The following is a 288,358-nucleotide window of genomic DNA, read 5'->3' on the forward strand; positions in this document are numbered from 1 at the left end:
TGAAGAAATGGCTTGTTATGGTTTAAATTAAGCATATGCTTTTTTTTTTTTCTTGTCTGGTTTCTACTGGCAGCTGCGAATCCCACATGTGCTGAAAGACAAAATCTTGTTTGTGAAACATTTCATCATTATTCCTCCAAAAAGAATGTCATACACTTGTTAGATGAGTTACTAGACTATTAAGTAAACCACAGATTGTCAGCTGAATAACATTAATAGTTATTGCCTTGCTAAATTGTTAAATAGGAACCATTATATGCAGCATCAGAAGCATAATGTTTCATACACCAGTCACCTCCACCCTTTATGGACCAAGGGCTTGTCCACACACTGTCATACTTTGTATTGGGGTCAAAACTGACCAGTATACTGTAGCACTCATGGAAAAAAATATGCAAACATAAAAGTATTTTTTATTCAGAAAAATTCCATGTAAAATGATACAGGTATTTCCTTGTTAAAAGTGAATGATTTGGTGCTGAGTTTGTTTTATAAGCTGCGAACTTTAAGTAAATATTAACAATCCCAAATAATAACCTGTGCTGCCCTGTACATACTGTAGCCGGCAGTTTTCCTTTTGCCTTCTATATGTTATTGAAAGCTCAGTGTAGATTAAAAAAAAAAAAAAAACACCACAGAAGGATGAAATATAGTTCATTTTCCTTCAATTCACTTCAATCCACCAATAAAGAAGGGGAATATCCATCTGCAGTATAATAAACTGTACTGTTTCTGCTTATTAGTCATATGAGATTCCCAAGCAGCACAATCTAGGGACCAACTCAACACAACAAAGCAAAGCCAACAGTGAGAAGTTCAGTGAATAGATTCTTCATTGCTACAACAATGATACTCATTTAGAAAGCAACACAGAGTTTACTAGAATAAAATGATGAAGTTACTGTACAACAAAGCAAATGAGTAACTGAAGAAGTGAATTAATTTAGTGACTGATATCTTTGAATGTGGTTCAGTAGAGCTTAGTAGAGTTATCGGTGCTACTAAGAAGTTCTGCTAAGCAAAGTAGCTCATACACCAAACAGCCCTTAGTAAATGGCTTAACGTTTAGTAGTAGTAAATGTTTAAACTTCCACCCCTAATGGCCTTTTTGGAGTCCTCAGTTTGTGATAACTCTAATACCATAACCCTGCTATCTTATTGGTGCATCTGGATAATGCACTCTCTCTCTCTTTTATCTTTTCCAGATGGCCCATATTTGGCTGAGTTTCTGCTGGAAAAGAACTACGAGGTGAGCGAGTGCAGACTGATGGTACCATCGGACCAGGGTTGTCCTGGCTTCCCCCATGGCTGTCCCTCGTGCTTTTCTCTGTTTTTTCAGGGAAACCCAGATACATAGTCTTGTCTCTAGAGAAAAATACGCAGCAGAGGTCGTAGTCAAGCAAGCTGATTGTCTTGGTTATCTCTTTTCTGTTGAATTCTCTCCACTTGCGGCTGTTTTCTGTACAGGGTGGAGGGGGTAGTTGGCTTACACTCACACATTTCCCAAAGTGGCGAGATAAGCACCAGCCTTTGCAAAATGAATGTTCCAGGGAATAAAGAGGATAATTTATGATGCAATACACCACATTAACCACAAATGAAGTCATTTCAGATTTGGAAATTGCAGTGAGCAATAAAGTTACAATAACAGTGGGGATTTTTCACAGAAGGTCATATCTGTCACTCTACAAAAACTGAAGACTAATCAAAGGGATGGAGGTAAAAAGAAATGTGGCAACTCATTTTGTAAAATGAAATAATACACAATCCCTTTCTAACAAGGATGGTTTAATTAGAATAATGGGGGTTTCTGATGTGTCTGTATGTGTGGAACAGTTATATTTATATTGGACGATGGCACAAGTGGAAAATCTGGGACTTGCTGACCATTCTTAAAGACCAGAATACCTGAAAAGTTCATTTTAGCCCATATTAATCGCATTAAAAGGAAGCATAACTTCAAATTCAATGACAGGGGCAACAGAAATGGAAGGCACCTGCTGAGATGTTTGAGGACATAAAGTTAGTAATGAATAACATATAAAGAAAGACTCCGTCCTTCAAAGGCCTTACGCATATAAGAAGGGATCATTCCTCATTGAGGAAACCCGAAAAACAAGATGGGGTCACCGTCTCTGAGATGACCCGACAAACGAAGAGGAGTCACCATTTCTGAGATGACCCGACAATCTCAGATCCCAGACAATTTCTGTGAACCAAAAAGAAAAACGTTACGTTATTACCAAAGCCCTGGTTCCCTGAAAGAGAATGACAACAATTACCGAATGGGAAGAGCCCTCTCTGACTGCCAATCACTGAGCATATATAAAAACGTTGCCCTATCAGGGCTCTGCTATGAGGGGAAAGTCTCTCCCACCTCCTGCTGAAGAGGGACATCCTCACAGTAGCACACTGCCATTTTCTTTCGAAAACGGAGGTCAGCTGGGGACACGACCTTGAAGGGTAATGGTAGTCATTCTCTTTCAGGGAACCAGGGTAATGGTAATAACGTTCCCTTGCAATTGAATGACAACCATTATGGAATGAGAAGCTGTACCAAAGTTGTCGTGGCTCCAGATTACCGACAGTACAACCCCACGGTGATAGCCTCAGAGCCCACATGATGCTTAAGGGCATGCCGCCTGCAACACCCTAGAGCCAAGAGAGGGTCTTGATCGGTTTGCAACATCAAGGCGGTAAAATCGTGCAAATGTCTGACTATCTGTCCATGTAGCTGCATTGCATAACTCATCTAAGGAGAAGCCATGAAGGAAAGACTACGAAGTTGCCTGGCCCCTGGTAGAATGGGCCGTAATGTCCCCCGGTAAGGGGGAAGTCCGTCTGTTCATACCCCAATTGTATCGCATCTGCCACCAGGTGCGCTAGACATTGCTTCGATAGGGCCTGACCTCTAGAGCGGGACCCATAGCAGACAAAGAGCTGGTTGGACTGTCTCCAGGACGCCGTCCTATCTAGATAACAGTGCAGAGCCTGAACTGGGCATAGCGTATGCTGTCTATGGTCCTCTAGGGGAGGTCTGAAAGTTTTCAAAACCACTGGTTGGTTAATATGGAATGAGGACACCACCTTTGGCAAAAAAAATCCAATTCAAGCCCACTAAATCAAGGAGCATCTATATAATTAAAGGTAAAGTAGTAGTTAAAAGGTTCTACATTAACGGGGATGCAATACAAACAGTGTCTGAGAAGCCAGTGAAAAGTCTATGGAGATGGTATGACAGGGATCTAAAGGACACAGTTCGTATGCGAGAATTCACGCAACAAATGCATAAGGGAGGCAGAACCTGTGTTGATAATGGGAAGAAGATGGACGGCAAAGAAAGCTGTAGAAAATGCTAAGGCTGCCCTTTGAATCGGAGATAATATGGGGCAAGTTCAGCGTGGAAAAGAAGGTTTTGGTCTCAGTTCAGCTCCTCCTACATGGACAAGGCAACCTCAGCTCAACAGAGGTATTCAATGAGGTGCAAAAGCAGGAGGAAAGGATCAGGTGTGTAAAGGTCATTTCCCAGGCCAAGCAGGGAGAATGGATGAGATGGGAGAGTGTGGAACAACGCAAGATCGGCTGGCAAGACCTGTGGACAGTGGAACAGAGCAGGATCAGTTTCCTCATCAGATCAACATATGATGTTGTCCCATCACCACAGAACCTAAACCTCTGGGTGGGTGAGGATCCCTTATGTCCTTTGTGTTCATCACCTGCAACACTATGGCACATTTTGAAAGGATGTAAGGTGGGTCTTAGGCAAAGGGTTTACTTGGTGCCATGACCAGGTGCTGCGATGTTTTGCTATGGCATTGGAAGACAAACGTAACCTGACCAATAAGTTGCCACCAGTTCCGTCAAAGCATTGCACACAAAATACAATATTCCTCTGTCCAGGAGAGCAACCACCAAGAAAAGGTGTTAAAAGCAGTCCTCGCCCAGGACAACTGGAAGCTGCTACAGACTGGAAGATGCTGGCAGATGTTGGCCAACAGCCTACTTTTCCACCCGAGATTGCCACTACTAACCTTTGACCAGACATTGTCTTGTGGTCTGGATCAGCACGCGTTGTTCATCTGGTAGAGTTAAGTGTCATGGGAAGATGCTGCTGATGAGACGTATGAGAGGAAGAAACTTTGGTATGCTCAACTAGCTGCTGAAGCGGAACAGCGAGGATGGAGAGCCCATTTACCTAGTGGAGGTGGGTTGTTGAGGATTTGTGGCACACTACAACCCGGTTTCTCAAACGTTGGGTTCAGTGGCCAAGAGTTGCGTCGCACAATGAAGAATTTATCTGAAGCAGCAGAAAGGAGCAGCAACTGGCTGTGGTTGAGACGGAAAGATTCTGGATGGGCATCTTGAGCACAATAGAAAGAAAGCAATGCTGATGTACAGGTAAGTAAGCTGGGCTGAGCTGAGTGGGGGATGGAGGGGGGTGATGGTGGGACCCCAGAATCACTGTTGAGCCCTCTTGAGGTGGTGTGGGTTAGTCAACGAAACACCGAGGATGGAAGGTGCCCACTTGAAGACCCTAGAGATGTACCCTACTTAGCTCAAACCAGATGGTTGTCATGCTGATACGCTGGGGAGATCGCACTGGGTTGATACAGTATATATATATATATATACAGTATAATCGTAAATCTCGAAAAACTACTCACTTCTAAATCTTTTGTAGTCATTTTTGTATTACTTTAGTATAAATACATGTTAATTTGGATTCATATGTTGTTTTTTTCTGACTTTATGTGAATGAAAAGACACACATTTGCCCGTTTTCCCATTGGAAATAGTGATATTTTGAAATATCTCTGTCCTGGTCACAAAAGCAAAGTTTGTGGGGAATAATAGTCATTTTCTATACTGTTGAGGCATAAGCAATTAGGAAATAACACTTACTACCCAGGAACAAAAAAAAAAAAAAAATGTTGTTACACGGTGTTATCTCAACAAGCTTTTAATTTATTTTACTCTAACTACTCTTTGCTTTGATTTCAGTCAGTAAGATGGTGAGAGTATAATGGTAGCAACAGAATAATCCTGTGAAATTTCCTGGCAGTCAGTTCAGAAATTAAAGTATGTATTTATTTAGGGGAATTATGGTGTACAAGTATTTCACATTAATACAGGGCTTGCAGGACGTGCTCCCCAACACCAGGATTCTGCTTTGCTACAGGTATTGGTATTGCTGTTAGACTAAGGCCTAGACAAAATAAAAAATGTAACCAACCAGCAAAAAGAAAATTACAAACATCTACCCAATCACTTATTTATTTATTTATTTATTTATTTAGTTTTTGTCAGAGGCTACTTTATTACTTATAAATACATTTTTTTTTTTTTTTTTGCGTTTAGCAGGTAGGTCAAAGTTTTGTTTTGGTCTAGGCAACTGCAACTGTTTTTTTTTTCCCCTAACTTGTATGACTGTAACAATATAGGTTATACATTAATGGCCTGGTTTTTAAAACTTGGTAAATGACATACTAATGAGTAAGACTAACAGTTTTGATTAAATGTATCCAATTTTATCCTTTGAGTAATTATAGCTACCAGTGAATTTACAGACATTTGTGTAACTTTATTGAACATATGTAATGTCCTTGCTCATTAGTAAATCCTTTACCAACTTTGGAAAATTGAAATTGAAATTCCCTAAAACTGAAAGTGGGATGTCCTTAAAAAGCCATGAACTAAATTTCATGTGACGTTTAAAAGTATTTTTCATCCTGCGGTTTCTTCATCTCAAGGTAGCGGTTATAAAACCATTGATTAAAACATAATTTGGATCCAACAAACCTACATAATAATAGGTCTATTTTAAACCTTCCTTTTATTGCCAAGATTTAAGAATGAGTGGTTGCAGACCAACAAACTAACATTGAAAATGTTATACTGAATTGACCTTTCAATTGAATCCAGATAAAACTGAAGTTATGCATAGTAAGTTGGTTCTCTAAATCATCTAAATAGCTATGCATTGTTGGATCTGGATTTAGGAACCCATCCTTTTGAACCTGTATTAGAAATTAATTGTTATTGAATACTTACATATTATACTTCTATATGTATTTTTAAAAATTAATAAAAAATTATGCAAATTTGCAAAGCGCTTTGAGATACATTTGGTATGAACTATATAGACACTTTGATTTGATTACTGTATGCGTTTGCAGGCTATTCAAAGGTGGCTTAAGAAGCTGCAGTCTAGTTACCTTACTGTAAGTGTGGCAGCATACCAGATTGTAGGTACTGTAATTGCAATCTGTGTTCTTTTTTTAATTAACAACAAAAGAAAGTGAACTGTAAAACAAGGATTGGCACAGGTTCGAATCATCAACTAAGGAGGACAGCAACTAGCCAACATCCCACAGCAAGGAACACAGGCGATAAGTAATATGCAATTCTTTATTAAAAACAGGTTATATTCAAAATCTGGCATTAGTATAGCACACCTCGTCACTAACAAGAAAAGTCAAAGTAGCACAGTAAAATAATGTGCATAACCAGTCCTTATTCAGTATTGCACTTGCCCTGGCTGGATTGTCGGTAGGGGACATGGTTCCAATCTCCTGCCACCCCAAATTTCAAAACTGCTCAATTATCCATTTCCCCAACAGGGGGCGCCACTCCACCACTGAGTCTAAGCCAACAGACTAATAACAATGAGCCTTCCCCAGAGTCAATTGAGTGGAGAAAGAAACATTTCAATCTGCAACAGAGCAGGGCCTCCACTCTCAATCTAAAATAGGATATTGCACACGACACATGTTTCCTGATAAAAATAAAGCAAAGGATCAGTGCATTTCAATACATTTCAATTCATCTGCTAAATGTTTACAACAAATTAAAATAGTATAGTCAAACCAGAGAGATCACTATTAATAGAATTGCTAATTAAAATTAATCATAAACACATATCTAACCATATATCAATTCACATATATAACTAGATCTATATATAAATACTGAGCATAATCTAGTAGCAGATATAGCCTAGCAGCATTATGTAGTTTAGCAACAGATACAGTCTATCAGCATTATATAATTTTAGCAGCAGATAAAATTTCGCCGCATTGTCTAGTGTAGCAACCAAGTATAATCTAACAGCATTTGTAGCAGTAAAATACAGCCCGGCATCAATTTAATTCTGGCTGTAATGTAAGACAGGAAACAGGGAAAAGACTTCGCTGATAAGTTATAATAAAAAGTAACAATAGCTCAGTGAGAAGGTGTGTGACTCTACTGCAGTTTAAGCATAATGCACCACAACAAAACACTTAGCTGGTGGATAACGACCCACAACTCCCAGTCCAGCATCTTGGGCAGCTCTCCTTCTCAAAGTGCTCGTACTTTTTACTTCTCTCCAGTCAAAGCCACTCAGCTAGTCGTCTTCAGCTCCTCACGTCCCAATTTCTCTTTAGTCTCGTTCCCAGTACACCAAGTGTCCCGTACTGCTGCCAACAGCACCCCAAATTCCTCACATCCTGGTCCCGTACTGCTACCAGCAAAACAAATCAATACATCAATAACATGGTTAAATTAAATAAATCATTCCAACAACACATTGTGAGAAAAAAATAAAAAATAAATCAAACATTCTAAAAAATCACAACAATATAATTCAATAAATCACATACACCTTTGTCACCCGTGACACTATGCTATATCTTATCTTAAAATAATATGACCTCACCAGCAAACTGTCATTAGATGTTTCAATGTATGCCTTTAAATCTGATGAATTAACCAGTAGCTTTATAAACTTTCCATTTGGGGACAGAATTGCTTTCTACACCTTGCAAAACATGAAAAACATGAAAAATTATTTCTTCAAAATCCTGGTGGCAGCATTATTTACTATTTAAAATAGTAAGTTGTTTACATTTGAATTTGTAGTATGATGTTAAACATGTTTTAAAATAGTTTAATTGGGCTGAATGTTATGGTTATGTTTTCCAGGAAGAATTTGCAAAGGAATGGGCATTACTGCAGTCTAAAAGGGTTCCAGATGCAGTGGCCCATTATCTGGAACAAAACTGCCATTTTATATCATGTTCTATTTCAGCCAACACTTTCAGGTGACAACTCAGAAGTTAATTTGCATTAGGTAAATGTGTATTGTTTGTATTTTCTTTTCCAGATTCTTATTAACTGTGAAGTGTCAACAGGCGACTCGATGACCTTTTGCATCTGCTTTGTGACAGCATTTTGAGTTACTTTGGAAATCTCGACAGGCTCCAACAATCAGGTTGAGCGCACAATGAAAGAGGCAAAAAAGTAAATCCTTCTGAAAGCAAAATAAATGCTTCCTAATAATTGGCAGGAAAAGATTACCCGGGTTACAGAAATTCACAGCCAAACTAACCTTGATGTGAAATATACTGCAATTCTTCATTAACAGATCTGTAACTGTCCAGTAGCAGCCCTTGGAAAGCAATGTAAATATCTACAATTACATACAATGATTGGTAAAAAAGAGGATTCTGAAGCAGTTGATAAGTTATGTCAACAGGCAGCAACATTTTAAAATGTGAAAGTTTTGTTTAACATGAAGCCCACCTGACAGTGAGTAGTCCTTTTAGTGGATTACAAAGTGCTGTTAATGCATGTTCTGGACAGTGCAGTTGCCCTGCAAATAGTTTTAGTTGCACATGTGCTTGTCAGTATTTGTGCAAGCTTCTAAAACCACATGTAGGTCTGCCTCAAACGCTTTGCATTACAACCAGTAGTGATCCAGCTGTCACTTCAGCTGACAAACATTCTGTAGAATGTAGCTACATCACAGGCAAATGTTCCAGAATTATTGAAGAGCTTTACCACTATAGTAAATCGAATCAATTTCATGCAGATAATGCATTATATGCTAGCCTAAAGCAAGCACACATCTCCTCCTGGGCTCATATATCCCTAAAGGGCGAAAACAGAAATTTATGCCGTTACATTACAGGAAATCTGTCAAAAGAGCACATGCAACATCAATTAGAGCTTTTGAACACAATTACACTCTAACACCAAATAATTATGGACCTTTGCATAACTCAAAAAATAAAGACCAAGACTACATTACTAATGCTAGGAAGCGACAGGTGAGAAGAAGAGTTTCAAGGGTAAAACTGTATTAGGGTTTAGATGCTGGGAGCAGCTAAAGACTTTATAAATAATGGACTAAACAGAAAATGAAATGTAAAAAAAAGGTATATATTTGTGTGCATACATAATTGTTGTAAAGTTTGTGTGCTGAGTTCCCTAACCTCTGTACTTACCTTTGTGTGTCCACCCTCACTGGGACAGCTTGTCCACCTTGTGACTCCTCTCCCTTAGATCTGTTTGGTTAAATCCTTATAAGGACTATTGTAATTGCATTAATCTATAATAATGTTCCCTTTGACTTAATAATTTGCTTCAGTGGTGTCTTTGCTAGAGCTCACGTTGCAGTTTAAGACTAAAATGGCTAGAGTATGTTCAACCTTTTAACACAGACATCCTAAACTCTTATTGTCTATGAACTGAATTGCTTTAAATTGGTCTTTTCATTATATTTGCATTATTATCGTTATGTCTTGAAATTGGTTGTACCTGTCTAAAGAGATGTTAGAAGAAAAACAAAAAATCTGTGCATTCTTCTTCTTCTTCTTCTTCTTCTTCTTCTTCTTCTTCTTCTTCTTCTTCTTCTTCTTCTTCTTCTCTTAGCACACGCCCTTACCCAGGGCAACTGACAGTTGCATACAAAAAATACATATCAAGAATAACAGTACTTAAGTTAAAAGACACTAAAGGTTAACAGCCTCTTTCTGATGATGTACCACAATTATAACAAATTATGCAATCTTCCAACTTATTTTTGTTATAAAATTGATATATACCTTTATGACATAACTAAATACTGAATACCTCAATAGTTTATTATTGTACTTTCTAATATTTTGCATATAAACATTCACACCAATTAAACCAAGATCAACGTACACTTCTCAATGCAATATACAAATATCTATAAGTTTACTTTACATTTTTCAATGTTGAATATTTTTTTTTATTTTTAAGTGCACAATTTTTAATTTTTTTTTTTTTAAATTACGTATCTGGAATGTTTAACTAATAAATTGTTTATGCATTTGTATTTGGCAAATTGCATGTTTTCCAAGATGTGAAAAAAATACAAAGATGAGTTTTAAATGCATTTATTAGCCAAATGTCAAATTTCAAGAATTCTTGAAAAAAAAAAAAAAAAAAAAAAATTATGCACTGAATTGTGTACTAATCTATTTTAAAAGGTCAGTTGGTTTCAGAGTCTTTAATTAATTTCTCTTCCTCAGACAGAATGGCAAGGAGAAGTTTAGTGTTGTGCATAGAGTTTAGGGCTATATTGTATTGCTCAAATCTGGATAGAGTTGTGGTTGAGATGGTGGATGTGAGGTCTTCAGTGACTCTCCTGGAAAGAAAACAAAAATAAAACATTAGAAAATTTAAAGTATGTTTTGTCATTTTTTTTTTTTTTATCCATCTAAGCAAGCGATGCTGAAACTAAATCAATAGCTAGTGTTTAAATGAAATGCATTGTTAGTTTGTGTGTTCTGCATTTCAACCATTTCAATGTGCCGAAGTAAAAAAGACAAATATTTTACTAGATATATATATATATATATATATTCTGCTGTTTTGCCTTTATTGCTTACTAGTTCATATCACTGTGATTTATTGCAAAACACTCTTTTGAACTTATCTGTAAACTATTATGTTAACCATTATCCTTCAAATATTAATGTTTTACAGTATAACCAGTTTAAACACTGTTAGTTTGTGTAGAACAACTTATTTTGTATGTTGTAATTTAAATATAAAGTTCCAGGAGGATGTGTACCAAGATGTGTTCACAAAACTTCCAACAAAGTTTTTTCAATAAAATTGTATTTTTATATAGCACCCTTCACACCTAGGCACCCCAGAGCGCTGCACAAAGTTAAAAAAAAAAGAAAAAAAAGGTTGTAGTTGTTCTCCCATTTATTATATTTTGATCACTGTAAGTTTCAGACCTACCTGCAAACCTACACTTAGTGTACATGATCAGACATTTCTGTGGAAACATTAGAAATGTGCTGACCTGCAATCTCTGAGGCAGAAAAATATCTGGAATTATTGTCACAGTATGATTTACAGTCCTTTGACTCACCTGTAAAATATGGCATTATTTAGATAGTTCTTCTACTTCTGTAAGATGTTTAAGGGAGAGGGGAAGGAAAACATGTATCACATTGTTATTATATCTAGAAAATTAAATAATACACAATGCTACCTCCTCAGGAGACTGAATAATGCATTTCACAAACAATGAAACTACTAAAGTGTCTCCTAAGTTTTACCTTGGATTATACAGTGAAAGGGTTATTTACAATAATGTCATTCTACAGGTCACAACGCTGTACTGAAGTGGAATTTAAAAAAAAAAATAGTTTTATACAGTATGGAAAGGACTATAATGACTTCAACCCATGCCTGTTACCTTCTCTTTTACAACTAATATGATATACCTTCACACGATTTAGTGAGCCTGCTCTTTCTGGCAACTCCTTCTGGAAGTTAAATTCCATTTGCATTCAGTCTCTGTCTGAAACTTTCTGATTTGTTTTTATCCTCCCTGGCATAGGACATTAGTAGTGACAGTCGTAATGTTTCTCGACTGCTGGTTCTCCTTCTAATGTCCTTCATCAACTTTGAAAACTGTTTGAGCTTTTTGGATAATCACAACAAACTGCAACCCTGACAGAACTCTGAAATTAACAAAATGCAGGTATTGTCAACCATGTGTGACTTAAATTGCCTTGCTAAAATGTTATGAAAACAAACAAACAAACAAAACAAAACAAAAACAACATTTTAAGTACCAATAGTTGTAAGTTAATATATTAGCACCCCCCTTTTGTAATGGAATTACTAAATGTATTTACATTATTGAATCCTTTATAAACAATTGTGAAATACAAGCATTGTTTTGCTTATTTGTAATACTAAAATAATAATACAAAATAAATCACACACACATACATGTATGTCTATAAGCGCATAACAAAATAAATGTTTTTTTTTTGTACAAAATTCATTGGACAAGTATATTGTACCTCTGACACTGGCTGACAATTCAAAGTCTCACTGGTCTATAAGGAGGCAAAATATGACAGTTTAAAGCAATAGTGTGACCATTCAAATTTCCAGTAACTTTTCTCACTTCTAACATTTCACTTACATTTTATGAACACATTAAATATGGTGCCGTTCCTTTTTTAATAATCAAATTGCTAGCTGTTAAACAGTGACCCTAAAATAAATAAATAAATAAATCTACCTGTACTTTCAGAATCTTTAGTCCTCACTTTCTTATATCTCTTACTTCCATCTATCTTCTTTTGCTTCATGTTTAAAATGTAATTTAAAAACAACCCCAAAAAATACTCAAACAGTACTTTATATTTGTTTTTTTATATATAGGCATATTGTCAGGCTTTTCATGGAATATCTAAAACCTTGTCATTTAGCAAAATGCTTAAAACTTTAAAGAATTTCATGAAATTCATGAAAATAGACATTATGTGAAATGCCTAATACCTGGTTGTTTACTTTATGTTTGAAATTTCTGCAAAAATAAGCTGTGTGCTACTCCTATCAGGACAAACTTTCCTGAGAGGACAAACAGAGTGCTTCTCCTGTCAGGACAAGCTTCACTGAGGACAGTGTACTGTTCCTGTCAAGACAAGTTTTCCTGAGGAGGACAAACAAAATGCTACTCCTGTCAGGACAAGTTCCTAAGAGGACAAAGTGTGCTACTCCTGTCAGGACTAGCTTTCCTGAGAGGACAAACAGAGTGCTATTCAAGGGCGTAACTAGGAATGGAAATTCGGGTGGGCCCCAACTTCGGGTGGACGGGCAAGTGCCAAAGGTCTAACGTCACAGGAAATAGTTTACATTACAAACAGGATTTAAATCAATTAAAACTCTGAATACATCAAATATCTCCCTGGGGTTTTAGCAGTGCAAAGTAGCCAAGACTGAGAATATATGGTGCCAAGTGAAGCAAGGCAAACATTTTTTGCAGTTTATAACAGTAGTTGCACATATATTCTACAAATACAAAGCACATATGCATACATACAGCCTACATTAACAAACACTGTGCACAATAACTGCAAAAATCATTTCATTTGACAAAAAAATGCAAATAGAAACAAAATAAAATCCCCAATCAAAAAAGCTGTATTTTTTTTCTTAGCTGTATTGTAATCTCTTAGCTATATTGTAATAACTTGTTACCTCTGGAACTCGCCCTGCATCAGGGCGTCTATCAAGCAAACATTAAAAATCAGGCTAAGCTCCTGCTGCCTTCAAATCAAAAGTATAATCTTAGCTGTGCAGAGAATACCTCGTTCCCAGCTAAATATGCCTGATTTTGTTTTCACTGCATTTTCTCAGGCACAGAGATATTGCGTTGGCTGCAAGAAAAAAAAAAAAAGTCCTGAACCTGAACATTTTGGAATGCTTTTGGATGGTTATTATAAGTGTAACCATTCAAAGTTGCTCTTTAGGAAATATATGGGGTTTTACCATTTTGATAAAGGACTCTTCAGGGACAGTTCCAAGCACTATTATTTATTAATTATTTTTGTTGCTGTCAAGATGCAGTTTTAAAATAAATAACAATTTTCAACACCAGAAAGTTTTAGAACTTTTTTTTTTTGTGGGGAGGTAGGGGGAGTAATTCTATAGCAAGCAAAAGTCTTTGAATATTCAAACAATCTTTATTAAATGTCTAATATTAGTATAGTCTTCAGTATACACTGATGTACTAGACTGATGTGTGGCACTGTATAGTTCTCTATCAGTTCTCCTTCAGCAAAACAAGTTTCTGGAAGAGGTCACCCAACAGCCAATTTCTTTGGGGGCTAAAAACCAAGCCAGGATGAGAAGAGATGCTCAACAGGAGCAGAGGAAGGAAGAATGGTATTAAAGCATATAAACAGCTTCTTTATGAAAGGGTATTGCTCGAAAGATGCCACATCCTTCCTTGAGTCTTCAAGAAAATGAAGGATCTCCAACTCAGCTTTCTTGCTTGTTGTTGAGGGAGTACTTATCTTCAAGGGTCTCCCACTAGAAGATTCTGATACAAGACCCAGCTCTTCAGCAGCCTGAAGCTTTAATTGATGGAATCTTCTGGTGTCTCCAGAAAGTGTGGTAGCCAGCGCATCATGTGTGTGCATTTTTTTTTCGAATCAAATACGCCATCACTATAATTTAATTTTATACAGTTGCAGTTTAATATTTAAACTATTACTGACAATGTGTTTTGGAGTATTTTGAAATTACAAAATATTCAGGAAATGGATTTTCGATACAAAAAACTAAATACTTTTAAATTTGCATTACAAATTACAAAATACAAATGTAATGAAAATACGTATTTTAATTACATGTATTTTCGATACTGCCCAACTATGACAATGCCTAATGCCCTAACAAAATACTAGAGAAAATATTCTCTAATATGTTGTTGGCACACTGTATATAGCTATATTCTATGTATTCAGATCAAACATGGATAATACTGATTTATTCAAAAAATAGGTTCTAATTTTCAAATACTCCATATGAAAATTTTTGTAAATGTTCCTTTTAGGCCATATGCTTGTAAACTGCACTAAGATATAAGGCAAACCAGCTATGCAGCAAAAATGAATCTAATGTATTTCTTAATCGCATTTAACCAACATCCAGATAAAAAAAAATTGAATGTGAAATAATAAAAAACTAAAAGAAAACAACAACTGGTACTTACCGTTCACAGATCTGTAACCAATATAAAAATATAAAAAAATAGAGAGCAAACAGCAAAAGCTTATATGACAAGAGCAACAAATGTCTCTTTTACTTTAGCTTTATAGCCCTTTTCTGTTGTATAGTTCTGTTTCATTGTCCATATATAGTCAGTATGTGAACTTTCACTCTTTATTACGAATCATGCAAGTCTATTTTCTTAAGAATTTCTTAAGTTCCGTTGAACTTGGGCCCCTTTGGTGAAAAGAAAAAGTTCACACGTCTAGTTTTGCGGTTATCACCTTTATTCTAGGCGTCTACATATGTCTAGGGTGAGATATGTGTTTTCCCACTGTAGGTGTTATTGGCTATTTTGTCTAGTTCTTGTTTTAAGTTCATTGAACGGTTATTAATGTCTTTATTTGAAACCATTCTTTTAATTAACCCTTTATAGGGTATTGGTCCAACACATGTGCAATATCGAAGTTGAAGTGGTGGACATCATTAGTGTTTTCTTTCCAACAAAGCCAGTGATTGTTGTTGGTCTATATCATATTATATGCCACAGTATTATTGGTTATTGCACTGATTATTAGCCTTGTCTTCTGTGCATTTAAATTAGAAAAATAATAAAACTGCAGAAGAAATGTAAACACAGAAAGATTTATGAATCCTGTTTCAAGTGTTTTTTTTTTTGTTTTTTTTTTTACTAGATCAGGTGCATTTTTATAACTATTCGTGGAAAATGGATACTAGTGATTCATACTAACACTGCAGTTTTGTTGGTGCAGTGGGTTAATGCACTATTCGCCTCCTGGATGCCTAGGTTTAAATTCAGCCTTGGTTTCAAGTGAGTGAGTGGAAACCTCACCTTCACCAATAAACAGAGTCAGCGATTTACTGAGATTTGTAGATTAGAGACAGTTTTAGCATGGTTGATTGTGATTCACACCTATTATTTAAGATCAGCTTTTTAATTAGATACCACTCATGCATAAACAAGTGTCATGTGACTGCTGTTTGAGCCATAAAAAAAAAAGTTTCTTATCATGACTCTGAGACATGGAGGCACATTGAGCTGTATACAGCTACAGAGCTACAAGGACAGGACAACGCTAAGCAGTATATTTAAAAAGCCTTGAAAGTCATACGATGTTCAGAGACAGAGTTTCAATGATTTCTCACTTCTTTACCATTTAATGGGGCACATAAAATTATTAAAGCAATCGCGCCCGTCGATGATAACTCTACCTTGTGATAGTTGACCGCTAACTAAAGTCAAGGTCAACTATCACATCGCAGAGCCATTATTGAGAGGGCACTATCGCTATTAGAACATTTTTTTTACCATTGCTTTCTTAAAAAAAAAAAAAAAAATCGATTTACGTTGCACTGATTTGTCGGGTATCTTTCTGCTGACTAAAAATGTTCTAAGAAAATAGTCCCACACATTTTTAAAATAAAAAACAAGGATGACTGTGATAGAAATACAATGAATCATTGTCGTAAATCTCCCTCCTGACCTGTGAGGGCGCTAAGCGGAAAAAGTAGAGTCGTTTGGACGGGGTGGCCTGACATTTCTTTCCCAGGGTCGGGAAGTCGGTCAGTCTGGAAGAAGGCAAGACTCCGTTGCAATAAAGTATTGACCCAGAAGGGAAACGACGTAGCAGCCGCAGATTGGAGAGGCAGCTGCACTCGTTTACCAAGGGGTCATGCGTGACAGCATAAAAGGGGACGGAGAATCGCAATCTACTCCGTCGCTTGGTTTTTGTGTAAATAACTAGAAGGACTGTGAGAGACTCAGTGAAAACTGCTAAAACTCGCCCTGGGCTAGCACAAAGTCGGAACAGCACTACACCACAGTCACAAAATAACCTGTTATCACCCACCATGAGCACTACTGCACGCACCCAGGACTGGTGACCATGTTTAGTATTATTGTTGGGTAGATAAAGTGTTTATTGTTTGGGCTGCAACCCATTTCTATCATTAGCTCCATGCATTACACATTGGTGTGTATTGCCAGGGCTTATTCTTTTGGTCACCAGACCCGGAATAAAAAGATAAATAAAGCCCTTTTCCAAACTGGATTACAGGTGCAGCCATTTCCAAAAATAATAATACAATTATAATAATAATAATAATAATAATAATAATAATAATAATAATAATAATAATAAATAATAATAATAATAATAAAATAACAAATTAAAGAAGTTTGTTTTATTCCTGCACACAAATCTACATAGTTAAATGCCACGGGTCACAGAGACCTGAAACATCTTATTTGTATACATGGCATGTCAAAAAAAAAAAAAAAAAAAAAAAAAAAACATCTCAAAGTTTCTGTTTTCTGTGCATAAGTTCATGACCCCAGCTTACGAAAATATTATACAGAAAAATGAAAAGAAAAATAGCATTTAAGCTAATTGGAAACTAGAGTCGGGTGAAATAGACCCGAAACCTAATAGGAGGGTTAAAACATTTTGTGTGACCTGAGACAGGGAAGCATTAATTACTTTCACAAACGTATTTGTTTTGTAAATGCATTTTCAAATGAATGTTATATAATGATATAATTGCTTTTGTTCATATTACATCTTCTGGGTTTTACAGTGTATAGAAGACATACATAATTACAAGAAAGCATGACAGAGACAAATAGAAAATTCATAAGTTATGGGCTCTCTTTTAAGAGACCATCTGTGTTAAGAGGCCACTATTAGACTGTCTTGAGTGGCCTCTTAATGCAGGTTTGACTATTTCACAAAATAGGTACACTGTTTTTGCTTTCCCAAGTTCACCGTGTCTCCAGAGGTGTGTGCTGGAATGCCACACAATCCCTGCCTTCTTAACTAAGAAGTGAGCGCACACCTCAGTGGGCAAATATTAACTTTTCTAATGTATAAGCTTACAGCTAAAGCTCCGTAGAGTACAATCTGTCAGCAGAGCTTAAATTGGTTGTCTTTGACCATCGCTCTGCGGTTTTGCACATGCCTGAACTAGACAAATAAAAGATGAAATTGAGATCTGACAGCCTCCGTCAACTGGCTTCTGTGGGCAGATAGGCCGTTTAGCTGGCTTGCTATGATGATCAGTTGTTACACTTGTAATAATTGTTCTCTCTAATTTTATTTTAATCTGCTGTATGAAATTAAGGATGTGTGATTGTAGACTTTCCTGTTGGTATGCTAATTCTTTTTTTTTTCTTCTTTTCTGGATTCTTTTTTTTTTTTCTTTCAGGAAACTTGACAGGAAGGCAGTATTCCACTGGTGAAACATTAACAATCATTAAAATCCAATCAAGGGGCAGGATGCTGCAGTGAATAGAGGAAAGAAGGGCAGGGTGCAGTGCCCTGTTATACACTACTACAGACTCCTGCAATTATCTTCTTTCTGCAGGGTTTCCTATGGGAGAGTCTGCAGCATGTGTCTCTGAAACTCTGCTGAGGTGATTTGCCAACAGTTTGCTCCTTTGCTCCACAGTATACAGTAGGGAGAGTTGTGGGGGCATTTCTGAGTGTGTGTGTGTGTGTGTGTGTGTGTGTGTGTGTGTGTGTGTGTGTGTGTGTGTGTGTGTTTATTTTTGATAGCCTGTAAAGCTTGTGGTAAATCATCTGTTTTAACTGATTATTTTACAGGGTTAATGGTCTTACTGTCTTATTTTTTTTAGCACATTCCATAGTTTTAATAGGTTGCCTAATCATATTTAGATGACTTGACTAATACCCTGTTTACAATTGAATCAGAACAATACTGGTAAAACTTGTTTCGGTTTAGAATATACTGGTATGATACCATGTTCTGTCTTGACTCGCTTTTCAACACCAGTACTAGACCGGTACTGCTGCGGTGTACCTGTCCATGTTTAAGATGTTTTTTATTGATACACTTACATCAAACATATTCTGTATAAACCACTGATACTTCACTCCACTGATTCTCTAAGGGGACCCCCATCACGCTGCATGCAAAGGCTTGTGGGATATTTAGAAAGCTTGGGAGAACATTTTCTATTGAGTCAATGGAGCTGAGTGGGAGCTGCTTTGAGCTTATTTTATCGATGTTTAAAAATGTAAACTTGTGAAGTCTATATTACTCTTGCCAGGGTGTCTTGACGAAAAACGTGACCTGTGGTAACAATGACAAACCGTAATCTATATGAAAAATGTACTTTTCTCAGAGATCAGCATTTCACACAGTACAGACAGGTGCAATTATAAGACTTGGACTTAGTGATATCAGCCGTCAGTTTTTATACGTTTTTAGTTTTTAACCATTTATTCAAATTTCACTTTGATCATTTACTATTGTAACTTATCTGTAACTGTAGCAAAAACACAGATCTAAACGCATGCTTGAATGATTGTATATGTAACAGTAGTATAGTGGTTTCACTAGATTTTCATTAGGCTGTTGCTGTCACTTTAAAAGTTTTTTTCCTCGCAAGGCTTCAGAGTAATGGACAGTACCATTATACAAGTAATGCGAATTGTATAATATACAGTGTAGTAATTTTCTAAGGAAATAAACATTTTCTAACTTGAATTTCTAATTATTATAGAGCTGTATGAACAGTCTGGTTGGAAAATAAATAAATAAATAAACAAACAGCGGAACAATGACATTGCGTTATTTTGGTATAGTCCAAATGTAGGGAACGGTATTGAAGCATGATCGTCTTTCCTTTCCTGTCTTTGAAGTCTCAGAGGAAGGTGGATGCAGATGCAGTAACCAGACTGAAATGCAATTTTCTTTTCTTTTCATTTTCATTGCAGAATAAAAACAAAGGCGATACTGAAAATGAGTACAATAGTCAACATGGTGAACAAAGTAGGCCTGTTACATATACATCCCTTTCAAGTATGAAATGTAACCATTACCAAATGGGTATTTACCTCCTAAAGACACAAATCTTGAAAATTGTATATGAAAGCTGCTCTTTCAGCATGTGACGCAGTCGTGGCCCGCCCCCGAGGACACAAAATGACTGCACTCACAGATCTCTCTGCCATTTTATAATTGATGCTTTATTCTATATATATTTCACATTTTATTTTTTTATACACATTTTGTATGTGATAATTAAACAAATTGCTGTAATAGTGTTTCTATATATGCATATTTGTGTGACTACAGCCTCTTGCTAGTTAAGTTCCATTGCGGCCTTGTGCCCTGTGTGAAACCAGTGGCTTGAGTCGCTCTTTCCCAGGGATCCAGCAACATAAGTCGGCTGACTTTGTGCTCTTCCCCAGGCTGCATAGCTCCAGCTGGAGCTTATTTTATTTCTCATTTTTGTTTTTTCGCACTATACGAGGCGTTTTATATTATTATGTAATTGTTTAGAAACAATTGTTTTGTGTAATTGTTTTTTGTTGAGAAAGTCTCTTCTGTTTTTACAGATACTACGCACAGGCCTGTCTGCAACGTGGTGCTCATCACATGTACAGTACTGGTACCGAACCGGGACCAAGGTTGCCGTGCTGGTACCTCTACCGACCCGGTTCTAAAAACACCAAACCGGTACCGAACCACCCCAGTTCCGAACTAGTACTGACCCGGTGCTGAAGCCACTGAACCAGTACCGAACTTCCCCGGTTGGTGTCGACCAGGTTCAAAATCGTTTCTGAACAAGTCCTGAACAGCGTTCCCTCTAAGCTTTTCAGATACTGAGAAACTTCTCGTTTTGACTGAGAAAGGGTCAATTATCAATGAGAAACCTTTGGCCAAGCATTAACCCTTTTTTATTTTTGTTGCATTATACAATTTTTAAACAAAATTCCAACACAAGTATCTCAACAATTTTACAATTTAATTTAAATTAAAATAAGACATTTATTAGGCTCTGCCTCTGATTCTGATTATATAAATATAGAATTTTTATGATGCGTATATTTACCTTTATGAAGCCTGTCTGAGATCTTATGATAAATGCAGCCCTGTCAGTAGACTGCATGCTTAACTGGTGGCCTGCATGTAATTGGTTTATATTATTGTATAAAACACTGGCGTCTGCACTGCCTTCAATTGTAACCATCTTTAGGCCTACTGGTTTTTCCATTTTGGGAATAGCAAATTCTGTTTTTCAAAAATTCCACTTTTTCTCTCCACTTTTTATCAACATATTAAGAATTAAACATGGCATTTGAACATAAATATAATGTTGATAGTTAAAATAAGTACATTCATAAATATTACCACAATAATTTATTTTTTATTTGTATTAAAGCCAAGAGTTTTGTTTAATAAGACTCTTGTTGCTGTAATATTAAGTAAAGCACCTGAAGACACCTCAGACCTTTCATAATGTTTATAGACATCATATGGCTCATTGCTGGCATTAAAAAAAAAAAAAAAACAGGAAAAATAAGAATTATATTACAACAGTTCAGAAAACAAATGTCCAGCAGTGCTGTGAGAACGTTAGCTTATCTGCCATAAACCTGGTTCCCTGAAAGAGAAAATGGCCACCAAACATCGTTTATGGGATATATGCCTGCCTATTGGTAGATGTCACTGAGCTCTACCAAAGCTGCTGATAGGCCCCCCTTCCCTCGATGGCCTCCTCGGTCCTTCTCTTTCAGGGAACCAGGTTTATGGTAGGTAAACTAATTACTTTCAATTAGAATATGGCCACCAAATATCGTTTATGGGAAAACCATACCTGAGCCATCGCGAGGGAGTGAAGAACGGCAGCACATGAGGGACGCCAAAGGTCAGCGTTGCGAGGACCCTTGTGCCCATTGAAGGCAATGAAGGATCTATCACGTTAAGGTGATAGAACCTGGAAAAAGTATACGGCATAGCCCAGCTAACCACATCACAAATCTCAACCACGGAGGCACCTCTAAAGAGGGCCCATGACGTAGCCAGCACCATCATACGCAGTCGTGTCCGCAATCCAATGCAACAGTCGCTGTTTCGAAATGAGCTGTCCAAGGGTCAGAGTCCCGTGGCAGACAAGGAGCTGGTCAGAATGATGCAGCGCTCTTGTCCTATCCACGTAGCATCTCAATGCCCGAACCGGGCAGAGGAGATTCTACTTCTATCCTCCTCTGAAGTAAACAGTGGTGGATGAAAGGACTCCAGTTCCACAGACTGATTAATGTGGAAGGCTGTAACCACCTTGGGGAGGAAAGCAGGGTTTGAAAGCAGTGACACTCTGCTGGCATCATCCCAAATACGCATGCAGGAGCTCATTTTGCAGAGGTGATAACCAAGAGGAAGGCTGTCTTCATAGACAGATACTTCAACTCAATGGAGTATATAGCTCAAACGGGGCTCCATTCGGGGAGAGTAGCCCTCCTAGGAGGGTGCAACTGTCGAGCGCCTCGGAGAAACCGGGTAGCCAAAAAATGCGCATTCAGGGACACTGAGTCCACAGGGGCATGGCAAGCAGAAATCTCCGCTAGGCATACCTTCAGTGTGGAAGGTGATCTACCAGCCTCAAGCAGATCTTGCAGAAACTGCAAGATGACAGGCATTGGACAAGAGATTGGGTCATGACCGTTAGTATGGCACCAATCCTGGAAATATTTCCACTTATAGGCATACAGCGACCTAGTGGAATGCGCCCTAGCATTCTGCAGAGTACCTACAACTGCATCCTCCTTGTCAGGGGCCAGACCCATAGCTGGAGCCTGCTCGGCTCCGGGTGCCAAAGCATGCCTCTCGCCTGACTGAGGAGATCCAGGCGAAGCAGGATCTAACAGAGTGGGCCTTTCAATAGCTGGCACAGGGTCGAGAACCAGATTCTCCTGGGCCACCTGGAAGCCACTAGGAGAACTGACGCCTTCTCTTACTGGATCTTTTCGAGAGTCCTGAGTTGGAGGTGTCCGTCGACACTACCTGGAGGTTGGAAACTACTCCCATTCAGACCCCTTGGCACAGGTGAGAGGTCGTCCTCCACCAGCACAAGGCCACCGAGCACGCAAGACAAACTGTCAGCCAGCGGTGTCTGTCGCTCTTGGGATGCAGATGAAACTCATTGAGCCATATTGCTCAACCCTCGATCCATATCGAAACAGGGAGAGGTGGTGCTGGAGAGCTGCTACTTTGTCGTCCGACAGGTATGCACGCATCATTGTGGAGTCCAGCCAGAGCCCCACATATGTTGTACATTGCACCCTCATTAACCGACTCTTTGCATTGTTGATGGTGAGGCCCAGCTTCACCAGATGCTCCATCACAAGTGCCGTGTGGACCACTGCTCCCTCCCGCGACTGGGAACAGATCAATCAGTCGTTGAGGCAGTTCATCACTCTGACCCCTTGTAGCTGTAAGGAGGCGAGGATAGTGTCTACGCACTTTGGCCTCTCTCCGGCTCCCCATACGTTTTCAAACAGCAGCACAGAAAAAATGCTGCCTTGATAGGCGAAGCTTAGCTATTTTCTGTGCTCTGGACGAATGGGGACGTGAAAATACACATCCTGCAAGTCAACCATGGTAAACCAGTCGCCTGTCCGGACAGACTGGTGTATGTGACGGTGGGTGGGGTCTACGAGACGAAAGGGCACTTGCCCAGCAAGGCTGCCACCAAGGCTTGAAGCGGATCCGTCACTAGCATAGTCATGACGCCACATAAAAGAAGGGGGTCCCAAGCGAAACTGAAGCGTGTGGTTGTATGGTTGCGAGCACTCAAGCATCTGTGGTGCAAGCGCACCAGTAGTGCAGCTATTGTGCCTTAAACTGGGTCTGAGGCCAAAAGCCTTCATGGGCCTTGCTGGGGCTGCTGAGGCGGGGCTGACTGAGGCAGCTGCCTAGGGTAATTGCCCTGGAACTGCCTTCTAGGGTGTTGGTATGTGGGCTGCCACAGCCTGCGCACCCTCCACGTTGCAGGAGAACCCTGTCTCTTACCTGTGGTGATGCCTGTAGGCTACTCCTAAGGTCACCCAGCGAGACTGTGGGGACTGGCACCATCCTGGTGACTGTCTGTGTTGGTGGTGTGTGCCAGCGGCTTGACCTACCCCGTGCCGGAGCAGGGGGAGGGAGCAATGTGGCCACCTGCTTAGACACCTCACGTTCTTGGAGAGACCGCTGCAGGATCTCCTCCACTGCTGGACCAAAGATATGGCCTGGCGATATAGGCGCCTACAAAAGTGCAGTCTTATCCGAATCAGGCAACCATGCCTGCGACAGCCACAGCTGTCTGCGTGCGACCACTAGGCCAGCCAGGCTCCAGCCCAGTGTGGAGTGGAGGGGGTAAAGTGCCTGAGCGGAGTGTGAGCACGAAAAGCCTCTGGCACCGCTCCCGCTCCAACGCCCGCTCCAAAAGATGTTTTGCAAAGGAAAAATATTTGACACTGTACATATATAAGATGTAAAATATGATCCATAAACGATGCAGTTTTTGCGATGTCCGACAATATTGTGCAATCTATGAAATCGCACTGTTTAATTAAAGCCCCTCCCTGAATTGTCACTGTCAATGTCTGGTACAGAAGGGTCATCATTTCAGCAAACTGTGTCGCATCCATTGTGTTTTTTTCATTTTGTTTGTTTTTTAGTTTTGCTTTGTTTTTTACCCCTTTGCAGTCCTATGTCGGACCAGGTCCGACATTACAATTTCCCCTTTCCAGTCCAATGTCGGACCCTGTCCGACATCATCAAAAAGAAGCAAAGCACAGATCTCTAGTCATTTTTTCTCCAGAAAAAGCTGAGAAAACCTTTCAATGGCCGAGTGAGACCAATAGAAGCTGAATGAAACTGAAAAAAAGGGCGTATCTTCCATCCACTACAGAGATAACACAGACATAATAAAGAAGCTACCTCCTGCATCCACAGACATTTGCAGAGCTTTTTGGAGATGTTATAATAATTAAATAATGACTTGGATCACATTATTGAGGAGTTTGGTGATAAATTGAATGATCAGGAGAGGATTTATCAGTATGCACGTCTATAAAGAGGTATGTGAAAAATACAGCGAACAAGGGGTGGGGCTTGGCTGTAGATAAAGTACTGAGTGTCCTTTTGCAATTCATTGCAAAAAAATATATTTTAAATAGCGCGTGTGAAAATAAATTGGACCTGATGCACCTGACAAGTGCTGAAAAATGGACTGCAAAGGTTTAAATGGGCACTGCTTTGTCTTGGTAATTTCAGTAATCCCACTCCTTACACCACATGTGGAAGGGTGTGTGAATACACGAGGCAGATACAAAGCTCCGCCAGCACAGACGCCCAGATTTATTATTTCATGCTCAGTTGGCAGGTGCTTCCATGACAGTTTGGTGGCACTCTACCAGAAATGGTATTGTGCCCCATCTTCATAAATCACACACACACAGGTGTGTAAACAAAAAAAAAATAAGTAAAACGCGAAAAGAAAAAAGAAAACAAAATACTTAAAACATTTCTGCAAAATAATGTGTGCTGGTTTTTAACCACGGCTCATTGCTCCCTCTAGCAGTGGAAGCCCAGGGAAACATGCACTGCTCAATATCCTCTCTTTATACACTGTGGGACGCCTCAGTTCCGCTAAGCTAACTGACAAGTAAGTAACCGGTGCGTGGCTTGCTTGCACCACTCTGTCTAGATTCGATCACATGGCTCATGAGAACCTCCTATCACTTTGGGCAGCTCATCTACCAGGGTGATGAAATGAAACCTCAAGGTGGTGAGCTTCATCTGTGAGAGCAGAGATAAAACTCTTTGTCTCCCAGGAATCAACCTACTGTCACCCCTGATTCTACATAATAGGAGGTGGGGAAACCGTTGGTTATAGATGCCTTGGCACACCAGTGGCCGACGCATCCGTCATATGCCTTCCCACTGCTCGCATTGCTCCTGCTGTGTCTGAGGGGAATGAGGCAGGACCAGGCCAAGGTGTCTTAGTAGCCCCATACTGGCTCAGGAGAGTCTGTGTTTCAGCCCTATTGCAGCTCCTGAGCTGTCAGTCATGTAGCTTGCCAATGCACCGCAACCTGCTCAGCCAGGCGTGAGAGACTTATGGCAGCCCGACCACTCGGGCCTGCAACTCTATGTCTGGTCCCTGAATGGCTGCATTTGAGCCATCTGCGACACCCTACAAAATGGCAGGGCAGCGTCCATGCGTTCCCAGTATGAGTGTCTGCCTAATGGATTTGACCCCACAACTTGACCTCCTCTCTGGAGGCTAAACGTGGTGGTTAATGCACTCATGAAGCCTCCATTTGAACCCCTGCATTCAGCTGATCTGAAATTATTGTCTTTTAAAGAAGCTTCTTGCTGGGTATCACCTTAGTGTGATGCAGGCATTCTCTGTTGTGAAAGCCTGCTTATTTTATACAAAGGCAGGATAAAGGCAGGATAACTTTCCATGTTAACTAGTGGAAATGGAAGCTACCATCCACATCCTTTCCAGTCTGACAGCAAGCGACAGCTCCATATGCTCTGCCTAGTTCGGGCCCTGGCGTATTATGTTGACAGGACAAAAAAGTTGGAGGCATTCTGAACTGTTTTTATCTGCTATGCAACACAGTCCCATGGTCAAGCCTTGTCTAAGCAGTGGCTATCCAAGTGGATAGCAGACATGGTCAAGACTGCCTATGAGCTGGCCAACTTGCTCCCTCTGGAAAAGCTTGCGGCCCATTCAAACAGAGGCTCTGCAACTTCGTACGATTTATTCCAGGGTGTTTTACTAGGTTCTACAGGTTAAATGTCGTAGATCCTCAAAACCCTGGTTTTATTAGAGTGTTATGGGTGTTTTCCCAGTCGACCCTTACAACACAGGCATAGAGGTGAAACTCTCCCTCAATATTTGAACCCTAGCTACTTCTTAGTGGAATTCCGATCTTCCCCTTGCGATAGCTTTGGTACATTCACCCATTCGGTAATGGTTACATTTTGTATTTGAACTGGAACGTTAGGTTATTATCATAACCCTGGTTCCCTGAAATAGAAGTGTAACCACTAACCTTCAAGGTTGCTGCATCCATGATTGCAACAGGCTTGAAGGAAAAATGACGCTGAGATCTGTGAGTGCAGTCCTTTTGTACTCTCGGGGGCTGGGCCATGACTGTGTCACAGGGCCAAAGAGCAGCTTTGGTAAACAATTTTCAGTATTCAGGTCTTTAGGAGGTAAATACCTTTTCAGTAATGGTTTTCTATTATAGGGAACGTTCTACTGTATGGAGTCTAGTTTGTATAAAATTTAATTAGACTGGTCAAGGATAACATGTAAACGTTTTGTATGGACCTGTATTCTCTCTGGCAGTCTTGGATAAGAAAAAGAAAACTATTTTTTACTAATTTAGAGCCCATGGGATCACTTATTATTATATATGTATTGAAGTATTACCAGGTCTGTTTTATTGCATCTCCCCTGGGCTATAGGGGAGAGCAGGGGTAGGGGTGGTGATTTCCTATCAATTATGAGCAGTTTGAGATCCTGAAATTACTTAACTCTGAAAGAAAGACATATTCCTTACATTCCTGATTCATGGGCTTGTATTTTTGTTTTTACACAGGTGCACGGTATTGTACATAGATCCAGCTCTTTCAACACAGGCAGGATTTAACATCTCTGCAAAAATCCTCAGACACATACGGAAGGAAGTAAGTCATTGTTTAATTCTTAGCTCACCTCCCACAAAGAGGTGGGATCTTTCAGTTCTGAGGGTATATGTTTATTACTGATGCCAAAGCTAGTAACAAAAACAAACCTTTGTTCTCTTCCACATTGGAATGAGCATTTTATATAATGATTTCCACATATATAATGTATATGTTATGATACAAGTTTGAATATTGGCAAATCTTAACACTTATTGTTAAATGTTGACATTATTGTAAATGTTGCCTTATGACCGAATGTCTTTACAAAATAAACACAATGTTTTACTTCGGATATTTACCAGTAAATTTCAAGAATAACCAAGTGCCTTTGGCTAATGACTGACTATCTCGCTTTCGCTCAAGGTAAGGCTTCAGGAGTCCTGTGAACCTCCATGTGCCTCAAGAGTCTATCATGCAGCCTAAGTAAGTAAATCTATCTATTCAGTGCCTGTCTTTGTGCTGTTTTGTGTCATAACCAAAGTGTGATTTTCTGTTGAAAAAGCAAAGGTCCTAAATTATTTAATTTATGTTTAACATAACTACTAGGTATATGGAATACCATATCCTTCAACACCATTGTGATTTGTTTTATACACTAATTTCGCAGAATGTTGGTTGTTCTAGATAAGTGGATCACAATAGTGTTTGGTACCATGTTGAATTGCTCAATTGTGCATTACTGTAAGCACATTCTTAATTATTTTGTTAATGGAAAATATGTTTGCCGAAATAAATATATTCAACTGTAGAAGGGTGGTGGGTAATTCACTGACACAGAAGACAGACAGGTGTACTTGGAAAATCCACACAGGTGCCCAGTTTTATTCACAGGGTATTTTTACTTTTTAGCCTGCAGAGGGAGCTGTTGACCGTGGTCTGCCTACCAACGATGATAAAAACAGAACCAGGGAAATACCACAGACGGTACAGGTCAAGTGCAGACGCACTTACAGGTGCTCAAAACAACAATCCAAAAACCAAAGGCGAAAGAAAAGAGAAAAAGAAACACAGTAATCAAAACTACAAACAAAAGGTACTGCACTCGGCAATGTTGCCCCAGCCGTCACTACCCGTACGGCCTGGGTCTCCATCCTACTCTGACTGTTCCTCAGTCTTTTATAAAAATACACAGGGGTCTGCCCACAGTGTCCGCGCTATCACTAATTTTCTTTCTTTGTTTTGTTTCTCTTCAATTTCATTCCCGGTTTGTCTCTGTCCCGGCCATTCTTGGTTCCTCACCCGAGCTTCCGTACACCTGGTACGTCTTAGAGGGGCAGACCTGAGGAAACAGTAGAGTGTTATTTTATAGGGCTAACAATCCCCCCAAGACCCGCCTCTCTGCCACTCAGCGAGAGGGAAAGCCCACACACCCCCTTTCCCACCTCCCCGTGTCACTGCCATGACCCACAGGCGGGTATTGGAATGTCTGCTGCCCTCTTCCTGCAGCAGATGATACTTGTGTAGTCGTCTCACACATCAGCAGAGTTAGTACAGGATCATACCCTAATCATGTGGGGGGGGGTATTACATAATGTAGTTAATAATATATATAATATTATATATCATTATTATATATCAATATTATTTTGTTAATTGGCAATTTATATGCAGGAATACATAGGTTCTTCGATGATATATACCTTATTCCTTTGAATTTTAAGATGTCCTTGAATTTAAGATGCAGCCCAAATTTCCCACCCTTAACTTGAGGGGAAAAAAATAAAATAAAGATGCATTTATAAAGATGCATTTACTCGTATAAGAAAAATACATATGGAGACAATTTGCAGCTGTCTGGTGTCATACAGAGCATTACAGTTTTGCGCTGCTTCTCATTTCCAGCCTAAGCCTGTTTAAGAACTCAGCAGCGCCAGTTTGAGGCTACTGTACCGCAGCATTTATTTATCAAAAACAAGAAAATGTAAATAAGTAAACATCTGAACAGACATTGGTTTACAACATACGGTACATTTATAAAACTGAAACAATAGCAATAATTTTTTTCACTTTTCAACAGCAATCGATTTATTATCAGATGAGCAAAAGCAACTGAACAATGTAGATAAAAACACATTTTACAAAAGTGCACAGCAAAATAAGTTATAAAAAAAAAAGTCTAATTTTTCTTTATTTTTTTCAACAAAAGTGTATTCCTTTACCTGAGTCTAAGGCTTTTCACAATCAGCGCAGGTAATGTGCTTCTCCACGCCACCTTTCTGCACAGATCACAGCTGTTCGAAGTTTTATTTTTATTGCACTTGCCAACCTGGCATTGGCGTCTCTTGCGGCTCTCAATGGGGCTGCCAGCTTCAGCTGTGGGTACACGGTTGGCAGTCTCCAAATGCTTCTTGCAAAGTTCCTTTTCTAACTGTAAAATATAGTTTCTCCATGGTACATTATTCTCTGTGCATTCTTTGTAAAGTACCGAGGAGTTGATAGCTGCTAGGTTCAATATATTGTAAAACATCTGACCAGAGCACCATCGGGAGCCAGCTTTCATGGAATACTTTCGTGCCATCTGATCCAAAACATCAACTCCATATTTTGTTGCACAGTAGTAGTAAAACAGTCAGTTGCTTTCAATCAGCCTTTTGAAGGCGGGCGTCTGCTTGCCAGCTGTGCTGCTTTGGTCAGTCGATTAGCATCGGGACTAGTGAAAATAAAGACCAGAGACCGTGGAGTTTTACTTTGCAAAAAAATATGGAGTTGATGTTTTGGATCAGATGGCACAGAAGTATTCCATGAAAGCTGGCTCCCGACTGTGGTCTGTTCAGGTGGTTTACAGTGTATTGGACCTAGCAGCCATCAACTCCTGGGTACTTTTCAAAGACTGCATGGAGAACAATTTACCAAGGAGATAATAAATTATACAGTTAGCACAGGAATTTTGCTAGAAGCATTTGAAACAGAGGCAGACTGCCAAGTGTGCCCACAGCTGAAGCTGGCAACCCTGTTGAGAGCCACAAGAGACGCCAATGCCAGCTTGGCAAGTGCAGTAAGAATAAAGCTTCGAACAGCTGTGTCCTGTTCGAAAGGCGGCGCGGAAAAGCACATTATCTGTGTTGATTGTGAACAGCGTTAGAATCAAAATAAAGGAATACCCTTTTGTCAAAAAAAAGATAAATAAATTTGACTTTTTTTATAACTTCTTGTACTGTGCACTTTTTTCTAAGTTTATTTATCTATGTTGTTCAGTTGCTTTTGCGCTAAACCTATTGCTGTTGAAAAGTAAAAAATGTATTGCTATTGTTTCAGTTTTATAAATATGTACAGTATGTTTTAAACCGATGTTTGTTTATTTACATTTTATTCTTTTGATTTGTAAAATAAATGTTTGTGTATATATATATATATATATATATATATATATATATATATATATATATATATATATATATATATATATATAGTAATACGGCAGGGAGGGGGGTTAACAGCTTCCCTGCCTAAAAACTTTAGTGATATTGTGTTAATTGTTTGATTAGTTATCCCCTGCACCTGGTGTTCATTTTAAATTAGAACCAGGTGCAGGGTATTTAAAGGAAGCAGCCAGTGTGCTCAGGGCTGTTGTGTGGAAGGCTCGGTTGATGGGGCTTTCAGCTGTAAGGGGGGGGAGGGGAGGTACTGTGTAAAAGCCTTTTTGTGTGTTGTGTATTTTTGTGTTACAGGTAAACAGCTTAGCGGTCCTGTTTTAGTTAGGTTCTTGTGGGTGTTAGTTAGTGCTCTAGTAAGAGCTAGGTGTTTCTTTTTGTTTGTTTATTTTGTGTTTGTTTGTTTGTTTGTTTGTTTTGTGTGGATTATTTAAATAGCGCATCAGCGCTGAAAAAAACTTCCATCTGTGTGTCTGGGTCTACGTTGGAAAGTTTAGAGGATTTACATATGCTGGCAGCGAGTGTGGGCACCCCCACGACCCAGAAAATGGAAGACATTAAAGAATTGATCGCTAAGATCAGCCTGAACACTGCTGCTCAAAAAGAACAGAATAAGAAGTGGAGGCAGGAACATGGACTGTCAGAGCCGGAGTCGACAGAGCTGGAGCTGCTGCTCCAGAAATGGGAGCAGGCAAGAGAAGCCTCGCTGTCTCCAACGCCTGTGGGAGAAGCCCCGCAGTCTCCAGCGCAAGAGGGAGAAGCCCCGCTGTCTCCAGAGTGAGAGGGGGAAGCAACAAACAAGGGGGAGGAGGTAACGAGCCCCCCTCCACGCAGCCCCGACCACCACCCCTGCGATATAGTCCGACGCTACTGCGGGTGGTACCTTGCCCTGTGCTCCTGGACACCCTGCCGGTCTGCCTAGACCTCCCTGCGCTAGCCCTGGAGCCCAGGAGTCTGCACCATCAGCCACATCTCTGCCCCTGGTTCCCTACTCTGCTCTCCCCGAGCACCCAGACGTCGCTAGGCTGCTGTTAGATATCACTTGGGCTCCCCCTGTTAGCTGCTTTGCTTCCCCTGGGTTAGCGGACATCGCTACTGGTGAAGACCTCTGTCCGCTGCTGCAGCTGCCTGTTCCCTGGTTGTCGCTGCAATAGCCCCAATCATCCCAGTGGGGTCCCGTGTCGCCGGTTCGCAGTCCCTCCGTGGAAGCACTGGAGGGACCAGCCACCCTCAAGCCTGCCCGTGGAAGAGGGTGAAAATTGACATTTGTGGACTTGAGGGTGGGTGGTCTTTTAAGGGTAGAGGGAGGTGGCCGATAAGTGACCAGTGTCTTGTAAAGACATGGGGGAAGATGTGTAATATGGCAAGGAGGGGGTTAATAGCTTCCCTGCCTAAAAACATGTGAGAATACACATTTGCTTGTTAAATTAGTGATATTTGTGTTAATTGTTTGATTTATTAGTTATCCCCTGCACCTGATGTTCATTGTATACTAGAGCCAGGTGCAGGGTATTTAAAGGAAGCAGCCAGTGTGCTCAGGGATGCTGTGTGGAGGGCCTGGTTGGTGCTTTCAGTCGTAAGGCTGGGGGGAGGGGGTACTGTGTAAAAGCCTTTTTGTGTGTTATGTATTTTTGTGTTACAGGTAAACCGCTTAGCTGTCCTGTTTTAGTTAGGTTCCTGTGGGTGTTAGTTAGTGCTCTGGTAAAAGCTAGGTGTTTGTTTCTGTTTGTTTATTTTGTGTTTTGTTTTGTGTGGATTATTAAAATAGCGCTTTAGCGCTAAAAAACTTCCATCTTTGTCTGGGTCTACGTTGGAAGGGGCAAATGAACGAAAGCAAGTGTCGGCCGATATATATATATATATATATATATATATATATATATATATATATATATATATATATATATATATATTAGTGCCTATAGAAAGTCTATACCCCCTTTCAAAATTTTCGCCTTATAGCCTGTGTAACAGGGAGAGATCTGTGCTGACTCTGCTGGCGTGTTCACGGGCTGCAGGAAGAGGGCGGCAGTCATCCAACAACCGCCTGTGAGTCATGGCAGTGACACGGGGAGGTGGGAAAGTGGATGTGTGGACTTTCCCCCTCTCTGAGTGGCTGAGAGGCGCGTCTTGGGAGATTGTTAGCCCTATAAATTAACGCTCTGTTGTTTCCTTAGCTCTGCCCTGTTAAACGCGCTGAGAGTGCAGAAGTGCTGGTCAACGACCGAGAACCAGTGGGAGAGAAAGAAACGGAGGTTCAGAGCGAGATATTGAGGGCGGGAAACCCTTGGGCAGACCCCTGATGAGTATATCAGAGCAGGCTAGTGAGCGGGCAGTGTAGGACGGTGATCCGGGTCGCACGGGCAGCGGCGACCGGGATATCGCTGTAAAGTGCAGCACCTTTTCTTTGTAGTTTTTGTTACTGTTTTATTTTCCCTGTTTCTTTGTGCCTTCTGTTTTGAATTATTGTTTCGAAGCACCTGTAAGGGCGCCGGTATTGTGTACCATTGCTTGGTATGCCCGTGGTTCTGTTTACCATCGTTGGTAAATCAGACCACGGACCCACAGCGCCATCTGTGGGACTAAAGAAAAACCAGCACCCTGAAATAAAACTGGGCACCTGTGCAGTGTTGCCAAATTCACCTGTCTGTCTCCTGTGTCAGTGAATTACCCACCACCCTTCCACAGCCTGGAATTAAAATGCTTTTTTTTTTTTTTCATTTATCTACTCATTCTACCTCACAACTTCCAAGTGAAAAAAATATTCCAGAAATTTGTAGAAAATGAATTAAAAATAAAAACTGAAATAACTTGGTTGGATAGGTGTCCACCCCCCTTGTAATAGCAATCCTAAATAAGCTCAGGTGTAACCAATCACTTTCAAAATCACACACCAAGTTAAGTGGTCTGCCCCTGTGTTAAACCGTAGTGATTCACATGATTTCAGGATAAATTCAGCAGTTCCTGCTGGGTAGTGCATTTAAATGCAAAGACTCAACCATGAGTACCAAGGTGCTTTCAAAAGAACTCCAGGACAAAATTGTTGAAAGGCACAGATCAGGGGATGGGTATAAAAAAATATCAAAGGCCTTGAATACCCTTTGGAGCACCGTCAACACAATTATTAAGAAGTGGAAGGTGTATGGCACCACCAAGACCCTGCCTAGATCAGGCCCTCCCTCCAAACTGGATGGCCGAGCAAGAAGGAGACTGATCAGAGAGGCTACCAAGAGGCCAATGACAACTTTGCTAGAGGTACAGGCTTTAATGGCCAAGACTGGTCAAAGTGTGCATGTGACAACAATATCCCAAGCACTCCACAAATCTGTCCTCTATGGTAGGGTGGCAAGAAGGAAGCCATTACTCAAGAAACCCACCTTGAATCTTGTTTGAAGTATGCAAAATAAACCACTCAGGAGATTCTGTAGCCATGTGGCAAAAAGTTTTGTGGTCTGACAAAACTAAAATGGAACTTTATGGCCTAAATGCAAAGCGTTATGTTTGGTGCAAACCCAACACAGCGTATCACTCAAAGAACACCACCCCTACTGTGAAGCATGGTAGTGGCAGCATCATGTTATGGGGATGTTTCTCATCCTCAGGGATTGAGGCACTTGTCAGGATAGAAGGGAAAATGAATGAAGCAAGTACAGAGAAGTCCTTGAGGAAAACCTGCTGGCCTCTGCAAGAAAGCTGAAACTGGGACTGAAGGTCACCTTTCAGCATAACAACGACCCAAAGCACACAGCCAAAGCTACACTGGAGTGGCTAAGGAACACAAAAGTAAATGTCTTTGAGTGGTCCAGTCAGAGCCCTGACCTAAATCCAATCGAGAATTTGTGGCATGACTTGAAAATTGCTCAACGCACCCCAAGGAAATTGACAGCTTGAACAGTTTTGTAAAGAAGAATAGTCAAATATTGCCAAATCTAGGAGTGCAAAGTTGTTAGAGACCTATCCCAACAGAGTCATAGCTGTAATTGCTGCCAAAGGTGCTTCCACAAAGTATTAACTCAGGGGAGTGGAGACTTATCCAATTATGATCTTTCAATTTTGTATTATTAATATATAATTTTTTTCTCAATAAAACCTTTTTCCCCTTAACAGTGTGGAGTATGGTGTGTAGATAAGTGGAAAAAAGTCTCATTTAAATGCATGAAACTCTGAAGCACTGACACAACAAAATGTGAAAAAAGTTCAAGGGGGTATAGACTTTCTATAGGCACTGTGTGTGTGTGTGTGTGTGTATATATATATATATATATATATATATATATATATATATATATATATATATATATATACACGCTTTGGATGTTTAGATGTTTGTGGCATACTCAATAAAAAAACAAACAAAAAAAAAATTACATCCGACTGTTTCTCCTTTCATTTACTATTTACAGTGTTTTGAATACAGCCATCAGAAAGACTGCTGCGGGGCTTCTAGGTATGAATATATCTCCGGTCCTTCTAGTGTTAAAGTTATCTTTTTTTATGTTCAAGTTACATTTAATGTAGTTAAAGTAGATATGCAATGGGTGTTACTTTGATGACAAATCTTCCATTTGTTGTGCTATCGAGGAGGAGGTTAAACCAAAGACGTGACATCATGAAAGCTACACAGAGGAGGCAGTGTGTTCCAGTGGTTAAAGCCCAGGGCTTGTAAGCAGAAGGTTGCCAGTTCAAATCCCACCTCTGCCAGTGACTCACTGCGTGACCCTGAGTGAGCCACTTAATTTCCTTCTGCTCCATCCTGTGGATGAGATGTTAAATCAATGTCTTATCATAAGTGACTCTGCATATAATTCATAGTTCACAGACTACCTCTGTAAAGCACTTTATGATGGTGGTCCACTATGAAAGGTGCTCTATAACAACAATATTATTATTATTACTCATCCTCATCCAGAGGAACTATGTAGGTGAGTCTATTCATATCCAATTGTGGTGTGAATGTTCACACTTGTTCTTTATTAATTCAAACAATCTCACCTGTCCTGTAGCTCTCTTTAAGAGCCAGCCTTACACTTATTGGTTGTTGAGTACATTTTTGGAAGGACAAGGAGAATGACCAGGAGTGTTGGGATTTGAAGAATAGTTTGGTGTGTTGGAGAGTTTTGAATGATTACTTGGAATTGGATTTGGACCTGCACTGGAACGGAGAACCCTGATTGATTGATTGACCCTGGACTGGAAGAGGAACTGAGAAACAGAATACACCCTATTTTGCTTGCTTTTTGACCATGAACTTTGTCTGACAAGTTAGACATTGCTGTCGATCTCAAGTGCCATTATGCCAAATATCCTTGAACATTTTTAGGAGCCAAGTGAATGTAACACAAATGGGAACTATCGTGCTATATGCACATACTGTGGAACCTCTGTCTCTGACTCAAAAAAAGCTACATCTAACTTCATAAGTCACCTCAAAGAAAGTATCCTTAAAATTTTAAATCTTTGTCTTGCATGTCTACATGGATAGATAATTTTATCAATCAATTAAGTGAATATGTTGTTTAATTGGAGAATCCTCTAATGATAGTAGAATATATTGTGTGCAAAGGTTGTCTGTGTGGTTATAACATTAATACAGTAATGTAACTTGTATGTTAATATTTTAGATAAAACACCCTCAAGTTTTTGGACAGTCATCTCATCAATCTGGCCAGACCTCAGACCCAAGGAAGTGGGAAGCCACAGACCCTCGCAAGAAGAAGCTTACCAGCAAAATCACTAGCTTCATTGCTGAAGACCTCATGCCCCTGTCTGTGGTAGACAACCCAAAATTTCACACCATCCTCAGCACAGCCGAACCACGATTCACCATGCCCAGCAAGAAATATGTCAGCCAGAAGCTACTTCTCAACAAGCTTCCAGTGTCCAAGATGTACTGATGAATCAAATGCAGCAAGCACAAAACATTTACCTCACCATAGATTTGTGGTGTAGCAGATATATGAGGTTATTTATTGGATTCATGAGCCACTTCACTGTGGACCACTCACTAAAACCACCATGCTGGCTTGTCACTGATTTAGGGGTGCACATCTGCAGAGAACATTTACAGACAGTATGAGGAAACTATGACATCTTATAACATTGCAGCTAAAGTGTCAGGCATAGTGACTGACAATGCTGCCAACATGGTGAAGGCATTCACTATATTCCCACCATTAGATGTCCAAGACAGTAATGAAGACCAGGATGAGGATGTTGACATTGAAGTGGTGAATGTGAGCGACAAGCTGGATTATTTGCCACTTGTGCATAACCCTTGTTTTGCTCACACTCTTTTGCTGGTTGTTCGTGATGCCCTTGAACAGGCTGGTCCTTTAAAACCAGTGATGGCAAAAGTGTCAAGAATAGTTGCTTGCTGTCATAAATCCAACAAGACCACAGAGATACTAGCGGGGTACTGTAAACTACAGATGTCAAATATCACAAGGTGGAATAGCCATCTTAAAATGCTGAGGTCCATTCTGAGTTTAATAACCCATGCAAGCTGACACCATATGAACTGAAAATCATCTGTGAAATTTTGGTGCCCTTGGAGGAGGTCACTGAGAAGATTCAGGGGGACCTGATAATCACTGCTAGCTATGTAGTAGCATTTGTCAGAGGTTTATGTCCTGCAATGGCACATACTGTTGAGAAGTACAGTAACAAGATAGTATCAACCATGCAGTCATCTTTGGAGATATGACTTGCAAAGTTCGAGGATGGAGAATTTCAAGATGTCTGCAAGCTGGACTGGTGCAAGGCATGGAGGAGCTGCTGATTGAAGAGGTGACCTCCCTGCTGCCAAGAGCTGCTGACATGGCCAAACTCTTCTCATACATGACCTCCTGTTCTGCTGAAATGGGCAGCAGTAACACCAACACATTTGCACGTGTTGAAATCTCGAACTACCTGGGGCAAACCTGTTTGCCAGAAGACTCTGATCCTCTGGCATACTGGAAAAAAAACCAACAGATTTGCTCTATTTATCCCAGCTAGCCTGCAAGCATCTTGCCATACCCACCTCATCTGCACTTGTAGAAAGACTTTTTAGTGTTGCTGGCAACATTTTCAGGGCTGAAGATGCAACTTAAGTGACGCAAAATTTGAAGAGCTAATGATGATCAGATGCAATAGATTTGATAATTGATGACTATCCTCATCCTTCCTTCCTAATGTAATAAGTTACAATGTATAAGACAAAATACGTAACTTATGTGTGATGTTGTTAAATAAAATTAGGAAATGTCATGGATTGTGAGAAAGTGGGCCGTATTCACCAAGCGATTTGGTGACTGGTTAAGAACAGTTTTATTTATACTACTAACAAAATTCACTGAAGCTTTAAAATTCAAAAATGCATCTTCCATTTGCTTTAGTTTCTCAAAATCTCACCACTTGACTTTGTATTTTGTCATTTTAAAGCTTCTTTGAGTTTTGTGAGTAGTTTAAAAAACTGTCCTTAACACTAGAACTGCCGGATTATTGAACTACAGCCTTTGTTATGAAAATGATAGACATGCTATTGGGCACAAGTTAAAAGTTGTATTCATGAACATCACATATCACATTTGCATTATAGAAACACTGTATTAAATGCTTTATTTTTATAATGAGTGCATATACAGCACGACAACAAACAGTGAAAAAATATAATAAAAGCAGTTCCATTGAACACTATGGTGTAAACACATGTGAACTGGTACATACTAACCTGCAAAACCAAAATGTTTTTTTTCTAAAAGTTATATTAAAAAAAGAATATATAACATACGTTTCATATTAGGCACATAAGTTGTTATCCTACCTGTCATTTCAGTTTGCTATATGCATCTGAGTGCAGCTTGCCATATTCCAATCAAAATGACTACTTTCAAGATTAAATATTTCCTTCTGATATATTCCCAGTTGCATTTGTGGAACAAAATGAAGGATTGTTGTCTCCCAGGTACATTGAAAAATAAGCAACTAGGCTTTCACTGAGTTGCATCATAGCAATCTTTGTCTCATAGTCAGTCTACAAACAAAGGCTTGAAAAAAAAAACACATGTGGTAGGAGGAGGGGGCATGTCTTGTTTGTTGCATTTACAAAAATAGAATATCTTATATTATATTTTTTTTAAAAAGACATGTATTGTAATGCATGGGTCACATTGACCCGTGTGGCGGTTCTAGTTAGAACTGTTTATAACTTTAGCATTTTTGCGATTCTGGCTATCAAACGCCATCAGGATATTTAATTCATATATTTAGGAAAAGTCAAAAATGGGCATACACATACGACTTACAACTGAAGAATAACTAACATTTTTAATGCAAAATGGGTCACAATAACCCTCATGGAGTTTCTAGTGTTAACCAGTCCTGTTCTAAAATTACTCGGTGAATACTGCCCACTATTTAGAATTGACCACATTGATTTAATATAATTGGAATTGGAATTTGAGATAAAAATTTTTTAATTTAATTTGAATTGGGAAAACAAAATTAAATTTGAATTGGAATTGCTGGATTTGAAAAGGTAAGTGAATTGAATTGAATTAGTGGAATTGACCCCAACTCTGTTCATGATTGGTGATATCGGTAAGAAATGCCACCTGCAGCATTAACGCTTCATCATTCAGGGATGACAGTAGATCAAACCAGCTCTAAAAAAACAAAAAATCTCTGATAGCAGGAAGCAGATCCATGAATCTAGCCCACATCTGAATGCGACTTAGCCATCTTACTTCTGCATGCAGCACCAAATCGCTGTCATGAGTGTATGTGCAATGATGAAGTTCACTATTTTAACCAGAAACTCCAATGTGGCTTTCAGAGATCCTTTCCTTCATTTGCAGCACAGGTTTCCCTGGTGTGTTATGCAGTGATATGAAGAAAAATGGAATCTCGCCGTTGGCTTTAAGCAGGGCAATCAATCCTTTAAATTTTCCAACCATTGATGGCACGCCATTAGTAGTTACAAATCTTCTTCAAGTCAATATTTTTACCTTTTATTTCAAAATTTTCTGTCAGTTGCTCCTAATATCCTCTCCCCGCATTTGGAGAGTAAGGGGCAATAAAGTAAGCATTTCCTCCACAAATTTTTCACCACTGAAAAAACGCACCAAGCAATTAACTAAACGATCTGTGGGCACGTCCAATGCCAGGCTGAAATATTCAACATTTTCAAGACCATTGCACAGCTGACTAAACAAGCATTCAGATATAGTTTCCACACGTCTTGCAACTGCTGAGTCTGACACTTGTAATTTGGAGATTTGTTTAATAATGTCCTTATTTTTTAGACTGATGTTAAGGGTTAAGTAACCTGGGTGTAAAGCTTATTGGAACCATCTCCTAATGGTCAAACATATTTTCAGAAAAAAATATTTTTTATGTCAGACATCATCATAGAACCAGAACCATTAATAAACCATTAGTGATATATTTTAACTGTTGAACTTTGTATGGATGAGAAATATGTCATGAAGAATCTGTGGAGAGGGGTTAGTGCAGGAATATGTAGACTGTCAGAAGTTAGATGATATACAGTGCCTATAGAAAGTCTACACCCCCTTGAACTGTTTTCACATTTTGTTGTGCCAGTGCCTCAGAATTTCATGCATTCAAATGAGGATTTATTTTCCACTTATCTACACATCATACTCCACACTGTTAAGGGGAAAAACGTTTTTATTGAGAAAAAATTATATATTAAAAATATAAAAGTGAAAGATCATAATTGGATAAGTCTCCACCTCCTGAGTTAATACTTGGTGGAAGCACCTTTAGCAGCAATTACAGCTGTGAGACTATTGGGATGGGTCTCTACCAACTTTGCACACCTAGATTTGAATATTTGACCATTCTTCTTTACAAAACTGTACAAGCTCTGTCAAGTTCCTTGGGGAGCATTGAAGGACAGCAATCTTCATCATTGATGGACAAAAATGTCCGATTGGATTTAGGGGCTCTGACTGGGCCACTCAAGGACATTTACGTTTTTGTTCCTTAGTCACTCCAGTGTAGCGTTGGCCTTGCGCTTTGAGTCATTGTCATGCTTCCATCCCAGTTTCAGCTTTCTTGCAGAGGTCAACAGGTTTTCCTAAAGGACTTTTCTGTTCTTTGCTCCATTCATTTTCCCTTCTGTCCTGACTAGTGTCCCAGTCCCTACCGATCAGAAACATCCCCATAACATAATGCTTCCATGTGGCGGAGTGTCCCGCCCCTTTGTTTATTATTGTTTTGTAGTATGGTTTGTGTTAATGCGACAGCGAAAGCCGTCCGATATTATTATTATTATTATTATTATTATTATTATTATTATTATTCTTACTATTTTTTTTTTGTTGTAGTATTTTTTGTTGTAGTATTGTTTGGCTGGACAAGTGAGTTGCCGTCTGCCAGTTTATTGGTTTTATTTTTAAATACCTTGTGAGGATGCATGACTGATCAGCTACTGATTATTTAACTAGCTGACAGTCACGCATCCTTATTTAACCTCATGCAGACTGTGGCTGAGGGGTAATGAGGTAATTAATTAATAGCTAGATAACCCCTCGGCCAGAATATAAAAGCCTGCAGCTCTCTTCACTCAGGGTTGTGTGTGTCAGAGGAGAGATGTAAGTCCGTGGAGTAAAGGAAACAATTGCTATACGTGCTGGCTAAAGACCAGCATGATACTTGTTTTGGTGTTGTTTATTTTTTTGGCCAACATGCCTTTATGTTTGTGGTGTTTTCGTTTACATCTTTTATTTTCTGTTTATCATTTAATAAATATACTGAGCGCCACAGCTCAGTTTTCATCCACCATTACTTGTTTTGGTTTCAGTGTTCTTCCGGGTCTGACGTCACCATTACAGTCATCCTGGTCACATACCACCACCATACTTCACAGTAGGGAAGGGGTTCTTTGAGTGATGCGCTGTGTTGGTCTTGCACCAAACATAACGCTTTGCATTTAGGCCAAAAAATTCAATTTTAGGTTAGTCAGCCCACAAAACTTTTTGCCACATGACTGCAGAATCTCCTGAGTATTTTTTTGCATACTTCAAATGGGATTCAAGGTGGGCTTTCTTGAGCAATGGCTTCCTTCTTACCACCCTACCATACAGGCCAGATTTGTGGAGGTCTTGGGATTTTGTTGTCACATGCACACTTTGACCAGTCTTGGTCATAAAAGCCTGTAGCTCTTACAAAGTTGCCATTGGTCTCTTGGTAGCATCTCTGCTCAGTATCCTTCTTACTCGGTCATCCAGTTTGGAGGGACGGCCTGATCTAGGCAGGGTCTTGGTGGTGCTATACACCTTCCACTTCTTCATAATCATCTTGACCGTGCTCCAAGTGATATTCAAGGCTTTGATATTTTTTTATACCCATCCTCTGATCTGTGCCTTTCAACAACTTTGTCCTGGAGTTCTTTTGAAAGCGCCTTGGCTCTCATTGTGTGTGATATATATATATATATATATATATATATATATATATATATATATATATATATATATATATATATATATATATATATATATATATATATATATTATATATATATTATTTTTTATTTTTTTTTTTTTTTTTTATTTAGTAGTCACCAATTGTTTTTGTGATTTTCTCCCATATTTGGAATCTCCAATTATTTTTAGGCTCAGCTCACCGCTACCACCCCTGTGCTGACTCAGGAGCGATGAAGACGAACACACACTGTCCTCTGAAGAGTGTGCCGTCAGCCAACCATTTCTTTTTCACACTGCATGCCCACCATGCAGCCACCTCAAACTTGCAGCTTACAGGCAAGCCCGCAGGCACCCGGCCAGACTACAGGGGTCGCTGGTGCGCGGTGAGCCGAGGACACCCTGGTCGACCTAAGCCCTCCTAACTCTTTATTAATTGTCCCCAAGATCTGCCACTGTTTATTTAATACCCACATTATAGTAAAAAAAGGCTGAGAATTGTAAGAAAAATAATCTGATTTTTTTTTAGTAGTAGGCTAATTGTTATAAATGTTTGAAATTATTTTTGTTCCACATGTCTTGGCAAATTGTGACTATAAATTGCAAAAAAAAGCAGTGTTCATATTCTAGTAACATTTCTTTCGAATATAATGTAGTTTATGCTTTCATTATCCATTATGTTGAAGATTGTTCATAGACTTGATGTTTCACTTTTCTTAAACTGTATTCGTAGTGTAAAAGGTTTGGGGTAGACTGGCCTCTTTAAACCACCAAGGACAGAGACAGGAAACCCAGCATAACATCAATAAATCCTTTATTCTGCCCACAGTATATGATCTGCTGTAACTACCCACTGGACTGTCCATAAAAAACTCAAGATAAGAGCAGTACAGTTTACAGAAATGGAAAATCCCCTAGTAGCTTGCCAGGTAGTGATGCTGTGTCTACCTTATGGAAGATGATTGTTTCTGTTAAATCGCACATCCTCTGTGGTCCCTGTGTGTGACTCCATTTCTTCTTTGGGATGATTTCAACACCTCCACTTTCCGATTAATTTCTTTAAAAAAAAAAAAAAAAAAATGCCACACACAGTGTGGGCTTCTTTCCCAGGATTATGTGGAAAGCTGTCATGTCACAATAGTATACAGTTTGTTACTTCAAAATAATTGTTTAGTTAGTGGCATGATAAGTTGTCATTAACCGCTGACCAGTATTGAAGTTATTCTTCAAGTACATTTTTGGCTGTTCATCAGTGTGGGATTGACTTTGTGGTGAACTTTAGAAATGTGAAGGGTACCAAAGTTAATATCGGATTGTATCAGTAAGAATTGTATCATTCTAGAAGTTGGCATTGGTACACCATATTTTTTATACACTTCCTTTTGTTGGGACATTGAAATGGTCGACGGCTTAAGTCAGAGGTTCCAGCTTTCTCTGAAATGCGGAGTGGGTGTTCATGTTTATTGCAAGCGTCATCTAATATTGTCTGTAATGACTAAGAAAATATGAAACTGTGGATGCCCAGAGAAAATCTGTTTTATCATCAAAGTAATTTAATAAAAGTGAAATACTGATATCACTAAATTCTTTGTTAATGATAAATTAGTGACACATACTGATATGATACTGTTATTTCTATAAACAAATCTTGACTGAAATGTTATTTTAAGAATATTCAGAACGTTATCAGTTATATGCATCATGTAGATGCCATGCGGTGCAATAAATAGACATGTTCTCTTTTTCTCTATTTTAGCAGTACATAGCAATACAATATATTCTCAGTGTGGGAGTTGTTTTCACCATGTTTTCCACAAAATAAATCCCTTCTATACAAATACACGTGGGCTATGCTGAAAGTAAGATAACAACATTATAGGAAGCTGGTTTATTTTCTTGCAGGAAACCAATGAAGATAGAATTTTTTTTTTTTTTTTACATTCTCTGGCCTAGTTCAGTACACAGTAAAAGTAATTTAATTCCTGCAATACACTGTTTCACAGGGTTACAGGATACATACGGGATACATTTTCTTCACTTGTGAAACATTCTCAAGTGTTTAATTAACTTAGAAGGACTTTGACAAATCTTGAACAATACAACTAAATAATATACAGTATCTTAAACATGAGCTGAAACTGAAACATCACCACTGTGAATCAAATTTAAAATCAATTCACACAAGTACCAGCTTTTTCATTTTGACTTTCTGTATTGAAAGCTTAGTTTACATCTAATACTAAACAAAAACAAAATTTTTTTGGACAGCAAATACTAAACAAAAACACAATTGGTCCTAATTTATATTATTATTCACCAAAACCAGTCAATCAATACTTTGCAACTACAAAGGCAAGCAGACCTGTACCTGCCATTGCCGCATCAGCCAACCCACAGCCTGTCAGCCCTATTGGAGATAGGCATCTTTCAACAACAAACAACACACACAGTTCAGTAATATTGCTCCATTCAGATATCTGGCACTGTCTAGATAAACTAAAAGCAAAGCATGTCTCAGTGGAAGGGTACCTGATAAATTATTACAAGTTAAAGTAAATCTAGGTTATAATGTATTGTTTTAAAGAAAAGATGTCGTCTAATAGCGATATGCCCACTTGATGAAGGCTCTACTGTGTGGTAGTTGACCTTCGCTTTCATTCCGCTCAGGACGCATAACTCCAGATGTACAGTTATACAGTGTACACTACTGCTTGACATTTTTAATACATACTTTCTCCCCTGCATTCTTCACAAGAGAAAATGGCTGAACACCGATTCTATGGAATACAGAAAACAAATTACAAAACATATTACAAAAGAAAGATGATTCAAACATTAAATTTGTGATTAAAACATCACTGTTTTCTGAATTTCCAAAATTCAAACACATTCATCTCAATGAAAACAAATATGACAGACGAGATATAAACTGGATTATGCAGCAGTCAGCAAACCAGACAGAGACAGAGAAAAACTTTGCTAAATACTGTATATGGTATGAACATTTTCTGTTATTTATTTCTGTTATTTATTGGTTTACTTATGCTGTATCAGCTATATTTAAACAAAACATACAAGCCAATATTTATTTATGTATGCTGCATCAGCTATATTTAAACAAAATATATAAAGTTGTATTTACTATCCAATCTTGCCTGACTTATTTTCTTTACTAAGTTATCTATTAAGTATGTACTGCAGATTCAGCCATCGTGGAAAATGAAATGCTCCCCTGGGAAGACTATTGTTACCTCCAGGGTGCAATGCTCTCAGCCTGCGGCTTTGGGCATTATAGCCCCCTGTCAGTAACAATAGTCTTCCCTCAGGTCAATAATTTTCTACTATAGCCCTCCTCTCCAGCACATATTCAATAATATTATATATATATATATATATATATATATATATATATATATATATATATATATATATATATAATATATATATATATATATATATATATATAACAGGCTTGGAAAAATTACAACCTCTGATTAGTTAAACAGCATCACATGACTGTGCGTATATACTGCGTATCCCATGAATTGCATACTAATGAGCCGCTTCACTGTGCACCACTGCATTCTAAATTCCATGACAAACTGCCATTTTATTTGTTATTAGTTACAAAACCTCTGCCAGAAATGAGTGACATGCCACCTATTTCCTTTAATATATTTGGGCATAAAACTCTAACTTTCTGAGAGCAGACAGCAGTTCCCCTTGAAAATAAAATACAAACAAAATAAGTGCACCAGCAGCTGTCAAGACTAGACACATAACAGTAGATGAGGAACAGATAAATGAAATAGAAGAAAACAAAGATTGAAAAAACACACAAAAAAAAAAAAAAAACAAACAAACAAAAAATTACAGGGCTGTTTATGTACTTAAAGTAAAGACAAAAAAAAACTCAACCAAAGAAGGGAATTTTATGCCAGTGCAAGAAGTTCAGCTGGGGACCAGAAGTCAGTCTCCAGTTGCTGCTTACAGTGAATTTAAAACCCACAAGAACGTATTCCTGTCAGTGATGAAAACTTTTAGAAAAGCAGGTGCAGACAAGACCAGACTGCCCCCCTGAATTACTGACCTGAATTTGAAGCGTCTGCGAGAAACTGAGGCACTGATGTTCCCGTTTTAGTGCTGGCCCTTGGCGACAGCTCCGATAACGTGTTAGCTGTCTAGTGTATAAACAAGACGATTAATACACAGACAAATAAACAGTCAACACTCACAATATTTGTTATTTTGGTTTTTGCTTTCTTTTTCACTGGTTTGCTCTCGGTCCTTCTTGGTTCTCCATGTAAACCAATGTGAAGGAAGAGATTACAATTCTCCATCCCCTTTTATGCTGTCATGCATGACCCCTTGGTAAACGAGTGCAACCGCCTCTCCAATCTGTGACTGCCAAGTCGTTTCCCTTCGAGGGTCAATACGTTCTTGCAATAGAGTCTTCTTCCTGACTGGCCGAGTTCCTGACTGGCCGACTTCCTGACCCTGGGAAAGAACTGTCAGACCAGCCATTGCATTTCTGTCACATATCCCACCGCTCAGAGTGAAGCCGAAGGATCACGCGGCTGAATCTATCTTCTATATTTCCCATTTAATGGCCAAACACTCCTTTTTGACTACGGAGTAGATGCTATCCAGAGGTAGCATCTTTTTACTGAGATACATAATCGGGTGTTCTACTCCGTCTACCAGGTTATGGATGATTGCCTTTGATGTCAGGCTGAAAACAAGCAGGAAGATTGTGTTGTTGTTTGGGAAGAATGCAACCAATAATTTCACAACTGCTGCATGTCGCTGTGGGTGAAGCAGAACAACCGTTGCCCTCTCTGCCAGCAGGACTAGGTGGTGCAAAGAATAGGAAAATGAAAGCGTGCTGTGTCCCAGAAAATTATTTAGATATGGGTTTGGGTGCTCCGTACAGTCTAAAAACCATCAAGACCATTGCCCTTGAAGAGTGTTGTTTATAAAGACTGTAACTTTGATTTTAGAAGTCAGCAGGACTGTCTGGAAGAACATCACAAGAATTGATATGCATCAGAAGCAGTAAAAATGTGTTGGAGTTGTTGGAGTTATTCAACTTTGAGTACTGTGTCTCAACATGTTGTGTTTCATGTAAAATAAAACAATACAATAAGAAAAAAAAAAAATCTACTCCGTCTACCTTTTGGGAAAAGATAGCACCCAGACCCACGTCCGACGGTGGAGCTGTAAATTACCACATTATTAATATGCTTTGCTCCATATTCATGATGTGGGCGTAAAACCTGGTCCATCAATTAATGCAGAATTCTCTCTAGAGATGTGGGTTAAGGCGATCTGCCAGTATCCCTTTGTCAGGTCCAGTTGAGATAAACTTTGCCTTTCCCAGTCTATCTAAAAGTCTGTCGACCCAAGACATAGGGTATGCATCGAACTTGCCAATAGAGTTTACCTTCCAGAAGGCCACACAGAAGCGATTGGTGCTGTCTTTCTAGGCCACTATGACAATTGGACTGTACGAGTCTCTGGACAGCCTTTACATTGCCTGGGGCTATAAATAAGACATCCCTTGCCTGCCAGGACTTTAATAAATATACATGGTAAATTTTACGTTCATTACGCCGATTGGGCTGTCTAATTTCATAATTCACCTTCCCTATAGCCCGAATCACTTCATATGGCCCCTGCCATTTAGCACACAATTTCGATTCTGATGAGGGAAGTAGCAGCATTACCTTGTCTCCTGGTTGAAAGGTTCAAGTTAATGCATTTTTGTTGTAATGCTGCTGTTGTTGTAATGCTGCATTTTTGTTGTAATGCTGCTGTCGAACTTTGCGGCACCTCTCTCACTGCGAAAAGGAGGTAGGGAAGAAATGATGCCCAATGTTTTTGCTCTTATGTTACAAACCTTATCAACATCGACGTTCCACCAAAAAATCTGTCTGTGGATGGTTACTAGATGTCCTGATTAAATGTATTTTTAATATTTTATATACCTGCTGTAACATGTTAGACAGAAAGTTAGTTCCATGATCAGTCAAAATCTCCTTGGAGATCCCTACTCTCACCATAATCTGTACTAACTCTGTGGCTGTTTCAGCAGCACTAGTGGACCTCAATGGACCTGCCTCCGGGTATCACGTTGCATAATCTACCACTACTAGTATATGCGTATACCTGGAGTCAGAAGGTAGCAGAGCCCACTATGTCCACTGTAATGCATTCCAAATGAGTGGAAATAACCGTCAGGTGAAAAAAAGGGGTGGGGTGCACTTGACCCGGCGCTACTCACTGGCAGTCTGAGCATGTGGCTACATATTTCAACACATCAGTATGAAGATGCCCTGCAAAAGGAATATCATATGCCAGCCTCATGTCCTCAGTTTGACAAGGGAAACAATAATTGTGTTACAGGCTTTCCCGTTCCCACAGCTAGATTTACCCTATACAGTAAGTGCCCCTTGATACTGAAGTGTGGATACACTAGCACCCCAGCGCCATCAACATCCTTACACGTTGGCATCGACCTCTCCACTAATTGACTCGGCAATGAACATCCCGGCGCCGACCGCGCTCTTTTCGATGCCGATCCCGGTACCGATTGATTCGGCACTGGGGAGTAGCTTTGAGGCCGTCTACAGCCCGGCACCGACTGCACTACACATCGGCATCGACCTCAGCGCCGATCGACTCGGCACCGACTGTGTGCATCTCTACGCCGACAGAGCTCACCTCGACGCAGATCCAGGCACCAACTGATTCGGCACTAGTCGATTCAGCATGTCGGTGCAGTCCACTGGGTCAGCTGGCTTCCACCAGTGTGACCGGTGCTCAGCTAAGCTGCCCATAGAGGACGAACATAGATCCTGCGCCTGGTGCCTCGGGCCAGAACATGCGACTAAGGCACTGGCAGGTGAGCTTGTCGGAAGTTCTCTAGGAAAACAAAGCGACGGAGAGCAGCCCTATCCCCAGCAGAGTTTCTCTCCTCGAGCCATGGGGAAGGAGCTCGGTGGTCCAAGATTCTCTGCAGAGCTCGTATGGTTCTCCATGGAGAGAGACGGGGCCCCCTGGGAGTAGACTTGCTAGCTTACCCTTGACACTAGACAGGATCAGGGTGGAGAGAGCACGGGTTCTGCTGGTTGCACCCAGATGACCGAGATGCCCCTGGTTTGCTTGCCTCTCCGACATGTCGGATCAGCTGTGGCAGCTCCCGTTGCGCAAGGACCTCCTGAGCCAAGAGGAGGGGCTATAATGGCACCTGAACCCAGCCCAGCTCCAACTCTGGGTCTGGCCCTTGAACGGAGCCGTCTATTTAGACGAGGTTTGCCAGATGCAGTAGTAGAAACACTACAGTCTGCTAGGGCGCCGAGCACTAGAGCCCAGTACTCATATAAATGGAAAGTTTTCCAAGACTGGTGCCTTGCCGAAGGTCACGATCCGGTGACTTGCCCGATTGAGACAATATTAACCTTCTTACAATACCTGTTTGACACAGGAAAATCAGCGTCCACTTTGAAGGTATACCTGGCAGCAATATCAGCGTGCCATGACAAAATTGACTAGGTGTCCCCCGGGGCTTATTTCCTGGCAGTGCAATTTCTTAAAGGGGCTCGAAGGCTTTGTCCTCCCATGAAAATTATGGTCCCCAAGTGGGAACTGGTACTGCAGGCCTTTATGGGTCACCCTTTTCAGTCCATGGCGTCAGCAGAACTGTGCCCTGCTTCATTAAAAGTGGCATTTTTAATAGCCATTATGTCTGCCAGATGAGTAAGTGAACTTCATGCACTGTCCATCGATGACACATGTATGGATTTCACTGGAAGTGACTTGCAGGTAACATTAAGAACAAATCCATCATTTTTACCAAAGGTGGTGTCCTCATTCTGTATTAACCAATCAGTGGTTTTGGAAACTTTCAGACCTCCCCCACACGAGTCAGAGGAGGACCGTAAACAACATACGCTATGCCCAGTTCGGGTTCTGTGCTGTTATTTGGATAGGACGGCATCCTGGAGACAGTCCAACCAGCTGTGTCTGCTATGGGTCCTGCTCTAGAGGTCAGGCCCTATAGAAGCACCATCCCCTAATGTCTTACAGGGGGACATTACAGCCCATTCTACCAGGGGCCAGGCAACTTCGTGGGCTTAACTTCATGGCACCTCCTTAGATGAGTTATGTAATGCTGCTATATGGACAGGTAGTCAGACATTTCTGCATTTTTATCGCGTGATAAAAAATGGTGTGACAAACTGAACAAGACCCTCTCTGGGCTCTAGAGTTTTGCAGGCGGCATGCCCGTAGGCGTCATGTGGGCTCTGTTGCTATCGCTGTGGGGTTGTACTTTCGGTAATCTGGAGCCATGACAGCTTTGGTACAGCTTTCCCATTCGATTATTGTTGTCATTCGTATTGAAAGGGATCATTAGGTTATTACCATAACCCTGGTTCCCTGAAAGAGAATGACAACCATTACCCTTTGATGTCGTGTCCCCAGCTGACCTCTGTTTTCGAAAGAAAATGGTGATGTGCTACTGTGAAGACGTCCCTCTTCAACAGGAGGTGGGCTGGTCTTCCCCCTCACAGCAGGGCCCTGATAGGGTAGCTTTTGTATATTTGCTCAGAGATTGACGGTCAGAGAGGCTCTTCCCATTCGGTAATGGTTGTCATTCTCTTTTCAGGGAAACAGGGTTATGGTAATAACCTAATGTTATGTTGGCCCCAAACTATGTCCACGTTTGAGTAGCACATGACTACATATTGAGAGGGGCTGGAGTAGCATCTTGAAAGAAGTTTCAGACAAGTCCATCCAAAGAACTCTGTTCTTACTGCTTAGTGCCCTCACAGATCGGGAGGGAGATTTACAACCAATAACACCGTGCAACAATCTTTTTTTTTTTTTTGTTCCTGGGTAGTGTTATTTCCTAATTGCTTATACCTCAAAAGTATAGAAAATGGCTATTATTATTATTATTTCAAAATATCACTATTTCCAATGGAAAAACGGCCAAATGTGTGTCTTTTCATTCACAGAAAGTCAGAAAAAAACAACATATGAATCCAAATTAACATGTATACTAAAGTAATACAAAAATGACTACAAAAGATTTAGAAGTGAGTAGTTTTTCGAGATTTATGATTATACTGTATTTACACACATTTGCCCGTTTTCCCATTGGAAATAGTGATATTTTGAAATATCACTGTCCTGGTCACAAAAGCAAAGTTTGTGGGGAATAATAGCCATTTTCTATACTTTTGAGGCATAAGCAATTAGGAAATAACACTTACTACCCAGAAACAAAAATTGTGTTATATAGTGTAATCATTGTATTTCTGTCACACACAAGTTTTGATGTTGTTTGATTTTTAATTTAATAATTACTGTTTACTGGTTATTATTGTTATTAGCAGCATTTATGTTTTCATTATTAAAAATAAAATAAAAAAATTGTTTTTATCGCTCTATTGAACATAAGAACATAAGAACATAAAAAAGTTTACAAACGAGAGGAAGCCATTTGGCCCATCTTGCTCGTTTGGCTGTTAGTAGCTTATTGATCCCAGAATCTCATCAAGCAGCTTCTTGAAGGATCCCAGGGTGTCAGCTTCAACAACATTACTGGGGAGTTGATTCCAGACCCTCACAATTCCCTGTGTAAAAAAGTGCCTCCTATTTTCTGTTCTGAATGCTCCTTTGTCTAATCTCCATTTGTGACCCCTGGTCCTTGTTTCTTTTTTCAGGTAAAAAAAAAGTCCCTTGGGTCGACATGGTCAATACCTTTTAGAATTTTGAATACTTGAATTAGGTCGCCACGTAGTCTTCTTTGTTTAAGACTGAACAGATTCAATTCTTTTAGCCTGTCTGCATATGACATGCCTTTTAAGCCAGGAATAATTCTGGTCGCTCTTCTTTGCACTCTTTCTAGAGCAGCAATATCTTTTTTTATAGTGAGGTGACCAGAACAGAACACAATGTTCAAGATGAGGTCTTACTAGTGCATTGTACAGTTTTAACATTACTTCCCTTGATTTAAATTCAACACTTTTCACAATGTATCCGAGCATCTTGTTAGCCTTTTTTATAGCTTCCCCACATTGTCTAGATGAAGACATTTCTGAGTCAACAAAAACTCCTAGGTCTTTTTCATAGATTCCTTCTCCAATTTCAGTATCTCCCATATGATATTTATAATGTACATTTTTATTTCCTGCATGCAGTACCTTACACTTTTCTCTATTAAATGTCATTTGCCATGTGTCTGCCCAGTTTTGAATCTTGTCTAGATCATTATGAATGACCTTTGCTGCTGCAACAGTGTTTGCCACTCCTTCTATTTTTGTGTTGTCTGCAAATTTAACAAGTTTGCTTACTATACCAGAATCTAAATCATTAATGTAGATTAGGAATAGCAGAGGACCTAATACTGATCCCTGTGGTACACCACTGGTTACCACACTCCATTCTGAGGTTTTTCCTCTAATCAGTACTTTCTGTTTTCTACATGTTAACCACTCCCTAATCCATGTACATGTGTTTCCTTGAATCCCAACTGCATTCAGTTTGAGAATTAATCTTTTGTGCGGGACTTTGTCAAAAGCTTTCTGGAAATCTAAATAAACCATGTCATATGCTTTGCAATTATCCATTATCGATGTTGCATCCTCAAAAAAATCAAGCAAGTTAGTTAGACATGATCTCCCTTTCCTAAAACCATGTTTACTGTCTCCCAGGACCCTGTTACCATATAGGTAATTTTCCATTTTGGATCTTATTATAGTTTCCATAAGTTTGCATATAATAGAAGTCAGGCTTACTGGTCTGTAGTTACCTGGTTCAGTTTTGTTTCCCTTTTTGTGGATCGGTATTATGTTTGCAATTTTCCAGTCTGTCGGTACCACCCCTGTGTCAAGAGACTGCTGCATGATCTTGGTTAGCGGTTTGTAAATTACTTCTTTCATTTCTTTGAGTACTACTGGGAGGATCTCATCCGGCCCAGGGGATTTGTTTATTTTAAGCGCTCCTAGTCCCTTTAACATTTCTGCCTCGGTTATGCTAAAGTTATTTAAAACTGGATAGGAACTGGATGACATGTGGGGCATGTTGTCCATATCTTCCTTTGTAATCATTTAATATATTTGCTATTTTTTTCTTCATCTACGATTTTGCCATTTGTATCTCTAAAACATTTAACCTCCTCTTTGAATGTTCTCTTGCTGTTGTAATATTGGAAAAACATTTTGGAATTGGTTTTAGCTCCCTTAGCAATGTTCATTTCTATTTCTCTCTTGGCCTTTCTAACTTCCTTTTTGACTTGCGTTTGCAGTTCCGTGTACTCTTTCTGTGTACTTTGTTTTTGGTCCTTTTTTAATGCTCTGTAAAGTGTCTTTTTTCGCTGAATATTTTTTTTTTAATTGATCTATTAAACCATTTTGGCCATTTAGTTTTACATTTAGATTTGTCTACTTTAGGGATGTAATTGTTTTGCGCCTCCAGTACTACATTTTTGAAGAACAACCATCCTTTCTCTGTGGGTGTTTTCTCTATTTCACTCCAATCTACTTCTATTAGTCTCTGTTTCATACCTTCATAGTTTGCTATCCTCGAGGATCTTTTCTCCAAGTAGACTGGTTCCCTTGTTATTTAAGTGCAGCCCTTCCCGTCTATACAGATAGTCCTCGTTGTAGAATGTGGTCCAATGATCAAGATACGTGAAGCCTTCCCGTGTGCACCACGTCTTCAGCCATGCATTTTGATTAATTATTTCCAGCTGTCCATATGGTCCTTTGCAAAGTGCCAGTAGTATACCAGAAAATACCACAGTTTTGGTTTTCTCTTTTAATTTCCTTCCTAGCTCTCTGAATGTGTTTCCCCAATGTCCTGTGTTTTCTGATTAACGCAATTAAAGATGCAATTTTTCCTTACTGCTTCTAAACTGCTCTGCACTTTTCCACGCCTGTACTTCTCTCACTCACTGTCGCTGGGAAGACTGGGTATGTAGTACACAGGACCACAAAGGGTTAATGAAAAACACAGTATAGGTCATTTATTTGTGTTTTGTTCATCATATGTTAACATTTTATAGCAATTACAGGTTTGAAACATAATGTTATCACCATTAATAATAATATTATTATTATTATTATTATTATTATTATTATTATTATTATTATTATTATTATTATTATTATAAATCTGGCACCTGGGAAGGGGTTTAATTTTTACATCTGGAGTTGAAGTGGCTAAAAGACCATACACCCTCAAGTCCCATCTCTTTGATTTTTGCCCTCTTCCATAGGCAGGCTTGAAGGTTAGTCAGTCCTTCCGGTGCTTCCAGGAAGGGACTTCGATCTGACGAGGAGGGACCCAGGCGGCTTGTCCAGGGTGATGCAATGCAGGCTGGTGACTGGGAGCAAGCAGTAGCAGGCAGAGATACAAGGCTGTGGACCGGCACAACAACGTCTGGGAGACAAGGGGGAACGGAGCAGTGGGTAGGGGAAATGCAGCAACCAGCTGGTGGAACGCCAGTGATGCCTGCCTCTTGCGCAGTGATGTCTTCCTCCTTCATAGACATCGGGGTTTCCAGGGGGAGTGGAGAAGACAAGGAGCTGTGCCTGGCAGTGCTGCGACCTGGGAGCTAGGTCCAGTGGAGGGAGGTCTGGGCAATCCGGTCAGGTGTCCACGATGTTGGTACGGGGGATCGGACTGACATGCAGGGTTGGTGGTTGAGGCACTTCCTTGCTCTTGACTGCAGACGGTGGCTCCGGAGACGACAACGGCTCCTCCTCTTCCTGCTCCTAAAATAGTGGGGCTTCTCGATCTGGTAGCACCCTCTTCTGTCTCCACCTCCTGTTCTGCTCCTTCTGAGCAGTGGTGTTCCTATTGATCTGCTCGATCAATGCTTTTAAATCTGTGTCTATTTTGTTTTCTTCTGGGTCTATAGGGGCGCCTACACACGCTGCAACCATATGTAAACATCATCCCAGAACAGACTGGCTGCACGCTTTTGAAACCCTGCACCTGGCACTAATTTATAATAATTACCAGGTGCAGGTGATAATTAACAAAACACCTTATAATAAATGTGCATTCACAGATGTTTTTCTTCAGCAGGGAGGAATTTAACCCTCTCCCTGCTCACAGTATATAAGGGGGGCGTAAATTTGTCGTTAAGGCAAAAGTATGTGGCAAAAGTATGTGTGTGTGTGGGAGTAGGGGGTCTTGACAAGCAGGGATGAATTTACAGACATTATTAGCATTACGTAGATATATTACGTTTACAATTAGGCACGCTTAAAATTCAAAGGTAGAGCACAGCACACAGTCTTGCTAAAGAATTAAAAAGTGCAGTTAACGTATTTATTGACTGGTGAAATACAATTCAAAGTTGCTGCACTATGCCCACTGTTTTGCCATTTCAATTATTTTCACAAAACAAACATTAAACTTTAAAGCTACAGTGTGCAGTGCAAAAGCACCTCATGAAAAACCACATTTGTAGGTGAAAAATGCTAGAAAAAATCTCAAGGAAATTCATGGTTAAATTAATTTTAATATAAGCATTGCCGAGATATTTAATTATGTTGTCTGTATTGACATGCTGTGTGGATTGGGTTGTTAACAACGATTCTAGAACATTCTTAACCAGATCTACTTCAAAGCTGATTAGATAAGGCACAGAACACAAACTGTGCTAACTCTTTGAAGCTCGCCTTCCAAAATGCTATCCGATTGTCTGGCCTCCTAAGGTGTCATAAAACTTACCAAGCAAGCTATAGTGACGATGCAGTTGTACCATTATTGTGTTAAAAGTTAGTTAAAATGCTTCAAGAATCATTTTTAATTACATAACTTGTGGACAGAAGTTTAATAGTTATTTTAAGCAAGTTTCCCTATAAATCTGACGGGTGTATTGTGTTTTCATAGCAACATGTTCGAGGACATGAAGTCCCTCATTCACCCCATCATTGTCTCAATTGCCTCAATTAATACATGGCTCAATGACATGGACAAACGGGTTGCTCCTCCATTACTTCAAGCCAGTATTCACCACTCCAATCATGTCTGCCATCCCTTCGGGTTCAGCACTTCTGGTCCCTACAGTTTCCACCTACAACTGGGCATCAGCTGCCCTCAATGGTCCACAGCAAGCGCCTGTGGTCAAAAATCAAATCCAGCCACCACATATGGTTTCTACTTTTGATATTTGGGCACATTGAGGGGTAGATTCTCAAAGCTATTTTCCAATTTCATTTTATTTTTGGAAAGGGAACATTTTCAAGTACAGTTCTAATTTAGACTGCTTGCAAATATTAATAAATGGATGAGTTGTTGTTTGTGTCAAGTTACATTTTTGGAAACAGGCTTCACAGACAGGCAGACTTGTCAGCAATAACACAGGATAGGCGCAGCCTCATCAGCAGCAAAGCCAGTGTTGGTCATCACCTTATAAAAACTATGGGTTGCTGGTCACCAACAGCAGTCCACTCCTACATTCGTCCTGCAGATATCTCAGCAGCTCACCAATCAATTGCTAGTATGCCCGGAGTGGGGACACCCTTCCCGCTAGGACCACCAGAAGTTTCCTCCTAACAGAGGGGGTTATTCCTCACTACAGAGTGGAGGGTTGCACATCGCCCATTTTACTAACCATCTCTCTCTTTGTTCTTATTTGTCCCTCTTCCCTGTTTTTTTCTTGAGCATTGGCATGCTGTCTTTATTTGTCTTCACAGGTGCGGTTCTTGTGGGGAGCCGGTGGTCCATCCTTTTGGGGGGTTAGATTCTCACCTTCCCAGCTTCGAGTCAGCTGCAGCTACTAATGCCTTTGTTCAAAGAGGGGTCCTCGCTGCCGAGTCAGAGGGGACCACCAGCCACACTGTTCTTTCGTAGCTCATGCGCTATTTCTTGTCTCACCCGGAGACTATTGTTTTTTCTCGCACTGTACCAGAAACAACTGTAGTAATCTACAATACTTAAATACTAAAGTCCAAATACTAACAAACTCTATCTTTTAGATACCCCTGCGGGCACACTCCAGTGCTTGGCCTTACAGAACTTACCTCACCTCTTTGAGGGCAGCTCCTTGAGACAGGGATTCTTTTATCTTCCAGGTTATGAACCTTTCCATCCTCTGGGGGCATGGCCCGGTCGATGAGGCAGCACCTCCAGGATTCTCCACAGAGTCAGAGGATTTCTATGTTTTTCAGGGGGTCCTAGAGGCCCATGGAGCTGACCTCCGCACTACAAGGTTCTGGCAATATAGTCTCATCCTTTTCCCTGGCTTACAGGCCATTAACAGCTCAAACCTTCCCTGGCTAACAGGCTACTAAAAGTTCAAAACAAGCTCTCCTGGCCCACATGCCATCATCATTTCCTCGCGGCTAAGCCTCTAAATACTAACCCATATTCTTCACGAAGAACCTATCTCCTGCCCATGAAATATTAACAATTGCTTTAAATGTTTGGTCTGTACTGAACATGCTCTGTGTTTCTTTGTGTTTCCGCAACACAGCAAGTGCAGTGCATTTGCTTTGTGTAACAAACATCAGCTATAAAATGTATTACATTTGCTTACTTTCCCTACTGGTGCCATGGGTTAAATATAAAGAACCATATAGAACCATATAGAAGTGCTGACGAGCTAAGAACTAGCTCTATTTCACACATAGCAACCAAATGAAACAGCAGATTTTAACAGAAAACCGGATGTCATTTTCAGTGCTGTAACAGGCATGTGGCTGGTAATGTCAGGAAGATGGAGTCTCTACAGATAATTACATTTTTGATCAGACAAACCCACTTTCTGGTACAGTTGCTATTAATATACAGCATAAACATCTGATTAATTTTAGCCTTTGGGATCTTGCAGTTTACTTTTAGGAATAAACCATTTTTGAAGACATTTCTGCAGATAAAACACAAAAAAGGAAACTGCTGTGGTTAGGGAATTATTACTGCTTTAAGTAAAACATACAGTAATAGCATGGTAATCGGATAGGGAGATTTCCAGTCCGCCAGTCTCCTGGATTGTTTTTATCTTGCCGTAAATGTACCGTATTAAACAGTTCACTGAACCACAAGTTGGTGTTTTGTGTCAAATTAATTAAAAGTCAACGAGGTGTAAAATAAAATATATCCATTTTACAAGAACAAAAGGCTAATTAAGCAATAGAACCCAAATAAGAGGGCTTTATCGTCGGGTAAGGCCCGCCTTGTTCGTTAAATGTCTGAGCTGAATGCGAGGGTAATTAACATTGCAAGAAAGGCCTTACCAGACGATATAGCCCTCTTATGAGTGTTCTATTGCTATTAGAAAATGGATAGGTTAAAAAAAAAAAGCTTTTACAGTTTTTGTTCACGACTTTATACAGCACTAGTTTTTGTTTCTAATGAATGCAAATGTCTTCTTCATTATTCTGTGAAAAAAACTGCTCAGAATTCCATATGAGGTCTGGAAGCCTCCATTCAGTCTTCATCCCAGCGGTGGACGCTTTGTGGCAGGTATTTAAAAATTGCCAAATCATTTTTAAAAAACTACTAATATTGAGCTGTTCTTCAGTTCAGGTACCTTATACAGAAATGCACATATGGTTTGTGAATTGTAAAAAATGTAAAGAATAAAATTACAGCTAACTTGAATTGTTTTTTTTATTTGGATTTGAGTGCATGTTCGAGTATTTGTGTACATTTCAGTATTTAAGTTAGCGTTAGGGCCTAACATTTATTAATTAAATAAATAAAATAAAGTTTTAGTAATTAAAAATATCTAGTTATTTGCAGTATGTGTTAATCGTGATTGTGCTGTTTGTTCTGTAACTTGTTCACAGTGTGTGTTCATAAAGTCAAAGCCTCCTTCTCATGCTTAAATAAAGTTGCTGAAAGTAATCAGACTGCATCCAATTGATTGATTTCAACTCATCATTCAAACTGGAGAGTAGTTGCTATTGTTGTTACTGTATTGCCACTGACATCAAACACTATTCTCTGTTTATTTATTTTACTTTATTTGCGATATTACGTTTAAATAGATAGATAGGACAGTGAGGAAGCAGAATAGTTTACATTGACAGACAACATTCAAAGGGCATGTACAAAAACTGAGACTTTTAGCAAGCAGAAAAAAGGTAAAATACACAAATACTGTATTAATGTAATTTCGGGTGGATTGATTTGGAGACTTGATTAAACATAGTTTGAAAGATAACATTCAAGGCCCTTTATCGGAGTTTTAAGCCTTCATATGGACCAATCAGGTTAAAAAGTAAATCTCCAATCCAATTTCGAATTACTTGTAAATGGCTGGAAAACGTTCACTCTGAAAGGTACACAAATTTAAGTATTTGGTCAAAAATGAGGAGCCCTACCAGGCAACCAACCAAATGTTTGCCAATTGCCAATGCAGCAGCGTTCTGCAAAATGCACTGTGTTCATGTCTGAATAGTTTTAACCAAATTGTACTTAATTTTGCCTTCATAAAGTAAACCATTCTTACTGAATAAAAGTGCTGATAGATTTGAACAATTCTCTTTGCACATTAAGTCAGTATTAATAATAAAATAATAATAATAATAATAATAAATAATAATAATAATAATAATAATAATAATAATAATCTAATTGTACATAATTAAAAAAGGAAAATAAAGAAATACAATATGATTAACTGCCATACTGAATATATTTATCAAGTGTTTATTTTTGTGAAGCAGGCCCATATTGGCTGTTTAAAAAAAAAAGTGGGTTACAAGTCTAAGTAGCCTACCATACTATTCTAGTTCAAAGCTGAAAGATTTCTGAAGTATTTGCTGAAATAGTTAGTCTCATGACTTAAAAATAACAGAACCGGACATTTATTTTCACAGAACTGCCAGTCCAATTCAAACTCATTTAATTTGTTTTGAGGTTCAGTTTCTCAGTCAAAAATATTACAAGTTAGTGGATGCTATCCCAGTATTCTCCTTCTGGAAACTTCACTTGCTTTCAGTTAAAAGCTTGATGTGAGTAGGCAAGCTCTGGCTTGTAGTCTTAATTGGTAGAAGAGAATAATAAGACATCCTTGTGCAGAGATTTGGTATGAATGTTCAAATATGCCGTCTCCACAGCAGCTTCTACATTTTCAGTATTATGGAAATTCCTTGGGAAAAATATAATGGTATCATTTACTTTAACCTGTGACCTAAGAAGGCTGCTATATTAGGGTCAAGTGACATTTTGATAAAGATAAAGACCTAACACTTTTGAGATATTTGCTTTATACTTGGTGCACATACTGTACATATTATGTGAGCCTTATATTTTGAAAAGCTTTTGATTGATTCACGGTCCCATGGTTTTTGTTTTATTTTTTATTTTTTATTTGGTAAACAAACGAGTTAACCCCAATGCACATTTATATACATTTTAAAACTGTAATTTCAAAAAAGATGCAGAAGGATTGGTTTGATTTTTTATTTGGACCTTATTGCAGAGATTCTCCTAGTCTGTCTGCTGTCAGTTATAGTAAATACTGAAGTAGGATTTTTATTACTGAATAATAAATCATAATTCAAAAAAAATTAAGGCTATCACAAGACCGTCTGTTTTACATATTATAGGTCCAATAAAAGTTCATTTTAAAATTTATGTAAATTTATTACATTTAAAATTAAATAAATATATTTTATAATTTAAATATATTAATATATATATATATATAATATGATATAGCATATATATAGAGGATATATATAGTATATATATATATATATATAATTTAAGAGACTCAAAGAATTTCTTAAACTGCTTTTCAACTCTTTAGAGACATATATATATATATATATATATATATATATATATATTATATATATATATATATATATATATATATATATAATCTTTATAATTCTAGTTGAGGCGGTCATAGGAAATACTGTAGGACAGTTGAATTTTGCACAGTCAAATCATTAATTTTTATGCCTTGTATGTTATTTGTAAAAAAAAAAGAATTCTGAAGCAATTAAGTGTCATTTGCCTTTCATCTTCTAAACAGATAACACAACAATTACAATTGCTATGTCTCATGCTAACATTCAGTGTAAATATTCTGGTTGTGTACACTGCTGAACATTGAATGTAAGCTCATTTATTTTCTAAAAAGCGTAATCGCTTGCAGGACATGTTATTTCAACTGTTAGTAAAAAGTTTTTCATATGTGCATTTCTTTTACTTAGTAATGAACATACCTAGGATTTTATGCAAAACTTGTTATTTTTTGTTCCTGATTAATCTTTTTTTCAATAGTTGAGGGTACTTTTGAAACAAGTTGTACTACCTTATTTTTATTTTCAAATAAAACAACATATAAATAACATGAAATTCCTCTCACTTTATTTATTGCAAATGTGTTGACAAAAATAATGCTGGTGCCTCTCTCATGGTCACTGATGTCTGGTATGAAAACAAACACGTGCAAGTCAGAAAGGCAAGTGCCTGAGCCAATGAGAAAGCTCTATTATGTTGTGTAGCCAATCAGTGATATGCAGAGTAAGGATTTCTGCCAGAGGATGTATGCAGGGCTCGAAATTAACGCCGACCATGCAGTAATTGCCATGGATGCCCTTCTTAATTGCTGCAATGCTCCAAAAAATCTATGTCTAATCACAGCCATTATGGCCGCAGTGCCTCTTTCAGGAACCAAACATTAACATAACACTGTGTAACACAATTTTTGTTCCTGGGTAGTAAGTGTTATTTCCTAATTGCTTATGCCTCAAAAGTATAGAAAATGGCTATTATTTCCCACAAACTTTGCTTTTGTGACCAGGACAAAGTAAATTTCAAAATATCACTATTTCCAATGAGAAAACGAGCACATTTGTGTCTTTTCGTTCACATAAAGTCAGAAAAAAACAACATATGAATCCAAATTAACATGTATTTATACTAAAGTAATTTACAGTATAATCGTAAATTTCGAAAAACTACTCACTTCTAAATCTTTTGTAGTCATTTTTGTATTACTTTAGTATAAATATATGTTAATTTGGATTCATATGTTGTTTTTTTCTGACTTTATGTGAACGAAAAGACACAAAAGCGCTCGTTTTCTCATTGGAAATAGTGATATTTTGAAATGTACCTGTCATGGTCACAAAAGCAAAGTTTGTGGGGAACAATAGCCATTTCCTATCCTTTTGAGGCATAAGCAATTAAGAAATAACACTTACTACCCAGGAACAAAAAAAAAAAAAAAATTGTTACACGGTGTAATTTTGTGGTTAAATCACATCAGCAGGAAAAGAACCTACAGCAAAAACAAAAGGCAATCACTACCCTTTCAAGCACATGGATTTCTATCGTGCGTAATAATTCCATCTCAGAAGAGTCCAGAAAAAAGCCTTGCTAATCTGTAAAATAAATGAGCAAAACTGTCTGTCTGTCTTTATATATGTACATAGATTACACTTCCATTGTTACATATCTATATCATCTAGATTTTGTATATTTTAATATTTCTTGAAAATAGTAAACTAGTTCATCCTTTTTTAATCAAAGTAGATTTTTTAAACAAATGGCTATTTTTTTTTTTCATTTACAAAGCTGTAAATGTTAGGAATTGGGATGTGCTCGAATTGTAGAATAAAACAAATTATATAAACTAAAACTATGTTAGTGACCAACACTTTACCAAGAATGGGCTATAACTGACAAAGGAAAATGCAGTATGAAAATCAACCCCTGAAACCTTGTACACCAAATCCAGTAAAGGTTTCCCGTGACTGTGGTAAGTTTTAGTTAGTATGCACTGTGTGACTTTTTACCTCAATCAGTTTTGTGGTCTTGGCACAGTCCCCTGTGAGGCGTTTCCCACAATAGAAACCAACCACAAAATATGCCATGATTGTCAGCCTTTAAATGGCTGTTATTGCTATGAAATCCAGATTGTACTCTGCCTTTTGAAACAGGTTTTGAGGATGTGCAGTGCTTTCTGTAAAATATATATTTTTAAAAATCACAATTTTTAATTTGTGGGCATGCATATAAAACAGTTTCATAATAAACTGTTAATATAATTCATTTGTTCAAATGCATACCTTGGGGACTTTCCAACTTGAAATAAAAACTCAACTCCTGTACATTACATTAATAGAAAGTTTCCTATCCATAGCCTCTATTTAGCTGGGAATGTGTTTAAGTATTTAGTATTTGGTCTGTACATTGTTGTGGAATGGAGGTAGACTGTGTCCATTACAGCAGGTTGATATTGTTCCAAAGTTTCTATTCAAATCTTACTTTGTAATAATAATTATTTAAGTAATTCTGTACAACACCAGATAATGATAGCACAAAGTTATATTCCTTGCCGATGTATCAGCTTGTGCTCTCTTTTAACCATTAAAGCCAAAATATACTCTTCAAAAAATGTACCTCGGTCATACATTTTGGACTGTTATAAAGTTAACAATAGCAACTGTTTTGTGTGTTGTGTGTAAGCAAGTGTGTTGTTTTTTGTTTGTTTTTTTTTCCAGCAGGCTACCCTGAGCTGGATTTCTAAAAGGCTGCTCAAGAAAAGCAAAATTAGTGTCTAATGCAAGTATTTTTTTTTAACTAAAGCCCTTCCAACAGTTTAAATTACAGTGGGGGGGGGGGGGGGGGGGGGGGGGAGGGGGGGGGGGGGGGGGGGGGGGGGGGGGGGGGGGGGGGGGGGGGGGGGGGGGGGGGGGGGGGGGGGGGGGGGGGGGGGGGGGGGGGGGGGGGGGGGGGGGGGGAGGGGGGGGGGGGGGGGGGGGGGGGGGGGGGGGGGGGGGGGGGGGCGGGGGGGGGGGGGGGGGGGGGGGGGGGGGGGGGGAATGTCTTGTTTGTAAGATTCACAGATAGATGGCAGCAAAGTGTCACATAATCTGGAAAAGTCTGCTCCTCTGATGGCAATGAAAGGCGAGTGACATTTCAATCTTACTGCTTTCATCTGCACTCATCTTCTACTTTTTAAAACATAAGAAAGAAAACTGATGAGAATGCCATAGGCCTGGATAACAGGAGTGGGACTTGGAGGGCACGGAAAGGTGAAAGACGTTCCAGGTGAGGCGTCTTTTGTGGTCTCTCAGGTATGTCAGTCACCCTATATTAATCATAAGGCGAGGAGAGGTGGGTGGTCATTGCATGTTTTTCAGGTTTAGTTGGGGCGAGACTAAACTGCTTAACAGGATGTCGTTTGTTACTGAAAATAGTGCAGAAGCGGTGCCTCAGCCCAGCTGAGGACTTGGCCTGCATGTCTGCTTTTCAGTCAAGCAAGTTTCAGGGAGGAAATGTCAGTTCATGAATCAGATGAGCATGTCCTGGGAATGTTTGCTGGGCTTTGCTCTAATGTCAGCATTTTCTGAAGAGGGGCTGCAGTGCACCCCACATAGTGTTGTGGCACTGCCGAGTGATTTAAGGTGGCATGGTGTGTTATTAGTGGAAGAGTTTTGTCTCCAAAGTCTTAATGCATAAACAAATACAGCACCATCATTTTTAATGGCGATTGACAGGATAGGTTGAAGAGACAGCACAGTAACTAAGTATTATACTAAATATTTGGGTAGTGTTGCATAATTGAGGCTGTAACTATGGATTCCCAGGGGGCATTTAGCTTGAAATGTTTAAAGCAACTAGATATTAAGGATCTGATTTAATTATTTACTGTCTCCTATTGATCATTAATAGTAGTTATATTAAAAAAAAAAAAAAAAAAAAAAAAAAAAAAGATGTGGCATTTTTATAGGCGTTGCTCAGCTCCTACATGCAAAGACTATGCTTTGATAGAGGGAGGTTACTGCTTATAATATAGTCATATTTAATTATTTATTGCAAAGGCTGGTGTCAGGTACAGGCCATTAACCCGTTGAACAGAAGGCAAGGCAAATTGATTTAAAGGCCTTTTGTTAGTACCATCTCTTAAACTGATTGTATTGTAATTATTAAAACATTATTTTAATTACCGGTTTCTTACTCTTTTTTGTTTGTAGTACTGTACTGAGAAGTTTTTAAAATGTATCTTTCTGTTTCCTCTCACAAACTGTTTTGTTAGAAGTGTCTTACTGTTACATACCAGAATAGAGCCATCTTAGTGAGTTCCATAATTGAGTGATGATTCTATGCTGTCAAAAGTCAGCATAAAGGAATTTGTAATTTTGTGAAACCAAATAACTTTTATTCCAGGCATCCTGAATGGACCTCCTGAGATATGGTAAGGGAGGTGTTTTTTAAAATTTTTATTATTCCACTTTATTGAGTACATTTTTAATTCAGCTCAGGGAAGCCTCATATGTCATGATGAGTAGTACAACAGAATTTGCAATACTGTTTCCAACTGTAATGAGGTCATGTTTGCAGTGCAGGATGTGGAGATGAAAGGTGGGTTAGCATTCTCATGTGAAACTCACCTATACACAGCATAATAAATCACACTATTTACAGAATAAAGAAACACTCATGTTAAGGTTGCAAGACTGTTGAGTGTGGGGGTCACATGGTGTTCCTCATAATAAGTGTGCACAAGAGAAGGTTGTCATCAAATTGATTTTTCCTGTTATAACAGTTGGAAGAATGGCTTGTATTTATGCATGTTGTACGGATAGTATCTGGTTACTACTTTTGGTCATGTAGTTAGTGCATCGATGCACTGACTCTGTGGAAGTGTTCATACTGGTGGCAGGCTCAGCAACACAAGGACTGACTGAGCAACAAAGACACTTATTTTTGAGTTACAGTTCAGGATGTGGGGCATTTCAAAAAGGCACTTTCAGCCTTTTAGTTTAGTTAACTCTGAATAACTAGTTTCATTCTTATTTTGTCAGTAACTAAACTGACCTTTGGTCATGTACTGTATGCTGTACACATAGTTAGAAAAGGTTACTTTTAATATTAATTAGCTAATTCTACTAAATACTTTTTGGTATACTTGCCTATTATCACATGTTTTTTTTTGGTTGTTTTTTTTTTTACATCTAAGCCACTTTTCTGTTTATTCCAAATGCGTTAAAATGCAGTTAAAAAATAAAGTACTCAAATTACTGTGACACAGTAGACAGAATCTGATTTATGGAGGCGATGCTACATGTTATAGATTTAATTATTCTTGCATTGATTTTTCTAAGCCAATTTTTTTTTTTTGGAAAGTGTTCCACAAAGAACTCGGTCATGGTGTGGCAGCCAGACTGGCACCAGCACACAGAGTATTGAGATAAGACATTAATTATATCAGGTAACTAAACAAAATAAATAAATTAAAAAACAAAAATACTAAAAAATTATACAGTTTAACAGCAATAAAACATCTGTATAAATACACTCAGGTAAGTTGTAGTTCTGGGGATTTAAACACTTCATAAATAAGACTTGTAGAGCAATCCTTCTGATATTTTAATTTAGGGTTTCTTTTAAAAGAATATAATGAACCACTTTTGTAACTAATATAGTGAGTCTTCTCATACTAGAGATACTGTTTGTTTAGGTACAAGATGATATTTTACTATGATCATAACCCATCGACAATGAAAACTAATGTGCATTGGGTACGTTTAAAAAAATATTCAGCTGTATTAGACTTTATTCTGTAGACTTTCTTCTGTAATTCAGTTTGGATTGTTGCAGAATAAAGTAATACAGCTGAGCATTTTTAAAATAATAAATATGGTCTTGTAAATCAACATTTAAAAATCACTTCTCTTACCGAAACCTACAGTTTCCTTGTCCTTGAAGCACTATAAACCTTCTCTTTTTAATGTGTTATTGAAGTTAAGGTTTTTGGTTTCCAGTTTTAAAACAATCAGTATTGGCAGTGACTAATTATAATAAATACCAACATGATTTGTTCACCTCCTATAAAGCAGAACAGTTTAAGGATCATTTATTATTTACTTGTTGTTAACATACAACAATAATTTACATCAGAATGTGTCTTCAAGGAAACCACCCCCAAAAAAGAAAAATAAATCTACCTTAAGAAAAAAACTGTGCATTATATGATTAGAGCTGCTCAATGCTACTGTTAGCTATTGTTTTTGTCACTATTAATACAATTAATACTGCATTGTTCTTTTAGAACGAAGGTTCTTCATTTCAGTGCTGAACCAGTTATTGGTGTACCTTGAGTGTTGATATCAAAGTTTACTAAATGTATAATTTTGGACATGTGCTTCCGATCAATGAATAAAAAAAAAAAGTTAAAAGATAAATTATTTAAATTGTATAATCTTTGGCTAACTTAAAACTTTTAGATTTACCTTGTATGATCTCTAAAAGTCTAAAGGTAGATTAATACATTGATTATTTCTGTTCTAGTGCAATTTGTAAATTAGCTTCTTAAAAATATCACATCTTAACGGCAGTGTCTGGTTCAAGTTTCTTACATTTCTTTTTCTAAAACAGGCTGGAACCTGTCAAGCCCTGGGCTAATCTTATTAATCTCTTCATGAAAAGGAATCAGCAGAGTAGGACGCAAGGTTTTTGTAACAGCCATTAAAGCAGTGTGTAGAATGATCTAGACCTTTACAGTCGTTGTGTGGTGATGTCATGTGGGCCAGGTTGGAACAATGCTCATTATGTTCAATTTGTTTTGTGCAGAAGTATTAACCACATTGTGTCAAATGTATAAGTGAGTGTCATTTGGTTAATAATAATAATAATAATAATAATAATAATAATAATAATAATAATAATAATAATAATAATAATAATAATAAAGTTATGGAAAAGTGCATTCATGTATTTATTAAAACACACAGATGGATATGTTATCTGTTACCACGTTATCTGAAAAAAACAACAAACATGCATTTAATGTTCTATAAATAGAAACAACAACAAAAATAACTTATTTCATACCCATATCAAGACAGACTACAGAGTTATAGAAAACAGTGCACTGTTTCAGAGATACCCATTCCAGATAAATATTTAAACATACCCATTCCAGATACAGTAATATAATATAAACCACCAATAAATCAATTGTTTATATGGCAGAGTACACCAATAATTGCTCATTTGATGCAGGGCACTTAAACAGAAATATGACTGAAAACACTACTTTGACACTCAAGCAGTTAACAAGGTTAATAAAACAGGCTGGCAGTGAACTTGCCCTGACAATGTTGCTTACATCCCGTCTTGAGCATGAAGTGATACCCTGTTTACTTGGACCCTGTCAATCTCAGGTGGAATGGGGATATACAAGTGTGTCCAGAAGCTGAATTAAGGCTGTCACAGATCAGCAACCACTTACTATGTGTTTATTTGATTAATTTACATTTTCTTACAACATATCTATTTGTTTCTGCTGGCCCCTCTGGGATTGCCATAGCCTGTTCAAAAGGGATTTGGAGAGAGCGAGCTGCTGGGAGATTATGTGTTGGAACAGATGGTTTGAGTCAGGTAATTTCAATCAGTTGTAAAGTGAAAAACATTCATGTGATCCCCTTGCCTTCTGCCCAGTGAAGCTATGGAGTAACTCAATCAAAAAGGTGGCATAAATAAGATACAGCAGAGGCTAATTGCTTTTGTCTGTCTGTCTTTTTCATTCCTGAATGTTTCTGCCTGTGAGCTACAGTCTTTCATTCCTAGAAAAGCAGAAGTTTTTCTTCTTAACCAGGCAGCTTTGTTTTTTTTATTTGAACCAGTTGTCAGACTTTACTAACAAATGTCAACTCTTTTTAACACTCATGCTACACTCACCCATCACAAACATCTTCAATACGGAACAAAAAGATTTTTCCTACGTTAAGTCTGACAGCTTTTGCAGCACACATTTACTGACGTAGTTCATTGGAAAGTGAGTTTTTAGAATTGTTAATGATTATGGGCTTGTCTGTTTTATTTTTCTGCTACTGTAGAGAATAAAATATGTTTTAATGCATTACAGATGCTTGATCTGTACTGACCTAACAGTAAAATGTATTGTAATTGATTAGACCTTGAAAAAAAAAAAATAAACCAACTAAGCTGTGCGAAAAAAATAAATAAATGAATTGCCTGGAAATTATTAGAAAATAATGTAAGAAGGAAAGTTTCTAGACTAGGACACATTTCGAAATGACCTTGATTTAAGCTTTGCAGCAGTAGAATGTAGACCTTCTCCTCATCAGATATCGAAGCTCAAACAAATTATTGTAAAACCTGCAGCTCAACAAGTTAATATAAATGTGTAATTTGTAATATGTTTCGGGGCTGCAGTAGTGTCTGTTGTACTACTGGATTTTCTCAGTTTGGCTTTAATGATTGGAAATATGTTTTTATTTATGGTGTACAAGGTGCAAAAGTCAGGAGCAATATAATGTTTCTCCCAGGAGCTATCCTATAGTCGTATTTAAAACCTGTGCATTTTAAAAGTACTAGTGACTTTTGGTCCAGCTTTTATTTTAAGGGGCACTTTCTTACTGTTCATCTTACCAACGAATGATAGAATGGTTTGTACATTGTATAAATATAATATATTATATATATATATATATATATATAATATATATATATATATATATATATATATATATATATATGGTTAACAAAGGATGTTTAACATTGTCCCAAAATGTATGTGTGTGTATATATATATATATATATATATATATATATATATACACACACACACACACACACACACACACACACACACACACAAAATTACATAATAGTTTGATATTTAACAATGTCATGCATCAACATATAATGCATAAGTGAGAAAAAAAAATCATAAATCAGAAAAAAATGCTAAATGGGTAACCTTTTTTTCTATATTTTTTATAACCAATTTCTGCCTAATTAATTCACTCTTTTTCAAAAACTAAATACAAATATATACATATATTTTTATATGCAGCTTAAGTTTGAGCTTCAAAATCATAATATAGTCTTATCTGGAACACTCTTGCTTTCATACTCCCGAGCTCATAAACCAAGATAATTTGGAGTTTTCCCTTCAGCAGTCACATTTGTTTAGTCTGTCGTCTGGACGGAAATGCTTGTACAATTGCACTCTTTCCCCTTTTTTTAGAAAAAGAAGGAGAAAGCTGCTGGGTAGCACAGCAAAATGCATAGCACAGTCAGTCAACTGATGACTATCTACTGTTTTATTATTATTATTATTTAATAAAAACCACTAAAGCCAGAAGTAGATTGACAGCACTTTACCCAGCACTGATGAAAAATGCTTGACAGTAACACATTTTTAAAACAATACAACTGGGAATTGTTCATGTATATACTGTATATTATAAAAATAAAATGTATTAAAAGATTGAAGCAGACAGTTTGCCTGGCTTCAAACTGGTGCTCAGTACACAGTTTACAGTTAGTAGACTGCTATGTTTTTGTTTTAAGATATAGAAACTTAGTAAACTTCTTGACAAATGTTTAAATGAAAAAGCATTTGGTTTATGTGATATGAAGGTATTGAAATATTGACTCCTTTGTCAAAATGTTTCTTTTAGCACTTTGTCATAAGCAGATCAGATAATAAATATTTAGAAAAGCTTGCATGTCAAGGAATATATGTTTCACATTTATTCAGTCAAGCAGCTCTCCTATCTTCCTTTCCTTGACTTTATTCAACAGTAAAAATAAAAAGAAGAAAGGACCGGTATTAAGCAAAAGTTAAGATGTGGTTTCTGACAAAAAAAAGTCTTCCCCTTTATAGCAGTCTTATGGCAAAATATTGAAAATTGTTTTTTTAAAAAGCTGTTGCATATTTTTTTGTATACTGCTGCAACAAAGCTGCATTCAACGCCTATCTAGGAACGTGGCCTTAGACCTATATATATATATATATATACAGTCGCACTTTTATCTATGTATGTCCAAATTAAGTACCTGTTAGTCAACTTTTAGCACATACCCTTGTCACTGTAATTTGGCAGAGGACAGGAAATTGCTAGAATTTCCCTGTCAGATATTGGAAAGTTATACAGTGGGCATAAAGTCATAATTGGTCATTTTGGCTCGAATAAACCCTGAATACAGTGCTCTGTTTTATTAAACTTTAATTTAGCTGGATACTGAAAAGCTACATTTAAACTCAACCCCATTACAAGCATTTGTTAGAAATGTTTTTTTTTTTTTTAATGGTGTATAAAACAGTTGAACATACATGTATTTTGCTTAACAATAACGTTAACATAACATAATCTTGTTCTAAGAAGCCTAAAGAAAACCTTTACAAAAATATGACTTTAGCAAAAACACATCTATAAAATATGTACAGAAATAAAAACAAATATTGGGTTCATTTCAGAATTTCTAGCCGCCATATCAGATATTACATGACAGATAATTGTCTTTAGCCAATAAAAAACATATTTAGCATTCATAAAAGCTCTAACAACAAATAGAATATCCATTAATATTACCTAGATATGAAAAGGGCTTTAGATTTTCGGTTGGGGGGAAGTAAGGTACTACTGAAAAACAGCAAAAAAAAAGAAAAACTACCGAAATGACAGCATGTAAAAAGTTAAACAGAATTTACAAACACAGGGTTTTTATGAGCAACTGAATCAAAATTGTACTATTTTAAATGTGTTTATTTATGTGTTTATTTATTAGTCCTTAAGTATTGCTGCGCGGGTAAACTTATGATCATTTAACGGCAGCAACAACTGTAATGTTTGTATTTTTGCAAGGTTTGATCAAACAAAATTCAAATTTATTATATTCATACTATACTGTAGCCCAGGAGTTTTCAACTGGGGGTACACGTATCCCTGGGGTTACTTCTAAGGGTCATAGGGGTACGCAGGATGACTCAGAAATGCACAAATACAAATTAAATTAAATTAAATAATAATCTTGAATTGATTTTTTGAATGGTATTATATATTATCTCAGAACCACTGTGCATAAATATTTTGTTTAGCAGCTCAAAGTGAATCGCAGATGAAAAAAAACAAAAACAGAATCTGTCATGTCAGCACTTTCCACCTATACGCATGCTTAATTTCAATTGGTGGATTTGTTTGTGTTTGGAATGGATATATTTCTTACTTGCAAAAGAAAAATCGAAGGAACGTGCAGTGACAGAAAGTTATACAGTGTCTCTTTGGGTAATTTTTAATTTAAAAAAAAGTTTAGCATTGTTAGTAATTATAGATTTATCTTGAGGTTAATGTTTTTGATATTGTAAACATTTTAATGGTACAAGTCGAGTCACTGGGGGTAAGACTCGAGTCGAGTCACTGGGGGTAAGGTTCGAGTCGAGTCACTGGGGGGTAAGGCTCGAGTCGAGTCACTGGAGGGTAAAAGAAGCCCTGTACAGTATTGTTTGTTTATTTTTAGAACGGGGTCTCCCCCTCCGCCCCTGTTATTTTGTATTATCTATTATGATTTATTTATTGTATCTGACGGCGTGTTATTGTTTTTTGGGGATTTATTGTATTTATTAATGCCGGTGAAAGCCGTGTGCATTTATATATGATGGTGAAGTGCTGCGTTGTTTTGTTATCATTTTTGTTTGCTTGTGTTCTGGCAGAGGCAAGGGAGCAGCTTGTCCTCTGCCAGGAATAATAAGAAAAACCTTGTGCAGAAGGTGGCCATCTCCCAAGTTAATGAAGTGATTAATTTGTTGCTAAATCAGGAGATGGTTACCTGCATTTAAACCTGCAGCTCTCTGCACTCCGGGTGGGTGTACAGAGTAGGGTATGAGAGCGTGAGGAGAGAACGAGAGCAAGCTAAAATAACAGATTCTAGGAACAGTGACAGCAACTGCCCAGGCTGACCTAGGATCTTATTATTATTTTGTGTTCGTGATTTGTTTTGGTTCAAACCTTTTCTTCTGTGCTCTGTGAGCAATGTGTATTGTTTTTGTTCAAATATTTTATTTATTTTTGGTTGTGTATAAATGGCGCACCACGCGTCTTTTGGACTGTAGTACTTGCCTGTGTGTTTTCAGTTCGTGCATCTGGCCTGACGTCACCACTCATCATCCTGTCACACCCCTGTACTTATTATTATAAACCTTAACACTGGCATGCATTACTGTACATGTATTGGTAAAATAACATAATTGCAAATAAAGTAAATGAAAAGACAGAGTGGTCCGAGTGGTCCGGAACACTGTGACTGAGTGGTCCGAGTGGTCCGGAGCACTGTGACTGAGTGGTCCGAGTGGTCCGGAGCACTGTGACTGAGTGGTCCGAGTGGTCCGGAGCACTGTGACTGAGTGGTCCGAGTGGTCCGGAGCACTGTGACGTCACAGTCCGGACCACGGGCCATATGCTACAACCACTTCTCCGGGATGCCTCAATTTATCTTTTCTCAACCAGTAGGTCGAAGACTGCTTCTAAGTAGGTTGCAAAGCCCACTTTCCCAAAAATAATGACTATAATTGTTCAAGCATTTGTCCCTGTCTCAACAGCATCTTTACAAGCTCCGTTTTTTGTGATGGATAAAAAGTCTGATTTAGCAGATTATTTTATTGACACAGTGGCTTGCAAAACTTGATTGCCTGGCGGATCTCTTCAGTCACCTCAGTCAACTAAATGTATCACTATGAGTCCATGGAGGTAACATTTTTGAGCACAACAACAAAATAACAGCTTAAGAAAAAAAAAGCTGAAACCATGGGTGAAGCAGGGTACTGATGGACGTACTGATATTGTTCCCCTCATAACTAAAAAGTTTGATGGTCATGAAGCCCAAGATTTCAAATAGGTAAGAACAGAGGTTGTAAACCAACTTCAGCTCTTGCAGTTCCATTTGACGATCCTCTCCATCCTACATCAAACATTGAGTGTATTCAACACCCTTTTACTACGGAGATCGAGAGTCTTCCCTGCATAGTGACTGTGAAAACGAGCTCTTTCTTGCATAGAACTTTCTTGTTATGGATCTTTGAAAAGGAAATTTGTGGAGCTTTCTCTGTCACAATTTTACTATTACTAGCTTAATAGATTGAATATATTTCAACCTCTGTGATTTCAAATAATTTGTTCAAATCTGTTTTACTCCAGTGATCAGTTGAGGCTAAGTTAAATATTTGGATATACAAAACGTTGCTTTTCTTGTTCGTCTTCATACAATCTAGATGGTACCATCCATTAATAATAATAATAATAATAATAATAATAATAATAATAATAATAATAATAATAATAATAATAATACAAACTTATAAAATGTTTTTAAAAATGAACAATAAAAGTAATAAGTATCATTATCATAAATAATGTATTGTTTAATCTCAAACTAGTACATTGTTAATACAACATAATGTTTTTATTATTATGATTGACTAATCCTGAGAGTCACTTTCATCACTGTCACTTATTAGCAGTTCATTACGGTCACACTGCTCCTCGTCTTCAATTGCAATGTCAGAGACCCAACGTTAATTTCCAATATGTGGCAGCAGACGCGACACTTATTGGAGACAGGCGATTGTTTGAAGTTTTACAGTATTTTAACGGAAGCTTAAAAACTTTGCGCATTTGATATTCACAAGCTTTAGCATGTGACATCCTCTGATGAAACACTGTGTTTCAGTAGTAATCTGCAACAAACCAGTTTCTATTCAGATAACGCCCTGTAGCGGTTAACAAACGGGCATATCTCGTTGACTTCAGTTTTTCCGCGGAGAGTAAACGCCAGGTTACACATAAGTAGCATTATGTCGTCAGCTATCAGGAGGCATTTCACCGCCAATATCGTTGGCAATGTTACTGAATCACAGTGTTGCTGAGTGGTGCCACTCTAAATCAAATCCAGAGCGATTTTTTTTTTTTGTCTGCCACGCGCTGTCGTCAGTGAATTAACCAATCACAGCCAAGTGGTGACAACACATGCTTGACAGAAAAAATCATGAATGACAAACTGACGTCTATGGAGGTGTCCAAGCACCCTAAAGTGTTTGATCCCTCCCATGTTTCCTACAAGGATGCTGAGATAAAGGCAACAATATGGGAAACCACAGGAGCAACAATTGGACAGGCAGGTTACTATTTTATACATAGCTCCTGAGAAGCATCCTTCCTGTAGCCTATTTAGTAAATGGTAAACATAAATCGTTATTCCCTCACAGTATCAAATTATAGTGTTATCACTTTTTGTTATTTTTATGTTTTCTGTAGTTCACTACTACTTTTTTACTTAATAGCTGACTGAGACATCAAAAAGATACACTTTTTATCACTTCTAACATTCTAGCCGGTGATGCACAATTTTTGGCCATAGCTGTACATTATATTCAAGTACATAACCCACTGTGTGGTACTAACAACTACTATTCCATTTTTCTACAGTATTGTAGCAGGCAGTCAGTCGCACAGTGCATACCGCGCATATGTGCCTGGTTGGGGACTAGCGGTATCAAACCGCAAAAATGCCCAGCGTTGCCCCACCTCTCAGTCAATTGGGCATATTAACAATAATATGTAGTGCTGTACTTTTTTATGTGCTTCCTAATTACTATAAATGCATTTCTATTGTATATATATATATATATATATATATATATATATATATATATATATATATATATATATATATATATAGGGTGTTATTTTTGTGTCATGGCAGACCCACATCACTTCAAAAGGAGTCCCATCTAGAAAATGATTGAGAGCCATTGTAGAACATTCGATAGAAAAAATGGCTGTAAGAAGAGGTACACATATTGATATGTAGAGCAACATCATGAAATCTAACTTGAACCACACATTAAAGTAACAAGGGTTGGTTCTTTGAGCTCTATATAAATCAGAAATATAAAGCAGTTATAAATATGTCAGACAGCTTTTACCAGAAAAAAATAATAGTATCTAATAACTCTGACCAGGAAATAATTTTGACTTGGCCATACAACACAGGGACAAATTATAATTACAGTGGGTGGGATATTAATAAACTCTCTATGGAGCAGCAAGTCACAGCATTTAAAACCCAAAACAGACCAATGCATAAAGTCAACAACACACTGACAGTGAAAACGTGGAAACATTACCAGTATTGCAAATTTGAATTGTATGAGAAAGGTGATGTTTTTCAGGTCGCCTTTTGTTGACTGCTGTGGCACTCCCTCTGCAGTATGCTCCTGGAACACTGTATTATTTACCAGCCAAGTCTATTTTGGCATTAATATTAAATACATGAGACGTGTATGAGGAGGAAAGTGGAGTGCCAAATGAAAACAGAAATTCCTACTTGACAGCTGTGAACTACAGATGAGATGCCTAAATCAGCGTAACAACCTGAGGGAAAAACAAATAGGTGCCTGTATTTTTTTTTTCTTTTTTTCATTTTATTTAGTAGTCGCCAGCTTTAAATATCCAATTGCATTGTAGGCTGAGCTCACCGCTGCCACCCCGGCGTTGCAAAGACGAACACACGTTGTCCTCTGAAATGTGTGCCATCAGCTGACCGCTTCTTTTCACTCTGCAGGCCCGTCATGCAGCCAACCCAAAGCTACAGTGTAGAACGCAGCTCTGGACAGCTTATAGGCAAGCCCGCAAGCGCCAGGCCGGTCTACAGAGGTCGCTGGTTCGAGGTGAGCCGAGGACATCCTGGCCGACCTAAGCCCCCGGGCGGCGCTTGGCCAACTGTGCGCTGCTCCCTGGGAACTCCCGTCCACAGTCGGTTTTGTTTATGACAAGATTTGTGTAAAAGGTTTTAAAGTTTAAAACACTAAGCTTAACATTTGTGTAAATGACTACATTGCTTCAGGAAATTGCCAAAGAAAGTTTATTACATGAACGAAATCAGAAACAGCCTAAATGACTGTATGTATTAGGGTATTTCTTAATCATAGTCTTTTCCCACCTGACGGGTTTCAGGAACTGCCCTTGTGCTTTACTATCAAAACGTGTTAAAAAAAAAAAAAAAAAAAAAAAAAAAAAAAACAGTACTTAAAACTTCCCTAAATGTTTTGTAAATAGGGCCCCTTGTATCCAACACACTGTTACAGTGTGCTTTGGGTACATTAAGTCATTCTTACTGGGGGTTCTTGCTGCTTGCCTAGAGGATCTACCTAATTTTGTTTCTGTCATTGAATATGCTGGATAACTGTTAAATATTGCTGTGTTAATGTAGGCTTATTACATGTAAGTCGTGTACGCTATTGTATGCACAAAACTGGAACTTATGAAAAATGTTTAAAGAAGAGGTAGAGTGATCTAATAATATACCTCATCTTGACCATGAAGGTTTGCACTTGTAAAGGAATAATTTTTTTTTTTAATGTGTATTATGTGTTCTTAATCACCATTTATTACTGTGTGTCATGTTTATTAAAGTCACCAGCATATTTTACATGTGGGGCAGTGCCATAGCATGCCTGAGCAAGGTGGAATTTCTGTAAGGTAGAGGTGTGTACCAGTTATTTTCTTGCACCTTGAAACAATAAGTTTATTATACATTCCACTGCAAACTCCCTGTAACAAACCCAGTCAGGAGGGAAGAAATTACCTCTGCACACCACCTGTGGTCATTTTTTGTCTGGCCTCATAAGAGAAATTCCATATCGCTCAGCTTTGCCCAGAGATAGTCCCAAAGGGACACTGCTGGTGATGCGTGTTTCTTAATCATTAAAATGCATAAATATGTTTTTTTTTCCCCATTGTTTTCTTAAAATTTAGATACTTCTCACATTGAACAAAGTTCTGTGTAATATTAACAGTTAAAAAGGTAATTGTGCTACTAAATTCTGCTACTATCAGTGTTTAGTTTGTTCTTCATGGTTGGTGGTTTGTCATCCTTGCCAACAGGAGTATAGCAGAGTTAGTTCACAGTAAGTCAAAACAGCCATGCTGGGCAGGTCTCAGGGGTCCATTTGCATGGTAAGAGCCTTCAAGATAACATGTTTAACACGAATGCTTAAAATGAGTATTTTTTAAATAAAAAAACAGTGGTGTGTTTTTTTTTTTTTTTTCTCAATTTGATCATCTTCTTTATTCTAGAGAAATGATGTGTTTTCTGCATCTGTGGTGTATTTATGATGCCCAAATCACCAAGGTTGTTGTTTTTATGAGCTTTATCAAGAGATGTTTAGTTGTTAGAACTCTTTAATTTAACTGTTAAATTGAAGTTGTTTTATAGATGCAGCTGGTATACTGGTCTGTAGTAAAGAAGCATTATGGATAATAAAACGGCAGCATTGAAAACTCGGATTTGCTTGTTGATCTCCAAGGCTTGCAACATTGTCTTTGTTGTTGGCAGTTTTCCCACTGGGAATAGTTCCGTTGATCAGATATAACTCAATTCAGCTAATGCGTTGCAATTAGAAAGTTATATAGTTGTAAGTGTTCTTGTGGCGATTCTCTTGGAATCTTCCAAAAATATAACTGATGGCTTCGCTTCAGTTCGTTTCATGCAGATACGTGGAAACAAAAATCCGCTTTCCTTTTAATGCAGTCTCTCGTAGGACAGGGCTCTTCCGCAGAAGATGATTCTAGCCATTATTCAGAACATTGTTTCTTCCTTGCCTTCTGTGAATTCTAGCATGTATGCTCCCATGACTCGGCAACTTTGTTCAGAGCAGTGTAGCATACATTTTGTCCCTCCGAACTTCAAGACAACTCTAGCTGGAAGGCACTACTTGTGCATACTTCCTTTGTGGTCAGCATGCATGTCTGGGCAGCAGCTTGCCTGGAAGACAGCAGCACACAGCAGAAGCTCGCTCACACTGCAGAAGCTCGCTCCACTTCGAAAGTCAGCAGGTTTTGTGATTCTCTTCAACCCTGTGATTGGCTAGTCGGTTTATTTTGGGCAGTGCCTGAGTCCAATGAAGTGTCTTTTATTGGTTGTTCTCGTACCGATGTGGCCCCTTGTTGGCTGGATTTACGACAAGAACTGGTTCCCCTCTAGCGTGAAGACACGTAGAATTGTTTGGCTAGTGGCGCCAAATGGATCATTCAGCAATCGTGAAGATAAGCCATGTGTCCAGTATTTAGTTTACGACTGTTTTTAAAAGCATTCTTTGTCAGTAGGGGAGTTGGAGACCAGAAACCAAGAAGACACAAAGAATGGTTTAAGACTCCTCCCTGTATATTCCAATTCTGTTACTTTCATGCACAGAATGATACGATGACCCCCCTTCTGACTCTGTAGTAGCAAGGTGGAAACCTCTGTTCACTAAGAAGAACATGAATGCTTGTTTGTCAGAAGCACCTGGATGATCCTCAAGAGTTCTGGAACAATGTTCTATGGAAAGATGAGTCAAAAGTAGAACTTTTAGGCCAACATGGGCCCTGTTATTTCTGGTGAAAACCAAACACTGCATTCCACAGTAAGAACCTCATACCAACGGTCAAGCATGGTGGTGGTACTGTCATGATTTGGGGATGCTTTGCTGCATCAGGACCTGGATGAATTGCCATCATTGAAGGAACTATCAATTCTGCTCTGTATCAGATAATTCTACAGGAAAATGTCAGGCCATCCGTCTGTGAGCTTAAGCTGAAGCGAAGCTGGGTCATGCAGCAAGACAATGATCTGAAACACGCAAGCAAGTCTACATCAGAATGGTTGAAGAACAAGAAATTTTAAGTTTTGGAATGGTCTAGTCAAAGTCCAGACCTAATCCCCATTGAGATGTATGGCAGGACCTAAAATGAGCAGTTTATGGTCGAATACCCGCTGTTGAAGTAATTCTGAATGAAGGACTGGGCCAAAATTCTTCCACGGCACTGTGAGAGACTGATCAATAACTACAGCAAGCGTTTAGGTTGCAGTTATTGCTGCTAAAGGTGGTGGAACGAGTTATTGAGTCTAAGGGGGCGATACTTTTTCACACAGGGGCATTGGGTGTTGCATAACTTTCTTTAAAAAATAAATGAAATAAGTATCAAAATATTATGTTATTTGTTCAATCAGAGTCCCTTTTATTTAATATTAGATTTTGGTTGAAGATCTGATAACATTTAGTGTCAAAAATAAGCAAAAATGCAGAAAATCAGACAGTGGGCACTTTTTCACCGTAATATGTGTGTGTGTGTATATATATATATATATATATATATATATATATATATATATATATATATATATATATATATATATATATATCCAGTACTGTATCTTAAGTTCTTAGAATGGAAAACCTTTTTTCTGCTGTACGACATGAGTACTCATGTTTACAAAGAATTATATGACAATATCTTTTTTTTTTTTTTTTATCATATGATAAACCCAATTTTGAAAACAGATCCTCTTTTTTAATTGTTTTTCTTCTTCATGAGATTATAAAAGGATATGTATTAGAGGTGCACCAATAGAGATTTACTTATAGCATTTACTTCAGAAAATTAATACAAAGAATAACGTAGTATTATATTGTGTGCTTGACAGCAATTTATACATTTGTTTTTCAACAGTCACACAAAAATAACATTTTGCATTTGTACTAGTAAAAACACTTCTTTAGAAAAAATATATATAATGTGACATTAACATTTATAGCTACTTCCTGTCAAAAATTGTGTATTATAACTTAAACCTATACTGTACAGTAGAAAAAAAAAAAGTAGCCCACTCAATGTCAACTACAACTTTTGTTAAATTTGTATTTTAAGCATACACTGCTTAAAAATTCATCACAACTTACATTTGTTCACATAATCAAAAAAAAAAAAAAAAAAAAAAGTCATAACAATAAAGTTATAAACGTAACAATAGCCAATGTCCGGTTACAAAATTGAGTTTGAACTTAACACTGATTTGTTTTCTGCCAGTGTCATTAGTTAAGGACGAAGTTTACCAAATACACCTGCACGTTTGACTTGCAGTCTAAGCAAGATAACGAAAAATTACAAAAGTTTTCTGGAGTACTTCATGTAATAACAATATAACAAATTATTGTTTATATTGACGTTCGAGCAATAACCAAGCGCCAGAGCATGACTGTATTTCACACGTGGCCTAGTAGCCCATTGGCCTCTATTAATCTTTGTAGTATATTGTTCAATAGGAGCATATATGGGTTGCTAGATGTGTTTCACAGTAACAATTAGCCTATCTGCACTCTGTAAGGTGTTATAAGCAAGTTTTGCATTTGAACTTTATATATATATATATATATATATATATATATATATATATATATATATAGAGAGAGAGAGAGAGAGAGAGAGAGAGAGGAGAGAGAGAGAGAGAGAGAGAGAGAGAGAGAGAAACGGCAATATATGCAAATTAACCATATCTGAAATTTTATTGGCTTATGGCAGCCATGTCTTTTTATGTAGCGACTTGCTTTTGACAACCTTGCCAAGGCTAAGTTTCGCTTCAATTGGCGTAACTGTTTCAGAGAAGAATATGTTGGAATATTTTTGACAAATTCAATATGACCGCAAAACTACACTTACAGATTTCCTTCTCCCAAACAAATCTGAATGTAAACCATGAGGGGATTATGTGCACCAAGTTTCAGAACTCGGCTGATTGCTGTTTTGGAGAAGATTTTTGAAAATGTTCTAATTTTTGCGAAAAATTCAATATGGCTGCCAAGCAATGTGGCACAACTTCCTATAGGCCTCTACCACCCTACCAAGTTTCGTGACTTTCACAAAAGTGTTGATTTTACAGATCAGATTTTACTGCTTCCAGCACCAGTAACAGTACCAGTACCAAACACTTTAGCAAATAGTGAAGAATGCAATTTTTACATAGTAACCATGACCCTATGTGTACTCTCTCAGGAGTTATAAGCCAGTTTTACATTTGACCTTTAGGAGAGGTCAGAAGCGATGGGCAATGATAATTTTTTTTTATAGAGCATACATGGGTTACTAGATGTGCTATATAATAGCCGTGACCCTATCAGCACTCTATAAGGAGTTATTAGCCAGTTTTACATTTGACCTTTAGGAGAGGTCAAAGGTCACAGACAATTGACATTTTTTTTTATAGCGCATAGATGGGTTACTATATGTGTTCCATAATAACCACGACCCTATCTGCACTCTAAAAGGAGTTATAAGCCAGTTTTGTAAGTTGATGATATAATACAATGTGGCCGCCATGTTTTCTTTTATTGTAGCAACTTCCCTTTAACACCCTTTAAAAGCAACCACACTATGACCATGTGTGCCATTGGGTTTGTTTAAATCACACTAGTGGTTCGAGAAAAGATCTTTGTAGTTTGTTATGCTTATTTGTAATTTGTATGTGCATGTTTGTGTATTTCTTTTTGTGGGTGGGTGTACTTTTTATCTGTATATACATGTTATGTGTAAATAGTCAATAATATTACTAGACCACAGTTTTACAGCAACTGATTATGCAGCAAAAGATCTGACCAATATATCTTGTAGCTCACATAGTGATAGTTTTCATTTAATAAAGACTGAATCAGAAAAATGGAGGGAGTGTTGAGCAGCACGGGAGAGGCAAACACTCTAGAGTCTTAAATATTCAAAGAAATATTTAAATATTTAAAAAAAAAAACATCAGATTAATATTCTACTCGCAGTTCATCGTTGGATTTAATGTAGCACCAACTCGGCTATACTGTTGTTGTCTTCAGATATTTAAAAAAATCCCAAACGCCGCTCTTTTTAGACATACTTACTGCAGGTTGATCGCACTTTTTTTTCTTATATCGGTGCCATGCCGATAGGCTGGTGATTATCGGTGCACCCGTAGTGTGTATATATAAAAGAAACTTGCCTTACTAGGTCACCCAAAGCAGATTTACAATTGGGTGAGCCTAAGCTCACGGTTAAAACAAATTACATTTTCCTGAGTCTTCTCATTAAGAAAAACTGTACATGCACAAAATAATTGAAATGTATTATGCTTAGTACATTTTACATTATTATAGTCTACTATGTTTGTGTGCAAAAGTTGATAAGATACATGCTTAATCAGTTACAAAGAAACACTGCATTTTTATGTCAGTGTCTTTCTTACTAGTGAGTCAAATTCATTGGCAACACTTTGCTGATCACATTTTTAGTATAAGTTGTACAGTATATTTTCTTTATTAAACAGTGTCTACGATTGAGGAAAAGGTTACACCATAATAATTTGCAGTTTGACAGAGCTGCAGCTGTTAAACTTTAACCTGTATGTGCAAGAAAAAAAGAAAGTAGCCTTGTTTTCTCGTTTAAGAATATCTGCTCTCTTGCTACAGAAAGCACCTCTTTACTTGATTTAAGTGTGTGCACCACACAAAGGTGACTTTTGTCTTGTTATGGAGACGTGCCAAGCTGTTTGACATGATGACAGGTGGGATATTATTTAGAGTTGCTGAAAGTTTGGGCTCTATGGGTGCTTTGTTTAATTTTAGATTGTGTTTCGACTTGCATATTTCTGACTGTCATTGTAGTATTAATGTTCTGTATTAAACTCAGAACAAGCTTAGCACTACACCTTAAAATAAAGCTTTTGTATTATATTAGATGCAACAAAGCCATGGCAGATATAATACCAGAGAGATTTTCACGAAAAATGACACATACAGTATATAAAATGATTAATATTACGATTGTTTTTGTATCCAAAGATCAATATCGCTTCAGCAAATAAATTAGCACTCACTTTTCTATTGATCGAGACAGTAGCACATCTATATACTGTTAATAAGATAATATTTATTAATTTCTGGAACATGATTATGAAAATCAAACAATAAGTGTGCATGTGCATGTCTTGTGCATTTCTGGTTGCAAAAATATTTTAAACAGCAGAGGATCTTTTCTAGTGATTTTAAAAGATGGTGGTATTTGGATCCACCACCATTTAGACCAGTTTAGCTCTCTCTTATAGTATATTAAAACACAAATAAGGAAATATGCAAAAAATAAAGAATAAAATGCATTGAAAAGTGGCATTCAAAGCCAATATTGAATACAGTTTTGCAGCCTAAAACGATGAGATCAAATGCTTATTTTTTCAATGTGCACATTTAAACTTCCTTATTGTACAACTTTGACAATCACATTTACTGTAGGGTTCTCCAGCAGGAAAACATCTCCCCTGCTAGACCTTAAAGAAAAACAGTTATATTTCAGATAGATGCTGACATTCTGTAGAGTAGGGGTACTTAATTATTTTAGTGATGGTCCAAAATTCTTGGTTACAGCAAGGCCAAGGTCCGGAGCACATTTTCACTTCTCCCCATAGAGACAAACAAACACAGAGCTATACAAATATAGTTGCTAAATATGTTGTTGGTTTGAAAGTTCTTCACTAGGTTTAAATGAGTTTTTGGAGGAATCATTTTTACTAGTCTGCCTTCTTTACTGACTTGGTACTACATGAGTTATTTCTCTGCCATAACCACATCATTGTATAACTACTGTATTCTTATGTGTCTGTGTTAGCAGAGCCAAACATTGTGTTTCACCATTGCAAAATAAAGCATATTGCAGCAAATAAAAAGCACAAAAAAAAAAAAAAAAACTGAACTGAACTGAAAAATCACTGTGCTTTCTCTTTTAAGTGAATTAAAATTAAAAACACCTTACAAATAATAATAAAAAAATGCAGTAATTGTACATACGGTACATTTATAATTGATTAATACTGGCAGGAAGTGGGAGAAGAGGCGGGTCCTCAAGGGTTCTGGTTACAGATGAGCTCAGCAAAAGCAATACAGAGACGCAAAGATTTGCATCAGTCAGAACAAAACGCTGATATTAATATTAATAATGTTTGTCTTAGAGTACAAATATCCGCACACATCATGTGATCTACAGATACTTAAGACAGGAAACATTTTAATTACATGTGTTTTAAGCCTGACTTGGATCGCTAATACAATTAGCAAATTCATTGTTGAGTTTTGCACACATAACACATTTTGGTGCATGGTGGAATGATGTGATATCTGTTATTGGCCAGGGTCCTGTTTGTTTGCACTACTATTGCTTGCAAAGTGGAGTTTTGTACACATGAGTAGTACAGTACGGTACCATATTGTGTGCTTTCCCTGAGTCAGGAGTACAACCAGTAACCCAAATACGCGTTGAATCATATGTGTTTTTAAAAATAGCATTATATTGTGTTTTACCAGTAGTATTTTGTAATCGGCTTGGAAAAGCTACTTAACAAGAATGATACGCGGTAAAAAGTGGTACACAGCGCACAGGTTTGCTCGCGCATACCTAAACCAAGCCAAAACAACTTCTGCTAAGAAAGCAGGGAAGTGCCCATTCAAATCTGGTACGTTATGCTTTTCCCTATCAAGTATGAAATGTAACCATAACCGAATGGGTATTTACCTGTAAAGAGCCTAAAACCTGAATAGAATACCAAAGCTGCGAGCAAGCACCTGTGACACAGCCATGCTTGCCCCTGAGGGCATAAGAGGACTGCAGACACAGGCACTAATAACATTTTCCTTTCAGATCCTGATGGGAGAGCATGCAGATAAGTACTGGTTACTTCTATCTGCATATATTTAGCTACTAACATGATAATAATTATTTTTTAAAAGTTGTATTTTTAGTTTACTAATTACACATAATTTTTTGCACACAGCCTGTTGCTTGTTACTTCTCGCAGTGGCCTTGTGCTCCGCATGGAGCCGACGGCTTCTGCCGTCCCTTCCAGGGTTGAAGCAGCTTAAATCTGCTGACTTGTGCTCTTGTACAGGCTGCTATTAACTCTGGCTGGAGTTAAAATAAAAAGAAATTTGTTTTTGGAATGATATTATTATTTTCTGAACTGTAATTGTTTATTACTGTTTTTTGTGAGAAAATTTTCTATTGTGTGTTTTTCTGTCTTGCACAGAAAAATGAGTACAGCTACTAGGCTCAGCAGCTCTGCGCTAATGAGTACGGGTTTATTATTATTTGAATTATAATATTGAGATTACTGTTTTACTGTGGGGGTTTTCTCTTGTGTGTGAATTTTTTCTTTTTTTTTTCTTTTGTTGATACGCGCTTAGGTTAGATTGCTTGCAGTCTTCCACAGTATATCACTGCCGTCAGTGCAGCACCATTACAAAGGCTGTTTAGGTTCTAACTGCACGATCCTTCAGTTTGTATGTGTTCCAACTGTGGGTTTGCCAGAAGCTATACATGTGGGCATCCCTGGATTCTACTGCTTGCGGTAACACGGACCGAGTAGACCCGCTCCATTCTGGACCCGGTACCCGCCAAACAGGGAACGAGGTCACCGCGTATATACCGTACTGAGGGCAGTGTTCCAAGGGTACCATGCCAACCCAGTGCAAGTCACCGCACGTGTACCTTACCCAGGGTACCGTACCACCAAGGCTGTTCAGTTTTTTTACTGGTTCAGTTTACTGTACATTTTTACAGTACTGTAGACTGCATCCGACCTGTTAAATTCTGTATAGTGGTGTTGCTTCTGAACAGCCTGAGACAGTACTGTACCAGTATATGACTGTGCAGCTGTGCTTGGGTAGACTGAGGCAACAGGTTTTCACTGCATTGCTGTGGCATCATGCCAGGTTCCTGTGACATATGCAAGGCCAGTCTCCCAGTGGAGGATAAGCACGGCAGGTTCTCTTCCTGCCTGGGGCCAGAGCATGCAAGACAGACACTCGCTGACCGCAGCTTCTGCAAGTTTTGTGCGACTTTTTCGAAGCGCTCACTAGAAAAGCATGTGTCTGTCTGCTCTGAAGAAATGTCCATTCCTCTTGGGCAGGGCTCTCCCCCATCATCTGCTAAAGATGTGACTGTGTCCTTTCCAGATGGCTCTGTGCCAAGGATCGCTTAGTGTGTGGTTTAAGAAAAGAAAGAATTCAACGCAGATTGTTAGCTGAGCAAGACCTGACGTTGAAAAAAAGTATTTGATATTGCTCAAGGAACTGAGACAGCAGAGAAACAAGCAGGGGATATGAAAGTGCATTCTAGTAATGTAGAAGTCAATAGTGTGAAGTCAGTGAATACACATTCTCAGACTGCCTGTTACTGTTGCAATGGAAAAGGGCATCATTTAGAAAACTGTAAATGGAAAACAGCTGATTGTCGCAACTGTGGAAAAAGGGGAAATATACAGTGAGCATGCAGATCAAAGACTGATCAAAGTAAAACTGCACTGCCATCGAAGGCTTGTTCTGAGGCATATACAGATAGGCCACGTACCAAAGCTTACCACCAATAGCAGAAAAGATGCACTACTTAGAAACTAGATGTCAGTTCAGATGAAACCAAAAGTGAAGCTAACAGTGACGATGCCGAAGAGCGATTGTACTGCATTAAGTCTGATCTGAATTCAAATGAAGGAATTCAAGTTGACATTTCTTTAAATGGTAATGTGATTGAAATGAATGTTGATACTGGGGCATCTGTCTCCATTGTCTCAGTGAATACATGGGAAAGAATTTTCAAGAAAATCCCACTAGAGAAAACCTTCCTTCAGCTGAGCACCTATCCCGGTGAGTCTGTAAAAAATACTGGGGGAAATGTCAGTTGAAGTTCAGTATGGAGATCAGACAGCACAGCTACCTCTGATCATTGTTAAAGGGAATCACCTGTCTCTATGTGGTAGAAACTGGCTGAAAGTTATTAGGCTGGACTGGAACAAAATAAACAATGGGCAGCTCCCATTGTCACTGTAGTTAAAGAAGACGGGCCCATCAGAATATGTGGTGACCACAAAATTACCATTAATCCCTTCTTGGAAGTGCATCAGTATCCGTTACCAAGGATTGAAGATCTGTTTGCAGCTCTGAATGGAGGCGATTTGTTCACAAACCTGAACCTCTCCCAGACATTTTTGCAAATGCAGCGTAGTGCAGATTCTAGAACACCACCATTAGCACACATCGTGGGTTGTACCAATACAAAAGACTGCCTTTTGGAATTGCATTATCACAGCTTTATTTCAGCAGACCATGGACAAAATCTTGCAGGGCATTCCAGGTTTAATCTGTTTCCAAGTTGACATGCTCATCACTGGCTCATCACAAGCCATCTAGAGAACCTGAGCAGAGTGGTGGTGTGACTAAAACAGTATGACATTCGCTTCAAGAAATCAAAATGCTCATTCTTGAATCCCTCAGAGTAATATCTAGGACATGTGACTGACAAAACTGGCCTCTCAACATCATCCAGTAAGCTGGAAACAGTAGTCAAAAGCACCACAGCCTAGAAATGTAAAAGAGCTTTGTCATTTTTGGGACTTGTGAATTACTACGGCAAGTTTATTTAAAGATTGTCCACCCTGGCAGGTTCACTGAACAGTCTTCTGAGGAAAATAGCAAAATGGAACTGGTCTCCAGCCTGTCAGGAAAGTTTCAAGAAACTCCAGCAATAGCTCACTTCTTCTAAAGTCTTGGCACATTTTAATGAGAAACTGCCTGTTAGCCTGGCATGTGATGCATCCGGATATGGTATTGGAGCCATCATCTCACGCACATTTCCTGATGGCAGTGAAACGCCCATCGCCTATGCATTACAAACATTGTCCAAAGCAGAGCAGAATTATGCTCAAATAGAAAAGGAAGCTCTGGGATTTATATCTGGAGTTAAAAAGTTTCCCCAGTAACTGTACGGGCGACAATTTACACTGATAACAGATCACAAGCCGCTGACCTGGCTGCTGAGCAATGGTGGCTCGTCACTATAGGCAGGTTATTTTTTTTTTCCTAAACAAATACAATAAAACTTCTGTGAGTTAATATCATCTTTCAAAACGCCTGACCTCCGCAGCTCCTCTAGCGCTATTCGTTGCCCTGGACTGGGAGCTGTCAGTGGCTACGCTGAGAGCGTTGCAATTCCCTTGAGATTTCACGCAAGAACAGTGTATCTAGTAAGGCAACGGGAGGGGTCGGCCTTACCCACGCAAGCAACTATAATGGGCTCCAAAGGGACGGTTCCATAACAACTCTTGGCTTGGTAACGCACTGACGGAGAGGTGCCTTACTAGGAAGCTGGCTAGCTTGAGAACGAGCAGAGCAGAGGTCTTAAGGCAGTGTTCTGTTTTGTGTATGTGTTTTGTTGTTTGTATTTTGTTGATTGAGTAGCTAATAAATTTTAACTAATTCACTATTATGTGTGCAGTCTTCAGTTCATTTTGTTAGGTGACTGGCTGGCTTAGCTAGTTAAACAGAGTTAATCAGGGCTGCTGACAGCTAACTAGTAGCTAGATAGCTACATAATCGCAAATCGTGATACTGTCACATTTCTCAAGTTTGTACTGTAGTCTACTATGTGAGAGTTGTGTCCAGGATGAATGTAGTCCAGGATGAATGTAGTGGTGACGTCAGACCCAGAAAAACACAGAAACCAAAACATGTAATGGTGGATGAAAACTGAGCTGTGGCACTCAGTATATTTATTTAACAAAAACAAGACAGAAAGAAAAAGGTGTATTGGCCAAACAAATAAACAAACAAATAATAAATAAGTATCGTGCTGGTTTTCAGCCAGCCCATCTAACAATTGTCTACTTTCTTCTATAGACTTATGTCTCTCCTCTAACACACACAACCCTGAGTGAGTAAAAACATGCTGCTTTTATGCAGCTGTACCAAGACTAGATTGCTAATCAATCATTCAATTGGAGTCTCGGTACAAGTGCAAGTAAATTAATGACGTGCAATCCCCCGTGCTCACATATTATTACATTTTACCTGCACGTGAAGTGCTGTGCAATCCTCATGCCTAAATACAAATACAGCTCCACTCTCTCACAAAGTCCTATGCCCAGTACTTCGACTTGCATTGCCTACGGAATGAGCTGAATGTCATGTTCCACGATACCCAGTTCCAGGACTGCTCAGTCGGAGACGTCCTGCACCTTATGAATAAGGCTGGGGTGCGTGAAGTTTTAAGAGAGGCATACCGCTTATTCAGCTTGGTGGCCACCATCCCCGAAACCACAGCTAGTGTGGAGAACAGCTTCTCCTATCTAAAGCGCATCAAAACATACCTGAAGAGTGCTATAGGGCCTACCTGTTTCTGAGCCCTCTCCCTTATCTCTATTGAGCGAGAGCTCCTCGTTAAACTCGAGCGAAGTCCACAATCGTATCAGACCATTATTCAGAGATTTGATGCTAAAAAACAAAGAAGGATTGAGCTGCAATTTAAGTAAGCCGTACCTGATGAGGACTGGAAGCGAGCAGCAGAGGAGTTACAGTGCTAACGATCACCCGTGGACTGTTAGGCAGAGCCCGCCAAATAAACAAAACCTGTCAAGAAATATCGTTGTGCGCTGTCATTTGTAAGGATAACTGTTGATACAGATGTGCTTCATATTCTCATATTTTGAATGAAATATGAGTGTGAATTTTGAATGAAAAAAGCTCTTTCCATCTAAACATATTTGTCCTGTGCTTAAGAACATAAGAACATAAGAAAGTTTACAAACGAGAGGAGGCCATTCGGCCCATCTTGCTCGTTTGGTTGTTAGTAGCTTATTGATCCCAAAATCTCATCAAGCAGCTTCTTGAAGGATCCCAGGGTGTCAGCTTCAACAACATTACTGGGAAGTTGATTCCAGACCCTCACAATTCTCTGTGTAAAAAAGTGCTTCCTATTTTCTGTTCTGAATGCCCCTTTGTCTAAACTCCATTTGTGACCCCTGGTCCTTGTTTCTTTTTTCAGGTAAAAAAAGTCCCTTGGGTCGACACTGTCAATACCTTTTAGAATTTTGAATGCTTGAATTAGGTCGCCACGTAGTCTTCTTTGTTCAAGACTGAACAGATTCAATTCTTTTAGCCTGTCTGCATATGACATGCCTTTTAAGCCCGGAATAATTCTGGTCGCTCTTCTTTGCACTCTTTCTAGAGCAGCAATATCTTTTTTATAGCGAGGTGACCAGAACTGCACACAATATTCAAGATGAGGTCTTACTAGTGCATTGTACAGTTTTAACATTACTTCCCTTGATTTAAATTCAACACTTTTCACAATGTATCCGAGCATCTTGTTAGCCTTTTTTATAGCTTCCCCACATTGTCTAGATGAAGGCATTTCTGAGTCAACAAAAACTCCTAGGTCTTTTTCATAGATTCCTTCTCCAATTTCAATATCTCCCATGTGACATTTATAATGTACATTTTTATTTCCTGCGTGCAGTACCTTACACTTTTCTCTATTAAATGTCATTTGCCATGTGTCTGCCCAGTTCTGAATCTTGTCTATATCATTTTGAATGACCTTTGCTGCTGAAACAGTGTTTGCCACTCCTCCTACTTTTGTGTCGTCTGCAAATTTAACAAGTTTTCTTACTATACCAGAATCTAAATCATTAATGTAGATTAGGAATAGCAGAGGACCTAATACTGATCCCTGTGGTACACCACTGGTTACCACACTCCATTCTGAGGTTTTTCCTCTAATCAGTACTTTCTGTTTTCTACATGTTAACCACTCCCTAATCCATGTACATGTGTTTCCTTGAATCCCAACTGCGTTCAGTTTGAGAATTAATCTTTTGTGTGGAACTTTGTCAAAAGCTTTCTGGAAATCTAAATAAACCATGCCATATGCTTTGCAATTATCCATTATAGATGTTGCATCCTCAAAAAAATCAAGCAAGTTAGTTAGACACGATCTCCCTTTCCTAAAACCATGTTGACTGTCTCCCAGGACCCTGTTACCATATAGATAATTTTCCATTTTGGATCTTATTATAGTTTCCATAAGTTTGCATATAATAGAAGTCAGGCTTACTGGTCTGTAGTTACCTGGTTCAGTTTTGTTTCCCTTTTTGTGGATCGGTATTACGTTTGCAATTTTCCAGTCTGTCGGTACCACCCCTGTGTCAAGAGACTGCTGCATGATCTTGGTTAGCGGTTTGTAAATTACTTCTTTCATTTCTTTGAGTACTACTGGGAGGATCTCATCCGGCCCAGGGGATTTGTTTATTTTAAGAGCTCCTAGTCCCTTTAACACTTCTGCCTCGGTTATGCTAAAGTTATTTAAAACTGGATAGGAACTGGATGACATGTGGGGCATGTTGTCAGTATCTTCCTTTGTAAAAACTTGTGAAAAGTAATCATTTAATATATTTGCTATTTTTTTTTTCTTCATCTACGATTTTGCCATTTGTATCTCTTAAACATTTAATCTCCTCTTTGAATGTTCTCTTGCTGTTGTAATATTGGAAAAACATTTTGGAATTGGTTTTAGCTCCCTTAGCAATGTTCATTTCTATTTCTCTCTTGGCCTTTCTAACTTCCTTTTTGACTTGCGTTTGCAGTTCTGTGTACTCTTTCTGTGTACTCTTTCTGTGTACTTTCTTTTTGGTCCTTTTTTAATGCTCTGTAAAGTGTCTTTTTTCGCTGAATATTTTTTTTAATTGATCTATTAAACCATTTTGGCAATTTAGTTTTACATTTAGATTTGTCTACTTTAGGGATATAATTGTTTTGCGCCTCTAGTACTACATTTTTGAAGAACAACCATTCTTCTTCTGTGGGTGTTTTCTCTATTTTACTCCAATCTACTTCTGTTAGTCTCTGTTTCATACCTTCATAGTTTGCTTTTCTAAAATTGTAAACCTTAGCTTTAGTCATTACTTTTGGGGATTTAAAAAACACTTCAAATGAGACCATGTTGTTGTCTGAGTTTGCCAGTGGTTCTCTGACCTCTGTTTTAGTTATTCTGTCTTCGTTATTTGAAAAGACTAAATCAAGGCATGCCTCCCCTCTAGTCGGTGCCTTGACAAATTGTGTTAGGAAGCAGTCATTTGTCATTTCCACCATTTCTATTTCATCCTTCGCGCTACCCACCAGGTTTTCCCATTTTATTTGGGGGAAGTTGAAATCCCCCATTAGTATGGCTTCTCCTTTGCTACACGCATTTCTAATGTCATTGTATAACAGATTATTGTGCTCACTGTCTGAATCTGGCGGTCTATAGCATGCTCCTATTATTATGCCTTTTGAATTTTTGTCCGTTATTCTGACCCATATTGATTCGGTTTTATTTTCTTTGTCCAGGTTTAACACCTGGGCTTCAAGACTGTTTCTTATGTATAGCGCTACCCCTCCTCCTCTTCTGTCCTGCCTGTCTTTCCTATACAGTGTATACCCACAAATATTATATTCGTCCCCATCACTCTCAGACAACCACGTTTCTGTAACACCTATCACATCATAGTTACCTGTTAGTGCAGTAGCTTCAAGTTCTAGAATTTTGTTTCTGATACTTCTAGCATTTAGATAAATACATTTAATGGTTGTCTTACCTGAGTTGTTGTTCTTGTTTTGATGCGGTCTCCCTTCTGTTTTTTTGTTGATTTCTCCCCCCTTCCTTTCTAGTTTAAATGCTTCTGAACCTGCTCGAGGATCTTTTCTCCAAGTAGACTGGTTCCCTTGTTATTTAAATGCAGTCCATCCCGTCTATACAGATAGTCCTCGTTGTAGAATGTGGTCCAATGATCAAGATAGGTGAAGCCTTCCCGTGTGCACCACGTCTTCAGCCATGCGTTTTGATTAATTATTTCCAGCTGTCCATATGGTCCTTTGCAAGGTGCCGGTAGTATACCAGAAAATACCACAGTTTTGGTTTTCTCTTTTAATTTCCTTCCTAGCTCTCTGAATTTGTTTTGCAGGGATTTTGATCTGTCTCTTCCAATGTTGTTTGTACAGACGTGGACGACTACTACCGGGTCGTCTCCTGTTCGTTCTAGGAGCCTGTCCACGTTCTCAGTGATGTGCTTGACCGAGGCTCCCGGAAGGCAGCACACTGTTGTAGTAAGGGGGTCCAAACTGCGAATTGAACTTGCTGTGTTTCTCAATATGGAGTCCCCAACAATCATGACCTCCCTTCTTTTTGCTGTCTGATCACCACTGTCAATGGGATCCTGGATGTTGTTCCTTTCATTCTCTTGTTGTTAGTTCTGCTCATCAAAATTCTGAAGTGACTCAAATTTGTTGGTTGTTTTGATTTCTGGTGGTTGTGTTTGACGAAGTTTCTTTTTTTCCCTGCTTCTGCCTACCTGAACTCAGCTGTTCTGACCTTCTATCTCCCTGGTGGCTTTCAGTCTGTTAGGGGTGATGCAGACTTCCATGAATTGTGGGTGTGCCAGTTCCTCAAGATCCTGTTGTTGTCTCACTTCTTCCAGCTCTATTTCTAGCATACTTACTAGTTTATGCAAATCCTGGATCCCGCGGCACTTTATGCACACTTGGTTTAGCTCCACTGGGTTTTCTCGGATTTCCCACATCAAACAGGTGTCACAGATTACTGGCTTGAAGACCATGTTGAGGGTTTTTTTTTAAGTTTAGTTTCTTCTGCAGCCGTCAACCTGCTTTTAAACTGCTTCTAAACTGCTCTGTACTTTTCCATGCCTGTACTTCTCCCACTCGCTGTCGCTTCCACTCGCTGTCGCTGGGAAGACTGCCTCGTTTAACTGCGTTGTTCTGCTGTGCTGTTGGCTCCTCCCCTCGCCCGTGTCTCAGAATGGTGGTGCCCATTGAAAAATCAGTTCTGTCAATTTGTATGGTATTTAAAGAAATTAACCATTATTAGTTTGACAGATTTTAAACTCAAATGTATTTGGTAAAGATACATACTGTAGAATATTGTATATTTAAATCCTGTTATGTTTCGTGGATTATACTGTACTTCAAAGGTGTTGCATAATGTTTATTTATTTTTTTTTAACCTGTTTGTATGAAGCTACTTAAGAATGTATATTTGTTAGTCTGTGCAATTTAATTATCCCTGGGTGTGACAAACTTAGTCTAAAATTAAATTTGAATCCATTCTCTGTCTTCAGCATATCCACTTTCCTAGTACTGAGAGACATTTCTAATTCATTACATGTTTACACAACATTTATGTCACAGTGAACAAGATTGGATTAGTGTCTCCGTTACTCTTGAATAATGTCATTCGTCATAAACAATGATGTATAGACTATGAAAATGATCTCTCTCCTTTAGGCTATTCTGTAGTCGCTTAAATGTAATCTGTGTTGCTACATTAATAGCTGTAAATGTTTTTTTTTTCTTCTTTTTCCAATACCATATATAGTACTGTACATTTCATTCCAAAAATGTGGACCCTTATACATTGATTGTGTCCGTCCATGTGTCTGTCATTCTGACTGTTACACTATACCGGGTGAAAACAAGGAAAAAAAAAAGTCTTGTTAAAAATTGCTAAAACACTATGTTTTCATTAATATTTCTAATAGTTAATGAACTGCATCCACATGAGCAAATAATTTAGAAGTCACTGCAGTCAAATGGGAGTATCCACACCAGCAACGAGCAACGCGATGTTGCTTTGAGAAAATTTCTCATCGTGAAAATAGAACCTGTTTCTATTTATTTTTTCTGTTGCATAACTGGAATGAAACTGACCAATAAGAAGTAAGGTTAACACCCTTGACACACGTCAAACACACACCTCAAAACATGTCATGCCTCCAAACAAGTCACACCTCAAAACAGAAAAGTTAATTTGTGAGGTGCAGCAGTAACCATTATTATATTATTGCAAATTGAACGACTACAAAGACATCCAGAAGAAAGACAATGCCTGGGAGGCTTGCAGCTGGTGCTTTTAGCAGCATCGATATATTTTATTTCCGATTATGCAAGTTGTATAAAAAAAGGTTTATTAATAACCAAAAATAAACCAGAGCATACAAGCAGTGCACAGGTCCAACATTCACACAACTTTAACATGTGATCCAATTTTAAGCTATGCCTTTTTTTAGGGGTTTGTTTGTTTTTATGATAAATAACATTTTGTTCACTAAATTGTTCTCAAGCACAAATCCTTAACAATAAGATTGTCTTTACATATGCAGCATAAAGTGAAGTTTTGTGGAGATTCACCAAACAAACAAACATATTATCGAGGTCTACTATTCTATACATTGTAAAACAAAGCCAGCAACATGTTTGTATTCTATGTGACACATCCCAACATTACCAAGCTCATACATAGTTTTGAAGATTATGAGCCATATTTATAAAGCATTTTCTGTCAAGTTCACCAGACTGTTTTAAAAAGCAAAACTAAATAAAAGTAAATAATAATACAAGGTAAGTGACCCGCACAAAATAACATGAATAATAATAATAATAATAATAATAATAATAATAATAATAATAATAATAATAATAATAATAAAGTTGCACTTTAACATACTTAAAGTTAATAAACAAAAAGGATAGAGAAAGAATTTGCAAAGAAAGACAATCAATATTGCAGTACGTAGTATATATGAATGTATAACAATAAAATAATTTTGTTGAAAATATCAGTTCAGCTATACAACTATAGAACTATTGTTCTTTATAATAATGATAAAAAAAGAACACTGTTGGATATATAGGGATGTTCAATAACTCTGATCTATAGATTTTACAAGTCCAACCTTACTTTACAATAGAGTTGCCAGAGGTCAGGGTGATAACCAAACTTCGCTCAAGTTGCTCGTTTCCAGGTAAATCAAGCCTTCCTCACTGGTGTATTTCCACTTACAATGTCAATTCAGAAGAACGGTTTGAGAGAGAATTGTGAGCAGTGGATATTTCACTGATGGAAAAGGGAAACATTGGGCATGTACATTTTAAGATAGTCCAAAGGCAAGAGAGTGTGATGTAAATAATTAATGATCTCAATACTGCCTTCATAAACCTGATATATCTTCTTTCACCTTGGCAACAATACCCTTCAATTTGAGCTATGACCAAATATGGCTGCCTGTGATGGGAAACTGCCCCATCTATATGAATGTGTTTGGAACTGGCAGGGAGGGGGTTAAATTCCTCCTTGCCAGGAAAACATGTGAGAATGTGGCTGGAGCTCTAATTGAATGATTAGTAATTATTGATTTTAATTGGGCTCCAGCCACAGGGAATAAAAGCCAGGGGAGAGGCCCTGGCTGGGAGGTGTTTTTTCTGTTTGGGAGTTTGTTTTGTGTTGAAGAGTTTTTGTGTTTGGAAGAAAGGAGTGTCTTGTTTAAAGACTTGGAACCTGACTGTTTATTTTGTGAGTTCACTTTGATTATTTGTGTTTGAACCTCTTTCTGTTGGCACTTGTGCCTGTTTATTTGATCATTTTGTTTAATAAAGAATTTTATTTTTGCCTTTACATTGTCTCTGAGCCTCAGCCCTCTGTCATCCTGCCACACTTAGTGTCAGAGTGGGATAGCGCCACCTAGAGGCTCAGAGCAGTATTTTTTTTGGGGGGGGGATTTTTGGGGGAATTTTGGAGTTGTTGAGCGGAGAGCAGAATGGGCGGAGGCAGCAGTAGCAGCAGCAGCCGCCACCACTAACCCAAGCCCTGTGGGAGGACCCAGCAAGCTTGTTCCCGTGGTGCACCTGGTGCGGGAAGGAAGACCACCGGTGGAGGTCCTGTCCGGATGGGCAACTAGCTGACTGGTGTGGGCGCTGTGAGCTGGATGGCCACAGTTGAGCAGAATGCTCCTACAACCTGGACCAGGAGAAGCTACCAACCCCATCCTTGGCAGCCACCCCACCAATACCGCCTTCACCACCATCACTGGAGATCTGGGAGTGGTTGGTGCACCCCAGAGTGGACCTATTCCACGACCTTCCCGTCTCCATCAACACGCTGTGGCATCGAGATAGGGAGAGGTGGGAGGAGTGGGAGACAGAGCATCACCCGGGGTCTCTCCAGGAAATATTCATCATGGTCCTGGCATATAGACATGGAGGAGATCCCCCCACCTTAAAGAAATGGGGGTGGACCAGCTGCCGCCGCCGCTCCCAGAGCCCAGAGAGGGGGAGCCGCCGCTCCCAGAGCCAGAGCTGTCTCTCCCTCCACCGCCAGCAGAGGGGGAACAGCCGGAGCGATCTCTCCCTCCACCGCCAGCAGAGGGGGAACAGCGGGCACAGCACCGCCCAAGGATGCTCCGACCACTTCACTCAGGGATGCTGCTCCGCCATCGCCTGGGATGGCCAACTGCTCTGCCATCGCCTAGGGTTGCCTGCCTGCCCGCATCGCCTAGAGAAATTCTCAGTGTGCTTTCTCCTAGGGATTTAGGGCCTGGGGTCGCTGTTGGCCCACCGTCGCCCAGGGGGAAGGTGCTGCTGTCCCCCCTTCCACGAGCCACAGGGTCTCGGTCACCCCAGGCCGTAGTGGTAGCGGCGGCCCCCCCAAGTCGTGGCGGTCTCACCAGTTAGGGTTGGCACCAGAGGGTTCAGTGTCGCCAGAGGGACCAGGGGGTCCCGCGTCGCCAGGGGGTCCAGAGGGAGCCGGGCCGCTGTTCCCGCCTCAGTCAACAGAGTTCCCGGTCACAAGGGTTCAGTCCCGCTGGGAGGACGCCAGATGGGGAACAAGATATTCCACCCATGGACAATAGACGTCTCCCCTTTTTACTTGGTCAAGTTTCTTGGGTAAAGAGAACACTTGAATTTTTGTGTTAATAATTGTTGCACAGCTGTATTCTTTGATTCTTTCAGTCAGGTTTCATTACTAGTGAAGTACGGTAAAATTAACAGTACCTTTGGCCATATCACTAAAATAGATTTTTTTTTTCACATATATTGTTAAACTGTATGTGAACAAAATCAGCCATTCAATAAATAACAGCATTACATTTAGCTTTATGGAAAATCTTGATCTCTAGCAAAAGTTATAAAGAAATGTGGTATTGTATAAAACCTATGCATCAGTTCAGTTTGCTTTATTTGATTTCTGTAATTCATGATGACAGAAAATGAAAAAGAAAATCTGTATAAATCCATTCAGACATATTCAAACTTACACTGTGACCCTGAACATCTCGACGAGGTGCTGAAAACTACTCATAACAATGCCCTCAAACAAAACAAAACTCCCATGTGTGAGTTGCCTCACAAATATACTCAGTCGATTTAAGTAACAATTATCATTAATATTGAGCTTGAGTTGATAGCTTGGTGTGTGTGGAGAGAGAGAGAGATATCTTTAAAACATATGAAATTATGACTGCCTAGCTAACAATCTGTCTGGTTTTCTAAACAAAAATCTAGGTTATTTATTATTGTTTATGGGTTATTGATGACTGAAGGCAGTCTTTAAGTGCTGTTTTAAAGGCTTGTGTTATTCAGTAGATGATGTTTTTCTGCAAGGAGACACCTGTAGAGGCTGTTTCCACGTGAATCCCTTTCAGCACCTTCCAGCTGACCCCCCAGTGAAGCCATGAAGTCATTACACTGTTCTGAAATTGTAGGGATTCAAAAGAAGAGAGAGTAAAATAAAATCTGTCATCCCTGAGTTTTGGATTTTAAACAGTGCAAAATACCACAGCCATTATGCCCAGACATGACAGCATGCAGCAGGATTGTTTAAAGAAATCAGTCATACAATAGCGTGATTGTTACAAACTGAAACCGAAGGGGAAGCAGTAGGGTCTCTTTAGCCTAATACTTCTAAAACTTCCTTTACAGAAGGCCCTCAGAATACCCTGATTATGTTTCAGTTTATATGTTATTACACTATTAGTGCTGTTCAAACCTTTGTTTGCTAACATGACAAAATACAGTTTAATTGTAACTTCATCTCGGATAAGGAAGAAAATCCTTCCTCTGAAGCACTTGAGGACAAGCAGAGTGAATGCTGTATTGCTACCAGTTTGGCTTCTGTTCTGAAGACTAATTATATACTGTACTTAATTCACTAACTACCAAGCACAGGTTTGAACAGCAGTAATGGTATAATAAGCTATTATCTGAAACATAATCAGGTCCTTCCTAGGGCCTTGTGAAACAGGGGGTTTTCAGAGATATTGGGCTAAGGAGTTCTCACTCCAAAACAGACTAGTTGCATTTGTCTCCCCATCGCTGGCCAATGGAAAAACACTATGTAGAAAGATTTAAGACAGGGTTTTTACTGTGGCTTCTGGCTTACTATACTGCATATACAGTCTATGACTGGAAGGCTGCAATGACCAATTTTGGAATTCATGTTATGTGGAGTAACTCAGATGTTAGCAGCCAAGTGCTTCTGGCCTGGGTTTTTAGAGCTGGTATCGGGTATGCATTGATTAAATTGCATTTAGGCTGCTCTTGGGGATACAGAGTCAAACATAGTCATTGTTGTGTGTTGCTACTGTGTCAATGAGGGGAGACGTGTGCATGTAAAAATGATGGCTTCAAATGCCATTGTAATGTTTTAATTAATTAATTAATTAATCTATTTATAAATTGTTCTGAGTGGTTCAATTATTCTGTTACCCAATGTTGAGATTTAACAATTTTTACTCAAACTACAATAACTTTTCTCTAACTTAACAACTAGCTGTCAAATATATATATATATATATATATATATATATATATATATATATATATATATATATATATATATATATATATATATATATATATATATATATATATATATATATATGTTTTTGACCTTTAAACTGTGTTGGCTTCATCTGTTTATACCATGGAGCAAACGTACAGTAATGAACATATTTTGGAGTTGAAAAGTCACAGTATCATTTCATTAGCCACAGAAGCCCACTGCAATTTTTATTCTCAGGCTCTACTCTATAGGGGAAAATAATTGATTAGAGCTTGATATAAAAAAAAAAAAAAAAACATTAAAAGTCTCAATGTGTTTCTCATATGTCTTTCAAATAGCAAATTCCTTCAATCACACATCCATGTATTATATAAAATTGCTTTTAATTAGAAAATTCTCTGTACATGTATTTTACGCATTGTACAAAAATGTCCATTAAAACGCTATTTTATTCATCAGTTACAGTTACAAGCCTCATTATGTGATAAACAAAAACATGATGAAAGGTAATTAGAAATTGTTTTTAGATGCCTCCTGTGGCAGACAACAACATAATACATCAATCAAGAGAACACTTTTGACCTGTTCTCACTGTTTGTCTTCACTGCATGGAACTCTCCCACGTTATTTAGTTTCAGTGTCTCACAGTTACTCAAAAGGCTGGGAAACAGAAAGGGAATGCATTGGGAATGATTGTGGGTGAATGTTCATGGAGGAAATGCTCGTATACCACAGCTCAATATTTTTTTAATTTCTGCTAGTGTTTCAATCAGGTACTGTTCTTTTATACAAACAGTAAAGCTTCTATATGTTACATTTCCCCCGCAGGTCAAAAATAATATTTTCATAACACGAAGGGCCATATTTCTGAACATTTGCAAACTCCTAGGCAATCGCAAAACACTACAGACAGTTAATGCACCAGAATCGGGTGCACATTTGGGCAAACAGATTTTGCCCACATATGTAATTTAGCAACCGTATTTTAGTGCCCACTCGACAAGTTAGCGTTAGTGTCGCCTTGGCTGAATTTTAGGGGAATGTCCTCATTTACATACAAATGTAGTGATTTAGCAAACCATCAACAGTGTTAGCATTTGTGTTTCAGTTGACATGTGAAAAACAGGTCTAAACTGTGCGCAGTAATGGCCCTAACCCAGGGAGCCATTACTAACACTGAAACTACCATTGAAACAGGCAAACAAAAGAGATAGAAAAAAGAGAAAAAAAGAAATATAGATTGCGCACTGGAAATTAATGTGATAATGTGATACTTTGTACTGTCATTTTGTTACAAAAATAAATAAATAATTTCTACATGGCCAGACAAAGAGAGGAGGAGGAGGAGACGTCCCCAAATATTTAGAAGTTAACTGTCTTTTCTGAGCCTGTCTGACAAACAATGAGTGCTGCAATTTCACTTCAGACAAACAATCACTAACATCTGCCAACTGCTTCAAGCTGACCTGGAAGGAGACATGCGGAGAACACACTGTTTGCCTGTAGCACTAAGATAGATGCACCAACACAGAATAGGCACCTCTGCATAAATCATAAGGGGACCTTTTCTGTCAATGTGCAAGTAATGTTTGGTCTGTGATGTTTGAGGGAAGCAGATGCTGAACTTAAAGCCCCAGTGGTGGAAGTTGCAAGTGCTGAAAGTGGTCAGACAAAGCCTTAAAGCCTTAAACACAGGAGTTAACGTATCTGGTAGGATGTTATGCATGCGGCACAATAAAAAACAGTGCAGACTTAGTTATTGTTGTTTAAGATGCAAATGTGTACCGTCATATTATAATAAAGGCAGAGACGGTGCTCACTGTTTGAAGGTGAGCTATACATGCCTAACTTAAGGAAAACTCCTGATTTTTAATTTTGTACTCACTCTCCCCCCTCCAGGCTAGTAAAAAATTGTAGCCTTGCTTGAGGGGCTTGGTCGTCCTCTTCACTTGAGCTGCTGGACATTTAAAATTGCGCTTTTATTTTCCTTCTCTTTTTCGGTAAAGGGAATGTTGAATCTTTATTGGTTGTAACCTTACTCCCCTCACTGTGCTTTGATTGGCTGGGAGCATGACTCGCTATTTGATGTGCGTTAGCCCACCCACGAGACCTGACTTCTAAATGACGTTTTCGGCTGTGCACATATTTGCTAAATAGGACCTGAACAGTGTTAAAAGTGCATTCTTGTAGAGCAATAGTACTCAGCTGAGCTCTCCATTACTTATCTAAACCCTTAATTGAACTAATAATTAGCTTAATTAGGCCTTTTTCATTGTTTGCTGCTCTTAAACAGATTTCAGCTTAACTATAAAATGTTATGTTATGCTAACTTTTTATGAGCTAAGGACAATTAAAAAGGCCTAATTAAGCTACTTGTCAGTTCAATTAAGGTTTTAGTAAAGTAATTGAGAGCTCAGTTGGAATGAAAACCAGCAGACACAAGGGTCCCCGAGGACCAGGGTCGAGAACCACTGTTGCAGAGCGTAGTTGATAATCAAAACAGCAGTGTGTTTGTGAGCTGAACTTTTATTTATAATATTCTGTGATAGATTTTGATTATGAATAGCCATTGATAATATATTAATTTTTGGCCAAATGCATTTTAGCTGAGGAAAAACACTTTAGTAAAACAGAAATACAAGCAGTAAGCAGCTCATATTTTATTTTGTTTTATTTTATTTTGATGAGATTCACACACCATTGATGATGAACTAAGCATTCATCCACATCTTTTAATTTGTATGCATGAATTTACAGGTTCATGAAATGCTTTTCTCTCCAAACTAAAAGCCAGTTGAATTGGGCCCTAAGACATTTTTGCAGCGGTGCATTGAAATACTGAGGATGGTTTCCACCATTGCTTACTTTTAATCTATTGTCAACCTGAAAAAAAAAAAAAAAACTATTGAAAGACTATTTCTGAAAAATACTGTTTTAGGAATTTGACTGGGCCACACTAGAAGGGACATTAAAATGATGCCACAACAGCAGCTCCTATGGGTTTGCCATATATTTTACAAAATTAAGAAGATATTTGAATACAGCTCCTAACAAAGCTATATTTTGTTAACTTAATGTTACTTGTCCCTGTAAAAAAAAAAAAAATGTAGAGGAGAAACTGTCTCATTTAGTTATTTATTTTACACCAATATTTTATTTGGTCTTTACTTCTGGAGTGCAGTATTATGTCTTATAGCTTCCTAATGGTATCAAGGGATGGCTAGGAAAACAGTTACGAAAACCACGAGTCACAGTGAATGACCAGTGCTAATCTCTACTGCTCTCTGCTGAAAGGTCATCTTGTTTCACATTTTCCAGAAATAAGTAGTGTAATAGCAACAAAGACATGTTAATAATATCTCCCTGGTCTTGAAGACACTTAGGGTTTTAATTCTCTGTAATATTTTCTGGGAAAAAAACCAAACAATCATCATAGATTAACAACGACATTGTAATATGTCTTATTATATTTGCAATTATTGAGTGGCAAAAAACAACATATCTGTTATTGGGTGAAGCACTTAATCAGTGGATTTCTGGTGTAATGTCTCTAATTTAATGATACAAACACAGCGCAGCCTCTTATTACACAGCTGACTTTCCTTTGCACCCCTTTCCAAAAGGCATTGACGAACGCGTGCTGACCGGCAGAGCTAACTAAATGAATACCTGCGAGTTACTGTGTCGCAGAAGAGTGCATGTTGATTGAAATGTGTCCAGTGACAGTTGGAGTTAACTGTCTTAAATTACAGAGTCCGGTGATAGTTGTATATAATTTACAGTGTTTTTGTCTGTTCACAGTTTATAGTCTGGCTCAGGAATGTTCAGTGCCGTCAGACTATTACATCACTGAGGCAGTTTCAAATTTGAGAGGACCACCTAAGGTGGCTGGAATTTGAGCACTGATTGATTTTAACTGCATCGGAGGAGTTCAGTGGGAGATGGACTTGGATTGTTTTTTTCTTTGCTGTGTAGTTTCTGAAAAGAGCAGCAGTGCACTTGGCCCACACTGGCTGGAGTATGACCTGAACAGATTAACTAGGGGCTTCAGATATAGAGCTATGTCAGTTTAAAGTTTTAATTCTAAGATTGTTGTTCTTTTTGTGCAATCCAGTGTCTTTTCTTCACCCTTAAATCTCATAATGGAGATTAATTAAAATAATTTAACTGTCATTAGGAAAGTTATTTAAAATGCTGCTTAATTATAAAAGCACTTTTATTTAAACTGAATAAGCAAAATATTACCCGGCATACCCAAAGATTAACAGTCATATTATTTTAAGTTAATGGAGAGATCAGAAAGAAATGCCACTTTTAATATTTGTTTAAGGAAAATATTTCCCCTGCTTTTAATAGCTTATTTAAGTGAGTAATATAGCTCAAAGTCCTGGTAAACTTACGAGGGACATGCATCTTTATAAAAAAAGAAGACTGCCCAGATAAGAAGCTACTGTTTCCATTCAAATAGTAGCATACAGTACACGAGAATGTGTGTGTGTGTGTGTGTGTGTGTTTTTTTTTATTTTTAAATGTGTTTAATAGGTGTTGACTTTCTGCAGTGGTCTCATGTGTCTGTCATGTTACTAGAGTTTGAAATGCTTCCTGGAGCCATGCTAACAAAGAAGTGATAACTAAAACAAAGCAAAACAAAACATGTATGTTCCCTTTACAAAATGTAACCGTTTGGGTATTAACCTCTTAAAGACACAAAACCTGAACAAGATATAACAAAGCTGCTCGCAGAGCCAGTGACGCAGTCATTTTCTGCCCCCTAGGACATAAATGAACGGCACACACAGATATCATCATCATTTTTACTTTCAAGAATGACCTGACAGGAGGAGCCTATCAGATAAGCACTTGTTGCTTATGACTGTATAATATTCATTAATTATTGTGTTTTACATAATTTATGCAATAATTTAAATATGCTGTAATTTTTTTTTTTTTTTTTAATTAATTACATGTATATTATGCTCTACAGCCTGTTTGTTACTTCCCACAGTGGCCTTTTGTCTTGCATGAAGCCATCGGCTTAAATCGCTCCTTCCCAGGGATCAAGCAACGTAAGGGCTGACTTTGTATTCTTCACCCAGGCTGCAATAGCTCCGGCTTTGGACAATATTATGAAACAATTTGTTTAATTTAAGTAAATATTTTACTGTATGTGAGAAATATTTTCTTTTCTCATTATATTTTTCTGTTTTCACAGAGACTATGTACAGGTTTGTCTGCATTGCATGCCACGGCTCATGTGTAGTGAGAGCAGCTGCTGGGCTCAGTGGCACGTCACAGGACCAAGAGGCTGATTCTGGAATCCCTCACACAGCATCATTTTGGTGACAGCTTCCCATTACCATTATGAAGGCTATGAGAAAGCAGGCTTCCCTCAGTCTCAGTGGTTTTGCCAGTAGTTTACAAAGATGGGCATCCCTGTACATTGTTACCCGTGGTAACTGCAAACCGAGTAGACCATTACCAAAATACCAAAGTCACCGACCCGCTCTGTTCCCAGCCCGGTACCATACCGTACCTAACCAGGGCCGAAGTTATTACCCTGTGGCGGAGTGTCCCGCCCCTATAGAAATGTAACCATTAACCTTAAAGATCGCTGTGCCCATGATTACAACAGGCTTGAAGGAAAAATGACGCTGAGATCTGTGAGCGCAGTTCATTTATGTCCTTGGGGACGGGACATTCCTGCGTCACAGGCTCTGCGAGCAGCTTTGTTATATCTTATTCAGGTTTCGGGTCTTAGAGGTTAATACCCATATGGTAGTGGTTACATTTCTATTTCAGGGAACCAGGCTTATGATAATAATCTAACATTTCAAAGCTGCCAATAAATAGCTAAATAAGTTATTGTAAGAGCTCCTACTTAAGAGTTTATTGCTGCAGTTGTTGTGTAGCATATTCATTTTTCTGCAAACATAACATTTGCTAATAGTTGGAGTAGTACTTACTAGTAGTATCTTTTTTTTTTTTTTGTAACCACTCAAGTGTGAACAGCATTCTGACTGATGTATGCGCAGATAATGTTCTGTATAAAGTCCCTCTTTTATAATAAAATATCATAAACCGTAACAGAGAATCTTACAAAAGCATGCTAAAGTATATGTTACAATGAGAAATTACAGGTACAGTATAGAAAATTTCCATTGTGGAAAATAACATATTATGCAATGTTGCCTTTTCTTTTAAAATGTTGATATGAGCCATTCAGGTCCCTTACTGGTTGGTTATGGTCAGACTGATTACTTCAGAATCTAGCCAATATCTATTGCTACACCTGAAAATCAATCACACTTAGTTTTTATTAGTTTTTAACCATACAAGGATTCCTCTATTACAGAGCTTTTACTGGTAAAACATTGTAAAAATTCTGAAGGATTCTTTCCGAGTCACTTTGTTGGGAGTGGATTCATATCTCTGCTGTGTACAGCCATAAAGTAACTCAGATCTGCTCTGATAAGCTGGTCTTTCCAGGCTGGTACTGGGCCTGAACCGATAGACAAAAAAAGTCATCAAGTAAGAGCATGTTAGACACAACAAATTACATTTTTATGATCGCTAGCTACCCCAGACCTCCGATTTACATCATATATGGGCACCATAAATTTGATTTAGGGTGTTATTTGGGTAGGTCATTGTAACAGGGAGAGATCTGTGCTAACTCTGCTGGCGTGTTCACGGCTGCAGGAAGAGGGCGGCAGTTGTCCAACAACCGCCTGTGAGTCATGGCTGTGACACGGGGAGGTGGGAAAGTGGGTGTTTGGACTTTCCCCCTCGCTGAATGGCTGAGAGGCGTGTCTTGGGAGATTGTTAGCCCTATAAATTAATGCTCTGTTGTTTCCTCAGATCTGCCCTTTTAAACGCGTAGAGTTCGCGGAAACGCTGGTCTACGACCGAACTGAACGGAACGGAACGGAGGTTCAGAGCAAGACAGTGAGGGAGGGGAACCCTTGGGCAGATCCCTGAATAAGGATAGCTGAGCAGGCTAGATAGCTGGCAGTGTAGGACGGTGATCCGGGTCGCATGGGCAGCAGCGACCGGGATATTGCTGCAGAGTGCAGCACCTTTTCTTTGTAGTTTTGTTACTGTTTTATTTTTCCTGTTTCTTTGTGCCTTCGATTTTTGTAGTATTGTTTTGAAGCACCTATGAGTCTGCCTGAACTGTTTACCCTTGCTTGGTATTCCCGTGGTTCTGTTTACCATAGTTGGTAAGCAGACCACGGACCAACAGCGCCCTCTGCAGGCTAAAGAAACCCAACGCGCCCCTGAAATAAAACTGGGCACCTGTGTGGCGTTTTCAATTACATCTGTCTGTCTCCTGGTCAGTGAATTACCCACACCCCTTCCACAGTCATATTTTACCAAGCAGTCACATATTGTAATCAAGTGTACTGAATGTGGTACCTGTATCTGGTACTTGTCACAGCCACCATGACTGACTAATTGCTTCAGAGAAAATGAAAAAAAAACACACAGGTTAAGATGCTCTGGCTTGTTCCAACCCTGGGATGTAACCGTCTCTCTTTCAAATGGGGTTATCTTCGGTCAGATGGATTATGGGGTTAGCATAACACTTTATTCGGGGGTAAACGGATCCCACAAAGGAGCTGTAAAACAATTCAAGTCTTGGTCACACATAACCCAATATTAGTTTCAGCTGCTATGCATTGTGTCGGGATGGTAAGAGAATACATGTTCATCTCACATTTCTCTATTTTATCGGTTACTGGCATTGAGAAGGAGATCAAAATGCACAATCCTGATGTTATCACTAGCACGAGTCCCACTAGAGCGGAGAGTTCTGTAGGCTATAGTTAAAAAAAAAAGATGAAAGAAAAAAAGGCTTCTGGGATCTAATCCATGGTGTGGGAATGGCTCTGCTGTTTTCTTGCCTATCTATCAGGAAATGGTTCTTAATCTACAACACTTCACAGTACCAGCATTCCTTCAAAATTACACAATTGCAGAAGACTAATCATGGGTAATTATCTCATTAGTTAAAGCAAACACATGGCACCCTGCTTTGACTGATGGCGTAAGTGTTTCAAATATTCATTTCTTGGACCTTCTTATATTTAAATTTTTTTTTCCCCAGAAGTTTCATTTTCTTCCCTCTTCATATGCTTTTGACAAACGCTGGATTAATTGTTTTGTTAAATGCACCCTTAGGTAAAATGAAAATGTCTGTCACTGTTAAGTTCTTGAACAGGTTGTCTGGAGTAGAAGGAATACAGCTGAAGATTGGTTAGCCAGACAACATAAAACTGACTCACATAGTGTATGACCCACGGTCTAGACAAGCTTTACTTAATTCTGGAAAGTCTTAGAATACCTTGATCTAAGAATCCATTGGGTTAATATATATATAATATAATATATATATAGGATATATATATATCCAATGGATTCTTAGTGTATATATATATATATATATATATATATAAACAGCCCCTTTCAAAATGTTCACCTTTTGTTGCCTCATAGCCTGGAATTAAAATGCATTAAAATAGTTTTTTTTTTCATTTATCTACATATTCTACCCCACAGCTTCCAAGTGAAAAACATATTATACAAATTTGTAGAAAATTAATAAAAAATAAAAACTGAAATTGCTTGGTTGGATAAGTTTCAGGCCAATGTCAGGCCGTCCCTCCAAACTGGATGACCGAGCAAGAAGCAGACTGATCAGAGAGGTTACCAAGAGGCCAGTGGCAACTTTCAAGAGCTACAGGCTTTTATGGTCAAGAAAGCCCACCTTGAATCCTATCTGAAATATGCAAAAAAAAAAAAAAAAACAGGAGATTCTGTAGCCATGTGGCAAAAAGTTTTGTGGTCTGATTTAACTAAAATGTAACTTTTTGGCCTAAATGAAAAGTGTTATATTTGGCGCAAACCCAACACAGTGCATCACCTAAAGAACACCATCCCTACTGTGAAGCATGGTGGTGGCAACATCATGTTATGAGGATGTTTCTCGTCGGCAGGGACTAGGGCACTTATCAGTTGAGAAGTGAAACTGAATGGAGCAAAGTACAGAGAAGTAAGTCCTTGAGGAAAACCTGCTGCCCTCTGCAAGAAAGCTGAAACTGGGACGGAATTTCACCTTTCAGCATGCCAACGACCCAAAGCACACAACCAAAGCTACACTGGAGTGGCTAAGGAACCAAAAATTATCTGTCCTTGAGTGGCCTAGTCAGAGCCCTGACCTAAATCCAATCGAAAATTGTGGCATGACTTGAAGATTGCTGTCCATCACCACTCCCCAAGAAACTTGACAGAGCTTGAATAGTTTTGTAAAGAAAAATGGTCAAATATTGCCAAATCTGGGTGTGTAAAGTTGGTAGAGACCTATCCGAACAGACTCACAGCTGTAATTGCTGCCAAAGGTGCTTCCACCAAGTATTAACTCAGGGGGGTGGAGACTTATCCAATTATGATCTTTCAGTTTTGTATTTTTAATATATAATTTTTTCTCAATCAAACCTTTTTTCCCCCTAACAGTGTGGAGTATGGTGTGTAGATAAGTACAAAAAATATAGATAGATAGATAGATAGATAGATAGATAGATAGATAGATAGATAGATAGATAGATAGATAGATACACACACAGTATGTTTGTGTTAAATTGTTGTTGCTGTTGCTGATATATGTAGAATGTATTTTTTTATTGCCTCTTGGAATCAATATGGAGTATATAATAATACAATAAACAAATAAAGTATATATTTTGATACTCCTATCCACACACACAGCCCCCTTTTTTGAGTTTTTATGATATGGCAGTTTGATAGAAAAATTAAAAAATCAACAAAAACAAAAAATAAAAGCCATTTTTAAAATGAATATAGTTTATTATTTGTGTGTTTATTTTTGATTTAAGGGTTTCTTTCACTTGACTAGATAGTTTAGATTTAATAAAAAAAAAATGCATTAAATTATCCATAACTGAAATAAGGGGGATTTCACTGATTTTGACAATTTTCCCTTGTTGTGCATCTCAGCTTTACGGCATTTCTAAAAGTAAACTCAGTTTTGCCTTTAGACAAACAGTTTGATGGACGTTTTTGTCTCTGTAGATGGAGAAGCTAGGTAAGATGGAGAAGCCTCTGTCTGGTGGATTTTTGTGGCTATGCTTTTATTTATTTATTTTTATTAAGTATTTTAGATCATATAAACAGCTGCATATTTCAATATCGTCACCCTCCAACTCATAAACTAGTAAGAAAAGTGGACTTTTTTTCATTGTATTTGTCTTGTATTTAGTTATGTAATAAAGGAATTGATTAATTGCTCCTTGGTGGGAAATTCTAGTTAAAGACAGCAATATGTAGATGTTTAGATCATTAAAACAGACCATGCTATCTTTTTTATACAACTTGTCTGATTAATTAATAAATAAACATGTCAGTATATCTGTAGATTTCATAGTTGAGAACAACATTTCTGAAAGTGTTCTTAAGACGAGGTTAAACTACCATAAAAACAATTCAATATGTCGATTTTCTAGGCTTTTTTGCGGGGCCCTTAAAAGGTGGCAGCAACTAATACACCATTGCGACATATGGGCCGGTGTGTCTAATATTAAACTACTGTACCAGCGCCATTGACATTGTTGAATTTACCAAAATACATGGTAATTGCAATGCTGAAAAAAACAATACGTGACTGGAGACGAAACAAAGACAAACTTAAAATGGTGACAGAAAAACAAGCTGATAGAGGAGGAACATGTTTATGGGCCGATGTAGAAAACATTTTGTTTTAATGAGTACTTTGAATGACTTTAATGCATACAGTAACTTGTTCCACATGTCAGTGCAATGCAGTGCTACACTTGTAAAGTATGTGTATGGTTATGGTTCTGATTAACAAAACAATATTAATGTATTTGTACAGCTGGAAATTTAATGCAATTGTACTGCACTGTATACAACACTAAAATGTGTTTGTGGCAGGCTGGCGAGTGGATAGAGGCCCAGAGACAGACTGCAGTTCAAAAAAATAACTATTTTATTATAAATAAACAAAAATAAAGTGCACAAGGGCAAAATAACAGATACTCAAACACAAATAAAGCAAAAACAAAACTCACAAAAATAAAGTTTCCAGGCTGGGCAATGCCTTCACTGGATTTAGAAAATTCAAAAACCACAAAACAAACACCAACCTGCTTCCTCAGCTCCCTCCTCCCAAATGAGAAGCTGAGGCCTCCTTTTATATCAGGTGGCTGGGCGCTGATTGATCGTTAATCAACCTAATCAACTAATCAACCCCAGCCACCTGAACATAATAAACCCAGGCAGGCAGGGGAAGTTAACCCCATCCCTGCCAATTTAAAAGGGCAGAGCTTTGCTCTGCCACACACCTCCCCCCATGTACAACGTACACCGGCCGCAATCGGCCAACTCCCCCCTCCCCCCCCCCCCCCCCCCCCCCCCTCCCTCCCCCAAGAGTCCAATTATGTCCCTTGGGTGGGCTGTTATGGTGGGTGGTGGTGGGCGGGGTTGATGTCGGAGCCCCCAAGCCTTCTTTGGTTGAGGGGGCCCCGAATGTCCAAGGTAGCATGGCGACGGCGGCCCGGCTCCCTCTGGTGGCGGAGGCGGCGACGGCGGCCCGGCTCCCTCTGGTGGCGGAGGCGGCGGCGGCGGCGGCGGCCCGGCTCCCTCTGGTGGCGGAGGCGGCGGCGGCGGCCCGGCTCCCTCTGGTGGCGGAGGCGGCGGCGGCGGCCCGGCTCCCTCTGGTGGCGGAGGCGGCGGCGGCGGCTCGGCTCCCTCTGGTGGCGGAGGCGGCGGCGGCGGCCCGGCTCCCTCTGGTGGCGGAGGCGGCGGCGGCGGCCCGGCTCCCTCTGGTGGCGGAGGCGGCGACGGCGGCTCCTGGCTCCCTCTCGGGCTCTGGGGACGACGGCAGATCCTCCTCCCTCTCTGGCTCTGGGAGCGACGGAGGCTCCTCCTCCCTCTCTGGCTCTGGGAGCGACAGCAGATCCTCCTCCCCTCTCTGGCTCTGGGAGCGACAGCAGATCCTCCTCCCTCTCTCTCTCTGGGAGCGACAGCAGATCCTCCTCCCTCTCTGGCTCTGGGAGCGACAGCAGATCCTCCTCCCTCTCTGGCTCTGGGAGCGACAGCAGATCCTCCTCCCTCTCTGGCTCTGGGAGCGACAGCAGATCCTCCTCCCTCTCTGGCTCTGGGAGCGACAGCAGATCCTCCTCCCTCTCTGGCTCTGGGAGTGACGGAGGCTCCTCCTCCCTCTCTGGCTCTGGGAGCGACAGCAGATCCTCCTCCCTCTCTGGCTCTGGGAGCGACGGCTGCTCCTCACCCCTCTCTGGCTCTGGGAGCGACGGCAGCTCCTCACCCCTCTCTGGCTCTGGGGACGACGGCAGCTCCTCACCCCTCTCTGGCTCTGGGAGCGACGGCAGCTCCTCACCCCTCTCTGGCTCTGGGGACGACGGCAGCTCCTCACCCCTCTCTGGCTCTGGGAGCGACGGCAGCTCCTCACCCCTCTCTGGCTCTGGGAGCGACGGCAGCTCCTCGCCCCTCTCTGGCTCTGGGAGCGACGGCAGCTCCTCGCCCCTCTCTGGCTCTGGGAGCGACGGCAGCTCCTCGCCCCTCTCTGGCTCTCGGGAAGGCGGCTCACCTCTCTTTATTGGAGTGACCGGTTGATCTCCCATGTCTACCGCCAGGTAATTAACCACCATGAGGGCAACCTCTGGGAAGGAGGCCGGGTGGTGCTGTTCCTCCCACTGTTCCCACCTCTCCCCATCTCGACGCCACAGCGTGTTGATAACTATGGGGAGATCGTGGACGAGGTCTGCCTCAGGGTGCATCAACCAGTCCCAGATCTCCTGGGACGGTGGTGAAGGTGGTGGTGCTGGAGGTAGTGGGGTGGCCCCTGATGCCCGGGGTGAACACGGCACCTCTTCCTGGGCCTGGTTGTAGGGGCATCCTGCCCAGTTGTGGCCGTCCTCCTCACACCGGCCACACCAGTTTGCCGGTGGCACGTCTGGGCAGGACCGCCAACGATGGTCCTCCTTCCCACACCAAGAACACCAGGGGAAGAGGCTGGCCGGGTCCTCCAGCGGTGGCTGCAGCAGCTTACATTTCTTCAGCTGCTGCTTGTCCTGCCTTTTCCACTGTCTGCTCTTCTTTCCCATTTTTTTTTTTCTCAAAAAAAAAATAAATACTGCTCTGAGCCTCTAGGTGGCGCTATCCCACTTCTGACACCAAATGTGGCAGGCTGGCGAGTGGATAGAGGCCCAGAGACAGACTGCAGTTCAAAAAAATAACTATTTTATTATAAATAAACAAAAATAAAGTGCACAAGGGCAAAATAACAGATACTCAAACACAAATAAAGCAAAAACAAAACTCACAAAAATAAAGTTTCCAGGCTGGGCAATGCCTTCACTGGATTTAGAAAATTCAAAAAACCACAAAACAAACACCAACCTGCTTCCTCAGCTCCCTCCTCCCAAATGAGAAGCTGAGGCCTCCTTTTATATCAGGTGGCTGGGCGCTGATTGATCGTTAATCAACCTAATCAACTAATCAACCCCAGCCACCTGAACATAATAAACCCAGGCAGGCAGGGGAAGTTAACCCCATCCCTGCCAATTTAAAAGGGCAGAGCTTTGCTCTGCCACAGTGTTGTTTACTGGTTATTAGATGGCGCACTGTTAATTATTTTTTTGCTTTTTTTAATAGATGCACGCAACACTGTTTAATACTTTTCTTTAACGTTTAAATTAATGCAACTATTTCATGAAGCCAATACAGCTGGAACGATTGTCTAAATATGGTTTTGGAAAGAAAAGTTCAGTAAAGTAAAACAATATAGGTTTTTGAACTTGTTTGGGTATTTTGATAAGTTAAAATAAAATAGATTAATACAGATGTGATGGGGGATGTATAATTTGATTTTACGCTCTGTTAATTATTACATTTTAAATTTTATAATTTTTGAAAAACGAATAGTTTCTAGCAGTTTAACTAAAAACAAAAAAATACTGTGAAATTATTAATGGAATAAAATGTTGTTTAAAAAAGTATTTTAAACACAAAAAAATGTGTTTTCCTAAAACTGAAGTCGCAAAAAGGGGGGGAGCAACTTCCACACCAGTGCGACTATAAAACGATAATGTGTGTCCTTTTTAGTGATCTAATAGCAGCAGTATTTATATGTGCTACTGTTTACTCAAATGCCATTGTTCCCTCAGGGTTGATGAACTTTACTAGAGCCCCTTTCACACTGCCATGCCCTACCCGGGTCAGGACCTGTTGTCATGCAGGTCAGGTAAATGATTTCGCCCTGCTTTTAATAAAGCAGGGTTGACCTGGGTGACAGATGCAAGTGCCCAATGTATGTATCGATGCCCCGGAAGCATCTTGCTACTGACACTTCCATCCAAGCGTCTCTGGATTAAACCGTCAGCTCAAATGTTAGTTTGGCCTGAGATGGGTCACTGGGATCCGGGTCAGCCTGGGTATGATCCAAGTCGCACTACGCAGGATTGTGATTCAGGTCCAGACCCAGATAGGAGTGCCAGTGTGAAAGGGGCTTAGTTAATGTATTGGTCATTAGGTTTATAAACTGTAGGAGGTATTCAAATCTGTGACTGTTTAGACCAGTGGTGTGAAAAGTGTGGGGCGTGACTATGACTAAAGGGGCAGTTCTGTAAAAATATATATATTTTTTTTTAAAGGATAGAAAAATTAATAAATACATAAATGACAGCTAATTAGTTCAAGTTCTTACATTTCAAATGAGTTGTTGACGATCACTGTAGGTCTCATAGAACCGGAGAAATTATGTTTTGAAGTGGGGAGTATTTTCCTAGATTTATCTAAATACATAAATGTTAACAAACACATTCTTAAAAGTTTTTTAAATTTATAAAACAAAAACAAACAAACAAAATACTGGCATTGGATGCAGAGGAGGCAGGGAAGCAGAGAGATTGGCTCTCGGAGTGTCAGGGTAGCTCTGCAGCATACGATGCCAAATCAGTTGTGTCAATGGTGAGAGCTCATTTGCATACTGGCTTCAAATTTAGTTAGCAAATCTTTTTTTTTTTTTTTTTTTTTTTTTTTTTTTTTTGCGAAAACCCAGATTTATTTTTTCAGATTTAATTGTTGAACGATGATGTTTTTCAGATTTATCTGTTAGGTAAACGTTGAATCGCCAAGTGTAAAAAAAAAAAAAAAAAAAGATTTAAGTTTCAGGTATTTTTTCACTGATTTATTTGTTAGAAATCCAGTTTTAATGTGTTTGTAGAATCGTACAGCTAAGCTAATTTCATTACTGATTTCAGAACTATTTTACGACCACCAAACCATGTTTTTGTATATATTCTTAAAATTAAATAACAAATGTACTATATTATTTAGAGATGCCTTCAGTAAATAATACAGACGTCAAATCTTAACTGCTAGTCGACATTTGTTTTTTTTGCAGGAAGACACTGATATCATTACAAGAGTTAAGATGCTCAAGTTAAGTTGATCAAAATCACTTGTATTCAGTATGTACACCAGAAGTATAGAAATATTTTAAAACCAATGATAATAACATACATTAGTAAAATAATATTTGTTGTGCAGATTATTATGAACACAAAAAAGCTTGAATGTCTTTTGTAAAACTATCAAAGAAAAGCACAATGTATTAACTTTGGAATGAAATAGACTCTCTTCACAATACATCTATGAAAGGCTTTTTTTTTTTTTTTTTTTTTTTTTTTTAAGCCATATTCAGTTAATCTAAACAGTGGGGGATCCATTAAGTCATTTACATAAAAAGTATAATTTTTACTGAAATAAATTATAACTGAAATTAATATTCCTGTTTATGGAATGCAGAACAGCTTAGTATTTGTATATGTTTTATTATTCTGAACCATTATATATACATTGTATGATACAGATCCGATAACAGGGAAATTATCAGAACATTGTTGGTTGCCTCTGTTCTATAACAACCAAATGGGTGTATATAAAAGCATAGGCTATGTAAACTTTCATTGATAAGTGGGGGACAATATAAAAATAAGAAAGTGGAAAAGAATACACAATAAAATAGCTAGGACTGTACACAAGGTGGCATTTTAGGAATATGGGTTGGAACTAGGCTTCTTTATTGTGAATATGATTATTACTTTATTGAAAATAATTGATAAATAATGAAACGCTACTGTGGAATTACATTTGAATTCCTACCACATTTACACATTGTATAAAGAAAAAAAAAAGATAATAATATCTGGCGAAAAGCTGGTTTGGTTTCTGTATGTCCCACATTCAGAGGACCTCACTTTCTTTGAAGGATCAAAGCATCCCATCCCGCAAGCTATCCGAATGAACAGAAATGTAGGGAATCCTGCGCAGGAGCCGAGGGCCGCCACCTCCAGACAAGCCACACATTCATTGCTAAGAGCCTTCGCCCTGGCCATCCTGCCAACTTTCACCAGTATAGCCTGCTTATCAAAGCACTTTATCAGTGGGGAAGGGATGTGGGTTAACGACTTCACTCAGCTTTTACTTCCCAGCAGTCTGTTAGCAAACAGCTGTTTTTCAATGTGTACACTATGTGCTGCAGAAGCAACAGCGGCAGGGGATCTTGCAGCCAGCGCTGACAAAACTGGCTTTGTGCGCAGGTAAACAGGGGAGCAAAGGCACAGCCTTAACACTAGGCTGCTTGTTGTTCACTGGCCATACCCCCCCCCCCCGTTAGAGAACACTGAATGAATGATTTATTCTTGGATAAAAAATTATAATGAAAAGAAAAGAAATGGCTGCATTGAATCCTGAGGTTAAAATGACAGTGTTCCCATGTTCACGTTAAACATATTTTTAACTGAACGAATGGATAAGATCACAATGTGAAATTAAAATAAATAAATCATAACTGCCTACTGAATCCTCCCGGACAGTCAGACCTCTCATGTTTTTATGTTTTGGGTTTATGTCTACTCCAAAGGTCATTGGCAAGTAAGCATAGTGGGTAATACTTTCACTTTTGGGAGTCTGTGTTTGAAGTAAATTCAATCCTCTGTGACAAAAGCCTCACATCACAAAACCTATGCCATAAATCAGCACATTTTCCACTAGCTGCTTGGGAGTGGTCAAGGTCGCTATAGCAAGAGTGGTCCTTAAAGTCAGGAATAAAGTGCTTTTTAGCAGAACTTGGCTCACACATTACTAATTAAACTTCCAGCTTTATTACACTTTATTTAGTATTTCATTTAATAACAAATTAAAAGAATCCCCAAGTTTCACAGCCTAGTTGTGACTGCTACTGGCTGGCATGTCTACTGCTTTGTATTACACTGTCACTTGATACAGGAGTTAATTTAGGAGTTAATTATGCATTCATTGCATCTTTTAATAGGGGTGTGCTGGGTATCGGTTACAATAGAGCTGGAAGTGTATTAAGTATCTTTTAAAATTGACAGTTTTTTTCAGTGCAAATAATTTAATGAGTAAAAGGCATATTTTTTGTGTTACTTGTAGCACATTACAAATAAAAATAATCTCCCTGTTACAGATAACCAGTGATGCATCTCAAAAAAGACTCAATCCATGCAAGAAAAAAGAAAAAATAGTACTTCACAGCTGGGTTGTACAATAAAGAGATAATAAGAAAAACACCTTGCATCTTCAACATTTAAATCCATGCTAAGCAAACATTAAAGCACGGTTTAGTCATTTTCTGAATGAGAATGCATTGTTACAAATATAAATGCTTATAAATGAACATATAAGCAACACATTTTTAAATCTGATGTATGGAACAATTATCTTTGCAGTGTTGGAAGATACATTTAATTGTGTTACAGAAAATTTGCCCAACTGCAGTTACATTTGTATCAAACCAAAAATGACCTTGGTGTGTCTTGAAAATATAAACTAGATAAGATACAAATGGAGTAATCTGTGTTGTCACCTACAGATCCAAATGCTTTTTTTGGTGAGTCATCTGGGACTGAGACCACTTTTAATGGCATCTTGTAATTGAATATGTATACTATTCAAATTAAACCTTTTTATCAAAAACTGGATTTGTCAAAGAAACCACAGTAATAGTAACCTGTTAATGAACCAGTAAGAACCATTAAATGATAAACAAGCTTTTGTCCAAAGGGTGTCCAAATTAAAAGCATGTAATCAACTCAAAGTGGCATAAAGTGTTGAATCTGTATTGAAATAATTTTTGAAACTGTGGATTAACATTCAAACCCTTTTGCTGTTTCTACCCTTGTCACAAGCACTGAAATGAACTGGAACTAAGGCCCACTGCAATTGTCTGCCCTGTTGAAATATGTCCTCTCGTGCCCTTGGTCTCATGCAGGTGTTGGGTTGTTTCTGAAGTGAGGAACTCAGCCACCTATGGACCACTACAGTTTGATAATCAATTACACTGATAAACAGCCCATTAATCAACACACCTTGCTACATACTAGTCACCTTTCACCGGATAAATGTGCACTGTATACCCTTCACTTCCAGTTTCTTCCATTAAATAAAGCCCACCCTCTCTCTCAACTTGCCTTTAAAATTACACAGCATCCAAAAAATGCAACCCGCAGAAACAGAAATGCTTGGCAGAATCCACACTGTTGTAATGCTTCTAGAGACCGTTGCGCTGATACTTAAAACTCTTAACATAAAAAAAAAATCTTAAAAAAAAAAACCCTTAATGATGTGCTTGACTTAGTGGCACACCTTCTATTCATTGCGGCCTTATTTATCTAGCTATTAATTATATTAACACCTTGTTATCTTAATGGTTTTTTTTCTATTTTTATTTTTTTTTAACAACATAAATCCATCACTGGTTTAAGTGTCTTCCACTGTTCAATTAGTAATCCTTGTTTTCTTTGATTAGGATTTAGGTGGGAGGTATGAGGAGGAGAGGGGGTACTTGCTCTTCATTGAGCACGATGCCACATTGTAGAAAAAACAAGAGCCATAATTAAAGTAGATATAAAGCCAGCTTTCTTATTTTCACCCACACGTCACATTGTGAAGCCACTTTTAATGTTCTAACCACTTTTCACAGACTCTTTGTGAACTCTGTGGAGTCAGCTGCAGAGCAGTGCATCATATTTCTCATTATCTCAGTGAGCAAGGTTACAGGTCAGTGTTTGGTGGTAACTTGAACATATCAAATACTTTACTACAGTAACTCCCACCACTCAAATACTGACTCTCCCTATGATAACTATGGCACAGTAGGCCCTTGTAAATAACTGCTCAACTGTATTTGTATCTGTATCAAACCAACATCTGCCTTTAGTGTGTCTAAAAAATATATATTTCAAAAAGACAAGAACAGCTAGTGTTATAGCCTATATTTCAAAATTAAGTGCACAAAATGTGGTTTATTTTACAGAGAAGCTGTTACACTTTAATTGAATTGGGTTCCATGGTAATCTGTATATATATATTTTTAATAGTTAAACATTTTCAGTCTGCAGTCAGTTTAATAAGGATAGCCACCCAGCCTCAACAAAACAAATAAACTCTGTATTCACAAGCCTTGCAAATGCACATATGAAATTGTACAATTATGTGGCCTTGTCTGTGTAACCTAAAAATAGGGATTGAGCTATACACTACTCTATAGGTAATACTCCTTCTCCCTACAAGAAATATTTCCTGACACTGGCTCACAGATTTCATATCATGTGAATTGTATTTTTATGTTTTACGCACTCCTGTTATGTATCACCTGACCATGTTACTGTTTTTGTCAAGTGCTTCTGTGACTGAAAATGTAGAATAGGGTAGAACATTGTTTCATTCCTTATTATTTCCAGGCCTTGTGTTTTCTTTGCTTAGTAAGGAATGTGTCCATGGTACAGTCTTACTATCAACAGTTTGATTATTGATAAATGTTCCAGGTTATTTTATGAACTGACTGATTTCCATAATCAAACATGTTACCAGTAGAACACAGTAAAATAATCTGTCAGACTTTTTTTCTCCACCTGCATTTTACCCGTATATTTCCAGTACATATCACAATCCCTCTCATAGATTGAATCCTGTTGCAGGCTCTTGTGAAACCACCATCTAGTGGAATGCTGTTGTACATTATTTTGTCTTTAATAAGTGGCATTTTCTAACTGCCTTTTGATCTCCACAGAATGCTGAAAAGTAAAATTTTCACTTTACCCCTGAAGGAAATGCCAAGCTCAGTCAGTAGGTTGGTAAATACAAGGCCTGCTAGCATTCTGAACTCTCAAGTGAACCTTAATACATTTTTAGAGTCCCTGCACTGGTTGCCTGTCAGGTTTCGTGTTGATTGAAAAATGTTACTTCTTACTTCTAGGGCTTTACATGGTTTGGCTCCACAGAATTTATCTGCTCTCTTATCAGTCTACACCTCTTCATGCAACCTTCGCTCAACTGATCTTGGATTGTTCTGTGTTCCCCTCTGTTCACCTACCTTCTATGGGCGACAGGACTTTTTGTTGTTATGCCCCAAAACTTTGGAATGCCATTCCTAAAGAGATCAGGGATTCTGCCACTCTTAATGCTTTTAAATCTAGCATAAGACCTACTTTTATAGAAATGCATTTTTATGACTGTTTTTATTTTCTGTTTTGTTTGTAAAGTGCTTTGAGATGTTGCTTTTAAGGATGATATATAAAATAAAGTTGTTAATTATTATTATTATTATTATTATTATTATTATTATTATTATTATTATTATTATTATTATGGACAAATTATGTTTGCAGTGCACAAGAGAACGATTAATCTTGATTTTAAATATGACTAAGTGTGCTACAGGATGGTTGGCAAGTGTGCATCTCTGCCTGACAGTGTACTTGAACCCATCAACAATCTGTAGTGTTATACTGTAGCAGTGATGTGTAAGCTAGTATATTAGAGGATAGGCATCTACTTTATGCAAACTTTAGGAATTGGTGTGTGGCATGGGTCACGTTACCCTTGCAGACACTAAACAGATACCTTTAAATGGGTTTTATATATATTTTTTTTATTTATAGCATGCTGAATTGTTAAAAAGCATGTAACTTAAAATGCCATTTAATATTTTATTATATTTTTTAATTTATTTTTTGATTACCAGTAAGCATATTACCATATAATCTTGTTGTTTTGTGAAATGCAATTAACTGTTGGGTTTCATATGTTAGCCCATGCGCCCTTATGGTTACAAATTTGTACAACTGAAAGACATGGGGGCTATTGTAAAATAGCTCAGCAACTCATGGAAAAATCACAGCCAGTACAGAAGCACAGGTGCCTGTTATTTTACACTGGGAGGGGTGCAAACAAGCAAAGATAGACAGAAAGAAAAAAAACAAACTGATGCTGGTACCACATCACTTTGTCTGTAATGTTTTTTTGCTTGGCACCAAATCTTAAAGTAAACCTGTAATTCCAGTGTTTAACTAGAGCAGAACACCCAGTAAGCATTTAGTAACAATCATCATGATGACATTATTCCACGGAGATGGAATAAAACTGTTAAGCAGTGTACAATATTTGTGGTTTGTTTATTTTTGTACAGGCTGTACAGGTAATGTGCAAGAAGTTTACTAAACAAAATTATGAGCGATGCCTGTAATAGTGCTCTGTGGGACAGTCTTATCATTAATAGAAAGCAGCATTTGGACATCCTGCAAACTCATTTCCTTATTTAAAGTGGGTATCCTTCCTTTACTGAGCAACATTTCCTTTTTAATAAAGGGGTGAAGACCCTGTCTTTGTAAATTCTTAAAGGCACAGCCCTCCTGCCAAATGCTACTCCATCGTACTGCTGTGGTGGGCTGCAAGGTTTTCATGTGGTTTTTCATTAGATGGCTTGTTAGATTGCCACCATTTATATTACTATACTACAAACTTATTAAACCAAATCAAACAATCAGTAATAACCTCAGAGGAAAATTCCATAAAGTTTTTTAAAAAATGCACCTGTGCAACCGATCTTTTACTGGTAGCTTTCTGTAAATGTGCCGCATTAAAATATGCCATAACCCTGGAGAAGGCTTTAGCCTAAACATTTACTACTTGGTTAATAGCTGATTTGATCAACCTATACCCTTCCGGTATAAGCTACAGCTGGATTTTTGGAGAGGATATCACACCACTGGGGAATCCCCTTTGATTACTTTTGGTGCCTGATGCAATCCAGGTGTAATCCCTTTAAATATAAAAATCCAGCTGTGGCTCGACGGGGTATATATTGATCAAATCAAACCCTTAGTGTATACACTCTACTGTAGTTTTATCCCCAGTATTAATTACTGGTTTATTTTGTCTGTAGCCAATTAAAAACGTTAGTGTCACCTGTAAAACTTCAGGCTGGTATGTATTTAATTGTGTCATGGTATTTCATCTGGGCTGCCTTTTGAGCAAACACATTTAGTTTTTTGTTTTTCAAAAAAAAAAAGTTGACTATTTAAGATCTGTGAAATATATAGGAACTTAAGCCAGAAAGGATTGCTAACCAAGGTTTTAAAATCTACTTTCTAACCTCTTATTACCACCAGCAATATTATCACTGATCCAACTTTTTTTTTTTTTGGCTGTATTGTATACTTTGATTTTGTGTAGATGAAAGGTTGCTACTGCTGCTTCCTAGTGCCTAACCTCTTCATGTGCTGTAATTCAAACTGCAATCTGTGGTCTCAAAGCAATCAGACCACGTACAGTGGAGGCACCAGGAAGATACAGTTTATGAATAGCATTGTATTTCAGATATTTTCATGTACTGTTAATTAAGGGTGGGGGACCTTCACAATGGAGTATTATTAAAACGAGGAGAAGTTGACTTAGGTTTAACATTGTTAGTTATTGTAGTTTTTTTCTCAAAGTTAATATTTTGATGTAAACATTAGAAATTATGCTGAGATGGGAAGTAAATAGTAACATGATAAACATTTTACAATGCAGACTATTTTGGATTTTTTATAACGTTGCTGAATAGAAAGTGAAAATGGGTTTCCAAAGAGATTCCCAAATACTGTCTTTTGATTCTGTGCATCCAAAGACTTGTAATTGGAAGCTTTAGGAATTACTATTTGGTATTCTGTCCTAAACCAACAGTTTGTCAGTCCTAAACTGTTGACATAAAATATATATATTAAATAAATGTCCTTCGTATGAGATGTAAAATCAAGGTCCTATTGAAAGTGACTCTGGAGCAGCCGTCGTTGATGCATAGTTAACCCTCTAGTCTCTGAAAGTCACTTTGGATAAAAGCGTAAATGACAAAAAAAAAAAAAAAAAAAGAATCTGTTAATCACTGTTTATTTTACCTTTTATTGCAATTGTGGTACCATTCAGTAGAGCAAAAATTGTAAAGGGGTACTTGAGCTGAAACCTCCACACCGAAGGGGTACAGTTGTAAAAAAGGTTGAAAACCCCAGACATAGCCTATTTAAACACATCTGGAGATACAGTCATGCCATTAGTGAGGATCTTGTGTGTATCTCTTCCTCTAATTCCTTTCACACCTTTGGTTCATAGTTGATTGGACTTTTACTTCCCTAGGTGTTAAATAAGAATCCATGAACCGGTTCACCACCCAAGCAGATTTTTTTGCCAATGATATTTTTTTTGTTTATATTTTCACTGTCCATATATATATAGGATCTATATATATATATATATATATATATATATATATATATATATATATATATATAGAACACACACACACACACACATATAAATATTAGTTTGCTTGCAGTTCTGTTTGTTTTCTTCAGTATTTATTTTCTTCAATATTGATTTCCAAATAATGTCTGTCCTTGCTTGCCCATGTTTTGTTCCTTAACTTCCAAATATCATTTTTCTCACACAAAAGTGACTCAAAATTTGAAGATTAGTTTGCCATGAAAAGAACCTCGTCAGTTTGCACTTTCCACTTCATTAAGCCCATAATGCAGCATAGTATAAGTTTATTAGTATAAATTAAATTGGTCACATTTACACTGCAAAATATATTTAGAGCTGTGAAAGTGTCTCCCAGAGGGTCCCCTGAAAGAACAAACTGCAGCCTGGTGCACCCCCAATGAAAACAAAACAAGAAAACAGAGTTGATAAGACCTTTCAGACCAATCATGCCTTCACCTAGTGAGTGAAATAGAAGCAGGGAGATGTGTGTGTGCGTGCGTGCGTGCGTGCGTGCATGTGAGTAAGTGTGGGGGTGCCCAGCTGGAGGCTTGTCCCTAATACAGACCAGGTGGCAGCCCTCTGGGCCCTCTGCTGGTAGTCACTTCAAGTTAGCCATAGCTGTGGAATGTGCTGTCACCAAGGTGTGAATTGATTGCAGGGGTGGTTTAAGGAATTTGGTGACGAATGTATTTGTTGCATCCTGTGGAATACCCCAGGTAGTAGTTTGAAGTGCCTGTTATCAGTTTATTCCAAGAGTAGTCGGGATGCTTGGAGTGGGGACCTATGACTTTATAATGCATAGGAATATACTGTGTATGCTCGACATAGCGCCCAGTCTAGACTGTTTTACTGGCAAATGGTTAATAAGTCCCTGCACTCTTCAGCTGGGTAGTTTTATCTGCAATTTGTGTTAAGAGTTACTAAAATATTCTTAATCCAGTAACAATTGTTAGGTTATAATGCAATAAATATCCATTTTAAAGGGACATGTTTATGTTATACAACATAAATACAAGACATACAGTGCTTTTAATAACAAAACAACAAGATTAGCTGGAATCCAACAATGGATCTACGTAAAATGTAACTACACTGCTCTTTTGCACAAGCTATTGGGAGAATTTTTTTTTTTAAAGCTGATCCTTAATTTTTACTTCACTCTTGCAGGTGTGTATGACAGAAATATCAATAACAATTTGTTAATACAACAACACTACTGTCAGGGAATTACTCACTTTTAATGATGCAGTAGCCTTTAAAAAGGCTGATGGGTTTTAAGCATTTTAACTCCAATGCTTCTTTACACCACAGTGCTCTATCTTCACTTCAATAAACAGTAAACTACTGTCATCAACCATGTACGACAGTGGAGTTTCCTAATTAAAACATAAAGAAACATGTTAATTGTGACATTTGTTTAAGCGTTTTTGCTAGATTAAAATGATGATTCATGTTCACTATTTCATTATTTCCACCTTTAGATAAGTGAATGCTCATTTACATTCACCTACGTGAAGTGCATCCTTCCTTGAGGGCTTCAACTACCCAGTAACCCTGTTCCTTCCATGACAGGACTGGTGAAATCAAAACATTAATCACAATAATAAGTATGCACAGTATAGGAGGATTTGAGTTAAGTGCATAGCAAATCTGATGTTGATTTTAGAACCATTTAGCTTTACAGACTATGAAAAATGCTCTGGTGTGTACCAACAAATCAGCTGAAAGAACTGTAAACAAAATACAGTAAATGCTGTCAAATACAGGTTGAAAACACCCCTAGTTTTGATTCATGTAAATAATTGATTCATGTAAAATACAGCTGCCCTTTGTCTTACCACCTGCTGTGTAAATAAACTCACAATGACCTTCTTGTGTGGCTTTCTATCTGCCTCTGCTTGCCTACATATTTAAGCCTTACATTTAGTACAACTTTAGAGACAAGGGAGAATTAACAATAGTGGTGCTAAATTTGTACCTTGGTTTTATAATTTCCAAACTTACTACAGATCTTACATTATGGTGACACACAGCTTATTGATGTTTGCCCCAGCCCTCATTCAGCAATATAGTGAGTATTATTTATATGTTGTTGTATTCTAGACAAGAACAATTCCAGGTGAGCTAAAGGATCAGCCACCCTCCCCCTATCCAGTAGGAATTCCCTGCATGCTCAGCCAGGTTGTTCTTGTTCTTCTTGAGCGGGAGTGAGTGGGGTGGCAGTAGAGGCAGGTCACTCTGACTGTTTGTATGTGCACTCTGCATTCCAAACAGTGTGGCCCAGCCTTTCATTTGTGTCTATTTTAGTAAAAATAGGAGTCACAATGCTATTATATTGTTTTTCTGTGCTCCATTAAATCTGCTTTCTATTATGGTATATGTAAATACATCGATATGACTGTCACAAAGATGGCTGTAGTGGGTGATGTCAGACCAGAAACCAGGAATTAAACAACAGAGATGGAGTTTGGTGAAGCTGAGCGAATGGTCTCCCTCAGCATTTAATAGTGCACAGACAGACAGAAAATAAAAGGTTGCAAGACAAACAAGACATAGGACACAAAACACGGTGACCTTCTATTTTAACTATTATTATTATTATTATTACAATTACCTTCGTCTCCAATCCCGTTCTGCACTCACTGAACACACAACCCCGAGTGAGTGAAAACATGTTGCTTTTATGCAGCTGTACTGAGACTCGATTGCTAATCAATCATTCAATTGGAGTCTCAGTACAACTGCAAGTGAATTAATAAAGTGCAATTCCCTGTGCTCACATATTATTACTTTTTACTTGCCCATGAAGTGCTGTGCAATCCTCGTGCCTAAATACAAATATACATTTTAAACACTTGTGTTACACAGACCCGTTTATATCCTGTGTACCAATGACTATACACCAACATTGGGGGGGGGGCTAATGAAGACTGAATGAAGCTGAAATGTTCAAAAGACAAAGAATAGTCAAATGTTGTTACAACACTATTATCTGTACTATTTATTACATTATCTACTTAGGTAAACCTATTAAAGGTTTTAGCTTGTGTATAATTTGTAACAAGGAACATAGTTGCAAATATCTTATGAAATGAGTGCCCCAAGTTTCTACATTAACAGAAATAAATGGGCACAAGCAGCACTCCAGATAAACTGCTGGGTGTTTACGAATTGAGCTGGAGTTTGCGTGTTACGTTAGCCACCTTCTTGTACTTTGTTGGTTCCCGGTGTCTCAATGCTCAGTTGTGATATATTGCATGTGGTAGCTAGGGAATGGATCATAGAAATATCAGGACAGCTAATTGCAGACTGCCTGGGAATTACGATAAACATGAGACCAATATGTTTGGGTTTTCAATTAGTCAAGTGAGTGGTTGAATCCACTCACTTTCAATGCGTGTTTGTGAGTGAATATGTGGAATAAGCGATTTCTCTGTGTTGTCTTAGTTCCCCCTCAACCTAAGCTACCAATTTACCTATATGTCGACCACATTTTTGGGAGGTAAATCTATATAACAAATACAATATTCTGTGTTTGGCGAGAGTTGGCATGTATTATATTGCAAGGAGATCAAAAAGGAATACAATATTATTGTTTATTTATTTGCATTAGTGTAGTATCAGTACAGTTTAAAAAAAAAAAAAAAAATGTTTTAGGGAGCGTGTCTGTCGGCTTGGAAAGGGACAGCACAAGAGACTGAGAAAGGAGAAGTGAGAAAGGAGAAGCCCAGTGTCTACATGTGGAACAATTGTAAATGTAAGTTGTTGTTCAAAGCAACATTACAGTTAAAATATAAGGTTGTAGTTAAATGAATACCCCATATGTTAACATTAAAGTATGTACAGTATTTATTAAAAGTACTCAGACTTCAAGGTAATGTTGCGTTTTACTCACATAGTATCTAAATTGGAGCGTAAATTACTCAATGACCCAAAACCTTTTCTGGAGACCTGGGAATGAGTATATCGCAACCAAGCCACCAACCAAACAAAAACATGTTACTGTATTTTGCTACTGGGAATTCAAAAGCTGTTGAGAAGCTCATGGGAACAGCAAAGCTCAGGTAGAGAACAGGAAGCTGGGTTCACATTCTTGCCTATTTCCTGTTTTTTCTTCCTGGGCTGCTGTTGGTCTGTGCAGTGGAAATACTGCAGCAAGGGAAACTGTATCTTGGTTTTCTTCAGCAAGAACATGTAAATGCTATACATAAAAACAGAAATGTGTGGTTTTTTATTTTGCTTGAAACAACCCTAAGAACAGTTTGGTTAAAATTGGAGATGGCAGGGTTTTAAATCCAACTTGTTTTATTTGATTTGTCACAGAATGAGCCTATCAAAGGATTGCCTTGATCCTGTATGTTTAAATTAAAAAGAATAAAATAGACTGTGTTGAATAGCAGTATCCTCTTTGAATAGATTTATCTTCTGCATTTACAACCCTAATGTTACTGCAATGTAAGTGTTGCCCAGCACTGCCGTGGAAAGCTTAGTGTAAACAAGCTTAATATAACTGGCAGTTAAGTTGTCACACCAGTCACCCAATCTGTAAGTTTTGAACAAACTTGTAATAAAGATTCAACTGAGGAAGCAGCAATAACTAAACAATGTTCCTACCCAGCTGTACAGTTTGCAAATATATCTGGTTTCTACTTCATGCCTGTGTATGTTTTAATTGGATGATATTTATTATTTCACATTTAAGTTTTTCTGTTTATCGTTTCACTTGAAAACAATGTGAATGTACAGTAGAGGCAACTGTCATTAATTGAAATACTATACCATGCTTGCATCAAAGTGTGTATCACATGTTGATGTAAGAACAGTAATTAAGTGTATTTTTTGGCTTGCAAATGCAGATAAATAAAAGGTCTGGTAACAAAGACAGGTTTGAGAATGGTCTAGCGTTTGTGAAATGGGAACATTCTGAGCTGCAGGTCTTGTTCCCCTGTTACTCCTTTTTTTAAAATACGTTGAACCAAACAATTCATTAAATGGCGAACACTGGGAGAAGAAATCAGCCAATTTGTTGAATTGGACTCCTCCTAATCAGAGCAAAGCAACAGGATGCTGAGTTCCTGCCCTGCACCTGATTAAAGCCAAATGTAGCAGGAACAGCTGGGAGCTGGGAGGAAGCGCTGCGCTGGGCTCAGCTGGGGGTTTCAGAGGTGATGGGAAGAGAGGCCAGGGCAGTGCTGGGCTCTGCTGTTATCCAGATCTGCAGTTGATAAGGGCTTAGAGTTTCAGCTTTGAACACTGAATCCTTGTGCTCTGTTCTGAAGGCAGTTGTTCCAGCAGATGGTGTTTTATTTTTTGACTTCATTGTCTGCATATGTACATACCTGGGCCTATCAAAACAAACCAAACAAACAAAAAAAAAACTTGCTTTGTTATGTGTACTGAATATCAAGTTAATCACCAAGTGTATTCAGTGATACATTTTTAAAGGTGTTTAATATATATATATATATATATATATATATATATATACACACACACACCACACACACACACACACACACACACATATATGTATATACATATAGTGATATATTTTTAAAGGTGTTTAAAATATAATAAAAAATATATATATATATATATATATATATATATTATATATATATATATATATATATATATATATATATATATATATATATATCAATATATATATATATTTATATATAATATATATCAATATTATTTAAAGATAAGTTTCCAAAATCTAAAATGTATTTTCACTGGTCTGGCAATCGATTGTTGACAAACGTTAATACAACAAAAATGAAACATTCATAGCTTTATAGAAATAATGTAAGTACTACTGATATTTTAAATTTAGATACCTAGTTGACATTTTGCATTTCCATGTTTTATGCAGGACAGAGATGGTGCCCTTTCAAGTATGAAATGTAACCATTACCTAATGAGTGTTTACCTCCTAAAGACCTGAAACCTGAATATTCAATAGTAAAGCTGCTCAGCCGAGCCTGTGACACAGATATCCCCGCCCCGAGGACATAAAGGACTGCACCCACAGATGCTACAGATGTTCACGTGTTGTGTTTTTACACAAATTATATGTGATATTAAAAATAATCACTGTGTTAGTTTTACTAATTATGCGTATTTGTGCACTGCACCCTGTTGTTTGTTAGGTCTGCCTGTTAAAACGCTTTGTGATGGTGTTCCACTATGAAAGACCCTATATAAAATAAAGATTGATTAATTGTGCCCTGTGTAAAGCCGACGGCTTAAGTTGCTCCTTCCCAGGGATCAAGCAACGCAAGTCTGACTTGATGCCATTTTGGGGACATCTTTTGCATCGCTATTACAAGGGCTGTTAGTTCATTCTAAATAGCAGGCATCTCTCAGTTTCATATGAGTACTGATTAAGTGGTTCCTTGTCTCCTGCAGCTCTACAGAGCGGTCTACATCCTTTGTTCCTGCATAGCGCTCTTCCCCATCACCCTCTGGCAGAGAAGTGGCTGAGTCCTCAACACATGGATCTGTGCCAAGGGCAAGCTGATTATGCACCCAGGAAAGTCCACAGAGCCCTGCTCTCCCTCTTCTTCACCAGCTCTGAGGAGATGGTGAACAGGAGCTGGTGTTCCCATCTGAGGATGTGAAGTCAGACAGCACATCCCGTGCGGTTAAGCTCTCCCTGCCAACAGAGTTTCTACTGCTGGCCAGTGCAGTCCATCTCTGATGACGAGCCTACTACTCTTCCGTGTCCCCCCAGTGCACCCACATTTTATTTTGAGATCCAGTCGTCCTGGGGTCACCCGGCTACAGATACTGCTGTTTCCCGGTCTATGGACACCCTATTTTCCGTAGGTGTAGGCTTCACTTGCCGTGCTGGTACAGCTGCCTAATTTAGTGCTCCTTTCCAAGAACATTATCTGCCCCAACAAACAGTGCCGGATCTCGGAGGTGATCCTCAAGCGTTCCTATTTAGCCAGTGTGCTCTCCGCACAGCTGGGCAACTTTGATAGTATTCTGGTAGCTTAACAGTATTCTGATAGTCCTATTTGCTGAGGTCCCTCGATGACAGACACAGGCCCTCAGCACAACAGCTGGAGGAGCTGCGACTGGTTAATAAGACCCTGCTCCGTCTGTCAAAACTGAATGGGCAGGCTGTAGATAGAAACCTGGCTGCGCTAGTAGCCACATGCAGGCAGCTTTGGCTTTCCCAGGCATGCATGCCTAACGGATAGCGGCCTCAGACTGATCTTTGACCTCAGCCAGGTCAACCTGTATCTGAATCGACGGAGGTTCAAAATGTTGACAATGCAACAGCTCTTGCAGTCAATCAAGCCAGATGACTGGTTCACCACGGTGGAACTCAAAGACCATAAAACCACCTCCCCATAAAACCAGTGCACAGGAAGTCGCTGTGGTTGGCCTTTCAGGGAACAGCATATTCAAGTTTTGGGTGGCGTATATGAACCATCAAGGCAGCCTTAGGTCTCCCAGTCTACATTGCATGGACTGCAAGCTTTTGCTCTGGGCACACGAGAACCTTCTGTCACTGCGGGCAGTACATCTCAAGGGGAGTTCCCAGTGCCTCAGAATGAGACTCATTTGGGAGAGCAGAGATAGATATCTTTGCCTCCTAGGAATCTACCCACTGTCCCCTGTGGTTCTTTGTTAAACAAGGTGGCGACCACTGGTGATAGATGCAGGGACGTCGCTAAGCCTATTTTAGGGGGGCTTTAGCCCCCCCTAAATAAATCAATATATCAATCAATATATTTTCTCTGTGATTTCTTTTTTTTTTTTTTTGTCAACTGTTTAATCGCATATTAAACTTCTTGCTGGCTGGCACTAGGACCTGGGGGAGGCTGCTGCACGCGCTGGTGACTGTTAGGCCTACTTGTAGCTAACATTTTGGTTAACGTTAGCTACTTCTGTGGCTTGAGACTGCTAGTAGTAGACGGTAAACGGACAGGAAAAGGCTCTGACAGGACGGATTCATGCAGATAGGCTGTGATGTGAATTTGTGGTAAGTTAGAACAGAGAGAGAGAGTATTCACTACTATAGACTTTGGTCATAATCAAAGCTTTGTTAACCAATACGTTTTTATGTGAGGCTGCCTGTAAGTTACAGTGTAACAGATGTTGCGAGCTAGCTAACGGTAACATTAATGGTGTCTTTTAAATTCGACATAAGTTATGTGGCGATGATATCTAATTAACATTGTATTTAATGTAGTTTTGCTATCTGTGCCAGGCTATAAATGAGACAGATGACGTAACATCATGCACATATCTTTTCATGCTTTAATTCAGTAGGCCATTGCAAAACAATTATCAGTAGGTCATTTGTAGAAACGGTGCCCAAGCGCCGTGACCTGCGTTGCATTTGAGCCATCTGGGTCTGTTCAATAGGATTATTGACATACTGCAAAATGACAGAGTAGTGTCCACACATTCCCAGTATGGGTACAAGTGGGTAGTCTTTCAGACGCCACAACGTGTCCCATGGCAGTTATACTGCAATGTTTGCAGGACCTATTTGACGAGGGGACATCCCCATCTACATTAAAGGAGCTCTGTGGCTTTGGCCGCCTATGTAGGATGTTGTTCCTCACTGGAGGTTTAAAAGGTGCTTGATGCACTCATGAAGCCTCCATTTGAGCCCTTGCATTCAGCTGAGCTGACATTTTTATCGCTCAAAACGGCAAAGTGGGTGAGTGAGATGCAAGCATTTTCAATCGCAAAAGCCTGCATAATTTTTGCAGAAGCCAAGACAAAGGTTACGCTCCATAACAATCCTACTTTTTTGCCAAAACTATCTCAGCATTTCATTTCAACCAGACTGTGGAATTGAAGGCTTTTCATCCACCTCCTTTACAGTCTGACAGGGAGCGACAGCTCCATATGCTCTGCCCAGTGTGGACCCTGGCGTACTATGTTGACAGAACGAAAAGTTGGAGGCAATCTGAACAATTTTTTGACTGCTATGAGGCGAAGTCCCATGGTCAAAACATGTCTAAACAGAAGCTGTCCAAATGCCTAACAGATACAGTCAGGACTGCCTATGAGTGAGACAATTAGCCCTCTTCAGAGAAGCTCACTACCCATTCCACCACTGGCAACTTAATGTGCTTTATTCCAGGGTGCAAATGTCAAAGACATATGCAATACAGCAGTGTGGTCTACTCCCCATACCTTCACTAGGTTCTACAGACTAAATTTCATTGCTCCTCAGAATCCTGGTCTTCTGAGTCGACCCTTACAACACAGGCACAGAGCTGAGTTTCTGTCTCAATTTTTTACCCTAGCTACTTGTTACTGGGGTTCTGTATGGTAATGCACAAGGCAGCCTCTCTGCAGCCTTGTAGCATTCCAGTCGTTCTGCAATAATGCCCTTGTGACGGCTTGGGTATACTCACCTATTAGGTAATGGTTACATTTAGTACTTGAAAAGGAACTTAAGGTTTATCATAACCCTGGTTCCCTAAAATAGAAATGTAACCATTAACCTTCAAGGTCGCTGCGTCAATTCTGTTACGGTTCTCGGGAAGAGAGCCCATCAACAGAAGATAAAGTGTTTAATCTGTTAAAATAGGAAAAGTAAAGACAGGACTAAATGAATTGTTGCTTGCAGTCTCTCGGTTTTACTACTGAAAGTTTTAAAACATAAAACAATCCATCACTTCATTGAAGAAGTGCAGAGAAGAACAATAATAATCATGACAATAAAATAATAGCAATAGAACATAACCAATAGCAAGCCTTTTGAGATAGTCTTCATATTGGTATTCAACCGCTATCTCAGCTGAAGTATATTAAAATAAAACATGACAATCACAACAAAGAAGCATTCCACAATGGATAGTCTGTGTCATTTCTATAGTTATGCATTCTCCATATACATGTTATATAACTAGCATCACTATTTTAATACGTTCAGACTACTTCCATGGCACTGTTGCACTATTATTAATCATCAGTTCAACTACAAATATCATTCAAGTCTAAGCATCCTGAAAGCAGTGTTAATAATGGTACATACAACTCACAATAAGGTATAAGTTTTAGTAATTCAAAACATGCATTTACATCACAATATACCACGCCTAAATTCTACCTTTTATTAATTAGCAAAACGAAACACAGAATAACAAACATCACAGAAATATCAGTTTACACTGATTATTGGCATCAGGATAGTATGGGCTTAAATTTATTATCAGAACACCTTCAATCGTAATATTTCACAAGCATTTTATATATCTTTTAAACCAGTTTGTTTCACTTTGAAAACATAATCGCCATCTTGGCTTCACTGACTAACACTATCTGTATTATTATCCCCACGTGGTGATCTCCACTATAATGGCCGATTCTAAATGTGCACTTTTATATATTAAAAATACATATTTAAACCACCAAAATAATGCACCAAACCCACAGAATAATAATCTACAGCATTTAACCTTGTGATTTATGGCGTTTTAATGCTATATTGACTCTTACTAACCTGTTAAAATAGGAAAAGTAAAGACAGGACTAAATCAATTGTTGCTTGCAGTCTCTTGGTTTTACTACTGAAAGAAAGCACGATATCATCATTGACGTGTTCCTATTTTAAAGGTACACGTAAGTAAAAAAAAATAGTGTCCATACTTTTTCATGTATGAATTCTCACTTTTCGTGTGCGTCACAATTGCAACAGGCTTGAAGGAAAAACGATGTTGAGTTCAATGTGTGCAATCCTTTATTCCCTTGGGGGCAGAGATGACTGCGTCACAAGCTCGGCTGAGCAGCTTTGGTGTATAATATTCAGGTTTTCGGGTCTTTAGGAGGAAAACGCCCATTAGGTAATGGTTACATTTCTATTTCAGGGAACCAAGGGCCCATTTCACAAAAGCGATTTGCGACAATTCGCAATCGCAAGCATCTCACAAATCAAAAATTGTGTTTAATAAAATTTTTTCTTTTCTCCAGAAACCTGCGACATCCAGACAGCAACCGCAAGTAGCAATTTTCATCATAGATCGTATTGGAACATACAATGGTGCTCATACTACTAGCCAAAACTACTAGAGAAGTCCTCTTGATGCATATACAGATATTAATATCAAAAGTACCGATTGCTAATTTTAAGATGGTCAAACGTATTGTGGATTTAAACATAAAAAAATATAAATGGATTTTTTTTTATTAATCAGTTTTAACCTAACTTAAAGATATTTAAAACAAAAACTTAATAAAAAAAACAAATGTTTTTTAAACCATTAAACCAATCAGCTCACTATTAACCTAGAGGTCTATCTTGGATTTATTATGCACGCTGAACACTGAGTTTCAATTGTTTTAGGATTCTACTGAAACAGCGCTCACGCACACTTTTAATAAACACAAAATGAAATAAACACAAAACAAACACCTAGCTCCTATTTGGAGCACTCACTAAACATAAACAGGAACCTAACTATCACGCAGGACGGCTAAACCGTTTACCTGCCACAAACATTCAAAAACACACCCTCACACAATACCTCAATACGACTGCTCACTCACACAGTCGGGCTCTTCTCTCAGCAGCAGCCTGGAACAGACTGGCTGCCTCTCTTAAATACCCTGCACCTGGCTCTAATTTACAATTACCACCAGGTGCAGGGGATTACTAAACAATAAAACAATTACACAGTTAAACCCCATAACACCCAAATGTGCATTCTCACAAGGTTTTTAGCAGGGAAGGATTTTAACCCCCTCCCTGCTATCTCACAATATATATATATATATATATATATATATATATATATATATATATATATATATATATATATATATATATATATATAATACAGTGACTATAGAAAGTCTACACCCCCTTTCAAAATGTCCCCCTTTTGTTGCCTTATAGCCTGGAATTAAAATGCATTAAAATAGGTTTTTATTTTCACTCATCCACACATCCTACCCCACAACTTCCAAGTGAGAAAAATATTCTAACAATTTGTGGAAATTGAAATAGCTTGGTTGGATAAGTGTCCACCCCCCCCTTGTAATAGTAATCCTAAATTAGTTCAGGTGTAACCAATCACCTTCAAAATCATACACCAAGTTAAGTGGCCTCCACCTGTGTTAAATTGTAGTGATTCACATGACTTCAGGATAAATTCAATAGTTCATGTGGGTTCCCTCTGCTGGGAAGTGCATTTCAAAGCAAAGACTCAACCATGCACACCAAGGCGCTTTCAAAAGAACTCCGGGACAAAGTTGTTGAAAGGCACAGATTAGGGGATGGGTATAAAAAAATACTGAAGGCCTTGAATATCCCTTGGAGCATGGTCAAGACAATTATTCAGAAGTGGAATGTGTATGGCACCTCAAAGACCCTGCCTAGATCCAAACTGGATGACTGAGCAAGAAGGAGACTGATCAGAGAGGCTACCAAGAGGCCAATGGTAACTTTGCTAGAGCTACAGCTTTTATGGCTAAGACTGGTCAAAGTGTGCATGTGACAACAATATACCTTCATGGTAGGATGACAAGAAGAAAGCCATTACTCAAGAAAGCCCACTTGAATCCCATTTGAAGTTTGCAAAAAAAACACTTAGGAGATTCTGTAGCCATGTGGCAAAAATAGTTTTTTTTTTTTTTTTAAATGCAAGCTGTGACGGATATTCAGATAAATTATAACACTAAAGAGATGGGCTTTGTATCAGAAAACTGGTGCCAGAGTCAGAAATCGCATGTTATGTTACATAGTTATAATGGGGATTGATTTTATTTTTAATACAAGGGTGGTAATAAGCGACATGACGCCTATCTGGGTCACGGATAACTGAGTGTTGGCTCTCTCTCTCTCTCTCTCTCTCTCTCTCTCTCTCTCTATTTATCATCTCTTAAACATCACAAGTCAAATATAAAAAATGTGCATGTGCTGCATTTTGTAATCTGTGCGATTCATTAGATCAAGAAATTTGCCATAGATCCAATTTTCAATTTTCATAAATCCAGTTTTCTCCCCAGCTAGGAATGAGCACCTATATATGCAGGAAACATTTTAATTCTGTTAATATTCAACCCATCTCATATAATGCTGTCATTCGATACCCTTGGAGTACAAATGGCAGTTTCATGTGGGCAAATTGTAATATTTGCAGATTACTTAGCCAATAGAGATATTGGGAGACAGTTGGTAAGTTGGTTTTCTGGCATGGCAAATCAGTCTGTCTTTATTGTGCACAGCGCTTCCTCCAAAATCAAAGCGAACGACATAAGGCACGGTAATGTAAACACTTTTAGATACCTTGATGCATTTGTTTTAAATCTGTTTAAAATAGAGTACTGTACTGTACTAGCAACAGTAACTACTGTACATCTAAATGGAATCCTACTTTTTTATTTCAGGGATGTATTTTTGGTCAGTGCATCTTTTTTGTATTCCCTGAAAAAATGGACAAGTGTTTGCCTTTTACTGCTGTGTTATTCCCCCAACTTGTGCGCTAACAAATTTCAATAAAAGAATCAATGAAAGACCCTGTGGCAGAGCAAAGCTCTGCTCTTTAGAAATTGGCAGGGATGGGGTTAACTTCCCCTACCTGCCTGGGTTTATTATGTTCAGGTGGCTGGGGTTGATTAGTTGATTAGGTTGATTAACGATCAATCAACGCCCAGCCACCTGATATAAAAGGAGGCCTCTGCTTCTCATTTGGAGAGAGGGAGCTGAGGAAGCAGGTTGGTGTTTGTTTTGTGGTTTTTGAATTTTCTAAATCCAGTGAAGGCATTGCCCAGCCTGGAAACTTTATTTTTGTGAGTTTTGTTTTTGCTTTATTTGTGTTTGAGTATCTGTTATTTTGCCCTTGTGCACTTTATTTTTGTTTATTTATAATAAAATAGTTATTTTTTTGAACTGCAGTCTGTCTCTGGGCCTCTATCCACTCGCCAGCCTGCCACAGACCCCTCTAGATGAAAAATGAAACTAACAGGAGGACTATCTTTAAATAGTTAAACAGTGACAAAGAAAATAAAAATATGCACTACAATATACGTCTCCATGTGCAGTTCCTCAAAACCCAAGTCATATTTTTTCTTTCAGTATGAAATATGTGTTTGTTTGTGTATGTGTGTGTGCGTGCACACGCGGGGCAAGGGGTTGTTTGGGTGATAGGGGGCAGGTTACAATGTGCTAACCTACATATGTTTCAAATCAGATGAAATAATCAGAAATGCGTCACACTCGTTTAAGCATCACTGAAGTCGTAATTTTATAGGGTCGGATATGTGAATGCTGACTGTACAGAGTTACTGATTTTTTGGAGCGCAGATCACAAAACAGTGATCGCAAGTGCTACAGACCTGTCAACTCTCCCATATTCACAGGGAGTCTCCCGTATTTTGGAACCTTCTCTCAGACATCTCCCTGTACAGAGTTTCTCCTGTATTCTACTGTTAAACCCGCTTATGTCAGCAAACCTTTAATGTCTAAAAAATTAATGGCTGGTGTTTGGTTACTGCAATCCCTGTCTGTACCTAGCAGGGTTTAGGACCCAGTGGAGTCCTGTGGCAGGGATGCATTCAGTGCCCGGGGCAAGTTCACATGAGCCATGCACCTGGACCTGTGCAACACCCCCCCCCCAACCCACTCTCGATTTTGTATTTTCAAAAATTGACAAGTATGAGATTTCAGTTTACAAAAGCTCCCATATTTTGAAAACTCAATGTTGACAGGTATGGAGTATGAAACACACGCTGCTCTCTGTGTCTTCGTAACCTCATTACAACCACATCACAATGGCAGGAGGGTCATGAAACGGGCTCCAGGGTTAGGATAATAATCTTACGTTATATTTGGTACATGTATAGTAACATGTGCAAACTGCATATCTTAAAACAGCTAGCTGTTTTTCTCAAACACCCTTAGTGACCATTTTTATGCTAGTCTTATTACACAAATTCCACTTTATCCCAGACTGCCAAATGAACAATACCCAGAGTTTAATAATAAAAAGAAATCAGAACCACTGAATTAGTGTCACTTCCCAGTTGAACACTGTTTTAATCTGGATCACACAATGTAATATCTCTACCAAAAGCAGTAAATATGTAAAATATTTTTATACAGCAATATTTATTTATTCATATACCCTGCAGCAAATTTCTAAATGCATTTTTAGATGTGTGAACCAAACTGTAGCAAGGGGAGATCTGTGCTGACTCTGCTGGCTTGTTCACAGTGCTGCAGGAAGAGGGCAGAAGTCATCCAACAACCACCTGTGAGTCATGGCAGTGACACGGGGAGGTGGGAAAGTGGGTGTGTGGACTTTCCCTCTCTCTGAATGGCTGGGAGGCGGGTCCTGGGGAGATTGTTAGCCCTATAAGATACTGGTCTACTGTTTCCTCAGGTCTGCCCTTTTAGACACGCTGTAGGTGCAGAAGCACTTGGTCGAGGACCAAGAACCAACTGTGAGAAAGACAGCAACCAACAAGCCAGAGAGTGACAGCGGGGAGCCCTTGGGCAGACCCCCGAAATATTGTTTAGAGCAGGCAGGGAGCCGCTAGAGTAGGTCGGTGATCTGGGTCGTATGGGTAGTGGCAACCAGGGTAACGCTGCCAAGTGTAGCACCTTTTATTTGTAGTTTTATTACTGTTTTATTTTTTATTTTTCTTTTCACCTTCTGTTTTCTTTATTATTTTGAGCACCTGCGAGTGTGCCCACAGTTAATTTATTTACCAGCTTTGGTATTCCCTTGGTGCTGTCATCATCGTTGATAGACAGCCCACAGACAACAGTACCCTCTGCGGGTAAAAAGTGTATGTGCCGAAAATAAAAATGGGCACTGGTGTGGTGTTTCAAGTACATCTGTTCTGTCTCCCGTGTCAGTGAATTACCCACCACCCTTCCACACAGACATATACATGATTCAGTTGCAGTGTTGACATTCCCCATGAAATATGGGGATTTCGACACAAGTAATTGGAATGCAGATTATGTAGGTGTTTGATTATTACCAAAGCCTGTCAAAAACTGTTTGAAAGTCACTTGCAATGTAGAATGAAATAACAAAAAAATAATAAAAAAAAATAAGTGGAATAAATTTTCCCATGAAATATTAAAGGAGTTTCCAGAATTTCCAGCCTACAAGCCTGGCAATGGATGAGCAGGTCGAATACTATTGAAAGAGACAAATAGGAGCTATTTGTTGTTTTTGTGAATAACAGGTGTTTGTAATAATTTATTGTTACACACAAAATGGGAATATGTGGGCTGAAACATTATGAGCACCGCTTTCCATTAAAGATGTACTCAGGAGAGCAATTACGTATGGGTTTGGGTGTGTGGCAAAGTGATAAGCAGTGTGCAGTTGCAGGTGATCAATAAGACACAATAACGATAACCCAAGTGGTCTGGTGACCAAAAGATAGTAAACAATAATAACCAATGATGCAAAAGCAATACAGCAGCGTGTATTGCTTTTATTTGAAATCCGTGGGTAGAACCCAAAATAATAATAGTCCTATTATATTTTACCTACACATAACACATCCACAAACACAAATTCCAGTCCACAGTGCATGCTCTACTACTCGTGGTGAATACAGTTCTTGTGAAAACAACGTGCAGTGATGTTTGATCCAGGTTTAGTGCTGTCCTTCCTTGACAGCTCCGAATCATGTTAGCTGTCCAAACAATAACAACCAGTATTTTTAGACAAGACAGACAACAAAGCACTCATGATTTATTTTCCCACTTTCTCCTTTTGGTTCTCACTTTAACCATTCACAAAAGAACAGATCCCCTTTTTATACCATCAACCATGACCCCTTGGTCAACAAGCACCTCCACGCCTCCACTCTACGGATGCCACAACGTTTACCATCCGAGTCATTAGTTTCGTGTACTGTAGTTCTGCCTTTTCCCTTCTAGATGGCCAACTTCCGCCTAACCCTGGGAATGAACTGTCATGCCATCCAGTCCTGGATACTCTGTTCCCTTTACACATCGCTCTCGCAGGTCGAGAGGGCGATCTAACACCAAGGATCATTCGATCTCTGTCACAGGGTGTGATACTAAATTGAAACCACAGGGACACTATAAACACTACTCCTTTAAATAACTGATACCCTTGTAAACTGTAGTAAAAACACAGTATACCATAGTAAATCATTGAAAATCACAGTAAGTCAGAGTAAACCATGGTAAATGGCAAGCTGAAATGATAGTATAGCATATTAAAGTGATGTAAAATATGGTAAATCATGGTAAGAGAAATACACACAATTGAAAATGGTTATTTACCATAACCCACAGACTGTGTGAAGTATTATCATATTTCTGTTTTTAAACATTTTACAGTCTCTATTACTATTTTGTTAATGAAAATGTATCTTATTTTTTGGTTTTATAATTTTAGTTTTCGTTAACTGGAAAAACGCAGTCAATCACCTTATTCGTACTGCAATAATTTATTACTTACAAAAAGTGTCTCTCTACAGAATTTTTGAGTATTTCAGCATTAGAAGCCGTTTACCCAAAAATCTCTGGCCAAGTCTTGTGTACATATATACATACAAGTTTTCTTTTTGTGAGGATCTGACTTAAAGAAAGTTTTTGTTTTTCTTTGTGTACAGCAACTCAATTTGAAAAATCTTAATAATCTCGGCAACTTAAAAAGAATTAATTGAAATGCTGAAACTGAAAAAACAGAAATGGTACCATACAATACAGTGTCTAGGGCAAGTACTGGATATACACTGATTATCCTTTAAATGTTTAATATTTAACAAGATTATAACATAAATCATAATATGTTAAAATACACTCAAGTTCAACATTTTGTACTCACCACAAAACAAAACATTTCATTATTCTAGTTCAAATTTTGGCAGTTGCATTACGTTCAGATTCCCATTATGTTCTAACAGAAAGCATTTACTCATAACCATATTGACTCTTATTGCAAACATTTCAGAACATTTAGTAAGCTGTAAAGTAAATGAATGCAAGTTGAATTCAACATACTTATCGTAAAGTTGCATTTTGGATTTGCTTACTTTCAGTTTATGTACTAATAAAAATGACGTGTACATATGCAGTGTGCTTCACAGGTGCAATATGGCTTTAACACAATCAGTTTGTCTATGTGAACAAAAGATCCATCAACCAAAGTGGCACAAGAGTCATTGTGTTTAAATTGTGTACAGTATGAATTTGATGTATATAATGTCCCATTCAGAACATACCTGTTATACTTTTCACAATCCCTTCTCTTTATTTCACTGTTCAGCAAAGTTTCAAGTGCCAGGACTTCACTAACCCTTAAAATGCAAGATGAAGGGCATCCATGTGCAACACAATTTACATTTTTCAGTATTCAATCATTACCACTCAACCAACAGTACAGATCATGTAGTCTTTTGGGGGCATCTGTCAATCTTTGCAAAAACGTTTAGCTTCTTGTATGCAAAGAAATTCTTAAATATCTGAAGTGGTTCACATTGTGTGCCAGGGAACATCTTTAAGAGTTTACCAGTGGCATCCTCAACAATAAATGCAGAATTACACCTCAAAGGACCCCAATGCTTAACCCTTGGAACCAAGTGGGTTAAAGATTGAACACTATCTGTGACATATTCTGGTCCATAAAAATTAGCTACGTCCACAACAAATTTGATGCAAGAAAGTTCAGCTTTGTATATTTCCTCATTTGAAATCTCACAGCCTGAAAGTATATGTACTGCATTAACAAGCAGTAGCCAATTCTTGTAAAAAGGCTTGTTGGTAAAATGTTTCTGAGGACAAAGGGAGATTGAAACAACAGAAAAGTGTTTAAACTCAACTGGTCATGGTAACCTCTTAATCTCACTTTGTGGAGTTATTGATAAAAGCTGCCCATTTATGTTATCAAATTTGTTCCCTATATAAAAATATTTTTCATGATTGCAAGAATCACATTGCATATACACATTGTCTTACTACTTCTAGTAAAATACTGTGCATGTACTCAGGGTTGAATCCTTTAACAACATCAAACAGTGGAAGCAGCATGAAACTATTGAAACCTTTCACACCATAACAGGATGACCTACTGGTACTCTGAAATTAGAGATTACATCAGACAGAAATTTCAGAGTCCATGCAAGCGACAACGAGGAAAGGACAGTGATGCTGCTAGAAGTCTGTGCAGTGAAAAAGTATGTTAAAATGTGGCAAACAAAGAAAAAAAAAGTATTTTTTAAAAAATAACATTAGCTGTGATTTAATGTTTGTGCTGTAATATGAAACTGTATAATTTGTGGTTTAAGGGCAATACAGGATGGCAACAGAACAGCGTACAATATGTTCTGCTATAGGAATGGTATAAATGTGGTATTCATACCATGGTACATAAACACAATAAATGGTGGGATTTATACCATGGTAAATAAACATGGTTAACGGTGGGATTTATACCATGGCACTTATACCATGCTAACTGTGACAATCCTATGGTATATTTACACTTTTTTTTTACCATAGTAAACTTGAATAAGGGAAACCACCCCAAAGTAATCTCAATTGGAACCTACATTGGAAAAAAGCCCAGTCCTAAAATGAAAGCCTAGTGTATTAAAGAAAGTTTATTTATTGATATAGCATCTTTCATACTGTAGTGTCTCAAAGCGTTTTATGAGTCAATAAAAACAAAAGTGAAATGAAACAAAATTAATTTAAACAAAAAACATGAACATGAAAAAGTTATAGTAACATTAATCATAACAACAATAAAGAACATCTACATTAATTAGAGAAATAAAAAGAGAGGAAGAAAGAAAACATTTAAGCAGGCTGATACATACATTTCCAAAAATCCCTCATTTTGCAAACAGGTGGCACTTGGATGAATAGTTAATCCCTAGCTTTTCTTAACGTGGCTCACATTTAGAACTCTATGGTTACAATGCACCTGTAATTTGGAAATCTTTGCCAATTCAATACAGCAATGTAGATACTGCATATCTATTGTATTTAGTTTTGAAACTGTATATCAGGCTTTTGTACATATTGATTGACTGGAATGTGTGTGCTAATCTATAATTAGTATTTATTACAAATAAAAACCACATTAAGAAATAAAAATGTACATACATTTAAATAAATACACAAAATAAATACACACATAATAATACAAAAAAACACATTATTATTATTATTATTATTATTATTATTATTATTATTATTATTATTATTATTAATTTCTAGCAGACGCCCTTATCCAGGACAACTTAAAATTATTACAAAATATCACAGTTCAAAGTATCACATTACAAAATATCACATTGTAAAGTATCACATTACAGAATATCACATTGTAAAGTATCACATTACAGAATATCACATTACAGATAAAAGCAGTCATAAAGTATAATACAATCAGTAGCAAAAGATCAAGTTAAAATAAGAGCAATAAATAGAGATTGCAGTAAATAATTACATATAAGAGCGCGTTCGACTAAGAGCAGTTAACGTATAGTAAAAATATTTGCTTATATGACTAAAGTCCAGTATGAGCACATAGTAAATACAATGAATGGATGAGAATAAGAGCAATTACAGAAAAAGTGAATATGGATACCTATAAGAGTAAAGTCAAATACAAGCTACATTAAGTAGTTATATTTAAGAGCAGTAGCAGAATATGACAAGCTGATGAAAGTGCTAGTACAATTGGATGCCATATAGTCCAGTATAGTTGAGAGTTGAGAGGTTTACACATGCTGTCTGAACAGGTGTCTCTTGAGGAGGTGCCGGAAGGTGGTCAGGGACTGAGCAGTCCTGATGTCCGTTGGTAAGTCATTCCACCACTGGGGAGCAAGGGTGGAGAAAGAGCGGGTACTGGAAGTGAGTAGGGTGAGGGGGGGGGGGGGGGGGGGGGGGGAGCACGCAAATTTGCCTGTGGTGGAGAAGTGGAGGGGACGAGGGGGTGTAGGGAAAAATGATAGTCTGGAGATAGGAGGGTACAGAAAGGTGAAGACAGCGATAGGCAAGTACAAGAGTTTTGAATTGGATGCGAGCAGCAATAGGGAGCCAGTGCAGAGAGCGGAGCAGCGGTGAAGTGTGGGAGGAACCAGGCAGGAAAAAGACAAGGCAAGTAACAGAGTTTTGGATGAACTGGAGAGGATGAATGACAGAGGCAGGGAGGGTGGCCAGTAGAGAGTTTCAGTAGTCAAGGCGGGACAGTACTAGGGCCTGAATTAGAAGCTGTGCCAGAGTAGAGATGTGCTGAGAGTAGGAGAGGGAGTGGTCTAGGGTGACACAGAGGTTCTTGGTAGATGAGGAGGGAGAAAGGGTGGTGGATTCAAGAGTTATATGGATAGAGAGATCAGCGGTGGGGGAGGAAGAGGAGGAAGAAAAAGGAGTCTGATTTGGAGAGGTTGAGTTTGAGATGATGCGGGTGCATCTAGGAGGAGGTGGCAGAGAGGCAGGATAAGATATGAGAGGTAATGTCTGGGTCAGATGGGGAGAAAGGAGAGGAAGATCTGGGCATCATCAGCATAGAGATGATACGAGAAGCCATCGGGAGGATATGAGGGGACCCAGGGAGTGGGTGTAGAGAGATAACAGGAGAGGTCCTCGGACTGAGCCATAGGGGACACCTGGTCAAAAGAGAGCAAGAGGCAGAGGGTGAGCCTGTCAGGACACCTGGTACATGCGATTGGCGAGGTACGAGGAGAACCAGGCAAGAGCAGTGCCGGAGAGTCCCAGGTCAGCGAGGGAGGACAGGAGAATAGAGTGGTCGACTGATTCAAAGGCTGCAGAGAGGTCGAGGAGAAGTAGGACAGAGGAGAGGGAGACTGCACGGGCAGAGAGCAGAGAATTAGTGAGCGAGAGAAGAGCAGTTTCAGTGGAGTGTGCTGGGCGAAAACCAGATTGGAGGGGGTCGAACAGAGAATGTGTTGAAAGGAAAGCAGAGTGCTTGCAGTGTACCACTCTCAAGGGTTTTAGAAAAGAACGTGAAAAGGGAGACAGGATGGTAGTTCTGGAGGTAGGAGGGATCCAGGGAGGGTTCGCTTTTAAGTAGGGAATATTAACCGTTAGAAATGGGTGTTTCCCTTTAAGACACTGTGACAGGTGCGAGTGGTGTGGTGAATAAATTGACAGTCCAAACAGTACTTTCTCCCAAAAATTTGTGTTTATTAAATCTAAACAAAAAGAACCACCCCTCTGCCAGCAATGGTATCTGGACTAACGTGGCTGGTTTGCAGACCAAAACAAAACAATAACACTGCAGAATGATCCCCACTCCAACAGTTCCAATCAGCCGTACTGATTACTCCTGAGAGCAGATAAGTGTATCTTTCTTCTCTAAATAGCTATTATTAGTGCTTTTAACTTGTTTTATTGCTATATATTATTGTTATTATTATTACAGCATTGCTGAAGTATAAAATTATTTCAAGCTATATTCTGTTGTTTTTATTCTGTGCTAAGTTAGTACCAACGCGGCCTTGTGTGCAGTGGGAAGCCTACGGCTCAGTTAGCTGCTCCTTCCAAGGATCATAGTACGTTAGACTAACCCACTCCTTCGGAGTATATAATTATAGTTTTTTTCTTATAATTTATTGTGTATTATATACATTAGATGAATATAACAATATTCTGTGGACCTTGTGGTTTCATTTTCGTTCCACCGGTACATTTTTAATGCTTTTATGTGTTTTTGTTACAGAGAGGTAATTAAAAGAAATTAATAAATAAATATATTTCTGAGTAGGTTGTAGGAGTTTCTGCTAGCAGTTCTAGGCTTTTTCTATTTTCGTGCGTGAATTTAGAATTAGCCAGTGGCTGACTCGCAGGTGGGCATCACATACAGTAACTGCGACACGTCGCCCCTGATCCTTAGGGACTGAGGTTACTGTTTCGGTGCAGGCTGCTGCTGGTTTGGTGTTCGCACTGACTAAGCAGTTTAGCCAGTGGCTGACTTGCATGTGGGCATCCTTGCTAATGTGCCACTTGCAGTAACTGCGATTTATCACCTCCGATCTTGTTTGCGAGTTCGAGGTTACTGTTTTGGTACCGAACGTCGGAACCGATTGCGTCGGTACTGAGTGCTAGTGTCGGCATAGTGAGTCAGTACCAAGCATAAAGTACTGTGTGCAGGTACTACACATAGAGTGCATTGTGTGCCTCAGACCCGAGCATGCGCAGAAGGCTTTGACAGACATCACTTTGTGTGATAACTGTGCAGCATGCAAGAAACGTACTCTTGAGAACCGAGTAGCACGTCACTCTAGGGAACGATCCCTCATGCCTATGCACCGTTCAGTATCAGTGCGCTCCACCTGTGAAGCTGGCCCTCCTTCTCGTGGTCCTGTCCAGAAAGTGGGTTGGAATAGAACTAGAAAAAGCCCAATATCTAGCTCTACCTCTCGTTCCTCACCGTCTTCCTACACTTCCCCCTCACCTTCCCTCCCTCCAGAACGGAGGAGGAAGAAAGCCCACCAATCATGTTCGGCAGGCAGTGAACAGATCAATAAGATCTGGAAAGTGATTTCAAACCAGCAAGCAATCTTTGCAGAGCTTTTGAAAGAGTGCTCAGTTCCACTGTCACTACAAGTAGTGTCACTGATCACTCCGTCTGCACCCTTGCAGGCGGTGACTGATGAGATAGATGACATGCTCTCTATCGCTGCCTCAGAGGAGGTAGATGACCAGCTGGTCCTCCCATCAGATGATGTGATGTCCTACATAAACCACCAGAGTGGTTTGCGGTCACTCGGTCTCCACCCTTTGGCCCACATTCTTCTGCTGTAGGCACAAATGAACCTGCTATCACTCTATACAGTTCACCTGCCAGGAGTGACCAACTGGGCAGTGGACCTCCTCACGAGGGGGCTCCCCAAAGGTGTAGAGTGGAAACTCCATCCCAAGGTAGTCAGCCTCCTGTGAAAGAGATTCGAGAGGGCAGAGGTGGATCTCTTTGCCTTCTGGGAGTCGACACATTGTCCCCTGTGGTTTTCCATACACGGAGGAGGACCTCTGAGGATAGACGCAATGACACAACTATAGCCAGCACATCTTCTGTACGTGTTACTGCCACTTGCACTGCTCCTTCTTTGTTTGGAGAAAATCAGAAAAGACCGGGCCAGGATGCAACTAATATTCCTGTCTGGCCCAGGACAGTCAGATTCTCCTCACGGATGCAGCTCCTGAGTGGCCAGCCGTGGGGACTGCCGATGCGCCACGACCTGCTCAGCCAGATGTGGGGCACTTTGTGGCACCCCAACCCATTGAGCCTGCAGCTCTGGGCTTGGCCCCTGAACGGCTGTATTTGAGCCATCTGGGGTTATCAAACAGGGTGATTGACATCTTATAAAATGCTAGGGGTGTGTTCCAGACGTGGTGTTTGGCTCATGGGTTTGAACCCACGACATGCCCTATGGCAGTTATACTGCAATTTTTACAGGACCTTTTTGATGAAGGGAAATCCCCCTCTGCTCTAAAGGTCTATTTGGCAGCCATTTCGGTGTGCAATGTAAAAATTGATTTGGTATCCCCAGGAGCTCATTTTCTGGTGGGGCAACTTTTAAAAGGCACCTGGTGGCTTAGGCCACTGGTGAAGTATTTATTTCTTGCTGGAGGTTAAATATAGTGCTTAATGCATTGTCAAAACCTCCATTTGCGCCTATGCATTGAGCTGAGCTAAATTTTTGGGACTTTCAAGACAGCTTTCTTGCCTGCGATCACCTCCGCTAAGCGGGTGAGTGAAATGCAAGCATTTTCAATTTTAAAAGCTTGTCTAATTTTTTCAGAGGCCAAAACAAAGTCAGCCATCATACTAACCCAGCTTTCCTGCAGAAGACCATCTCAGCTTTCCACATAAATCAGTCTGTGGAATTGGAGGCTTTCCATCCCCCTCCATTCCAGTCTGACAAAGAATGCCAGCCCCATATGCTTTGCCCAGTGTGGGCGTTATCATATTATGTGGAGAGAACTAAAAGCTGAAGGCAGTCGGAATAGCTATTTGTTTGTTATGGGGCGAAGTCCCAGGGACAGGCTCTGTCTAAACAACGTCTGTCCAAATGGTTAACAGGCACAGTACAGACTGTGTATGAACTAGCCAATCTGCCCCTGCCCGAGAAGCTCACTGGCCATTCCACCAAGGGTCAGTCGACTTCATGGGCATTGTTCCACGGTGCTTCCATCCAGGACATATGCAGTGCAGTAGTGTGGGCTTCCTCCCATATGTTTGCCAGGTTCTATCGGCTGAATGTCGGCTGCCTTGTGCCTTGTGTGTTACCATACAGAACCTTAGTAATAAGTAGCTAGTGCAGAAAAATTGAGATAAAAACTCACTCTAGTTCCAAAGTCAGGGTTTTGAGCAACAATGACATTCAATCTGCAGAGGCTTGGGGAGTAGCCCACACCTCTGCATTGCAAATGTCCTTGATGCACCCTGGAATAAAGCCAGTGAAGTTGCCATACCGCTGGTGGAATGGGCAGTGAGCCTTTCTGGAGGGGCAAGTTGACTACTCATAGGCAGTCCTGACTGTGTCTGCTATCCACTTGGAGAGCAGCTGCTTCCACAGGGCTTGACCATAGGAATTCTCCCCATAACAGACAAAAAGCTGTTTGGACTGCCTCCAACTTTTTGTCCTGTTAACCTAATACGCTAGTGCTCGCACAGCCGAGTGTATGGAGCTGCTACTCTCCATCAGAATGGAAAGGAGGTAGATTGAAAACCTCCAATTCCACAGACTGGTTGACATAGAATGCTGAGATAGTGTTTGTCTTGCCTTCTGAAAAAATTAAGCAGGCTTTCGCAATTGAAAATGCCTGCATCGCACTCATCCACTTTGCGGAGATGATTGCAAGCTAGAGAGCCCCTTTGAGCAATACTAATTTCAGCTCAGCTGAATACATGGGCTCAAATGGAAGCTTCATGCATGCATCAAGCACTATGTTAAACCTCCAGTGGGGAACAATATCCTTCGTAGGTGGATGAAGCCGCCGAGCTCCTTTTAAAAATTGCCCTGCCAGGAAGTGAGCTCCTGGGGAGTTAATCTTGACATGGCAAGTTGAAATAGCTGCCAAGTAGACCTTTAACATTGAGGGGGATTTTCCCTCGTTAAACAGGTATAGCTGCCATGGTACAGGTCGTGGGGTCAAAACCCTGAGGCAGGCACCACAACTGAAATACACCTTACTTGTACCCATACTGGAAATACGTGGAAGCTGCTCTGACATTTTCAAGGGTGTCAATAACCCTATTAAACAGACCTAGACAGCTTAAATGCAGCTGATCAGCGCCAAACCCAGAGTTGTAGGCTCGATGGGTCAGGATGCCATAAGGTCGCCCGTGCCTGACTGAGCAGATCGCGACACTTGGACAGTCTCTTTTGCTGGCCACTCAAGAGCTGTATCAGGATCATAGGCCAATAAGGGGCTACTAATAGCACCCTGGCCAGGTCGTGTCCGATTTTCTCCAGGCACAGAGGGAGCATTGCGAGTGGTGGGAAGGCACATAACAGTTGCCTCAATCCCTGGTGTGTTAAGGCATCTATCGCCAGTGGGTCCCCACCTCCTGTTATGGAGAACCAAAATAGACAGTGGGTTAAATTCTGGGAGCCAAAAAGATCTATCTCTGCTCTCCCGAGTCTCTCCTAGATGAGGCCCATTCTGAGGTGCTGAGAACTCCCCTTGAGAGGAGGTCCGCCGGCCAATTTATCACCCTGGGTAGGTGTATAGCCCAGTAAGAGGAGGTTCTCAAGCGCCCAGATCAAAAGCTTGTGGTCCACGTGATGGATACTGGGAGACCTGAGGCCACTGTGGTTTATAGTGTTGTCCCATGAACATCCTGCAAAAAAATATGCAAGGCCAGATAAACTGCCTGCAGCTCCAAAACATTGGTGTGGTGACCCTGCCAAAGTGGGCTCCACACACCCTGTGCGTGTGTGTGTGTGCAGAGGGGGACGGGGGGAGGGGTGGACGTAGGAAAGATTGTAGGCTCATTGTTGAAGATGGACTGCCTTGGTTCAACTTCTGTAGGCCAGACGGAGGTGATGCAGGCCTGTTTGATGGCAGAAGGGAAACGGCCAGAGAGCAGATAAGTGTTGAGAAGAGAGGAGATTAAAAGGAGTAGATTAGGGGCAGCAGCCTAGAAGAGGTGGGTGTGGAAGGGGTCAGCACACATGTGTTGGGTTTGTGGCTTTTGGAGCAGGGAGCAAAGACCGGAGTCCAAGAGGGACTGGAAGGAGGAGAAGGAGGGTAGAATATTAGGGGTTGCAGAGGGTGATGGGGAGTGAGCTAGCAGAGGACAGTGTGGGTGGGAAAAGAGGCGAGATAGTAAAGAGTTTGTGGATGTCTGTGATTTTGAAAGAGAAGGAGGCAATTCAACAATTGGGAGAAGGAGTCGATGGGGGGAGGTGTGAGAGAGCAACAGAGGAGAAGACAGAGGGGGTGGGAACTGAAGTTTCAACAGAAAGTAACAGAGGGGGTTGGTGGAGCAGGAATGGATGGGAGCGACAGAGTGAAAGAGACAAAGTAGTGATCAGAGATATCGAGAGGAATGACCAAGAGGGCAGGGGGCAAGCAGTCCCTGGTGGAGATGAGGTCCAGTTGACGGCCCACCGTGTGAGTGGGGGAGGGTGGGTGTGGAGAGACAGAAGGCAAAAGAGTGAAGAAGGGGAAGGAATCCAGCAGAATGGTTAGGGTTGGAGAGGTGGATGTTGAAGTCTCGAAATAGCATAGCAGGGGTGGAGGGAGTGGGGAAAGAGGTTAGGAGGAAATTAAGATCATCAAGAAAGTGAGTAAGGTCCAGGAGGGTGGTAGATAAGATGAGATGATTTCAATAGCGTGAAACTCAAAGGTGCTAACAGAGAGGAGGGGGGGGGGGGCAGTAAAGAGCAGGGAGGGAGAGAGCAGAAGTCCTGTTCCCCCACCCCGTCCAGAGGGCAGCTGAAGTAGTTATGTTATCAGTGGAGATCCAGGTTTCAGTGAGAGCTAGGAGTGTGAGTGTGAGTGTGAGTGTGAGTGTGAATGTGAATGTGAGTGTGAGCGTTTGTACTGCTTTGCAATTTGATAGTGAAGGCTACTGCCCAGCCTATGTTTACTCTTTTTTGTTTGAACGTTTTGATTTGGCTCCATGTTTGTTTTAGTTAAATCAACGTGGGCATACACGCTTAAACTGCAGCGTTCTGTGTTAGGTGTTAGGGTCTAGTTCCTGCCAGTAGGCAGACTGAGCCCTAACGCTATCCTGTTACATGAAATTTGTTGCTATGTCTGTAATACAAAACACTGAATCTTAAATTGTATGATACAACAGAAACCTCTTCAGTATTGTGATGAAAGCATTAGCTGAAAGTATGGGAATCCCCCTAAATTATTTGTAATCAAGTGGATGTGGATGAATCAATCCAGGGTGATTGCCTCTGTGCAGAACAATCTGAGATGTATTTGAGATGGGTATATTTTGCCTTTGTATATTTTCGCATCCAGTGTAGTTTAGTAAAACTTTAATCCAGGTACTTATCAGGGGAAATAATTAAATAACCATTGGTGTCAATAATACAATTTTGTCACATGTACAGTCGTAGTGAGTTCACATTTTGCTTTGTGTCTGTAATAAAATTACAGACTGGAGTGTACTGCTTTTCATTCAACCAGTGAACATACAGTATATGATAAAGTTTTACGCAATTGTAATTATAAGAAATTTACTCCATTACAAAAATTTGGTACAGTCATGTTGACATTTTGAGTCCCTTCATTTGCTTGACTTTTTATGGAAATCTGACTTGGTTGTAGGTTAAGTAGGAGTAAGAGACTTCAAAACCAAACAGGATGAATCACAACGTCTGGCTCAAGACTATTAACAACCAGTGGGTTGCTACTGACCTCTTTGAACTTTGTAGTGGTTGTAACGTGAATGTAAAGGAGTGTCTGATAAAATATGATCTGTTTTTACAAAAGTGTCTGGCAATGCAAGGAAATAAATATAATTTTGTCGGGGGTTTCTAAAGCTGTACACAGAACGTGTGTATCTTTATGCAGGTAATCATTCAAAACTATGCTGTTCAATAAAACATTCAGTGGAGACTTAACAATAATGTTTTTAAATAATAAGTGCAGTGTAAGCCATGTATTAATTGTTTCATTGACTTTATTAATGTGTTGTATTTCACCAACAGTAATTAGATTAAGAACACCAATAATAAGTTAATAAAATCTTTGTTACCATATCAATAAAGTGTTTGTTGTACGTAATAGTTAATACTCATGACTAAAATTAGATTGACCAAAAAAAATGACTGATAAACATTACCAGCTTTAAGAGATTATTTTAAAACTATTTAAGGTTTTTCATTGTATTTTATTTCAGATATACTAAAAGAAAGCACAACATCACATTTTGTGTTATTTGTTTAGGAAATTCTCTTAATTTACACAATACCGGCAATGGAATATACTGTAGATTTGGCTAAATGTCTCCTTTAGCCTTTCTCATTGTAATTGTCTTTTCTTGTCTTGCACATAAACAGACAGCTAGCACAGTTCTGGAGCTGTTGCCTAGGGTCAGCACTAAGCTGGAACGACACTTCACCAACAGTCACTAAATAACCTATATCATCCACCACGAGCACTACTGCATGCACCGAGGACTGATGACCTTATATATATTATTGTGGGTCAGATATTGTGCTTATTAATTGGCACCACAATCCTGTTATTATTTACCCTGTGCAGTACACATTGTTGTGTATTGCCGGGGAATTATGGAATAAAAATAAACACAATTTTTCCAAACTGGATTACAAGACACTGTCTGTTTAATTACTGCACTGCATCACTCCTGCACCTGTTCTCACTCAGCCACTTTGTCACATAGCTTTAGCATCCCTATTACGAAGGCTTCCCTCATTCTCGTTTGTGTGGTGACTGACTGAGTGGTTTTGCCAGAGGCTTGTACAGGTGGGCATGACTACTGTACTGTACTGTATTGACCTGGTGTTAAAGTCACCGATCCGGTACCGACCCAGTACCGTACCATACCGACCCCGAGCTAAAGTCCCCGAACCGACCCAGTATTGTTCCAGTATGGTTCCGATACCGTACTGTACCGACCTGGTGCTAAATGAACTGACCCAGTGCAGTCCCGGGTTCGAATGCTGTATTGACCTGATCCTAGTCACCAAACCTGTACCAACCCTATTCTATATGGTGCAGATACCACCGAAACAGTACCACACTGGTCCTGAACCAGTACTGACCAGGTGTTAAATACAGCAAACCAGTACTGAACCAACCTAATATGTTTGAGGTACCGATCCAGTTCCAGTCCGCTACTGATGGTGCTCAAATCACCGGTCCCGCTTGGGTCTTGACCTGCACGATCGATATCTATGTGCTGATTGAGGCAGCAACTGTATGCTGTACACATGCCTGGGTTTTATCTCTGTGACACAGGCAAGGCCAGTCTGCCTTTTGAGGATAAGCATGGCAGATGCTCTTCTTGTCTGGGGCAAGAGGACAGCAAGGAGGCACTAGCTAATCATAGTTTCAGCGAGTTTTGTGCACCTTTCTCGAAGTGCATGCTTGAAAAGTGGCAATCGAGCAGCGTTATGGAGTGCTCTATGTCCCTGTGACAAAGATGGCTGTAGTGGGGATGTCAGACCAGAAGAAGTACAGTACTGCGAGATGAAATGATAAATGGATGCGCTGCTGCGCGGTTTATTATTATAAAATAAAACAGGACAAAAACAGGACACGGCACTGGCAGCCAAAACAAAAAGACAAACATACTGGACTATACAGACAAAACACTGTGAGCTTCTGTTTTTAATGATTACTATTATTATTATTATTTTTACCTCTGTCTCCAATCCCATTCTCCAGTCACCAAATACATAACCCCGAGTGGGTGAAAACATGCTGCATTTATGCAGCTGTATAGAGACCCTATTGCTAACCAATCATTCAATTGGAGTCGCGATACAACTGCATGTGAATTAGTAAAGTGCAAATCCCCGTGCTCTGCGGCCGGGCGGTTACAAGGGCAAGGGCTGCTGAGGACTGCCAGCATCTAGACCTGGTCCTTCTGGTGGAGGGAGAGGCATCTCCTGCTCCTCTCCCCCTGATGGCGATGGAGGCAGAGGCAGCTCCAGCTCCTCTCCTTGTGATGGTGGGGGAAGTGATACCAGCAGGCATTCATCCTCTGCTGGTGGGGGAAGTGATACCAGCAGGCATTCACCCTCTGCCGGTGGGGGAAGTGATACCAGCAGGCATTCACCCTCTGCTGGTGGACAGGGACCCAGCAGGCATTCACCCTCTGCTGGTGGACAGGGACCCAGCAGGCATTCACCCTCTGTTGGTGGACGGACCCAGCAGGCATTTACCCTCTGCTGGTGGAGGAGGCAGAGGTAGCTCCTGCTGCTCTGCTCCTGCCGATGGAGGTGGCGGAGGCGTGTAGTCTCCTGCCAGTGAAGGTGGCGGAAGCAGAGGCAGCTCCTGCTGCTCTGTGCCTGCCGGTGGAGGTGGCGGAGGCAGAGGCAGCTCCTGCTGCTCTGCGCCTGCCGGTGGAGGTGGCAGAGGCGTGTAGTCTCCTGGCGGTGGGAGCGGCGCGTAGTCTCCTGGCAATGGAGGTAAAAGCAGCGGGTAGTCTACCCTTGTTACAGGGGACTGGTGCTGCTCTCCCTCACTTGCAGGGGACTGGTGCAGCTCTGAAGACAGCGGTGGGACCTCTCCCTCTGGCGCAGGAGACGGCAGCAATGGATCCTCTCCCTCTGGCGCTGGAGATGGCTCCTCTCCCTCTGGCACTGGAGGCGACACCAGCAGGCATTCTTCCCTGCCTCCTCCTCACCTTCCTCTCCTGGGCCTCCAGTCACTCTGGCTCTGGCTACTGGCATGGAAACTGCCCCCCTTCTGTATCCAGGAGCCACTCCATGCCTGTATCTCTTGTACAGGAGGCACCATCCCCCCTGGCTCTCCCAAGCCTCCACAAATGCATCCAGGTCCTCGTCCCAAATTTCCCTGGACGCAGTCATCTCACACCAGAGCACCTGCTCTGGCTGCTGGGGAGGTTGCTGCTTCCTCTGGCCACCTTTTCCAATTTTTATTTTTTTTTCACACAAAAAACCTCTCCTGTTCTGATGCTTGAAGGTGCTGTTAAATCCCACGCAGGACACCACGTGTCACAGAGACGGCCGAAGTGGGCAGCGTCAGAACCAGGAAAAGGAATGAAATACACAGACAGGATGGATGAAATTAAATGATGATGGCGCTTGCTTGCGCCGGTTTATTGAAAATAAAAGGGTTTAAACAAACACGAAAAACAAAGGACACGGCACATTAGCCAAAATAAAAAGACAAACAAAAACGGACTAACACTTTACAAATGGTGAGCAGATCGACAAACAAACATGGTGAGTTAAATAAACAAGTATCAATTGAAATTATCATTCTCCTACTCTCTCTCTCGTTCTCCACTCACCGAACACCCAACCGCGAGTATGTGAAAATGTGCATCTATATATACTCTTGTGCTGTGATTCAATTACTAATTAATTATTCACTTGAATCCCAGCACGTGAATTAATTATGTGCAACCTCGTGCTCACATTTTAACTACTTTAAATGTACGTGAAGTGATGTACAATCCCGTACCTAAATACAAATACACATTTTAAACACTCGTGTTACAGACCCGTTTATATTCCATGTACCAATGACTATACACCAACATTTAACAAACCACACGCAACATAACAGATAATATACACAGGGGCGGGAACAATTGTCACATACTCCCCCCCCCCCCCCCCCTCCCCCACCCACCCGTGCAAGCACGTTTCCACAAATGGCCTCAATGGCCACCTCCCTCTTTAAAAGCCCAAAAGTACCACACAAAGTCCTGGGCCAAGAACAGGGACTTTAAAGGGTTGATGGGAGGCAATGTTGCCAGTACCAAGGCTGCTATGTTGCCAGTTCCAAGGCTGCTATGTTGCCAGTACCAAGTTCTTAAATTACTAACTGTGAGAGACATTTAAAAAGGGAGGAGAAGGACATTTATTTTTTAAAGGGAAGTAAACAGACTTAATTGTTTGTACTCTGTAGATGCCACCAGAGAGTGGTTGACATGGGGCAATTTCCATGGAAAAAGAAAAATAAGTCTCACCTTTTTATATTGCTATTTTGGTAGAACTTTCAGGATATGTCTTGGCTACTTCCAGCAGCTCTCAGACAATAAAGGATTGCTTGGTGGCACGGCCTTTACATACAGTATAAAGTTGTGCATGTTTATTTCAAAAACAGGATTTTCAGTTCTGAAGTCTTGAAAGCATGATTATGATGTCAGGACATGTTTCCATTTAAAAAGAAAAGTTATTGGCCAAATGTGCAGCTTTTTAGTGTGAGAAGATATTTACCCACCCCTTAAAGTCATACACTGTTTTAGACGCAGGCTTGCTATGGAGCATGGAATGTGCATGGTATTTGCATGCTACCTCACATAAATGACTGTTGTGTGAGAGTGATGACTTTCTAAGCTGCATGGAAACCCCGGCCCTTGGTGGGAAGGGCAGGGGCAGTGGCTAGAGGCCTGATGTAGGCTCTCTGCAGTGACCTAGATTATTGGGTCTGTGTTAAAAACACAACTGTTCAATTGTCTGCTGGATGCTATTTTTGTAAATAGTTTATTTATTTTGAGGTTTCACTTTAACATTTAATAAAAGTTTTGATTGCAATTACCCTTTTGCTTCCTGATTGCCTCTTGAAAACCTCACCATCACTCAGCACCACCACATGGAGTAAGACTTTTGTTTGTTTGGTTGACTTACTATTTTGGGGGACTCATTCTTTATCTTTAACTGGTGTAGATAATTTGTCATGCTTTGCTCACTAAGTGGATAAATTAAATTACAATTCATATGGTTTCCAAAAGAAAATAAACAAAGATGCCAGTGTCAGAGCATTAATGAATCACTTTCTTTTTTGATGTTTAAAATGACTGTGAAGTGGTTATGCTGCTTCGATATTGCACTTTAATCATTTGTGTCTCTATAAGAATCCACCTGGCATTGTCTGTGCTTGTACAATTCTAGTTGTGACTTCTTTGAAGTAATGTACTTCTTCCTTCCAAAGAATCACATGATGTGGTTATCTTTTAACTCTGCTGGGCTCACTGTCTTCATATTATTATTATCCGGCAAGCAGAATTGAAAGACAAAGGTGAAAAAATAAATACAATTACATTTATAGTTACTTATTCTTTAATTATGATGTGGTTGTATAATTTCCAATTGCACCGTCAAAATCAGTCTGTAAAATCTAATCTTGTTACAAATTTACACCTGCAGCCTACAATTCAGTTTGCTACCTGGTGTTTCACAATGCCCTTATGTTTCACCTTTCATATAATTGGCATTTATTAATTAATTGACATACTTGGAAAAAATCCTGATAGTATAAATTATTTGTGCCTTTATTTTCTGTAATCCTTGTTTTAAAACACACCTCTACTGTCCCATATCATTTTAGGTAGGCTTATTAGATAACTTACTCACAGCTACTGGGCCAGAGCAAATTCTCTCAATTTAAAACTCTTAATTTTCCTATCAGCCAATCAGAGCACTTAGTTTGTCTATTTTCTTTTTATCTAAAGACCTTAGACAGTTCATTTGTGCTAGACGTATGAAATAAAGAAAAACTAAAACAATATTATATAACAGTATTGCCAACAATCCTAAATTTAAACAGTACTGTAGAATAGTATAATATTTTACATTTAGGGTCTCAACCTTTTCAATTTGTTAAACTACACCTGCAATTAAAGATTAAAACTGTGTTCTACTCTGCTTTACAACTTTCTTTTAAGTACAAATAAGCCCCCCCCTTCCACCTTCCACCTTCCACCTTCCACCTTCCACAAAAAAAACAAAAAATGTTTGCTGCAGCTCATGATAGACTTAAATGTCTCCTCTGAGCCCCAAGTCTGGATCACAGAAAACTTTGTAATAAAAATACATGTATACATGTAACTTTATTATTATTATTATTATTATTATTATTATTATTATTATTATTATTATTATTATTATTATTTTTGTGTATTTACTTGGCTGTGGACCCCCAATACTGACAAGACTTGGCAAAGTTCCCAGACAGCCAAGTAAAGAACAATATCTGTCAGAACTTGACCTAAGGGCCCCAGGCTTTGGATCCAGCCTTTTCAAACTTCAGCAGTGCTGGTGAAATAACAATAGTTACATAATTACGAAGAATGCAAGCATTAGAACAATTTGTTTGATTTAACTTGTCAAACCTTTCAGGATCCAGCTACTCTGCTGCTTTTTAATCCCCAATGTGGCTTTTATTCATTCTACCTTCTAAAAAAATCCCAAGCACTTGAACTGATTGCTTTCTAGTTTCACTCTGACTGTACTATATGCTGCTCATATTATGACAGATACTTATTTGTATCTGTTGTCATGCAATTTATGCAGGAACATACAACTTGAATCCCTGTATGCAATCTGTTCTTATGTGAGAATGAAATAAAAGTAATTGACTGTGTTTAACTTTATTCCGGGCCAGGCTTTGGGGTGTCGGGTAGATAAATGGAATCAATTCTATGCCTCTTCAGTTGAAAGTTAAAAGTTTTGCAAGACTGTCAGTATCAAGGGTCATTTAATTTAGTGCTGTTTGCAGTGGTGTGGATGTGCCACAATTTTAGTAGCTTTTTTTTCATAATTCTTGACATTTCTAAGGATTAAGAGTTTCTAGATCAAGCAAAGTACAACGTGCTCATGAAAATGTCAAATAAAAACATGTTACATTTAATAAGGTGTGTTTTGTTTGTGTAGTTTAACCTGAGGTGCATAAAGAAAGCTTGTAAATGTACATTTTGTGTTATGAAATAAGAAGGCTTAATCTATATTTAGGTGAATGACAGGACTATAAAGCTGTAATTGGTATCATCAACTCAAAGTTCAGCAGGTACACCAGAGCGAATCCATTAACGTCTTCCCTGTGACACTATACTAAATTAGGAAAGCGGCTTGTGTCCCTACTGTACACCCATAACTCAACAATACATTTGCTCCAGGTCCTGGAACAAATATGTTTTACCCTTAAATCCGTTAACCAATGATTTGGGTACAGGGTTTGGGCAATGCATTTTAAACTACTGTAACTAGGACAGCAGTACTTTGACAGTGATTCTGTGATGCTCTATGACCATTCCTCAATGATTACTACCACATATAGTACAACTTCAGAGAATGTAAGCGTTTAAATCTGCCAGATTAAGTTCTTTGCCAGATTAACCCACTGTCCTCACTTTTGAGGCTGTTACTCATTCAGCATTGTTAGTTTATACACTCTTGGATACAGTACTGACCTGAAACTGACATTCGTAAAAATATATTCAGATGTATATGATACAATATGTACAGTATATGACAAGGCTGTCATTTACATACCAAATTAATCACATGTGTGAGGGACTGACCTTTTTTTAAATCAACCCTGTTCGGTTCAGACAAGGAAAGCATTTGCAAGGGTGGAGAGGACTGTGGAGGGAAAAGTTAACCCAATATTTCAGGATTTCACTACAGCTGCCGTGTCTAAGCCAGCAGGTGAAGAATGTGAGGCAGCAGTTTGTTAACCTCAGTCGACCTTCCCTGGTAGGAGTTTGTTCTACATCATTAGTCGCTTCTTAGGATTATAAATCAGCTCTTAAATAAAATAAAAAAAACAAACAAAAAAACAATTTTCTGTGAAATTGAACCAGTAATCTTTGTTTGCTGACATATTTTACAGCTGAAAGAGGAGAGGATCATTTTCCAACACTCATGCAACAAAGGCTTTGTCTAATATTGCTTTTCTTCTAGTATGTATCGGTACTAATTTGAGAAAAATGTTTGTGATTTGATGCATCAATTTGCCAATATTTCAAATATACAGTAGATGTCGATTAATCATTATGAATTGCCATGCTTTTCATTTTTATTTTACAAACATGAATTAAATATTACTTGATTGATTAATCCAGTGCTCTATAACCCTTTGGAAACCTATATTAATACATATATATATATATATATATATATATATATATATATATATATATATATATATATATATATAATATATATGTATCTCATAAGTTCAAAAGTATTCAATGTGCAACTACTGTTGTTAAGGTTAATGTCTATTTATTCATAGGAATGTCTACTGTAAAACTGCTACTTAATTGATCAATGGATAAAATTAACTGAGATTTGATATGTTGATTACTGATAATGTATTTTGTTCATTTAATTAGTGTTCTGTTGATAATGCCTGTGTTTCATTTTTACATTGATGGTTGTAAGCTATACATGATTGATTAACTTCTGTTTTGAAGTTTGGGATAATGAACTTGTTGACTTCAAGTCTGTATAATAAAATAATAGTATACTCTTCCTATAAGGGTTATTTAATTATTTATGGAATAACTAAATTAATGAATACACAGTAGATAATTGATTGTCTGCTTAACTGATCGCTGTACTTGTAAAACCTCTTTATATTACTTAAATCATTAAAGACGACTTGTCATTTAATTGTTCTGTGCAATTAACTTGTCAATTTTGAAATTGCTGTTTGATGATGTTTAGATTGTTTCTTATAATTATTAGTCAATGCTTTATTGCCTAAGCAAATGACCTAACTGAGGCACATATGAGATATTTAACTAGTTGTTAAATTGATTGGTTTAAATGTAAAGCCACCCTTTAATTCACAATTAATATGAACCTGATGAAGACACGTTAGTTTGTCAAAATGTTTGTTTTTAAACAAATAAGGAATATATGGATGAATATAAACCAGCAATAGTTGCACATTGAATCCCTTTGAAGAAGAAAATGTTGAAAGTGCGACTATGAATGTCCCTACGGAAACTTTTTTGGTAAGCCACTAAAATTGAATGTTTGGCTCAAAGATTTTTTTGCTACAGATTGCTGTAGAGACTCTACCTTCACTACATACAATTGCCTTATACTGGTCAGCACCTCTTCAATATTAAGCATTGTTGTGCACCAGTGACTCTTTTGTGAAGAAATATATATGATTGCGTTGGACTTCTAGTGTGCTTTCAAATTTTAGTTTTTTTTTTTTTTTTTAATATCTTCATATTATTTTTGGGAAGAAGTTAAAACTGTAAAAGTACTTATTAAAAACTAAAAGCCATATTCTCTCTCCCACATTTTATTCTCAGTCTTCTTTTCCCAGAGCACGTATAAAAGGGAAAAATGAATTGGCTATCTTTTTACATCTCCATACTAATACTCTCTAGTGGCTCCACAACTCGTGTTTTTTGGCATTCTTTTTTTAAAGCTTCTGGCACAGCTGGATCTCTCTGTGTAAGCAAACTTTCAAATTATTATAGTGTCACTAATCATTCAAGTTACAACATTTCAAGCTGAAAGGCCTTTCTGACTCCGCAAAACCATTATGGTGCCATAATGTTTAAGGAAAGAAACCTTTGATCTTCTGGAAGGGGCTTCAGAGACTTCTTTTGACTGCTCTTCTTGCTCCTGCTTTCTCATTTGGCACATAGAAACCAGAGAAACTCTGAGCAGTAGGCTTGAAGATATTTGTTTTTCTTTTTTTTCTGTGAGATAAATGGCTCTCACCACAGAAAATTGACATCTCCCCCTCCCCATCAAATTAATAATAAATGGACAATAAGATAAGAGAAAAAAAAGAATGGGGAGGTAACATTTTTCTGACACAGTTTTATGGCTGTTCTGATTCTCATGAGCAGATTTATCTCTCCCGCTCCTCCTCCTGTTCTTCGCTCTCTTATCGGCTGTATCTGTACATTCCATTAATGAAGTCTTTGGCTGGAAAGAGTAACTTCTCAGAAACCGACCTTTTTCTCATTCTGTGAGTGTGCGGGGGGGGGGGGGGGGGGGGGGGGGGGGGGGGGGTAGTTGGGGTTAACTTCATATACTCACCTCAGATAATACATACAAAGTTTTGAGATGTGTTTTATATTCAGTACTGTAATCTATTATTTTGTAGGATGTAAAATATTGTATATTACAAGAAAAATCTACCCTTTGCTGTCAGTAATTCCATAAACTTGTCTCTGACTTCATCTTTACATGGTGAACTTGACCTGGATGTTGACATGGCTGCCATTTTGAGACCATGTTTTTTTAAAATGTTTTTGTATGAGAGGGAAACGTTGAGATATTGTCTTCATATTTGGTAAACAGGTGTAGTTTATGATTCTCACATTCAACTTTGCCTTTTAACAAGGTACTGTTTCACTTCCATTTTTTTTTTAACTTCTGGCTATTTCATTGCTACAGACACTTAAAATAGTGTATTCTCCTTTGATAATTGGTGTCCAATAAAAATGTACCTTTTTGCAGCCACATGCATTTATATCTCTCTCTAAATTTCAGGTCTGTGCTTCTACATTACAACCACGGCTCATTTATTTCACTTAACCATTTTATTAACTGTATCCATGTTTACTAACCACTCTTTCAGAGAAGCATTCCCCATTAATTATGATTGCTGATATGCTTTGTTTTTATGCAAAAAAAATAGCCTGTTCCAGTTTAACTCATTCAGCACTGCAGACCAGTATTCAGGTCAAGAAAAGTTAACCTTGCTTAAGTGTACTGATTTAGAACTACAAGAAAGATCCCTCCTGTCAAAATAGTAGACCAGTTTTCTAATCTTCTAATATGTTAACATATGGTCTGTAAAATTATTAAGTATATTGTTAGATATTTATTTATGTATTTATTTGTACTTGTTTTTTTAAAAGTTAGTTTTAACCCTTTCCACCCCACATTTATTGCTAGATCTCAGAAAATTAATAAAATAAATATTTTAAATTTGAAAAAAAAAAAAAAAAATGCAACTACATATTTTATATTTAAATTCCAACATGAGTTCATTTGGAATCAGTGGGCCATACTGAAGTAAAAACATGTGTAATTGTTTTTGTAATTTTTTTTTAAAGATTTTGTAAGCAATTTAAAGTACATGTGAAGTATTTGAATAAAAAACATGTTTAACATAACTGTAATTTTAAAAAGCACAAAAATTCAACTAGGATGTTTTCCTCAAAAACGTTATTATCTCTGTTTGCTAAAAAAAAAAAAATTGATGTTAACACAAAGGGAACTAATTAATAATTTAAAAAGCGGTAATATACTTTTCCTGTCAATCAAGACCAAACCTACACTACCGGTCAATAGTTTTAGAACACCTCAATTTTTCCAGTTTTTATTGAAATTTACGTTGTTTAATGTCTCAATGTACTCTAAAATTAAATGATATAACAAATAAACATGTGGACATAAAAAAAAAAAAGAAATCAGGGAATCGTTTTGTTTAACAAAATTTAAACTAAATTTTTGACTCATCAAAGTAGCCACCTTTTGCAGATATAACAGCCGAACACACTCTTTCTATCAAAATAGTTTCTTCCCAATGCTGTTACAGAAGTTCCCACAAATGTGTTGCACTTGTAGGTTGCTTTGCATTCACCCTTCTGTCCAGTTCATCCCAAGCCAGCTCGATGGGGTTTAAGTCTGGAGACTGTGTTGGTCATTCCATGATTTGAAGCCCACCGTCTTGTTCTTTTCTTCTAAGGTAGTTCTGACTTAGCCTGGAGGTATGTTTTGGGTCATTATCTTGCTGTAGGATGAACCCCTGACCAACTAGACATATTCCAGAGGGTATTGTATGGCATTGCAAAATGCTGTGGTAGCCATTTTTGTTCAGGGTGCCACTCACTCTGTGCAAGTTGCTGACTCTGGATCCAGCAAAAGAGCCACAGACCATCACACTTCCTCCTCCATGTTTGACAGTTAGTGTCACACACAGAGGAACCATCCTTCCGCCTACTCAACAGCGTACAAAAACCCTGCGTAATGAACTGAAGATTTCAAATTTTGATTCATCGGTCCATAAGACCTTCTTCCAGTCTTCAATAGTCCACTGGCAGTGCTTCATGGCCCAGGCAACCCTCTTTTTCTTATTTTGCCATCTTAGCAATGGCTTTATTACTGCCACTCGACCTGTCAAACCTGCAGCTCGAAGTCTTCTCTTCACAGTTGAAACTGAGACTTGCTTACTTCGACCAGTGTTAAGCTGTGCTTGAAGCTGTTGTCCTGTGAGCCGCCTATCATGCAAGCTGTTGACTCTCAGAAACTTGTCTTCTTATTCTGTTGTGGCTTTGGGTCTGCCAGACCTCTTCCTGTCAGAGTTTCCTCCAGTTTCCAAGTGCCTTTTGATGGTGTAGGAAACTGTACTCACTGACACCTTGGCTTTCTTTGCAATTTCTCTAAAGGGTTATAATGGTCTGTCTGTCTTCCTTTGTTAATTGCCTTTTTCTCGCCATTATGACAGCAATGTACTACTTCCTGCAGTACAGTACTGTCCAAATAATGCTTAAGAGGTTGTAGTAACACAGTCTGTTCCAACACTGATTTTATACAGACAGAGGGTTTGTAAGTAATCAACAAAAGTTGGGACACATGTAGGAATTGTAAGCACCAACTTTCAAGGCTTAATTTACTTCCATTGCTGCAGAACAGCTGTAAGGTGTTAACCCATTACTTGTTCCCTGAAAAAGGCCTTTTTGTATAACTCTGAAATACATTATTTTTCAGTTTTTGGTAACCTAAACTTTTTTTTTTAACCTCTGGCAGTTTACCACTTACCTTTGTACCATTTCAAGCTATTCACTGGACTTGAACTGCTTAAATATCAATAAAAACTGGAAAAATGGGGGTGTTCTAAAACTTTTGACCAGTAGTATATATGTTAAGTTGACTGTAACATTCATATAGTGTTTTTACTTTGTGTCAAGGTTTTTGAAGCAATTCCTGTCTTTTGTAAGACACAGAGCCAATCAACATTTCCCATTGGATGCGGGAGTAGGACTTTATACAGAGCTTACACCTCTGCTTTTCCTCCACATGCTAAAGCCAATGAGCCATCCCATCAAGTCTCACATCATCCACTGGTCTCTGGGAAACCTTGCATCTAGGTGCCTCTTCTTCCAGGGAATCGAGGGAGGGTCGGCCTCTTTTGCACTTCAGAGACTTGCCACCTTGAAATAATGCATGGGCTACTTGCTTTTACATTTATTTGACTGTGACAAAGTGCCCGCCCCTGTGTATATTATCTGTTATATGTTGCATGTGGTGTGTTAAATGTTGGTGTATAGTCATTGGTACACAGGATATAAACGAGATTGTGTAACACAAGTGTTTAAAATGTATATTTGTATTTAGGCACGAGGATTGCACAGCACTTCACGTGCAAGTAAAAAGTAATAATATGTGAGCACGGGGAATTGCACTTTTATTAATTCACGTGCAGTTGTATTGAGACTCCAACTGAATGATTGATTAACAATTGAGTCTTGGTACAGCTGCATAAAAACAACATGTTTTCACCCAGTCGGGGTTGGGTGTTTGGTGAGTGGAGAATGGGAGAGAGAGGAGAAATTATTTACAACAATTGCTATTGCGTGCTGGTGGGACCAGCATGATACTTGTTTATGTAAACTCACCGTGTTTGTCAGTGTGTCTGTCCGTGCACCGTTTTGTTAAGTATAGTCCGTTTTTGTTTGTCTTTTTATTTTGGCGTAGAGTGTCGTGTCCTGTTTTCTGTTTGTTTAAACCCTTTTATTTTACAATAAACCAGCGCAAGCAAGCGCCATCATCACTTCACATCATCTGTCCTGTCTGTGTGTATTCCTTTTTCTGGTTCTGACGCCGCCCACTTCGGCCATCTTTGTGACATTGACTAATGTTAGAAAAGACGCACTTTGAAGAGTGGGTTATATTGCAGGTGGTGTTTAGGGAGTAGGTTGCTGTTGTCATTGAGATGTATGGAATTTTGAAGCTTATCAGATTGGTTCCAGGGCATTCCATCTGCAATCAGATTGAAACGACTTCATTCCAATACATGCAATAAGAAGGCATTTGTATTATCCCACACAAAATGTGAATTTGTAGGAATTGCTCTATTTCTAGTTGTACTGACAGATGATCCAATCGGTTGCAGAGAATAATGGTTTGTTTGCTAAACTAAGTGATCAAAAATGTTGTCTAAAAACATTTTTTTGAAATATTGGTCAGGTGTATCTTCATTATCTGGTGGTGTTGGCATCCACTTAGTGCTAACAGGCTCTGAGTCAACCATTCTCCATGCTAAAACTTAGATGTTTTTATTTTTTTGTTGGATTTTGTTTTTGGCTTCCTTACCAACTGCAATACTCATGACATAATTCATCAGAACTGGTGTCATTGTGCACTTCTGGCTGTGGAACATAGTCAACATCCTTACTATCACTCCTTTCCCTATCGTCTATTTCTTCCTGAAGGCTAATTCAAATCCACTTTCAGTCCCCCCCCCCCATAATCAGGAGTAAGCTTTGCCCTTTCCTCATCTGTCTCAATGCTCGTATCTGACTGATCTCCTGCAGTTAGGGCTATAAATTTAGTCTCTGCTTTCTTGTAGACCTCACTTGTAGGTATTGCTGGCATCTATAAATAAAGCATTTGAAAGACTGGGGGAATTAAGACATATACATACCTTTTTTACTGGTTCCCCTGTAGAGCGAGGGAGCAGGCAGGTGGGGGGTGGGTAGGTGCGCTTGTTTGAGAAAATTTACTTAAGGTAAATGGATAACAATTGGCTATCTAAATTATTGTGAGTTTTCTCAGCAGGAGACAGGGGATTCACCCTCTATATTGGGTATCTCCCGACAAAATCGAGACTTGGCAGTTATGCATTCCTTATCCTGAGTTTAAACTGCAACAATTTCTTAACTGTCAAATACCCCACTTTTTAGAAATGCTATACTCTACTCAAGATTACGGTAGTTTGTGTGAGCACAGATAAGGTGTCTGGAGCCTAATGATGTTTAATGATGCTGAAATATGTCTCAGTCTGTGGCATACAGTACATCAAAATGTATGTCATATGCAGTTATTATATGGGCTTATATAAATAGGGTCACGTTTTATGACTGACAATGGTTTAATGAGTTATAAGCAAGAGATTCCAGACTCGCTCACTAAACCAAAATTTAAAAAGGAATTTGTTCTAATACCTTAATTGTGCAGGATGTGCATTTTGTAGAAGGATGGTGCGTATTGTTTTTCACATACATAGCAGTTTGTGGGTGTGCATTCTGCCTACAGTTGATCAACTGTCCCCTGCAGGCAATAAAGTTGCCCCCTCAACACTATTCATCTGTGAATGATGTTCTCTTCTGTTGTAAGAATGTATGACTCTATTCCAAATACTTTTAACCCTAACAATGGCTCATACCTTCATTAAGTTGTTGTAGATGTCTTTCTCCTAATAACAGCCAAGTCATTTGTATATTTTTATATTATTGTATATTTCATGATTATATGTTTAAAGTTATAGATGCATGCATGATACATACTTCTAATATGCATTTTCCAGGCCTGAACTCCACTATACTTGATGACTTTTTAACCAAACGGCTCCAAGTATATGCAAATACTGCAGTTCATTAAACACAGAAAATGCATTCGTTTCACTTCCTTTGTTTTGTAAAACTATAAATCCATAAATACACATAGCTTTGAAATTGGGAGCTATAACCAAGTTTTATTTTCTACGTTCATATTGTTTCTTTACATTTAATTCCTGTCTCTAGATTTCCTTTGATTTGGCTTAATACACTGCTGATGTTGACACACTACTCTACATCTCCTGGATGCCATCAAGACCTGCGGACTGACCAACAGCGTGCTTTTTTACCAAGTGTCCACGAGTGAGCTCTTTGGCAAAGTGCAAGAGACCTCCCCCCCCCCAACCCCCCCGAAGGAGACCATGCCCTTCTACCCCTGCTCCCCATATGGTAAGTACCTCCACTCCAGCTTCCTTTTGAGCTGTGTGTGTGCAAAAAGAGCTTATGTATAGTCATATGTATAGATATTGCCTAAGGGACGGGTAATTACCACCTTCACAGTTGAACAGAAAAAATAGAGAAGCATGTCTTTTTCAAACATCAGTATGGAGCTCTTGATATCATACAAGGTTGGTGATTGACGCTTTTGGAGATAGTAAAGAAAGTGATAAGGTTTCATATTCTTTGTTGCCTAAATGAAAAGTCTCCTAAGAGTCGGCGTCTCCCAAAGGCTGGGTATGAAATATGTGACACACTTAGTAATCAAGTTTGAAAGGTAAGCTGGAGTGATAGAGTTTCCTTCAATAAGGGGGCTTACAAGCAAACCTTTGCACTAGTAGTTTTACATGTCACCACATTTGAATTAAAGGTCAGCATATTTTAAGCCCACCCCCCCCACCCTCTTCCCATGAGTGTTAATATATTGACATAGCCACTATATTCAGGCAATTTGTTAGTCATAAGAAAACAAACCCAAGAGGCATTTGTACTTCCAGTAGATGCTGCCCACACAGATAAGACTCCTTTAACCATTTTGGCCGGTGGCCTATTATCTAAGGCCGATCTAAGGTCGATCTAAGGCCTTGCCTGTAAAATATTATCAGCTGACACCATTCAACAGTTCAGAGCTAATTGCATTTCTATTTTGCACACGACTAGCATTGACTCTGCTGTGGTTGTTATTTATAATTTTCTCCTCTCCTCTCAGGTGTAGCCAAGCTTTATGCCTTTGGATCATTGTGAATTTTAGAGAGGCCTAGAACTTTTTTGCCGTCAATGGCATTCTTTTCAACCAGAAGAGCCCAAGACCAGGTAAGTAAACCCTAAACCATGTATTGCTAGAACACATTACACCCTTCAAGAACACTGGAGCCACCATCAACTATCATAATAGAAGACTCAAATGAGCCGGTGTGATGGGTCTGTCCTTGTGGGAATGAAGGGGTGCATATATTATGTGTATATCATCCTAACGACATTTTCTGGAAATCTTGTTGTTCATTACACTTATTATTATATATATATATATATATATATATATATATATATATATTATATATATATATATATATATATATATATATATATAATATATGGCATATTTCTCATGGGTGTACTTTAACTAAGTACCAGTAGATAAGTCTAGCTATGCCTAACATTCCTTAACTTGTTCATTAGCCATTTGTCCTGCTCAGATAAAAGCCTCCAAAATAATACCAAATGCTTTGCATCTCAAACTAATGATTGTCTTGCCTTTACATGTCAGATTTGTTTTACATGCTGAAAATTTCCTGTGCTGTTCTGGACCCTAATCCAAATTTACAAACCTGTCAAAGGTAACAAATGGTGTTTGACACTTTTATAAATATGGCAGCATTGCTTTCCATTGATATAAGCAACAACAAAAAAAATTGTGGTGATGACACCTGGATTGGTTCAACTTTTAAATCTATAACTTGCAAACTACTTCTCGGACTCTGAAAATCTTCATTTCTGAATTATGCCTGTAGCTGCTTAATACCCCAGAAATTACAATATATCCAAACATTACAATGGAAGATGGGACTAAAGTAAATACTGTAAAAATGATCAGATTACAATTCATTTGGAGATTCTTTGATGGTATGCTGACACAGCAAGGAAGTAATCACTAACTTTACTGCTTTTTGGGAATGTAGACAATGTAAATAAAAGAAAACAAACAAACTGTTCTAAGTTTTGGATGTGCCCAAACACTAAAATATGTTCAGATACTATGTAATTATTTGTAATGTAAAATCTCAAAGGATTGTGGGACATCTTTAAGTCATGAAGCAAGCTCTATCATGGCACACTGTGAGAGGCTTTGTTGCTGTATTTGTCATATAATGAAGGCAGCTACCAGAGCATGATTTGTGGTCATATTTTCAACGCGTTTACTCCAGTTGTTAATTAACTCCTAGGTAAAACAACTGTTTATTTTTAAAAACTAAAACCAAACCAAGGTATATATTTAAATAGTTAACGAATAGAGGGCACACTTTGAAAATAAGACCTTTTAGTTTCGTATAGTTTTCACTTAATATCCTGATTGAGCATTTTGAAGTTCTGGATGATTCACAGAAATAATTTCAATATGATTTAGAGTTTTTTATTTAATTTTTTTAATTTTTAATAAGTCACCTTAGAATCTGCCTGTTAGAATTCCTTTGTCGGTGTGGAGATTTTTATTTCTTAAGTAGTTATAACACCACTGTTTTTGGAAGACCTTTGCAGCTCGGAGATGAGCTTTAATGAAGGTCAAACACAGATTTAAACACCATTACAGAAATCGCATACATCAACTCTAGCAAGATTATACAGCATATGCATTCCTTAATCAGCTGCTGCTAATCTTCGACACTGATAGATGGACTGGGAAAAATGTTGTCTGGGTAGCAGGGGACACTGGGAGGTATGAGGGTTGGTTAAGACAAACTGCTCTCTGGTGAATTTGAAGTCTGGAACAAAAAAAGATAGGGATAGTCAACATAATTTAAGCAATTACTTTAATGAGCCAAACCAGAGAATCCAAAACCATCCTCTAACTTTATTTTAATTATTTTAATAAATATTTATTAACCCCCTGTGACAGGGTGCAGCCTGTCTTTGTGTTTAGAGTGGATGTGAGTCTGCTGTATGGATCTGAGTGAATGAGTTTGTGTGAGGAATGCATGAAAGGTGTGCAGCTTATGAGGTGCGAATTGCTCAATTAGCTGCAGCACCTGTATAAAAGGGAGTGGTTGGGAGTGTTAGTTGGTGATGTGTTTGGGAGAGGGAGAGGGAGAGAGGGAGAGGGAGAGAGGAGGAGGGGGAGGGAGAGGGAGAGGGGAGGGGGGGGGGGGGGAGTTTATTAGTTATTGTTTAGACTGTGTTGTGTCTTTTATTTTGCCATCATGCCCTTTTGTTTTGTGTGTTGATTATTATTTAATTAAAAGTATTTTATTAGCTGCACTTTCCGTCTCTGAGTCTCCTCACTTTGGCTACCCGGACACACTTCCTTATTAGCAAAACTATATAGAATAAAACTACAGTGCAATGAGAATGGCATAAGAGTGGGTCTATCAGTTTCAAGGCTAAGCTGTTGAGATCTTCTACTCTTTAAATGAATCAAACAGAACCATTTTGCAGTATAAACATGAAGTTAACAGATGTTCAAAAAATTGATCCATATGGCACATCTTTACCAGAACAAAGAATATGCATAAGTGGCTCTACAAGGAAGTCATTGTAAATCAAATTAATATAGCCATAACTGAATTAATTGAAGCCTTAATTAACTATAAACACAGTGCTAACAGTGTAAAACTATTTTTAATGATTGTTTAGTCAAATTATAGTTTTAATACTATTAATACTCCAGCACTTAAAGCTTTGCTAGTTATTCCAAATATACATTGATGAGATTGATTGATTCAGATTTCTCATGCAACTCTGCCCTGCAGCTTTACCAGACAGTTACCTTGAGATCAAAAAAGTGTTTTGTTTATATCTGTTTCAAAGGAGATATTAAGAGATGTTTTTCACTAGTATTTTAGGTCAAGATGATATTCCTAAATTTAGAAGTTTTTATCTATAGATTCATTCTTTCAGCACTAATGAAAAAAAAAGCAAGATCACTTTAAAAAGGTGCAATAAATGCTAATATATGTGTCTTTGAAACCAGTTGTTATTTCAAAGTAAGGCTACTATTTCTTGGCAGTTTGTGACATAGCTGTTGTAGGTCACCTGCTCTCTGAAAGTTTCATGCATTGTGAAATCTGATTGTTCTGATTCTGAAAGACTAAACATACAGTAGTGCACAAACAGTTGCCTTCACTAGAATTTTGTTAAACAACAGGTTGTGATATTGATTTGGAAAAGGTTTTTGATACATATTGGAAAGCTGTGATGAAAGACTGACTACCCACTGTGTAAGGAGAAGTGAGCAAACTAGATTTAAGTCGTACTATAACCTCAGAAATGCAGACTTCTGTGGCAAATTCAACTGAGTGTTATGATATAGCTTCTGACCAATCCCAGTTCTCTTAAGGTTTGACAAAAAACGTTGAACACAAAAATGAACTGTAACCTGGCCACTCTTCCCCCAGTATACTTCTCTTCAAAAAAAATGCAGTCTTACCATAAAACTCTTTAGCAAATCACTCACTAACACAGGGTCCTTGGTGGAAGGAAATACCCGGTTATTGCTTCACATATACTTTTGGGGAAGGGAGTTATATTACTATGACATCATTGTCTTGACAACAGGGTGGTGCCAGCCTCCAAGCACAACACCCACCTAGACAGAAAACTACATGATGTCATCACCTCCCAAAGGGAGTGATACCAGGGAAACAGTAGATGCCTTATACAGTGACCTTAAACAGGAGGTTCTTTATGACCTAAGCCGGTTTGATCCGATTACAATTAAAATGTATTTGAAAACTAACTTTAGAGTTAGGCGAGGGCGCTATTACAACCAAATGGTCCATATTGTTTGATAAATCCCCATGTGGAGGGTCTTATTGCATCTATACTTCAATGTTACAGAACAATTAATTATCATTTAAATTGATTTTAACTGGGGTTTTTTTTCGTATCCTTTCATATATATAAGCACTCTAAAATGAACGTTCTACAAAATGTAACACTGCATTATAACAACGTTGCCTTGTGCTTCTCTATAAAATAAATTAACAAAACAGCATTTTTAAAACGTATTTTTTGTCGTTATGTTATCGATTTTTATTTATTTTTTCTAATGGCCTGCAAGTACACCTGATATTTTTATCGCTCACATTGGTTGGATCTAGTCCTATTCGTGGATGAAGAGAAAGGACATTTCATTATATATATTTCTTGATGGGGCAGTGTGGATCATAAGGGCACTCATACATTTAATGATCATATCTTGATATGTTGAAAATAAAACATTACCCTTTTAAATGACTCCTACACATTTTATTGCAGTATGGACTGAGGCAGCTGCTTAAGTGATGCTTTCCATTTTTGACAGGCAATTTACAGTGAGAGGTTTTTAGAGGTACAACCAAGTCAGCGATTTGCTATTTTAACAAAACAATGCAGCGCATGCTCACTTTTTTTATTTAAATTGTTAAATTATTGTAATATCATAATTTAAAAAATGTTAACTATTGAAACTCAATTAGTTCACCATTCTGTAAATCCAAGATGGACTTTTGGTTAAATAATGAGCCATTTTTTGTTCAAAAAAAGCTTTTTTTTAATGGCCTAAAAAACTTTTTTAAAGTTTTAGTTTCAGGTATCTTTGTTAGGTTAAAACTGATTAATAAAATCCATTTAGATTTTTTTTTTTTTTTTGTTTAAACCTAAAAATGCATTTGATCACCCTGCTAGGAGTAGTGTGTTTTACTTTTAAGTACGGAATGTAACCATTACCATATGGATGTTTACCTTGTATAGACCCGAAACCTGAATAAGATATATCAAAGCTGTGATGCAGTCATGGCCAGCCCCTGAGGACATAAATGGACTGCGTTCACAGATCTCAGTGCCATTTTTCCTTTCAAGACTGACTTGACCAGAGAGCCTACTTCAGATAAGTACTTGTTGCTTCTATCTGCTAAAAATTTTGCATTTATTGTGTTTTTACACAAATCATATGTTACCGTATTTACTTGAATTTAAGTCAAACTTTTGTGGCCAAAATAAAAGTTCAATTTTGGAGGGAGCGACTTGGATTCAAGGTTTTTAGTTAGGGTACCAATTTACATTTGCGCATGTCAATCATTCTGGTGCGCTTGAACAAGACCAATTGTACACAGTACTGCCCACTACAGATATTACTCTCGGCACAGTACCGGTATATTTAAATGGCTCGACGGCAAACTTCATGAACATTTTTTAAAGCAGCTTTTAAAAGAAAAATAATTTTGTTTACTGAAGAAAAGAGAAACTGCGACATCTATGCGTCAGAAGATGGAGACGCAATCGAAGGCTATGCAATACTATAATATTACCAGTGTAGTACTTGTTGAAATAAACAATGCAGTCCGGCTTCAAAATGAACAATCCTTTATTTATATATCTTTCTTTCTCTATCTGGAGGAGCACAAGAAACAAGAACACTAAGGTATGTATTGCTTAATGGCGGGTTCTCCATCGCTCACTGATTCTCTAACTTACTCACTGTTATTATGGTCTGTGCCTGGTTTAACTACGGGAACCCCACTAATGTAAACTCCAAAGTCTTAACTCAAACCTAAAATGGCTTTTTCAGGTGGGTATCCCTGTACATTGCCACCTGCAGTGACTGCTTACTGATGGACCCGTACCGAACCAGTACTGAGGTCACCGACCCACTCCACTCCTGGCTCAGTACCGCACCGGTACCAGTACCATCCCGATACTGTCACAGTGCTAAAGCCAATGACTCGCCTGGTCGATATCTATAACCAGATTAAGGCAGCATCTATACAACTGTATTTGTACGCTGCATTGCTTGCTACTTGCATCATGCCTGGGTTTTATCCCTGTGAGACATACAAGATCAGCCTGCCTATTGAGGACAAGCATAGCAGGTGCTTTTACTGCCTTGAGCCATGAGGCACTAACTAATCGCAGCTTCTGCAAGTTTTGTGTCCCTTTTTAAAAGCGCATGGTTAAGGAACAGCTAACCCTCAGCTATTGCCTCCTTGGTTCAGGCGTCTGATTTACTGTGCCTTTTTAAGGACGCTTACCTGCCCTAAAAAACAGTGCCGGGTCTCTGAGGTGATCCTCAAGAGAGGTTATTCAGCTAGTGTGTTTGCCGCATGGCTATGCAATTCTGACAGCATCCTGGTAGTCTACTGGAAGCCCTATAATATAGGGTGCATGATGCCAAGAAGCTGGGTCTGGCCCATTTTCCACCGGTTCAGGCTTCTACTGCCGCTTAGGTCCAGGCGCCTGATTTAGTGCACCTGTCTAACAAGCAGTGCTGGGTCTGTGAAGTGATCCTCAAGAGAGCTTATTCAACCACTGCATTCGCCGCATGGCTAGACAATTCTAACTCTGGTAGCATAGCCTACCAGCCGCATTTGCTATCGGTCCCTTTCTGGGAACAACAGGTCCTCACCACAACAGCTGGATGAGCTGCGTCTGGTTAACAAGAACCTGTTCCGTGTGTCCAAGCTCAACGGACAAGCTATAGGTAGAAATCTGTCTATGCTGATAACTGTATGAAGGCAGCACTGTTGGACGGCCTGACTCCAGGGCATAAGTTTGGTCCTGCAGTGGACGAGATACTGCAGCACTCTCACTGCATGTGGGAATCTACTGAGGAGCTGTTTTGTCTTCTTCCCAATTGACCACCTCCAGTCTGTAAACCAGCAACAAACTGACTGGCACGCTAGGCACCCTGCACAGAGACATAAGCCATTCCTTCTCAGGGAGCCATCTGGACTATTGGCGTCAGTGCACCACAGACATCTGGGGTCTTACTATTGTTCAGACCGGCTCTTCACTGTTGGGCCTCCTGCGCATGTCCCTCTGCAGACCTGATTCAACAGCAGGTTATTCACCTATTGACAGTGTTGCGACCTGCTCAGTCAGGCACGGGGGACTTTATGGCATCCTGACCAATCGAGCCTGCAGCTCTGGGTCTGGCCCCTGAATGGCTGCATTTGAGCCATCTGGGACTTTCCAACGGGGTTATTGACACCCTGCAGAATGCCAGAGCACCGTCCATGCTTTCCCAGTACGGGTACAAGTGGGGTGTTTTCCAAAAGTGGTGTCTGTCTCATGGGTTTGACCCCACGACTTGTCCCATGGCAGTAATACTGCAATTTTTGTAGGACCTATTTGACGAGGTGAAATCCACCTCCACATTAAAGGTCTATTTGGCAGCCATTTCTCCCCAGTGGCTCACTTCCTGGCAGGGCGATTTTTGAAAATGGCTCGCTGACTTCGGCCGCCTATGAAGGACATTGTTCCTTGCTGAAGGCTGAATGTGGTGCTTGAAGCCTCCATTTGAGTCCGTACATTCAGCTCAGCTGAAATATGTATCGCTCAAAGCAGCTTTCTTGCTTGCTATCACCTCTACAAAGTGGGTTAGTGAGATGCAGGCATTCTCCATAGTGAGAGCCTGCTTAATTTCTACAGAGGCCAGGACAAAGTTTACGTTCTGTACCAATCCTGCCTTTTTGCTGAAAGATCACAGGATTCCATTTCAACCAGCCTGTGGAATTGAAGGCTTTCCATCCAGTCTGACAAGGAGTGGCAGCACTTTGCCCAGTGTGGGCCCTGGTGTACTTCGATGACAGGACGAAAAGTTGGAGGTAGTCCAAACTATTTTTTGTCTGCTATGGGGAGAAGTCCCATGGTCAAGCCTTGTCTAAGCAGTTGCTGTACAAATGGATAGCAGAGTCAGGACTGCCTATGAGTTGGCCAACTTGCCCCCTCCTGAAAAGCTCACTGCCCATTCCACCAGGGTCATGCGACTGAGAGCAGCTTTGAACGGGTCCACGCTAAAAACTATTGACTAAATAAATCAAAGCGTATTCCATGAGTAAGGGTACTCATAATGGTAAGGTACATTCCCTGTCAGGGAACCACTATGTTGGATAACAACCTAACGTTTTTCAGTTTGTCCTACAGTACTCTTATAAATTTTCTCCAAAGGTTTTTAACCCATTTTTCAATTGGACGATGCTATGTTACAAATGTTTAAATATACTACATAGTCCTAGTATATATATATATATATATATATATATATATATATATATATATATATATATATATATATATATATATATATATATATACACACACACACACACACACACACAAAACTGAAAGATCATAATTGGATAAGTCTCCACCCCCCTGAGTTAATACTTGGTGGAAGCACCTTTGGCAGCAATTACAGCTGTGAGTCTGTTGGGATAGGTCTCTACCAACTTTGCACACCTAGATTTGGCAATATTTCACCATCCTTCTTTACAAAACTGTTCAAGCTCTATCACGTACCTTGGGGAGCACTGATGGACGCAATCTTCAACTAATGCCACAAATTTTTGATTGGATTTAGGTTGGGGCTCTGACTGGGTCACTTAGGGACAGTTACCTTTTTGTTCCTTATCCACTCCAGTGTAGCTTTGGCTGTGTGCTTTGGGTTGTTGTCATGCTGAAAGGTGAACTTCCATCCCAGTTTCAGCTTTCTTGCAGAGGGCAGCAGGTTTTCCTCAAGGACTTCTCTATACTATTCTCCATTCATTTTCCCTTCTATCCTGACAAGTGCCCCAATCCCTGTCAATGACAAACATCCCCATAATATGATGCTGCCACCACCATGCTTCACAGTAGGGATGGTGTTCTTTGGGTGATGCACTATGTTGGGTTTTTGCCAAATATAATGCTTTGCATTTAGGCCAAAAAGTTCCATTTTAGTTTCGTCAGACCATAAAACTTTTTGCCACATGGCTACAGAATCTCCTGAGAGTTTTTTTGCATACTTCAAACAGGATTCAAGGTGGGCTTTTCTGAGTAATGGCTTCCTTCTTGCCACCCTACCATATAGGCCAGATTTGTGGAGTGCTTGGGATATTGTTGTCACATGCATACTTTGACCAGTCTTGGCCATAAAAGCTTGTAGCTCTTGCAAAGTTGACATTGGCCTCTTGGTAGGCTCTCTGATCAGTCTCCTTCTTGCTTGGTCATCCAGTTGGGAGGGATGACCTGATCTAAGCAGGGTCTTGGTGATGCCATACACCTTCCACTTCTTAATAATCATCTCGACCGTGCTCCAAGGGATAGTCAGTGCCATTGATATTTTTTATACCAATCTGTGCTTTTCAACAACTTTGTGCTGGAGTTATTTAGAAAGTGCCTTGGTGCTCATGGTTGAGTCTTTGCTTTGAAATGCTGTACCCAGCAGAGGAAACCTACAGGAACTTCTGAATTTACCCTGAAATCATGTAAATCACTACAATTTAACACAGGTGGAGGCCACTTAACTTGTTGTGTGATTTTGAAGGTGATTGGTTAGACCTGAGTTTATTTAGGATTGCTATTACAAGGGGGTGGATACTTATCCAACCAAGCTATTTCAGTTTTTATTTTTAAGTAATTTTCTACAAATTTCTAGAATATTTTTTTCACTTGGAAGTTGTGGGGTAGGATGTGTAGATAAATGAAAAAACAAAAAAACAAAAACAATTTTAATGCATTTTAATTCCAGGCTATAAGGCAACAAAGGGTGAAAAATTCTCAAATTGTGTGTATAAGTAAGAAGGATAATTCTATTTTTTCTTTCAGCACCAAATCTGAAATTACCCCAAATTTTACCTAGGCTGGCCTAATGATGAACATACCAGTACTACTGCAGCTATTGCTTCCCCACTAAGAACAGTATATGAACAATTACAGGCAATTGCATAGACAGAAGATCAATGTTACAATGAAGGAAAGATGACGTGATGATCTGAAGTTGACCTCATTGTAAAACTAAACCCAAGTATGTATGTGTAATAAGTGTGCATGCAATTACCACCTTAATTAACATTTTGACCTCAATTCTAATTTGTGTAGCACCTTTTGGACAGCTCTGTAGCACACTGTGGGAAGGCACCAGAATTTCCAAGATATTCAATTGTACCTTTTGTCTTGTCTGTTTGTGGAGATGAAATAAAACAGATTATGTGCTAAGCAGTGGAAGAGAATGGTCTCTCTTGCCCACACATTGTTCAACAGGCATGTTGTGACACAGAGCTGCAATTCTCTATGGTGATGTAACAGTGAATCTACAGCTCTAGAACGGGAGACCACCCTACATATGTCTCAACTCTAATTCTTTTTAATTGAGCACTCAGGCAAGGCCCTATTTTCTTAGCACAGATTGACAGTTTTGGTGAATAGAAGTTAATTGAGCTCAGGTAAGTTTAGTCACCTGTCCCAAGGTGTAGGCTGAAATAAAACAAACTCTTTACACCAGGGGGTTTTAGAGAAAAAATGAACAGTGGCTCCATGTTGAAAAGATAGGATGAAAAATTGTTTCTGCATACTATGAGTCTCATCCACTCCCTGGTGATGTCTGTATATGTTGTCTATATTTCTCTGTATTCCTCTGTCTGGCCATGAGTGTCCTGTTTTCTAATCTGGAAGTAAAAAAGTCCAGGTGAATTAGAGATGGTACAGAACCAAACGCACGAACAGCAAAGAGTTCAAAGAATTTTAGCATGTTAGTCAATTTAGAAGTTCCCATACATGTATACTGCATTGTACATAAATGATTGTAGTCATGTTCCAGTCATGTTCGTGCTCTGGAGATCCAAATCCGTGGACAAGACATTCACACAATGCACTGGCAGCTGTGCTTTGTGGGCTTCGGTAGCAGGCCATTATAATTCTTTGGCCAGTTAGTGTGTTACTGCAGTGCAGTGAATTGGAGTGCATGGTCACACAAAACCAACAGCCTTTTTCTACTGGGTTGAACAACGCAAGGGATTTTGTTTAACCGTATTTAAATATAGATCCTTCTCCGCACCTGTATTTGTATTACCTGGTTGTCATAGAGACCAAGAATCTAAATGAATTAAAATACCATTTTAGCAGCAATAATGACATCCGGTGTTTTTTTTGTTCATTTTTCTTGGCTGATAAAAGAGCAGGTAAGTGGGACTCCTGGGGAATGACATGCAGCACTAGGCTCTCTGTGCCGGTATCTGCATACTTGTGGGAAAGAGTTTCAAGTATCAATTGGCAGCTGAAGCAATTATGCCAAGTTTTGTTTTTTTTTCCCTCTCCTTTGTTTACCTAAACACTGGAGTCACTAAGACTGTAAAGACTGCCACTGACCGTTTTATTGGGTTATTTGTGTCTTATAATTTGTAAGAAATATAATGCCTCTCTCAGTTCCCATTCTAGTCACATGTGCAATGGATAGTGTCCCTCATTTACAAGCATTCCAGGGTTTTTCAGAAACCAGAAAAAAAAAGCTGAACCTTGCCACAATTAAAAATCATACACTCTTCAGAACAAGCACTGATGATGCCATTCAGTGTCAGGACAAACTGGTATTATTTTGGTACTGTCCGGCCTACAAATTCGTAATCGTTCCACTGATGATTCCAGCTGTTTCCATGGCGACTCTTAGTACATACGTTCAACAGTGGCCACTTATAACATTTGTAACTTTTCAATATCTGTTAGCTAAATTGATTTTCTGCAAACAACTAGCAGCATCTTTTTAGAACAAAAGTTCACTTTTTAACTGAATTATTTATTATGGTCCTGTTTTCTTTTTCTTTTTTTTAAGAATTAAACTTTTGTTTATTTTACCACAGGAATGCAGAATAACTGATAACCAAGGTTGATAACAAAGGCTTTATAGCAGTAGGACATTTAGTTGCCTTGTATTATAGCTATGTCTTGACACTTTAACTGTCAAGTGGAAGTCCTGATCTGAAACTTTGGCTTCCAGTAACAAGATCACTGTTGCGATTGAACCGGCTTTTTATCCTTCCCCCTTGTAAACATTTTAAAGCAGGCTAAATGCCACAGCCTGCTTTTTTAACACAATACATTTTTAAGGAGCTTTCCATTTGAAGGTTTGAAGGTTAAATGGCTGCAGTTGTTAGTTTAAAACCTCTGAAATACCAGAGATTAAGCCATGGGACTACAGCTATACCCATAAAAGAAACAAATTAGCACCAATTTTTATAACACATGGGCTTTGTAGGAGCTTTAATTAGCCATGTACGGCAGTCCGGATCCCAATTAGACCAGGGGATTCAGGCATGTGCAATGCATTTGATGTTAACGTGCATGTTACCATTTAATTTCTACTTTTTTTTTTTTTAAAACTAAAATGCTAGCACATTGTGCACTACCTTTGCACCATACTTAATCACATACTGAAAAGGCATTTTACCCTATATACTTGTTATTCTTAATCATGAGCATCTAGGCTTTGGAATAATTTGTACTTTGGCAGTTGGAACCTTTTCCCTATACCAGAAGTTTTAAGCAAAAATATTTCTAATGAGCCTCGCCTAAGTTTAAATCACTAAACCCTCATCACTGAGTAGGCATCTATTTACAATGGACAGTGTCAAAGCAGGCTAGGATGAATTTGAAGACCTGTACATTTACAAATGAGTTGGAGTCCCAACTGTACACACTGGTCATTCTTTACAATCTGCTGTTTTAGGTTTGTTATAAGTACGTAACACAAGGGGATAGAGTTATAGCCCCTTTGGTATACACTGTTTAATACAGTGGCTTGCGAAAGTATTGACCCCCCTTGGCATTTTTCCTATTTTGTTGCCTTACAACCTGGAATTAAAATGGATTTTTTGGGGGTTTGTATCATTTGATTTACACAACATGCCTACCACTTTGAAGATGCAAAATATTTTTTATTGTGAAACAAACAAGAAATAAGACAAAAAAACAGAAAACTTGAGCGTGCATAAGTATTCACCCCCCCAAAGTCAATACTTTGTAGAGCCACCTTTTGCAGCAATTACAGCTGTAAGTCTCTTGGGGTATGTATCTATAAGCTTGGCACACCTAGCCACTGGGATTTTTGCCCATTCTTCAGGGCAAAAAAGCTCCAGCTCCTTCAAATTTGATGGGTTCCGCTGGTGTACAGCAGTCTTTAAATCATACCACAGATTCGCAATTGGATTGAGGTCTGGGCTTTGACTAGGCCATTCCAAGACATTTAAATGTTTCCCCTTAAACCACTCGAGTGTTGCTTTAGCAGTATGCTTAGGGTCATTGTCCTGCTGGAAGGTGAACCTCCGTCCCAGTCTCAAATCTCTGGAAGACTGAAACAGATTTCCCTCAAGAATTTCCCTGTATTCAGCGCCATCCATCATTCCTTCAATTCTGACCAGTTTCCCAGTCCCTGCCAATGAAAAACATCCCCACAGCATGATGCTGCCACCACCATGCTTCACTGTGGGGATGGTGTTCTCGGGGTGATGAGAGGTGTTGGGTTTGCGCCAGATATAGCGTTTTCCTTGATGGCCAAAAAGCTCAATTTTAGTCTCATCTGACCAGAGTACCTTCTTCCATATGTTTGGGGAGTCTCCCACATGCCTTTTGGCGAACACCAAATGTGTTTGCTTATTTTTTTCTTTAAGCAATGGCTTTTTTCTGGCCACTCTTCCGTAAAGCCCAGCTCTGTGGAGTGTACGGCTTAAAGTGGTCCTATGGACAGATACTCCAATCTCCGCTGTGGAGCTTTGCAGCTCCTTCAGGGTTATCTTTGGTCTCTTTGTTGCCTCTCTGATTAATGTCCTCCTTGCCTGGTCTGTGAGTTTTGGTGGGCGGCCCTCTCTTGCCAGGTTTGTTGTGGTGCCATAGTCTTTCCATTTTTTAATAATGGCTTTAATGGTGCTCCGTGGGATGTTCAAAGTTTGGATATTTTTTTATAACCCAACCCTGATCTGTACTTCTCCACAACTTTGTCCCTGACCTGTTTGGAGAGCTCCTTGGTCTTCATGATGCCGCTTGCTTGGTGGTGCCCCTTGCTTAGTGGTGTTGCAGACTCTGGGGCCTTTCAGAACAGGTGTATATATACTGAGATCATGTGACAGATCATGTGACACTTAGATTGCACACAGGTGGACTTTATTTAACTAATTATGTGACTTCTGAAGGTAATTGGTTGCACCAGATCTTATTTAGAGGCTTAATAGCAAAGGGGGTGAATACATATGCACGAACCACTTTTCCGTTATTTATTTTTTAGAATTTTTTTAAACAAGTTATTTTTTTCATTTCACTTCACCAATTTGGACTATTTTGTGTATGTCCATTACATGAAATCCAAAGAAAAATCCATTTTAATTCCAGGTTGTAAGGAAACAAAATAGGAAAAATTCCAAGGGGGGGTCAATACTTTCGCAACCCACTGTAGATAATCTATTTTAGGCATTAGTGATATCTCATCTGGAGTAGTATAGATATAAACATGTTTGTGACTGATTCTTTTTTTTTTAGAAATGTAATTCTAAATTGCCATTTCAAGTTATCATTGTAATGTGTATTTTGAGGTGTTTTTTTTAAGTACACAAAAAGGTTTAACTGATTACAGAATGTTTTCCTCCTTCAGTCTTGTAGAAAGAGAAGTAAACACAGTGCAGTAAACATGTTATTTTTCAATCAGTATATGGTCCATATATAATATATATATATATATATATAATATAATAGATATATATATATATATATATTATATATATATATATATTTGTCTACCAGCACGGTGCAGTGGAAGGCTGTTAAGCTCTTTTATACACATGTTGCAGGTGAACACTGGAGCCAGGGAAGGGAGTACAGTGGTTATGAACCACATTAGAGACTTTAAAAATCACTTCCAAAATGATCATTTTAGCTACACTGTCATTAAAAAAACTGGTTTGCACTCATCTGACAGTGATAAGCGTAACAACAGACATGCATTTTTTTTTAAACATGCCCTTAACATAAGCTCCCTGTGTAAAACAACTATAACCCGAGATCAGTAGCCTTTTAACCTTACTTCTGCTGCAGCACACACCAGGGAAACGTTTGTACACCTGGAACCCCGTTTCTCATAATTTCAGTGGAATCTGTCCTTCAGCCCTCTGAGCTGGAGTAAAATAAGAAAAAATGAGCCAAACGGTGCTAGTTCTCCCCATCACATTTACATTATGAATAGCCTTCTTTTAAGACAGATTCCTGAACGAGAAAAAAATAATAATTTGGGGTTTTGAGTACCTGCAGTTAAATGGTGTTGCTTTTGGCAGAGCTTGGTGAGCAAATGAGGCATAATCTCTCTGATCTCTGTAGTCTGGTTTGTCAGCCATGGCATTCATAGTGTCCTTCCTTTCTACACCCTGTCTGTGCGAGAGCCATGGCCCAGGCAACCCTCTGAGGGGGAGTCAAAGATCACCGTGTTTACTGGAACAGCAGATGGTGGTCTGCTGGAGGATTGCACCCGCCATGCTGCGGTTCACATGGGGTTCAGAGTAGGGAGAAGAAACCCCTCAACCGATGACAATGATGGCATGCCTCAATGGATTCTTTGTTGTTGAGTTAGAGTGCGTCTATATAAGAACATAAGAAAGTTTACAAACGAGAGGAGGCCATTCGGCCCATCTTGCTCTTTCGGTTGTTAGTAGCTTATTGATCCCAGAATCTCATCAAGCAACTTCTTGAAGGATCCTAGGGTGTCAGCTTCAACAACATTACTGGGGAGTTGATTCCAGACCCTCACAATTTCTGTGTAATTTCTGTCCTTGTTTCTTTTTTCAGGTCGAAAAAGTTCCTTGGGTCGACATTGTCAATACCTTTTAGAATTTTGAATGCTTGAATTAGGTTGCCGCGTAGTCTTCTTTGTTCAAGACTGAACAGATTCAATTCTTTTAGCCTGTTTAGCCTGCCTGTCCCTTTTAAGCCCGGAATAATTCTGGTCGCTCTTCTTTGCACTCTTTCTAGAGCAGCATTATCTTTTTTATAGCGAGGTGACCAGAACTGAACACAATAGTCAAGATGAGGCTTTACTAGTGCAATGTACAGTTTTAACATTACTTCCCTTGATTTAAATTCAACACTTTTCATAATGTATCCGAGCATCTTGTTAGCCTTTTTTATAGCTTCCCCACATTGTCTAGATGAAGACATTTCTGAGTCAACAAAAACTCCTAGGTCTTTTTCATAGATTCCTTCTCCAATTTCAGTATCTCCCATATGATATCTATAATGTACATTTTTATTTCCTGCGTGCAGTACCTTACACTTTTCTCTATTAAATGTCATTTGCCATGTGTCTGTCCAGTTCTGAATCTTGTCTAGATCATTTTGAATGACCTTTACTGCTGCAACAGTGTTTGCCACTCCTCCTATTTTTGTGTCGTCTGCAAATTTAACAAGTTTGCTTACTATACCAGAATCTAAATCATTAATGTAGATTAGGAATAGCAGAGGACCTAATACTGATCCCTGTGGTACACCACTGGTTACCACACTCCATTCTGAGGTTTTTCCTCCAATCAGTACTTTCTGTTTTCTACATGTTAACCACTCCCTAATCCATGTACACGTGTTTCCTTGAATCCCAACTGCGTTCAGTTTGAGAATTAATCTTTTGTGCGGAACTTTATCAAAAGCTTTCTGGAAATCTAAATAAACCATGCCATATGCTTTGCAATTATCCATTATCGATGTTGCATCCTCAAAAAAATCAAGCAAGTTAGTTAGACACGATCTCCCTTTTCTAAAACCATGTTGACTGTCTCCCAGGACCCTGTTACCATATAGGTAATTTTCCATTTTGGATCTTATTATAGTTTCCATAAGTTTGCATATAATAGAGGTCAGGCTTACTGGTCTGTAGTTACCTGGTTCAGTTTTGTTTCCCTTTTTGTGGATCGGTATTACGTTTGCAATTTTCCAGTCTGTCGGTACCACCCCTGTGTCAAGAGACTGTTGCATGATCTTGGTTAGCGGTTTGTATGTTACTTATTTCATTTCTTTGAGTATTATTGGGAGGATCTCATCCGGCCCAGGGGATTTGTTTATTTTAAGAGCTCCTAGTCCCTTTAACACTTCTGCCTCGGTTATGCTAAAGTTATTTAAAACTGGATAGGAACTGGATGACATGTGGGGCATGTTGTCCGTATCTTCCTTTGTGAAAACTTGTGAAAAGTAATCATTTAATATATTTGCTATTTTTTTTCTTCATCTACGATTTTGCCATTTGTATCTCTTAAACATTTAACCTCAACTTCGAAAGTTCTCTTGCTGTTGTAACATTGGAAAAACAGTGCTAGTGGTTGCTAGTGGTTCTCTGACCTCTGTTTTAGTTATTCTGTCTTCGTTATTTGAAAAGAATAAATCAAGGCATGCCTCCCCTCTAGTCGGTGCCTTGACAAATTGTGTTAGGAAGCAGTCATTTGTCGCTTCCACCATTTCAATTTTATCCTTCATGCTACCTACTGGGTTTTCCCATTTTATATGGGGGAAGTTGAAATCCCCCATTAGTATGGCTTCTCCTTTGCTACACGCATTTCTAATGTCATTGTATAACAGATTATTTTGTTCACCGTCTGAATCTGGCAGTCTATAGCATGCTCCTATTATTATGCCCTTTGAATTTTTGTCTGTTATTCTGACCCATATTGATTCAGCTTTATTTTCTTTGTCCATGTTTAACCCCTGGGCTTCAAGACTGTTTCTTATGTATAGCGCTACCCCTCCTCCTCTTCTGTCCTGCCCATCTTTCCTATACAGTGTATACCCACAAATATTATATTCGTCCCCATCACTCTCAGACAACCAAGTTTCAGTAACACCTATCACATCATAGTTACTTGTTAGTGCAGTGGCTTCAAGTTCTAGAATTTTCTTTCTGATACTTCTAGCATTTAGATAAATACATTAAATGGTTGTCTTACCTGAATTGCTGTCCTTGTTTTGATGCGGTCTCCCTTCTGTTTTTTTGTTGATTTCTCCCCCCTTCCTTTCTAGTTTAAATGCTTCTGAACCTGCTCGAGGATCTTTTCTCCAAGTAGACTGGTTCCCTTGTTATTTAAGTGCAGTCCGTCCCGTCTATACAGATAGTCCTCGTTGTAGAATGTGGTCCAATGATCAAGATAGGTGAAGCCTTCCCGTGTGCATCACGTCTTCAGCCATGCATTTTGATTAATTATTTCCAGCTGTCCATATGGTCCTTTGCAAGGTGCCGGTAGTATACCAGAAAATACCACAGTTTTGGTTTTCTCTTTTAATTTCCTTCCTAGCTCTCTGAATTTGTTTTACAGGGTTTTTGGTCTGTCTCTTCCAATGTTGTTTGTACCAATGTGGACGACTACTACCGGGTTGTGTCCTGTTCATTCTAGGAGCCTGTCCACGTTCTCAGTGATGTGCTTGACCGAGGCTCCCAGAAGGCAGCACACTGTTGTAGTAAGGGGGTCCAAACTGCGAATTGAACTTGCTGTGTTTCTCAATATGGAGTCCCCAACAATCATGACCTCCCTTCTTTTTGCTGTCTGGTCACCACTGTCAATAGGGTCCTGGATGTTGTTCCTTTCATTCTCTTGTTGTTGGTTCTGCTCATCAAAATTCTGAAGTGACTCAAATTTGTTGTTTGTTTTGATTTCTGGTGGTTTTGTTTGACGAAGTTTCTTTTTTTCCCTGCTTCTGCCTACCTGAACCCAGCTGTTCTGACCTTCTATTTCCCTGGTGGCTTTCAGTCTGTTAGGGGTGATGCAGACTTCCATGAATTGCGGGTGTGCTAGTTCCTCAAGATCCTGTTGCTGTTGCACTTCTTCCAGCTTCATTTCTAGCATACTTACTAGTTTATGCAAGTCCTGAATCGCGCGGCACTTTACGCACACTTGGTTTAGCTCCACTGGGTTTTCTCGGATTTCCCACATCAAGCAGGTGTCACAGATTACTGGCTTGAAGACCATGTTGAGGGGTTTTTTTTAAGTTTAGTTTCTTCTGCAGCCGTCAACCTGCTTTCAAACTGCTTCTAAACTGCTCTGCACTTTTCCATGCCTGTACTTCTCCCACTCGCTGTCGCTTCCACTCGCTGTCGCTGGGAAGACTGCCTTGTTTAATTGCGTTGTTCTGCTGTGCTGTTGGCTTCTCCCCTCGCCCGTGTCTCAGTACGGCACTGAATTTGAATCAGCTGCTCCGAGTTTCGGCTTGTTTGTTATCAGAAAAACATACGCGGCTGTTTGACTTTGAGCTGCTGCTGTGTTTCCCCAATGTCCTGTGTTTTCTGATTAAAGCAATTAAAGATGCAATTTCTCCTTACTGCTTCTAAACTGCTCTGCACTTTTCCACTCCTGTACTTCTCCCACGCTGTCACTTCCACTCGCTGTCTCTGGGAAGACTCCCTTGTTTAACAGCAAGCATTGGCTGGGATTGAGTGTGAAATGTACTGCCTATTTTACCCCTAACAGATCCCTTGTATCTTGTTATCACTGAATTGATAAAACCGTTCTTCAGATACAGGCATATTAGTAAGTAATCTGTCCAACAAAAGCAGTGGTAAGCCTGATCCCATTTACAACAATTTGACAGTATGGGACATTTTTCCCACACAAGAAAGACGTTTTTGCAATGGTGACCTCCATGTTTCATTAATCTTCCATTAAATTTATAGAAGACTTGTTGGGATATCAGTTTGTTAGAAAGATGGATGGCTCTGTGGCAGGCTGGCGAGTGGATAGAGGCCCAGAGACAGACTGCAGTTCAAAAAAATAACTATTTTATTATAAATAAACACAAAATGAAAGGGCACAAGGGCCAAAACAAAGCAATTTAAACACAAAAAAGATAAAAAGCAAAACTTACAAAAATAACAGTTTCCAGGCTGGGCAATGCCTTCACTGGATTCAAAATTTCTAAACAACCCAAAAAAAAAACCAACCTGCTTCCTCAGCTCCCTCTCCCCAAATGAGAAGCAGAGGCCTCCTTTTATATCAGGTGGCTGGGCGCTGATTGATCGTTAATCAACCTAATCAACTAATCAACCCCAGCCACCTGAACATAATAAACCCAGGCAGGTAGGGGAAGTTAACCCAATCTCTGCCAATTTAAAGGGCAGAGCTTTGCTCTGCCACAGGCTCATTAAAATATTTTCCCTATGTCTCACCACATTCCTCATACACACTTATTTGTCACCTGAAGCCAGATTTACGCTATATAATATCTGACCAAAAATATTTAAAATGACCACTGTCCCTCAACAGGAACCAACAACTGCATGAATATAAGTTGTCCCATTTTGTAGATGGTGGGTCATGTCACATTTCTCTCTCATTTTATCATTAATAAATGTCCTACAGAGTTCCAATGTCAGAAGTCCCCAAACTTCCTTGACTTAAGGCCCCCCATGACATACTGACAAGGGACCCACCCACCCAATGTAAAATGTTCTTTTCCTTCCAGTCTCCACCTTTTTGTTAGTGGTACAGCAGTACATTAGAAAGTAAGATTATGAATGTATGACAGAGCTCATGTCAAGGTAGTAAGTGTCAGAGATCATATCTTTGTACTGTATATACTCCAGCCCCCTGAAGCCACCTTGTTCCCCCAGCTGCTTCAACAAAGAATACAGGAATAATAGGTTGAGTATTTTTTAACACTTTTGACTGTTTATTTCTCCTAATCCACCAACTGATAGTAGAACTGTCTATTTCTATACAGAACAACATTTCCGGTAGATACTTAATTTATTCTAACTTTGACTCTCAAAACCGCTACTATTACAGTACATTTACCTTCACTGAGGGCGAAAAATATTTTCCTCAGAAATTTTGGAAAGTTGGAGTTTTTTTATTAGATTTTTTTATTTTTATTTTTTTATTATTTAGTCAAATTCCTTGAAGTTGTCTTAATTCAGAGAATGCCAAACGTTGCTGGCGTGGACCTAAGGGTTAATATAAATAATGAACCAGATATGAATTTATAATATAAACTAGTCCAGTTCTAGATTTCCATTTCTGGCAGTATCAATAAAGCGGACAAACACCTGCTTTAATTCCAGTAATGCATGTCAGCTGTGTTCCTGCTGTTATCTTATAAGGTTAAAAAAGGTTCATAATAGGCTCTTTGTCTCTGGCACGGCTTCAGCAACTCATGTCACTAAAAATAAAGATCTTTTTTTTTTCTTCTGTTAGTAAATTAAACATGTATATGTTTTAACAAGCTGGAATTACATGCCAAGAGCCTTGGAAACCGGCTATGCAGAGAAATCCCCACATCTTATTGCCAGTGTTTCTGAAGACAAGAGGGTCTTTGTCACAGCTGAAAGTGTCAAAGGCAGACATATTAAAAAAAGAAGAAGTAAAACAACCCCACTCATTTTATTGGTTGTGTTAAATTTTATTGTATTACACTATAATTTCCTCATTTGACTTCAGAACTGGATGCATGTGCTACAATGTTTTGTATCAATTGTTTACCTTAAAAAAAATGTAATTTACTTTTCAACCTTCTACACCTTTAAAAAAAGAATGCAATGCATTGTTTGTGTGACAGAAATGTGAAAAAAATTAAATTCTAGAACAGTTCTGCAAGTAACATTTTATGTTTAAAGGATTTTTCCATGATGCAAAGTTTTATATGCTTGTTCTTTGTGTAATTGAATACCTGTCACAATCATATGGTGTTTTACTGTGTCTCTAGGTAACTGTAACCATGGTTTCACTTAATGATTAGTGTTTGCAATTAAGTTAGAAGGATAAAATGGTGATAATTTCTGATAAGTTTTAGGAAATTTATAAAAAATAATTCTGGTGAATACAGTGCAGTCATTGAAAATAATGACATTTTGGCTGATCATTTGGTATATAATTTTAGTTCGCTGCGGAAGTTCTTTGTGCTTTTTACATTCAAACAATAGTACTGATATAAATAATACAGGAGAAAACATGTAACTGCTGTAGAATGTATTCAGTGTAAACATTGCTGTCAAATGCTGTTCAAATACAATTAAGTATATAGCAAATGATATTACAAGAAAGAGGATTTCTGAAAGTTGTACTTAAAGTCCATATTTATTTATAGGTGTGGAAGTTTAACAAAATAAGAGCTTATGTTTGCTTTGTTTAACATTACAATTACAAATTACTAGCGTTATACCCCCGACCAATAGGTAGAAGTTGAACTTATATGACATCATAAAGAAGATAAATTTTTGCTTTATGACTGTACCTGCATAGTCCTACAAATTAGTGAAGAAAATTGATGGCAGCTCGTATCACAAGGACACGTTATTTCTTCTATTAAAAGACTCCCAGCAAGATTTAGATTTTAACTTTACGTAATGTTCCTTTACATAATTGTAATATTCTGTTCATTTGTCGTCTAGCTGTGGTCATTGTGGAATTAAGGTGGAGTTATCCAAAGACAAATAATTTGATATAGTGCCTATATTTTTGTATTTGTAAATTAATTTATTTTCTATACACTAAACAAAAAAAAAAATACTCAATTTGTTGCATGTGAGGTAGGCTATAGTGTAAGTACCGATACAGTACACAGTTACATCATCTTACAATTACTGCACAGGCAAGTTGTTTAACATTAACATGTATTCAAGCAGCTCTGGTAGGCCTCACCATCAAATTAATTATTTGCACATTCCAAACAGTTAAAACTTAAAATACATTAATATAATACACTGATTTAGTATTTAAATAGTGGCTGTTTTAGACATGGGCACTGCAGAAGGCCTTTACATGACTGAAGGGACGTTTAGCCTATCTGTCTGTCAATAATCTCTGTGGTACCTTAGTGCAACTGTTCTCTAAGGGGTAAAATTTCACGAGCCTAAAGAAATTATTCAAAGTACATGGAAAATTCCACACCTATTTACTTCATTGTCATCAATATTTTGTTAACCACACTTCTGAATAAAGCACTCTTACTTGGCATTGTATTGTATTGCTTTACACATGCATATGTTAAACCCTCCTCTGTGTAGCTTTCTGCAGCAGCTCATGAGATTACAATTTCCAAACAAAATAAAAATAGAAGCTCGTCTGACCAGAAAGAGGCACCAACTTTTTTTTCTTTAGACTACCTTTATTGTAGGTTGCACACAACCCTTTTTATTGCAATATGTTTGTGGAGACCTGCCATCAATGGCACGTTATAAAGGTCAGTACATTGATGAGGCCTACCGTATCTTTAAAGGAACTACAAAAGTCAAAGTAAATCAGACAGATTGTAATTAGTTAATCCGTCAATAAATCAATGTATTTTGATATCTCAAATATGCAGTTATAGCAAACATGTATTTTCAAATGAAAACATATCTGGTACCAGATTTAAGAAAGGTTTTGATTTACATGTTACTGACAGACTGTTACTGTTTAGTTCCTAGGTTATTTCATCTGAGCAATGTCTTTGGGTATAATCATGTTACTGGTTGATTAATGACAGGAGGGCAGTGAAGGGGTAAGGAATGACCAATGTAGTGCAGAACTACCAGAAAACAAGGTATGCAAACAGATGTATTTACCCTCATGCGGTACCAGATACCTTGTTTTTTCAACACTGCACATTTATAGAGAATGGATTTGCATGACCGGTAACAATAATGAAAATATTTGTTAGCTACAACTACTTTAACTACTGACTTGATAGTAACGTGTTTTTGCTCGAAATTCACACCCGTCATTCTCCTGAAAGTGACAAGTGTGGTGGCTGGTTTTCTTCATGGTGACCTAGTCGAAACTATTTTACATTGTTGCAATGTTATAGTGGAATTTAGTGATATGCACCTGTTCTACTGTACTTTGCTACACTTTAAAGCCAGGCTGTGTTGTCACAATATACAGTACAGTGAAAAAATATTTTCCCCCCCTGTCTGATTTTCTGCATTTTTGTAAATTTTCCACATTGAATTTGGTCAGATCTTTTTGTGGGTTGTAGGAGTATATAGAGGGAGTCTGAGAGAAAAAAATGACACCAAAGTTTGGTGCTTCTTTCATTTGTTTGGTGTGCAAGGTAATCAAACATGCAATCTTCAGGTGTGAAAAAGTTACTGCCCATCTAGTTAATTCAACCCAAATAAAGGGATAACTAACAAAGGGATTTGCGGGTCTCTCTCGCCTCAGCTAATGTCAGTATTCATGATTCCACCATCAGAAAGACACTGGGCAAAAATGGGATTCATGGCAGCGTAGCAAGGCAGAAACCAGTGCTCACTAAGAAGAAAATGAATGCTCGTCTCAAGTTTGCCAAAAAGCACCTGGATGATCCTCAAGGGTTCTGGAACAATGTTCTATGGACAGATGAGTGAAAAGTGGAATTTTTTGACCAACATGGGCCCTCTGGTGAAAACCAAAGGCTGCATTCCACAGTAAGAACCTCATACAAACGGTCAAGCGTGGTGATGGTAGTGTCATGATTTGGGGATGTTTTGCTGCACCAGGACCTGGACGACTTGCCATCATTGAAGGAACCATGAATTCTGCTCTGTATCAGAGAATTCTACAGGAGAATGTCAGGCCATCCGTCCGCGAGCTGAAGCTGAAGCGCAGCTGGGTCATGCAGCAAGACAATGATCTGAAACACACAAGGAAGTCTACATCAGAATGGTTGAAGAACAAGAAATTTAAAGTTTTGGAATGGCCTAGTCAAAGTCCAGACCTAAACTCCATTGAGATGTTGTAGCAGGACCTGAAACGAGCAGTTTATGCTCGAAAACCCACAAATGTCACTGAGTTGAAGCGGTTCCGCATGAAGGAGTGGGCCAAAACTGTGAGAGACTGATCAATAACTACAGGAAGCGTTTGTTTGCAGTTATTGCTGCTAAAGGTGGCGTAACCAGTTATTGAGTCTAAGGGGGCGATTACTTTTTCACATGGGGGCATTGGGTGTTGCATAACTTTCTTTAATAAATAAATGAAATAAGTATCAACATTTTGTGTTATTTGTTCACTCAGGGTCCCTTTTATCTAATATTAGATTTTGGTTGAAGATCTGATAACATTCAGTGTAAAAAATAAGCAAAAATGCAGAAAATCAGATGGGGCAAATACTTTTTCACGGTACTATATATATAAGGGCTGTCACACGATTCAAAACTTTGAACGGTTGATTTATGGGCATTAGATGATTAATCGGCAGATTAATCCGTGCACATTTTTATAAAGGTAATGATCTTATAGCGGCTGTCCTGCATAATAATACTAAAAAAACAATGGAATCTAAAACAAAACAAAAAAAAAAGCCCAATGGGTATTTGGTCTTTTTAAAATTATTATTATTATTATTATTATTATTATTATTATTATTATTATTATTATTATTATTATTATATATTATTATTTTAGTAAATGTAACACATTTTCACAGAACAACTGTTCTTTCTGGACACTGTCAGTCACATACCTGAAAACACAAGACAGCTGAGCTGCGTTTCCATTGTTTGTTATGAGAAAGTAATTCCACATAATTACCTCTATTTGAGGAATTGGTGCCTTCATAGTGCCCTCTGAATGCCAGTTCTTGCTTGCCAAGGTAAACAACAGAATCAATCAAGCACAGAAGCTCATGATTTCTTTTTACTTGCTCATTGCTTAATTGCTGTATTGTATCCCTACACTTCTGCTCATCTAGTTGAACATCAATCTGAGTTTGTCCAAAACCTTTGAGCATTACAGTGACTCGCAGGTTACTTTTTGGGAATGCTCATGTTTTTATGCTGACTTTGATAGACATCCTAGATTTGCTGTAGCCAGTGCTGTTTCATATCACCTTTTCTGTACTGAACAGATTGACAGCTACCGGTAAGCCACGGATACCTTTCATAATTTTAATTTTGAAAGAGGCTAGTATATCCCTTCACTTCCCTTCCAGTGTCAGTTTAGGTATTTGTGGTTATACCTTTTTTTCTGAGAAAGTTTTATTTGAAAATTGATGTCTCCATTGTCTGACATTTTTTTGTATTTAATTTTTTTTTTTATAAAAAGTCCCACCTCTGCACACTCATGATTGGACACCTGCATAACAAAGGGCAGATCTTTGACTCTCCCACTGGTTAAACCTACTAAAGACCTTCAATTGTTTATGTCCCGGCTCTGCTCACTTATGATGGACTGCCACAGAGAAATTGCAGATCTTCTATTGGTTGATTTTATTATATATATATCTGCAGGATTTAAACTGTAATATATATATATATGCTATCAACTCTTTAGTTGTATATCTGTATACTGTAAAGTGCATTGCTTGCTGCTTGTATTATGCCTGGGTTTTATCCCTGCGCCACACGCAAAACCAGTCTGCCTGAGGACAAACACGGCAGGTGTTCTTCCCGCCTGGGGCCAGAGTGCGCCAAGAAGACACTGGTGAACCAGTTTATGCAAGTTTTTTGCACATTTCTCTAAGTGCGTGCTGTAGAAACATCTCTCTTACAGCTCTACAGAGTGCTGTGTGTCTCTTACTCCTGCACAGCTCTTCCCCATCACCCTCTGTTAGAGAGCTGGCTACGCCCTCACCCCATGGCTTTGTGCATTGGGAGACTGGACAACGCACGTAGGAAATAGCCCATGTAGGAAACCGTCTTCACGGTCTTCCTTATCTTCATCTGCTTCTCCTTCTCCTTCTCTTCCCCCAAAGAAGAAGAAGAGTCACCATTCCAGTCGATTGGCAGACTCAGAGCTGATAGAAAATCTACGGGCAGCTGTTTCCCACCAAGCAACAGTGGTCACAGAATTACTGAGTGAACGTTTGGTGCCATCTGCTTCGCCTGCCCCTTGGGGCCCCAGAGGCCTATGAGCACAGATTGGCAACAGGAGGACATGTTGTCCATTGCAACCTCTGAGGAGAGGGGCAAACAGGAGCTGGCATTCGTATCTGAGGATGTGGAGTCAGACAGCTGCGGTTAAGCTCTCCCTATCGGCAGAGCTTATACCACTGATCAAGAGGACCACTGCAGTCTTGCAAGTGCCCTGGCCTACACAAGGTAAGGAAAGGCTCCTACTGTTTCCCGGTCAATGTACACCCTATATAGGGTGCAAGATGCGGAGAAACTGGGCCTAGTCCAATTAATGCCAGTGGAGGCGTCAATTGCTGCTTTGGTACAGGTGCCTAATTTAGCACCCCTGTCAAAGGATGTTGATATTGCTATTACAGTACCATAATGCATTTTATAGCTACTGTGCACAGAGTAACAATCAATTTGAAAACTAAAGCAATTTTTTTTATTACTTTTAATTCGTTATTACCGAATTTGTATTTCAGGGGAAAAATTGGTAAGTATGTCATTTCATTTGATGTCCCAGAATTGAGAACTGGGAGCAATGGTTTTATAATCTGTTTTGACAATGGCTTTTATTGCTTTCTAGTTTTTCCCTTTGCATGGGATATTGTATTTTCTGTTGATAAACTAAAATTCCAAAAGAGTTTCCTTGGCTTAATGCCTTGATTGAATATTGAAATGGAAAAAAAAATTAAATAATAGAAAGCTGCTTAAATTGTGAAAGAGGAGAGATCTGCACTTGAAATCCATTTTTTTGACTGTTCAGAGTCCTAGCTTCTCGGCTGACAACTGGCAGATGATCGCACAGCACAGCCATGGAGGGAAGGTAACAGATTAGTTTAGGAGAGGTGTTGTCTGGTGTATGTGGTGGCATGGTGTCATTTATTTTTATTGTTGTTACAGGGGCTAATTTTGAACTTGGAAAATTTGTCGATCGGTGGCTAAGATTCATCTCGGACAGCTGGAATGCTTCAGCCTGGGCAATCTCGATGCCAAGAGATACTGGGGTCATGCCAAGGACTACGTTGAGGTAAGTTATGGGTGGGCTGATGAAAACAGTCCCCCCCCCCCCCCCCCCACACACACATCTCTTTTTGTCTTGTGGGCTATGTTTTCCTAGATCAACAGCAATATTTGATCTGCATGTAATCTCTTGTGAACTGGTGCCAGGAAGGAGTGGGCCACTGCTGGGACACTGTAGACTGTATTAGAGTTCCCAGAATTTAGTAGCACAGCAGGCTGCTTACGGTTTGAGGTTAAAAAAAAAGAAAAGAAAAGAAAGACATGACTGATCTTATGTCTCATGATAGCAAAATAGCTGTCTGATTAATGTATACTTGGCAGTGGTCACCAAGACACACAGGGGTAGGGAAACCCTACGAATTGCAATCAGGAATGAAGCCAGTAGTTCTGACCCCATGGAATATGCATTGTTGTCAGAATTTTTATTTTATTTTTCTAGCACCAAAAAACATAATCGACATAGCTATTCATTTATAATTCGATCAATTTCAGTATTTTCAATTAATTAAAACATGAGTGCTGATATGATCGCCACATGTTATAATTAGTTCCCTCTAAAACCAGATAAGAAAACATACCTAGACGAATCAGCCAGAATTGTCTGAAATGAGGTATCATAAGAAATGTGGTACAGCCTGCAGAAATACCGGCAAATGAGAACCACAAGATAGCAGAATAATCTTCAGTTAAACAAACACGGTGCCTCACTACTAAGCTATTTGTTATTCTGCAGTGCCTTTTTTTTGCCTCTTGCTTCTGTCTCAATAGGAATATTGTATTATAATTACGTTATACCACATTTAAACGTTTCTTGTAGAGTTTTACTGCACTAGACAGCAGCAAAGTGCAGGAAAAAAAAAGTGTTTGGACCTGGCGAGTCAGTTTCTCTCGGTTAGATCCGAGGTCTCCTTTGCTTACAATACTATTTCTCTCCACTTGAATCATACATCCCTGGGACTCAGATTGGCTTCCACTGCCACTTATGTAATTTAAACAGAAATTAAAAAAATCATAAAACATGAAAAAGTAAACCCACTGACATGATTCTGCAGATGTACGTGATTACTTGAACGGTGTATGTGGCTTTTACATCATGCTTGTGGGAGAAAATTAATCCAGATGTCTGCTACTAATAAAAAGGATGTGCTTGGAAAAAACCCCCCACCAAAAAACACCCTGTAAATGAAAAACAGTACTTACTGTATTTTGTTGCATTACTAGTGTTAAAAAAGAATGACCTCTGTTGTACCTACCACATTGGAATATCTTTAACCCCAGTTTAACAGGTATTGTCATTTGGCAGTTAATGGCTGTGACTATTTGTGTGACTACAGCAACTGTATAAGAATTTTTCAAGTTAATTTACAGTGGAGCCACATAGATTTTATTTTTGCTTTGCATTTTACCACACAATCTGTCATAAACCTGTCTGATTAAGCAGGGTAATGCTTGATTAATGTTAGGGTTAATTATCGGTTTGCAGAAAGAGAGGCTTGCCTAATTGTTCCTAAAAGTAGAGCTGTTGTGCAGAATTTAAGCACACCCAGCTTGAACAAAGTCTTGTTTTTTGGGGGTCTGAAAAAACAACTGATGCTTGGGTTGATGTTTAAATTATTAACAATTAAAAAGTCAGAATTGTAATCCCAAAATGTTAAACAGGTTCACCAAGTGGTTAAGCCAAGTGGTTCGTCATCAGTCCCATACATAACACATTTGTAACAGGTTGTTGTTGATAAAGTATGACATCATATTGTTTTATTGATTGATGCATTTTGATCACTTTGAAATAATTTTCTACATCTGTGTTTAAAAAGCTGACCTAGATATACTGGCAGTCAAAATTATGATATTGTCAGATTTGAAACTGGCAGTGGCACATTTATTTGAGCTTTTATCCTACTCAGACCCCTTACTTACTAAATATCTTGGTGTCTGTGACTAGCTAATTGTCTCCTCTTTAAAAATGTGTTTTCAAAATGTTGCTTTGAATTAGACCACAGAATTTATGACTGACTTGAAGACATTGTGACTGACTAACCTGACCAGCTGAAAAAATATGATTTCAACTTAGCTGAAGATTTTCAACAGACTTTTTAAGATGTGACAATGCAACAAAAATAAATGGCGAAACACATACTAATGTAATATTTAGGGATGCACCGATAAAGATTTTCTTGGCCAATACCAATAGCCGATGGTTACACTATGTAACACAATTTTTGTTCCTGGGTAGTAAGTGTTATTTCCTAATTGCTTATGCCTCAAAAGTATAGAAAATGGCTGTTATTCCCCATAAACTTTGCTTTTGTGACCAGGACAGTGATATTTTGAAATTTACCTATTTTCAATGAGAAAATGGGCGAATTTGTGTCTTTTCGTTCACATAAAGTCAGAAAAAAACAACATATGAATCCAAATTAACATGTATTTATACTAAAGTAATACAAAAAAGACTACAAAAGATTTAGAAGTGAGTAGTTTTTCGAGATTTACGATTATACTGTAAATCACTTTCACGAATCAGCCCCCAAATGTAGTCTCCCATCATGTTCTCGTTATACTGTCCTTGGTAGTGGTGTTCAAAGTCCAGTATATCCTGGTGGAAGCGCTCGCCTTGCTCCTCCGAGTATGCTCCCATGTTCTCCTTGAATTTATCAAGATGAGCATCAAGGATATGGACTTTGAGGGACATCCTACAGCCCATTGTGCCGTAGTTCTTCACCAGAGTCTCAACCAGCTCCACATAGTTTTCGGCCTTGTGATCGCCCAGAAAGCCTTGAACCACTGCGACAAAGCTGTTCCAAGCCGCTTTCTCCTTACTAGTGAGCTTCTTGGCGAATTCATTGCAGTCCAGGATCTTCTTTATCTGTGGTCCGACGAAGACACCAGCTTTGACCTTTGCCTCAGACAGCTTAGAGAAGAAGTCTTGAAGGTACTTGAAGGCTGCCGACTCCTTATCTAGAGCTCTGACAAATTGTTTCATAAGGCCCAATTTGATGTGCAGTGGTGGCACCAGCACCTTCCAGGGGTCCACCGATGGCTCCCACTTGACATTGTTCCTCCCCACAGAGAACTCGGTCCGCTGTGGCCAGTCCTGCCTGTGGTAGTGCGCCTTGGTGTCCCTGCTGTCCCAAAGGCAAAGATAGCTGGGAAACTTGGTAAAACCACCTTGGAGACCCATCAGGAATGCCACCATTGCAGCCTCTTGATTCCATCTCAGAAAAATGCAGATATGTATCCATTTAGGCAGCTGGAACTAAACTGAACTGGTGGGCTTAAGGCCCCTGTATTTATACTACTATTTATATTACTGGAAAGTTCTAGAAAGTTCTAGAAGTTACTTCAAATTTACTCAGCACTGAATCTATCTGGAATGTTCTAGAAAATAGGTAAATTTCAAAATATCACTGTCCTGGTCACAAAAGCAAAGTTTGTGGGGAATAATAGCCATTTTCTATACTTTTGAGGCATAAGCAATTAGGAAATAACATTTACTACCCAGGAACCAGAAAAAAAAAAATTGTTACACTGTGTTGTTTTATATCTTAGCCAAGCCCTGGGGTATGGGTACAAATCTCAAGGTGCTTGGGTCCATTTCCCTTGTATAGCCCCATACATTACTTTAGAATATAAATTTTAAAGTGGTTTGCAATATGTGGCACAGTGCCTTTCTAGAATAGTTTTCTAGTTAGCAATACACTTTAAAGACTTTCAACGTAAATTTAAAGTTGACAGACTCTCAACTATTTTGAGGTGAAACTAAAGGCCCACACACATGCATATACCATTGCTTCTGGTTTTTAATGAAACAACCCTTAGATCAAGAGACTGCAGATTAGCACCCTTTTTTTGTTTTGCTTTCCAGTACTACATAATCTCAAATGTCACCGTACAAAGCGTTGGAAGCAGCTGTTTTAACGGTGTGACAGCAATGCTTTGCAAAACTTTATGTTTTGTCTTGTATTTCATTTTTGTGATCTATCTTTCTTTGCCGCATTGGCATTCTACACAGCTGTAAAATAGAACAAAACACAATTCTAATCATTACCAACTCATCTCCTAAGGTATAAAGTAATTTGTCTAAAGTCGGATATCTCATTGTTTTACACAAAAAGAAAACATAATAGTTCTGTCAAAACCTAGACTATCCCTTAATTTAAAAAAAAAAAAAAAAGAAAAAATATATAATACAATCTAAGCCAAGATCCTTATTCTTTATATGGGCATATGTTTGGTTGTGGTTAAACATGTTGTTTAGAAATGCTGAACATTTTGCCCTGTTAAACTGTTGGCCCCAGTTCTCTCTGGTTCTGCTTCATTGCTTTCTCAGAATGTTTTAATGTCTTTTGCTGTCTTTTAGGCCACAGTGGTCCATGTCTTGGTATGTTTCCTTACAACATCCTTTTATGGATGCCTCCCATTCCTACTGCATTTTTAGAATTCTTTTCAGCTCATTTTGTTGTTGGCTGCAAAATACAGTACAATAAAACACACTGCCACACTGTTTTCTGCAAATTAGTTTTTTACATAAGGCATAATTAATTGAAAAGTGTGAACTCAAGCTGTTATTTTCTGTTCTAGTGACTTTTTCAATATTTATATATTTTGCTATATTAATAGCCATAGTAGTTGGCAGTTTATACAATAGTTTTAAAATCCCTTGCTAATATAAGATTAATTTGACTATTTTTCATGTGTTCTACCAAAATGACAAATGACAGTAACACACAGATAATAGTTCTATAGCAGCATTTTATAGTGAAGTGATAAGAGACATATATTTCATGTAATATGTGTAGAGTGAGATTTAGCAGCGTCTCACACAAATGCTAACATTTTAAAGCATGTAAATACTACATGGTTGGTCGAAGCACTGTTAATTTTAGCATAGCACTGTAGGTAAATTTAGTATAATATTTGGTATAAGTGTATGCACTTACCTACTGTATAGTATCACTTGTGACACCAGCAGTTTAACATAGTACCCTCTCTTAAATCAGTAGTAGTATCTGAGAATCACAAAAGGAGGACAAAACATGTTTAATGCGTGGGCGGGGGGCGGGGGGGGGGGGGGGGGGGGGGGGGGGGGGGGGGGGGGGGGGGGGGGGGGGGGTCATCTCAGTTCTTGTTAATGATGAACAAAGTGTGTTACCTTTAATTCAGTAATAATTTGTAAAGGCAAATGTCCTTTTTTTATGCATTCTGAATTGACATTGGCAGTCTCACGGTTTTTGTCAGCGATCTTAGCACTAAACGTTATACAGGGATTAGGCATTTTGTTTCAATTTGTTTGAGTAGTGGCTCAATGTCTACATGCTTAATGTTAGTAAAAAGAAACATGTGTATAAAACTAGACACTTTGAACATATTTTGTTTTGTCCATTTGACAGTTATTCTAGAAAAGTATGAATAACAGGGGAATTGGGAAATAACTAGGTAGAAAAATATATTACTATATTTGGCCACAAGATGGCTAAATAATAAAATAAAAATAAAATAGTGCACACATGCAGAGGGTCCATGTAATTGCATAGTAATTACACAGCACCTTGAAGGCTAAAAATATGTGTGTAAAATCAATATGTGTGTAAGAGTTTTTGGATTATAGCCAAATGTAATCCAAAACACTCAGTATAGGAGGCTAAGAATGTAGGATAAACTTCCTTTAAAAGTTGGTGTAAAATCAAGGCAGTTGTTGTGTTTAGCATGTAGAGGGTAACAGACAGACATCATCAGGGTCCCAATTGTTTTAAATAATAATAATACAGTAAGTGGTCTCAGTCACACTATTCATGTGCTTGTGCTCAAGTAAAGAAAGTTAAACTACAGTATCCACCATCATTTTTAGTTTTCTTTGGTATCTGTTTAATATATTTGTCCTTCGTTCTGTGCACTTCAGTATAAGTGAAACACAGACATTGCTTATTTTTTAATATAATACAGCATGTCATTTCGCAGCATTCCCATTTCAATGTTTTTATATAACAGAAAGTTATACCGTTACAATAGTGATACACTACACACCTTTCTGTGACCGTTGCATAAATCATAGATCATCTGGATTTGATCATCCCCAGACCGTCATGGTAACTTCATGGCAAATAAAAAATAAAACTATACCTTTGGAAGATAATTCTGGATTTCTGTAAAGGATGCGTCAGGGGTCTTCTGAGGTTATAAGCATCATTAGATTTAATTTCCCCGTTGTTTCCCACAGTATGTTATGAATGATCTTCATAAAGGTAGAGAGTGCATCTTGCTTTATGCAGTAAGATATTGCTCCAAAGCAGTGGTTCCCAACCTTATCCAATGTAGGGACCATTTGCCATGCATTTTTTTCACATCAACATTTTTAAACTAATTTGTATGTGTTTATATATAAGCGAATGTAGAAAATAAAGTATTTATATAATGTACCTAACTTAATGAGATTTCTGGGCTTGAATCTTCGCTACCAGGTCAGCAAGGAATGTTGTCATTTTGCGCATTGAAAGTTGCTGATGGCAAAATCTTTACTGCTTTTCAGGTTTAGGACTTTTGTTTGACAAAACCTCCTGACAAATAATGCACTGGAGCTTGGGTCGTCATCAGATCCAGTAAATGTAAATGCCAATGTTGGTCCCTGTAACATATCTTATAATTAGATATCACGTAGTTAAAGTTGTTTGTTGTGTTGCTTAGTAGTAGCTCAGAATTTTGGGAGTTGTTTGCGGATCAGCTAAAGTTTACGCATGGACCACAGGTTGGGAACCACTGCTCTAGAGGCCTGGATTTAAATCGGACTTCAGTGAAATTGAATTACTTTTGCCCCTCATGCTTAATGATCGTTAATCAAATAAAATAAAAATAACATGGTACATGCTTATATTTTAAAAAAGAAAGCTTTTCTTAGACACTTAGTTCTTAATCTTCATCTGATTTGACAGAAGTAATCAGGAATTACAACTGAATTGAGACTTCCAATGTCTTTAACCAATATTCCAGTTCTTGGAAACATACTGTAGGGCACTCTTTTGAGAATGTCAGGTGTGGTAATGGGTGGGCTTGAGAAGATTCTCCCCTGGGAAGCTTTGCAGATGGGTTGAGTTTAGTAACATCTTTCATTTCTCCACGTCAATATTTTCCTGGCATCTTCAAGAAATATAAATAAACAGCAGGCAGCTGTGCGGCTAGAGCCCGTTTCACCTCCGAGTCACAGGGGGCCACTGCAATTCATTTCAAGTGAAACCTTAGACATACTTAAGCTGCGGTGCAATAAACCTAGCTGTAAATAGAGCCCCCCAAGCCGTAGCCTAATAAAATAACACGAAGTCTGAAATCCCAAGTCAGTTGGGTATCAGTCCCGACAGAAGTAAGGTTACAATGGGCTGGGATATTAAGGTGTTAATCAGATTAATTGAACGCTACATTTAACATCATAGCAATAAAAAATGGGAAATGACTAGGCTTTGCAACCATTTTAAATTCTCCTTTCAGGATTGTTAGAAATTGAATTTGCCCCATGTTAAAAAATGTACAAAAAAATCATCAAAAAAGAAAAAAAAACAATAGATTTACAAACCTGTTGCATTACCACTGTACCAAGGTTGCACTCTCTTTTTCTGTTTATTTTTTAATGCACAGAATGCTTCCTCTTATAAAACACCCAGGAGTGGGAGATCAGCCTCCATGAAGATGGACCCTCTGAGATTGAATTACAGTCTCTCTGCGCTTTTATCAAATCTGATTTTATTAAGGTATTTACACCAAAATCCTGTTTGCTCCAAAACTGTTAATCTTACTAAACAAATAAGTCCCCATAAGCTTGATTTATTGACTCAATATCTCCCTAGAGTTTCACCTGTTATGTAGTATTAACCTTTTCATTTTCCTTCTACAACATTGCAGAAAAAAAAAACCTGATAATTCTTGATGAATCTAAGCCTATGTGCCTTTATTTCTATCAAAATAGTTAAATCATTTAGAATGCTTATAAAAACACCAGAGCAGACACCACCTTGTTGTGAACATGCTGTTAAAAGAAAAATGTTAAACTGTCAAAAATATTACTAAAGAAAGGTTGAGTCAATCAGCGAGTCATCTATGTGTCGGGTAGTCAACGCATTAGGTCATACTATATTATTTTCCTGATAAACGAGACTGGTCAGCTTTATTCATGTATATAGATTTATTATATATATTATATATTATATATCTAATATATATATATATCTATATATATAGGTCAGTCTCCACGCCAATCCCCAACCCCCGGTGAAATTTATGATGAAGCAGACTTGGCGGCTCGAATGAACTGAAGAAAGAATAACAAACAAAAGAAGAGAGAAACACTAAGAGTAAACCCAAGTTTTATTATTTTTGTTCTCTGTAACCATTCATGTTTATTATTTGTTCTTCTCTCCCCTTCTCTCTCTTCAGTTTCACTGATCCTGCATGTTCACTGCAAGGACATTTCATCACTTGATGACCTTCGACACCGCGCACTGGCACATGAATATTTAAATCTTGAGAGAAGCCAGATGGGCAGTAGAAAGTGCATTTCATAATTTTGAATTAAGTACTTGTTTTTTAAGAGACAATGGCATTGAGCAAACCCTCCACGAGTAGGCAACGAAAAATATGAGGCGTTAAGCCAGAATGGGAGGAAGTTTGCTTTCACTGAAAACAGTGGTAACCCTCTGTGTCTCACCTGCAGCAAATCACTTTTATCTGAATATCCTCCTGGATAAGACTTGAGGAGAAAGAAGCTGGCCTCTTTAAAAGCATGTCTCAGCTGTCAGCAGATGCTCCTTTCAGTGTTCAGTAAAGGAGCTGACGACTCAAACGAGTTTTGTATAGCACGGAATATTGCTCTTGCCAAACGTCCTTATTCAGACTAATAAATCTTTTTTATAAAATTGGAGTGTTGGCTCCAGACTAGAGAATGAATGTTTAAATGTTATATTGCTGTCTGAAATTTATATTATATTTACATATCTTACGTCTCGTCATGAGCAGGTACTCTAATCCCTTTCAAAATAAATATAGTGCAATTGTTATCCACAAAGCTCAAAGTATTTAATACATGCAGCAGTCATACAAAAAAAAAAAAAAAAAAACACATTTAAAAAAAAAAAAACTGAGCATTCAGATCTTAGAGGGAAGAACTTGTCAAAGATTTCACCAAAAAGCTTGTCTTTTTATGTTCTTTTTGGTGAAATCGGCAGTTATCATATTTTCCTACATAATAACTGAATATATTTTAATTTAAATTGCATAATGCAAACAGTATAAACAGAATAATGCAAATAGTATTGCATTTAAAGTTTAATACTGTACTGAACAGAGTAAATGCAAGATTCTGTTTTCCTGTTGTAGCGAATTAAAAAAAAATGTTTAAGACACTGCTGAAAACATCAGTCTGTGTGATCAATCAGTGCTATGGAACAAGTGTTGCTTATGCAAGCAAGATATTTCAGTTTTTTATTTATTTTTTTAATATTTCCCAACATAAAAACCAATGTTACCTTACAATAATTGATTCTGAGTTACAGTGTTTAAAAATAAAATATCAAACAGAACGAAATTTCAATGTACCAATTATAATTCGGTTATATGAGAAAATTGGTCGGTGGTCTGATTACTTTTGCAAGGTACTGTGTGTGTGTATGTATGTATGTATGTATGTATATATATATATATATATATATATATATATATATATATATATATATATACACACACACACACACACACACACACACACACACACACACACACACACACACACACCAATTGGCACCAATTACATCTGTAAGTCTTTTGGGGTAAGTCTCTACCAGGTTTGCACATCTGGATCGTGCAATATTCACCCATTCTTCTAGGCAAAATTGTTCAACCTCTGTCAAGTTGGATGGGGATCATTGGTGGACAGCAATCTTCAAGTCTTGTCACAGATTCTCAATCGGATTCAAGTCTGGACTTTGACTCGACCACTCTAGGACATTCACTTTCTTGTTTTTCAACCACTCCAGTGTCACTTTGGCTGTGTGCTTAGGGTCATTGTCCTGCTGAAAGGTGAATCTACGTCCCAGTCTTAGGTCTTTTGCAGACTGAAGCAGGTTTTCCTCAAGGATTTGCCTGTATTTAGCTCCATCCATTTTGCCTTATATCCTGACAAGCTTCCCAGTCCCTGCTGATGAAAAGCATCCCCATAGCATGATGCTGCCACCACCATACTTCACAGTAGGGATGGTGTTACCTGGGTGATGTGCTGTGTTGGGTTTGCGCCAGACATAGCGCTTTGCATTTAGGCCAAATAGTTTAATTTTTGTTTCATCGGACCACAAATCTTTTCACATCTTTTCAGAGTCTCCCACATGCCTTTTTGCAAATTCCAAGTGGGATTTTACATGGCCTTTTTTTCAGAAATTGCTTCCTTCTTGCTACTGTTCCATACAGGCCAGATTTGTGGAGTACCTGAGCTATTGTTGATGCATGGACAGTTTCTCCCATCTCAGCCATGGAACTCCGTAGGTCTTTTAGAGTTGTCATTGGCCTCTTGTTGGCTTCACTGACCAATGCCTTTCTTACCCGGTTGCTCAGTTTGGAAGGACAGGACAGCAGATTCTGGGTGGTGCCGTGTACCTTCCACTTCTCATTGATCGACTTGACTGTGTGCTAAGGGATATTCAATGCCTTTGAAATCTTTTTCTACCTCTCCCCTGATCTGTGCCTTTCCACAACTTTATCCCGGAGTTGTTTTGAAAGTTCCTTGGTCTTCAGGGTAGTATCTTTGCTTTGAATGCATTACCCAACTATGGGACCTTATAGAGACAGGTAGATTTAATCTGAAATAATGTGAACCACTTTTACTGCGCACAAATGGACTCCATTTAACTTATCCCCCCCCCTCATTTTTTCACACATTGAAAGTGTTGAGTAGGCTGTGTAAATCAAAGAAAAAAGAGAAACTCCCATTTAAATGCATCATGATTTTAGGTTGTAACACAACAAACTGTGTAAATGTCAAAGGGGCGTGAATACTTCATATAGGCACTGTACAGTGCCGTGAAAAAGTATTTGCTCCCTGTCTGATTTTCTGCATTTTTGCACATTTTTCACACTGAATCTGGTCAGATCTTTTTGTGGTTTGTAGTAGTATATAGAAGGAGCCTGAGAGAAAAAAATGACACCAAAGTTTGATGCTTCTTTCATTTATTTGGTGTGCAAGGTAATCAAACATGCAATCTTCAGGTGTAAAAAAAGTTATTACCCCCCCAATTAAAGAGAAAATTATGGTCAGCTGTTTCAATACTTTGGTTAACAATCAGGCCTGATTTGGGCCAGCCCTGCCCAATATAAATCTGACTAACTTTGGCTATACCATCAGAGTGAAGTTGTCAGTACACAGGTTCTAGAGGCACATAATGACACAATCAAAAGAAATTCCTATGCCTATCAGTCTGGAAAGGGTTACAAAGCCATTCCTAAGGCTCTGGGGAATCACCAAACCATAGTCAGACCACAGTCTAAATGGAGAAAGTTTGGGAAAGTAATGAATCTTCCCAGGAGTGGACGTCCTTTCAAAATATCTCCAAGTGCAAGGTGTAAAATCATCCAGGAAGTCACTAAGAACCCTAGAACAACATTAGGGATCTGCAGGCCTCGCTCGCCTTTGTTAAGGTCAGTGTTCATGACTCCACCATCAGAAAGACACTGGGCAAAAATGGATTTCATGGCAGAGTAGCAAGGCAGAAACTACTGCTCACTAAGAAGAACATGAATGCTTGTCTCAAGTTTTCAAAAAGCACCTGGATGGATGGATGATCCTCAAGAGTTCTGGAACAATGTTCTATGGACAGGTGAGTCAAAAGTGAAAATTTTTGGCCAACATGGGCCTTGTTATGTCTGGCAAGAACCAAACGTTGAGTTCCACAGTAAGAACCTCATACCAACTGTCAAGCATGGTGGTGGTAGTGTCATGATTTGGGGATGCTTTGCTGCATCAGGACCTGGACGACTTGCCATCATTGAAGGAACCATGAATTCTGCTCTGTAACAGAGAATTCTACAGGAGAATGTCAGGCCATCCATCTGTGAGCTGAAGCTGAAGAGCAGCTGGGTCATGCAGCCAGACAATGATCCAAAACACACAAGCGAGTCTACACCAGAATGGTTGAAGAACAAGAAATTTAAAGTTTTGGAATGGCCTAGTCAAAGTCCAGACCTAAACCTCATTGAGATGTTGTGGCAGGACCTGAAACGAGCAGTTTATGCTAAAAAACCCACAAATGTCACTGAGTTGAAGCAGTTCTGCATGAAGAAGTGGGCCAAAATGGCACTGTAAGAGACTGATCAATAACTACAGGAAGCGTTTGGTTGCAGTTATTGCTGCTAAAGGTGGAGTAACCAGTTATTGAGTCTAAGGAGGTGATTACTTTTGCACACAGGGGCATTAGGTGTTGCATAACTTTCTTTAATAAATAAATGAAATAAGTATCAAAATGTTGTGTTATTTGTTCACTCATATTAGATTTTGGTTGAAGATCTGATAACATTCGGTGTCAAAAATATTGAAAAATGCATAAAATTAGACAGGGGGAAAATACTTTTTCATGTCACTGTGTATATGCATGAACCACTGATTGTAAATCCTGGCCTGTGATTGGTTAAAACCTCATCAGAGGAGGAAAAATAGATTGAACTATTGCCCTCATATCCTTATACCACTGGTCCATAGTCTCCGTCTGACATGTGATTGATTCACATCATAGTCCCACCCACTTGTTCTCCATAACACGAGAGGGAACCGCTGGCGATAGATGCCTTGACACACCAGTGGCTGAGGCAGCTGATGTATGCCTTCCCACCATTAGCCATGCTCCCGCTGTGTCTGGAGAAAAACAGATGGGACTGGGCCAGGGTGCTATTAGTAGCTCCTTACAGGCCTAGGAGATTGGTTTCTAGTTCTGATGCAGATCTTGAGCGGCCAACCGTGGAGCCTGCCCAAACGTCACAATCTGCTCATTCCTGCGGCTCTGGGTCTGGCTATTGACCGGCAACGTTTGAGCCATCTTGGGCTTTCCGACAGGGTTATTGATAACCTGCAGAATGCCAGAGCAGCATCCACACGTTCCCTATATGGGTAGAAGTGGGGTGTTTTCAGTGGTGCTTGTCTAAGGGCAGTTACATTAAAAATTAAAGCTACACTATAGGTCTATTTGGCAGCTATTTCAGCTTACCATATCAACATTGATTCAGTCTCCCCAGGAGCTCAGCTTTCTGATAGGGTAATTTTTTAAAGGAGCTCAGCAGCTTCGGCCACATATGGACATTGTCCCTCATTGGAGGCTTAGTGTGGTGCTTGAAACATTTATGAAGCCTCCTTTTTGAGCCCTTGCATTCAGCTCAACTGAAATATTTATCAAGGCTTTCTTGCTTGCAATCACATCCGCTAATATGGACAGAACACAGAAATGAAGACATTCTGAAGAATTTGTTGTCTGTTATGGGGCTAAGTCTCATGGTAAAGCCTCGTTTAAGCAGAAGCTATCCAAATGGATCACAGACACAGTCAAGACTGCATATGAGCGAGCAAACTTGGGCAGGCAACTTTGTGGGTTTTATTCCAGGGTGTATCTGTCAAAGACATTTAAAGGGCAGCAGTGTGGGTCACTCCCATACCTACGCAATTCCACAAAATCCTGTTTTGGTACAAGAGTTTTGAGGGCAGCTTCTGGACTGACCCTTCAAACAAAAACATAGAGGTGAATTTTCCCTCAGTTTGAAGCCCTAGCTATTAGTACTAGGTTTCCTCATGGTAACGCGCAAGGTAGCCTTGGCCGAGCTTGTGGTATTCCAGTTGTCTGAAATAATTGCCTTCTGACAGCTTTGGCATTTCTACTCATGAGGTAATTATTACATTTCGTTCTTGATAGGGAATGTTAGGTTATTATCAAAACCCTGGTTCCTTGAAATAGAAATGTAACCATTAACCTTCAAGGAGGTTGCGTCTATGATTGCAACAGTCTTGAAGTTAAATTGATATTGAGATCTGTGTATGCAGTCTATTTATGCCCTCAGGGGCTGGCATGACTGTGTCACAGGTTCTGACAAGTAGTCTTTGTGATATCTATTAAAGTTACAGCCTCTTTAAGGGTAAATAGCCATGGAGTAATGGTTACATTTCTATTTCAGGGAACCAGGGTTATGATAATAACCTAACATTTTCACCCATTTTCACCGATCACCCTTGTTAAGGTAGTGTTCAATTGTTTGCTTGTGAATTTCTTGACCATCTTCTCTCAATTCTTGTGTCAAATCTTTTGCAGTAATCGAGAATTTTGCTGGGCTGCTCGAACAATTCTTCCTCCAGATTTTGCAGAAATCTTTCGATCTTCCACACCTGGAGCTAGATGCAGTAGTTCCTGTTCTCTCATGTTTGTCAATAATAGCCCACTGTCACAAAGATGGCTGTAGTGGGTGACATCAGACCAGAAACAGGGACCAACACAGAACGGACAGAGACGTGGAGTTTGATGAAGCTCAGTGCTTGGTTGCACTCAGCATTTACTAATTAAACAGAACAGAAAATAAAAAGTTTGAAAGACAAACAAAACACAGGGCACGGTACTGGTATACAAAATAAATAGACAAACAAAACATACTAACAGACAACACAAGTAGATTAACTCAACCAAGTACTGTGTGAGCCCTCTTGCATGAGTAGCATTTGTTTTTAAATCTCTCCTCTCCACACCCGTTCTCCACTTACGAACACACAACCCTGAGTGAGTGAAAACATGCTGCTTTTATGCAGCTGTACTGAGACTTGATTGCTAATTTGAGACAAGGAGTCTCGGTACAACTGCACGTGAATTAAGTGCAATTTCTCATGCTCACATATTATTACATTTTACCTGCATGTGAGGTGCTGTGAAATCCTTGTGCCTAACAAATATACAATTTAAATCACTCGTGTTACACAGACCCATTTATATCCCATACACCAATGACTATACACCAATATTAACACACCGCACTCAACATATAACAAACAAATACACACAAGGGCGGGGCACATTGCCATACCCATCCAATGATTTTTCTGGTAATTTCTCCTTTTTTGTTTAGTTGTATCACTGCCATTTTGAGATCATTGATATAAACGCTTTAGCTAACTGTTTTTTTGTTGCTTATTTAATCACAAATGTCCAATTTATTTTTTGGCATTTGATGATTATGTATTTATTTATTCTATAATTATCATCACATGTTGGTTTTCAATCATGATAATTGTCAATAATTAACAATGAATGGGTTTCATATGAAACATGTTGATTGCCCAAATACTTTTGTCAAAGTGTGAAATTAGTTTTTGCATGTTTTGTCATAATTTGTTGTTTTATTATAAAGCTGTGTCTCTAGTGATTATAGAAATCACGTTCTTTGTGGTTGTTCTCTTTTTTTTTTTTACCTGGCCAAATACTTTTGTCTGAGACTGTATATATGGTATATGTATTCCCAACCCTGAAAATAAGTGTGTTGTGTATTGGATTGAAATTAAGTTTTGTTTTGATCCATGTCTTCACTTAGAAGTTAACCATAGCCACATTTCTATGTTCAAATGGACTGTCATTGTTTTTTTGGCTATATACATTGAAAAGTGCTTTACTCAGCAAAGACTGTCTGGTTTAACTTCCTGTGCTCCAGCACTTTCATTTACATTGTTATTATGCCCACCCTTGTTTTAGCTGTAAATGGTGCTTTTACACTGGTGGTCTTGGTAATAAAGAGAAATGATGGACGTTTCCCAGTAAAATATAGGTTTTTCCAGACAAACTAAATATATGATGGTAGCTTTAACAAAATGCTTATTTAACAAGTATAAATTAGGTAGACGGAAGTTTAAATTATACTGCACTTACAAAGCATATGGCTAGTTATTAACGCTTGTGTACCCCAAAGGTATTCTGCAATGTTGCCGTCATAAATGGCTGGTCCAGAAAATCTGGATTTAAATAATCTGTGAAAGGAATTGTTGCAATATTTTCACTGGTTCAAAAACAAAATAACGAGAGAGTATTTGTGTTTTCTCTTTGAACAATATTAAGTAATATGTCATTGCTCAGATACAGGATTATCCATATATGTTATTTTGAGTTTTGTTTATATATTTAAAAAAAAAAAAAGAAATCTGGTATTAGTTTTTTTTAATTATTATTACACTCTTTACACAAGTAAAGCATTGATTTAGATTTTTTTCTTTTTTTAATGTTAAAGTGGCCACCATCTGTCAGAGACCCCCCCCCCCCCCCCAAAAAAAAAAAGTTTCAGGTATAGTTGTTTTTAGCAAAATTGATGCAGTGACAAGTTTTATTTTGGCTAAGTTCTATATAGAAATACATGACTACTTAATAATGCAATGTTGTGGGAATTGTATATTTTACTGTATATTGTGAATATTTAGTAAAAGACAGGCTTTTAATAGTGAACTGGCTTTCTAGTTTTGAATCTGTTTACCTACCACATGTTTAGAAAGAAAAATATAGTAAATTGCACAATGAAAGTCCTCATGTAGATGCAGTGGAACTTATGTGTGTGTGTGTGTGTGTGTGTGTGTGTGTATATATATATATATATATATATATATATATATATATATATATATATATATATAATAATATATCTATATAAGGATATACGATGATCTCCGCAGACCTAAGCCTCATTCCTATGTTGACACCTAACTAGATCCAGTTTCTCATTTATTCCCGCATTAATATTAAAGAATGGTAGCTAAATATTGATAGTTTTCTGGGATTTCAAACAAAAGATACAATTTATTAATTTTTGTTTTACTTTAAAACTAAATAAACAAGCCTGCTGTGTATTTTGAAGTTGTCTTACATTTCAACAAAATATGTAGCAACAAAAGTGTTTTTTTTTTCTTTTTTGTAACAGCTTTTTTAAACAATTCACTTCTGCAAGTCGTTCTTTTGAACCTTGAAAAAGTCTATCATAGTCTTTTGTTTCAGTGAGGCAAAATATGTTTTTTTGGGATTCACAAAGTAACTGCCTTAGGAGAACACATTTTACAGAATCAGCAACCTTCTGCTGTTCATACAAAGAAATGAATCCTCCCTGCGGTCTTCACATCGACTGAAGTTTTATACTGACACATGCATCATTGTGTGTGTATGTGTGTGTGTGTGTGTGTGTGAGTATAAATAAAAGGTAATTTTAAACATAACAACAACAACAAAACATGTATTCAATGAAAGGCTGATTGATTGTGGTATTTGTATTTTCATTGTGTTAATTCTATTGATAAAAAGCAGATTTGTGTTGGTAATTAAAAAAAAAAAAATAAGAAAAATAAGTTCCTTTTAACGAGAGGGGGTAAATTCTCTATTTCTACAAGATGCATTTAACATGCCACTTTCTAGTCTTAATTAAAACAGCTGAGTTTTCAGCTGTAGGTGTTTTAGGATCTAGCCTGACCTAACAAACCAACCAGTTATCCAAAGTTAGACCAGCTGAACTTTTGATTCAGCTTCATTTGGCAGCCAGTCCATGTACTCTCTGAGGACAGCCTGAACTTGCTACCAGACTGAATTTATGAAGCGGGAGCAGATCATGTTGATGAACCTCGTTGTTCCCCACTGCAGTTATTTGGATTTCCTCCTTGGCTGAAAAACTTGAGACTGTGCCCTTAATACATTTGCTTTTTCCTTCAAATGATCTGGTAATGTCTTTTAAAAACATAGTACAAGTCCAAAGCAAAACAGTGTGTGTGTGTGTGTGTGTGTGTGTGTGTGTGTGTGTATATATATATATATATATATATATATATATATATATATATATATATATGTGAAAGATCAGACACTAGTGACACTATTTTCTATTTTGTGAGGTTTTTGGGAGACAGTATTAAGATCCATCACGTCTGTATCTTTTAAGGTCTTCTATAGTAATTCAGCTTTCACTCCCTAAAGATGATTACACCAGAAGTTTAGTGTGAGTCAGCAAAAACATGGAAATTATCCAGTCCAATTATCCAAATTTTCACAATGGTAAGTTAGGATGTGACCTTGAAACTGGGGGCAGATGTGCAAACAGGTAACCCACAATCAGCAAACAGCTCCCCTGAATTATTGGGGGAATAGTTACATTGAGGAGACATTAACATCCAGGTGAAACACAAACATGGTTTACACCCTTCGCTGGTCATGGAGATCGTTTTAATGATGACAAATGTGATGGGTTTGATTACTGTTTTAGATATAGTTTAAAAGTGAAATGAACAATTTACCATAATGGTTTTTAACAGAATTAAAATTAACAAATTTTGGCATAGAAACTTAATCAACTCAAAAACTTAAATGTTGCATGCTGAATATTCTACTTTTCTATTTTGCTGTATAAGACTGCCTTATTTGCGTACAAGCTTGTAGAATGATAGATATAGAAGAATATTGCAATATGATTGTCCTGTTGGTTACAATTATATTGTAATTCCCTTAACTTCCTTTTCAGTCTGTTTTGCCATCCTGTTTTGTTTTTATTTATTTATGTATTTGTTTGTTTATAGTTGAATCAACTGTTATATTAGTTTATAGATACAATAAAATACCATATCAATTAAAAAATGAATATTAGATGAGTTAAATTCTCAGAGCTAACTACTCATTACTTGCACGTTTTTTTGTTTTTTTTGTTCTTTTTTTTTTTTTAAGATGATTACCGTGGTGGAGGTACTGTAACTTCCAGATGAACGCCATACTTTGCAGGTTGATTCTAATGTTAATAAATAAATAAATCAATAAATAATAAAAAAAAACCTGAACATCAGAATAACAACAAAAATGATATTGAAACAAACTGAAGTAGGTGATAGACAGACATGGAGACAAACTACATCAAATAGATATTAACATGCAATTGTGCAGGACTGTAGGTAACATTAGTATACATTTCCTGTAAACAATGCATAAATCAACCCCAATTCTGCTATCAGCACCAGGGCCGCAACATTACATTATAGATGTTTAATCATCCATGGATATTTCTTATACTGCTGAAGGCCTTTTTTATACAGGAGATCTGCCCTTGATGTAGTATGAGATAATTAATTATAAGCACATCCTTTTCTTTTACTGCAGTCCAAAAAAAAGGCCTGTTTTCCTGTGCCTTACAGAGTGCAGATGACTGTCATGATTAACCCTAATGAGTGGACAGGGATTTACTGTTTGCCAGGAGATAAGACTTGATGAGGTTCTTTGACTGACATGTAAGTGTCTTGCCTGCCTATGGTTATTTATCAGAGACTGTTAGTGAGACAAGTCCTTGAGATGTTCAGGATGCAGTTATTTGGAATTAAACAAAAAAAAAGAGGTTTATCTGATTTGTAAGTGGTCAAGTATGTCATTGACATTATTCAGCTGTGCATGAGGAGATTAAGAGGTGCTTCCTTTTGCATATACGTCCCCCAACCACCCCCCCCCCCTTCCTCTCCAAACCCCAAAATCCAACAGTGCTTTTTTTCCTGTTTAATGCTAGCCCTCCTCCCTAAAGCTGAAATAAATCAATGTTGGTCAGGGCTCAGTCGCAATAAATCAAGACCTGTCCAGAACTGGAGCCTGCCCAGTCAAACTGTCACAGCTTGGCTTTCACTGAGGATTAATTAAGGCCTGATATAAAGCCCAGATGTGCTTGAGCAGAGCAGCAAACAGCCTCGTAGTGACTGTGCTGGAAACTCACTCTCCCCATGAAACTGCCCACCCAGCAACTCAGGGGAGGAGGCTAACGTGGAAGGAGGCAAGCCACCCAGCAGCTCAGGGGAGGAGGCTAACGTGGAAGGAGGCAAGCCACCCAGCAGCTCAGGGGAGGAGGCTAACGTGGAAGGAGGCAAGCCACCCAGCAGCTCAGGGGAGGAGGCTAACGTGGAAGGAGGCAAGCCACCCAGCAGCTCAGGGGAGGAGGCTAACGTGGAAGGAGGCAAGCCACCCAGCAGCTCAGGGGAGGAGGCTAACGTGGAAGGAGGCAAGCCACCCAGCAGCTCAGGGGAGGAGGCTAACGTGGAAGGAGGCAAGCCACCCAGCAGCTCAGGGGAGGAGGCTAACGTGGAAGGAGGCAAGCCACCCAGCAGCTCAGGGGAGGAGGCTAACGTGGAAGGAGGCAAGCCACCCAGCAGCTCAGGGGAGGAGGCTAACGTGGAAGGAGGCAAGCCACCCAGCAGCTCAGGGGAGGAGGCTAACGTGGAAGGAGGCAAGCCACCCAGCAGCTCAGGGGAGGAGGCTAACGTGGAAGGAGGCAAGCCACCCAGCAGCTCAGGGGAGGAGGCTAACGTGGAAGGAGGCAAGCCACCCAGCAGCTCAGGGGAGGAGGCTAACGTGGAAGGAGGCAAGCCACCCAGCAACTCAGGGGAGGAGGCTAACGTGGAAGGAGGCAAGCCACCCAGCAACTCAGGGGAGGAGGCTAACGTGGAAGGAGGCAAGCCACCCAGCAGCTCAGGGGAGGAGGCTAACGTGGAAGGAGGCAAGCCACCCAGCAGCTCAGGGGAGGAGGCTAACGTGGAAGGAGGCAAGCCACCCAGCAGCTCAGGGGAGGAGGCTAACGTGGAAGGAGGCAAGCCACCCAGCAGCTCAGGGGAGGAGGCTAACGTGGAAGGAGGCAAGCCACCCAGCAGCTCAGGGGAGGAGGCTAACGTGGAAGGAGGCAAGCCACCCAGCAGCTCAGGGGAGGAGGCTAACGTGGAAGGAGGCAAGCCACCCAGCAGCTCAGGGGAGGAGGCTAACGTGGAAGGAGGCAAGCCACCCAGCAGCTCAGGGGAGGAGGCTAACGTGGAAGGAGGCAAGCCACCCAGCAGCTCAGGGGAGGAGGCTAACGTGGAAGGAGGCAAGCCACCCAGCAGCTCAGGGGAGGAGGCTAACGTGGAAGGAGGCAAGCCACCCAGCAGCTCAGGGGAGGAGGCTAACGTGGAAGGAGGCAAGCCACCCAGCAGCTCAGGGGAGGAGGCTAACGTGGAAGGAGGCAAGCCACCCAGCAGCTCAGGGGAGGAGGCTAACGTGGAAGGAGGCAAGCCACCCAGCAGCTCAGGGGAGGAGGCTAACGTGGAAGGAGGCAAGTTTGCGCTTGCATCTGGATTAGCTGAAAACAAGACTATTTGGTGCGTCTCATGCAAAGGGTAGTACTAGAACTTTTGTTATTTTATTTTAAAGATACGTTTGTATTATATACACCTGCCACAAACACACTTAGAAATCGTATCCTTTTGAGAAATACCAGTGGTTTTGTGTTGCTTAATAATATGTGTTGTCAGATGCCGCCTTTGTTATGCTGATACAGTGTATTTAGAATGAGGGAGGGTGTCATAAATTCTCAGAATTGCTAACTGGCAGGTCTTTTTACTGACAGTGGTTTCAAGTGTCCTTTTTTGCAGGGTTGTTGTATTTTATTTATTTTTTTACACAGTTTACCATTACAGCAGCTATCTGTATTTCCCTCTTTATTTTCTGCCTGAAGGATATTGTTTTGTACCATTCAGTATCCACTGTATTTGTTTATTTATTGAATATTTTAATTTGCACTCTGAGGGTTCATAAGAAGCATCTTGTTACAATAAAGGAGTAATGGATTGTTTGATTTCATTTTACGAGTACTTGTTACTTCTCCTTTTGCCAACATCTTTAAACATTCATCGACAAGAAAGTTGCCCTCTTCAGATGTTGGTGTTGGTTTTGGTTTTGGTTTGCCCCCCAGATGATCTACATGACATGATGTGTTCTACTTTTTGACACCCCACGCACACATAATATAGTCACATATAAGATTGTTGAAGTTTTCTTCACAAATGAATAAAATACATTTTTCAGACATCATTCTTTTCTAATCTAATCCATATCTGGAATGAAGCTGGAGACAGTTGCTATGTGATGTAATTACTCAAACTCAGTCTCAAGGCATTCGTCAGTGGCATTCATTCATTTTTGATTGATAGTTCATTGTTGTCTAGTGATTATATCAACAACACAAAAGTACACGTAATTTATAATATAATATTATTGACATCATGATGAGTCAAAGGAAAATGTCAGATATGCTTGCCACAGCAGTTGGAAAACAAAATAAATTAAACACAGTGAGACCACAAGGAGTGACTCACTAACAAAAGAAACTATTAATAATGCTTATGCCAGGGTAAAATTATTTATACATGCTCTAAATAAAAGGTACCACAGATCTGAAAATGAGATTTAGGCTCATGTGTATGGCTATGCTGTGCGTTTTCAGGTTTGCATCGCTTCTCTATAAACTCATCATTGTCTTTTTCGCAGTCAATCAACAGAGAATAATATTTAAGGTGGTAAACTAAACTAGTGGTGTGCAAACGTTTTATATGCCTCCTCCCTTTTTTTAGCATACAATTTGTTGCGCCCACCCCAAATAGACCAGGTGGGATTCCAAACTTGACCACAGCTGGTGGAACAGCAAATCCCTGTTCGGGTCATGGTTCACGCCAAACTAATAAACTCTTCTATTTTCTTTTCTTCACAATTGTCTTCTCACTCGCCTTCACTGCTATTTTGCTTTCTCTCAGACTTTTGCATTCTACCTCTTTTCTTCCCCTCCGACAAACTCCTCAGATTTTCTTACTGCTTCACAGTTGCTGCATTAAGCACTATTGGGATTATTTTGAGATATGAGCATGCTTTGTGGTTCATTGCATTTTGTCCATGTGACTACTTGCTAGTATGCTAGTATTAATGCATTTTTTAAATATAAACTATCTGTATTATAAATGAGACCAAAGATCAATGCACATCTCGAAATAATACAACATTCAGCATGACACCATACTTTTAGAGGTGTTTTTAGAAGCAGAGAAGATTAATTACTTCCGTTTGGCTAGTCTGTGCACAGTGAAGTATAGAAATATTTAGGTTGTGAGGTGGCTGATGATCAGAATTGTGGTCATTTCCACTAATTTAATTCAATTCAATTCACTTACCTCTTCAAATCCAGCAATTTCAATTCCAATACAATTTTGTTTTCCCATTTAAAATTAAATTAAAATTATTTTATCTCAAATTCCAATTCCAATTAGATTAAATCAATTCGGTCACTTCCAAATAGTGGGCCGTATTCACCGAGCGATTTTAGGACAGGACTGGTTAAGAACAGTTTTTTAAACTACTCACAAAACTCACAGAAGCTTTAAAATGACAAAATATAAATTCAAGTGGTGAGATTTTGAGACACTAAAGCGAATGGAAGATGCATTTTTGCATTTTAAAGCTTCAGTGAGTTTTGTGAGTAGTTTAAAAAACTGCTTAACCAGTCCTGTCCTAAAATCGCTCGGCAAAAAAAACAAATCCCTTGGTAAATACAGCCCACTTTCTCACAATCCCATTACATTTCCTAATTTTGTATCAACATCACACACAAATTATGTATTTTGTCTTATATATTGTCACTTATTACATTACGAAGGAAGGACAAGGATAGCCATCACTTATCAAATCTGTTGCATCTGATCATCATTAGCTCTTCAAATTTTGTGTCGCTTAAGTTGCATCTTCAGGCCTGAAAATGTTGCCAGCAACACTAAAAAGTCTTCCTACAGATGCAGATGAGGCAGGTATGGTGAGATGCTGCAGGCTAGAAGGCATAAATATGGGAAATGTGTTAGTTTTTCTTTCTAATATGCCAGAGGATCTGGCAGACAGGGTTGGCTCAGGTAGTTTGAGTTTCAGCATGTGCAAATGTATTGGTGTTACTGCTGCCCATTTGGGCAGAATGGGAGAAGTATGAAAAGAGTTTGATGCATTATCTTAGTGGAGGTGATGTAGCCATGTCAGCAGCTCTTGGCAGCAGGGAGGTCACCTCTTCAATCAGCAGCTCCTTCATGCTGTGCACGTCCTCACCCTTGCACCAGTCCAGCTTGCAGCCATCTTAAAATTCTCCATCTCCTCAAACTTTGCAAGTCATATCTCCAAAGATGACTGCATGGTTGATACCATCTTGTTACTGTACTTCTCAACAATATGTGCCACAGCAGGACATAAACCTCTGACAAATGTTATTACATAGCTGACGGTGATTATCTGGTCCCCCTGAATCCTCAATGACCTCCTCAAAGGGCACCAAATTTTAAAGAGTTCACCACCGATTTTCAGTTCACATGGTATCAGCTTGCATCTGGTATTAAGCTCAGATAGGACCTCTGTAGGGATTTTCGGAATGGACCTCAGCTGACTATTCCACCTTGTGATATTTGACATCTGTAGTTTGCAGTGTCCCGCTAGTATCTCTGTGGCCTTGTTGGATTTGTGACAGCAAGCAACTATTCTTGACACTTTTGCCATCACTGGTTTTAAAGGACCAGCCTGCTCAAGGTCATCACGAACAACCAGCAGAAGAGTGTGAGCAAAACAAGGGTTAAACACAGGTGGAAAATAATCCAGCTTGTCGCTCACATTCACCACTTCAATGTCAACATCCTCATCAAGTAAATGTTCTCTACAGATGTGCACCCCTAAGTCGGTGACAAGCCAACATGGTGGTCTTTAGTGAGTGGTCAACAATGAAGTGGCTCGTGAATCCAAAAAATGACCTCATATCTTTGCTACATCACAGATTTATGGTGAGGTAATTGTTTTGTGCTTGCTGCATTTGATTCCGCAGTTCATCTTGGACACTAGAAGTGTGTTGAGTAGTAGCTTATGGCTGATATGTTTCCTGCTGGGCAAGGTGCAACGTGGTTTGGCTGGGCTGTGCTTCCAGTCCAGGTCCAAATCCAAATCCAAGTAATCATTCAAAACTCTCAAGCACACCAAACTATTCTCCAAATCCCAACACTCCTAGTCACTCTCCAAAAATGTACTCAACAACCAATGAGTATAAGGCTGGCTCTTAGCTAGAGCTACAGGACAGGTGAGATTGTTCGAATTAATTAAAGAACAGATGTAACAGAGCGAGCAGCCCTGTACATTTAGTTGTTTATTTTTAGAACGGGGTCTCTGTTTGTGTTATTTTGTATTTGTTTGTTTTATGATTTATTTATTGTATTTATGTATTTGTATGTATGACGGCATAGCCACGTTTTTGTTTTGTTATTGTTTTTATTTTGAAACGTGTTCTGGCAAGAGGGAGTAACTTATCCTCTGCCAGGAATGATTTAACCTTGTGCAGAAGGTGGCCCTCTAAGTGCTGTGACAGCTACTGCCCAGCCATACCTGAGTGTTGTGTTTTGTGTTCAAGCACCAGTAAGTTAAAGTAAGTTATTGCTTTTCTTATGTAAATATCTGTTATCGTCTATATGTATGTATGTTTCATATTGCAATTGTGTTATTATATTTTTCTGTTTTGGAAGACTTCGATATTATCGATATTGAAATATGTGCACAATATCAATGTACAATTTTCATATCGTTGCCCACACCTAATTTTTATTATTTTCAAACAATTCCCCTTTGATATCTCATCACTCTTCCTCATAATGTAACTTGTTTTAGTTTGTTTTAGTTCCTAACCTATTTCTACTTCTAATATAACAAGTAATAAATTTACACATGCAGTAAGCCTTCAGGGAACAGAAAGCTTACCTTAACTTTTATATTTCGGTCCTCTGTAGTGTCTGTCCTAATACATCAGAGCTTAATTTATGAAGATTGATTTTTAAGCACTGTTTTTAACTCCCGTAGTTTATTGAAGTTTTGAAATAAAGAAAAGGGATGTGGAGTAAAAAAAATATTTTCAGTTTGGATTTTGTTTGCTTTGTTCTACCTTGGTTGAAGGTGCTGTTCGAGTGGATGACCCCTCTTCAATTGGCTGGGCATCTCCACAAGTTTCCAGGGAAGCGCAGAGACATGGTGGCAGGATGTTCCCTTTACAGTCTTGTAGGAAACAGGAAGTTACTTTATATAACACTACAGGTAACAGGACGTTGCTTCCAAAGGAATTTTGAAAGGAACATAGATGATTATCTAAACATTTTCCTTTAATCGTTAAAATCATGTACTGGTAATTATGGGGTTGAATATAGAACAATAATTCTATACACAATAAAATTTTGAATAATGGCAGTTTGTTTAGGGCTTTAGTCCAGTAAACATGGCTTATGGCATTCCACATTTCTGCGAAGCTGTAGATTAGTTAAATACAAGCTGGGCCCTTACTATCCCAAAAATGGTAATCTTTGCAATATTTTTTTTTAATCTAGTGTCTGCATCTTAGTCTTAATATCTACTACATAAGCAGTGACTTTGTCCAAATATTGCATTGTAAATAATGACTATGATCTAGCATAATTGGTGGGAATCTGATAACGCACTGATTTAATGTCATAGTTTAATAATAGGTCACTGGTGAAAGTAACACTGTGCAGAGCAATTTTTGTTAAAATTTAAGTCTGTTTTGAACCATCTAGATTGGGCCTGTAGTATGTGAGCAATGTTCAAGACTGATCACAGAAGTTATTGCATCAGGCAGGCAGCCTTATTTCTTACATGAGAATAGTCATTTGTTTTCAGATTCTTTTAGTCAGTGACGCTACTGGAATTTGTATCTGCCATTTTTGCCTGCAGAGCATATCTGTGTGCACCAGGGTGTGCTTTAATGATGCAAACAGAGGCAGATCTTTATACCATGACCATACAATGTATAAACCTGATATTTTACAGACTGCTTTCGTCTGTATTATTATTATTATTATTATTATTATTATTATTATTATTATTATTAAGAAAGTGGTTAATGAATCACATGTGGGGGAAAACACCAACAGGAATGACATAATTAAAATTGAGTTAAAATATCCATTTAATAAATAAAACAGACCCAGTATCCATTCTAATGCTTTCCCATTCAGTCATCTGCATGTGTACATGCACAGTAAATGAACAATATCTTAAAGTCATTGATCTGAAAGACGCATCCTGAGAGGTATGTGCAGAAGTTGTGTCATCTTGTTATTGGCCTTATTTACTGCAAAAATAACACTGAATAATTTTAAACAGGATGGCACAACAGTGACTAAACCCCTCAATTCTTGATTACCCACATTTTACAGAATAAAATAAGAGATGACAGTATAGCAGATGTCCATGTTTTTGGTGTGAAGTGCCAAGTATTACACTTGAGGGTGTAACCTCTAACATTGTAATCTATTTTTAATTTTATATTTAAGGGAGCCAATATTGAATATCTGTTTAATTATTTATCATGGTTTTGTTATTTTTCAGTCTGCCCCACCTTTTGTAGTATTGGTTGCTTTGGCATTCAGACTATTTATTTATTTTTTTTTCAAGAAGGTAACATTTTGTGAGATGCTGTCAGATATAGTAACCTATGCACTAAACAGATCTTTATTGAGCTGACGCCAATGAGTATATGGCTAACTTAAACTCACGCAATTTAGTACCAACCAGCCTTTTGGGTCAAGTAACTCTGGGCAGTTGAGTTTAATGTATTATTATTTTTTTAACAAGTAAATCATTGTTGACTCCTACTCTCACAATTTAACATATTTGAGACATTTGCCACAGATTGTGCCTCTCAGCCCTTCAGTAATGTACCAGGAGCCGTGGGGGATTGGGAACATTAACACGTGCATGACACGAACGTGAACCTTTGGATTACTTGCATTCCAGTGTTCAAGTTACAGTATCACTTAATAGTCATAGGCAATGATGGCAAGGCTGAGGACTGTGTTATATTAAACTTACAAACAGACACTAAAAATGTTTTTTTATTACCATTTTTGGCCATTTGAGTGTTCAGGCGTATAGGGCCAATCTAATTGGCAAACAAAAAATGTACTTATACTATATCTATATAACCCTTTTTTCTGTGTATTATGTGAAAAATTAAACATAAAAAGATTTATTTTCTAACTTACCACATATAAATTGTAGTGTTCTGTGTATGTTTACACACTCTTTTATGTTGTTGTTTTTTGCATTTGTTTGTTTTTAGATTGTTTTTAATATGAAATGTAGTTTTTTTTTTTTACTTATTTTGAATGTTTTAGTATTGATGTTTATTTTTATATTGTATACTTGCTTTTACTGTGAAGCACTTTGGCATGCCTTGGCATGAAAGGTGCTGTATAAAATAAATTTGATTGATTGGTTGATATAAAGCACTACTTCAAAAAATGAAAAAAACTATAATAAAATAAACATTTCTAAACAAACTAGTGTGTAAGCAGATATACAGTCAAACCCATTTACAACGTAGCTAGGATATAACATACACACTGATATAAAGAACCAGTATCATGGAACCGAATAAAATTGTATTAAATCCTGTTTAAATTCTCCTTTTAGTACGTACTCTGATAGTGCATACTTCCTGTTCTTACGCACGCAGTGATCTGTGCTGCACATGTTGCTACTCGTAGGCCAACTTCTTGCTGTTTGAACTTGACCTTGCTTTCTATTACTCTAATTTATGCGGTATTATCATGGCCAGTGCTAAACGATCGTCAGTTTCACTTAAGGACAAACTGTACATTATTAGAGAAATCTTAAAGGGACGAAAGCAGTCAGAATTATGTTATCAAAGAGCTCAAGTTTAAAAAGCAGCAGTCACTGAGACAATCGTCTAAGGCCCTGTCCACATTAGAGCAAAAAAATCAACAACCAAGTTCAAAACCGATTTACTTGAACCCTAGCCCAACAGTGTTAGAGAGTCCAGATTGCCTTAATGAAGTCGGGTTAGTTTAACCCAGCTGTTGTTGAAAAAACACTTTGCTGGTTGACTATATCCCAGGAACCATTGTAATTATACACATTCTCCCCCCCCCTCCCTCATAAACATTGTTGTTTATTTTCATTGAACACGTGAGCAGAATGGAGGAGCTACGAGAAAGTGCATAAGCAATCAAAAGGAGAATAATTTTTATGGGGAAAACATGCCCACAACGTAGTATATAAATGAGATGGACATTTGCACAAAGGGAAAATCTGGGGTGGATAAGAAGTTCTTTAATTTAATTAAAAGTCGAAATAAAGACCATTAACTTGCTAATATGTGATGTGATTTAAGATAATTTAAAAAGTGTTTTGGACACATTTTACGTTTTGTGTACTACAGTACATTAACATAGCTGACTGTCCCAATGGAATATGACAAGAATAAATCCTCCTGTATTTTAATTCCTGCTTGACTTTTCTTTATTCTCGTCTCATGTAACCAGGGGGATTAAGGCAACATACTAACGCAAAGCACTAGGGGATATCAGAGGATGCTGTTTAACCAGATTCGAACACAGTTAAACCAGTTTATCTAACCCAGTTATACCGACAATTGAGTTTGAGACTGCATGTCTACCTCGGTTGTTGAACTCAGTTATGAACCCTGTTTAGTGCGGATGCAAATCAATTTAAGAACTTTTAAACAGGTTTTGAACCCTTAACTCTGTTCTAAAATGTACTGCACTGTACTGGACCTGAACTGACAGTGTGTATGGTATGTTTATTGATATTTTTTATTATTATTATTATTATTATTATTATTATTATTATTATTATTATTATTATTATTATCAGTTTTATTATTTTTATAATTTATTATTACTGTAATATATTTTTTAATTAATTTGTTTATTTTACTAATTACAGTACAGTATTATTCAGCACATTACATGTTTTTTGTTATTTTTTATAATTCATTTAGCTGACCATCTTTATCCAAGGCAACATAAAATTACTGTATTAATTAAAATACAGAATGTTATATACTGTATAGTAATGTACAGTACTACTTACATGTTACATTGTTTTATATTGTTTCTTCTGTAATAAACCTTTCTACAACATGCATTGTATATGTATATTAATCAATTAGTACTGTACTAGGTTTAGATTTGTGTGCTGATTTGGCGAGTATGTGCATGTACCTGGTTATTGCATACTTTGGTTATAACATACTGTTTTTACAGTCCCAAGGCTGTAAGTTGTATCAGAGTTTCCCTGTATATAAATACACAACTGTAAAAACAAAATTATTTTTTAATTTTAAATTAAAGTAACATATTTTCTCTTGTGTGTCACAAGGTGCAGCACTGAATCCAGGCTGAGCTGCAGCAGCCTGCTATTTTGCAGTTTTTTGATCGAAATATTTCTGCCGAAGTTCTGTAGCTAGCATCATGAACTCTCTATTACTGATATTTCCCCAGTGTATTCCTTGTACAAAATGAAGTAATTGATGGCTGCCAGGTCCAGTAGAGATAACAACAGGCATGTATATAAAAAACATAATATTATAGGTTATATTAAAAATAAAAACATGTATTGTAAAAGGCAGTCAAAATGACTGCTTGGTGGTTCTAGGTGGGAGGGATTATAACTTCCTTATTTTCATGACCATGCCTTTCAACAGCTGTCAGGGTATTTAAATCAGATATTTAGGAAAAGTGATAAGCAGACAACGCATAACTTTCAGAAATTTCAATTTGAAAACCTCAGACCGCCAAAACGACTCCCATGGCGGTTCTAGTGTAATAGGTTCTGCCGCCCTGCGAAGAGAAAAAGGAACATACACATGCAGATCCATATATGCTACACAACTGGAGAAAATTATATTTTAAAACCAAAAACCGCCAAAATTACTGCCATGGGGCTTCTAGTGTTAAGATTGATTATTGTAATACTCTTTTCTCTGATATTTCAAATTGTGTTATTTATGAATTGCTGCTTGTGCAAAATCTGCTGCCAGAGTTTTAACAAGAACAAAAAAGCAAAAACACATGACCTGTGTTAGCAGCCTTACATTGGCTTCCTGTACAGCTCAGGATTGATTTCAAGATCCTGCTTCTAACCTATAAACCTTTAAATGGCCTTGATCCCTATAGCTAAAAGATTTGCTAACTCAATCACTCTCTTAGATCACAAGATGGTTTGCCCAGTATTCCACAGATATAGAGAAAGAAGGCAGGTGGCAGAGCATTTAGCTCTAGAGCCCCTAAATTGTGGAATCTGCTATGATTTGTAAGAGAGGCACCATCTCTTGATGCTTTTAAAGTAATATTAAAAACACCTTTTTATAATGTGTATTTTAAAGGGGTAATTAATCATACTATTTATACTATTTCTTTTTTATAGCTAAGTACATTATGCCATTGTATGTAGTTTAAAAGGTATTTTATCTTTTACTATTCATTTAACATTTTTTGTTATTTTTATTTTTAAAGTGCTTTGAGGCAGTTTATCGCGAAAGGCTCTATAACAAATTAAGATTGAATGACTGATTCCAAGAGACTCAGACAGTTCTTGTCTTATTCCTGCTGGGTTAAAGATTCAAACAGATGCTTTCTCTCATATTATGTAATCTGAACCCTTAGCTTTCAGATTGACCTAGCAGGGATTTCTGCAAGTCCACATCACTATTTCAAAGAGAAGCTCGCTCAGAGGGACTGTACTTATCTTTAACTTCCAAGTATCAAACAAGTAAAGTCAACACTATATTATTTATTTCAAAAGGCCTCAGAAACGCAGTTTGGCACTATAGAACATCTTATACATGTATATGATACATTTGTGGCATATGTACAGTAATTCTATATTTTTACAGGAATAGTGCATTTATTGCTTTTCATTCTTGTAGTCTATACTGGATTGCAAAAGAGCAGCACCGTAACCTAGCAAATTAAAAGCAATATTTAAGCATTTAGAGACTTTAATAGATAAAGAAGAAATAGTTGAAAAAGCTGGTATCTGCTTTTATTACAGGGGAGCATGATTGTATTCCAAGCTCAATGGGGTTTTGCTGGTCTGTTTTGTTGCAGTCACTAGATCCTTTCTGTTGAATAATCATACCTTTCACCAGGCAGGATCTGGATGGATTACCTATTGAAGTTTGGTTGCAGAGTGGTGGTGGTTTCATCAGGAATCATGTGGAAGGAGGTTGAGCTGTCTCTCCCTCTCCCTCTAGTGTTTATCCCTCAGTTTTCTACCAGGCTGCTTATCCTGTCATGTTCTGCATGTAGGAGGAATGTACACAAAACAAAAATATCTGCAGAATTCATGCACCTAGCAGCATCAAGACTGACTGCTGTCTATTTCAGTTTTTCATATTGCTCTTTTGGTGACAGGTTAGAATATAAATGAAAAAAAAAAAAGAAAACCTACCAAACAAACATGCCTTCTGTAATTTTTTTTATTAAGGAGCTGTACAGCAGCCCACAAAACCGAATATACTGCTATAATATTGGGGTTAATTGTAGTTATACCTGGTTCCAAAGTGACCATTGCTGGCCAAGGCGTAACTGCAGTAGCTTATTATTTTTAACATATTGTATGAGCACTATAAAAAAACAAAACAAAGTACTGTACAATGTGATGTACCACATGTCACACTTTATATTTTTTCATATCTCTGGAACACCACTTATTCAGATGTGATTGAACTTGGTATTAACATTACCAAGCATATGATATCAAGAATATTTGATTATTGAGATAGGAGGCATCTGTCTGTCTTTCCGTACATGTGTCCATCTATACATATCTGAAGATCCTCATATCCAATTATAATTGTGACAAAGTGCCCACCCCTGTGTGTATTTTCTGTATATGCTGCGTGTGGTGTGTTAAATGTTGGTGTATAAGCATTGGTACAAGGGATATAAATGGGTGTGTGTAACACGAGTGTTTAAAATGTATATTTGTATTTAGGCACGAGGATTGCACAGCACTTCATGTGAAAGTAAAAAGCAATAATATGTGAGCACGGGGAATTGCACTTTATTAATTTACGTGCAGTTGTGCCGAGACTCCAACTGTCTGGAGAACCGCTTATCAAATTGTGATGAAGCATTTTATATCCGTTTTTTATTCTATGCTATTCCCTACAAACTGTTGATATATGTAGCAAATCCAGTAAACACTGCAGTTCAGTGATTTACAAAAGCTTGACGTGCTGGAAAAGCCAAAATCTGAGCCAAAATTAGGTTTTATATTATTTTACCTAAAAACATTGGCGTTACAAAGCTTTTTGTCAATTCAGAAGTGTCCCAGTTGCATGACTGAAGGCTACTGGCTATTCAGTAGGCCTCAGGCCTGAAACTGTGCGGTAGCCCAGTCCAGGGCTGAGTGGGAGGTAAGTACAGTAAACATGGTTTAGTTATTTTTTTCTAAAGGCTGCTTAAAGTATTGACAAATTGCATAGCGATTTTATGATGTGGGCAACAGTGTTGAGACTGCCGAACTCATTTAACTAATTTAATTTCATGTCTATCCATAAATGGCTTTTGAACCAGCCCATCCTCCAGATAGATAACAAACCTCATAGGACAAACCGTGCGATGGAGCATGCATTGCATTTCTTAATGTGTAGAAAAGTCTCTCCTCAGGTTATGTCATTAAATGGAACATATGAAAGTAAAAGGTGGGGAAGCAAAGACTTAGTGTCAGGTTAACATATACCATTATTTAAAAAAGTAAAAAGAAAAACATGTTACTTTCCTAAATGCTCATGTCTTTTACCAGAGGTTATAGAACAATTGGAATCAGTGGCCCTTTGGATAAGTGTCTTGTTTGCTCCAGTGACATTCTGAATATAACCAAACTGAAGTGACCCAAAGCCACTTAGTAGTTCTGTGGATGACTCTCAAAAGAAACTTCAAGTATGCACTGTTAGAAACCTCAGGAGTTGTTGGGGAAGACTGAAAAACACAAACAGCTGTAACAAGTCCTTGTTTAGCAAAGTTGGCTTTTAAATTTATAGCAGCCATGTGTGCTCCATAATATCTGTCAAATTCAATGAGTCATGGTAGTGTTTCCAATGGGTGCTTTGAACTGCAGTGACATCTTGAGAGTATCCATAAATTGCTGTTTAAAGCTTCCCCAGGCCTCCTTACATAGGGAGCTAATTGTTGAACTTTGGCTTAATAGGAATCACTGAACTAAATAATTTGTCAAATTTGTGGCAATCAATAAATAACCTGATGGTCCAGCCACCGAGACTGTGTTTTAAAGTAAAGGTCTGCCCCATTTGTGTGCTGTCATTTTGTATTTATTTACCTTTGTATTTATCTTATGCCATTCTTAAACAAGACAAATCTTTTTTCATCTCTCAGCTTTGATATGTTTACTGCTTTGTTATGATATATATATATATATATATATATATATATATATATATATATATATATATATATATATATATATATATATATATATTAGTGCCTTGTAAAAATATTCAGACCCCTGACCAATTCTCTCATATTACTGAATTACAAATGGTACATTGAAATTTCGTTCTGTTTGATATTTTATTTTTAAACACTGAAACTCAGAATCAATTATTGTAATGTGACATTGGTTTTATGTTGGGAAATACTTTTAAGAAAAATAAAAAACTGAAATATCTTGCTTGCATAAGTATTCAACCCCTATGCTGTGGAAGCTCCCAGTTTGCACCAATGAAAGAAATTGCCCTAACGAGGACACAATTACCTTACCATTGGCCTCCACCTGTGAACCATTAAAGTTGCTGTCACATTTTCTGGATAAAAACCCCACTGTTGAAGGATCATTGGTAAGGCTGTGAATCTGAAGGAAAATGAGGACCAAAGAGCATTCTACAGAAGTTAGAGATAAAGTAATACAAATGCATAGATTAGGGAAAGGGTACAAAATAATATCCAAGTGTTTGGATATCCCAGTGAGCACAGTTGGTTCAATAATCAAGAAGTGGAAGCTGCATCACACCACCCAGGCACTGCCAAGAAAAGGTCGTCCCTCAAAATTCAGCACTCAAACAAGAAAGAGCCTTGTGAGAGAAGCCACAGAGAGGCCAACAATCACTTTGAAGGAGCTACAGAGTTCAGTGGCTGGGAGTGGTGTAATGGTGCACCAGTCAACCATATCAAGAGCTCTGCATAACACTGACCTGTATGGGAGGGTGGCAAGAAAGAAGCCGTTACTCAAAAAGTACCATCTGAAATTACGTCTGGAGTTTGCCAGAAAGCATGAGATTGACCCAGCTGCGATGTGGGAAAAGGTTTTGTGGTCAGATGAGACCAAAACAGAGCGTTTTGGCCAAAACTCAAAGCTCTATGTGTGGTGCAAACCTAACACTGCCCATGCCTCAAGACACACCATCCTTACAGTGAAGTATGGTGGTGGCAGCATCATGCTGTGGGGATGCTTCTCATCAGCAGGGACTGGGCATCTTGTTACAATTGAAGGAAGAATGGATGGAGCAAAATACAGGAAAATACTGCAAGAGAATCTGCTTCAGTCTGCTAAAAAACTGAAGCTTGGGAGGAAATTCACCTTTCTGCAGGACAATGATCCCAAGCACAAGGCCAAAGCAACATTGGAGTGGCTGAAGAACAAAAAGGTGATTGTCCTACAGTGGCCCAGTCAAAGTCCTGATCTCAATTCCAATGAGAATCTGTGGCACTATTTGAAAATTGCGATCCACAAGCGTCGCCCAACCAACCTGAACAACCTGGAGCAAATCTGCCAAGAAGAATGGGCCAAAATCACTCCGACACTGTGTGCAAAGCTGGTATATACTTACCCCAAAAGACTTAAAGCTGTTATTGCAGCGAAAGGTGGCTCTACCAAATATGAATGTGTGGGGGTTGAATACTTATGCAAGCAAGATATTTCAGTTTTTTATTTTTCTTAAAAATATTTCCCAACATAAAACCAATGTCACCTTACAATAATTGATTTTGAGTTTAAGTGTTTTAAAAAAAAAATATCGAACAGAACGAAATTTCAATGTACCATTTGTAATTCAGTAATATGAGAGAATTGGTCAGGGGTCTGAATACTTTTGCAAGGCACTGTATGTGTATATATATATATATATATATATATATATATATATATATATATATATATATATATATATATATATATATATATATACATACATACATACAGTGCCTTGAAAAAGTATTCAGCCCCCATCCCTTTTTTCACATTTAAGAATCTCAGATTGAGAATTTAAAATAGATTAAATAGGATTTTTTTCCCCACTGATTTACAAAGCCTTGAGCATCACGTCAAATCAAAACAAAAATTTTAAAAGCTTTCAACAATTTACTAAAAATCAAAACCAAAAATTACCAGATTAAAAAAGTATTCATACCCTTTGTATTTGCAAGCCTAAATTTGCTCAAGTGCAATATATTACCTCACACAATTTGTTGATGGACTCCACCTGTGTAAGAAATTAGTGGATCACCTGCATTAAATTAATCTGTGAGGATAAATAATGCTCTCTCTGTATGGTCCCCCAGTATGGTAGAGACTTGAAAAAGAAAGGATCAAAATAAAGATGAAAGAGCATTCTAAGCAAGTCAGGGATGTGATTATAGAGAAGCACAAATCTGGGGAAGGGTACAAAACCATTTCAAAGGCATTGAACATCCCTCGGAGCTCAGTGTAGTCCATCGTACAAAAAAATACGAAACTACCACCAAACTGCCTAGATCAGACCGCCCCTCCAAACTTGGTTGCCAGACAAGAAGGGCACTTCTTAGGGAAGCTACTGTAAGGCCAACTGTGACTCTGAATGAGTTACAGAAGTCAGTGGCTGCGATGGACGATGATGTTCATGTATCAACAATCACAAAAGGGCCTTTATGGGAGAGTGGCAAGGAAGTAGCCCTGGCTGAAAAAAACCCATATCCTTGCCTGCAAAGTTTGTAAAATGTCACCTAGAAGATACTGCAGTTATGTGGCAGAACGTCCTGTGGTCTGATGAGACTAAAGTGGAAGTTTTTGGCCTGAACGTTAAGCGGTGTGGCGCAAATCAAACACTGCACACCAGCCAGGAAACACCAAACCCACCGTAAAGTGTGGCGGTGGTAGCATCATGCTATGGGGGTGCTTTTCAGCAGCAGGAACTGACAATATTGTCAGGATTGATGGCATGATGAATGGCACACAATACAGAGAAATCCTGGATAAAAATATGCGCCCCTCTGCCAAAAAACGTTTGTCTTTCAACAGGACAGTGATCCAAAGCACACTGCCAAAGCAACACTGGAGTGGCTTAAAATGAAGAAAATAGATGTCTGAGTGGCCCAGTCAGTCCTGAACTTAATCCCATTAAAAATCTGTGACCTCACAATTGCTGTCCATCACCGTTCCCCAACTAACTTGACACAGCTTGAGCAATTTTGCAAGGAGGAATGGGCAAATATTGCTCCATCATGGTGTGCAAAGATAAGAGAGACTTATCCAGGGATGAATACTTAAAAAATGATTTTATTTTATTGTTTACTATTTTCTTTCTTTTTGGAGGGGACTCTGTGAAGAAGAATGTGTGACTCACAAATAAAAATTCCCAATCTAATGCATCAAAATCCCAGACTGTGAGGCTCTTAAATGTGAAAAAAGGGATGGGGGCGGAATACTTTTTCAAAGCACTGTATAACCTGATAAGAAAGTATCTGTAATTTTGTTTTAATTTAAACTGAAGAGTTTGTTTATGATTTTTTAGTTAGAATTATTAACATATTTCTGTAGTGTGTCTGAACTGGTAAAAGTGATTCATATTTGTTGCTGAGGTCTGTCTTAGAAACAAGGATTGTAGGAATCTGTTTGCTGCAGAATAACACGAAAAACCCAGATTTTCTATGTTGGATATTTTTTTTGGGTTTTATCCTTGGGGATGGGCAAAAAACATGCAAGGCTTTTTTTAGATTGTTTGATAATAACCAAATCAATACACATATCATATTTAAACATTAACACAGGCAACTTTGCTTTAAATTTATGTAAACATACCTGTCTAATAAAACTGCTTTCAGTGTTCAAGTTCAATTTACTTCAGTCAGTATCCAGAGTTGTTCATAGATGCCGAAAAACAATAAAAATCACCGTTAAAGATCAGATCCACGAGTCTGGCAAGGATGAATTCATGTCAATGGTAATGTGCTGTTAGTAGGTAGACCATTGTAGAACACATGGGAAGTGCTAAACATAAATTGAATGAAAGGAAATGTAAACAAGATGAGGCTGAAACAGCAGGGCCATCGAAAACACTGAAACAGACCATTGTGTTTGGATCATTTCAGTGTCTTACAACTGCCAAAGAACAGCGTGAAAGTGTTTTGGACTTTTTCAAAATGTGTGTAAAGCTGACATTCCTCTGTACAAAGTGGATCAACCGGCAGGCCGAGATTTTTTCAGCAAGCACGCTAAGGGAGGTGGTGCCATTCCAAAGTAAGACCAATTTTCTCTGGAATGCTGCAGCTCTATTTTAACAGCAGCCATCTGGACGATGAAGTCGTGTGAGTTTGACACTTCAACTCAACTTAACAGCATATATATATATATATATATATATATATATATATATATATATATATATATATATATATATATATATATATATATATATATATATATATATATATACAGTCAGCACTCACATATCCGACCCGATAACATTTTGACTGCAACGACGGTTAAACGAGTGTGGCCGATATATGATTATTTTTGATGTGTATGTAGGTGAGCACCAGTGGTGGAGCAATAGCAGGTGCAGCTGCACTCGGGCCTGTTGGGTGCTGCTGCAGGCACCAAAATAAACTACAGCAAATCAACATGCCTGTATTTCTGATTTAAAAATAATATTTAAAAAAATTGTTTCCTATGGTAGACAATGTCTTCAAATGTCTGAGCAGAATTATGAATTCTGGTGGGGTTAGTGATTAAACCTGTTCATTTATGATTAAAAAATAGTGCAGTGTTGGATGTAAAGATGTACGCAGAATAAAATAAAGTAGACTAGAACATGTTCTTATTACGTACTGTTTCAGACATGCTAACATTCTGTACAAAATTTGCACACACATTTCATACAAAAGAAAAAATATGGGTTTAAGGAATTATACAGGGAGAATGATATTTAGTGCATATTTTTCTTTTCTTTGGCACTGTTGCCGCTTTCTTTCTCGTATTTTTTTCTTATATCTGACATACTGTATCACAAGAGATGGATCATGTTGATGGTAAATTGTTCATGGAAGATTTGATTCAGCAGGGTCAAGGTAGGATATTTACAGCAATCTGTCTCGAATGTTTGAAGACGGTCCTCCTATTAGTTTAGTTTTTCATCTAGAAGGGTCTTTCATTGAAATTTGTTAGTGCACGAGTTGGGGAAATAACACAGCAGTAAAAGACAAAAACTTGCCTGTTTTTTCAGGGAACAAAAAAGATACAATGTCAACAATACATAGTTGAAAGGACTGTGTTTAAAATAAGTAGCCATCCATTTAGATGTACGTAGACACACACACACACACACACACATATATATATATATATATATATATATATATATATATAGCTGCCAGTTTGTTTTAGCAACCCGGAGAAACTCACCCTCAATTCTGTTGATTGATTGCAAATATGAACGTTGACTGTTCAGTAGTTCTTAGTCCAGATTTACACAGCACTGTACCTACACTTTTTAATGTTACTGGTCATTCAACCTTCCCTTTAGTCACATCAGGTGTCATTATATGTAATTAAGTTAGGTATGGTAGCAACATAGCAGCTTTCATGAAAATACAATATTATGTTACCGATGGGACGAAATAGGCATCCCAAGAAAGTTTCTAGGGACACTATGGCCAGTGTTCCAAAAGTGGGACTGTCCTGTCCAAAATGGGACATCTGGTCACCTTATGTATAAATTAGGATTGAAGTCACCATTAGTGAAATCATAAATCAGTAGCTTAGTATGTTGTTAGAGACCTGTCAAAGTATAAAATCTCTTTGTATAGTATTATTGCTACCTTGACGGAGACAAAGACTTTACAGCAGCTCTTTAACAATATCAGTCCACCTGAAAACTCAAACTTTTAATAAACATTTCATGAGATTATTATATGTTATTTATTTATTTGTAAAGGTCTGAATACTTGAGTGTGACAGACAGATACACGATTAGTGCATACCCTTATGGACATGTTTCATAGGGTTCATGTGGGATTTCATGGGAAAGTATTGTGTTGTTATGGAGTTCCCAAGGGATTTCATGGGAGAGTATTATACTTGCACAGGGTTTCATGGGAGAGTATTCTATTTGCATGGGGTTCCAATGGGATTTCATGGGAGAGTATTATATTTGCATAGGGTTCCAATGGGATTTCATGGGAGAGTATTATATTTGCATGGAGTTCCAGTGGGATTTCATGGGAGAGTATTATATTTGCATGGGGTTCCAATGGGATTTTATGGGAGAGTATTATATTTGTATGGAGTTCCAATGGGATTTCATGGGAGAGTATTATATTTGCACAGGGTTTCATGGGAGAGTATTATATTTGCATGGGATTTCATGGGAGAGTATTATATTTGCATGGGGTTCACTTGGGATTTCATGGGAGAGTATTATATTTGCATGGGGTTCGCATGGGATTTCATGGGAGAGTATTATATTTGCATGGGATTTCATGGGAGAGTATTATATTTGCATGGGGTTCACTTGGGATTTCATGGGAGAGTATTATATTTGCATGGGGTTCACTTGGGATTTCATGGGAGAGTATTATATTTGCATGGGGTTCGCATGGGATTTCATGGGAGAGTATTATATTTGCATGGGATTTCATGGGAGAGTATTATATTTGCATGGGGTTCACTTGGGATTTCATGGGAGAGTATTATATTTGCATGGGGTTCACTTGGGATTTCATGGGAGAGTATTATATTTGCATGGGGTTCGCATGGGATTTCATGGGAGAGTATTATATTTGCATGGGATTTCATGGGAGAGTATTACACCGTGTAACATTTTTTTTTTTTTTTGTTCCTGGGTAGTAAGTGTTATTTCCTAATTGCTTATGCCTCAAAAGTATAGAAAATGGCTATTATTCCCCACAAACTTTGCTTTTGTGACCAGGACATGGTATTTCAAAATATCACTATTTCCAATGGGAAAACGGGCAAATGTGTGTCTTTTCGTTCACGTAAAGTCAGAAAAAAACAACATATGAATCCAAATTAACGTGTATTTATACTAAAGTAATACAAAAATGACTGATACAAAAAAGTGAGTAGTTTTTCGAAATTTATGATTATACTGTAAATACAGTATAATCATCGGAGAGTATTATATTTGCATGGGGTTCCAATGGGATTTCATCGGAGAGTATTATATTTGCATGGGGTTCCAATGGGATTTCATCAGAAAGTATTATATTTGCACAGGGTTTCATGGGAGAGCATTATATTTGCATGGGGTTCAATGGTCCAAATCTTCATAAATGGAGGTTGGGGACATACAGAAATATTAAATACAGTACAACTTGTATTGAGAAACATTTTTTATGTCATTACAATTAAAGTATTAGAATACCCAGATTTGGAACCAGGAATCGAATCGAAATCACTAGAACATACAAAACAACCAAACTAATTGATCAATAAATCTTTATTTAATATTGCACCTTTCGCAATAAATTGCTACAAGTTATTAAAAGGTGTGAAGTAAATTTGAAAAGTAGGCCTATGCTTAGATGAAATAAATAGTAAATAATAAACCTAGCCAGTTGAGAACAAAAAAAAACAACATATGGTTTTATTAGCAAAAGGAGGTGCACAGCAGAAGTGATTGGAGGCAAAGCTGAGAAAGTGTATTCTATACACAGGTAATTGTCCTGGTATGTTTATAATAACAGTAACAAAAAAAAACTGCTTTACTTTGTAAGACTTAATCAAAGTAACGATAAATATTGCTATTAATCTGAAAAGGTGTTTCATTTATTGCAATTAATCAGCACAGCTCCCAAACAAAATTAAAATCTCTTTTTGCTTTTTTATTGTTATATAGAGAAATTGAGGATTGTTCCTTTGGCTTGTATAAGTTTTTGCCACAGTCTCTCTGAACAATATGGATGCTATGTTTTCCCTAAGTCTTAATCAAGTTCATAACTGTTTGGCTGATGACAGCAATATATACGTTTAAAGCAATTCACTTCATTTATGAATACACATGTTCTCTTTATTTGTGTAGCTTTATATGTAATGTAATCATTGCTCACTTACAACAGAAATGTGCTGAGAATTGGACTGTGATGTTCGAAATGCTTTCTTGTCAATGCATAACAATCTAGCCAAACAAAAGCAATTATGGGCTAACAATACAAAACAATCAATTCAACCATTTTCCATCATCAAACAATACACAATATCTGACTCTTTTTGAAACCCATCATAACATGCTGAATGTACCATGCATCCCTTTACAACTGCCCTACTGTAAAAAGGCAACTGATCTGCACAACATTTGGACTTAGGACTTCTAGGGCCTGTTTTATTGCGGTTGTTAGAATGTGAAACTTTGGAGTTCCAAATACAGTAATATCATTACTAATTTTCTCAGATTTTTTAACCACTGAATACTCTCTAAATGAATTGACATAATATTCAGTAGCAGCAGTAGGTCTATTGTCAAGGTGTCATTTTGTCACTATGGGTAAATGTCTGAATATTACAAATGTTCTAGCTATTGTGTTCCTCTGCAGAGATCTAATAATGTGCGATTACCTGCTTTTTATTATTATTATTATTATTATTATTATTATTATTATTATTATTATTATTATTATTATTATCAGTTCAGTTTTTACTTAACTTAAACATATTTAAAATTAAAATAGAAATAAAAAATTATTTAAACGTGTAAAAATGCTTTTTTGCGCATCAAATCCTGCTACGTTTTTTTTCTGGGCGGCCATCTTGGATTTAAGTGTAGCACTCTGCTAACTTTAGCTTTTCGAATTAAAAAATAAATAAAATAAAACAAAATATTTAAACTGTTCAAAGAAACCGTTCACTTCAAGCTTGATTGTGTTTTTAAATTGCAAGTTAGTTGTTCTTTTAATGCAACAGCCTGCCCCTAAAAACGCAGGACTGTCAGGACACAGTGTAATAAAATGAACAGGGGTCATATTTATATGCACGAGTTTTGTTTATAATGTATCGAAACATAACATATTATAGGATGTTTAAAAACATTTCTGTTTGTCTGTTAAGAAATTATAACTATTCTAGTACTGCAATATGTGGTATAGAATTTGTTTAGAGGTCAAAAGTCACCATAACAATATTTTATGTGTTAAGAATTTGTAAAGAACATAAGTAAGTGCATTTGCCACTGAAAAAGCAGGTAATGTGATTATTTATATATAAATAATACATTTTTTAAAGCTTTTTAATAATCTAATTTATTAATAATCTAATTTAAAATTGTGTAAATTGTTACACAATTGCAACTTGTAAAGATATATTTAACATAATATTTATTATTTGGTATTATGCTATTTTTTAAAAGAGTAGTTTAAACAACAATGGTTGAAATAAGTATTTAATTAATATTCAAATTGACCATTTGCTGAAGTTTAGTTACATGTTAAAATTACCAAGTCTAAAAAGAAATATTCAACTTACACAGGAAATATGAGCTCAAAGGGCAGTTTAGAGATACATGCACACGTCATATCTATTGACTGTTTATTAACATGTAACTAAACTTCAATGGTCAATTGCATATTAATTAACACTCAAAATAAAGCGCTCCCCTATTATCTATAGTTCACCTTTAAATGGAATGACAACCATTACCGAATAGGAAAAGCCCTCTCTGACTGCCATTCACTGAGCATATATAAAAAAGCTGCCCTATCGGGGCCCTGCTGAGAGGGGGAAGTCCCTCCCACCTCCTGCTGAAGAGAGACATCCTCACAATAGCATATCGCCATTTTCTCTCTCACTTCACTGAGACAGGTTATAGATTGCTTTGTGCTTTCTTTGTCCGAATTTTGCAGATTTCTCGGTCTAATACCGTCAAATTTAATTCATCCACAGTAGAATCACGTTTTTGAGCATTATTGAGAGTGCTCCTGCTTAATTCTCGTACCAATTTACTGACTAGAGCTGGTTTAGACCCCTCTTTTTGAGATAGAGTAATGGCCACATACCACTTTCACTACACAAGGCCTTGTGTAGTTTGCCAGACCGTGTTGAGACCTGTTGTGGTGCTGTAAGGAGACCCCGCAGGCTCGCAACGTCATCCTCTATGCCGATTTAATAGGCCACTGCGAATTAAAAAAATAAAAAACAGCTTGGGCCTTGCGCCCCTCTCAAGCTTCGGGCTTTCCTAGCGGGGCTGCGCTTGCCCTCGGCACCCATGCTGACTGAATCGGCTACACAGCCCGGCATCAACCACGCTTCTACTCGCCGACTTCAGGCTTGAATCAGTGCCTACCCGGCCCCGATTGACTCGACACCGGTGTGACCATCATCGGCGCTGTTTACCAACCGTGTGTCAACAATAGCTCAGGTACTCCATAAATCTGACCTGTACGAAAGAGTGGCAAGAAGGAAGCCATTTCTGAAAAAAAGCCCATGTCAAATCCTGCTTGCAAAAAGGCATGTGGGAGACTTTGAAAAGACGTGGCAAAAGATTCTGTGGTCCGATGAAACAAAAATGGAACTATTTGGCCTAAATGCAAAGAGTTATGTCTGGCACAAACCCAACACAGCACATCACCCAGGTAACACCATCCATAGTGTGAAGCATGGTGGTGGCAGCATTATGCTATGGTGATGCTTTTCATCGCCAGGCCCTGGGAAGCTATATTGTTTTGTTTATATTTATAACGGGGTCTCCCCCTCCTCCCCTGTGTTATTTTGTGTTTGTTTATTATGATTTATTGTATTTGACAGCGAAAGCTGCGGTTATTGTTTATGTATTTATAAATATGATGGCGAGTAGCCAAGTGTGTTATTGTTGGTTTGAATGAGTGTTATGTTATTTAGAAATGTTTTCTTTATTATTGTTTGGATGTGGTCTGGCAGATAAATGGTAGCAGCTCGTATCTGCCAGACATCTTGTGAGAATGTGGCGGTTGTCGTTTATTGAATTATTGTTTAAGTGTTTTGTAATTATTTTGTTAAAATCACCTGTATATATACTTGCAGCTCTCTGCACTCGGGGTGGGTGTACAGAGGACAGTACGAGAGCGAGCAAGGAGCGAGAGGGAAATCCAAAACGAACATAAATACAGGCTCAGTGACAGCAATCTGCCCAGCCTGACCTGTGTGTGTGTGTAGTTTATTTTTTGTTTGTGACTTTGTTTTGCTTAAATATTTATTTTTGCTCTGTGAGCAAGTGTTTTTCTTTAAATATTTATTTATTTTTGTTATTCTAAATAAATGACGCCACAAACGTCTTTTGCCTGCAGTACTGCCTTTGGTCTTTCTGTACATGCATCTGGCCTGATGTCACCACTCGTCATCTTGTCACGGCTATATTCAATACTAAGCGCGTCATTGAGACTGGCTTGTTCTTTTTGGGTGTCTTCGCCTCGTTCACTCAGCCAGGCAGCGAGCCCTCAAAGCAAGTTAGGTTTGATGCCAAATGAAAGCATATACATAACATACTTCTCTGTAAAATCTCTTACTCTGCATTCTCCACAATAAATAGCTGTACTAAAACATTGCGTTATTGGTGATTGTCCCGAAGAACTGAACTGCTGTTTCACAATAAAAATTCTCGTGTCTCTTCAAAGTGTTGAGTAGGCTGTGTAAATCAAAGGAAAAAAAAATCCCATTTAAATGCATCAAGATTTCAAGTTGTAATACAACAAAATGTGAAAACCTCCAAGGGGGTGAATACTTACTATAGGCACTGTATATATATATATATATATATATATATATATATATATATATATATATATATATATATATATATATATACTAATATATTATATATATATATACCAGTGCCATGAAAAAGTATTTGCCCCCTGTCTGATTTTCTGCATTTTTGCATATTTTTGACCCTGAATGTTATCAGATCTTCAACCAAGATCTAATATTTGGTAAAAGGGACCCCAAGAGAACAAATAACTCAAACATTTGATACTTATTTCATTTATTTATTAAAGAAAGTTATGCAACACCCAATGCCCCCATGTGAAAAAGTAATTCCCCCCTTAGACTCAATAACTGGTTATGCCACATTTAGCAGCAATAAGTGCAACCAAACACTTGCTGTAGTTATTGATCAGTCACTCATAGTGCCATGGAGGAATTTTGGCCCACTCCTTCATGCAGAACTTCTTCAACTCAGTGACATTTGTGGGTTTTCGAGCATAAACTTTTGATTCATCTGTCCGTAGAACATTTTTCCAGAACTCTTGAGGATCATTCAGGTGCTTTTTGACAAACTTGAGACAAGCATTCATGTTCTTCTTAGTGAGCAGTGATTTCTGCCTTGCTACTCTGCCATGAATCCCATTTTTGCCCAGTGTCTTTCTGATGGTGGAGTCATGAACACTGACCTTAGTCGAGGCAAGAGAGGCCTGTATATCCGTGAATGTTGTTCTAGGGTTCTTTGTGACTTCCTGGACGATTTTACGCCTTACTCTTGGAGAGATTTTGGCAGGACGGCCACTCCTGGGAAGACTCACTACTGTCCCAAACTTTCTCCATTTGGACAATATGGCTTTGACTGTGGTTTGTTGAAGCCCCAGAGCCTTAGGAATGGCTTTCTAACCCTTTCCAGACTGATAGGCATCAACAAACATGTTTTCCAGAGGTCTTCAGGAATTTCTTTTGATCATGGCATTATGTGCCTCTAGAACCTGTGTGCTGACAACTTCACTCTGATGGTAAGGGCCAAAGTTAGTCAGATGTATATTGGGCAGGGCTGGCCCAAATCAAGCCTGTTTGTTAACCAAAGTATTGAACAGCTGACTCAAATTATCCATTTAATTTGGTTGAGTTAACTAGGGGGGCAATAACTTTTTCACACCTGAAGATTGCAAGTTTGCTTACCTTGCACACCAAACAAATGAAAGAAGCACCAAAGTTTGGTGTCATTTTTTCTCTCCCTCTCTCTATATACTACTACAACCCACAAAAAAAAATGTACAAAAATGCAAAAAATCAGACAGGGGGCAAATACTTTTTCACAGTACTATTCAGTACATATATATATATATATATATATATATATATATATATATATATATATATATATATATATATATATATCCTGCAGTTTTTAAACAGTATTTGGGTTAAATTTAACTTTTTAAATAGGCATTACAACACTAAACGTTCAATCAATCTATTTAAATTTTGTATAACAAATAAAGTATATACAGTACTGTGCAAAAGTTTTAGGCAGGTGTGAAAAAATGCTGTAAAGTAAGAATGCTTTCAAAAATAGACATGTTAATAGTTTATATTTATCAATTAACTAAATGCAAAGTGAGTGAACAGAAGAAAAATCTAAATCAAATCCATATTTGGTGTGACCACCCTTTGCCTTCAAAACAGCATCAGTTCTTCTAGGTACACTTGCACAAAGTCAGGGATTTTGTAGCCATATAGTCAGGTGTCATGGTATAATTTAATGGAGATTAGACAAAGGGGCATTCAGAACAGAAAATAGGAGGCACTTTTTTACACAGAGAATCGTGATGGTCTGGAATCAACTCCCCAGTAATGTTGTTGAAGCTGACACCCTGGGATCCTTCAAGAAGCTGCTTGATAAGATTCTGGGATCAATAAACTACTATCAACCAAACGAGCAAGATGTGTCGAATGGCCTCCTCTCATTTGTAAACTTTTTTATGTTCTTATGTTCTTATGTGTATGATTAAACAATTATACCAAACAGGTGATAACGATCATCAATTCAATATGCAGCTTGAAACACAATCATTAACTGAAACAGAAACAGCTGTGTAGGAGGAATAAAACTGGTTGAGGAACAGCCAAACTCAGCTAACAAGGTGAGGTTGCTGAAGACAGTTTACTGTCAAAAGTCATACACCATAGCAAGACTGAGCACAGCAACAAGACACAAGTTAGTTATACTGCATCAGCAAGGTCTCTCCCAGGTAGAAATTTCAAGGCAGACAGGGGTTTCCAGATGTGCTGTCCAAGCTCTTTTGAAGAAGCACAAAGAAACGGGCTACGTTGAGGGCTGTAGACACAGTGTTTGGCCAAGGAAACTTACTGCAGCAGATGAAAGACACATCATGCTTACTTCCCTTCGCAATCAGAAGATGTCCAGCAATGCCATCAGCTCAGAATTGGCAGAAAACAGTGGGACCCTGGTACACCTATCTACTATCCGGAGAAGTCTGGCCAGAAGTGGCCTTCATCATGGAAGCCAAAAAGCCATACCTCCGATGTGGAAACAAGGCCAAGTGACTCAACTATGCACGAAAACACAGGAACTGGGGTGCAGAAAAATGGCAGCAGGTGCTCTGGACTGATGAGTCAAAACTTAAAATATTTGGCTGTAGCAGAAGGCAGTTTGTTCGCGGAAGGGCTGGAGAAAGAAAGAATGAGTGTCTGCAGGCAACAGTGAAGCATGGTGGAGGTTCCTTGCATGTTTGGGGCTGCATTTCTGCAAATGAAGTTAGGGATTTGGTCAGAATTAATGGTCTCCTCAATGCTGAGAAGTACAGGCAGATACTTATCCATCATGTGATACCATCAGGGAGGCATCTGATTGGCCCAAGTTTATTCTGCAGCATGACAACGACCCCAAACATACAGCGAATGTCATTAAGAACTATCTTCAGCGTAAAGAAGAACAAGGAGTCCTGGAAGTGATGGTATGGCCCCCACAGGTCGAGATTATTGTTTGCTGTCATCGGTTCAACACCACAATCAGTATTAGCACTTGTAGGCTGCTAGATATTTTTCATTACTAAAATGTGTGTGTACGAGGTACCTGAACTAAAGAACAGCTCCAAGCATGTAGAACATTTTATATTTAGTATTGAGGAACTATTTAGGCTATTGGAAGCACACACGATGTGTCAGCGTCCACCTCTGGAGTGAAGCCATAGAATTTGAAGAATATTTGTATTCATTAGAAACAAAAAGTAGAACTGCATAAAATCATGACAAAAACAAACCTGAAAGCCTGATAAGAGGGCTTTACTGTCTGGCAGCTCCCTTCTTTGGGTTCTGTTGCTTAAACAGTTCAGTTTTTGAAGAACTAAATGCCTATGGACAAATTGTTGAAAAAAATGTTTACCAACTCTCTACTAGCCCTCAACAGTTATGGATAGTTAGGTGATGGACATCCTCCCAACCCCAAAATTATGAGGGGGCATCCATTCAGTGCATTTATTCTTCCCAGAAAAGGAGACCTGATTTAAGACTCAGTACTGATTGATATGCACTCAGAATCTTTGGTTTTATCTTTGCACAAACTGCCAGTGATTAATGGTATGGTATAATTTAATGAAAGCAGTGAACCAATGGCCTATTCTGAAATAAATTACAGCCACAATGTTGATTTGGCCATGTTTACATTTTCAAGGTGAAATATTTCTTTTTCTGGCCAGGCCTCCCATTTTAATTAATTATGCCTAATGATACACCACTGTGGTGGGGAAGCTAGGAGTATTCCTGCTAAAACAGAGCCTCTTATTTGTTTTAATTTAAACTGCCACAGAGCTGCGAATTTGCAACCAATTTGACCCTGTTTTGCCCCTTCCCCCGCCCGAAGTCATTTATTTTTGCTGTGGCTTTTCTTTCCTCTGCGGTGTCACTTACTCATTGTCCAAGGGAGTTGACAGCGTTCTGTGTGGTTCACTACAGAGGAAAACTCTCTCCATATTAGCTTACTGCTTATTTTCCTTGACAATTAATAAAATGAGCCACCCACATTTAGCAACAAAAAAAGAATACAATTTCAAAAGTAAATCTTACGGCCAAGAGAAAAACCTTTTAATTAACAAAAGAATGTCATGTAAATATATCTTGATAAATACATTACAAGCTTGATTAGTAGGTAACTTTGTTTGTAGAGCACAAGAAGTAATATTATAATAATCCACTTGCCAATCTAAAAGTCACCATCTAGTTTTTCACCATTCGTATGTCTTGTAAATGTCATGTGGTTCAATTAATTAAGTGAGGAAATAATTGTAGAATAATGGTTTATATCATATTCGTATTATACCACTATATATATAGCAATAATATATATATATATATATATATATATATATATATATATATATATATATATATATATATATATATATAGTAGCGAAATAGGTTAATGCAGGCAGGCTCATCACACAGGGTGAGGCAATTCACACTCAGACGGAGGGTGGGCGCAAACCCGGGACCTCTCGCACTAAAGCATAGCGCCGATACCACTGTACAAAATAGCCAGCTCCTTTGCAAGGAGCATATATCGGGCCTATGGTACATCACATACCAGCCCTGCTGCTGCCTACCCTAGTGTGTGCTACACTATATATATCAATTATATGTCTAAAAATGCAAGAAAATTGTGGGTTCTTAACCTAAGACCCTAGATTCAACATTACTACCGTATATTAACATTAGTTCTGACTCTATAAAGATCGGCATTATTGAAAGTTGTCTGTGGTGTTCCACAGAGCTCCATTCTAGGTCCCTTGCTGTTTTCGTTATATATGCTACTGTTAAGTGACATTATCGCAGACATGGAGTGTTGCTATGTTGAACTACTATGGGTCATAGTTAATAGGGATTTTGGTCCTTTCTTCTATCTGGATGCTATTAGCTACTTGTCACAGAATTTTCTAATGTTGAATTCAGATAAAACAGAGGTTATGCTAGTGGGATCACAGAACCAACTATAAGGAAAGGTGTGATTACATGAGCTCAACCCTTGCTGTCTCTCATAAAAACTTAAACTAGAAATGAAGAGTTTGGGGGTATATTTGATCCTGATCTATTATTTGAGACTCATATTAGGGAATTTATAAAGTATCTTTTTACTATCTGAGAAATATAGTTAAATATTGTTCAATTGTATCTGTATCTGATGCCGTGAGACTAATGCATGCCTTTGTTTAATCTAATTGATTATTGTAATGCACTTTTTTCTGGTGTCCCAAAATGTGTGGAATTCTGCTTGCAGCTTGTTCAGAGTACCTCCACTAGAATTCTGAATAAAACCAGGAAATGTGAACATTATACCCATGTTTGGCCTCTTTACATTGGTTCCCTGTGTAGTATAAAATTGATTTTAAGATTCTGCTATTAACTCACAAGGCTCTGAATGGATTAACACCTAGTTATTTACAGGAGTTACTGACCCTGTATCTTCCGAACCATACTTTGAGATCACAGGTTGTGGGGACTGCTGGTTATTCCTAGGGTAAACAAAAGCAACACAGGAGGTAGGCCGACTAAATTATGGAATGCTCTGCCTTCGTTTGTTAGGGAAGTTGGGACCATTACAGTTTTCAAGTTAAGACTAAAAAAGCACTTTTTTAAAATGGCTTTCTCATCTTAGTGGGTTTTAATGTAACTGTAAAATTGCTGCATTTGTATTAAGTGTATACTGTTATTTAAATGGTCTCACTGTGGCAGTTATGTGTGTGACATACTATACTGCTATGTACTGTACAGTGCTTTGCAATACTTTTGTATAAAAAGTACTATATAAATGCAATATATATCCATCCACCCATTATCATTCTGCTTTTTCTATGTCATCTGCCATTGCTAGTACTGTACTGTGTGTGGTTATAGTAGATAGGAGTTTGTAACAGCGGCTTGTCTCTTATGAAAAAAAAACTCTCTGGACCCCTCCAGTTATAGTGACAACATGGAATCAAAATGGATTTAATTAGGAGTTTTTGCCACTGATCAACACAAAAAAAGTCAAAGTGAAAAATAAAATCAACAAATTGTTCTAAAGTAATTTAATAAGTTTCGCCATGCATTATACAGTACTATATAACTACACAGTAAAAAATCCTTAACAGCCAATCGGCAGCCAAACATTCCGATTTATAAATAAAGATTATAGCTGGAGATTCGTAGCTCTGACTGTGCTGGTAGCTCACGGGGGTGTATTGTAACTTCACAGGCTACTGATTCACACAAATCAACTTCTGCCGTAATTATCCAATTAAAAATAGAACAATCCGTTTTTTTTTTTTTTTTTTCCCTCTTGGTAAATTCACATTATGAAAAGTAAGCTAGAACATTTCTTAAAACTCCAAATTTAAAATATGTTTGCTCACCGAAACAGGTCCACCCATCGCATTAAAACAAATAAAGTCTGTGATTATTCTTAGAATTATAGTGTTGTTTTGCTTTTTTTTTTTTTGTAGGTGCTTATTTTTCAGTCAGCTATACTGTTTATTGTGTGGTCCACCAAGATATAAAAAAATCTAGGTGATCCATGAAAAAAAAAAGTTTGAGAACCACTGTCATCGATAACGGTAAATCAAGCTATTTACAATAATTCTGCCTTGCAAATGTCCATGGCTCGTGAATCATGACTGTGGGTGCATCTAGGACATATGACTCACTTCCTAAAAAATGTATTGGTACAGAAAAAAAATGATTTATTAAATGTGCCTGTCATCACTTCCACACATTATAGAACATATATTCTGCCAGTTCTCAATAGAATAGGTGTGTTCAATGACATTAACATTTTAAATGTGAATCCCCTATCATAACCACTTATTTCGTCATCTGGACATAATTTAAGTACATTTAAGTGACCTAAAACCAGGGATATTTTAGTGTGGTGTTGTGGGATTCAAATGACGTTCACTTTTAGTTTTTTTTACCCTACAGTTAAATCCAGTTTCCTATCAAGTACGAAATGTAACCAATACCGAATTGGTGTCTACCTGTAAAGATCCCTAATCTTAATAGTATACCAAAGCTGTGCACAAGTGCCCGTGACTCAGTCCTGCTCGCCCCCAGAGCATAAGAGGACTGCAGACACAGGCACAAGTAATAATTTTACTTTCAGATCTTGACAGGAGAGCATGCAGATAAGTACCGGTTATTTTTCTCTGCATATATTTCGCTACTAACTAATAATTATTTTTGAAAAGTTGTATTTTTAGTTTCCTAATTACACATAATTTTGCACACAGCTTGTTGCTTGTTACTTCCCATAGTGGTTCTTTTTTGGGATATTATTATTTCTGAACTGTAATTGTTTATTACTATGTTTGCGAGAAAATATTTTCTTGTGTGTTGTGTTTTTCTGTCTTGCTTAGAAGACGAGCGCAGCTGTTGGGCTCAGCAGCTCTGCGTTGAATTAAAAATCAAACTGTTTGTGTACAGGTTTATTATTATTGAATTATTACTGTGATTACTGTTTACTGTGAGAATTTCTCTTGTGTGTACACTTTTGTTTTAAAATAAATAAATACAAAATATCACAGTTACAGCTGATACTCTTCGGGTAGATTGTTCAGTCTGAGTGCCACAGCATATCACTGCCGTCTTGATTAGTTAATGGCTGCTTGCAGCGCCATTAAGAAGGCTGGTTAGGCTAACAGCAGGCTTCCCTCAGTTTGTAACTATGGGTTTGTCAGAAGCTATACAGTTTGTATATATAGTACTTCTTACGGTAACACAGGGCAAGGTTACCGTAAAAGTACCGTACTGTACTGACCCTTTGCAAGTCACAGGTTACATGACATAATAGCGAGTCCAAAACCATGCCAACATCAGCACGAGGGACATTACAGTGCTTACCCAAGAGATCTTAATAAACCTGGTATGCAACTGCATATAAAACCGGTATACTGACGGGGGCGGGGGGAGTTCCTTGTAAGTGACGTGTTTGTGAACTTCGCAGAGTCTTCTGAGAGTTGAATTGTAGTTCAGCACGGTGATGTCATAGCTCTGTTACGTGCAGTTTCTGTAATGTTGAGAGCTGTAAAGATCATCGTGGTAATGTTGTAGCGCTGTTACGTGCAGTCTCTGTAATGGTCAGAGCTGTAATGATCGTCGTGGTAATGTTGTAGCGCTGTTATGTGCAGTCTCTGTAATGGTCAGAGCTGTAATGATCGTCGTGGTAATGTTGTAGCGCTGTTATGTGCAGTCTCTGTAATGGTCAGAGCTGTAATGATCGTCGTGGTAATGTCGTAGTGCAGTTACGTGCAGTCTCGGTAATAGTCAGAGCTGTAATGCCCATTTCAGTTTTTTATTTTTCTTACAAATATTTCCCAACATAAAATCCAGCATCACCTTACAATAATTGATTTTGAGTTTAAGTGTTCTAAAATAAAATATCGAACAGAAAGAAATTTCAACGTACCATTTGTAACTCAGTAATATGAGAGGAGTCTGAATACTTCTGCAATGCACTGTGTGACATATATATATATATATATATATATATATATATATATATATATATATATATATATATATATATATATATATATATCAGTCAAAAGTTTGAGTACACCTGCTTGAAACCAGGTTTTTCATGATTATCTATACTTTTAACTGTATAAACTTGTCTATAAACACTTAATATTTCATTACATGATATGTGTACTTATATAAGCTGATAATCATAAGAGAATTGCATTCATAAATTTAATTTTTAAATGAGAATGTAAAGCTTGTCAATTTCAATGAAATGGTCACCAAAGCATGGGGATTTCAGTCTGAAGCCCAAGTCAGTTAAAAGTCTGAAATGTTTATAACATGGTATTAGAACACTGGCCTAAGTATAAAAGTGTCTTTGTTAGATGTTCTCTGAGTTAACTAGCATGTTACCTAATTAACCTTTTGTCACCAATTATTGTTAACAGGTGAGGACCCATGATTACTATAAAATATAGGTAGCATAGGCACAAGTTTGTCATTCCTGAATGTAAGGGAGCTGAAAATGGCAAAATACGCTCAGTTAAGCAAAGAAAATAATTACTTTAAGAAATGAAGGTCAATCTTTAAGACAAATCGCAAGAACTTTGCAAGTGTCTGAAACTGCTGTGGCCAAGACCATCAAACGATTTGAAGAAACTTTTACGCATGAAGACCGAACAAGATCAGATAGGCCATGGGCGACCTCAGAATCAGAGAACAAGTTCATTCGAGTCACAAGTCTGCGAAACCGGAGATTAACTGCCCATGAAATACAAGCTCAGCTAAATGCGACTAGAAGTACAGATGTTTCAACATCAACTGTTCAGAGAAGATTTCGTGAAGCTGGCCTAACTGGAAGAATTGCTGCAAAGAAACCATTGTTAAGAGTACAGAATAAGAGTAAGAGACTTGTCTGGGCCAAAAAACACAGAAACTGGATGTTTGAGGAGTGGAAGTCGGTCTTATGGACCGATGAGTCAAAATTTGAAATATCTGGATCCAACCGCCGAGTATTTGTAAGACGCAGAGAGGGTGAGTGCATGAGTTCTGCATGTGTGGTTCCCACTGTCAAGCATGGAGGAGGCAGTGTCATGGTCTGGGGTTGCTTTGCTGGTGACAGCGTTGGTAATCTTTAACAAGTCCATGGCAAGCTCAACCAGCATGGCTATCATATACTTCAGAGGCATGTCATTCCATCAGGATTACGGCTAGTTTGGGCAGTCCTTCATTCTTCAGCAAGATAATGACCCGAAACACACCTCAAAGTTGCGCAAGAACTATCTAGCGAAGAAGGAAAGTGAAGGACAACTCAATCTAATGAACTGGCCTGCCCAGTCTCTAGACCTCAATCCCATAGAACTTGTATGGGATGAACTGGACAGAAGAGTCATAGCAAAGCTACCCACAAGTGCCCTACATCTCTGGGAATTGCTGCAGAAGAGCTGGGAAGACATGTTGGGTGATTTCCTGCTGAAACTTGTTAACCGAATCCCTCCTGTTTGTGAGGCTGTTATTAAGGCAATGGGTGGCTATTTTGAGGAATCCAAGATTTAGAGACAATTTTCAATTTTCTTTAACATTGCTTTGATACACCTTATGTTTTGTTTTGTATACTGTAACATGTGTTTTCATTTTCAAGTATTTACAGAAACACAATTGTCAAAAAAAAAAAAAAAAACCTAGTTTCCAGCAAGTGTACTCTCAAACTTTTGACTGGTACTTGTGTGTGTGTGTGTGTGTGTGTGTGTGTGTGTGTATATATATATATATATATATATATATATATATATATATATATATATATATATATATATATATATATATATATATATTCCTTTAAGAGTTTTAGTGGGGTTATTCTTGGCTCACTCTGATAAGGCCAAGTCTCAGGAAGTAATTGTGCGTGCTGTGCTTATTCTTTAAATAATTTATATAAAATACGAAATGCAAATATTTTTAAATAGCATGTTTACACAGATAACCGTGAATAAAAGTGAAGCTAGCGTCTTGCTTTGTTTCAATTTGACAAATTTGTCAACACTACTCTGTTTTAAAGATCGCTCGGGTCTAGTACAATTATTCAGAGAAAGTGGATTCGTAACTAAATATACTACGATGTTTTCCTTGTCTGGTGAAATAAAAAAAAATAGAGATATAAAATTAAATTCCAAATACTGAAATGTATTATTTTTCTCAATAATAATTCAGTGCTTACCTTGGATATTAACACACGCCTCCGCTCACAAGTGTCTTTAATTTTCATGCAGAATGCCGTGAACGGCCTCTGCTTGCTTATGATTGGACAGCTGCGTAAAACTTGGCAGATATTTGACTCTCCTAGTGGTTAAACTTATAGTCGGTACCTGCACCTGAAACAGACACAGTTTATGTCAAGAGACAATGCAGATATTCAGTTGGTTGATCGTATCGCAAAAGCTATTCAGAAAAAAATAAATAAATAAAAAATGTCGAGTACGTACAAGCACAGCATAAGCAAGCAGCGCTGACAACAGACTGCTGTTGTGCTTTTGTTGGAAAACTTGTTTAAAGCTTTCTTTGTTTAACCACGCTACGACCCGCCAGAAATGTGTTCATGACCCATAATTTAAGAACAGCTGCCACAGGCACGACTTTGAGGACCACTGCTCTAGGAGATATTAACTTTGGCCAGTCAGAAGTGTAATGTTTTTCTTTAATCATTTTTTTTTTTGCACAAGTCAAATGCATTCGTAAAATACATTAACTGTTATAATGTAATAAAGGAATATGTTTAGTTAGTATAAAAACCTATTGAATTGAATTTCTCAAATTAAAATGACTACTTTTACTGAAGTTAAATGCTCTAATAAAGTGTTAAATGAGTAAAATATCTTAAACATTAACATAACTGTAATGGTTGTAACCAAGAAAAGCCATCAGAAAGCCCTTTAAAGGAGTAGTGTTACTATAGTGTTTTGTAAATTATTACATACTTGTTAATTTGTTTCCATGTGTTCACCATTTATCTATGTGAGTTTAAAAAAAAAAAAAAAAAAAAAAAAAAAACACTAGAAGGCTTTATATACATAAATCATAGATAAAAAATAAACCCCTGCACACAAATATACTTATCTTAGTTTGCTTGTATGTGTCTTAAAATAACCTCCATCCCTAATTATTGTGTAACCACAGAATACAGGTGTGGAAAAATATCCTCTTTTAGAATGCAGCATTTGTCTGTTAAATTGCTGAGTAGGTCAATGTGACTCTTTGAAGCCCTTGCCTGTTCAATTCTTGGAGTCAGAACACTGTTGAAATAGGAAAAAGAAATCCACATAAATCATCCCTTTCCAGTAATAAATAATTCATCAGACCCCCATCTCTGCATCAGACCTGTAAATTAGAAGGATTTTTGGGTGGATAGATGGCACACCTTCTGCCCAGCTCTCCTTGTAGTCTATAAAGCGCTGGGTCTGTAGTGTGAGCCGACATAAAGCAGCTTTTTGTAGCTTCCATTGAAAACAATGAGGACTCTGTTTTACTGGCAGCCCCTGCCTCCCTGGGCTGGAGTGGGGAGGAATCTAGGTTCATGTCTCTTGGCCAGTGTAGCTTCATTTTTGCGTGTTTTTTGGCATATTTTGCCATCTGCTTTTTTACTCTTTCCAATTTCTTGGCGCTGCACTGGGAGCAAGTAATTCAATAATTGAAATAGTTATGGTGTCAGTCTTCCTGCTATGGCCACATAATGATGGATTGCTGGGTAATGACTAAAGAGATATCTAATAAACAGCACAGGGGTTATGTCTTCAATATGCTAAGGATAATTTGTTACTGCTACCCTTCTACTACATCTCATCTTTGGTGTTTTGGATTTTGTGCATGTTTTTTACCCTCTGAGCTCTCAATCACCCCAGCCGTGACCTAAGAGACCATTGTTTATTCTATTCAGGCCTGGCCTTCCTGACCAGTCTGTGCCAACTAGTCTTGCTGGTTTTGTGACAAGGACTAAACACAAAACTAATGTCCCCGACAGCCTTAAGAAAACTTAGAAAAGAGACAAGCACTGTTAATACTTAATATGTATATTTCACGAGGCGAGAGCCGGGGCTGGAGTGAAAGGTTGTTACTTGGAGAGGTAGCTTGAGGTGTGGCCTCAAGGGATAGGAAAGGAAAGAGGTTCCCGACTGACGGGAGCCTTCTTGGCTAGAGGAGAGGGAGTGGCTGTGAAGGCCAGCTATTCAATAACCTCGGTAACCAGAAAACATATATAAGATAGATTGGCTCGGCGGAGCCCATGACAGGCTCTGTGGAGCGTCAGTCATACAGGCTCTTGCACTGAAAAACCTGGAAAAGGAATGATAGGATAGGAAGCTGGAAATAGAGCCAGTCTCAATTTGAGTAAGATAAAGAGCAGGAGCTGCAAAAGTCTGTGGCCGGGGGTCCACTCTGATTCGTGCGGTGAGAACCCCCCCTCAGCGGAGGCATGGATGGCGGCGGCCGTAGAGGTCAAAGAAGTCAGCCTGTCTTTCCCCCAAAGGTTGGACCCCTGGCTCCCCGCATAACAAACAGTAGTTCACATGCCAATGCATAACATTTGTAAAAAGAGGAAAAAGATATACTAGACAAACAAGATGGATTAGTTATTGGACAAAAGAGTGTAGAGAAATGATGTGTTTACCTGCCGCAGAGTGGAGAGGAACCCCCCCGATTAGGGGGTAAAACCTCTGGTGGACCCGGCAGATCAGGTAGCCCCCGCTCCAGGCATGCTAACAATTTTTTGGTGAGCTGCAGCTATATCAGAAACAGATGTGCACATGTATGATTCTACTGCTGAGGAGGACCAGTGCCCTAGGCTCTTAATTAGATGCTCATTGATGTTGACTTTTGCTGCCAAGGTGGCTGCTCCAATTCTAAAGGAGAAACTGAGTAGAAAGGCTTACTTTGGAGATGAGAGGCATGGTGAGTTGAGAACCAATGTCTTGTAACTACTGCGCGGGAGGAGCTGGTGAACAGTGGATCAGTCATGAGGAAAGGCTTCTTGCTGTAAATGTATCTAGACATGGAGGTGTAGGGATATAATGGAGGATTAATATTTGACAGCTTGTGGCAAAGTTGTTAACAGTGTGCAGGTGCAAGTGATCAGTGAACAGACAGACAATTATAATTCAGTTGCATAGTTGTTTAATGGATTTGTATGTCCAGTGCCTAACAGCAAAACAAACAGTAAACAATAATGATGGTAAGTAATAACAGTCCTGTTTATTGTACACCCACACAAAACACGTACACAGGTCCGTTAGTGCATGAATTAGTGCTGGTGGTGCAAATGCAGATATTTTTGATACAAGTGCAGTGCTGTTCCGGGTTTGTGCTGGCCTCTGGCGACAGCTCTAAAAGGTGTTAGCTGTCTAATAATAACAAGCAACAATTAGACAAAACAAACATACACTCACGATATGGATACACAAAACACAGGTCCTTCTGGGTTCTTTTTAATAAACCAAAACGACGGAACAGATTGTGTCTCTCCATCCCCTACTTATACCGTAACTCATGACCCTTTGGTAAACGATTACAGATGCTCCTCCAATCTGCGGCTGCCACATAATTTCCCTTCCGGGTCGATGAGTTAATCAACCGAAGTTCCGCCACTTTTCTAATTGATCGACCTCTTTTTAACCCTAGGAATGAAGTATCAAGCCAAGCAGTTCAAGGTTTCTCATTTGAAAATACTGTATCCTAAATAAACTAAGTGACATCATTATCAGTATCCCTATTAGAAAGTGCCGACTGCAGTTTCATTTACAGTTAAACCCGCTTTAGACCAGAGTCATTCTATACTGAACATCACCACATTGAAATGACCTGGCCAGAATTTAATATAGTTAGAGCCAATAGAGACATGCTCCTGATAATATAACTTTGTTTAATATCACTCACACGTAACAGTCATACAACATACAACTGATTTCTACCGTCAGTTAATATCACTTTGGGTAGAAAAAATAAGATCAGACAGTTTACATCTATATAAGTAGCTGTGCAGTATTGAAATATTCTGAATACAGCAGCGCAATATAGCATATATAACATTGCAAAGTGCAGCTTTCGTTTGTATTTAATTAAAAAAAGATTTTGTACATGTACAGTGTAATAGACTGTATATTAAATTACTTCTAGTCAGAGATGAGTTGCTTCCAGGTAAGAGGAGGTTGCATCAACCTTTGTTATTGTATTCATCTTGCTGTGAAGACAGTTACAGTGTTAAACAAATAAAATAGCTCTTTAAGGCAATACATATGTTTTCTTGTGTTTTGTAATAGTTGCGAAAGCACACAAAGCTGACAATGGGTCTTTCCTACCAGGGTGGGTCTGGCGTTTCCTTCTGTCATGTTCAATATCTATTGACTGGATGTGCTTTCCTTAAACACATGAAACAAGGAAGACCTGGCAGGCATCCTGATGCTCACAAATGTGAAGATAAATCCAGCCCCTCCAAATATACAAGGACAGCTATTGTCCTCAATTATAGTTACTCTAATAACAGCTTGACATGAATTTTGTGTACTGCTGTTTCTTATTGCAAGTGCTTATGCCTCTAGAGAAGTTAAATAAAAAATTTGAATAACTCGGGTCATAACAAGCAAACGGTTTAGCTGAGGGAGTTCCATGGTGGAGCTCAAATTTCCTATTTGTCCAAAAGAAAGAGGTGACAGGCCTGACTGTGATCTTCAAGGCAAAGTGAAGGTGAAGGTTCATGTCTTCTATGCTTAATATTTCTGTCTTCACCTATTTCTTTTGTCCGATTTTTTGTTCTAACAATTCTTTTTCACTGTAAACACAAGAAAAGGAAGATATAGTTTATCTTTCAATGAGAAGTAAATGGGGCCTCACACTTTTATGCAGACAAAGCTTGCGTATAGATATGCATGTGAGATTTCAACAAAGCTGACAGGCCCTTATTGTATTCTCAGCAGAATAAAATAAGTGAGTAGCAGTGTGCCCGCCCCTGTGTATATCTATGTTTATATGCTGTGTTTGGTGAGTGGAGAACGAGAGAGGAGAATAATTTTAAGATTAACGATTGCTTCATGCTGGCTTTTAACCAGAGCAATACTTGTTTGTTCGTCCACCATTTGTCTGTCTGTCTGTTCGTTTTGGCTACTGTGCCATGTTATTTTACAAAGTGTTTTTTGTTTGTTCAGACTTTTATTTTCTGTTTGTTGATTAAACAGTGCACCAGCGCCTTTCACTTACCATATGTCTTTGCAGTGCTGTGTGTGTTCATTTCTGGTCTGACGTCACCACTAAAACCAGCTTGTCACAATAACATATATATATATAGTTAAATATAGCAGTTGGAAAAAGGTCTGATTTAATGCTTTTCCCTCCACTTTCAATATCAGTTTTCTTTAATAAATGAAAACCATGTAGCATTCAGAAATACCATGGAGGTGTAAACTCAGTACTGGTAAATCTTGTTACATTTTATCAGCTAAAATACATACTTAACTAATACTTTAATTAAACAGTCAGTCATGAAATTTAAACTAAACCAAAGACTGGATGTTGAATAAAACACATGCATACGTGTTTGTCTTACGAGCTGAAAATAATGTTTAGTTTAACTTTATCTAACAAAATAATTTCAATAAGTGTTAACAAGTATGCATTGCCATGGCCCATCAGTTCAAAGATGCAAAACTAATTAAACTCCCAGAAGTCTCACACTTTTGTTGTCCTTCTCCATTCTGAAACCAACTGCTGCTTTTACTACAACTCCAGTCTTTATTTTCTGTCCTACTAGCAATTGAAGTTGAATGTGAGAAGTGGAGTGTAGAAATATCGTCAAGAATTCTCCGTCCATTTTGTTCATTTAATAGCTTTAAAAATACAATTTGAATAATTACACATTTACAGTAATCTTTTATACTGGAAAATGTCAGACCTTTGAAGTGCTCTCCAAATACTTACATTATTTTTATCAGTTGTATGTATGTTAAATACCAGAATAATTTGTCATAATAGCCATTCATGTCAGCTTTATAAAGGCTAGTAATAGCATGGTTGTCTGTTTAAGGTGGACATTTATTGTTCCTCATTAATCCACTCTTTATGTGCACTTATTCTATTTATATTTGTCAACATTTATAGACAGCTCATATGAATATCTGAATAGTGAAATGTATCACGAATTAGTGATTGCCCAATTCAAGATTTAAAAACAAATAATTAGTGGCAATAGTCGTAGTCATATTAATAATGTCACAATAATAATAAGTAGCAACTATACTTATACATCTGTGTAGAGATAAATGTGTCAAGATCTCTTGTACACACACACACACACACACACACACACACACACACACACACACACACACACACACACACACACACACACACACACACACACACACATATATATATATATATATACACACATTTAAGTGACTCACAGGGCTACCTCTTAGCATGATTAAGGCTTGGTAACAGCCATTAATTTGTACTTTTTTTCTGGAAAGTTTGTCACCAAAGGAAGGATAAATACAGAGGTAATTAATCACGTACAGAGACAAGAAACCTACTGACTGACATCGCAAGTTGTTTTTTCCCAGGTCCCACTTTGCATTTAGCTTAATGCTGTGGGACAGGCATAACGTTAACTGAGCCAAAGACACCAAGCTAAAAATAAAGATTTGACATATGAGATAAAAAGCATATAATAACAAGACATGCCAAATGCCAGTGTTGGAGGTCAATTAAAGATTTATTCAAACATTAGTTTGCCTTTCTTTGGATTTTGCATTTTTAACATGTAATACTTATTTGAAGATATTAAATATACTAATTCTCAAAATTTGAGGGACATTCCATGAAAAAACAAACACATTTATATAAATCAGTCTTAAAAAAAAACTGATATTATTATTTACTACTATTTACTACTGCTAATATCTCATCAACCATTTAAAATGATTCTCTCAAAGAATCATCAGTTCCAAAGTTTCAATGCAAAAGGAACCTCTTCACTACCACATTGTTTTTAACCTCCATATCTATGATAGCGTTTACATGGGCAAGTCATGACAGTTTTCATCACTGTGTTTTTGCTGTACTTTTCAGGAAATACGTTGCTTTGCTGTTCTGATTTAGGAAAAAAAAGGTGGCTGTACCAATGCAGATTACTCATTTAATAGTTATTTAGAGGAGGAGATATTTAAATATCCGTGTCTGCCTAATAATTAGGAAAAGAATATCGTGAGGAGAGCTTCATGCTTTGCCATGAAGATTTAAAAAAATGAATTAGAAAATAATTAACTTGTTGTCGCACACATTCTGAAGTATCGGGCATTACTTGTTTGTGTTTCGTTACTTTTCAAACACACACAAACACATAAAAGTAAATAAAATAAAGCTTCTACTTAAAACAGAAAAAAAAGTTTTACTACTTAAAAAATAGATATGCGTAACATCTAAAAGTTTTATTTAATTAAAGCAGTCTATAAATGTATGTGGAAAATGTGGGAACTCGGGGGGGTTACACTACAATACAGTAAACAACGATATGTCCTTAGGCTTATATTAATATAAGATTGAAAACAGTGGGGTATGTAAAAATACACACAAGGTTCCTGAGCAGCTTCATACACTGGCAGTTGTACAGGCGGAGTACCAGGCTGAGCACCCTAATGTTTCCTGTACACATCTGCCAGTCCCTATACCCTGACTCTGCTCCAAGAAGCCAGTGACTGCTAATCTGCAGCTGCGGTAGAAGTGCCAGGCACAGAATCCGCTTAACACACACACACACATTATAATGAAACATGGATGTCTTGTAATATTATAAACATTCAAACAAAAGTCTTTATTTAAAGAGATATGGTACATTTATGTTGTGTGTTATCTGTATCCATTACTTATTGCACAATATGCCAATTGATACTAACAGTTAATTCCAGTTCTATGAGGGGGAAGAAAAGGTGGAGCCCTGTTGTTACTGGGAAATCTTAAAAGAATTATAGAAATAACATATAACCACTACTACTAATACTGATAATAATATGAGGGTAAAAGTTTGGTTAGTTGTACTTAACAACATGCATTTTTACAAACATTAATAATAGACTATATGAGAGGTTTACATTTGCAGCATCTTTTGCGTTCTTTCGTGTGTGTATGTGGTTTGGTAAGGCTTTGCTGAGGAATAACATGAGATTCAGCCAGTTAAACGGGACCTTGACTGCTGAAATCGTGCTAGACACAAGCACAAATCCTGCTCCAGTTTACATGGGTTTTTACTATTTTTATCGTGAGAAAGCGATTGACCCTGCCCTTAAAGTCGCGCTGACCAAAGGACGTTTTTTGCTATTTCACGATGTATTCGCGTGACGTTACACAGTCATGACTGTAGAGTCGATTTTCACGTGCATGTAAACCCAACCAATATTACAGATCTTTTCTCACATTTCCATATTACTGTAAATTTACAAACCAGTACAATACAATATTTATTTATATAGCACCTTTCATCAAAGGACCTCAAAGCGCCTTTAACACAGATAACACAATAAAACAGCAGTAAAATATATACATATGAAACAATATTAAAAGCTTAGGTTAAAAAGCTAATTTATAAAATGAGTAAAACATATATTTGTGTGTTGACATTGTCTATATCTGATTATGTGATCTCAGTCCTATGAACGCTCTATTATTCTTGCAAACCAACCAGTTAGAAATGCCAATTAGGCTAGTGTCTAGTTTTGAAATATTAGCAGTAAAGGGGCCAATGTGGCAAAACACTTGGAAAACCTTGCCTAGAGGGCAGAATTTCACCAGGAATTAATTATTTATTGTCATAATTTTGTAATTGCTAAATTTAGCATTGTGTATGGGTGTCTGTAGTAAAGGCAACGGCTTTCAAACGTATGAGTAAACGTCAGATACTGCATCAGTGATGGAGAAACAACTGGTGCTCTGCACTCTACCTACAGGCAAATATGGGAACAATGCAAGATGTTTTTTTTTTTTACCTCATTGACTCCTGCTATTAAGCATGAATTGTGACAGATCCTGTTCTATTTTTATGACAAAGACAGATGATATGCTGGTTAATCCGTTGTGGAAATTCACTCTCTCTTGTTAATGTATTGAAAGAGACTGGAAAAAAAAATGTTTTAAACATGGAAAGTCATTTAGAACAACAATCTTAAAAGGGTGGCCATAAATGAATTTTCCAATTATGTCATTGTTAATGTATAATTTATAACAAACAGTCCACTTTGTTATAGTTATCTCAATGACACAGATATTGATGTGTGTGGGCTTACCATAAATATAATGCACCCTGCCCCAAGATTATAGACACTTAATTTAAGCAAAATGTGTGCACCATATAACATACATATATGCACTTTATTTTATATTTGAGTTTAAGTACCGTTGTAGTGTTATAAATTGGTACATCGTCACAATGAAAGTGGTACGCTGTGAGATTCAAGGTACGCTTACCATTAATTATACATAATTTTTTTTGCAAACCATTATTATACTTTTTTTTTTGCAAACTTAAACTGGAATCAGACAATCAATTTCTCTAAAAAGAAAAAAAAAACAATTCATGACAAACAAGACAAATCCTCTTCAAAGTTACAGAAGTAAAAAAAAAACTGTATTATATGATAAATACTTGCATACCATTTTCTTTATGGTGGAAAAGTGATACATTAAATAAAAAAAATATATGAAAAATACCAAAAACAGCATAAAGAACCAGATTTGAATGGGCACTTTCATGCTTTCTAAGCAGAAGTTGTTAAGGCATGCGTGAGTCAGAGCAATGCATTGCGTACCACTTCTTATTGGAGTACCTGAAAATAACACTACACTGTATGTGTACCAGTGGCGGCAGAAGCTTTTTACAACTGGGGGAGGAACTACCTTAATTGCGGTGAGATCTTCAAAAAAAATTGCAACCAAAGCATGAAAATTCACAGATATCTACTTTAATTAATTATGAAGATAAACATTTTCTTATTTCATAACAATATGTACCGAACTGAAATGGTAGAAACGTGAAATAACTATCATTCTTTTTAATGCCAGTTTTATATAATGTATAAGTAGAATTGTTTTACATTAAATCACTTACAAAAATTAAAGTCCAGTAAATTTTGTAGACTGACCGGGGCATTCACACTATTTCACAGTAAATAAAGTTAGAACACAAAAGCAAGCCTAGACATACATATATATTTACAGTTTACAGGAATTAAATTTCAAACAACAATACGCTTGCTAAATTCAGATACCGAAAGCACAGACATACAGTGGTTTGCAGAAGTATTCACCCCCCTGCAAAGTTTTCACGTTTTGTTGGCACCTGAGCGTATTCCACCATGCTTTCAAATTAGACTTTACATGGAGAATCTACACAAACTACTTTACAGTGATAAAGTTTGCATATAGAATATAAATAAGTAAAATTTAGAGAGAAACACAGATTACTCTCAGTTGCATAAATATTCAACCCCTTTGCTACTGCAGCCCTAAATCAGCTCAGGTGCAAATGATTTGTTTGAAAGGTCACACAATTAGTGAAATGGTTTCAGCCTGTATGTACTCACAGTGGTTTAACTTGTAGATAATTTCCTTCAGGTATATAAAGACTTTCAAGCTGCAACTCAAATAGTGATCCAACAAAGCAACCATGAAGACCAAGGAGTCGAAACAAGTCAGTGATAAAGTTGTAGAGGCACAGAGCAGGAGAAGGGTACAAGAATATTTCAAAGGTGCTGATTATCCCTCTCAGTACAGTGAAGTGTATCATTAAGAAGTGGAAGATGCGTCATACCACTCGGACACTACCTAGGTCAGTTTGCCCGCTCAATCTGAAGCCAAGGATGTCACTCTGAAGCCAACAATGACCTTGAGAGATCTGCAAAGTTCTGTGTCTGAGATGGGAGTCAGTGTTCAATCATCCACAATGAGCTGGTCACTACACAAAGCTGGCCTGCATGGACGGGTGGCAAGAAAGAAGCCATTACTCGAAAAGCCTCATCTTAAAGCACGTATGGAGTTTGTGAATAAGCATGTAGATGATACTGCGGATATGTGGAAAAAGGTTTTGTGGTCAGACAAGACAAAAATTGAACTTTCTGGTCTAAATTCCAAGCACTATGTCTTGTGCAAGCCCAGTCAACACCATCCCAACTGTCAAGCATTGTGGTGGCAGCATCATGTTATGGGGATGCTTCTCTTCAGCAGGGACTGGGAAGCTTGTCAGGATAGAGGGGAGAATGGATGGTGCAAAGTACAGGTGAACCCTTGAGGAAATCTTGTTTCAGTCAGGCAAGAAACTGGGGAGGAAATTCACATTTCCGCAGGACAATGACCCGAAGCACAAAGCCAAAGCCACACTGGAGAGGTTGAACAAGAAGAGAATTAATGTTCTTGAGTGGCCCAGCCAAAGTCATGACTTGAAACCAGTCAAAAATTTATGGTAAGACTTGAAAATTGCAGTCCATTGACGATCCCTAACAAACTTAACAGAACTGTTTGTTTGAAAAACTGTGCATACATTATTTGTAATTCAACAAAATGTGACATTATTGGTAGGGAGTGAATATCTCTGCAAACCACTGTGTGTGTGTGTGTGTATATATATATATATATATATATATATATATATATATATATATATATATATACATTCAATCTGTTTCTTTTTTTCTTTCTTTTTCTTGAATTTATGCTGTATAGGAGCACATGTAATCAAGTGGACATTCCCTAGAGCAGGGTCCTTTTTGTTCTCACTATACACCAAATTTATTAACTGGACCAATTAAGCTTGTAATAAGTTGGAACAAAAACCAGGAGGGACAGGGTTGAGTAACCCTGTCCTAGAGCTTTACCAGAAACTGTTCTTCACTTCACGTACCTACATAAAAGCGAACGTGGTTTGTGAACTGTTTGTTTTTATCTACTGCTTAACAAAATGTAAAATGTGCAAAAGAATAAAAGTATTGATGTGGTGTTATTTTGTGGTACACGTTAAAATGTGGTGCATTGTGTACTGTGCTTGCTTGGCCATGCGCAAATGATTTTAGCTCAGAAAGTATGGAAATAACCATCTGAAAGAGGTACGATGTATTGAGTTTGGCCCTTAAAGTTATTTTGAATATTTTATTATGTTATTTTGAAGTTTTTTTACAATTCAGCAGATTTATGTGACTTTAACTGATGAGCAACAAATTGGGTTGTCTAAAATTGTAAACATATACGATTTTGTGGGTGAACTAGTTTGTTTTGTTCATAGTTATTTGTGCAGTATTCAATCACAGCATTGACAGTTTAATATTTGCTGGCGTTAAACGGGTACACGTTCTGACAATGTAGCACTTACTGACCCTACATCCGTAACTTTTTATTTTTTAATTAGGATTTCAGTGAACGCTTGTATATTTCATTAAGTATTTAAGTTACCAATAGGTGCTAAAATGTATTATGAAATTAAAAAATAAACAAATAATTGTAGTCCAGTAGACTTAATTTGTTAGTGGTGATCTTGCTGTTTGTTCAGTAACTTGTTCAAGGTGTGTTCATTAAGTTTATTCAAAGTAATCAGTCTGCATTCAGTTGTTTGTTTTCCAAACAGAGGCTAGGTGCTATTCCTGTTGTGCTTGTTGAGTTTTTCTTTCATCAAGCAGAAAAAGGTCAAATACATAATATTTATGTATTTTTTAGGCTAAAGGAAATCGCTGATCCATTTTTAACATACAGATATACCTTACATGCCTTAAAGAGACTCAGAGTCTATATGAACATAGTTTTAAACACAAAAACTAAAATCATTTACAAGAAACTATGGAATTTGATATATTTTTTTAAAAATATTAATCTGCATTTATTAATTTTATTTGTATTCCTAGAGTTCCCAGTCTTGTTCTGGCAGGTGAAAATAATAATTGAACTGTATCTTATTTCTTTTCAAAAGCCTCTGGAGAAAGTTATTTGTTTTAAAAGTAAAATCTGGGGTTACAATATTTGTTTGGTGGAGAAGAAAATCCTTCTGACCTGTCTCTGTTCTTTCTTTTTTTAACTACTTAATTGTATACACAGTGGACAACCCTCAATTGTCGGACTTTGGAACACTGGTTGGCCCCTTAAGGTGAATTTTAAGGAAACTAGTAGCCCGAAATAGTGGGGTTTTACAAAACGTTATTGCAGGCTTACAATTTAATCATCTTATGAAATCAAGAATCTGCTTTAACTCGACATCAGTTTTCTCAGATGGATCTCATATTCAGAGCTTAGAATGGATATTTCTTTAACATTCAGTTTGAGTACTGTCAGCTAATCAGATTCAACTCTAGCAGACTGCTATCAGAAGCTGTTATTCGTATCAACCTGCATAAATTATTTTTACATTTGTTTTTTATTTTTGTTTTACTTTCCAGATCTGTAAGCCAGTCAGTGTCAACTCAACTCTTTTTTGTATTGCAGCACCTAGTTCACTGCTACTGGTCCAAAAGCTGTGTTACTAAATACTCAGAATATGAACTGCAACTCTTGAAAATATTAAATATGTTTCATTGTCCAGATAAACATAAAGCAACCATAACAAGCATTTACTTTACATTTTCTGGCAAAAAATCTAACCTTTTCAATTTTTATTATTATTATTAAACCGATCAGGAATCAACATTAGGGTACCCAAAAAATGACTGGTTAACAAGGTAAATCTAGGTTTTATATGTTGTCTTTAAAAAAATTTAAAATTAGAAAAAAAAAAATCTGCACATCTGGTGGTTGACCTTGGTTTTCACTAGTGCCCTCGCTTTCACCTCGGCATGCATAGAGTAACTCCCGTTGCAGTCGGTAGAGCCTTCATCGATGGCTCTAAACACCTACTGTTCTACACTATAAAGAACTCTTGTCTGGTTACAAAATTGTTACGCACAAAGTTGGCAGACAATGAGCTACATTTTTTTTTTTTTTATGACTGTCTTGTATACTTTCTGGTTTAAGGGAGCAGCAAAACGTAACATTTCAGAGGCCAATTTGAAAACAAAGTTGAGCCTTGAACAGTACAATTCATTTATTTTTATTTGTATTTATTTTATTGTTTTTAAAATGCCAGAAATGTTATGACAGAAAACACCAATCGGTTATTTGAGCCTTGTCATTTCTGAGATGCACTGTCATCATCCACTCTTAACTTTCGAAGGGGAGTGCTGTGTCTAGATGTCAAAAAGGATCATGTGAAAGCATGTCAGTCAATTAATCACTGCCAATGAGCCATGACCTGCCAGATCGAGCTGCCCTAAATGTCTATTTCGCACATGGGCTTAAGAGAAAGAAAATTTAAGACTAACAACCATACCTTGCTGTGATAGGCCCCATTGAAAAAAGTAGCAACATGGAAGAAGCCATGAACCCTCTTAAATGTATTGTTTAACAGTTCCTGTAGTTACAAAGCTGCCCTCAGCTAACACAATGATGCTGCCATCTTAGAAACTACTGTAGCATGTAACTGAAGCAAAAACACATGGCATTCATTAAGAAAATTTGCCTAATGTATTCAACCTTTAGGATTATTTAAAAAAGCAATAGAGCAGCTCCAGAATTGCTTGCGTCTACATATTTGTTTTGATAAATTGATTAACACAATTGTACTTTAGGTAGAGTTCAAGGAAAATAATATCACTCTGTACAGGAAATATGTATGTGCCAAATATCCTACTCCTATTAGAAATTGTAATGCAAGCATGTACTAACATTACCTACTATAACTACAAATGTATATATATATATATATATATATATATATATATATATATATATATATATATATATATATATATAGAGAGAGAGAGAGAGAGAGAGAGAGAGAGAGAGAGAGAGAGAGAGAGAGAGAGAGAGAGAGAGAGAGAGTTGTGGAGGGGTACAAATTACAAATGCACAAACTTAGTCCAGAATGTTAAAATACGACATTATATTCAAGACAATACAAAACCGTAGTTACTAAAAATGCCCTTAACCAATTTTTTTCTCTTATTCCCTTTCCTGAACAATATATATGTTAGTTTACTATCTACTTGAAGGAATTCAAATTGAAACCAAGAGTAACACTAGCTGTTACTGATGGAGTTGAAATATTAACCTTATGAACCTTATAATAAGGATGTTATGTCAGTGTATGTTTTTGTAATTAGGAAGATTTATCAAGATTTCAAATACTGGTAGATATAGTTTATTTATATAATGTCAAAAGACAGGTTACATCATTTAATTGTATTTAATGTTATTTGATCCCAACACCACTATCTATGAATACAGTATAAGGAAGCTTTTATAATTTTGTGTATGTTACCCAGTGGCATACCATGACTTTTTTAGCAAGACATGCAACCATTTTTTACATGGCATAAGAACATTTTCTAAATTGCACTGGGAGTATAAAAGACACATGCTTACCTTAATTTTCTACTGCCTCTTTTTTCAGAAACTCTTCAGTTACTAAACTGTAGAAATCCAATCACGATTCTAATGGACTTTTTCATTGTCTTGTTGGTTTAACTGCAGATCAATGCAAGCTTGTCCAAATGTTTGTAACTGTATACAAGCTGTTACAGTGTTGCTGGCTAGTTTCATGATGTTTGCAGGCAATTACTATTTGTTTATTTCTGTATTTTTTTATATACATATGCCTTTCATACCACAGTATCTCAAAGTGCTCTCTATTTTGGTTCAAACAAAAAGAAGTTTGCAGCATCAAGAAGTAGCACACATAATAAATACCAATAATAATAATAATAATAATAATAAATAATAATAATAATAATAATAATAATAATAACATTAAATAATGAAACAGTCTAAACAAAATCAATTAAGAAAACAGGAAATGAAAACGGATGATAGATACAAAACAAATATAAGCAAATAAAGTAGATAGAAACTATTATATTTGTAAGTTGGGTTTAAAAGGTTAACCTATAAAAGTCTTTAATTTTGACTTAACAATATTGACTGACGCAGCATCTCTAATAGAAAAGGGCAGTGAGTTCCACAATCTGGGGGCATTATAACTAAATGCATTTTCTCCTCTCCTTTTCAATTTTACCTTTGGGAGGCACATGGTGCAGAGGTTTATATGGGGGCAGAATCTTTTAATCTGGTTCCAAGCTATTTAGTGCTTTATATGTCTACATTAAGATTTTAAAATCAATTCTAAAGTGCACTAGATGCCAGAGCAGTGAGACCAACACAGGACTTAGTCAATTTCTTGGTTTCAGTGAGAACCCTAGCAGCTGCACTCTGAACAAGGTGCAAACATGGTAAAGCATTATACCGAAGACCAACAAATAAAGTGTCATAATAATCCAAGTCTAGACACACAAAAGCATGAATTTAAAAGCATCAGACAAAGAAAGACAAGACTTAATTTGATCAATGTTTTTTAGAAGATAAAAAGCCCACTTGTCATTTGTCAAATATGAGCCTCAAAGCTCAAATCAGAATCAAATATCACACACATATATATAATCATTTTTTGTCATTTATATGAAAAATCTAGGATGTAGAGTGTTTAAATGCAATATAATATTACCTATAAAAGTCAACTGCATAATAACATTTGATAAAGTCATATGTGTTAATTTAGTAAATGAAACCAAAGCCAGATTAATAACCAGGAAAAAGTAATGAGCCATATCGGATGAGTTTCTATGCTGGCAATGCGATGACAGAGGAACAAGAAAAAGGTTTCAAACCTATGCACAGAGACTGTGACTAATGGAGGCCTTGTGACAAGATGAGTGTAGCAGTCCTATTACTCTCTACGTTCTCCAAAGGCTTCTCTGTTCCATTTTTTTTTTTACTTTTCTGTTCCTTGCCAGTATTAATGGGGCTAAATATCTCTGTTGACTTCTTGCGATGAAAGCATTTTACTGGTATGTGACTAGGCCTTGCCATTTAGGCCCTGTCTTCCAGATAAAAGTATTAATTATGGGCACCGTGTGATTGGAAAAAAGTAGCTTAGCCTTGCTGTTAAGAATATACTTGCCTGAAACTCTAACCTTCATCTAGAATATAAATGTACTATTTTATGTTTTCTAAATTAGGGAGTTTTTCAGTTTAATTTTAAAGGTTGATGGACTTTATCACATTCTACATCTACGTTTTGAACTCCTTTGTTCAATAGTTATTCTTTCAGAAAATGTGTTAACATTTGCCACGAAAACTGTATAGATCTATTACACTGTCACTGTGCTATCTTAAGAATCAGTTGTTTAATACAAACCTATGTATGTGTACGATGTGTTTTTACTTCACAATATACCACATACCAGAGCTTTGGAGTTGTGATTGTTCCATGGTGAATATTTTTCCAGCCTATTCAGGTTCCTCTTGACTGATTGTGATCTGACAGGTGACGAGAGTGCTTAAGACACACACGTATATACATTTGCCAGCTCAATGTTTGCGAGACAGAATGTGATAACATTTGTAATTCAATTATGCTTGGCAGCTGGGAGTGATGCCTGCCGTGTCCATACAGTATAAACAAGACGCCTGACCTGGTAGCAGTGCATTGTGAGAAGTAATGTACTCAGTGATGGCAGAGTTACATAACCTGCAAGTTGAGCAACTTGCTTCAAAGTAATTTCTCATAATTCATGTCAGTGTCTTCAGTCACATAGGTTTGGTTTGTGGTCTAATGCTACTTGGGAATATGTAGAAACACACCAATACGAAAAAAAAAAAAAAAAAGAGCCCAGCACGATAATACAAACTCTCATCACAAAAAGTTATGGACTGTTTAAAGAATGTTTTGTTAATGAATAAATCAAATTTGCAGTTAATTAAATCATTTTTTTTTCTTTTTAACGTTCCTTTCGCACCAAGTGCTGCATCAAAGGGTCCCCGTCCAGAGTAACATTCTTTTTTTAGAATACTCTAATGGAGGCTTTAACACGGATGTCGTCTGACATAAACTGTGCTCCTGTTTCTCTGTGGGTGTCGGGTGTAAAAGTACTTTTTTAACCAATGTATTTAAAAAATAATATACATCAATATGGCAAATAAATTATTTTATGACTGTGTTCAAAATGAAACTGTATATATTTTGTTATTCAATAACAAGAACAAGACATATAATCGTGAATGGCTGTTTCTGAGTAGGCTACAGGACTGCCTCTTTAAAAAAAAAAAAAAAAAACAAACAAACCAGAGAGCAGAAAGGTCATAGCACACATACAGGCACCTCTGGTGTTCAATAAATGGGTTTCGAAAAGATAGAAGACAGAAAAAAGATAAACCTCTTGTTTATCTACAGCCTTTTTAAAAATATCTTAACCCACCCAGACTTAAGTATTTCACTGAGCAATGTTTAGTTTTGGAGAAAATGTGCATTTATTTTCAACTGACTACTTGGGGTGGGACCAGGGGAATAAATGTTTGAAAGATACACAAGGTTGCAACCCTACTTTTTTGTTTTAAAACATAAATTATCAAGTGTTGTATGTATAAGAAGATCACAACCTATGTTACAGTGACACACAGTCTGTTTGGAATTTCAGCAGTCAATCAACAGCAGGTAGGAAGTGTTCAAACAACACTAAAAATTATTTTAAAGATAGTCTACAGTGCAGCAAAGATAATGCCACTCAATGACTAATAAAATGTATAATGTATAATACATATTTATGACACTCCCATTTAAATATTTTCTACAATGTACATATAACTTTGTAAATTAATTGTCATGAAATAGTACTGCTGGTACAGTACTTAGTGATAAAATATATACAAATATAATTCAGGTGTGAAGGCAACTTGACGGCGTCAAAATAGACTGGACACTGACACTTTGATGCAATACGATTGGTGTGAAAAGATCTTTAGAGTGGGTTTCTATTAGTTTTAGTTAATTTTTCAAAGAACTGTTTAATTTAAGAGAATGTTAATAAAAAAAAAAAACGGACCTTAAATGGTTTTTGCACATCATGTTAATCTAATATCCTACAGAACAACCTACAATTATGAGTTTCAACATCTACAAAATAATCTTCACAAACATATTTTGGGATCACTTTGATGTTTCCCAGCTGTCATATCTAAGGTAGAGCCTTTCTTGTCATATCCGTTTTCAAAGGAGAATGTAGCTTAAGCTGTAAGGTATTTGCTGCTTTCTGTGTAATGTAGGTGTTTTTTAACAGCTTGCAAAAAGTGTGTGGCCACATATTGTATTTCCATGACCCAAAAATAAAACAATGTTAAATTAACCACTTTCATGAGGAGATGAGTATAAATATGCCTCTGCAAAGTAGCAGAAACCTGATTTTTTAAAAATATTTTCAAAGGTAACTTTTTTTACATGTCCATGTGTTTTGATAAACATTTGGAATGAGACAGTTCCCTATGTTGGATTCTGCTAAGCACTCTGTCAGGTAAACACAATACTACACCTCTGTATAAGTTGCCTTCTTTTTGGTGATAGAGGCTTGGCTGCTGAATAGGTGATAAGAGCATTAATGATGTTTTCACAAAAGGCACAGGCCCCATCGTTAAAGGACAAGCAGCAAGAAAAACAAATAACCTTATGGTGACTTAATGATTTTATTTTTGTTTAAAAGGAATACCTCGTTTCCAGCTACCTTAGTAATTAGCTCTTTGATTGGTACCACCCCTAAATAGCATTTGTTGAGCTAGGTCTAGTGACTTGCACTGCCTATTAAGTTCACACATTCAGTTCAGTGTCGTTATCTTTGGAACTTCACTTTTTGTTCAGTACACTCTTGAAAATCCCTTTTGAGCAGGATCAACTTGGGTGTTCTGCGGTCAGCATGTTAGTTGTTATGCTTAATAATTCCCACACTGGAGAAGGGAATTAGGAGGGGTGCAGGGAGAACAAAAGTCAGTTGAATGCCAGCTGAGTAAAGCACACTCTGAACAGGTCTGAGTAATAACTATATTTCTGAAGGGAAGGTAATGATACTTAAGTGAGGCTGGTCTTCGTAATGTAATATATACAAAGCCATTGCAGGTCTGGATCCAATAATGTATAATTTACCACGTCTGGAATAGATTGCCTGGATAAATTAACTGAACTCTTGCCTGGCTGTGAGCTTTTGCTTTATGGTCTCAGCCTGTTGGCCTCTGAGCCTTCTAACCTGACCCTTGTCTGTTTCTGGAGTCAATGAAACTCCAAGGATTGAATACAGAGATTCTGTCAGTTCATATGTTTCTCGGTTCCTATCCGAACTAAGGAAATAGCTGTTTGCCCTGAGGCTGAATTAACAGGTGCATGGGAGGTTATTTTGAAGTTCATTATGCTAAAAAACAGTCAGGTGATGCTTTGTGTGTTAAATTTACTGGCTTGCAAAGGGAAACGATGGTTTTGGTCACTGTTTTTCATTGACATGCTTATTAATTTGAACTATAGGGAGGATATAACCAAAGCCAAGTTTGTCAGCGCCATTGCTAACATGAACAAAATCAAGCACATTTAACAGATGTTTCAATCAAGCCTCTACAGTGGCTCTCAAAAGTATTCACCCCACTTGGACTTTTCCACATTTTCTTGTGTTACAAAATGGAATCAAAATGGATTTAATTAGGAGTTTTTGCCACTGATCAACACAAAACAAGTCCATGATGTCAATGTGAAAAATAAAATCTACAAATTGTTCTAAATTAATTACAAATATAAAACAGAAAATAATGTATTGCATAAGTATTCACCCCCTTTGCTATGACTCACCTAAATAAGCTCTGGTGCAACCAATGTTCTTTAGAAGTCACCTAATTAGTTGAATGAGGTCCACCTGTGTGCAATTAAGAAGTTTCACATGATTTCAGGTTAAATACACCTGTCTCTGGGAGGTTCCACAGTTGGTTAGTACATTTCCTAACAAAAACTACATCATGAAGACGAAGGAACATTCAAAGCAAATCTGGAAAAAGGTTCTTCAAAAGAACCAATCGGGTAGGATATAAAAACATTTCCAAGGCATTGAATATCCCCCGGAGCACAGTAAAATTCATTATTAAGAAATGGAGAGAATATGGCACAACTGTGAATCTTCCTAGAATAGGCTGGTCTCAAAAACAGAGTATCCGGGCGAGAAGGGCACTAGTCAGGAAGGCCACCAAGAGGCCTATGTCAACTCTAAAGGAGTTACAGTCTTCCACAGTTGAGCTGGGAGACACCGTGCATACAGCAACAATAGCCCGGGTGCGTCACAAAACTGGCCTTTATGGGAGAGTGCCAGAAAGAAAGTCATTGTTGAAAAAAACTCACATCAAATCTTGGCTAGAATTTGTCAGAAGGCATGTGAGAGTGATTCTATGGTCTGATGAGACCAAAATAGAGCTTTTTGGCCTCAATGCTAAACGCTATGTTTGGCGCAAGCCTAACAGCGCACATCACCCTGAGAACACAATCCATACCATGAAGCATGGTGGTGGCAGCATCATGCTATGGGGATGCTTCTCTGTGTCAGGGCCTGAAAAGCTTGTGAAGCTAGAGGGTAAAATGGATGCAGAATAGTACAGAGAAATCCTGGAGGAAAACCTGCTGAAGTGTACAAGAGACCTGGGACTTGGGAAAAGATTTATCTTCCAGCAGGACAATGACCCCAAACATACAGCCAAAAACCACACTGGAGTGGCTTAAAAACAAAAACGTCAATGTCCTAGAGTGGCCCAGTCAAAGCCCGGACCTCAATCCAATTGAAAATATGTGGAAAGAGTTGAAAATTGCTGTTCATCAAAGGTCCTCATCCAACTTGACGGAGTTTGAGCAATTTTGCAAAGAAGAATGGGCAAAAATTGCAGTGTCCAGATGTGCAAAGCAGGTAGATACTTATCCAAATAGACTCATGGCTGTAATTGCTGCCACAGATGCCTCTACTAAATATTGACTCAAGGGGGTGAATGCTTATGCAATCAATTATTTTCTGTTTTGTATTTGTAATTAATTTAGAACAATTTGTAGATTTTATTTTTCACTTTGACATTATATGTATCTTCCAAAATTACTTAAAAATTGAAGAAATTATCCTGTCATTTTATATAACCTATCCCTATCCTACATGACACAGAGGTATTTTTCCCCATTACTCCTCTGTGAGACGCATTGGCCTGACCATAAATTTGTCTCAGAGGACACAGTTCTGTTGCATAGAAATTTAAGCATATGAGCATTCTGCTAGCTGGAACCAGCACAACTATGACCATATCACAGTCTGTAGAAATCATAAAGGTCTGTGTGAAAAACCTACCCTGTGTGCATCTGTCAAGAGGAACTGGTGTTTAGAGACTGCTATTGAGGAAGGGAAAGTCTTTACAAATGATACCTGTGCTAGAGTATTATACTGTGTGTAACTGCCCTGAATTCAGCTTTCAATTCTTTTTTTTCAAAAGTTTTTTTTTTTTTTTTTTTTTTTTATACACAGGTACATTCTCTGTTCTAAGATTACCTAATGTAGTCGTTTGAGCTGTGCACATGATTGGATAATAATACATGACCAGTTTAATAGCTGGTAGATATTTAAGGGTCAGGGGCTAAATGTCAAATGTGCCTTGCTAAGTTTCAGCTCATAAACTGTTGTGAATGACTCGTAATTGAGCCCAAGACATATTTCACCTAAGGGAAATAGGTTTGACAGCTTACAACCAATTCTGGATTACCACCTTTCAGGGGTTAGAGATCATGCTAGTAATTGTAGGTGGTTTACAGTCGTTAACATAGCTGTAGAAGAGCGATAACATATGCATATGGTTCTCTGTGTGTGCGTGTGTGTGTGTGTGTGTGTGTGTGTGTGTGTGTGTGTGTGTGTGTGTGCATGTGTGTGAAAAAGTGATGATATTGTGAAGTGGACTGTTGATTGCTAGTTGTTTACTCTATGTTTTTCATTTTCATGCTGACAGCAAATAAGATTTAGTACAACAATAGAAATTTTATAATATAACGTTTAAGTAGATTTTGACTATGGTGCATCTTGTGAAACATTTGTCTGCTGGGTTTGTGTGAACAATTATTTCTCAGCTAAGTTCAGATAAAATCTTTACCACTGACAATGCTGTATTTGGATTCTACTGAACTTTTCTGAACATACAGCATCCAGGGAAAATAAAAAATACATTAAAATAAAGTGTGATGTGATGAACTAGGTCACTGTGACATAGGGTCATGATTAAAAAAAAGAAAAAGAAAGGCTTTATTTTTTGTTAAACAGACTAAGTTGTTGAAATCATCTTTCTGTTTCTAGTCATGTGAGATAGGAACAAACACAGATAGATTCCTTCAAGAAGCTTCATAACAAAAATTGAAAAGTTTAAGTCAATTTTATTACAGTATGATACTACCAGTGAATTACTACAGTACTATATAAGTTATACAGTTCTGGGTGTGGTTTCTCTTTAAATTCTAAAATCTAGGAAATCTCACCTTCCCAACTCAGGAAGTGTTGATGAAAATAGCCTAGTAGTAAATTATTGTCCAGTAATACAGAATTCATGTTACCTTTATTTATTTAAGTTCTGAAATCTGCCCCACCTCCGAAGTAAAACAAAACCCCCCCTCCAAGCCATGAAAATATGTTTTGACACTTACTTCCTTTCCCCCCACCCCCAAAGTCATATTTTACCCCCACTTTCCTTATTTAAGAGTGAAGATATTTTGGTCGGGGTCTTCATTTGATCCTGTACCACGTGTCTTTGTTTTCCTCTGTGTGGGGCCCCACTCGTTTCACAGTGTCTGATGTGGATTCAGGCCGCCTTTCTCTTTTTAGTTCGGATGCAAGAGGGTAGTCTTACAGCAGGGGATCTTAGCCTGTGGCTTCACCATGAGTCTATGTCTCAAGCCCAGTTTCCTCTGTGTGGGGCCCTTAGTTTCCAAAGTCTGCTGTAGATCCAGGTCACCCTTTCCGAACTGTGCTGGAGATCCTGCCCAGACCTGTGGGAAATCCCGAAAAAGTAGCAGCTATTAATACTGTTCCTTTTCCACTTGTTCTCAAAGGAACTCCCAACAGGAAGGTTTCACACAATCTACAGAGGACAGCTTCTTGCATTTAACCCTTTAACCTCTTAAAGATTGGGCTTTACTGTTAGAGATGGATCCTTGAACTTACATTACGAATGCATAGCCTAGCATAGTGTACCCATTTTTTTTAAATTTTTATTTATTGACAATACTGTTAAAATTGTATTACATTTTTTTAAATAATAGGCCATACATCCTTTGCATGATTATCCTTCATGTAACCTTCTATGTTAGTTCTAATGTCAAGTTGAATAGCTTAAACAATAGAACTTTGAAAATTAGACTGCCTTCTGGCATTTGACAATTTTGGAAATGTCAGGAAGTAATGCACACTAATCAGGGTTTATTGCCATATAAACACAGAAACTGTTTTTCATTTCAAACATGAAGTTTTAGTTTCGTTCATGTTGTGGTTGAAGCCTAGAGCAACAGAACAGCTGTACACATTTGTTAAATATTGCCACACATCTGTCATGTTTGAGGGTCCAAAGCCATTTTTATTACAGGGTTAATGAATGGTCAAGTCTTTAAAAGGCATTGGGATATTTTCATCTTCTCAGTCTCAATGTTTCACTTTGTGACACATTACTGTATGGTAGTACCTGATGTGGTGTCAAGTTAATTTATTATTGTTTGATTTTAAATAATTGTTTAGTAACAAAGATTATTATGTATTTTTACTTTGCTATATGAATAATTTAATAACGATGTTCAAGTAATAAATAAATCCGGACCTGTTGTAGCATTGATGTATCCTGTATATTACTCTGTTTGTAGTTTAGACAGCCCCTACCTCAATGAATCAATCACACAATTTAAAAACAACACCAAAAATAGATCTTGTTTGCTACAGAACTTGTAACACACACCTGCAGATTCCAAGATTTAAAGGGATTGAAAAACATCTCTGCACGATTCTATATGATCATATAAGACATGTACTGTGTTTTAGGAAAAAAAAAGAAAAAACATAATTTGCGAGTTGCAGACTGCAAACGTCAAAGAACTGGATTTAGTATCTGCCAGCCAACTTTTCCACAGCGCACAGGGAGGCCCTAAATAACATGTGCTTTAGGTACACTGAACTAAACTCCGAACAGTAACATCTAGCAACAGCTGACTCTCATTACTGCACGGTACAGTAGCCATTCTTTTTCATTTACTTTTTTCACAAGCATTATTAAAAAAGTTACATACTGCAGTCTGTTATAGATTTATAAGATACAGGTGCTGCTCTTTCAAGTGAAAATAGGACTAATAGTAGTTGTGTGCATGACTGCAAAGAACAAACTTAAAATCAAAAGTGCCTAATTATGACATTTCATTTTAATGCTAGTGTAGATCGTATCGATGGTTCTGTTTTAAGGTATTTGATAAAGTACAGCGACTGAGGCAAAGGGCAAGCAAGTTAGCAACAAGTTTGAAAAATACAAGAGAACATCAGTAAAGTAGAAGAATGGGGATCATGCAAAATGAAATACCTAACAAATGCCATAAAAATATAAACTAAATTATTATCTATCGTTAAACTGATTATAAAATGGCAGTAATAAAAGAAACCCAAGTTCAGATAACATTTCGGCTCTTTAGTGGTCTGTGCTCCTTTAGAATGAAATACATCACATTAGAATATTTATGCCAACAGAAGTCCAAACTGTCTGCCTTTTTATGCGTAATAATATAATGAGTAAAATAGGTTGACAATGACTTTCTTTACTATGTGAACATGGTAGATATGTGTCAGTATTTAACAACATTTCTTGTTATAATTTGTGTCAAATCTTAAAAGTTTTCTCCACTTTGCATCCAGTATTTGCATTTTTGCTTTATGTTATAAAGTAATACATTTTTGGTATAGCATTGTTGTATCCTGTATAGAAACATAAACTAATTCAGTATGTGCACAGCTTAAATTTTGACATTGGATGATGTTTTAAATAATAATAATAATAATAATAATAATAATAATAATAATAATAATAATAATAAATAATAATAATAATAATAATAATAATGGATATTTGTCAATATAGTAAATTGGGGAATCTGTCCAAAGGATCGTGTTTTTCTCTTTTAAAAATGGAAGAAATGGAAGAATTTGCTGTTTGCCCTTTAGAAACCTCTCAGAGGAAAGGGGAAGCTGCATCTTAAAACCTGTAAGACACAGTGAAAGTATCACTTAGTCAATGTGTGGTGGGGTGCCCCGCCCCTGTGCTTATTCTGTGTTTTATGTTGTATTTGGTGTGTTATTGTTGATGAGTTTTATATTGGTGCACGGGGTATAAATTAGGCTAGATAGCAGGTGATTTAAAATGTATATCTGTATTTAGGCAAGGGGATTCCACTTGTATTGCTTCATGTGCAAACAAAATGTGTATTAGTATATGGGCAAGGGGGTTGCACAAATGAGTTCATGTGCCAGGATTCAAGTGAATGATTAATTAGCAATTGAGTCCCAGCACAGCTGTATATATATACACAAATCACTCACTCAGGGTAGGGTGTTCGATGAGGAAAAAACGAGAGTTGGGTACAGAAAGAATCACAATTGCTATTCATGCTGCTTTTAAATAAGCACATTATTTGTTTTGGGTTTGTCGTACAGTGTTTGTTTAGTGTCTGTTTATTTTGGCCAATGTGCCATTTATTTTGGTGTTTTGTTTTGTTTAAATCTTTTTATAATAAACTGTCGCAACAGCGCATTCTCTCACAAAACTGTGTCTACTTCCTGGCCTAACGTTACCACAAGCCATCCTGTTCACACAGTGGTTTGCAATTGGTGCACAACAGCAGATGTTCTTTATGACGATATGATTCCTCAACCACAATACTCCTTCAATTGCACCATTGTAATGGATTAATATGTTTGTACCACTGAGTCACAGGGAAATGAGAAATGATTGAGCAGGACTCCAGACTGCGACTAAAATGGTTGCAATTGCGACAACAAAAAAGTTTTGTTTCACAAAAATGCTGCCTCACCTTTTTAAAAGCATGTGACAATATTTATGAATGCGACATGACATAGGTGTGTATATAAAAGAAAAACATATCGCATGTGTTAATAAACCGAATACCAGAAAGATGGTAATAATTTGATTGAATATAAATGCTTGTAAGTGTAGAGAGGTACTTTGTTAACACCAGTAGAACACAGTAACCCCAGTTTTTTGCAACAGTCGTGATGGTGACCAAATATGAGTCAGTACTGTTGTGTAAAAATTTTACTTCAAATGAACAGATACATTTAAGAAATGTAGAACAGCTAAAAATAAAAATACACTAAAATAAAGAAATTAATTAATGAAGGGCTGTAATGTAGCAAAAAGCTCAACAATTAAACAAAAAAAGGAAGTTAAAAGGTTACCGTTCCAAGCTGAAAAAAAGTTATCTTTGCGAACTCTATTAAACCAATGTTAACTTTCGCCAGTCAAATCTCAGAGTGCCTAAGTAAAGTTCTGAGTCAACACGAACAGATTTTTTTCATCCGTTGCATCTTGCAACCCAGACATAATAGATTTACTTACATTTACCATCAGGAGTTTAAGGATGATTTAATTGCGTATCAGAGTCCCCAATTAGATGATGAGCTGATAATATCTCTTCAGCCAAAGAAACAGGCACGGTAATTTCCGTTTTCATAATGAAAAACAGTAATGTAGCAGAATTTTGTACTAAAGCAGGGTCAGTTGTTGCAGGGAAAACAAAGTTTATTTCTCCCAGACCATTTTAAAAAATATGAAAGCAGAACACGCAGAAATGCATGGGACTGTAATTAAGAAGTGTACTGCTGAGATTTTTTATTAAGGGAATTAATGTTGAAATGTACTGCAGCTTACCTGATTTGCAGTAAAAACAACAGGTTGAAAAACCACTGGTCTAAATGATGGGAAGAGAGAAAAAATATGGAGTCGATGATACAAAAAGCAGTGAGTGATAACTACTGGGACCCTCCAGACAATTGTCTAACCTATAAAAAAGGAAAGACAATCACAAATTGAGTAGACTGATCAGCTATTGTGAAACTCCTAGCCTGTTATCTCTGACACTGGGTTAGCCGTTTCCCTTCTCCTGGAGCCTTAGCAATGAACTGCTGTAGGCCCATAGATAGTCACAGACAAAAGTATTTGGCTAGTTTTCAAAAAAAAAAGAAAAACCACAAAAAAAGTTATTTCTGTAATTTATAATTGTTCTATTGAAAAATATGAATTAAAGTAAATATTCCTCTTTATAATAAAACAACAGATTATTGCATAACATGCACAAAATGAAAAATAACATGCAAAAATGAATTTCAAACTTTAACAAAAGTATTTAGGCAATCAACATATTTTATATGAAATCCATTTGTTGCTAATTATTGACAATTATCATGACTGAAAACCAACACATGATGATAATTATAGAATAAATAAATACATAACCATTAAGTGCTGAAAAATTAATTGGAAATGTGTGATTGAAAAAAGGAAGCAACAAAAATGGTTAAAACTAAAGAGTGCAGCAATAGTCTCAAAATGGCAGTGATACAACTAAAAGAAAAAGGAGAAACTACCAGAAAAATAGCAGAATGACTCAGTTCACTGAAAAGCAGTGTGGGCTGTTATTGACAAACATAGGAGAAAATGAACCATGACAACTAGCTCTATGTCTGGAAGACTAAGAAAGGTTTCTGGAAATTCTGGAAGAAGAATTGTTTGAAAAGCCTGGCAAATCCTTTAATTACTGCAAAAGATTTGGCACAAGAATTGAGAGACGATGGTCATAAATTCATGAGTAAACAATTCAACGATACCTTAACAAGATGAATTTCTATGGGCGAAAACCAAGATACAAACATTTGTTAAAAACAATACCCAAAGAAAACAATTGACGTATTTCATTGAATACTTGAAGACCACATTTTATGGTCAGACGAATCCAAAATATAACTTTTTCACCTAGAAAGCAACAATATGTTTGGAGGAAGAGAGGAGATTAATTTTAAGAAAAGTTAATCATGCCCAGTGTTAAACATGGTGGAGGTTGAATGATGCTATGGGCTTGTTTTTCTTCCTCGGGCACTGACGACCTTTGTATTGCAGAAGGATCAATGAATGCTGCAAGATATCAAGAAATGTGTTAGCCAATGCTAGAAGGCTTATTTATTCCAGTAGGATAATGACCCTAAGCATTCTGCGACGTCTACAAAGGAATTTCTGAAAAAAAGGAAGATTACAGTTATGGATTTTCAATCTCAGTTCCCAGACTTGAATTCCATCAAGATGTCGAGGGTTGACTTGAAGGATGCTGTTACAAAAAGGAAACCAAATTTGATTGCAAAACTCAAAGCTGCATGTTGAAGAATTGGTGAAAATATATTTGGAAAGATACCAGGGACTGGTTTCTAAATACAAAAAAAAAAAAATAGCAAGCTGTAAAGTAAGCAAAATGTGGGTACACAAAATACTAATGCAATCAATCAATCAATATTTATTTTATGTAGCGCCTTTCATATTGGCCCACCATCACAAAGCGCTTTACAAGACAATGAGGAACAATGCATAATACTGTACATTAAATACATTGAAATGCAGGGCATAGTATATTAAATAGAACATTAAAAAAACAATGCAAATACATTAAATATAGACATACCACAAAATAAAAGGCTAGGATGTGAATTCTAAACATTGTGGATGTGTGTGTCAAGTAGAATCATACGAATAAGATGGAGTAAAAAACCTGAATTAGCAATTTAGACAGATACCAGGCTTGGAGAGCATTAAAATCAAAAGAGAACACGTGGGTTTTGAGAGTTATTTTGAAGCAAGTGATTGTAGGAGCTGCACATATTAAAGCTGGTAGAGAGTTCCAGAGAGTCAGGGCCATGAAGCTAAAAGAGCAGTCTCCGATTGTGATGCGCTTTTGCTTGGGCATAACCAGCAGGCTTGAGTCAGAGGACCTCAACTTGTGAGCAGGGACGTAGCGGGTCAGCAGGTTGGAGATATACTCTGGACTTGTGTGATGGAGAGCCTTGTAGGCGAGCAGGAGAATTTTGAAAGTAATCCTGAACTTAGCAGTGCAAGAGTGCTCAAATACTTTTGTCAAAGTATGAAATTAGTTTTGCATGTTATTTTTCATATTATGCATGTTATGTAATAATTAGTTATTTTATAATAAAGCTGAATCTGTACTTTAATTTATATCTTTCAATAGAACAATTATAAATGACATAATTTACTTACTTTGTGGTTCTTCTCATTTTTTTAAACTGACCAAATACTTTTGTCTGCAGTTGTATATCGTGGGTGGGAAGGGAAGACTTTAACCAAATAGGAAAACAAAGCAAATGCCATTTACTATTAAACACAAGAAGGGTTTCTGTAACATCTTAATAAAAAAAAAAAGAAATGTAAAAAGGCCACTTCACCCCTTCTGTTATTTGTCTGCAAAGGAAAACTAAACCAGATGACCAGCTACAATAACATTTCTGGCATCAGATCAGACAGTTTCAAGAACCTAATTTCTCATCATCCATAAAATTAGAACTTGGCTTCTGTAAACTATGGAAGTTATTTGCATGCAGTGGTATTACAATGTACATTTTCAATGGAGTTTAATTTAAACCCTCCGGGTAAGAAAAAAGCAAATTGAATTTTTCTTTTTTTTTTTTTTTTTTTTTTTTTTTTTGAGAAAAAATGCACGTAAAGATACAAACTCATCCTGCTCTGCTACAGGAAATACACACATAGGGGAGCTTTGTCTTTTTGCCAGGTTACATGGCATTGATTTAACTTGCTATTTCCTACTGGTATCTCGCAAATGAAATTCTTGCCTGAAGGTTTTTTTTTTGCAGCTGTATGAAAATGGCAAAATAATATTATAATCTGAGCCCAACCCACCCTGCTTTTTTTTTAAAAAAACAACAACGTCATATTTTAATTTCAGATGCCAATGATACACAGTGGTTTACTGTTACAAGATGCAAGTCAGTTACAAACTGTTACAAATTATATCATTTGTAGCGAATGCTTTCCAATCAAACAAACATGTAGGTATTGTATGCCGTAATTTTTTTGTGAATAACATGCATACTGAATATTATACTGATGACTGAGTTATATGGTGTTTTATAATAAACACCATATAATATAACTTAAGTGTGCAGCTTATATAACGCTAACATATTCTCCTTAAAAGTGTACGGTAAATGTACGTTATTTAAAAAAAAAAAAAACATTATGGGTAATAGCCATAAAGCACATCATGTTTAGGACTGCAGCCGTTCACTGTAGTAGATGTACTGTATGCCTGCATTGTACTGGCATTGATTTGGATGTAGAGGTAAAGGGTAGACATGAACCGCCAATCTCTCAGTTCAAAGACGAATATCTACCATTCTAATAAAGAGCAATCTCTCAAGTCAATAGGGAATTATGTGTCTAATGCTGATGTCACTATTATTACCTTATCAGCCACTAGGAGGAGATACATTACACATTACACTTCCCTTGCTTAATCAAAGCTGTCCTCAAATGTAAACAAGGGTTACCCTATACACACATTTCCATTTTAAGGGCACTATATGCGCATGTTAACGTCACTGTTTGCATATTAATTGACAGTCATATATCTGACAAAAAAGCACATACAAAAAAAAAAAAAAAAAAAAAAAAAAAAACTTGTCTAAACGTCTGATATATACAAAACAGATTGGTAAACTGCATTTCTAACAAGAATAATTATTGGAGAGTTTGGCTTTTTGTTTTCAGAATTTCATGTGCTAACCATAAAAAATAAAATAAAAAAAAAAAAAAAAAAAGGCATACTGAACATGGCAAACCAGGGTAAAGTATGGTATATACATAGTATAACCATGGGAAAAGCATGGTATAACTGCAAAAATATTGCGCTAAACTTTTATATAGGAATGAATACATTACACAACATTTTGTAGTTTTTGAAAACTCTTGTGCTGTGTGTATGCTTTTTAAACATTTCAAGGTGAAGACTTAAATATAATAGTCAAGAGCCACTCACTTGCTGTCTCAAAGTTGCTCATTTAGTGTCGTGTTTCCCAGACCTCTCACTTTCAAGGGTTTTTTTTTCTTATTATTTTTAAAGCACCTACTTGAGCTGTTAAATTGTGAATTACTCCTCTTTGTCTCAGAGTACATCTGTAGCTCTCATGTTTCACTCTGACACCTCCTAGATGAGATCTCCATTGCCCGGCCAGGAGGACATTTGATGCCTTCCATGTTATTCTGGCGCCTCCCTCTTAACAAAGAAGTCAATCTGTGGAGCAGCCCAGACCATGAAAGCCAGCATGAGGCTGCCTTTGGTCTCTTCCCTTGTGATTGATGCTTGCAGGGGCTCATACCAGCCCTCATCTATCCCCCAGCCAATGCACGATTGTGGCATAGCGTTCCGTGTTCAGCTGTGGCGTGACCCAGACCTGAGGCCTGAGTGGCGCCAGCAATTTTCCATCCTCTCTGAAGGGCCAGCCAGTGCCTGGTGCTACTAGAGCTGCCAACGGCCTCACTCTTTCCAGCTATATCATCTTCACAAACTTCCTTCCTATTTTCCTGTCTTTGCTGAGAGCAATCAGAGTCAGTTTGACAGCATTAGTAGCAGGCAATAGCTGAGGTACTAAAGGTGTCGTTTTTCACAATGTTTTTTTTTTTTTTTCGTTTGTGTTTAACCTCTACTTCTCAGCTAGAATATTGCAACTTAGATATTTCATGCAGAAATGCATTTGGAAATCATCCACTGACTTTTTTTTTTTTCGTTTCCAACATTCTCTGAAAGAGAAATGTCAGAAATGTGAGGTTGAGAACATATAATCCCTGCTGATATTGCACCTGTTAAGACTGCACAAAAGCAAGATTACAGCTTTCAACACAGCAATCTCTTGCCCGCTGAGATACTTGATGAATGGGGCATACCAGATATTCACTGCAGCAGAGTATTCAGTCACAACCTTGTGCTCCTCCTTAGATGTACTTCAGCACATAATATAATTAATTTGGGATCATAAAATGGAAACTACACACATACACATCACTACTAGGAAGGTCAATTAGGAAGGGTTTGACTTTTGCAAGACTAATGTTGAAAATATTTGTTTTCTATAAAACACCATTTGGGAAAAAGGGCAACCATCCCTTTTTAGTTTCTGTTTTGCATGTTTGAATGCAATATATATATATATATATATATATATATATATATATACTATATATTATATATATATATATATATATATATATATATTTTATAAAATTTAAATGGAAAGATTCCCTCTAAAAACACCATCTCTCACTGTAAACTGCCTGTTGAAAGTGGAAGGCACTGATTTCAGAAGATGCCCCAGTGCACTGCAATTAAAAGAGTAGGAATCATTTAAAAGAGTAATGTTTTATTTATAACATATCAAAAAACATATTGTTAACATCCTGACAACTTTTTACACTTATAACTTTAAAGTCTGTTTCAAAGCTCTTTTTAAAATGGCTGCTCTAGTGCACTGAGGTTTGAGATCTGTCCTCAAAATCACTGTAGGAAACAAAAAAAAAAATCATAACAATTGCTCCATGTTTTCTGTTCACATCATGGATCGTTATTGCTGTGTTACCTGTTTGACAATGTGGGCAATAATCCTTACACTTGTGGGAATCTGAAGGACTTTCATAGGACCCACAGTCAAACTGGTACGCAAGGTTTAGTATAATCTTCAGCTTAACCTGGCACGACATGGGCGCAAGGATGTCTCCCAACTGACAAAAACATATTTTGAGATCCTGATAGTGAAAACCTATGGGGTTTCATGTCTGTCAGGTCTGGCTACCCCTCCTCCACTTCCTTCCTCAGTTTCATTTGAAACTCCGCAAGACCTTCCACATCATCAGCTTGTGCGTTGCTCTCTACTTTTGACTTGAAATGTGCAGTTTATTTTTAAAAAGTGAAACTTTAAACATATTTTTGAATACAAATGAAAGATTATGTCCTTTGGGACTATAACACCGTGGATGTAAAGTGCCGAGAAAAAGTTTGTGAACCCCAATAATAACTAAATAAATTTTTTTGAGGTCCTCAGAGATGACCTCAAAAATGATGATGCATTTCCACAAACCTATATGGTGAAGACCAAACTCACAAAGTTTCTGATCTTTATGTAGGATGGGGCCTCCCAAATTCACCCCTGAAGATCTTCCTGATTATTTAAACACCTGATTCTAATTAGCCCTTTAATTGAGCTCATAAAACCAGGGATTCACTTAGGTCTGGTGGCCTCACTGTCTATCCACAGTACGAAGAATGATGGATTGGCAGGCGTACGTTTCGGAGGACGCGCGCTCCAGCCTCCGTTCCCTGAGTTGGCAGGGGGGTTGCGAGTGGTGAGCCGAGGATACAGATATATAATTGGGCACACTAAATTTGGGAGAAAACCGGGGTAAAAAAATGAAAGACGACTAAATTTATTAAAAAAAATAAAATAAAAAATACATGGAATTGGTTAATATAAACCCTATTGGATATTTAAGAAAAGACTGGTTGTCATTCAAGAAGGCTATCATGGTAAAAACTATAGAATTTACATAATTATCACTGGGGTTCACAAATTTTCTCGGCACTATATAAACAATAAATGTTTCCTTTTTTATTTTTATTTAAAGTGTTTTTCCCCCAAATGACAATTAATTTTTAAATAGCAGTTTTATGAGCAGTATTAACCACTTCAGGCCATAAATATACATGCCTAGGTGGTTAAAGGCTCAGGCCAAATCATCCAGGCATCCAGGCCATCCGTCGTGGTTTATATTGCTGTATATATATTAGGGATATTCCAATCAGTTGATTAATCGGTCCGATTAATCTGCTAAAGAGTTGATCGCAGATTAATTTTTATTACAATGTAATTGTTGTATTGTTTTAGGATTGCTGATAGTGTGCTATGGATGTATATACGTATTTGGAACTGGAATGTTTATCTGTGTTGATTTAAAAGATTGCCAAACATGTGTCTACAAAGTTACTCTGTGCATTGTAACCAGAGCTGTGGTGAACGCTGTGGTAAAATCCAGCATGGCGCATTTATCATAAACTACTGATTTAGTTGTAAATCTATAAGTATTTTTGTTTC

At 38.2% G+C, this 288,358-nt stretch overlaps 1 protein-coding gene and 2 long non-coding RNA genes across 3 annotated transcripts; all 3 read left to right on the forward strand.

Annotated features, from left to right (window-relative positions):
- Window positions 1-880: 880 nt before the first annotated feature.
- LOC121313842 lies at window positions 881-9,656 on the forward strand. The gene is made up of 3 exons (XR_005950050.1): window positions 881-1,249; window positions 6,327-6,393; window positions 8,144-9,656. It is a non-coding gene; the product is annotated as an uncharacterized LOC121313842 (long non-coding RNA).
- Window positions 9,657-64,084: 54,428 nt separating this feature from the next.
- LOC121314585 lies at window positions 64,085-206,005 on the forward strand. Its single transcript, XR_005950122.1, has 6 exons — window positions 64,085-64,212; window positions 168,528-168,731; window positions 169,489-169,592; window positions 196,927-197,053; window positions 204,670-204,782; window positions 205,465-206,005. It is a non-coding gene; the product is annotated as an uncharacterized LOC121314585 (long non-coding RNA).
- A 9,060-nt stretch (window positions 206,006-215,065) lies between these two features.
- LOC121313946 (pro-resilin-like) lies at window positions 215,066-220,990 on the forward strand. The gene is made up of 4 exons (XM_041246721.1): window positions 215,066-215,151; window positions 216,818-218,154; window positions 220,604-220,672; window positions 220,830-220,990. The coding sequence occupies exons 1-4, from the start codon at window positions 215,066-215,068 to the stop codon at window positions 220,988-220,990; spliced, it is 1,653 nt and encodes a 550-aa protein (XP_041102655.1).
- Window positions 220,991-288,358: the final 67,368 nt, after the last annotated feature.

This window comes from Polyodon spathula, chromosome 4 (genome assembly GCF_017654505.1).
Source record: "Polyodon spathula isolate WHYD16114869_AA chromosome 4, ASM1765450v1, whole genome shotgun sequence".
Classification (NCBI taxonomy): Eukaryota; Metazoa; Chordata; class Actinopteri; order Acipenseriformes; family Polyodontidae; genus Polyodon; species Polyodon spathula.

What these genes read in the sequence shown, in the direction of transcription:
- LOC121313946 (XM_041246721.1), top strand. Translation starts at nt 215,066, where the DNA reads ATGGAAATTATCCAGTCCAATTATCCAAATTTTCACAATGGTAAGTTA. An exon ending in GGGGGCAGATGTGCAAACAG is followed by an intron (nt 215,152 to 216,817) that starts GTAACCCACAAT and finishes CTGCCCACCCAG; the next exon opens with CAACTCAGGGGAGGAGGCTA. An exon ending in GGAGGCTAACGTGGAAGGAG is followed by an intron (nt 218,155 to 220,603) that starts GCAAGTTTGCGC and finishes GTGTCGCTTAAG; the next exon opens with TTGCATCTTCAGGCCTGAAA.